We start from the raw sequence: 280707 nt of genomic DNA on the forward strand, positions 1-280707 counted from the left end.
GTGTGTGTGTGTGTGTGTGTGTGCATGCCTACATACAAGCAAATCTAACTTATGAGAGTGGGTGATAGCAGGGTTTATCTGAGCAGAGGCAGCAGGGCAGGAAGAAGCAGTCTGGTAGTATTGGATCAGTCTCTGTGGCTACAGATTGTGCTGATTATTGCTTTATTGGTTAATCGAAGGAGCGCTCCTGTTCTTGTTGTGTACAGTCAGATTAATTTATATATCCCGCACAAACGTGCCTGCATGGTTGAGCGTGAAGAGGATGAGTATCACAAATTGAAATGCACCCACTTCTTACTCATCAGGATGTGATAATCCTGACAAGTGGCCATCCTCATCTATCTCGTCAGATAAAAATCATCTTAAGTTACTATTGCCGGTTCCAGTCTGGATGCTGGCTTATCACGGCCATCTTGCTGAGGCCTCTCTCTTTCCCTCGTGGCACATTATTGTAGTGTGTTATCTCTGATGCAGCGGTGTAATGCAATGAAGCTCTCCAGTTTCACTCACCAGACCTCTGCCTTCTTCTGTGACTCAGGTGTCTGAGTGGCCCTCAGCCAATGAGACTCTCCTTTACGAACCATGCATCATCTGCTCCTCAAGGCGAAGTCAGGCCACAGGATGGACAATGTCAAAGCGGACCAGACAGCAACGTGCGGTGAACGAGGAAAATGTTAGGGATGGCCGCTGATCTTGCAAAGAAGAGGCAAGCTTTATCTCTTATTGGTTTTATTGATTTTCAGCACCAGTTACACATGAGGAGGTGCAAAGGAGCCGAGTTAGAGGAAACACTTCTACGTTTTGAGATAGTTCAGACTCAGATTGTGCAAAGAGGGTTGCAACCCCATTACCAGTAATATTTTTCAGGTTTGTGGAGATGTTAACAATGATCAAGGACCAAAGAAATGAACATTTTTAACAGTCCACTGTGATCAACAAAACTTGTGCTGGCAGCCTTATCTATTTTCCCTGATCCTCATGTCTTTAATGTCAGGGTCTGTCCTGCTCCCCGCTTTCCTTCCCTTAAGTCCTTGTTTTTAGTGCCTGCTTTAATGTCTGTCAACGATCTACGGCCAGAGCAGCAGTCTGGTCTTAACTCTGGTCTTGGCATGGCTTTATCTAGGGATATAAACAAAGCAATCTTATCAGCGCTTCCTTTGTGGTGTCCCTTCCCGCTGTGATAACCTGAATCAGTGCAGTGGAAACAGAGCTGGGAGGAGCAGGCCCCATTTATATTGATTATTGTTGCAGCAATAATAGTGGAGTAATGGTTTTTCTAGGTTAACTTGCATCACTTAAAATGACCTCCACCTAACCTAAATGGTTCTGGACTATGACTTATTCAATCTAAATATTTCATTAAGTATATTCAAGGTCTTCTTTAGAATGTTGTCGTTTAGTAAGAACAATGTGGGTTTTTCCTTCTTTATTTTACATATTACAGTGTGCAGTCAATTCAAGTAATTTAATCAAATAGAATAATTGCATTTTACTTCTTATTTTAAAAATTTCTCGAGGTTAAATATTCTATTAAAGACCTTATTATGGTGGAAATTTTACATTCTTTCGGTGTATTCTTGGCTCACTGGACAATTATGTCCTAAATCTGTATACTTTCCATAATGAGCTAAAACACTGTAACATTCCTCAGCTGACAGCTCAGAACGGTGTGTTACAGTCAGTTTAATACATCAGGATTGCATTTGAAATGATTTCACATTGAATGCATGTGTCAGATCAGGTTTCAGAGGCAGAGGAGTCTAAAACTGTGCAGAAAGACCCTCACTTCTTAGTGTTCTCTCCACTAAGGCAGTAATGTCCTCTGTAGGTGCCTCAGAGGGATGTAGGCCTGCAATGATGCTGACAGACCCACAAGATTTGCAGGATTTTTCTTTAGAAGCCAAGGAGCAAATTCTTTGTAAACGTAACCGTGCCTGTGTTTTTTTCTCCTGAATGCAATATAAGTGAGATTTGCAGGGTCTGGAGACGGTCTCATCTCCCTCCCTGCTCCACAGCTTTAGCATTTAGTGTATCTTTATAGATCTATCTCCCCGAATTGCATTTCAAAGTTCAAAACAATAGGCAATAGAACAGACAAATGTGCTTCTGATCCCTCCCTACAGGCTGTGGCTCTAGCTGGGTTCTTACGCTACTCTCAAAAACAAAAACATAATTATAATAAAGGCAAAGAAAACTCAAATACCGGAAATTTATACGCGTCAGCGGAGATTTGATTTCACACAGTACCAATTGCCAAAAAGAAAAATGAATCAAGGCGAAACACATGGAAAGATTCCTTTTATTCTTTTTGGGTGTAATGTGAGTGAGTTTCACAAAATGTGTTATTCCGTGTTTGTCTTTGACAAAGTAGTAAAACCAGCAGGTGTTTATGTTGTATTCAGATTAGTGGGCTGTTACTCAGTATTTATGAGATCACGTTTGCATTTTTTATTTTGACTCACATTCAAACACAGGGAACAGGAATGAGGTGAAACAGATAGGCAGAAAGTCGATCATTTGGTGGACAGTGTGTGTATTTGACATTTAATGTAATATTCTGTCTTCAAGATGAGTTTTTAGGACATTTTTTATCAGTTTTACTGGTAGCAGTGAGATAATATGTGGGAGCAAGATGGAAATCCACAAAAAAACTGCACTGTGACTTTTTAGAGGTAACTGACTAAACCCACCTGCACAGACTGGCATTTTCATTATTTATTTGTTCAACAGATTTATGCATTTTTTAAAAATTGTTTCTCAATGTTTGGCCACTCTCTGAAATTCTTCTATTCTTTTAGAGCATTTTGTGTGCACCAGTGAAGCACCTTGCAACTCTGATTGTAAAAAGCACCATAGAAATAAAGTCTTCATACCTGTTTTTAATCATATCAGAAGTGCTAACTGGTGAGGTCATGATGGAGCTGTTGCTCATGCAAACTAGGCTGTTAGCGTCTTTTTAATCTACCGCTGCCCACTGGCATGAAACGCACCGCTTCCTGTGTGTCTTGATTTTATTTCCTTGATTAAGAGCTGCTTGACCACACATTTTTAGCAAACTCTTACATGGCTTTCATGAACTGGGATTAGCTCGAATGAGTCAATATTTTAACCAAAATCTCATACCTAAAACTCTCATTTGAGAGTAACATTCCAAGTGAGTCCATATGCAGCTTTATTTTTGGTCTGTTTATGAAGTTAAATTTTGGCCTGAGTTTACCCCTGAGTTTGCTTAATCGGATCCTTGTGGCAGCAGGTGGATCCAGCACTGAGTACCATGCAATCTGTTGTTCTGTCTGCTCACCAAACTATATCACATTAGTAAGTCGAACTGTGGAAATTCACCTTATCCATGTCATGTGTCTCTGATTTTGCTTGGCCTCATTGTGAGCGTATTGGCCCCTCCCTTTTGGTACACTATCATTAAGCAGATGTTTTACGAAGAAAAGCACCTCACTCCGAGTTACTTAAGCTCGAATCCATATGTGGTCTATGAGGGAGTCAAACGCACGACTCACAAACAACCAAACTGACCTATGGGAACCATGTGTGTGTCTGTCTGCGTTCCCTGGGGCCCGCTCTGTGTGTGCTGGGTCAGAGGAGGCCGAGGCTTTAATAAAGGAACAGGCCTGGTACAGGGATGCCAGTCTGATTGCCTGGGGACATGCAACCTGATGGGGTCCAGATGAGAGCCACCAGACTGGACTTCTTCCTCCAAACCAGCAGCCAGTTGGTGCACGGATTACGCTCCACTGCCTTCTTCCTCCAGTCTCTCTTGGTTTACTCTGGGATTTGAGGGGTAAGCCGCTAGATTAAAGTAACATTTTCCTTTAATAGTACTTTAAAGCTTTTCGTAGATCACAGGAAGATGTGTTACCTCACGCTCCAAAGACATGACTTGCAAACATATGCTTGGCTCGTACTGGAGGCCTCTTTTTTTTCTGTTAGTCATCAAATGTAAATATTTAATATGTTCCTGGCCGTCGTGTTTGGGGGTGTCTGGTAACCTACAAGATGAGGTTGCTGTTTCCTGCTTTACGATGATCAATAGATGTTTGTCATGTTATCTTCCATGTCCTGACCAGGCGCTTACATCATCCTCCGCTCATGAGTGTCAGTTTCAGCAGGGCAGAGGAATTTATTTACAGGTCAGACACTGGATCAGCTGATCCGCACTGAGCTGTCCTCTGCCTTAGTCAGGCAAACTGAGGTGACAATGCAGTAAATTTAACAACCAGATTTTTTATTCGAATGAGTATAACAAAAAGCAATATGACGATAACTGAACCGTGACCCTTGTTTTATACTGTACTATGAGAAAATATGCATTTTTCCTCCATTTTTGTACAGTGCAGCTGTGCCTTCAATATCTCTGGTTGTGTTTGCCATTGCAGCCAAAGTTGCTAATCAATCTGCGTGACTTCTATTATTTTTGCGTTCATGTGATCAGGTGGGTACATTGTATTACCACTTTTAGCCAAAGGTATAAATTCCTGTCTGGTGATTTTTTTTAAAACAATTTCTCAATCTGTTTTGCAGAAAATGTATTACATCACTATATATACAGATGCCGTGATATGAAATAACAGTGTGTTGTGTGTGTTACCCTTATTATATGAATCAAATACCTTGATGCACAGGACTCCTGACCACAGAACAATGTGCTACAGAGCTCTGCAACAACAGAATACACACCAGAAAGCTTAATAGTTAGACAAATTTTGTATTCACCACCTACTTGCCCATCGGGCATGCTTGAACTATTATTGTAATGTGTCCTAAAGCTTTGGAGCCAACATCTGTTTGCTACTGTTGGCCCTGTGCATAGAAAGTCTGGAAAATCTACAAATAATGAAGTAAACATTCGAGTATTGAATCCAAAACCACAATTGTTTGGCTTTAGAACACTTCAGTTGTGTTGCACTCACTGCTGAGAGTAATTTTATGGCCATTTTTGCCCTTTTTAGAGAACCGCCAGTCAGCAGCCACTTATGTTGTTTTGAAAACAGCTGAAGTTGAGTTGTGACAGGTACGTTATTGTTTGTTACACTGACTTCAACACTTTTTAAATAATGATAATGATTTTTTTATTGAATGAACTGTTCCTATACGAAAATACATTCATTTTTTTATGTCTATATCTACTATTACTAGGATTGTGATGTATGACTGTAACACTGGAGGGGAAATTTTGAATAACAAATAAGCTATAAAATAATTTGTTTTTAATAACATCTCACTGCGAACAAGTCTGTAGCCACTGTGAAATCAGTTTGAGATGTTCTTTGATATTATCGGACATTTCCTGATTTCGATCTCAATCGCCTCTTTCCATTGCGCAACTCCACAAATTAAGCAACACAATGACATAACAGAATGAGAGACGGGGTTAGGTAATGCAACTGGATGGTGTTTGCTTCGTCATGATAACACACAAACACACACAGAGACACACTGCTGGCTTTTAGGACATGGTGCTCCACATTGACCCAGTGTTGTGTTACTCCTTCCATTACTGCTGACTAACTCTTGGTCTCTGGCTTGAATGATAGCAGCAGGGCGCATGGAGCGGGCCAGCTTCCGTCCGTGTCAAGTTATCTGGCACAGAGGAGCCTGGGAAATCTGGGCCAGCTGAACCCGATCCCTGAAACAGAGCCTGGTGCCGCTGATTCTGGTGTTACACATCCAGCAGCATCTGGCACTCACAGGCGAGAATGACCTTGTGGACATGAGAGGTCATAAAGCAGAAGATCATGACGCAGGGAAGGGTATGCTATGCTAGCTAACATAAAGTCTTAATAGTCTTAGCTACAGTGTTATGACTGTGGTATTCAAGTAATGCTATAGCTGTGCTTTTTACAAAATCAGTTTCATTTTACACCAGGAGCCTGAACAGGACACTGAATTATAAAATCACCCAGACAAGCCTTCATGCATCATGCCAACACATTAAAATATTCAAAGAAAGTTTTATTTCATGTTTCAGTTAAAAAGCAGGTTTGTTATAAACATCTTTCATCATCACATTTGTCGATGGAGACGTGATGTACAAATCAGTCAAGGTGATGTACCATATGCACGACAACGGTAACACCTGTACAACATCATACAAGCACAGCCGCCATCTTTAGAGGGACCTGAGAGGGATGACCTGCAACGCCTCTTTCTCATTGGTCAATCTCACACCAGAGGAGGAGCACCACAGGTTCGACTGCAGAACTGTGCAGGTTCCGCAGCTGATTCAATTATCATCGACAGTCGTGACAAAAATGACTAAAGCAGGAGCTCGTACCCAGGATAATGTAAACACACAGTGCCAACTCTGAGAACAAAACCACAATTCAAGCAGAAAAAAGCAAAATATACTGTAAGAGTAACAAACACAGAGATTATCATTACTATTAACAATTTAATAAAGAGGTCACAAAATCTGTATTTACATTCTGTTTGCACCAGTTTTCACTTTGAAATAAAAACATCAGCGGTAACTTGACTGTTGTGAATCAGCACCTCCATTATTAAAGCACCTTTGGCCCAGAAAGATTTGTACTGTGTGTCATAAGTAGTAGTAAAAAAAAAGTGTTTTGACTGAATTATGGTACTTTGCATCAGTTACATCACATTCCTGTTATGGGAGAAATAAACTCACCAAAGTTTTTTAAGAAAAGTAAAATTTTAATCCTGATTTCTGCTCACCTCAACATGTCTAGATAAACATTCAGCTCTAACATTGTAACAGTCCAAATGTTTGCTCATCATCAGGGTTTTGGCTTGTTCTCTACTCAATTTTTCCTATAAAATAATTAACAAAAATAATGACATAATCTTAGTGGACCCAGGTTTATTTGTGCTGATTAAGATGACCTTGCTGTCGCGTTGCAGCACTTCTGTTTGGACGTGTCTGTGGATGGCACAGCTTTATGCCAGCATTGTATGAGGATACAGCAAGCATTACTGTAGTTGGGATGTGTCCATTGTAATATATGCAGGTGTGTGACCCTGGCTATGATCCACAGGTGACACAGCACTGTCTTTGGACTGACCTGAGAGAGCAGCGACCCAACAGCTTCAGCTTGTCGCAGAAGCGTGAGGACATGGTGTTCTTCTTGCAAACTGGACCTGCACAAGGAGGAACACAACTCAGAGATCAAATGCCATGAAACACTGCAATAATGTTTCTTCAGAGTGATTTTACCCAGAAAACCAAAGACATATTGTAATATTGAAATTGTGTGTTGATAGTGAACCTGCTCGGCCAGAGAAACAGACAGATTGAACGTTGCTGGCAAACCTGTGTTGGTCTTGCATTCCTGCATATTGCACTTCCTGAGTGTTTCTGGTTTGGAAATCTTCTCACAGAGGCTGTTTGGCATTACAGCCAAATCCTTCTCACTCACGCAGTTGACTTCCCGCTGCTGCTGACCCCCACCACAGGTCACAGAGCACTGCAATGTCACACACAATCACACACATACAGAGTGAAAATTTAGTCCGCCGCTATGAATATTACAACTGCGTCAAGGAACACTCGATCGTGCGTGACTGACCTCCTCCCAGTCGTCAGCCATCCAGTGAGTGCAGGGCTTTAGACTACAGGGCTCTGTGCTGTTTGGCCTGAGTGTGGTGCTACAGCGGTGAGGTGCAGGGCAGTACACCAACCGCTCCCTGATGCCTTCACCACAGCTGCCAGAGCACTGAGGAAAACAAGCGGAGAAGATTCGGCTTTTTGCTGCGATTGAAACAAAATGCAATCTCTCTACATTTGCATCTGTATAATATGGGACATGAATGGATCATATTCATAAATTTGTGGAGTTGGGGGTGGATGCACTGGTGAAATATCCTCAACTGTTGATGTTGAGCATAGCAGAGGCAAAATCGCGTGACAGAACAGCAGGAACTGGGCCCTTTGGCCAAAATGGTTGGAAGGAAATGAGTCAAAATCCATGTAAATATCTTATGCAACCCAAACAGAAGGTAATAGGTAATAATGTTAAATACTAAAGGGTCAGTTCCCCCAAATAACAAGAAATAGCGTGGGCAGAAATCTTAGGGATGGAAATCTTAAAACCTACGCAAATAAAACTGAAACTAGAGGTAAGACAGAAAATAAACATGTATATCTATATATAAACATGCATAACTCTTTAAAGCTACACAAAATATGCCATGAATGTAATATATAAAGATTGGATGTGCATAATGCTCCTACCGGTCCCCATGGTGATATACTCCAGCTCATACAGGGCTTGTGGGGGCAAGTCAAGGTGCTGACTGGTCTACTGGACACGGCTTGACAGTGGAAAGGTCTGAGGGCACGTTTACTCTGAGAATCGACACACTGGACATCACGGTACCTCCTTCCCACCACTGCACAGCTGTCTGGACACTGTGGAGAATGTCACAGTGCAATAAATGGCTCACAAAGACATGACAAGTGAGAACGGCAACAGAAACAAACCCATTGGGAAAAGTAATTAGGATTACATATTAAGCGTAATTAACATGTAATAAATGAATGTTACTCACCTTGCTCCAGCTGCCACTCTGCCAGGTGGCGCAGGGCTGCAGGTGACAGGTACGCGCAGGCTCAGGTCTCTTCGCGTTGGCACAGTCCTCATCTTTCTGGGAGCTGCACACCACTGTTCTCCATATTGCTCCAATCCCGCATGTTGTTGAACACTGAGGAGGGAGAGGTATTCTCTCATTAAAACTCAGCTTGGACCGTATGTGTGTCTTTGCATGTTTGCTTCAACCAAGAAATAATGGGCATTGGAAATAAGTTTTCACTAGACCATAAACATTCATGTACAACTAACTAAGTCACCTCTGAATGGTTGGATGCTTTTAAACCACGTTATGCTCTTAAAAAAACGAAGGCAATGGAAAATGGCCAGTATTGATGTCAATTAAAGAGTCAAACTTTTTATATTTTAATTTACTGGTATGCTTTAAAGACTTGGGTTACATGGTCATTAAATGTCTGTACCCACCTCGCTCCAGTTTCCTACAACCCAGAATATATCCATGCTGACGGGCTCTCTGGCCATCAGGTTTCTTTGGTCACTGGTGGAGCTGCTCATGGGACTTTCTGGTTGCTGGTTTTGGCTCTTAGAGCGACCGCTTTTGGACAAGGAAGAGGGCTTTTTAGCACGAGAGGCAGAACTGTTTTTCCTAGGTGTCACAGCAGTCTTCTTCATTTTAATGATCTTCACTGTGGGCTGGGGTGATGCTGCAGTGGTGATTGGTTTTCTTCTTGCAGTTGTGGAAGGAGCTTTCGTTGTGTGGACGCCAGCTTTCATTGGCACTGAATGGTCCTCGTACATGGGAGTGGTGAGGGGAACCCTGTGTGTCCAGTGGCTGTATGGATTGATACGAGGGGTGGTGTGGCGGTTGCTGAAGGGATAGTGGTGAGTAGTCTTTGGCAATGTTATAGTACTGGTGAGTGGGGTGGAGTAGGTGGTGGGTGCTTTGGTTGTCTGCATGGTAGGTGGACTTGTTTGTAAAGTGGGTGTGATGAGTGTATGTGGCATTGGTGTGGTTGATTTAAGAGGACTTTTGAGTGATGTAGATGTGGTAACATCCAGGTCAATAATCCCCTCCACCTCCATCGTCCTATCCTCAACAACATAATCATATCCTGGAGTATACATCACCACATTTGGTGTACTTCCCTCCTCTCCATCCTCCCTCTCTTCTACCTTTTCCTTTTCCACGCTAGTTGCTTTTCTGTCCTTGACTTTAGAGGGGAAACCTTTGCCTCTATTTTCCTCATTTTCCCTCACTTTAATATTGAACTCATAATCATCGGTGTCTATGATTTCAGGGACTGTGGTTTCAGGGATTGAAAGGGATTTGGTGGTAGGGATGAAAGCAGTTGTAGTCTCTTTAGTGGTTGTTTTCTTCCTCACAGTGACAGCAGCTGTGGGCGCAGCTGTGGTCGTGGTGCTTGTGGGAGCCCAGGTAGGTGTAGCAGGATGCTTGGTGGGGTGGCTCTTATTTGGGTAGATGCGACGGTATTTAGGAGGAGGCCCGGGCCGTCTACGAAGGCTTGAGTTAGGGCAGCTCTGCAGGGCGCAAAGTGATCTGGACCGAGGTTTGGTCGAGAGGTCGCAGGTCTTCTTGGGTGCTAATGCACACATGACTGTACGTGAGCGAACACCTCCTCCACATGTGACTGGACACTGCAAAAGAGGAAGGACATAAATGACATATCAATGCAGAAAAAGTCAGAGAGATAACAGCTATGGAGAAAAAAAAAACATACCTCTTCCCAGTTGCCAACAGCCCAGTCCTGTCCACAGGGTACATCTCTGTTGCACGGCACTATAGGTTTGGGTTTAAGGAGATGCTTGCACTCGACAGGGTGGAGCACCCGTTCCTCCCCTGACACCGTGCGAACACAGAGTACCGTTCGCTTCCGTACCCCTTCTGATCCACAGGTGGCTGTACACTGCTGCCAGCCACCCACCCACCACCTGCGGAAGAGGTTATGGACAGGAAAAGAGGGTGAGGAGAGGGGCTGCTGATGGAAGAGGCAGTCAAAAAAGATATGAGGCAACATGGTGAGCAGGCGATGTTGTCATCTCTGTCTAACAATGAACATGGCTGGGTATTGTTTGAACATGTTTGATAGTATTGTCATTGCGTTACCTGAGTTTCTGTAGTGAAACCAAAACAATATGTTTTGAAAGCACATTTGTCATTTAGCAAAAGAAGCTCAACTTGTTACATACAATTCTATTATATTTCTAAAAAATATAAATGTTAAGCATGTTATATATCCTCAGAACACAAGCAACTGTGCAAGAACTTTGCCTGATTAAAATACCCAAACTAGCAAAAATGTGGATTTAAGTCAGGAACTATGTGATCAAAGAGTAAGTAAACAAAACTATAAATTTGACCAGGCCATCGGCGCCAACTTTTGGTATTTATTTTTAATATGTTGTATAAACACATTTTGGTTGTTACCCAAAACATACTGAGGTTCCATACCCAGCCATAAAGATAAAAATATAATTGAGATAATTAGCTTTATTGGTTGAATTTTTGATGTCTCTCATTACAATAAAACCCAGGGGCAAGGGGAGAGCACGCAGTATCACTCTTATGACGAACTGCAAAAAATAGATTAGGCAGTGAAATGAGAGCCTAACTAAAACCACAGTTCAGTATGTTTTGAGGTAATAACAGTGACAGAAACACAGTTAAAGAGCATTTGAGAGCTAGGACCTTGCAGGACAATCCATAGTCTTGCATTTTCGGTGTCTGTCTTCAGGACGGCTCTCTGGGTCACACAGAGACTCGTCCACCACACCTACATCCACCTCAAAACACCGCACCGGCTGGTGCTGCTCACCTAAAACAGCCCGGAAGTAAGAAAGCAGATGGCCAGGTCATAAATAAAATGCCTCTGAGATCCTCCAAGTAGCATGAATTTTTAGAAATAAGAATTTTTCCTGTCAAACACTAACCTAAGCCACAGGTGGTGCTGCAGTCTGTCCATGCCCCGTGTCTCCATCTGTACATGGGCTCAGTGACCTCATTTCCTGTCTCCCTGGTCTTCTTGATGATGTACTCGTACTTTATACCTGGGTTCTTCTCCTGAAACAGCAACTGGAAAACCACAAGTTATTACGCATCTTATAATTTCCAGACTGTCAACATAAAATATTTGATATACAAGAATAGATTTTTCATATTTTCAACGATTTGAGTCCACTATCCTTATCCATCCCCAAATTACTCTGCATAGATACTGGGGAAAGATATAAATTGCTGATTGCTTCTATACATCTCAGACTACCGAAAGATGTAAAAACAGTGGAAATGAATGCTCTCCACTCCCTTCAAACACCTCTGTAATATGATGGCTACCTGGAGCATGACTGGCTGTTTGGTGGGTCCAGGAGCGGTGAGGTTCTCCATGTTCCCGTCACGTTCGTAGAAAAATGTCGTCCCTCCGGCCTCGTACTCCCCATTCCACTGGATGATGAAGTTGCCGTTGAGGTAGTACTCCTCCGTTGTCTCGCTCCTCAGAGCCAGGAAGTTACCTGCCTCCTCCACTTCCTTCACCAGGATGTCCCGCGCCCCCTCAGGTATCACCCCCACGTCCATGTACCCTGGGAGAGCCGGGAGGGGAGTCAGAGTCACAGCGAGGTAATGGATGGCCCACCATGGCTGCTGCCACACTCACATCCAGACTACCAGACAGTTTCTCTCTGATCTTTAATAGAGGGTGGGCTCAGTCTGTGGGGGTGGTTGGCATGTGTGTGTGTGTGTGAGTGTACGTGTGCGTATTCGGCGTGGGGGGCACTGCCCTGTCTCTGTTTTTTATTGTGTTTGGATGGGCGGGGGGGGGGTTTGGGGGGAGAAAGCAGCTATGAGTAGGTCTCTGCAGTTTAATGATGTTTGTGGGAAGGTGTGTGTGTGTGTGTGTGTGTATGTGTGTGTTTCTGTGTTTGTGCAAAGGAGGGGGAGGTTTGCCCTTACTCTAAGCCTTTTGAAGTCTTACACATCTGGGCTGGTTATCTGGAAAGGATGCTGTGCAGGGCAAACACACACAGGCAGAGAGAAAGAGCGAGGGGAAGAAGGAGGGATGTTTTTATTAAGAGCTTCTCTCTCTATTAATCTGTCTTTGCTGTGTGTTGATTCCGGGTGTGAGTTATAGTTTTCCAAGCGCAGTAATATCAGCCAAAGACATGTCTCTCTTTAGACGAATGCAAACATGGGCCTGCAGACACACACACACACACACACACATCACACCAGCCAAGTACAGCAGGACAAACAGCTGCACAGTGTGGACAAGAAGGCTGCCATGACAACAAGGAAACAACACAATGGCGTAATGCTAAAGAAGTGTCCTGAAATGACTTTTCGCCTGTAGACATAAATTTTAATTCTGCACTTTTTCGCACTCTTCTGGTAGGTACATCAAAGCTGTTCCTCATTAATAGGTTGTCTGTTGTGCATTACTAAAATGTTATAATTGTATGAATGCTTATGTCTAAACAATTCAATTTGTTTCCAGCTGCTCAAATACTCTTTGTGTTGAACTCACCAAAGCCCTCTCCTTCATCAAACGACTTATAGACCGTCTCACAGCTTTTGCCATCACCCAAACAGACTCCACAACGATCCTCCACTGCGTTTGAGTCAATGCCATAGTCACAGCCCACCTCCTACAGACAAAACACACACACACAAACACACACAAAGAAAAATACAACCAGAAACATTACATAAGTTTGCACAGACAAACCCTTCCCTCCATTACACTGTAGTTACACTGCAGCTCCTGTCATGGTATATCCACTATAACCCGCCCCACCCCCCAGTCTCTGTTAGTCTCTTACCCAGCCACACTACCTTGCACACTCCGTTGACGCAGATGCTCCTGGAATTATTGTTCATGAAGCACGGTGTCCCATCTGTCACAGTGTCAAGCATCTTCTCCGAAAAGTACTCACTGACTGGGCGACAGTGCAGCTCACAGGGATGTACTAAAGACGGTTGAGGGTTGGGGACAAGAGCAGTTTAATTTAGTCTGATGCCAGTGAAATGCTGAGTGTGAGTCAAGTCAACCAACGTCAAACCCAACTATCAGGAACAGATGTTGACACACACTTCTCATTAAGTAATGAAGTAATGTATAAACAGTGATTTGATTATGGGAAATGAGACAAAAGGAATGCACTGAATTGTACTGAAACATTGTATGGTCCGGCTGTGATAGAGCAGATGCATCAGTGAGGGCTTTCCAGTGTAAATGCTGCCCCCTGTTGGCTGATACATACAATCACAGTTACAGATCTTCTGTTTTATGAAAAGGGGAAGTGCAAAAAAAAAAAAGCTGCTAGCTGGGCTTCATAGTGCCGATCCTGCCAGAAAAGGACGCGGGACCTCTTGGTTTTTGACTGCTTCTGTTCTGGTACCTATGTGCAAATATAGTGAAATAATAATTTACAGACCGGTTTTCAAGCAATTTCTTGTTCTGTATTAGTTTAGATTTATTCTTAAAAAGTAGGGAGCTCCAACTGTTTGTGCAAGAGAGTGCAGAGTGAAAAGCTTAAATTAGGCCTATGTCAGGCACTCAGACAAAACAAAACTATAAAAACTGCTGCAGTCAGAACACTGAAGCACAGAGGATCAGCAGTGTGCAACTGCAAAGTAAAAATGTCAAAAAAAAGTTACATTTGCTGTAATTTTGTTAAGGAATGCCCCCCCCGCCCCAGCTGAATTCAGTCCAGTCCCTTACATTGGGCAGTGGATGGCCAGAGGACATAGACTGCCACACAGGTATGCAGTAAAACCTGACAGGGGGGGAGGAGGAGAATCGTGACATATATGGTGTAACATATAAGGCGTGTTCTGTACACCTTTCAGGACCTGCGCCTGCCTCGTCACCCCTTTGCTCTCACATGCGCTTTTCGTTCCGTCACTTTCTGGTTTACAAATTAAACGCTTGTTGCAGGCATATGTGTGATTCTGGCTGTATGTAATCTGTAGTAGCTAATTGTATGTTTGAGGCTTTGACCACTTACATGGGTTAGCCACTGGAATCCACTGGTAGAGCTCATTGTGGTAGGGCACAGTGTCAAACTCACTGCACAGCATCTCTCGAAAGGTTGGTTTATTCTGCTGACAGGGTTTTGTGTTGCAGGTTCGATAACGCTTCCTTTCCCCAGTGCAGTACTTGCCCCCGAACTCTGGTCTGTGGAAAACAGTAGCATCAACCATGTGATCAGTATCGTTTCACGATGTCATCTCTTGTGGAAGACATGTCAATGAACTGCAAGAAGGTTTAATAGCAAAAAACAGAGCGAGAAACAGGTCAAGAGGCAGATGCAGATCTGGAGTCAGATCTTACTTAGGGTTGTTACATTCCCTCTCTGCTGACTGAACTCCGGTTCCACAGGTCCTGGAGCAGTGAGACCAGGTGCTCCACTGTCCCCAGCCCCCATTCACCGTCTCTGGGAGTTTACCCACAATCACACACTCTCCTGAGATACACCACTGAAGGAGAAAATGCTGGTTAGATCACTCAAATAACACCAGTAATAAGACTCTTTGCCAGCTAACGTTCTCCTACCCCAGGCTGATGAAACCCAACCCTAAGAAGACAAAGCAACTGGCACCACCCACCTTCTCTGGTCCACAGCGAGTGCCGTCTATGGGTGAGTCCAGTTTGGAGCGACAGGAGCCGTTTACTGAACACCACAGAATCTGGCAAACGTTCTAAAAGAAAGATGTAATCCAAAACCAGTGAGAAGAGGGTCTATTTCCTGACAGTCTACCATTCAGGTGCACAATACTCACATCAACCTCATGGCAAAAGGTAGCGTTTGGGCCATACTGGAGCTGGCACTGGTGGTGTGTGGTGTAGCGGACACCGAGGCGAGCCAGTGGTGTGGTTAGGTCCCTCTTGGAAGGACGGTCATCCAGACAGAAACCCCAGCCGCGACTGAGACAGACACACAAGAGGTGATAGTGAATGTGTGACCTTCACAAAGAGATGAAAAAGAGGAAGGTGCAGAAGGCGTGGTGGTTGAGAAAGATACCTGACAGAGAGATGAAAAGAGAAAACCTGACATCAAAGCAGGGAGGAGGTTTGTTTGAGAGAAGTTCTGACTTGTGGCTACTAGCATGCTTTGAAGATTTAGCAGCATTTTAAAAAATGTGAAAAAGAACTTGTGCCATGTCGATATGCCAGGAAACCATTTGCTTTCACTACACATGCTGTCATACTCCACAACTTACAGACCAATTTTCACGTAATTTCTTGTCCTTTAGCAGTTTTGATTTGTTCTTCAAAAGCTCACTTGATGGGAAAACATCAGGATTTGAGAAAATTACAAGCTAAAGGCATCTAACATCTATTCTGACTTTGAAGGAGCTTCTGGTGAAGTTGTTGTTGTCAGAAAGAAATTGATTCCACAGTTTTCAATAGAAAATAATGAGAGTTGAGGCAAACAGGGTGTGACCGCCCTCTAATGTTCCTTTAGGCTCCTCTTCCTTTGAATTGTGCTTGTTCAACATATTTGGACTGAAGTTCTTTGTTGCTCTTTTAAAACTTGGTTTACCATGGTTTGCTACACATCAGTGTTTGTATAATTTAGCTACGTTCCAACACACACCACACCCATTGCGTTTTTTGGCTCATTTTCACCGCCCCCATTCAAATCTGCACCAGTATCCAGGAGGAGTCAGTGTAGTTTGGAATTACTCCCCTTGTCACCATAATTTCACAACCTTGGCAATTCACACAATGTGCAGACAACTCAAGTGTTCCTCACAAAGAAAAACAGTGTTAAAGCTGAATGAACCATGTTATTATTTTATGATTAATGGCTTCAGGAATAAGCATGAATTCAGCCTTACTCGAGGAAGCGTGTGATGTATTCTTTGGAGCAGGGAGACCAAGTGAGAGGCGAGCTGTCATACATCAGCTGTCTGGACATGATGAACGGGTGCCTCCCCTCCAGCTCACAGTCATTACCCTGGCCGTCATGATGAATCCCAAAACTGCGTTCAAACACAATGATATTATCATTTCACATAGACACGTTTCACAATAGATGGTCTTCATGCTATAATGGAGGCCTTGAGCTCTTGGATGTTCAAAAAGCTGAAACTGCCTCTGAACAAACAACTTGTTAATTTCGATAGAATTCAACTGCAACGTGTCACAATCCTTTGATACATGCAAGTAATACATTTGCTTCCAAGTTTGAAATACGTCCAAAGCCTTTGATGTTTTGTGTTTGTGCATGTCTTAACATTGTTTCCTGCTAGTACAAAGCAGTAAAGTACACTGATGTCTTGCCCAAACAGGATATACTAAAGATTTCTACATTGAACCTTGCTTCCAAAAAGGTTGGAACGCTGTGTAAAACACTCATAAACAAGAGCGTTTTTTGACACAAACTTAATTGAAAACTGCAATACAATATATTTAATGTTTCACCTCCTCAGCTTCAATGATTTTTGTAAATATCTGCTTATTCTGAATTTGATGCAGCAAGATGTTTCAAACAAGTTGGGACAGGAGCAACTAAAGACTGGGAAAGATGTTAAATGCTCTAAAAACACCTGTTTGGAACATTCCACAGGTAAACAGGTTGATTGGTAACAGGTGATAGCATCATGATTGGGTATGAAAGGGGCATCCTGGAAAGGTTCACAAGCAAGGATGGAGCGAGGTTCACCACTTTGTGAACACATGATTGTATTAAAGATATTGTTACAAGGGCTTGAGAAATGCATTCGAGACTGCATTCTGTGTGTATTTGCATTTTACACAGCATCCAACATTGGAATCAAGGTTGTAATTTATGCATCATATTAATAACATATAGTGTGGGATTAACTCTCATCTTAGGCATTCAGCTTCAAAAGAGCTTACTTCACCAGGAAAATATCTGTGTCACAGTAATCCACCACTAAAAACTAGCCTAACTTTTGTGTCACTTTCAGTGTGACTAAATGATCTCCGCACACCACATCAGTCTTCTCAAGTATCCGTCCTTTTTAATGTCCGGTTACTAGATACTAACCATTATTTGCATACAACCAATTCATTGCCCATTGTTATGATATTCAGGGTTTCACAACAATTACAAATACACACATATTCACACGCACAGACCTGTGGCCCATCTCATGAGCAACGGTGAAGGCGACAGGTAGTCCCGAATCCTCATTGATGTTGCAGCTGCGGTGGGGCTGACACATCCCAGACAGATGAGACAGACCCAGGGTCTCACAGGGCTGGTTCATTCCAGCACAGATGTCTTTCCTGGGGGGGAAACACATGTAAATTAAATGAGTGCACGCCATATTTCCAGCATAGCATCACCCAGCATCAGGGTGTAACATTTATCCAGTTCATTTAAGAGGTCTATTGACCTGTAAATGCATATGTGTGTGTGCCACTTACCTGGTGACCAGCACAGCCACGTCATGGTGAGCTGGGTGTGTGTCACTCTGGGGGTTGAGGTTTTTCTGCCAAGCACAGAAACTGGCCAGAGTGGTGTCTGCATGGTGAACAATCTTCAACCCTTTCTGCAACAAACAGCAGAATTAGAGATACTAGAGATACTCTGCACGTTTTTGGCATCATTTGCATTTTTTACTTTCTGTCATTTCAGAACAGCTTGAGATCAGTTTTGACCCTGAAGAAAAATGCTGGTTTTCATTCTTTCAAGGGGAATTTAGAGAGCTGTGTCAGTTCCTGTAGATGTAGGTATTCATCTACTTCAGTGTGAGCACAGTTCCAGCAGGGCCACATGGACATGACTTCAGTGTGTTTATTACACACAAGTGATGACAGTTTTTTTTTTTCTTTTCAGTGGCAGCTAAATAAGGTTTTCTGTGTATGTGATCAGACATTTCATTGGAACAAACAAGATTTTCGATGTTGTTCATGGTTTGTCCTCCAGATTCTTGAATTTTGTTTGAATGCCATGTGTAGAAGTCTGATAAACCTAATGAAGGTCAACACATAACACTCAGTGGGGTTTGAATCTTCAGCTGGATCTTTGCTGTGCAAGACGCTTCAACCACAGCCAAATGAAGGTGAGTCTCCCAGTTTACTTCACCTCCTAACAACCCCTGTGAGGAATGTTCCATAGACATGCATGTGCTTTTGTTGTTCACACTTCAATGAATGAGTTGTCAAAGCAGAAATCACATTAAAGTTTCCTGAGAAAACTCTTTCAGGAAAGTGTTACCTCTTCTCCCTGCAGCAGAATGAGGCGAACCAGAATGACGTGGATGGCATTCCCAATACTGGCATCATGAAAGATTCCAGCCACCTGTCAACACAGAAATCATTCACTTAAAAAACAGCTGTGCACAAGCTTTGAGGCCAAATACAAAAAGTGAAAAAGGTCATTCTAACCCCTCACCATGTTCATGATGGTAAAGATGTAGGACTCCACATTATCGCTGCCATGGTATTCTATGAGTTTGGAGTCGGCCACCACCATGGTCTCCACCCACCGCTCTCTGCTGACTGAGCGCTGCGAGCGGGACTGAGCCTGATCCTCCCCCCTCTCTTGCTCCCTCTCCCATTCCTCCCTCTCCCTATCCACCTGGACAGAGTTGCTTGGAGCATCTACAGCATGGATAATGGAAGACGTCACTTGCAGTGCACTCGTGCCTTATCCTTGCTTGACATAGAAAAAATACTCACTTGCGTAAAATTGCACAAACATCTGCAGTATCATTCATGCACGCAGAGACATTCAGATACACACCTTGAACTCCACACGGGCTGGGTGTTCCTTTGGACTCGAGACTGCGTGTTTTCCTGTGACTTTCTGTCGTAACTCTTGGATAGACAACATGGGGCTCTGGAGTCCCTGCAGGATCATCAGGAGACTTCTGGACAGGTTCAATAAAATAGTGTCCCTCTGGCAGAGAGAAGAAGCCTCTCTGAAGAAGACAAAAATGACACAAATGAGTATGAATTGAGTAGAAATGATCAAGCATGGGCAGAACAAGCAAAATACACAGATACCCAAATCTGAAAATTAAGGAAAATCTCCACTGATTTAATAATTAGGGGCACGGTGGTCCACTCAATCTCAGATTAAAAAGATTATTCTTTCATCCAAAAATCTTGCCTAATGCAGCTTTAAATCTCTTTTGTAATGTCATGCATTCTTGGACTGTGACTAAAACAGAAAATTTGGAGCCTCGTAACAGGCATGCTTTTGTGTTACAACGTTTATGGGCTCAACAACAAAAATTGTAGCATTTCAATAACTCCCACACTTCAAAGAGGTTGCACTTTCCCTCAGAAAGCCACCTGAAAAGGTCATTCCTCAGTAATTTCCATCATTAGTCAACAGATCTTAATATGAACCTTCCTTCCTCCCTGGGGCACATTCTCTGTCTGCTGCAGCAGCAACACAGAGACTTTTTCCTAAGTATGCCATGCATGTTCTTACTGGTGCAGACTATTTACTTGCTGATCGGTGAGGTCTGCCGCTGAACACACACATCGACACAGAAACACACCCCCACACACTAACACAGCTACATACAAACATACATGCATGCAAACACACAAAGGAGGCTCTCTGACCTTTCCTTGTAAACACATGCTTTATGCATGTTACACCTCCAGCTCACTGTTTGCAAGTTCTATTCAGTAAGGTGATTCAATGTTCGAGTGTGTGTGTATGTGTGTGTGTGTGTGAGAGAGAGAGAGTTGGTTTTGTGTCAAGCTGAGTCCCAACAAGCCCAGACTGTTCCGGGATGAGCCCCTCCCTCTCCCTCTCTAAAACGACTTGCAGAAGACAGAATGAGAGCGAGATGCTTCATTGGTCAAAGAGCCAAACAGATGGAATGAGTACAAGTGATTATTCAGCTGTAATTTTTACATGTTAAAAGATTCATGCATGAATAACCACAATGCAGGATATCACACCCAAGTGACCAAAAACAAAACCCACTTCAGATGCACATGTATTGAGTCAAACAAGATTCTTGGCTCTCCTCTCAGTGTTTGAGGAGCAGACGGCAGATGTAAAAAATTAGGCCATGCAGTGCTTACAGTTTGGCCAGTTGTGGTTCCAAGGGTCTACCCCGCTGTTTGCTGCAGTTATGCACTGTTCAGCTTTCTGGGTCATCCTGACAAGTTTTACATGTGTTTCTAACACGTTCATTCAGCAGTCTGCAGAGCGCTGACTGGGTATCCCATTTCTGCACTCAGGGAGTTCAGCAAGTACAAATCCAGAGGAGCACTCCCTTTGGAAAGGCTGTATTACTCCACCTGTTGCACTCAGCATTGTTAAATAAGATGGAGTGTCCACAAACTTGGTAAGATACAGCTAAGCTGCTCAGGCTTGTTTTTCCATGTGAAACCACAAGAAGAACTACAAGTATGTTGTAAATGATAAACAAACAAAAAAAAAAATCAAAAATCCTCTGTGTATGTCTGAGGTTTGTTATTTTTTTCAAACTGAGATTAAAAAAAGTCTTGAGAAAGGGTTTTCCACTGACTCACAGTGTGGCCTGCAGCCAGGGGTCTTGAGCTGTGGTGGACTCATACACAAAGTATGCAGGCTGATACTGTATGTCTACAGTCAGCTGGGAAAGCTTTGCAGAGGATGATTAACATTTCCCCAGATTAACATTTGCTCTTGCATTTGCATCATCTCACCGCAGGACAAAACTCATTCAAAACCCTATCATACACGTATGAGAGAAGTTTAAGGCGGATTCTGTGGTATTCAGTTATTGTGCCTCCCTGTCGTCTCCTATATGTTTTCCTGAGCGTTAAACTTCCAAGTGAGTCCCAGCAGAAAGAAAGCAGGTGGTGGAGATCAACCAGGAAGGAATGCTACAGAGAGGCCCATCCAAACATTCAGACCATTGCTCTGCATGATCTGTATTATCTGCATACCAAATGCAGTCCAACTGTGCAACACCGCCTGCAAGGCCTAGCTTGTACGGTGTGGTTATGGTGTTACTTGTGATCCTTAAATTACCGTGTGCGGACCCTGTGTCATGTCTGCGCACAACAAACAAAGACAACTTGAAAGGGTACCAGCTAGGACTTTGTTTCCGTTTGAACAAAAATAAGGGATTATTCTGGAGCAGTTTTTGCTCTAAATGCTGAATTCTGTGCCAGCTGAAACAGCTTTGCACTGGAGTTCACTTTGCACTTTCGCCACCTCCTCTCCCTCTGCCACCTCCTGCCCTTCGCCTCCTCCCCCTCGTCCTCTCCATTAATCCCCCTCCTCTGACCTAGAGGAAGCGTGTTTGGGTGTGAGGTGCCAAAGCCAGGGGAGGTTACCATAACACAGGTCTGTGTTCTAAATACATCGCCCATGTGGAACTGCTTTACTTCTGTTTCCTGCTTCTGTGGGTTTTGTAGCGCTGGCCAACTGGGTCTGGAATAAAGTCTCTGCTGTTACACAGCCTGTGGCCTCAGCAGTGATTAGTGGGACACAAGGAGAGGTGGGGGCAGATGGTGCTCATTGCTGCAATATGATTAATCACAACCATTTTCTAGCAAACAAGCATGCATTTATTCTTAGACAACTGTTTCTTGATAATTACAGGTTTCACTGCACTTACTTGCCCTCGGTAGTTTTTTTTTTTTTTTTTTACTTTACAAGCCTGTGAGCTAATTTCTTCCTCAGAGGTCAAACACATTATCATTTTTCATCTGCTTAGTGCGAAGAAACATGCATTTACCCAAGGAAAATACTGATATAATAGGTCTGAACTTGCATGTTCATGCTTTGTGTCGTGCCTCAGGCAGTGGTGGGAAGCTTCTGCTTAGAAATCTTTGGCTCGGCTTGAACTGAAGGTTGTCCCACAGAAGCAAAGAAGGACAGTGACAGCAATCTATAGTCCAATCACTCTGGACCTCAAGATTCCACATGTACGGTAAACTGTAAAGGTGAACGGGGACCTGAACTATGTAAAGGAATAATCGCCTGTAAAATTAATATGGCTCACTGAAGCAAGGCTCTGTTTGTTTGATCTGAGCAGGAGTTTAAATGACATGTTAAGGTGTTAATGTAGCATTTAAACGTCTCACTGTGTCACCTGTTCTGTGCCAGCTCTCCTTTACTTTGCCCACCAAACACAGCCAGATGGGAGATCAGGTTGCAGAAACCATCTCACCTGCCTACAACTATAGTTCAAGGCAATTATGCTGACATTCTGCCAGAACTTCAGCACAGCCTTGACTCAACATAAAAATGAAATTTAAACATAAAGAAGCACAGTTTGAATTTAAAGACGTCTTATAAATTGAGTACGTTTGAGTTTGGGGCTGTTGAAGACATCACTTTGAGCTCTGGGAAATGGTGTTTGGCCCTTTTCATTATTTTCTGATACGTCATAGACTAAATGAATAATCAGTTAATTAAGACAATCATTGGTAGGCCAACTCATAATGAAAACAATCATTAGCTGCAGCCCTAATTTGACTCCTCCACTGGATTACGTCACATTACTGACAAGAGTAAGATAATCAGGACTCAAGAATCTCCTGACTTTTGTAAACTAGTGGTAAATGTTTGATATGTCTTTGTCATTTCATGTTTCTTTGCTGTATTCTTGTGTTTCCTGTCAGTTTCTAGCCTTTAATAACTCCACTGTGCTCCATTAAAAAATAACTATCATGAATTTATATGTTGAAGCTGTCCATCAGCTGGCAGGGTTCCCCTCCCACATCTGTCTGGCTGAGTCTCGCTGTTTAGCGGTCTCTCTGTGGTTTTAGCAGCTTCAAACCTTCTTCCACAAAACAGAAAATCAGTGTAATACACCGCAGCGGTTTCCCTGCTAGGTTGGAAAGAAGGGACAAACTGGAGCATTCCGGATCGTGTAAAAAAAAAAAAAAAAGTTCACTTAATGTGGTTTGTTGTAGATAATTATAATTTAAAGTGACATAACACACTTCTCAAATGAACTGCATTTACAAGATTTGCTAGGAAGAGGCAGGGCAACCCACACAAACATAACAGAGGGGCAGGGAGGCAAGACCCTGCAGGAGAGGCATTCCTGCTGTGACACAATCACACATGAACACCGAAACATTCTTCAGGACTAAAACTGACACATCCCATCATTTCAGGGTCAGGAGGGTCCACATCTTTTTCCCATTTGGTTGTTTCAAAATATGCTAAATACATATTCTTTCAAAAATGCTTAAGAGTGCTATTTGGGTGAATTAAGGCCTTAAAACTCAACTCCTACGCAATGCCTGCACCATAGATTTCTCCAGAAAGGCTCATATGTTGCATATCTATTCTCATAATTCAAGTTCTTCATATGTTGAGCTGCTCACGTTTCTTTCTGCAGCCCAGCTGTCTTCTCTCCTTTGTAGTTGAACTTGTTTGATTAGAAACACCACAGCTGAAGTAAAGAAAAAGAAAAAAAGCACAAGTTCTCTGAACAAAAGACGCATGGCCCTATATCCTGTCTCTCCATCTGTCAAACCTGATTGTTCCAATCTATAAATATATATCAAAATCTATAGCTGAAGCTCTCTGTCAGCATAGAACAAAGTAACACTGCACGTCTTCAGGGTGGGGGCTGCAAAGAGTGTCTGCAGGAACAGACAGCGATTTGAATGAATGAATGAGTGAGGCTGAGGAAAACATCTGAGAGACAAAGAGGACAGAAAGGGTCTCATGGCTGGCCGAGAGGCAGCAGCCGTCAGCGGGTCTGCAGCACAGTCGTTCTGCAAATAGTGTCAGGAAGTCTTTGAAGGGCAAACTAACACACAGGGCACTGTCAGATAGAGGGGTTTGCTTAACAACCTATGACTGCCTAAACCACATACCAGCTTCTCCAGAGTGATGCCCCCCTTTCTCCTGTGCATTAAAAACCCTTCCCCCAAAGAGCAACTCCATTTCTCAAAGAGATATGACGTTCAGTGCAGATTTAGGGAGGAAGATAAAAGCCTTGCATAAAGGCTTTGTTTGGATTACGAGGTTCAGTTTGATGAATGAGAGAGAGGTTTGAATTGACATTTTTTGGCTCTTTGCATGTAAAACAACATGATTCCTCACCAGTCCTTTACAGGTGCTGATAGCAGCAGTTCCTCGCACATCGGAGGCTTCCACGGTGCCGAGGAGGTGGCAGGAATTCCCCTCAGACAGACGATGCTCAGTCCTGTTGGCACTGCCGTTCCTCCTCTCCAGGATGTAGTCCCTTGAGACCAGGTGGTTGTTTGCAGTCAAATTGAACACTAAAGGGCGACCCTTGTAGTTGACCTTGTAGTAAACCTGTCCGTCCAAACCAAGGGTTTGCAGGTCACGCCTGACTCGCGCACCCTTGAAGTGGTGAGACACAGAGTGGGAGATGAACTCTCCATCAGCCGTGGTTTTCACTGGGTGGACGATGGATGACTGGGACAACTCACCTGCAGAGCAGAGTTGAATAAAATGCAACACACTATATGGGGCTCCATATACTGTTCTAATGTACTGATAAACTTATTATTAGTGCATATTAATATGGTATGCAAAAACTTTCCCACTCATGCACTCAGTTCAGACGTGCACAGAGAAGCAGCTTCAAGTGTAACTGCACCACACTGACCTTGCTCTGGAAAGAAGGAGAGGAGTCTGCCTGAGAGCTCTTCGTGGCCGGCTGCCAGAGAGAAAACAAAGTGTAGCAGAAAAAGAACCGGACACTCCTGCGAACATCGCATATTTCATGTAACCAAACTCAAAGCACTGCAAAAGAGTCCTGGGCACCGGGGTTCCAGTGGCGTTACAGGCGACCACTTCGATCCTGCGCTGCACTGTGTCATGTCATGGACAAGCTCAGAAATCTGCCCTCACGAAGGGAAGCATGCATCGAGCAAGACTGGGAGCCAGATCATGGTTTAAAGAGGGGGAAAGCTCCGGCTCTGCGGAGGAAGGAGGGGAGGAGTGTTCTTTGGACCAGTGTCTACTTTTCCTTGCGAGGCGCGCGAGGATCGCTGGTGCGGAGGACGCAGCGTCGCAGATTTGAATAAACCAGCCGTCCTGTGTCGAGACTTGTCACTAAATCCTGCACCATCACGAGATAATGCACTGCCTCTCCCAAAAAGCCTTGAGCAAATGACGTGGATCAGCTTAATGGATGCAAAGAGGAAATATGTCATTACAGCATTGTTGCAGTGCCTACATGTAACTGTAAAAGTCAACCAATCAGAAGTGGTCTTTGGAGTGAATTCATCACCTTTAGATATGTTAGAAGAGTTATAACAGTATTCAACATAAGCAGTAAGGACTCTGAGCTGAACTCCTAAACAGATTTATGGAGAGCTTTCACATTGGTCTCCTTACTTGCTTACTTCTGAGTTTGTGGAGAATGAGTCATAGTGCTGTTTCCTCAGCACAGGTACAGTTATGTAAGTGTATATAAACTGATACCTGACCTATAGCCATACCTTGTAATGCTCCATGGTTTGACATGGATGCATACAGGAAGGCAAAGACTTGGAGAAATGAACGAAACCCTACTCTAAAATATGTGAATTAGTGTTTAGTTTATTATTGTTTGCATACTGTTCTCTTTGTGACGTGAAGAAAGGGTCTAAAAGTCAAATAAAAGGCACATCCTGTCCATGCACATTCATTCTTTAGTTCTATTTGATGTAAGGGGACAAATATTTGTTCATTCCATATTACTGCTGCAGCTGTTGAACAATGATTTCTGTAAAGGCATGTTCTCATTCTGCCTTTTTGCCAACAGTTAATATCAGTTTTTATTGACTAGGAATTCGATTCCAGTGTGCAGGACTGATGTCGATTCAAGGAACCTGGAAGTCAAGAACTCTTAAACATGTACACTAAAATATATTGGCTATACTTCTAGAATGTAAAAGTAGAGAAGTTAAAATCCCCAAAGAGATGTTTTCAGATGTTTATGGTGCTCTGTGGAAAAGCCCTCTGGAGGACATTATTTATTATTTCCTCATAACCTTTGAAGACCTCGTGAACTATAGCATACTGTAGGCTTTTCTGCGGTGTATCCTCTGAGGGGCCATCTCGGTAAATACTGCTGTTGCTCACTTGTCTAATATTTATCCCTGCAGAAGATTTATGTGTGACAAAATACCTACTGAGACTTAACACATTCCCTCCTGCTTTGTCTCAGTCCATGGGAGACACGGGGGCAGACAACGCTGTGAACACACTGAACTGTGGAGTCTATCTATCTATCTGTCTATCTATCTATCTAGGCCCAAATGTGGGTCAAATAAGGTTTGAATTAGTCATTTTTGAACCAAAGCATTTTGAAGTCCTGCAGTTTGGCTGAGCATTAGACTGCTGGATAATGGGGCAGTGGCTTTAAGCAGGGAAACGTTGAGTGGATTTTCTCTCAGAAATCTGTTTTGGGGTAGAGAGAGGAGGATAATTTTAGAAAGTTTGGTGCCCTGCTAAAAATAACTTAGCAAACCACTGATAGCACACATTTCCACACAAATATACAACTAATGGGCCATACTGGGGTGTTCCCTCAACAGGACCAAAAAAAACCCCAGCATGCAACACGAGCAGTGGCTTTTTATGTTGAGGTCTTGAGGTAAAAGAGCAGCTATTTTAGAACAAACAAACCTTGTCTTACTGGAACCAACACACCCTCGCATTAAAGGACAAATAGTGTGTTGTTGGACAGTGCTTTGCTGAAACACTGGTCTAAAATTGCAGGACTGGGCAGCTTGCTTGATTTATTAACAATTCTTTTGCTCACAATTGTCTCACTAAATCAAAGACATCACATATTTTGGATGAGAAGATATAAGACATGAATTGCTTTATCGTACTGCATGTATTACTGTATGTCAATGTGGCAGGCAGCCATTTGTCCTTCTTTGCCAAGTAACCAGATTGTGGTCCAGAAAGCTCTCTGTTCAATCCCAGAATGAATCGCCCTCTTATCATTCCCAGAGACATTACCCAAACTCACCCCCTGAAGTCCCCTGTTACAGTAATGTGCAACAGACTGTGAAATGTCTGAACCTGGAAAATAATCAGGACCTTTTGTTAGTCTTAGGTGGGAGAGAGGCTTTTAGACAGACGGACTGTGGCCGCATTCCTCATAAAGGCTTCCCTGTGTTGTGGTGAGTAACATGTCTGGCAGGTTTGGGGCATTTTATGACAGCAGTATTACTGTTTCGCAGAATGTATCACATTTCAGGGCAGCATTTCAACAGCTGGGTTAGTGGTCGATGTTCTCACAGGAGAAATAGAAAATCATTATATGAATCCAAGATAAATTAAATCAGTTTATTCCCTTCCAACTTTGATGTTCCAGTGTTCCCAGCAATGTGAAGTTGACCTGGGATCAGTTGTTTCGTGTTTTCAGCACAGACTTTTTTTTTTTTTAACCAAAAACATCTTACCACAAGGTCAAATTACTTTCTGGAGCTTATTCAGAAGCTTTCGGCCATATCATGTGGTCTTCATCACAGAGTTAGATAGAGCTTATTTGGAACAAATTGCTCTCATGGAAAAAAAACTCCCAGTTTCCCAAAAAACCCAGCAAGTAGAGCTTGTAATAGGAATTTTGCCAGTCTGCATTTCCCAAGATCAAGAATGAATCAACAAGCTCAGTTTTTGTAAGCTTTATTTAACCAGGTAAGCTCACTGAGATCAAGATCTCTTATGCTGCGCTCGGGTCAGCAGAAGAAGAACTGAATAGCCACACACATACAAACAGCACCAGAAACTATCACAGGCATCTCACAGGTCCAAAATTCAAAGTTTAGATTCATCCAGTTGGATGAGACTTACAAGTGCCGTTGTCCTCTGTCATTTATTCCATTTACAGGTTAAAAAAAATCCACAGTACTGGAAGGAAGTCCTCCCAAGCTCAGTGTCTATTTGTGGGGTCTCAAGCCTTCTCTATTAATCTTAACCTGAATACACTTCTCTCTGTGCAGCAAATGTTGTCCTCTGCGCTTCCCTTTGTGTCCACAGGGGGCGCCGATGAGCGGTGATCCATGAACTTTGTTCCAGTAGTAAGTGGGCGTGTTTGTACTCTGCTCAGTCCTCTGAGCGGCTCTTCAGGAAGAAAGGACATGGACTTAAGTTTGACAGGTAAGATGAGCTTGTGGAACCTGGAAACAATGCCGCTGCTAGCTGTTGAGAGCAGGAATAATGCGGTCTCGTATACCGTCTCGTAGTGTAAAGTGTAGAGGAGCCCTGTCATAGTTTGGTTATTCATGGACTTGTTTATATTGGCAGGAATAGATGAGATACTTCGTCAGTGTGTCTGCGCGCCCTGTCGGTGCGCGTTTCTGGGAAGGGTACTGTGACCCGCTGAGGCTTTGCTCCTGATTAAATTACCTGCAGTGTTTACTTTGCTGCTCTTGTATTTATGGTTGTTGTTGACCTTCATGTGCTGACAAGTGATTGCGTCTTACACAGGACTGATCTGTCTGGTCTGGGTGACTTTGGTGACTGTAGTGATCCATGACAAAACAAACACTTGTCCCCCACAAACAGGACTGCACTGCATCTGAGCCACAGGGCTGCTCGTGTACACCTCAGGGAATAAGGCGGAGATGGAGGAATTCTGGGCAGGGGCCCTCTGGGCGCTGAAGATCTGGCTGTACCTCATTATCAGCTTCATCATGATCCCGGCAATGTTTGGCTTCTCACTGGGCATCTCCGAGACCTACATGAACATCCTGGTGAAAACCTTAGAGGTACTGTTGTCTTCATTGTTATGTTCCTCACAGATGTACATGCTTTGAGCTATGCAGATGTTCTCATCCACTGGTGCACAGACATGAATGTCTCCTGTCTGTCCTCCTGTGCAGTGGGCCACTCTGAAGATACAGAAGGCAAAAGCAGATGAGCAAACACTCAAAGCTTCTGCATCTAATGGTGAGTAAAAAACTGTATGTCGGAAGGATGTTTTAGATGGATAGATAGATCAACATGAATGCTTGTGGTAAGAGCATTCTTCTACAGAAAAGTTGTTGTCACATCCTTTATTGTGAAACATGGGGGTTGAGTGGCAGATGCACCATGTTGTGCTGCAATACTGGATTTCATAAGATGCAAGTCTAAGCAAGCCTATTGCAAAGATATTACCCAGTTTTGAGAGAGTAATTAATTTTCAGAATAATTTTGTGTGTTCATACAGGCGTCATACGGGGTGATGCGTAGCTCTGTGACCTTTGACAGCACGTTTTAAGGGTTCATTTTGGAATGTAGGAATCTGTCTGGCTCTGTGACTTAGCTAATTTGAGAACTTTTATGACAGGCAACAAGGTGAAGTCACAGCGGGAACTCTGCCTATCTCACAAGATGTAATTATTCAACTCTGTCAGTCACAGAGCCGCGCAGGGTGGGATCCTCCACTGTGACACATAACGATGCAAAATGTCACCTCTGCACAGTTCAAAGTGTGTCAGTGTTCCATTTTGAAACGTAGACAAAGAATAAAGGAAGTGCATGTGCTTCATAAATAGAGATAAAGCAGACTCTGGAAGTTTTGACTGCATATTGAATCCAGGGTTTGGACTTCGTCCGCTTATCAGGTAATGTGGAGGTCAACTCTTAATTGTTCTGAGACCTGTTAGATGGATCATGTCGGAGCCCAGGCTGTGCAGCCTTCATTGCTTAAGAGTGCTCTCTGACCAGCTCAGATCTCCTGTTATTTATTATGTATTTTAGGGCAAAAGGTGAAAGGCCATGTCTTACGTGGGTTGTTGACACATTTTGTTGGCTAAGGTGAATGTTCTTGGAAAGTCCCTGCTGCGATGTGGAACTTAATGTCTCAATATCTTCAATATTTCATCTTACTATATCGGATTGCAGTACCTTATGTTGAAATCTGCCCGTCCTGCCAAATGGCACAATCAGACAGACGACACACTGTGTCATCTATCTTTCAGCTATCACACTGAATGTACTGTGTGACCGCTGTGTGTCCTTACGTGATACAGAGTCGCTGTGGATGGTTTTATTCTTTGATTTATCGTCATTATTTATTTTATTTTTACATAATTCTTGCCAAGTACAGAACTTAATGTCCTTCCAACAAACACATTCCTCAATGGACTTTGATTTTTCTTTCTTCTGTTGACTCAAACCATTTTGTCCTCTGACGCTATCAACACAGTCTTAAAAGATATGGCAAGGCTCACTTATCTTCCAGATTATTACTGAGATAATGATTTCTATCCGATGATTGAGTTTAACTCTGTGTGTGTGTGTGTGCGTGTGTGTGTGTGTGTGTGTGTGTGTATGTTAGGTCTCATTCAGAGGGAGGATGGCTCTATGGAGAAAGAGCTGGAAGAACTGAGACGCAGTCGCCCTAAACCACCGGTCGGCGGTGATTTTACACTCAGTGACTGTTTCTATTTCACCCGACGAGGAATTGAGAACATTGTAGAGGATGAGGTACATTTTCACTTTGTTAGCAAGAACACAGTGTTGTATGAAATTGGTAATAAGTCACTTATAATCCCTGGTTGTCCATTTCAGACGTTAAGTGCTGGCCTGACTTGTAGCTTCCTTCGTTTGTAACTTCAGGTGACGCAGCGGTTCACTTCAGAGGAGCTGGTGTCGTGGAACTTGCTGACCCGCACCAACAATGATTTCCACTACATCAGTCTGAAGCTGACGCTGGTCTACAGCCTTGGCATATTTGTGAGATACTGCATCCTTGCCCCTCTCAGGTACACGAATACCGCATAGAGTCTGCTTACTGCTAAATTAAGACGTAGTGATACACATGCAGCGTTGCCCTGCGAACAGAAAAAAGGTCAAACCTCAGGAGGAGTATGTTTAGAGTTGTCAACGTCATGTACAAGCTGACATTGAAACCCAGTGAAAAATGCAGAAAGGCAGAAGAGAGGGAGAAGTCATGAAAATGCAAAATCATAAAAATGCAAGCATTCAATCTCTGTTTGTGTAAAGCTTGGTTAGTTTCTTTCTCCTGTCACACCAACATTTGTGGATGTTCGGTTCTGCCTGCTGAGTTCAACTCCATGAATCACATTGTTGGACATGCAAACCAGCCATTTTTCACCACCTGCTACCAGACCATGCTTGTTACATTTTGTGAAGGCTATAATTTTAATTTGAGTAAGTTTTAATAATATGATAATAACGCTAAACTTTATTTGTATAGCACCTTTTGTTCAAGAAATGCGGTTCAAAGTGCTTTAGAAGAAAGAAATCACATGCACCAAGTGCTTCACATAAAGCAAAAATGAACTTAAAAACAACTTAAACTTTCATGGACTTCTGACCTATTTAATTTTTGCCTATTCAGTATTTTATTATGTTTTGGGGTTTTTATTTTCTCAGCTTGAAATTTGAGGAACACATGTGTTCACTCTCTCCAGGTTAACACTGGCCTGCATTGGCCTCTCCTGGTTGGTCATAGGAACATCTGCAGTTGGATTCCTTCCAAACTGGAGGTGAGCACAGACTATCACCACCCTCATAACAGCTGTATGCCATATCTAATTATTTCCTCGTGGAAACTCTTCCCTCCCCATTTTTTCTTGTTTGCTCATGCCTTTTTTTTGGGTTTTTTTTTTTTTTTTTTTTTTTTTTAGGATTAAGTTCTGGCTCAGTGAGTGGGTCCATGTAATGTGCTACAGGATCTGTGCTCGAGGGCTCTCCGCCACCATCCACTATCACAACAGGTAAGTGAGGCTCCTCGCCGTTTGACTTCATGACAAAGCTCAGGAATACTGTCTGATACTGAACTTATGTCTTCATCTCACAACAACAGGGAAAATAAACCTAAAAAAGGAGGAATCTGCGTCGCCAATCACACTTCTCCTATCGACATCGTGATCCTGTGCAACGATGGGTGTTATGCTATGGTACAGAGGCACCTTTTATTTTCACTTTTCCGCATTATGCTGGTGGTAGTTTTTCATAATTGCCAGAATTTTTCTTTTTTGCCAGGTGGGTCAGGTCCATGGAGGTTTGATGGGAGTCCTCCAGAGAGCCATGGTGAGGTCCTGTCCTCATGTCTGGTTTGAGAGAGCAGAGATGAAAGATCGCCACCTAGTGACCAAAAGGTTGGTTTTCCACTCCCCAGCTCCAGCGTGGCTTTCCAGGCTTGTCTCTGCATGTCTTTCTCACCTGTATTTTCTCTCTGCGGCTGCTCTGCTATTAAGAGAGGTTGGCATTTTCCTGGCAGTAAAGTCTTCTAGAGTTTCTGTATCTCTTCTTATCCAAACAAGAACAGATATGTTTTGGAAAGTTGCTACTGAGCAGTGACTCATACAGTTTGGATTCCAGTGTCTCATAATATCACATCTTCACTCCAGACACTCGTTCCAGATGTTTGATGTATTGTCCCAAGTGTGAAAAAACTCTTCAAAGGTGCAATGTGTAGATATTTATACAGACAGGAAGTGGCTTCCATTACCTCTTTGTGTTGCTTCCAGGTTGAAGGATCATGTGAATGACAAGACAAAGCTTCCCATATTGATATTTCCAGAGGGTAAGTGTGACCGTGCAGAGAGACAGAGTTACTTTATCCACAGCAGTTTCACGTTTGTCCTCGTATCATCAAACACGAGACTCAGTGAGGGTTGTTGTTTTTAGCTCAGTGCCTGGTGGCAGTCTGACCCCTGGGCTGTGACAAATGATCAGCTATTTTATGTCTTTGGACAGAGCTCACACAGCTCTGTCCCCTTTAATCTCCTCATGTCTGGTTTCCACAGGAACCTGTATCAACAACACCTCTGTCATGATGTTTAAAAAGGGAAGTTTTGAAATTGGAGCAACAATATACCCAGTAGCCATGAAGGTACTTCAGTCTTGTCTGTTAATCCAACTCCATCGCTCGCTCAGATGTTTTTCTGGCTCACATATTTCACAGTACTCTTCCTCACTGCACTCCTGTGTGTCTTTGAACTTGTTTTAGTATGACCCAAAGTTTGGAGACGCTTTCTGGAACAGTTCCAAGTACAGCATGGTCAGTTACCTGCTGAGGATGATGACCAGCTGGGCCCTCGTCTGTAATGTCTGGTACCTGCCAGCCATGCACCAACAGGTGTGTATGACATGTGTTGAAACACGTGAGCACACGCATGCATAAAGCCACGTGTACAGCCCACAGGTGCCAACCCCCACCACCCCGGCATGTATGTACACACACAGACAAGCATCACGGTAGACTGAGTTTGTTTTTTATTCAAAAACTGCAGGAGGGGGAAGATGCCGTCCAGTTTGCAAACAGAGTTAAGTCAGCCATCGCTCACCAGGGAGGGCTTTTAGATCTACAGTGGTAAGATTCAACCTCTTCACTTCCTTCTATTGTTTGTTATTGAATTGTTCTGGAGTGTTTTTCTTCTCTTTTTTTGACTTTTACGTGAAAAAAGTCAATTTAGTCCAGGCTTAATGTGTGACTAAGAAACAACCCAGAGTGCACACACGTGTAATAGTATCAGTATATCACAACTGGAGGGTGAAAATCTTTTATCATGTTACGTTTTGAATTCACCTTATAGTCTGTGCTAAAGGTTTCCAAAGGAATAATCCCCAGACGAACATGCAGTCCTTTAACTGAATCTCAAACATGAAGACACCAAGAAAAATAGCTCCCACAGTGACAATCATTGCCATCTAACAGATGTGTTAAATGATTAGCTCCGCTCTCAGTTTGTCCCGTCCCCACCTGTCTGTCTCTGCAGGGATGGAGGCCTGAAGAGGGCAAAGGTGAAGGACTCGTTAAAAGAGCAGCAGCAGAAGCAGTACAGCAGCATGGTGGTGGGAGACGACAGCAGCAGCAACAGCGACTGAGATCCCCAACCAGGGCGTTGTACGAATCCCTGTTTTTGGAGAATATGCACTGGATACAGGCCTCTTTCCTCGACTCTGTCCTCATCAGCCAAACCTGACAGGGAATACTGCCAAGTGGACTTATACACACTGAAATCTTAGGTACAGCTAAAAGGAGGAAAGTCTCAGTGATTCACAAAAAACACAAGTGCAATATTGAACTTTATGAGAAGCTGAGCTCCCTGTTTTTACTGGCGCTGAAGATAAAGTCGCTGCTGCTGTGATCGACTGTTAATGCTGGGAAAATGCTCGAAATGAAATGTGTGATTGCAGACAAGTCACTGGATCCATGAATGTCTCTGCTCTCCCTCAGTTGACTCATTCATGTGCTGTTCATTGCATTTTGTTTTTTAAATAAATTTTGTTTACAATTTCAGTACCTATGGTGTGATTATGCAATAACAAAAGAACCTGAAGGTCCTTGTACTGTTTAATAGAATAACAACACATACTACTGAAAACATATGACAGATTCAAACAGAATAATTAAATACTGGTTTTATGTGTTTAGTTCTTGCAGTGTTACACTGCAACATAACACTGTTGAGCAAAAAACATAGTTCAGAGTTCAGAGTTTGAACAGTCTTCCATTATTGCATTTAACACTGACAGACATTCAGCTTTAGCTATTCAAAAAGGAAACAGTGTTTTTGGTAACCTTTGACCTCTCAACCTTTTTTTTTTCACAGCAAAGTTTAAGCATGGACACAGGAGACAGAAGGGTTTGGCACTTAAATAAAACATTGAGTATGGAAGTCCAGTTCATTTTTTGTCCACACGAGCTGTGGCTGCCTTAAAGGAGAACACACAGCAGAGACTTTTTTGATCTCTCTCCATTCGTTGGTTTTCTGGTCGTGAGATCCTCACTGCTGCCATTTCCCTGTGGGTTCCCCTCTTTGGCCCCTTAAAGCAAATTAAAGACAGATTTCTCTCACTGTAACTGTGTGAATGTTGATGCAATCCTGACACTTCTTTGGTTTCAAACTGGCAGCATTCATACCTTCTATCTCCCGATCACTCGGCTCTGTGTTGTCCTGCATGCCCTGTGTAAAAAACAAGCATCACATCAATCACATCAGCTACAGTCACATCACAGCCACATGACAACCTCTCAACCAATGAGTTACGATGACGGCACTTACCTGCAACAAGTTGTTCTTCTTCTTCTGTTCGTGATATCTGCAAAAATCATCAACAGTGAAGAGAAGTTTGTATGCGGGAGCCAAGAAGCTCAGCTGAGTCTAATCTATGCACCATGACGTGGAGATGTGGACAGCAGCCAGTGTGTCACAGCTTTCTTTAGATTGGGACTTCCTGCCTCGTCCTTTTAGAGAGGCGGCAAGGACAAAGTAATGGTACAGTGAAATATTTATGAGCCTGATTAGTGCCTCACATCTGCGTCTCCTTCTGCACAGTTCAAATGACAAACAGGTTGCTGTTGATTCAGACAGGGAGAGATTAAATTAAGATGCTTTTATCTCTTCGCAGTAAAAGCCAATAAAGCTGCTCTGTGGCAAATCTTTTGTTTCTGTTCTCTCTGGTCCCTCCATTCAGAGCAGCCCTGGCTCTGACAATCCATCAGCACACTATATATCTCTACATGTGTTCCACACAAAATGCAGATTTGTCCATTTAGCTGTAAACTAACAGCTGCAAGTGTCAGTAAAAGAAACATGATAGAACCAAATTTCTGTTAACTCTCATAAAATGTTTTTCCTATATTGATATCTCTAATGTTCTTTGAATGCAAAGAATATGGGAAATGCTCTGTTCTGTGTAAAGTTACTGAAACTTCACAGCAATAATATTACTTATCCATCCACTGATGCAAGCTTTTAGTTACATTTCAGTACCCGTGCGCTAATCGAACCCACCGTTGCAGATAGGAGTCACAGTTCCTGTTGGCAGGTTTGGTCTTCTTCTTCAGTCCATCTGGTGTCCATGTTGTGCTTGTATCTACTCCTACATCCACCCTTCCTGCAGCTCCAGATGCAATAGGCATCTCTGCCAGTAGGACGACAGATTTCAGAAATCAAACATGAACTCAGAGTCATTTGGATGCAGCTCTGCTGTTGCAAACGTGCTGAAAGTGGAGCTTGCCTTGCAGAGTTTCACCCGCTCCTCGCCCTCTTGCTGACTGGCTGTTTGCCGCGTGAGCAGGAAAAAGTGGCCGTGGAGCTTATGGAGGTGTTTGTTGTTGTATCCACGGCAACAGTGTCTTAAAAGAATGGAGCAGAAGTGAGGCCTCCGTGACTGTGAAGCACTCGCAGCTTCTTTCCTCATCGTAAAATATTTAGAAATAGTCCTGCAGTTTGCAGTCTGAGGAAAACCTTATAGCACAAAACTTTTTACCAATAAGGGAAAAAAAAGCCACTCGGTCCTGAAAGAGTTTCATCAAGGCCTCTCAGCATACAGAGGAAAAAAAATCACTACTATAACAATTATTTGTGAGCTTAAACAAAAATACAAAAATCACCAGGTAGGTATTGAACCCTGCAATTCTTTTCTGTGTTTATTTAATTTTCCTTTATCATATATAAATATATACTCAATTTATATATGCTTAATTTTAACTTCATTTTTATTTGAAATAACCAAGAATAGGACTTCTTCTGTGTGTGATGTTCAGACTTTTTATTTTAGGATCACAGCAATGATCAGATGATTTTTTGTCTTATTCTATATTATCAGTGATGCTTAACAAAATGAACATTTGAAATCAACAAAGAAGTTTTTAAGGAGCAATACGCTGTTTTCTCAATAGTGTGCAAACAAATGAGGCACTTTTTAATATCAACAGAAATGCAGCATTTATAACCGCCGAACAGTTGAGGTTGAATGAATCAGATATTACAACATTATTCCATCAATCATTCATACCTTTGATAACCAGCCAGAGTAAAAACAGTTATCAACACATTTAGGTTATCTGTCTAAACAGTCCTTATTAGGATTCTTCCTTCTCATCACCATGTGTGATGATGTAGCAGAGTGATTTGTAGTCGATGTTGCCAGTCGGGTCAATGGGAGCGAGAGCGAAGGCTTGGTCCGCCTAAAGGTTTATGAAGTGACAATTTAAAAATCATTATTTTAGAGAATAATCTGAGAGTTGGTCACCATAAAAACAGAAACAACAAACCTCCTCTGCTGTGAATTTATCAGCCTGGTTCATGAGTAATCGTCTAAACCTGGATAAGATGATGAGACAAAAAGAAGTGTAAAGGGAGGAGATACGTACGATGCTGTAATGTTATGGCCAATAACATGAAAGCTAATTGATAACGTTTATCTTACTCATCCTTATTAACAAAGCCCGTCCCATTGGGGTCAAAAAGTTTGAAGGCAGCAAGTATGGTGTCTTCAGGATCAGTACCTGGAGGAAAACAAATCATCGTCCTGCATCTGTAAAAAGATGTAAAATCTGTAAAATGTTCAAGCATTTGTTCGAACATCTCACCATTGAGTTTCTCTCCAAAAAGCGTCAGGAACACGGTGAAGTTGATAGGACCCTTCCCCTCATTCAGCATCTCTTCCAGCTCCTCATCTTTGACATTAAGCTTCCCTGGTGCACAAAAACACACACACACACACACACACACACACACACACACACACACACACACACACACACACACATGTGCACACACACATCATCCATACAGCCTAAGCTTTTTTATTTTTAGGAATAAGTTAATTAATTAAAAAGATAAAGAGTTAAAGGTAAAGGAAGTACCCAGCTGTCCATAGGTCTCCTTCAGGTCCTGTTTTTTGATAACGCCGTCTCTGTCTTGGTCAATGCAGCCAAAAGCCTTCAGCATGAAGCACAAGAAATAATATGGAAGAGTTCGAAAAGAGTATAAAATAGACACATTTTCAATCTTTTGAAATTTCTTGAATAATAATCACACTTCAAAGTAATAATTTCTTTCTTAAGCAAATATAAGTTTTGCTCATTGAATCTCATTTAAGGCTTTTATTTCTTCTCAATGACAAGAGTCAAAAGAGGTGAACTAATGTAAGATTTGCTCCTCACAGAATTGTATTTAGTGCATCTCCAGGGGAAGTTCAAGATTATTCTTTATTGTTGAAATTGAAAGAATTGATACACTGATCTTTAATCGGACCTGATGTACAAGGAGTTTTCTAACCAAGGGTAATTATAGCAGGAGAAATCCTGACATTAACTCAAAATTCTTTAACATTTTTAATCTCTTTTGTATGAATCCAACTGGTTAGCAAAGGGAATATACTTCTCATCCATGCGGTTCAGTAAAGAAAGTAAATTGCTTGAATATTTCCATTGGTGTGAAAATTTCTTCCTAGAAATGTTTTAAAGGGAGAAGACACAGTGTGCTGTACCTCCTTGAACTCCTGTATCTGGGACTGCTCAAACATGGAGAAGACATTGGAGCAAGACTTCTGTCCTCCTCTCTGTCTCTTATTGGAGGCCTTCTTACTCGCCTGAGAAGATGAACACAAAGTCCTTCAGTTTACACGCTGATATTTTCGCACTGCAGACCCTGAATTTATGTACGACAGTCTGTCTGCACACAAATCAGAAGAATATCCAACATTCAAAAATACGAATTAACCCAAACACAATACAGTGATAGGGTCCCAAAAACATCTGTTTTCTTTTTAAATGATCACTGACTGAAAGTATCAAAAGACTGAAAACTACGTCTTACCATGTCCGAGTGATCGTACGTGGAATCCCAGCTGAGGTGTGATGCTAGGGTGGGTTTTATGTACGGCCCGTCTTATCTTCTACCCTCCTATAATAGCCTGTGGTGGGCAGCACAGTCCCTTACATGGCCATGGCTGCTCTGTGTGAGTCGCTGAAGGGACCTGATAAGAGGTGAAGCGGTCAGGATTCCTCTGGGCTGGAAAACAGAGATATGAGGAGCAGGGAGTGAGAGAGGAGACAGGGCAAAGTGACCTCTGACATTTCACAGTCATTCGACCAAATAAAGTTACTCTTCAGAGGTCAAATCGAGCTCTTTAATCTGCTTCATGTGCGCTACTATGAAGATTTACTTTGGACAGCTAAAATCTTCCCTGCGCAAACTACATCCAGACTGCCCACCCACTGTGAGTTACTGGAGAGAGTAGGATGATAATTTCAAATAAAGATGAGTCTGACAACTGATGATGAAGTGAATATTGAAGTTGCATTGCTTTCTTTTCATTGACTAAATAACGGTACCACAGACCAAAATCGTATCCTGTACAGAGAATACAGAACTCCTAGCAGCACCACTGCTTTAATTACATGAACAGGAAGTTGTACAGTTGATTTTATTTTCAGATAATTTACAAATATAACCGGCATGTATATGGATTCTATTTTGTATGAACAGATTGATTGACAATTAGTTGTTCTTGATCCATGTTTGGTAACTTTTACTTCACTATGGTAGCATTAATAGGACTATTAGACCAATAGCCAAAAGTCTGTCATTGTGTTAAAAGTGTATCACGTTACTTGAAAATCATTCATTATTTTGATGTGTTTTAATGGCACTCGGAGTTCTGTCATGAGATGTCCCATTTTCTGACATAGAATTAACACAAAGTTAGAACCTCAAGGTTTGTTTACAGGTGATGCTGATATAGTGATACTGGGCAATCGAAAAGAAACAAAAACATTAATTTTAAGTACAATACTTTAGTTTATTTGAGCAGTTTTATTTACAGTTAAGCTGATTCTCATCCATCATTTCATCAAGCACACATGAAAAACTACAATCAACTGGTTAGCATACATAAGGTCGTAAACATGAAATTTAAATATACAGTACCAAAGAAATTACTACACAGCAAAGCAATGCATTTGATTTATAGTCAAAGTGTACAGCAGCATTTACAAAAAATCGTTGTGTTGTACATCAACCAGTTTGTACTGGTATTATAATGCACTACCATCAATAACACTTTGGCCATTTTTGAAATGGACCAGTCTGTCACAGTAAACCAATTCTTACATTGCAATTGCTACAAAATGGTCTAATACTACCAAATATAGTCTATAATACAAGTTGTTTGCTGCTTTCTTTTCTGTACATCTTCCAGCTGTGAGTATCCATTTTGCTGACACACATCCCAGCCTGAAAAAAGGCTCAAGCTGCCGACTGTGGATGACATGTCATCAGTGTTCAGATTCAGAGTTCAGGCTTGCTTCACCACCGTCCTGCAGGGAGACAGCTCAGTGCACAGCTCGCTTTACTGTGTCAGCATGCATGCAGCCATCTTGCAGGCCACTGCTGAGATAAGAGCAGCTCCACGACCGCTGCCTTCCTCCGACTGGATGAAGGTGATCTCACAGTGAGGCGTGAGTTCCCTGACGATTTTGTGGAACCTCTCACGGAAACTGAGATGGAGAAAGAAAAAACACTGTGTATTAGGGCTGGCTTTTGCCTTAGAAAAGGTCAATCTGATCACATAATCCCCATATTTCCTCTGCTTAGTGCTTTAATATATTCATCGACAACAGATGTCTTTCCTCACCACGGGTGCAGCTTGTAGACAGATCCATCAACGCCCACTGTGATCTCCAGGGCTTCCTGGCTGCGTCGCTCCCGCATCAGGTTGATCACAGCAGCGAGGCCTGCGCCGCACATATGAGCAGAGCGAGTGGAAACACTCTCACAGACCAGACGCACAACGTCACAGTCCAGCTCTGATGGCAGGACACCCAGCGAGGACAGGATATTGTAGATTTGTTTTCTGTCCCCCGTATCACTGAAAAGAAAATGGCAAAATGAAAAAGTTTCTAGAAGCACAATGCACAGGTTTTCAAAACGGCTCCACTATATTCATAATATATATTACTACTATGTTTTAGTCTTATAGAAGTAGTCAAACTTCTACAAATATTGCAGTAGGTAACGGCTGCAAGTGAAGCAAACCAAATTGCTTCCGCACATTCCCCATCAACACTTATATAAGCCTATGTCATCAGCATACGGTTATGTAACCCAACAGGCTTTACATTGCCACTTGTCTTTGCCATTTGGGCTATTTTTACTCTGTGCTTAAACAAATGCAATGATGCTTTGTCTACATGCATAAATAATGTCTTCTCATCTCTTTTGTCTGATTTTTTTATAGATAACATCTTTTTTTAATGTAGTTGTTTTAAGATGGTGGATGACTGCAGCCAGGTTATGACTCGTCGATGCTCACCTCTCCACCTGTGAGACGTAGCGTGTCTCAAAGCTGCCACGCGTCTTCAGCAGCTCTGAGGCTTCGCCATTAAACAGCAGGTCTTCATTCACCAGCTTCATCAGAACAAGCCTGACCAGCTCACCCATGTACTTCCCACTGATCAGCTTCTCATAACTGCAGGAGGCAAGAACAGGAGAGGAGATGGGTAACTTGAAGAACAGACGGGAACTCTATGGAGGATGTTGAAATAGTGGCAGAAACAGGAGTGAGCAAACAACTCTGTTTTTCTGAAAGGGGTGGGAAAGGAGAGGAGAGTGCATGAGGATGCCAGCGTCAGTGCTAAAGAGGCTGAATGAGGCTGGCCTCAGCAGTTGTCTGTATGGAGGGGCTGCCAGTGCAAAAAGGTAAACAGCCATTAGGCCAACAGGCACTGTGGTAAGCAGCAGAGAGGGATCATTAATCTGACACCCCCGTCCGCTGACTGACCACTGACGTATGAGGGCTCATTTACAAACATCCTCAGGAAAAACAGCAGGTAGCTGGGCAACTACACAGAGACCTCAGGTGAGAGTCAGGTGAGCATTGCCACAGAAGGGTGATTAATTCAGAAAAACAGGAAGAGAAGGAGGAAAGGAGCAAGTGCGTGGCATGTTTCAAATTAGGAATATCTCACTCCCATCACCTTTAATGATCTATTTCTCTGAGCTTGAACGTGCACTTGAGTACATGTGCATACAGTAGATGAAGTGGGAAGACATATAGAGTGACCAAACAAGTGACCAGCGTCAGTATGTGTGAATGTAGCTGCATGTTTGACTCACAGCTGATGTCCGGGGTTAATCGAGGTCTCGTCGACCACTCTGTCGTACTCCAACCTGAACTCCTCCAGCTCCCCGTTGTCTCCGAATGCCCCCCACTCTGTGTTCACACACATCCGGCCCTCCTCCCCTTCTACCAGCTCCACAGTCCTCATCTCCTCCATGTAACACGCATTACAACCAGTGCCTGGTTAAAAAAAAAGCCAAAACACAAACCTCAGATGTGCTTGAGTGTGCATGTCTCAGCATATTGGTGTGTTCATATCAGCTGTGTTTACATGCTTGAGTGTGTTTGCAACTGCTTACCAACAATCATCCCGACTTCACAGCTGCGATCCTCATAATAGCAGGAAATCATGGTGGCTACTGTGTCATTCACCATGGCAACCACATCCATCTCAAAGTCCTTGAGATAGCAAATCACGATGCATTTAGAGTCATTCAGCTGTATGCAGGTGTTAAAAATCATCATTTTGCTGTGTGTTTAGGAAGAGAGAACATAATTCTAATACACAGCAGCTCACCCCTCGTCTCTTGATAGCATCTCTGAGTAAACCCACAACATTGTTGCCTTCTGCCCCAGACGCCTTGAAGCCTTTGGTCCAGTTAAGCAGAATACCCTGTGGGGGAAAAAAAAGACCTGAAATGTCAGATACGTACAGAAGACAGGAAAATCAAAGAGACTCTTTTTTTCTTGGTGGGAAATGTGATGAAGGTTACTGTTGCCCTTCTCACTGTAGTTTAAAAGTATGTACAAATGTAACATCCTACTTTGTCAATGTCCTCATGTCGCACAGGAAAGGAGAAGGTGAAACCCAGAGGAAGCTTCTTGTGCTTGATATGATGTTTGTCCAAAAAGTCTGACATACACTCTGCTATGTAGTCAAATAGCTGCAGGAAGAGAGAAACAGAGGATGTGAGATGTGGGGAAACTTCACAGTAACTAGTGTTAATTTCATTCTCAGGATTAAAGTCAACATTACACCAGTGTGTACAGACACAAGAAGAAGTCACTAACCATTTCAGCAGTGCCTGTCATGGCATCTTCAGGAATGGAGTACATCTGGTTCTTGGTCTCCACCTTCCAGCTCCTCTCCTCATCTTCACCCACCTTCACCAGCATAACACGGAAGTTCGTCCCCCCCAGGTCCAGAGCCAGGAAGTCGCCCACCTCTGTCAAAACACACAGTACATCTGAATGTACATCGTGTCTTTATCTTCTTGGTGACGTCTGCGTGATATATATATATTTTTTTTTTTACCAAAAAAAGAAAAGAAAAAGGCGATGGTGTTATGACTGAAGAATCTACCTGATCCCTCAGGGGTGGAGCAGACATACGTTGGAAGCATTTTGACACTGGCCTCTTCATGCGTTTCTAAACGCAGTCCTCTCTCCATCTCACGCTGCATCCTCTTCATGACTTCTTTTAGCTCCTCCTTATTCAGCCTGAACTCTGACAGGATTTGCTCTACCTGCAACGAGAGGAGAGAAGAGCAGGTCAGGAGCTGCAGGTCAGGAGCTGCAGGTCAGGAGCTGCACACAGGCGACGAAACAATGAAACGCAGTGTAGAGGACTCTATGTTCTGCTAAAATACAGGACAAAGTAGTAACTGAACATCCCAAAGGAGCTCTTCATCCAGAGTTTCTTCTGGAAAAACCTGGAGCAGTCTGTGTGTAAAGACTATGGTTAATGCAGATAACAGTCGCACGAGATAAAAACACAAATCCAAAGCAATACTGAAGGTACACATATCTTAAACCTCTACAAACACACAACAGACAGAAGCGAATCTTACCATGAGGATTTCATCAACCACAGAGCTGTAGCTACAAGGCATCTTCACCATCTGGTCGAGATGAGAGCTGACACACGGCATCTTCGTGGATTTAACTAAATGAGCCTCTGTGTGTGTTTCTAGGTGTGTGGTGAGTGTGTGTCCAGCCTGTGTGTGTGCAGAGTCAGTGAAGTGTGAGTACCACTGAATGAGAACCTCAGCTGTTTTTATGCTCAGGTGAAGTGGGCTGAGCCACACTGGACGCAAATGCCCATCCCCTTCCCGAATCTCACCCCATCTGGTGATCGGGGTTCAAACACACACACACACACACACACACACACACACACACACACACACACACACACACACACTGAAGTAAAGCTCCTGTACAAAAACAAAAAAATCTACCTGACCTACTTTCAATAAAGTAAGAATTAAGCTTAATGGACAATATTCATATATTTAATCTATGACTTGTTTCTACATCTGTCCGGACTGAATATATACAATTCTTTCATTCTTTAGTTAAAAAAGCAAATTCTCAATTGAACCACCAACAGAAACATTGATAACTAAGGGAGACGCTGACTTGTTTAATGTCTTACTTGTTCGCAGTTAATTACATCCTGAGGTATGGCTTTTATGAATCCTATGTTATCACAGTGATTTTTTTTTACAGGTTTTACAACTGTTGATAATAATAATTACATGTACAACAAAATATTCTGATCTCATTTTGATCTTGTGCTATATGTTTTGAGTACAGTGCTGTATGTTGTTTGTCTGTAATTCAGTTTTTTTTTGCTGTTATCTTTGCCAGGACATCACTTGAAAAAGAGACTTTTCAGCGCAGTGAGGTTTTCCTTGTTTGAAGGTTGTATGAACAAAAAAAAATTATGATTTGTTAGTAACTGTAGGAGTAAAGTGTCTCAGATGTCCTGTTAAAATAGAAAAAAAGAATTAAGATGAATTTGGTAAATTATTCTTTGCTTTAATGTGGCGAGGTGTGACCTGTGACCTAGAGTTCACCCACACAAATGAGATTTTACGACCCACCAACACAACAAATCAAACAAATCTGAACATGAAGCTTGCGGTTTGAACAAGTGCAATCTGCAAGGCCACAGGGTTGCTCAATGAGGGAGCTTCAGAGGCCTGACAGAGTTACACATATGTTTGTAAAATTACACATATGCCTAAAATTAGTAACAGTGAGGGATGAATGACCTCTAAAACTAACAACAGTGTGCTGCAGGTGAAGGCCTCCTGTGCTTATCTGCACCTCTGCTGCTTTTCTTAGCTCTGACCTCTGGTTGTAAGGTAACAGTGACCCTCTCCCCCAGTGCCCTGACTGGGATTTCTAAATGCTACAGTCACACTGACACTCACACTAAAGACACACACACTCATGTGAATAAAAGCATGTAATATACCTGTTAAAATTTGATTTTCTCCCTAAATGTCCCCTTTAGTAGCTTTAAGTTTGACAAGGTTTGAAAATTCCTCCATAATTATTTGACATCATCAAGTATCTGCTATTTATTTCGTTGAAGCTGTACAACACTTTATATGGAGTAAAACATTTAAACAGAAGATACTCGTTTGTACTGATGCAACATTACAGCAACTATTCTAGATGTCCTGTCCGTCACTTTATGAGCATACTGCAGCCATGGGCCCTGACTGTACTGAGAATAGCATGTATGCTTGTTTACTTACCTTTCATCAGTTTTTACTTAACCTTTACCCACAAATATTTAATCACCTCTTTTGCACGTATTTAATGGGTACTTATTAACTGAAGTTCTTGGTGACTATTTACCCAGAGTTGACTCATTTATTTAACAACCCGCTTTTAAATAGACAGACATGCATATAGATAGATAGATAGATAGATAGATAGATAGATAGATAGATAGATAGATAGATAGATGCAATAATATCACGAACATTTTTGATGAGTAGGATAAATGTAAGAGAGGCAGAAGGTCCATACTCAGCAGAGACATACAGTATGTCTTTTGGTGAAATACAACCGTGATTTGCATGACCTTAATCTCATCTTTTCCCCTTTACCTTTTCCATCGTATCACGATGTCCTGCGTGTCCTGCCGACCATCAGCGCTCTGCTGTGGAAGTTCCCTCGTTCTTCCCTGGAGGTTTGGAGATTCCCAAGTGTCTGCTGTTAAGGAGTTTTGGCTTGGCGTCCGTGCATGAGGTGTAAAGAAAGTGTTATTCCTTCATGAGAGGCTGCTCAGCTGTTTTTATATTCCCAACAAGTCAGATCTACATAATGTTCAGCAGCCAGTCTTAAACACTTTTACATATCTGCAGTATTTTCGAGGCCTCGCTGGTAAACGGTGAAATTAAATCTGCAGGAAAGCGTGCAGAAGTGTCACAAATAGCCTATGGATTTTTCTGCATTCTTGCAGATATTTTAAGGGGGGGGAAACTAAGGATTCATCTTCGTTCCTGTAGATATATTAGGCAAAAACCTATGGGTTTGTCGTCATTCTTGCAGTTAACAGGTCCAGTTAATATCCGCATCGAGGCACTGCAAGCGTCAGCTCCAACAGTCAATTAACAGCAAAACACATTAAAAGAGTGAATTTTCAATCCAAACCTTCATTCGAGTGATGAATCATTCAATTTTACAGGGAAAAAAACGAAAGAAAAGGAAAAGGGAAAATAAAGGGAAACAAAAAGCGAAAAAATATGAAGCGAACCTCCAGTTTGTAGCTGGCCTTCTCACTTACTTCAATATCTTAACGCAACCAAAACTAGTTCCAGGAAAGAAAAATCATTTCTTCCCCCGGCGCAGCTGAGCTGTCAACAGATGCACCGAAGGCTTAGCGGTTTCCATGCCAAAACGATTTCATTGTGTTGCCTTGGAAATGAATTACGGGCACACTTCTGCCATGGAAAACACTTAACCACTGAGTTAAGTGGCCAGGACGAAATTGTTAAATGGAGCAAAATTACCAGAGAAAACATCAATTGAGGGTACCATGTTTTTGGTCTACAATCACAAGGTATCCAAGCTGTTGAAAACTTTTAGACCCGTTATTATTATTATATTATTATTACTATTACAAATATCTAAAATGATAAACATACTGTAGATATCAGAAGAAAGTCAAACGTTTTACATTTAATTTCTGAGCATTTTTAATTAGGGTGAATATTTACAAATGGTCATTATAATATCCGTAGCAATTGTTTCTAAGATCCTAATTTTATTGAAATGCTTTTATTGTTTGGCTTTACGCCAGCAGGTGCTGAGTTGAAAAATGATATCATCTCTGAGGAACAGTTCAAGCTGAAAAACATGAAAAGTCTCCGTCAATAATGTCATATATCACACCCACGCGTTTTCACGAGTTCTCGCTGCAGCCAACAGTTAAACCATTATTTTTATTTTATTGGACGTTTGAGGAAAAGTTAGCATTAACTTTTATCTTCAGTCGGAACTATGACAATAGCGCCGTGTTTGTTTCCACCCGAGCCGTTATCTCGTTGGACCGTCTGATGATCGTGACGTGGTGATTGGTCACTAAACTGCATATTGAAAACTGTACTTAGCGTTAACTACTTTGTGATTAGTTCGCCGGACCATTGCTATACATGTTAGTGAGTTTTAGTCTATGTGCAATAAAAAGTTTATTCGGTTGTTTTGACGGGAATCGAACAGTTTGCTGCTGATTTGTCTGGTAAGTTAGCTGAGGCCTCACGAAGAGCAGATAGCATCTGTAGCTAGCTGTATGCTTGACTTAATTTCAGAAATGTATATGTCTAAAACCGGATTTGGCTGTTTGGTCACCAGTCTTTACTGAGTTTACACTACTCATTGTCAGTTAACCAAACTGTCGTCCCCTGAAGAAAAAGAGTTAACGTTAAAGACGAGAATAGCTAACAATAGTCGATACGCTTGTTAGCTCATAATAAGGCGGCTACTTTTCACTTGTAAGCTAACACTGTTAAGCTGAACTTCACTCAAGTTTCTTTGGTGGCGTTCTTGTTAGCAGGGAAGCTAGCTGACTGAGATGGATATGGGATAATGCTCTCATGTGATTGCGCTTGTGTCATCTTCCAAATTAGATCATCCGGGCTGTGTGATCGTATTTGCTCTGACTAAGTGACTAGAACCGAACCGGCGGCAGCATGAGGCTCTACAGCATCAGCATCATCCACAAAGGAACGACCAAAGCCAACCTCCTCAAAGCGGCGTATGACCTCTCCCCCTTCGGCTTCTTTCAGCGCTCCAGGTGGGTCTGAGTGAGTCACATCTCACCGATTAAACATTTTTAATGTATGTTTGACTTTTTTTGCCCTCGTTTTCTGTGTGTGGATTGTCGAGAGTGTGCAATTAGGCACATTGGGCTTGTGTGTCAGTTGGTTTAGCAATTTTGTGATTTGATAAAGGATTACAAGTTCATTACAGTGCGTAGTATAGATAATGTTGTCTGACCATGCTGGAATACTTTTACACTAGTGACATTATCGTTTTGGTTTATTTAGTATTCAAGAGTTCATGACCTTCACCAGTGCCTTGATTGTTGAACGGACATCACATGGAAGCCGTGCCTCTATCAAAGAACAAGGTAAGACCAAGCAGGTTCAGTACAGTCAGAAGATCACATCAAACATATCATTTTTGCCGTCTTAATTTCAATCTAACATAATTTTTAACCAAATTTGACTCAACTTATAAACTGGTGGCGGTTTGGTTAGGTTTGAGATACAGTCATTTTAATTCTGCCAGGAAACTTTAACATGGGCCTTTTTGGTATGTGGTATAACTTGTTGCACCTGTGTCAGTTTCACTCTAGGCTCAAATATTTCTCACTAGGTTTGGTGCCACCTGGTTTACACAACAGTATCAACTTTGTTTTGTTATGTGTGAAACACAAGCACGTAGTTAAGATTTATAATACCCAGGGCGTCCTGATAGCACAGTAGTTAAGATGTGAACCATTTAATAAGTTACACTGTTAGCTGTAACACACCTGATCCCTTTCTTTGCAGCGCATCAACTTTTTCACTCACAGCATGAAACAAGCTGAATTATCAAAACGATAGATGCGTGGAACAACATGTTTCATGAAGTTAATGTTAAAAAATGTCAAGAAAAGCACAGCCACGGTGTGCGATGGGACATCAAATGGAGAACATTGTGCTAACATTTATCTGAAAATCCACCATTTTCATTTCTGTTTTTCTTTACGGAGTGCTGCAGCTGGCTCTGGGTTCACCCTTACCATAACATGCTTATGCTCTGATAATACCATGCATGGTTTCTCTTAACTTTCAGAGTACCTTTGCCATGTGTACGTAAGAAACGACAACCTGAGTGCTGTGGTCATCGCAGATGCTGAATACCCACAGAGAGTCTGTTTCACATTACTAGAAAAGGTTTGTACTAAAACACGTAACTAAAGACACATAATAATTGCTCTTTGCTGTCAACTTCAATACTGAGCTTGCTGTCTGTTTTTTTTTGAGGTATTAGAGGAGTTCTCCAGACAAGTGGACAGTATAGACTGGCCGTCTGGTAATCCTGAAACCATAAACTACAAAGCCCTGGATATTTACCTCTCTAAATACCAGGTCAGTTTTTAATCTGTTCATCATGAAGTGTTTTAAAAGAAACCCTGATTGTTTACTCAGTAAGACTGAGATGTGCTGTTAAGTTAACATAAAGGTGGAGGCATGAAGATGAAACTCATGAATCTGTTTGTGGTCAAGCTTGTTTCTGAAATGATCAGTGTGCAGTAACGGTACACCTGACCCTTTTTTTTGTTTTTGTCTTTTTCTCAGAACCCCAGGGAAGCAGATGCAATGACCAAAGTGCAGGCAGAGCTGGATGAGACAAAGATTGTTTTGGTAAAGTACCTCCCTAAGCTGCCTACATTAATCAATTCAGTTCAGATGGGTAACAGCTTGGGGAAGAAGCTGTTTCTGAACCTGTAGCGCCTCCCAGAGGCGGGGGTGACCAGGCTGTGGTTGGCGTGCATGGTCAGTGTTTACGGTAGGTGTCTTTTATGGACTGGAGTTGGGTGCTGGTGATAACCTACAGACCAGAGGCTATTATCAGTGCATTGGTTTTATTGACCAACTTGTGGCACCACATGCCCAAAACAGTATGTAGCATTTCCAGAGTCCGTGCCCACTCCAAATCTTTATTCTGCATGCTATTTTTTATTTTGTCTCTGTAGCACAACACCATGGAAAGTCTGTTGGAGAGGGGAGAGAAACTGGATGACCTTGTGGCAAAGTCAGAGCACCTGGGACTCCAGTCCAAAGCCTTCTACAAGACTGTAAGTAGTGACGTGTGGCCTTATCAGTACTGGACTGCAAGTCTAATGGCCATTCACTGTTTCAGATGCCTCACTGTGTGCATGTGTGTTCGTGTTAACCCCGCAGGCACGCAAACAGAACTCATGCTGTGAAATCATGTGATGTCGCTGCCTCGTCCTCGTGGACACGCCTCTCTCTGCCTTTCTGCTTTTCCTACAACTCCCATCATGCACCTGCCACCAGCTCTCGACACAACGGACAGAACGGACGCTGTCTTATCCGGGGTGGGGCACCGGGATAAAAGCAAGAAAGGGTGCAGGGTGGTGGTCAGTCGGAAGCGTGACCTCTCTGGACTGTGGCTGATGGGGGCTGAAGGAGTGATGGGGCTCGGTTGGGGGAAGAAGTAACGTTTGAATTATTTTTAACCTTTCAAAGGGTAAACATCTGTGTGGTGTTTCAATACCAGCTGCGGACTTAATAGTGTGGCATTGTGTAATGGTGATGTATTGTTGAAGCGTCCTCAAACCATTTAATGTCATTCGGATTCAGTCAGATCTTAATAGTTTGATTTCAAAAAGTATTAACCATGGTTGTGCTTCTGCTTCAAGGCAACTCTGACAATCTCACAGTCTTGTGAATTCATAAAATGTGTCAGTTTCAGTTCAGTTCTTCTCTTTTGTCTTGCAGGAGTATGCTTTGTTGCCCACTAGGTGGCCCTGTTTATGTACTTTATTGTTCCACTGAGCCTCAATGTTGAGGTCAATCCAAAACTGTAATGTGAGCCAAGACAACAAGTCGCTGCTTTGACATGCGATATCAAGATCTCACCGAATTGTACAGTGATTTTGAAACATTTGCTAGACCGGATTAAGTTGCCTGACTTCTTTGCTTTTCTCTGTCTGGTAGTGTTAAATGAAAATCTTAAACATTCCCGCTTTGGGTGAGTGTGTTATTTAGTGATGAAGCATTTTAAAGCTGATGAGGAGTGGGAGAGTAGATGTCAAATGAAAAAAGATGTTTCTTCTTAGACACAGCCTTATTGCTGTGTGGCAAACATTTAACCCCCTCCTGTCTTGTTAACACGTTGTCTCATGAGACAGACTCTCTTTGCACACTATAGTCATGCATTTCACTCTGTTAGCCAACACACATGGCACTTAAGCAGGTTTTAAGCAGGAGTTCAAAAGCCCACTGAGGACCTCTGCAGTCCAGGGCTCGTCTGTACCTCTCAAACCTGGGATCACTGACATTTTAGCATCATTTACTGTGACCGGGGTGACTCTGGGAAGCCTCAGGTGCTGCAGTATGCTGGCCTCACATTTGTCCTAAATGTTTGTAAGAAGACTAGACATATGTTGAGTGATATTAGAAATTGAGTGATTTTACACCCCAGTCTTATTTTAAGACACTCCACTCCAAGAGACACTTTTTTTTTTTTTTTTTTTTTTAACTGTCAGCACTGTTTGTATTTAGGTCTGACTGGGTAGAAATGTCTTTCTTCTGCAACTGCTGATCAGTTTAAGATCAAGAGATGCCTTTGGTTGTGTATTTTAGATGTTTCTCTGCTCACTTTCTGCTGTGTGCGTGTATGATTTGCTGATACTCAACATCTGCAGACTGCATTGATGTTGAGTGCCTGTGTGTGAGGAGTGTTGTGTGTGATCTGAATCGCTCTTTCTGCTTTTACAGTGTAAACTTTTGTGCAATATCTCTGCAGACTGTTGGTGTATGTCTCTCTCTTTAGAGAAGAGAGAATAAATGGAACTATTTCTCACAAAGGACAGTAAATTGACCTTTATACATGCTATTCTCATGACTAATTCCCACGTGAAGCGTGTCCAGGGTGGTTTTTGACATGTTTGTTTAATTTCTTCTTTTCAAAATTTCCAATTAACGTGCTGAACTTGAAACTCTCCTGGTGGGGTTTTGCTGTAGCTATTCGCAGGTCGTGTCTTACTGACCAGTGTGTTAAACAGTCTGCATTAAACGTTTAGATCCAGATGTGGTTTGCAAATTTAAAACTTCAGATAATAAACTGTTCTTTTCTGTCTGTCTGTATGTTTGTTATTCATTTGTTCACACACTGATTATTTGCAGAACGTGTAAGTGTAAACTTAGATAAACACCAAAAATGACTTGTGGTATTTTCAGGCACCTGAGTGGAAACTGTTTTTCCCAAAGAGGCATTGAGGTGTCGCAGGAAATTCTGTAAAACGCCGTAATTGTAAGCTTTGCTTGTGCAGTGTCTGAAAGTCATCCGCCTTATTAATATCTTTAATCGAAACTGCTCAGTGGCCTCTCCTCTCAGCTTAGAAGCCGATGCAGCCTTCAGGTGGTGTAGGAAATGTCTCTTTCACTTCGAGAGGAATTCATAATAGAATAGAGTTTACTTGTGTAAAACAGTTAATTATCAAACGAGGTGATAAGCGAGGAGTTCCTATCAACAAGTCTTAGCCCACGTGTAAGCATAAAGCACGCATTTTTAGAAGTTTGTTTTGGCCTTTTAACACTTGAACGTTGCATGACATTCATTCTGTATCCCAAACAATGGTGATTGGCCGGAAGCCGGATATAAAAAAAAAAACACAATACAAATTTGTAATCTACGTCAACATTTATTACCTTCCCTCCAGTCAAAATACTTAATAATACGACATGGCCCGACATGATGCATGTAAAGTACGAGCTCCCAAGAAGCGCGTGAATGCAGCACGAGAGGCGCGTCTCGGCGCACAGCTGAGGTGCGAAGGGAGCAGCAAGAGCTGATGAGGGCTGACCGCACAGCCTCAGAAATGTGGACGGAGGTGAAAAACAAGAGCATGGCTGCCTTCAGTGGGAACAGCTCGAAGGTAAGAAGCTGGGGGAAACCACGCTGGGGGGATTTTGCTGTTTTCCCGATAGCAGCAGTGTACCAAAAACAAGTGTGTTGATCCAAGACTCTGTCGGGATATAGTCCCACTTTAAGTGACGCACTGTGTAACTGATGTACTTGTTTACAAGACTTCAATGAGTAGCATTTCTCTAAGGTTTTACCGGAAGCTGTTTTGTCATCCTGCTACATAAACAAGTGTTTCTCAAAGCAAATGTTTTGGAAATATTTGGGTCATTTGTATTCCCTTATCTGGCATGTTTTCCTTATCTTTGCGCCTGAAGTTGCCCGAAGCACTCTGATTTTCCACAGTTAGACTTCCTGCACAAAGTTTCCCACTACTTCGGTAAGCGGCGCGACTTGTCGATCTGGCCCGCACCTTGTTTTCCTTCTTTCTTTCTCTTTCTCTCCTTTTCTCTACAGTTGTATTTGGATGAAGTGGCCGTCTGCTAGTGTATCCTGTCCTGTCAGTGCCCTATGCTCTACATTTTCTTTCAAACACCAGTGTTTTGCTGCTTTTCAGATGGTTGAGCCAGATGTGCTTACACGGCAGCTTTCACACACAGTTCAGCAGAGAAATGGTGAGCTTTATCTCCTCTGTCTTCTTCTGTTGCCATCATGAGCTCATGAGGCAGGTCGAAACAGTTTATCTTGTGCCTTTTATTTCTTGTAAAAAGCTGAACTACATGAATGGCCACCACAGTGGATAAAATCATATCATTACCACACAAAAAGGACATCAGTAGCAGATAAGCCAGGGAATCTACTTCTAGTAAATTCACTTTAGTTGTATGTCAGCTTTAGAAGACCGGCAGTCAAAACTACTTTTAGCTCGCAGGAACACACGAAGAGTAAAATAACATTAATAACTCAGTTCCATAAAAGCTGAGTTGTTGCCACCCAAAATGAAGATGCAGTGGCCACAAAGATGCAATTTATTCAGTGTGGCAAGAGGAAAATTGTGCAAACGCCCTGTAAACACTGCAATTCACCCTCCAGCAGATTGATAACGAGCCATTCAACTGCTAGACCATTACCTTGAAGAGTCACATGCACTTCTTAATTTATTTTGAAATCCCACATCATCTCATTATTGAATCAACTATGCAGGTAAATGCACCTCACACACTCTGTTGTGTTGGCATTGTTGTCTAGTGTTTCTGTTTTTTCACTCACGAAGGTTCGACTGCAGCTGCTACTCGTCCCTCTCACACAGAGGAGTCTCTAAGCAGGAGCAGTGGAATCATCCCTGGTAAGTCCCACTTGGACCAGAGTCTGGTGTCTTTGCAGACCCTGTAAGGCCTGTTTCAGAGGAAAAACAACTGACTTGTCAGATGTACCGCCCTGAGCTAACAAAGACCTCCTGTGTCACTACGTCAGAACCACAATTAAAGGGGAATCGAATTGCACCACCAGACTTTGAAAAAATGCAGAAACATTTTATTTGGCCATTATTTTTGGAGTACGACTGCAAAGCAATGGGCGTCGTGTCATTTTGATCAAATTGCTTGTGGTTATTTTCATTGGCTGCGTCAGAAACTGAGATTTTCCAGAAATACTCCTTTCTGAGTCTGGTAGTTTTGGTCATGCACATTCAGGAATATCACACTTTTGTCTCTGTGTGCATTTGTATAGGCAGTGTTTTGGTGACTTCCCAGTTCAGCTTCCTGCATATCAATTGACCTCGTAGAGCAGTTGCTCCCAACCTTTTTCCTTAAGGGAAGGATTATCCTTAGAGGATAATCTAAAAACTTAAAAAATAATAATCATTTTCTTCACAGAAATGAGTGAAATGCTGAGGCACAGGCTTACTGTATATGCTGTCTATCTAAGAGAAGTTTTCTCTCTGCCATTGAGACCCTCTCCACCCCCTGTGAAGCTTTGGCGACCCCTAGTGTACTAGAGAACTTTTGCAGTTTGGTGACCCCTTCGTGTTTGCTTGTCTGTGTTCAACGCAACCCAACGATACCCCTCGAAAATTTTAAAGTTTGAACGACTTTAATATGTAAAACGATCACATGACACATTCTCAGTAACATGTTCATTTCTTTCAGGTTTTTCTCGTTTGAACCACAGGAAGTAGGCTGTGAATGCTCTGAAAGTTGGCATTTACAAATGCAGCCTCTGACAGGAAGGGAGAAATGCCCAAAGCACTGAAAAGATACTCAAATAGTTTGTCTCTTGCAGAGTGGGGCATGTTTGTGACATATACTAGTGCGGTCAACATGGATAGGAAGACGAGGAGCATGAATGAGCATGCATATTAATAACATTAACTGGTTTTGTTTGTTTTTTGTCTCAGGTAACCTAACAGTTTCAGCAAAATACACAGTGAATCATGCTACACTCGGTGCATGCTTCTGTTGTCATGTGTAAGCATTTGTGTAGTTGTGTTTTAAAGTGCAAATAAACATTTGTATGTACGCTTTTAGGTGCAATCGCTGCCACAGTGTTCATTGCCTTTTTTCTTGCTCTCTACGCTGTCCTCTGGAAGTGCATGGTGTCGCCACCTCAACGGTAAAGAACCGACACAAGCCCTAACTTGATTTTGCTGCAGCTTCAGTTTGATTGTGTTGAAACAGTGATCTTTCAAACTGTGTTTCCCTTTCAGAAAGCACAGCAAGGTGAGGGTGAGAGTACATCAGAGGACGTCTGCGTGAAGACTGGCCTCTGTTCAGCAGGTCACTTTGGATCTTATTGGTGCAGACTTTGCTCCCAGCCTTAGAAAAGCACCAGAGTTACAATATGCCACCGAAGAAGATCCTCCTGATAGATCCAAAGATCAAACTACAGAACACCTGACTCAGCTGAGTGGATGCGTCCCTCAGCTTTACTGACGGCTGCTGGCTCCTGTTGACTCAAAGCTCCATGTGGGATGTGAAACACTTTTTTTGGCAGGTCGGACTGTGCTGCTTTTTTTTTTTTTTTTTTGTTTGTATTTTTCCATTGACCTCTGCACTACTGATGGACTTGGCAGCTCTGGCCACAGCTCGCTCCAGTGACCAATTAGCTGTGTGTACGTGTGTCTGAGAGACATTGTGGTATATTTAGTATATGTAGATTTTGCATAATTTTTTGCATGTTTTGTGCCAGCACCAAATATACAGTGACCTTTTTAAGTGTCCTCTATTCAGACATAGTATTTCTTGATAATAATTTTGAGGTTATGGCGTCAGTACCTTCCATTTACATCTCTTTTAATCTGTCCTTGTTTCTTAAAGACTTTTAGGGAAAACTCCTAAGCTGCCAGGATGTTCAGGAAAATGAGCCAATCACTTGTAAACAAGTCTTTAGGTATAATTTACTGTTGAAATATAGAAATGTATTTTTAATTTGTTTTTATTTGTCCTGTCTTGTTTTTTTTTTTTTTGGAAATTCACGTGGATTATTCCCTTTACTCAGGATGCTGTGACTACTGTATGACCTTTGGTTCTGTAATAAACTGTGACTTGTGTTTTTTACATTGAGTGAAATGACATCCAATCCCTTGTTTTTCCTTTGTTTCATGGTGCAAAGAAAAGAAAAGAAAAAGAAGTAACGCAGATGGATTAATGCAGAAACTTTAATGAAACTGAATCCCAGAATCTAAATGGTCAAAAACATCCTTTTCTCTGCCGTATATGAATGTGGTCCAGCAGCCACTGAGCCCCCTGTTTAATATGCTATTAACATGCTGCTTGATCACAGCAGAAAAATGTGTTATTTTCAGAACCAGTACTGCAGCTTATATTCTGTTCGAGACAGAGCAGACTGTTCTCCCAGTAGTGTCCTCCATTTTGAGTATGAGTTTCCAATATGAGTTCCTCCTGATCTGAGTCAAGTGTCAAAGGACAGAGGATGTCGTTTGCTGTACATGTTGTGAAGCCCCTTGAATTTTTGACATCTATAGAATTGAGTTGACTTTGTTAAGCATTATTTTTCTTCTTCTGTCCACATATCTATTTATTGAGAGAATCAAAAAACAGTCAGAATCGTTGTATGTATTCACATGCTTGGCTGATAAAGCTGAGTCTGATAGAATACAAAGTTGTAGCCATGACAGCAGACATTGCTTTGAATATGGATGTCGCTGCAAAGAAGCTACACTCTGCAAAATGTGGATGCTTCACACACATCTTCAACCCGTCAGACACTTACCACAGTGAAAAGAAACCCTGATGTAGGAACATCAGTGGCTACTACCTTCTACGACCTGATAATTCAAAACTGCTTTTCATTTTCAGACATACATTTTGACAACACCATACAAGCAATAAAAAAAAATACAAAAGTTCAAAAGAGATGCGCAGGCTCAGGCTATGATATAGACATTTGTTGGTCTTTATACTTAGAAAGTATCATAGGAGATATAACCATAATATTCAATGCTACACGTTTCCTGCAGACTCTCAGAACTTTCATTTATTTCACTGAACACGGCTTGTTGTGCCGCAGTCAAATCCGCCTCCATGGTGTGAAAATAAGTCTTGTTAGTGACGCATACCATTTGTCGAGGGGCTGTTCTGTCCCACAGCGCTGTGGCTGACTGTGGACAGTAGTCTTCTTGAAGCGACACACAGGAGAGTGAAAAGATTGAACGAGGGGGCTGGGAACCAGGAGAGGGCGGTGTGTTCAAGGGTTCAAGATCGCTCGGTGTAATCGTTCCATTCACAACAGGTCTGGTATTCAGGATCTCTAGGTCGCAGCTGCTGCACTCCTCCATCTGCTGAGACTGCAGCCTCTCACTGGCCTGTACAAACATGCAGAGGGTGTTATAATAATGTAAACTAGATTCATGTAAATTAGATAGTGGAAGCCGATCCATATCTGTGGGCTTAAAGCAGTTTTTATTTATTTTTATTTTTTGCATCATTTGGCAAAAATTCCATAATAATGTAAGAGCATATTGTGATTCAAGTGGTCTGAGAGAAAACTAGACTTCTGCGCCTCCTCCTGGTTCTGTTTTCAGGCTTTAGGAAATCTAGGCCGTGACAGGAGACTTTGGCCAATCACAGGTCAGTTCAGAGAGGGCGTTCCTACTGGCTCTTGCTCCTCTACAACTGCAGATACACTGGCACGTCCCTTCAGATGGAGAAACCCTGATTCTATGACAGAAAATCCTACAACTCGTGATAAATGTCCAATACCTCCTTTGCCTACAATCTGTTTACACAGTCACATTGTGGGGACTCGCCTTCCATATCTGGACAAAATGTAATGTAAATCATTAAATTTTAGTGTGAAGACCCTGGTTAAGGTTAGGGTAAGAGTTAGGGTTCGGCAAGTAAGTCACCAGGAAATGAATGTAAGTCTATGTAATGTCTTCAAAAGTGATGAGGGACTGGGGTCTTGGTGAGGCTCAAGTAATGGAGACTGGGCTGTGCAATGCATTGGGTTTCACAAGCAAACCGACTCTTTCTGTAGCCATTTGGACTCGTGGGTTTGGTGATATGAGGCAGCGGTAAGAGAGGCAGAAAGTTTTGCATAGTTGCACATACCTCATGCAGAAAGCTGTCGAACTCAGGAGGTTTGATGTTCATACCAGCAGGATAAGCAAATATCCCCTTCAGCCCACTCTTTAGCCTGGAGGAGAAACACAACAGAAGAGAAGATGGAAGAGAGAAGCTCTAGCTTGTCCCTCACAGGAATGAGTCAAGATTTAAAGGTGAAGTTATGTACGTTTTCCTTTGAGACCACAGGAGAATGGTGCAGCACAGCAGCAGCAAGATGGGAGTCAGTATCCTGGCCAAGTGAGCAGAGTCTACCAGAGAAAACCGAAGATGAAAGTTTACAAAATTAACGAGTAAAATTCAAGCCTTTATGCTGGAATTTTGCTTCTTTCATTCAAGATTCTAAAAGGAAAACAAAAGTAAAATCCATCAGTATGTTTAATTGTTGCATCTGCATGATTGAACTGGATCTGATGGGGCTCACAGTCGGTTCTGGTCCTGATGGTGATACTGGCAGGTTGTCCAGGCCCGTCCTTGGTGAGAGCGCTCACAGAGAAAGCGTAGTCTTGGTTCTGCTGCAGACCCTCTATGGTGACAGACTTCCTCCGAGGATCTGCCACTGACACGTTGAACAGATCTAGATGTACACACCAGTGTTTATCTTAGGCCGCTTCTAATGACCAAATAAAGTGTCATCATATTTTGCATGTTTTGTTTGTAACACAGAGCAAGCTCAGGAACAGTGTGAGCTTCCCTCTGCACTCACTTGCAGCATTATGACCCGGCAGCGTATCAGATCCTACTTCCTGCACTGTGACCAGGTAACCAGTGATGAAGGCCAAATGAGCTGGATCATCCTCAATGTAACGCCACTCCAGTGTCACAGATGAGGAAGTACTCTGAACAGGTTCAACCAGAGTTGGGGACTGTACAGCTTCTGAATACAAGACAGATAGTATCAGTGAGAAATAAAGCAACAGGCTTCAAGGAACAATGCAACTTCCCCAAATGACGTCAACCCACAGAAACTTTCTATCTTCTGCCTTCTTTTGTCTGCTTCCTTCTCCTTAATCCTCTCTGTATATCCTGTCTCAAAACAGAGGCACCAGTTCTGAGGCATCTTTTAAACCCCTGTACTATGTGCATATGAGACCAGCAGACAAATCACACAGACAAAGACATTTCCTGTACGACTCACTGAGCTCTTGTGAGTATCCAGTCTGTATCTCCAGCAGTCTGTGTCCATGTTCTGTGCATCCATAGATATTAAATGTATACCTCCAGCCTGCTTTGAAATGTCCTGGAAATGAAAGGTTTCTGACAATGAAAACAGGAAACAGGAATAACTTAAAGGATGCACATACAATGACCACTCAAAGAAAACAACTAAACAAAATCTGACCAGCAGGTAGGGACAATGTGTTGTTTCCATCTGGCACCTTCATCCATCGCAGAGTACAAGGCATTACTACGTCTCCCAGAATGCACCACTCCACAGTATAGCCACAAGTGGCAGTGTCCTTTTGGGCCCAGGACAGATTGAAACCAGCATCTGTGCTGCTGTTCAACCGCTTCTCTAGTGGTAGGGTTTCTAGACAGAGACACAGATTTCAGACTGTGACAGATATATACGTGTGAAAACCTCCACCAACAGTGAACCATTATTTATTTGACTCTTGAAAAGATATTCTTGTCACTGTGATGATCTAAAATGTTAGAGGTCCAAGCTCTAGATCACCACCAAATTCTGTAATCCACTATATTTTGCAAAAGTCTGCTCAGAAATTTTTGAGACATCCAGCTGATAGAGAGAAAATCTGTTGTTGGAAGAAGTTAGATTTTTCTGAAAGTGAGCTTCAGAGTTCAGAGGTGTTCTCTCAGCTGATTCCATTCATGCCGCTCACCTCCATCATCCCTCTGTGGGACTGTGATGTGAGCAGGGATGGTGGAGCCGGTGGGGAGAACAGCCTGGACAGTAAAGTCATACTGTCCTGGACCAATGGAGACCTCTGTCTGGGTTTGTCCACTGTCCTTCCACTCGGTCCAGTTTTTGCCTTCGTGTGACCACTGAACTATGTAGCCTTGGATGTTCACCGTGGCTGCTGAACCAGGAACAAGCTGAGAACAACAGTGGTCATGAAAATTGGGAAAAGCTCACGCTGTGGTGGCAAATATTCCCTTATGAAACCAGACAAAGAGTGTGTGTGCTTTTTTTCAAAGTAAAACATTTGAAGTAAAACAGAGAGTCTTACTGGCGTCCACAATAGCGTAACTTGACGGCAGTTCGTAGCGGACAGCTGCTTTATTCTCCTCCACACATCCAAGGTCACCAACGGATCTGAGGAAAGGGTCATTCAGTAGCAGCACCAGTACGCTGGATGTAAGACTGTTCAAGGCCAAACTACTGCAGCACTACCCTTGGGATGTACGTGACTTGTTTTGTTGGCTCAACTCTTTACTGAAAATAAAATATATATCAAAAAATGAAGGATTTATGGGAGGAAAATGAATTTTTCTGGTGGCTGTGTTGGCAAAGTTAGACATCATACAACCACGGCATCCTGGGTTCATGAATGTTGAAGGGTAATTTACTGCCTGACTTACTCTTGACCTAAAGCAGGATCAATTTTTTTGTTCCAAACTTGTCCATGACTCAGACTTCATTGGGAATGGACTTGACCACGCTCTGTATACAGCAGACTAACCTGCTAATACTCACAGGTTGTGAAGGATATGGGCTGTGTCCATTCTCCCCACAGCCTGCCGTTGACAGAGCAGCGCACCCTGGAAGAGTAGCGAGTGTTGGGAAGCAGATGTTCCAGTTTGTTTTTGCAGAGCCCACTCACACCTTTGCAGCTCAGCTATTGCAAGATTGCAAAAACCACAAACAAGCACAAAAATGGTCAACTTTCGGTTCTGCAGTATGAATGTTTTAGTTCAGTTGGATTCAGGTCACCTCAGTAGTGCTGCCTGGGTCTGTAGTGACCTGACAGAGGAGGTTCAGTTGAGACCAGTTCCCCTGTATGATCCAGGACACAGTGGTGTTTGTCACCCTGGGGATCACTCTGTCCCACTTCACAACTGGAAACACTAATGGCAACACACACATGAAATCACATGTGAAATACAGATCATTATCAGAGATCTGAGCGCATATTAAAGTCATGTGCACATGTTCCTCGAGTCTTTAGATGTTCAAAAACACAATCAAACATATGCAGCAACAACATATACTGTGTATTCCATGTTCTGTTCGGATGTTTGCGTGACCTCTGACCTCTGTCAGAGATGTTGAAGCTGTAGCTCTGTGTTTCCACTCCCAGCTGGTTCTCCACCACCACATTGATGCTGTATTCCTCCAAGAGTGGGATGGCTGGGAAAGTACAAGACAACGGCTCGCAGTTGATGGGAGCCTGGTCTGAGTTCCTGTATTTTCAACAAAGAAGAGGGAGCATCCAGTAACATTTAAAACAAGCAGGCAACCTTTTCTGCCCTGTAATCCTGTTTTGCTGAGTATTGTATATAGTTTAGTTTGAAGAATATGGAGGCAGCTTCGGATGAATTTCATTTTATATTTGAAACCTTGTTGTTTAACGTTATTAAAAGAATATGAATATGCTGTATTAAAGAAATCTCTGCACAATAGCTCTGCTCATGAGGCTGAAAAGCTAATTATTATTTATTTACAACCAAACTTCATAGCAGAGTAACATAGACGTGTGATCAGTTAGGGATGCCTTAGTGAGACCCAACATTTGACAAGAGAAAAGTTGTTCACTTAGCAGTGTCATTTCTCAAAGCATACATGCTGTCCATATTTAGGAAAACACTGCCATCCATAGTATGCCTGACATAGTGAATGTCTGGTTAATGTGTGCACTTACTCTATGTAGAGAGTGTGCGTTTGCTTGTTGCGATCGTGTGGGTATCGTTTTCTGCCTGAATCCCAGGTGCAAGTGACAGCTGTCATGTCTGATGTCACACAGCTAAGGTTTCTGGGCTTCTGGGGAGGAACTATAGCATGCACACACACACACACACACACACACACACACACACACACGTAAAAGTTCTTTGGAAAAGTAGCATTAAAATAATGTAAATTAAATTAACAGTATTTCAAACTTACAGCTGACATAGTTCCAGGCATAACTCGTCTTGCCTGTTGCATCTGTGCACCTGAGTGAAAGAGCTTTAATTACTCTTGCTGGGATGGTCAGGTTGTCCACAGCGATAGCCTTGACTCTGTCTCCAATGCTGATAAGAGGGTATTTGTTGTCATTGAAGGCAATGCTGGCAATATTGACTCCGTTTGGGGGAACACAGCAGAACATGGCACTGTTGCCCTCTCTCAGCACCCTCTGGTAGGGGAAAATCTTGGTCTTGTCCTTTGCCTGGGCTCCTGCAGGTCACAGAGTAGAGCTCAGTCATGAGGATCTGCCCAGCAGAGTGAACAAACTCTTAGAAATATCTAGAATCTCTGGTAGGTTTTATAGTCCATTGAACTCTATTTAACATCAGCCCTTAGTACAAGATTCTAGAAGTGGAAAAACCTCATTTACCATTAAAGAAAAAGAGAAAATATTATATTGCTTTGACAAATAATAAGCAATAAAAATGCCACCCATCCAAGCTTATTATGGCCAGGCTTTGACTATGATGTGCATTGCAACAGACATTTGCAATGATTGCAACAGACCCTGCAACTGTTGAGCAACACTGAAGTCAAGATTGGTGCAGATGGGGGCCTCCCTCTTCCTGAGAACAGACACTCGGGCTTATTTGATGTTATGATCAGTGGAGCAGTGCACACAAGAAACGTACCCGTTTTCTATGTATTTGGTTTACTTTTACTCAGTGACCTAAGCGACAAAGAATCAGAGTACAGTAGCATCATCTCACCATAGTTGGTTATCCAGTTGCTCCAGGGACTTGGGACACACTGATTAAAGAAGTGTCGTACCCTGACTGAGTGATCGACACACTCCAGAGGCAGATCAGAGGTCCATGTCCATGTGTAATTATCTGAATCCACCGAAAAGAGACTCATATTTCTCTAGATGAACAAAAACAAGGGAAAATAGCACATGGATCTCACAGGAATTTGAGATTATCCACACCATCACCAGAGTAAATGCTGCTAAAAGTGGGATAATCAATACCATGAAATTACTGGGATACAACTGCAGAGCCTTTAAACAGCAAGAAATCCAGACAGCAGTACTCACATTGTAAATAACGGTGTGGTTTTCAGTGCGGCCAATCTGGATCTCATAAATGTCGCCCACTAAGCCCCTATGGTTTACCAGCCAGCTCACCAAGAGGGTTTGCTTGTCACTGATAGCCTGCAGATGACTGATGCTCGGCCTTGGTGGCTGCCAAACTACCACACAGTGCAACTCATTGTATGTGAGGTTACAGGACATATTTGAGAAATTAAAAAAATGCGAGATGAGAGAATTTTTTAAAGACATTTTTTGGAATATCTGCCTCATTTAGATAGCGACAGCTGGAGAGACACAGGGGGTCTTGGCTGGATTCGAACCCTAGCTCCTGTGGTAAGGACTCCAGGGCATCCTGAGATTAGAGAATGCAAGAGAAACAAACTCACCAGTGTCCAAGGAGAATCCACTGTGATCCTCAGAAAACAGCAGACAAAGCCTGAGCACATTTATCAAGGATATTCTCAAACTTGTCATCCTCTTGATAGATGCAAAACCGGAGCGAAATGCTGGTCATTCACTGCACACACTGACTGAGCGTCTCATGAGTCAGTGGTTAATGGCAGCCTGCCCACAATTGCTTTAAGAGCATTGCGTAATCATGTATGATCGGAATCTACTAGAGGTGTGTGAATATCAAGTTGATGTTGGCAAAATACACCAAAAACACAGACGTCTGCCACAATAATTTTATATACAGCACAATATCAACATGGCACATCACAGTTCTGATTACAGAGATTACAAGAGAACACATATCAAACAAAACATCATTAATGTGGACAGTGCACGAAGCAATTTACATACAATAAATTATCAGAAAAGGAGGTGGACAGAAAACATACAGCCATTCTTTACAGAAATCACTTTTTTTTCAAGAATTTTTGGCACTTAAGTGAGAAAAATAACAATAATAGGAATATGTTCCTCTTCCAACATAGTGTGCATAGGTAGCCTTTCCATAAAACTATACATATATTTAATATTTAGTATATTTCTATGTTATTTAGATACTCACAATCCCTTATAAATATTATTAAAGATCACATGGAGAAATAATAGCACTCTATACATAGTTTGGGGAAAGATATTGGCTTCCTAAATATTTCCATTTTCTTGTAAGTGCTCATAGGAAAATAACAGCAATACTTCCCCTCCTGACTGACCTTAGGTCCCAGTGTTTGGGACACAAAGGTACCACTGCCATCAAACAAGTGCAACAGAGGACAAAAAGAATTACAGTAGAAGTAAAAACATGGGGAGTACAAGTATAAAAGCTGATTTACAAAGAACTTGTTCGCTAAAAGGCACAATGGTTTCATCACGCAGGAAGTGAACGATTAATGGCCACCACATACACTGATAAAGGCACATAAACTGTATCTGTGTATACTTCCTCCCTGCAACTATTCCCTCATTTCAATACTTGGGTTTTTCTAAAAAGTCCACTTATATCCATCGCATTTAGATGGGTGCAAACGCACATATACACAAAACACGTATTAGCAACAGATATATTCTTGTCGGTCCAGTTACATGTCGGGCAGCTTGCATTGCTCGCTTCTCTCTAAAGGTTCTCAGAGATAAACAATGTTCTCCTCGCCTGCTTCCTCCCCGTTCTGTCCTTCAAGGGAGAGATAAGCCTGTGGGGGAAGGAGGGGGGTAAGAGAGGGAGACGAGGAGTAGTCATCCTCATAGAGTCCTGTGACCTCTGACCTCCAGGTACCCAGGGATCGTCTGTCCAACGGTGGGCTGAAGTGTGCTGGAAGGAGCATAACAGATCATATTTTTTCCTGTATGTACAAAATAGACTCAAATATTTCATTGTGTTCCTATATGATGGGCATATTCACTAAATGGAGGCTTGACAAAAGGCTTGCTGTCCAGAACTTCATACATGGGAGGGAATACGAGTACACTTACTGTTGTTGGTCCTTTGCGGCTGTGCAGTCACTCTGCTGCTGAAGGGGTGGATGGAGTCATTCACAGGCCGGGGGCAGCTGTGGTTGTTACTGCAGTTTGTGTATGTGAGACCATCCGGAGGGTGTTTGCTGTGTGCCTGGCTCAGCAGGGTGTTCAGGCTGTTGTAGAGGCTGGCACTGAGGCCGAGGTTGGCGGTGTAGCCGGAGCTGTGCAGAGGGCCGTCGTGGTTCTTCCTCGGCGCAGAGAGCAGGTGCTGGTGCTGGTTGTTGTTGGCGGGCTGGTGGAGGTGGTTCTGCTGGAGGGAAGCAAGTAAGGCTGCTTCGTTCTCATACACTGAGCAGTTACCATCCAGGCTGCCTGAGCGGCTGTGGCTGGACACCTGGGACATTGAAACAACACACAGGTGACATTTTCATCTCCACACCACTCATTCTCTCCTTTCTCTGCATTACTGTACCTCCACCTTCCTGTCTCTGCCTCCTTACCTTGTATCCATCCAGTGGTATCGTAACAGGCAGGCTGCTCTGGCGGTTGTGCCTCCAGCTCTGCAGCAGCCTCTGCTGCACTTCAATCTTCTCCTTCTCCCTCTCCACACTCCTCTGGCCCTCCCTCAGTCGATCCAGATTTTGCTGATACTCCAGCAGTTGAGCCTCCAGCTCTTCGCGTTCGCAGCGCAGACGCTCAGCCTCCAGGAGGCATTGCTGCTCCCGCTGCTCCAGCACACTCTCCTGCTCACTCTGAAAGCACATATGGTACTTTAACCTCTCATTACATCTTCCTGTAGCTATGATAGTGTTTCAACACAACAGTGTGTTTAACAGAGTGTTAGATTTGACACGGTTGAAGGATCCATCCACTCTAAAACAATTTAACAGCTTTTGGTGATCTGCAAAAGTAATAAAAACACCACTTTCTTATAATTGCTGTGGTAATGTCAATAAGTTAAATGCATGGTGGAAAACAAAACACCAATAATAATAATAATAATAATAATAACAATGTACTTCAGAGAATGTATTCACGGATGGGATTCGGAGAATCAGTGAATGGGGAAGTGCATTGCATGTGTTGATGCTGTATATGGCATTGTGACATTGTCACTACACCTTCATAGTGAACGTGTTTCAGTTTGACACAAAGAAAGTAAAAAGCTGACACCATTTCACACGGACATTAGATGAGAGGAGACTCCAATTCGCTCACCAACAATGGCCTTCATGAATTCCTTTGCTCCCATATGCTGCATTTTATGTCAGGAATTATATAGAGAGTATTTACAGTATGTTGCAATGGTTAGACATCAGTTAGCTTTATATACAGGCAGAAACTCTGACCTGTGGTCAGAGGAAAAAGGAAGTTACAACATTTCACTAGAAAATGACATCTGAACTGAACTGCACCTTGAGAACTGCTTATATGAACTGCTACTACCTCATTCATAGGCCATAGGTTTTGTTCATATGTGACAGCCTTCACTTTTTATTTTTCTGAAATCGAATTTACAGTCTGTATCAGTGTCTAAATTCATTTCATGATTCGTTCAACAGTACAGTAAATCAGCTGATGGTGTTTCTGACTTTTTACCTTTTATTTGTCTTCATCAGCACGAGGCTTACCTGTTGTTTCTCTCTGGCCAGACACTCTTTGTCCCAGCGCTGCTGCTCCTGTTTCAGCTTCACATGGAGTTTCTGCACCTCATCCACCTGTTCTTTCTTCTTCTCTAAGCCCTTCTTTTCTACTTCCTCTTTCTTCTTATCAATGCTCCTCTGCTTCTCCTGCTCCTGGATAACAACAGAAACGCTTTAAATATTTTCTGTTGTTGTTTCAAAAAGAGGCAACTGAATTCTAGTCTAGTCTTCCTCAAAACAGCGGTACTGTATGCCGCAGGCCTGCATGTGGGAAAGATATTTATTCTAACATGAATATCATGTGACTGATACCAGACTGTTTTGGAGGGAAGTGAGGGTCCGGAGCTGAGGTTTTTCTCCCTCCTGGAGAAGGAGTTTCTGGACTTCATGGCAGCTGTGCTGGAGGGTTATAGCAGCCTGCCAACACAAGGAGGAGACACCTGATCACACTCCGGTTACCAATTATAAAATCTATTAAAATTGATCAAGAAATATTTAATATTATGGTTATCATGCATATCAAAAGCATATTGACTCTTTATTAATCATTATAAAACCTTAACATAGAGTTTTCCCCCAATAACCTCCTAATTACTGCTTATTGATACTAAGTAAGGAAGTTGTTGCACATTAATTACAATCTTAGTAATGCAACCCTGACCCTTAATAACCCTCACCCCATTTATTATCATTTTGTATTTATGTACAGAATACCAAGTTCTTAATGTTTAACAAAGCCAAAGATTCACACGTGCATTCAGTGACAGATACTGAAACTCGTGTCTTCTCTCACCTGCAGACTGTAGAGAAGCTGAGTCAGACTCTGGACGCTCTCTGCCACCTACAGAAAACTGTGTTACTACAGGGGAACATTAATGCACATTTATTTTACGATCAAACATTTCTCAGGAACTGCAGTGGTTGAACCTTTAACAGCATCCCTTTGGTGTCTCCTCCTCTTCTCAGCTCGACAGCAGAGCTCCACAGTATGCCGTCCAGCCCCGTCAGCTCGCTGTCCGATCCCAGAGAGGTGGAGCTCATACTGAGCGTGCTCAGATAATCCGCTGTAGCAACAAAAAAACATAAGATAAGTCCAAGAAAATGGTGGTTCACCCATGTTGGTCGGCAGTATGTGGGCATTTATGTCAGCTTCAAGGCAAGCGTCACAAAATGAATTCCAGGGTATATCTGTGACTCACGTTCAGTGGGAGACTCCTGGATGCTGCTGCCGTGGCTGTTGTAGCTGCAGCCCTCTGGTCCTCGGACTGGAGAACTCTGGCCTTGAACAGAAAGGCCATCACGAGCCTGCAGAATGGTCATCAGGTTCTCTGCTGCAGGGGAAGAAAATATGTGTCAAAACTCCAGATTATTCCCCGACCATGACAAGTGAACAGAAATCCAGAATACAACTCACTGTGAATAGTGATCGTATTTTTTAATTCTACTGGTTTGCATGTTCAGCACACTGTTCTAATTAAAACAAATCTTCAGTATCTATTTGTTAGTACTGATGCACTTTGCAGAGCTGTATCTTATTTGACTTATTTCGGCTGATTAGAGCTCAAGCTGAGTTTGGGCTGAGCTGGAAGGAAGCCACCAAACTAAATATACAGATAAGAATGATAAAGGTGCAAGTTATCCAGTGCCAAAAGACCTTCTTCAGAGCAGATATGTTGACTTTGTTACAGCAGGTAAAGCCAAACAAAAATTGTAATTGATGATTGTGATGAAAAGGGCCTTTAGGTGAAACAAAACTAGCAGGGGGATGAGGGAGATGTCAGTGAAGCATGTTCTGCTCATGGCAACACAGTCCTGAAAAGTAATATAGGTAAAAACACCAGTGTTGGTGTACTGTTGCTATGTACCGGGGACTTTAAGCAATGGATACAATTTGCTTAAGATAAATAAAAATAGAGGTGTAAAAACAGGGTTTCCTTGTATAGACTCTTGTGTAAATCCCCTATTTTGGGGAGGGCCCTGCATATAGAAGTGTTTGATACAGTGTTTCCCACATGTAGATCTTATTTAGGCTGACTGCCAAAACAGATTTCCCCCACCCAACACACTTTCTGTTTTTTTAAAGCTGAAAGTGATTATCAATAAATCTACCAGAATGGTGCACTCATGTTCACTTTTTATGTAGGTCACAGTCATTGTGATTATGACGAGTCGGTGTCTGTGCTTGTGAAACGCATTCTTGTACTGATGCGTGCCTGCAGCATCGTGCAGCCCATACAGGCGTTTTTTACCTTCTCTGAGCGCAGCTGTGAGCAGTGAGGAGGCCTGTCGTGGCATCTCACTGTCAATGTCCGGTTGTACCAGCAGGTGGCGATGTGGCACAGGCTCTGGCGAGCGGAGGGTTAACTCCGTGAGCTCGGCATAAAGCTGTAACTTCTCCTCCAGGCTGGTGCAGATTCGCTGGTCCTGACCCAACAGCGCCTCTACACAAAACAAACACAAAGATTAGGACTTAATGGTTCTATTAGAGAATGATGATGATGACGATGATGACGATGATGATGATGATGATGATGAACAGATAAAATGTGCAGGTGGGCACGCAAATGTTTTCTCACCTTGGAACTTAGTGATCTTCTGAACTCTCACTTCAGCCACCCGCCTGGCCTCCTCTGTCTCAGCACTTCGCTCCTCCTCCTCCTCTTCCTCAGGACAGCTGCCAGGTAGATCAGTAGGTTAGACAATAAGTAACACACACACATGCGCACATTAACCAGACACACACACATGCACACAGATTCTGAAGAGAAGCTCTGACATATGAGCACCCACACAGACAAACACTGTAAGCTTGACCTGACACACACACACACACACACACACACACACACACACACACACACACACACACACACACCTCTCTACAGCTTGTCGTATGTGCCTCATCCACGCATTCCTCTCGTCTCTGGTGGTGGTGTGAACTTCATACATCTCTGGTCCCACTGAGGAGGCGGAGATAAGGAACATCCCTCTCTCCTCATTGGCTACTTCTCGAACAATGAGCTTCTGCAGAGGGATGACGGGAGGCTTTTGGTCCTGAAAAAGCAAATAAAATGCACAAACATGGGTTAACGGATGGAGAGAAATGGACAGACAGCGGGACTGATTTCAAAGTGCTTTTCAGGTCGAGGCTTACCACCGCAGCAAATATAAAGCGCTGGTCTTTCTCTTGTAGGAAAACCAGAACGTCTGTGAGCAGGAGAGCCAAAGTATCTGAAAACAGAACAACAGAAACACGTGTGAACTGGTTGTCTGTTAAATTCAAAAGATCTTTGGGCACAAATGATCTCATACACACCTTTGAGACGTCCCGTGGCAGTCTTCCAGAAGACCAGCCCTTTATGCTGCAGATCCCTGTGTTTGCTATGCAGGTCCTGCTTGCGAAACACCTTGCCATTCTTCAGCTTGGCGAAGCCCTTGTTCTCCAGCCGAGCCAGCACTTCCTGAAGTTCCTGACACTTCTCATACTTACTTACAGTCAGGTCCACTGTGGTGATGATGTCACGGATCTGAGCCAGGGCACTTGACAGGTCAGAGTGTTCCTGGCTTCCCTCTGTGGGGGCAGAAAGGTCACATTAAAGTATATTTTACCCTATGCAAGACACTGTTTTCCAATTAGACAGCACTCAGCTCAGATAATTAGGCTCTTTATATATTCCATACAAAGCAGAAGTGATTAGCACAAGTCAGCTCTCTGCAAACACAGCAACTTTATACAGATTGGCTTTCTTTACCCATTAAATACTGAGTCATGAAAAGCAAATGTTCTGAGGGAGGCTATTTAAAAACAACATTATCTAACACTAAAAAGAAAAGAATGCAAAATTTATAATATTGTCTCACTTAACCAAAAAAAATCAGTTACACTTTGATGATGATCATAGTATCTAGTGTAGAAGCAAATCCCCATCTACACTCAAATGCTTTCATCCAGGGGGTAGTTCTCTACGACTGTCAGAGTACGATGAGAAAGGTCCCATTTCAAGCAGAACATTTTCACAGACTCCCTCATTGTAAATTTAATCTTTTCTTGTTTTAGGAAAACAATTGGGTCCTCTAGTCAAGCAGCAGCAGATGGAAGAGTGGTGGGTTGCCAGACCACCAAAACTGGCCTATGGGCCAAAAGCCATGTGAATGCAATGATGTCAGACTGGTTCGTTTCATCGTCACCCCAAGAACCGCCCTGATGCATGCCATGGGACAGATTCTTGACAAACATTTTGTTATGTAAGAACATAAAAATGTCCCTTGCCGTGCTCTTTGTGTTGTTGCTTCCACTGGGTATGCCACAGAAGAGTTGCTTATATTTTTGGTTTAGGAAACAGTAGAGCTGACGTACCTTGAGTGTACTGTAATATCCTCTCCAGCAGCACTGGGTACTTGGTGATGCGTTGAGTGACCAGCAGGATGAATTCAGGCACTTCCCTCCGCCTGACCAGAGAGTTATTGCTCTGTTGCTGTGAGCAGACAGGAAAGCATAAAAATGAAGACCGCATCAAGCAAGATATTTTCTATACAGCCCTCATTTACAAAAGCACCAGAGGTGTGGTTAAGGGGGCTTACTTTGACGAAGTTTTGGAGTTTTTTGTTTTGTTGCTGCAGCTCTTTGAAGACATTGACGGCCTCGGTGTGATGGCTGCAGAACTCTCCATACAGCTGCTTCATCTTCTCAGCATTTTCATCTGAGAACTGAGAAAAAAAAAGTCATAAGAGACTGACTATAGACCGTGTATCTTTGTGTGTTTATGTGCCTGAATGCGTCTTTGGCAACCTGCTGAAGCAGTACATCTCCGATCTGACGGATGAGGTAATTTCGGGGGTTCTCAGGTTGAGTTGCGGCTTGTCGGCGTTCCTGCAGCGCTCCAAACAGGTTTCTGTGAAAGAGCAGCAGAGGGTCCAAGCAGGGGAAGATCCGGGCCACACAGTCCCAGTCCAGCTGCAGCTCCTCCACCATGCCTCTCCTGAACACCTCCGACATGACTGTCAGGGTTTGGATGTGGTGCAGCTCCGTCTGCATCAGCTCTATATGGAGGCAGTGACAGTGGATTATGGCCTTTTACTAATTTGCCTATAGCAAAGGTGATTCTTTAGCTCCACCTACTCAGGTTTGACTCAACCAGTAAGATTTGCTTTACAATTACAGGTACAGCATGCATATTGCATACTGCTCATACAAAACACTGTATTAAGAGGAGGTGCCCCACCATAAATAACATCCTGCCGTTTAACGGTGCGCCTGTCGTGCTGCCTGCAAAACTCCGGAGTGACCGCCAGGCTCCATGACTCCACCTCAAGTCCCAGCAGGTCAGCTGACAGGTCGTTCAGTAGAGAAGCATCAACCGGATCTGCAGGAAGAAAAGCAACCTGGACAGTAATTCTCTATCTTATGGTTGTGTGGGTGTGACAGATTATGATGTGAGCTTGTCTTTCTCACCCTGTGCTGTGATTGGCGGCTCGGTTGAGGGGGGCGTCGCTGTGACCGGTGTTCCCTCATCAGACAATGAGCTGTTAGTGCAGGCTGTCACACTGCACTCACCATCCACCCCTGCTGCATCACTCAGCCGTCTGCACAGAAACAAAATCAGTTAGATCTGAACATGAGAGGTTTTTCTGTGTTTGCAAGGTTTTATTTATTCAGGCAGTTTAAATCAGATTTCAGTTTTTGGAGGCTGAAGTCACATTTGGCTGATATTTTGTGTCAGTATTCAAGCATTTCTCAGACACAAACTTAAGGCAGGCTGACCTACCCCTCCCATTCACTGATTAAATTATATGTATGTCTTAAAAATGGAAACAGTTTAATCTGGTTATATTCATAATTGAACAAATTCAAACATCATTCTGATATTGCCATCGTACCTGCTGTCTATAGAGATGGAGAGGCTTTTGGAGAGCGGGGCGACAGTTTCTTTCTTCTCTCTGGTCGTTGTGGGAAGTGAGGAGGAGGAGGAGAACATGGAGGCTGGAGAGTTGTCTTTCACAGAGTCTGGAGGAGAGGCCGAGACAATGAGCAGGAAAAGGAATCAGTCACACCTCGGAGGCCCCCCATTCTACAAATAAATACTTCACATGTCTGTTTTGCGTTCAGATGCTTTGTTTGTATTTACGTAGTCACTGACTGTAACAGTAACTACATTTCTCATCCTTCACTGTTTAACTGGGCATGCAGCCTGCAGTGGTGACGACATGTTCTAGTAACTGAAGCTGACTGTATTTGACCTTGACACCTTGGTCAGACATCAAACACTCCGTGAAGACACACAGCATCATGTCAACAAATAAAATGATCCTGTCAGTGCAGGAGAAACACTCAACCTTTGTACTCATGCACAAACACACACATAAACACGATCCAGGCCAGATCCCCCACTGAGATAGATTAAAATTTAACTTGTTTTACCAGGGAAAGAACAACAGGCGAGAGTGGGGGATGAGGAGCAATGGCTTTCTTAATCTGCTACAGAAGGAACGAGGGAGGACAGGTAAGAACTTAATCAAAGACCATGGGAGGACAATACTGGGGGGGGGGCACTCACTCTGTGGGAGAGACAAGGTCTTGCTTTTCATCAGCACTGCATTCCTCTCCTGCAGCTTCTGGAGAAAGACAGAATCACATTAACATCAGCAGCTGTAAACATCAAATTCAGTCGATACTGGAAACAATTTATGCCAAGATAAAAACATTATCTGCCCAGACACTCTTGTTATGTATAATCAGTTTGTGATGTTCGACACATTCCAGGAGGTCCTTTGTCATTGAGTGCTGGAATCTACTCTTCCTGTTGTACCCACTTCCTCTCTGCCTGCCTCTGCTTCAGTAACTGATTTATATCTTTCTTTGGCATTTTGCCTTTATTGGACAGCAGAGCAGAGTGGACAGGAAACACGAGGAGAGACAGAGGGAATGTCCGGCAACAAAAGCTTTGATTTAAAGGGGGGATGTTGCTGCCACACAGCACAGCTTGTCTGGACATTGTCGGCTGACTGTTACAGATTTCTAATATTTCCCAAAAAGGATGTGAACGCACTGGATTCAGAACAGCAGAGAGTTTAATGAAAGTAATAGCTGTAGCATAGGAACAACATGAGAGTGACAGATTTTCAGTTCAGAAAGTGTTAATTAAAGGCAACCCGTGGCATTTTTGACCACTATTGGCAGTATAGAGCAAAGCTGTTCGAGTGGGCCCTCACTGTGTTTGCACCATGCATACGCACAAGGACACGTGCAAATGGGTAAGCACACTGTGCTGATTTGAGACTCCTCTGCTGATTGATGGTGGTAACATGCCAAAAAAAATCTAAATGTAGCAACAAAGGCAGTGAAGAAGAAGACTGCAAGATAGTACTCCAAATTTGGAGTCTCCAAGCCCAAGCAGAATTAATTAATTTTCTCAAACTGACAAATCTCCTCCAGAGTTATAAAAGACATTGTTCACTGAGTAGCTCCAACTAAGACAAGTAAACAATGCAACAATACAGTATATGTGCCTTCAATGTGGAGACCTTCTCCCTGAGAGATTGTCAGACTCATGACATTCTTACATATAATTAAAATGACACCCAGTGTTTGTACCTGCGTTATTATCCAAGACAGCTTTTTCCCTTTAAACTAATATTTTAAATCATTCATTCAATCATTCTTTTTTTCTTTTTTTTTTGAGAAAAAATGAAGTGTGTGATGTTGGTGGTTACCTTTCCACAGGCTGCGACAGACTCTCGACAGTTTTTATGGACGTTCAGGAAACAGTCTACAGACAAAGGCAGATGAAATCCCAGTTAATTTCATCAGTTAACTGATAAGAACAAAACCACCACATCTCTGAACTCAGTGTCCAGATGGCTGTCGAAGCGCCCTGCTCCTCGTGATGGATGTTGACTTTGAGAGAGGAAGAACACTGACATCACGTCAAAACATCAAGGAAGCACGTGAGAGGAGATTTACAGAAATCCTAAACAGTTCAGCCACCACAGACACAAAAACAACAACAGTACTGAGAGTACAGCACTTACTGGAGCACTGCAGCAGCTCCTTCCCAGAAACAGACTTATCACAGGCCACACAGAGAGCGGGACCAGATGGAGACACAGGAACAAACTGGTGTCCATTAGTGGCTCCTGACTTCTCCTTTCCCTCCTTCACCTCTTTCCCCTTCACCTGAAACACAAGTAAATATTTTAAACTCACTCATTCGGCTAACGTTTACTGCAGCTAATGCCACAATATCACATAAACCTCCAAAGTAGAAATAACAGTGAGCAGCAGGCAGAATGTGGTGGTCGTCTTCTTGCTGAAACACACCTGTTAAAGTGGAGCTAGTCGAGATAAAGGGGCCTCTGAGTGAGATTGTCTGTTTACTTTGTTAAGGCCCATGGAGACTGGCTGCTGCTGAGGTGCTTCATCCTTGGGGGGTGGGAGGGCATCAGGGGGATTCCTCCGTATAAGTGTGTGATATTGCAGTGTTTATTTTCTTATCAAACTTTACAAGGAAGGCTAAGAGTGCATGTTTGTTTTTTGACTGTTCATGTGCATCGTGTGTCTGCACATACACGGAAACATGTTCTTGAACACACACAGCGCACGTGTTTATGAGATTAAGAGTATACTATGGAATGTGTTTTGGTTGCTCATGCTGTGTGGAGGGGGGTCTATGCATTATGTAAGAGGATATTTTCACTGTGTCCCGTTGCTAAGGCCTAAGGAGAGGGAATTTCTCCCTCACCAAATAAAGGCACCGTGCACAGACAATGGCTCCCCAGCACAGGAATCCTGACCTGGCCTGTCTGAGAGGTGCTAAAACTTTTACTGCACTACTCTGGGATGCCTTTAAGCTCTGGCTTTGCGTTTAATAAAGTTCATCTGTAAGGATTCAATCGTGTAGGTGAAATCTGAGCCAGCAGGAGTCATATTTTCCACTGCGCTGCCTCACCTTGGTCTTGTTGCGAGTGCTGGACATCCTGCTCTTGAGGAAGCTGAAGGTCCGGCTGACTTTGTACTTCTCTGACTCGACCTTAGACGGGATTATGTACTTGTCCCACTCCTCGTCCTCGATCCTGTTTCAATGTCAACAGTTAAGTCAGCAGCCATCACAGCTTCTCCCGTTATTTTGGCCCATAGAAGACTGCAGCATTCAAGGCCAACATGCACACTCCTAATAAACTAACCATAATTTCAGTACACTAGAGTTGGATAATCCAGTGCATTGGCATCATGCTGGAATGAAAGAATGTCCAGACAGTCTTCCAGGACCCCTGGTCTACAGACTATTACTCTTAACAACATGCTTGGCATGCTTGGAAGTCACTATGGACTCTAGTGGATACTATTTATAGTGTGACCTTGCCAAGATACAATTAATAATGTGTAAACTATTGACAGCAACTTATGCTGGTTATATGACACATTCAAAGTGAAAGGCAACATGACAGAACGTAAAGAAGAGAAACATGCGATGTCACATCAAACCTAACACTGTGACCCGACATAAAAAGTGTTAATATAATCTACTTCCGAGGGTTCATACATGACCAAATACAGCTGCAAAGAATCCATGTGGTTAATGGGTGAGTTGGGGAATGGTTTTACAACGGGGGTTAGAATGAGTTACGACACTCATGCATGGCTGCGAGGCCGTTCTGGTGAAAACATACTCTTTGAGGAACTCTGTGAGGGTGAGATGTTGGAGCGATGCGCTGCTCTCCTCCTCTGCTGACTGGGCCCGCTTACGGAAACCCAAAACCCTGCATGGATATAACACACCTCAGACTGGGTTGCTGCTTTTGGCTCATCGGGGGACTCAAAATGTTAATTATGTGATCAACTGTTAGAGTCTACAAACCATCTCTGGGCCTAATACAGTGTGTATGGAAAAGAAGGATGACTACGGGTTATATATGTGGATAGTCACAGGGATTTTTGTGCTAAAGACAGTTTTAGTAAACCATAAAATGTATTAGCCAATGTTTAAGACAGAGGCAACATCCACATTTTGTTACCATTAGGTGAAAACTGATGTGAGTCTGATCAGGTTGGTGTTGTGAATACTGTAGTATTAATATGATCTACTCTAATACAATAATGTGATGGTCGGATATGATGATCTAATTGGCTAATATGATCTTCTAAAATGTTTCCTCTGTTAGCAATGCATGGTTATTAGCAAACAAAATGTATTAGCACATGAGAAATGTATGAGGCAATGAGATCAATGAATGAGATGAAATCAGCTGTGAAATGAATATGGACTGTGGCACTTATAAGATGAAAACAAAAGGAGCACAGTTTGTCACATAGCAGGATTGTAAAGCAAGTGTTAATTCAGTCCACTTCTTAAAATCTATCCAGAATACATACTACAATATGCACATACTACAAATGAAGTATCACTGATGTGGTCTAGACATCAGTTTGATGTTTCTGAGGTCTGGAGTCCAGACCTGTTTACTCAGGGTTATTTTGAGGTTGCAATCAGAGCGTATTCTGACCCCGGCCTTGCAACAGGAAGTATGTCACATCCTGCACACTCAGACCCCAACCACAGGTTTTATACAGGAGATACACGTGCAAACACACACATACACACAGGCAGGCCCATCTAAGCCAATCTCTACCCACTGTTCCACAATGATGACTAAAAAAGGGAGGAACATGTGGGTGCTGAGTACAGCTGAGCGTATTGCTTCTGATCTCACGACACAGCACACTGGTTTTACCTCTTTTCTCTGGGAGTCTCAGTCAGGCTGAATGCTCTCTGCTCTGTAAGGTAGAGGAACAAGGACAGGCAAATGAGTAAACCAGAAATACATGTCAATAAGAGTGAAGACATCATAAGCGATTAGAAGCGAATCAGCCAAGTTAAAAACCATCATCCCCGATCAGAATTGAGTTAGAGGCAAGTACAAGAATCTCTGAAACAATCTGGACCCAGCAGACCCCTACAGAGAGAGAACAAACAAAGCACAAGAGTTTCGTCTTGAAAAGCCAGATGACACCGAAGACGGAAAATCAAACCAAGAGGGAAAGTATGTACCCAAATCGAAGCAAAACAGATCCCTCAGAGGATCTATGAGAGTTACGAAGACAGTATTTTTCCAAAGCCTCAGGATATTAAAAAATGCGCTGTCTTAAAGATTCAAACCTGAACTTGTCAGTCACTACAGAAAAGTGTGTTTGGATGACGATTGTTTTATTAGTGAGAGAAAAAGTCTTAATGTCAAGCTTCGGAGAAAGTCTGCTCTTGATCTCCCAGCAATTCAGTCATTTTTTTTCTCAGAGACAGTGGTTTGTGCATTGCACATTACGAGAGCTGCACTCACCGCCAAACACAAAATCTCACCACAGATATAGAGCTGCACAACTCGGGCCACAATGAGAAACATTGTTTTACAAAGTTGTGTGATGTAAATATCTGGGGAAATCATTTTCAATCACTCCAGTTCTTCCATTCTGTGTAAATATACTTTTAAATTACACCGGGTCATGAAAAGTATAAAGACACCAGATAGACCTTATAGTCATGATAACCTCCAGTTTATCCCACGGTTCACCAGAAAGAGCGAAGAGACGCACTGAAGTTTAATCACAGGCCAACCAGCAGTGAATAAGTTGCTGTTTCTCACGTTGTGCTTGTACTTACTAACTTGGTTGAGACGAGAGAGGGATTTAGAGAGAGATAAAGCTTGAAGTAGAGAACGACTGCTGCTGCTGAATGCACCATCTACACAGGACAAAGCATGGCCTTAATGCAGCGCACTCCCTTGTATTCATAAACACACACGAGTAGCCGAGACTCAACACACATATGGGTATTTAGAGGTACAGCTGATTTATGACACCTGTCTGGTCTTGCCCACGTTAGACATGTGGCACATGTGTTCATTCAGCTGGCTCCTGTGAACAGAAAGGTCATGGGGCAAAGGGTCAAAGTTCACCCACCTTCTGCCAGGTCGCCGATGGTTGCGTCTCGGTTTAGCAGCGGCCGTGACGGCTTTGCCTTGGGGGAGGAGTAGGAGTAGGAGCGCAGACGAACCTCGGCCTCCTCTGGGTTCTGGGTGAGGGAGCAGATCAGAAGGAATGGATCAGGCAGAGCCATGAGCAGGACAGATTCTCTCCGAGCTGTTGACAGTGTGGGCTTATCAACTGATGACTGCCCATTGTAGTGCTTTACTTTGCTTTTACTGTGTCACATGAGTTTTTAATGTTTTATTGTGCTTGCAGTGCACTTTTACTATAAAATCTGCTGCCAGAAATGTTTTAATTGCAACAATAAATGAAAGAATGACACATCAGGTCTGTTCATCACATCACATCACAGTGGAAACAGACTCTAACAGGGCGTCAACGGGAATCAGACACTTACATTGAGTTCTTTTTGAAACCTTTTCAAGTTAAATTTTAACAAAGTTTAAGGCAGATTTTTGAGCAAATTCTATTTTTCCTATTCAAGGATTGCAGGTAAGTATATAGTTAAGTAGCATTCACGTGGCCCTGTGCAGAGGTCGGTTTGATACAGGAACATAGTGATGAAAGTGAGTTAGTGTACATTTTGCCAACAGGTAAGTATAAAGTAAAAAGACAGTATTAGGTTCAGTTGTTGGTTTCTAACATCAGAAATATGGACTTCCACACAGAAATGCTTGAGGGGACACATTCAAATTTAAGGCAACTTAATGACTTTTATGGCCAAATATTTAGTAAATTGGAAATAAGGCATTTTAAGGCTTTTTAAGGATGTGAAGGCATCCTGGCTAAGACACAGGTGACCTGCTCATCTGTCAACTGAAGATTAAACTGTGTGCGATTAGTAAGAATGACCAAAAACATTTACATGTTCAGTCTAAAGGGCAACATATAGGTTGTAAAGACAGTGTTTCAGTTGATTGTTTGGAATAAAGAAGGGAGAGTTCCAGGCTGTCGCAGGCCACGTGAGAAGTTCCACGAAGAAAAGTTTAATGAAGGCGTACCTTGGTGGACTGCTGAGTGCTGTCAGAGTGTGTGCAGTTAGAGTCTGGTGAGGTGTCGAACGAGTCCCTCTCCTCTCCTGAGCTGGACTGCAGGATGGACTGCTGCTTTGAAGACGAGCAGGGGTACAAATGTCCCAGTAGGTCCTCTTCTCCACTGTCACACTCAAGGCTAGGACTAGTTACACACGCACATACACGCACACAGATGATAAAACACAAAAAATTCATTGGCCAGTTGCTACTTCAGTCTACATGATTACAATCCTGCTGATTGCCAACGGTGGTATGTAAGTTTGATCATGATGCCTCCAACTGTCCCATTGGGGAGGCGTCAGATTTAAGTCCTAAACTCAGCACGCTACAACATAACGTGCTGAGTCTGTGTCCATGACGACCTCCACCATTTTGCACAGCTAAGTGCACATGATCTCGATCTTGAAAACCGCCATGGATGGTCATCATGGCCAAATCCAGGCTATAATCAGGGTTTAAACTGTGCAGCATTTTGCCAGCTTCAGTGCGCACAGAGGAGACCCTGCAGCACTGAGGAAACTGGAAGGAATGTTCAGCAACTTCAACACACAAACAGCTCAATTGTGTCCAGGCTTCCTGTCACTTTCCGCACCTTCGCTGACTACAATCGCTGCACAAAATGTCAAGAAATGCTGTTGCTGAAATTCCAAACAGATGATGCTTGGTTGTCTTAGTGGGTTAGCCACAGGCATGTTTTCGATGCGTGTCAACAAGATCACACAACAAAATTTATAATTTGTGCACTGATTTATAGTGTTTATTCACCCACTTTATCGGAAGAAAACTCAACCAGATGTGAGGCAGTGACATTAGAATTTCTGCAATTAAGCATCATAGTTCACAGTTTGAGTACCTTTGATTTTTTTCATCCAATAATTCACAGTAATAGCGTCCTACCTCAGGCCCCGGCTTGCGTCTGTTAAGCTGCATCCTCTGCGATTCAAAGCAGGAGAAACTGGCAGGCACGGCTGTGCCTGACGCTTCTGTGCTCCCTCGAACAAGCGGAAGGGGGAAGCCAGTGGGGAGGAAGGAAAAGACGGGGAGGAAGCAAAGGGAGAGGGGGGAGAGACGCAAGGGGACGGCTCCCTGTGATTCTGCAGGCCACGGCGTGTAAGCGGTGAGGACGGGTGCCAGTTCTGGGAACGGCTCCTTGAATCAGGGGGAGTCATGGAGAAGGAGTCCCAGCGTGGGCTGCCGACATGGGGTGCAGGGCTCACCTCCTCCTCCTCCCCTGGAGAGCGGTATTTAATGTCAGCGTCATCCACCTGGAACAGAGAAGTGAGAGAGTGAAGGAGCCATTCCATGGGCCAATTTGTAGCTGTTGTAATGGAACATTTTACATCATATGAGGCAAGTCTGTTTTAGCTTAATGTTCTAAACTATATGACTGATGTACAGAATATGTTTTAACTTACACTGCTTAGAGAGAAACACTAATTTCATCCAGACTCACCTGGTCCACCAGCATAGTGTTGGCATACACTCGGTCCTTGCCATGTATCATCGCTGACAGTCTGGCAGCTGCGGCCAGAGTCGGGGACGAGGCCTGGCTTTCCCTTATGGACTGGCTTTTCTCTACAGAGATGGAGGTGGAGAGAGCCACAGAAAGAGAGAGAGAGAGAGAAGGGGGGGATTTTTCAATATTACATTTGGTTTCCACAGCAACGCCTAATAACTTCTCACAAACACGGGAAGTGACATAGACATCCTGGCAGTCGCATGTCATTGTTCAGGACCAAGAGCCTCCATATGAGTGTGTGTGTCTGTGTGGCTCAGTGCACACACACGTGAATGGGTGTGCATGGAGTGGTGAGCGGGCATCTGTAGGCATGTTTCTTCCCCACCCTGCCTTCAATGCGGCGGCTGAGTGGAAATAGCTCCCGGTGAGCACACAGTAGCATTGAGAGGAACCCTTTGGACACAGTGGAGTCACTGTGAGCAGCAGCCTGGCTTCGCTGTTAAACAGGGGAAAACACTCCTGCTCTCAAAACACACGCCGCTCCCTCTGGGATGTTGCACAAAACACAGGCTCTCCACAACACAATTTCTTGGAAAGTATTTCAGGTTAGCAAACAGCCTACAGCCATGAGGCTGAACGTTACTCGCCACAACGCTCAACTGTGACAAACCTTTGATGACACAGATGTTATATTGTTGAAGCCTATTTGCTGAATTTAATGAAATATAACAAAATAAACAGTGAACAATTTGTGGTGGTGAGATTAGAAAAAATAAACTGATATACTAGTGCAACTCAGCACCATGTAAATGTCAAAGGAGATTTAAAATGAACACAGTATTTACAGTTTGTGATGTGATGCACACACTATATTAAACTGCATGTCCGTGTACGACGTAGAGTGCATGAATAGATGCATATGATATACATCCATGATGCACTGTCCTGACTATAACTCGACATGGAACTGAATATGCGTTTTAAATTGGTGGGAATACTGACTGACAATGAAGGTTTGGGATCATGTGATATGACCAAAAGCTCCAGAACACAGCAGCTACTAAATGGACCCTGAGGTGTTTCCTCAGTCAAGAATGAACTATGAAACTCAAAGGTTCAGACTCATGTCACTCACTGTGATGCCTGAGTGTTTTTGTTTCTCCTACTGTTCCTGCTACTAGTCTACAATCAGTGGCGAAACGTGTCTCTGTCTCTTCCACGATGAGTTTGTCGCTGTAGGTTTGCTGAACAGTAGCGCAAAACAATCTTCAGAAGTAAGATATGATCCAGTCTAGAAAAACCCCTTTTATCTGGCACCAATGTTAAAAGCTTATCATTGATCTTTTAAGTGTCTGAAATTTTTAGGCCTCAAACTCCAGCCATAACCAATCGACATCACCAAATTACAAGGAACTCACCCTGCAGCTACTCATGAACGCTTAAAAATAAATGTCCCCTCGGTGCTCCAGCGGAGCAAACAGAAATAGACTGTGGTTAAATTCAGCAGTCACAGGTATGACAGCATTAAGCATATGAGGTGCAGCAATGATCTCGCAATCTGCAAAGCTTTCACTGGAAAAAAAAAGAACCTCTAACCACATTAGCAACCGGTAGTAACAACGCAGTACTCATCACAGTAACCAGAACAAGCAACCTCATTAGCTCCACTATAATACTATTATTCCTAATGAGAGTCTCACCTTATGCTGGTCAAGCCATGCCTGCAACAATGCCAGCAATGCAATATCATGTGTTTGGCACCGCTGATTCCACCTCACCTCCTCATGCAGATATTAACCTGAGACATAACAGTCCTCTTTAAAAAGCGGCTGACCCATAGCTTATACTTAGCTGCCAAGCTGCAAGCACTGCAGAGGAGAAGAGAAGTCCAGCATTTGTAGCAGAGAATAAATCAGACCAACAATTGGCTGTGCTTCCTGTAGGCGGTGAGCCCAATAAATCTGAGCGGCAACAGGGAGACATTGATGAGGACACCAGATGATCCCTGCTCCATCCAAATGTAAAGACATGGACACGCTGAACCGGTGCAGGATGCGAAGTTCTTGAACTGCATCATATCTCTCAGAACCTGAAGGCACTTTTACTTACTGCAGCCTGAAATCAACAGAAAACAGCACAATATAAACATGACAACCTGTTCTCCTGTTGCTAATAACTTCTGAATCCTCTTAGTTTCATTATACTGTATACGAACCTGAATCCAGATCCATGACACAGTCATGCTAGACCTTCTACTATGCATCATAGGATTAGTTTTAGCCCAACATCAAGTCCAGAGAGGGGGTCAGATCTTGGATGAGGGTCAAACCACTGTTTGAAAGCAGATACTGTTTCATAAAACTCCACTTAAGGAGCTTGACAGACAGGACTAATAGTTAAGGTTCTGGGCCAGGTCCAAAGCCACAGCTGGCCACCACGGGCTCGATCATTCACACACCTCTGACCCATAAACACCGCCTCAGTGAACATTACTGTCAGGCGCTGCGATCTGTGTTTAACATCAGTTACGGGGGGAATAACAGAGAAGAAGCGGGGAGTTCATATTACTAACAAGTTAGAGCTGCACAAAATCAATCTTTGTGCCGGAGAAGCTGTCTTTATCGCTGAGGCAGAGAGGGCTGTCCACAGGTTGCCATTTCAAAGAGGGTTTTAAGGAATGCAGAGCAGTGCATGGGGCTATTTGTGTAGGATTTTGCTCACAGAAGGTATATTTGGATGTGATGTGATATTCAGAGCATGTCCCTGAGCGAGAGCCAGCCCTATACAGTAGCAGCGCCTAGAGCAGCAGCAGTGAGAAAAAGAGAGTTCGAGCTTTACAGAGACCCAGACAAAGACCACAGTCACTGCCAGGTTTCCAGACCAGGGCAGTTAAACACAGAGAGTGACCCTTCAACCCATGCACACCCCTGGGAGAGGGAGATCGCGGAAGGCAGGATGGAGGGGGGAGAGTGGGGGTTGTCACAAGGGCTCTTTCTCAAGGTTTTCTCTCTTTGGAAGCTGAGCTGAAAATGGCAAAACAAAAAGTTCAAGACAAACAGAGCATCATAAGTGCCTCACTAAACAACTGTCACTTTGGAGAGAGCTGGGAGAAATTAGGAGCACAGTGAAACAACAAGCCGAGTCTGAAAGAATCACAGTGGAGCGTGTTATTACCTCATGAGAGGGGAGAGGTAATTATTCGACTTCAGTGCTCATGGAGGGCCGTTTAAATCATTAAAACAATTGTCCACCAAAATCCACAAACCCACTCTGAGTTATGACACCTGCGGTCAAACATCCCGGTCCAAGCATCACATTGTGCGTTCTCGCTGTGTTTACATTTCAGTGCGTCACCCGGGCCGAGAGATCCAGGAAGAGGTAAACTCAGAGTGAGCGGCGATCAGTCCTCAGAGTGGAGAAATAAACTTGTGGCTCCAGCACACCTGAAATCACATTTCACTTTACAGGTGCATTGCTAAACCAGAGCTGCTTTACTTCAGATTCTGACTTCTGAAAATGTCTTGCATCCATTTGGAGAATATTTAGTCACTTTATGGAGTTCATATAGCGCCGCTGTTTCTGTTTCTCTGACTTGCACAAACGGGCTGTGTGTATAAAAAATTTGCTGATGTCAATCACAATTAAGACGCAATAACATGGATAATCTTGCAGAGGTTTATGGTGAAAGATGAGGAAAAGAGGACTGGAGTTGAGCCATGACACAGACATGGCAGTAACTCGATCTTCCTCTGTGTCTCCCTCTCTCTCGCTCTCTCTCTTCCCAAAAAACACACACAGTCACTTGCACACAGGCAGCGAACTGTTTAACCATTCTGGTTGAATTTGCACTATTTTAAGCATTCTGCTCAGCTCTCCCATGACTAATGATGAAGCTACAAAGTTGTACGCCAAGTTTAAGCACCAGGATTAATTTGACTTTGGTTCAGTTTCTCATAAGAACACAATAAACCGCGGCAAACATTGAGCTTGAGCTCCAAGGACACTTCAGTGACACATAAACAAAAACTGATTATGACAGGTGCCTGAACGTACATACATGAGGGCACATTAATCACATGGACCCCATCCGTCACATGAGGCCACGACTCCTCCGCGGGGTTCATTCACGCTCAAAAGAGCCAGAGGATGTCCAAAGCCCCAAACCACTCAATCAGCCTCGAGCAGACGTCTGACATTCCCCAACATACTGTCAGATATCAGGTTACATCACTGGCAAATATGCAGTTATCTCACTCTGATTGACTCGCTGCTGCTGCAGAGGAGGTCTGTGAATAAGCATGTGTAATGGGAACAGTCTAATTTTAACTGTATTGTTCCACAGCGAGCAGTGAGACGTGTCTGCCAGGAGGGCAGTTTACCATCTGTAACATGAGAAAAGAGATGCGACTGAGAAACAGTCTGTGTGGATGCCAGTTAGCCGCTTTCTGTCTGACCTTCATCCACATGTATCTAATGTCTGTCAAACTCTGCAGCAGTAAACGCTTTGTCTACGACTGTCTGCGAGGAGTATTTATGAAATTAAAAGCAGCCTTGTTGACTTTAACGGCTACTCATACAACAAAGAAATAACTGTCAGTGTGACAGTATGGAAAGATAATTCCTCTCTCAATGAATAAATCAAGATTCCCGTTTCTACTAATTACAGTACCCCTCAGTGTTACCTTTTTTACCCGTCTTCCTGCGCATCCTCATCTTCGGAAACGAGGGCCACGAGTAGTTGAACGGAGAGTCCGAGTCAGAATCCATGATTTGCAATCTTCAAGAAACTCTTCATCCAAACAGCTCAGGGTGTTTGATAAAGAAATGAACAGCGCCTCAATTTACATCCATTTCCCAATGACTGAACAGACTAGCTGCAGTGTTCACTCTCCTTTTTCCAGAGCCCCACTGTAGACAGTTTGACACTTCAGGAGTGAGCCAGCATGTTCGCCTCTGTCTCCCCCAGCCACCCCTCCCCCTAAAATCCACCCCTTCTGGCTCCACAGCTCTGCCCCCAACTGTCCGACAGAGCCGGGACCGAACCCTGTCACCCTCTGCTCCTTTTCTTGAGTTTCCTCCCTATCTATCACTTTCCTGTCTTTCTGACTGCTCTTCTAAAATCTGTGCCAACCTTTGGGTCTCCAAGTCTTTCTCTCTCCCCCCTTGGTCACTCATCTACCACACACAGTATGGAGGGAGGGAGAGCAACACATGCTGGCAGGAGCAGGGGGAGGAGTGTATTGACGGCCGGAAAGAGTGACTGAAGGAGGGAGAGAAACAGAAAGAGACAAAATCAAACATAGGAGTGACTTCAGAACCTACAGCGAAAACAAACACGAGGGCAGACAGCTTCGCGGAGGTGAGTCTCAGACACGGGAGAAATCATTAACCCTGTGAGTTCATGATTGCTTCAGAGATACGCCAGGCTGCAGAGCTGCACACTCCACACACTCCAAGGTACAAGCCATTCACCCCAAATATGCCTGATGCCACGTCTGAAGAGAGTCCTTCTCCATCACTCCATTCTCTCTGTCTCTTTCTCTATATTTTAGCATGTCAAAGCCAAGCTGAGGGGAAAGGGCTTTGGAGTGTGGGGGGTGGAGAGGGTGGTGGTGGTGGTGGTAGACTGCCAGGTCAGCAGCCTCACCATGGAGACAGCAGTGAGAGCCGCTGCTGTTTTCTTCTTCCATGCCGTTTTTTTTTTCTCCCCCTTGTCCTCCTCTTGCCAACTTGCAGGAGTGCAGCGCTCCATTTGCAGCAGCAAGGGTACAAGTACATTTGGCTAGAGGTGGTAAAAGTGAGAGAATGGGATCGTGAAGGGGTTTTAAGAGACAAATCGGACAATGGCACCCTGGAAAGATGCCAAGCGTGGGTTTGTAAATGCACGTAAATTAAGGAATGCGATAAAAAAAAAGAGAGAAAACGGGATGAGAAGGGTTTTGTAGGCAGAATATATGCAGAGGAGGTACACTCAGACTATAGAAAGTAGTTTCTGTGTGTGTGTGTGTGTGTATGTGAGTGTGTGTGTGGGGAGGGGTGATAGAGGGTGTTGGCACTGTACTCGTGAACATTAATGCTGCCTTTGTGGGGTCTGTGTGAGGTTTAATCCTTTTTTCCGTTCTCCAATTAGATCCCTCAGCCGGGGTCGGAGACTCTTGTTAGCGTTCCTGGCATTGCACTCATCGTCTGTTGTCACCCTGCCAAACTATCCATATCATAAATCCCTTTCTCTTACCCCCCCATAACACACACACACACACACACACACACTGACCCACCATTCTCACACTGCTCCACTCTCCTCTCCCCGGGGATATTAACAAGCTGCTGGAAAACTACATTCAGCAAAGCCCTGGCAACCCCCATTCAGCCACACCACCCCCCTTTTTTTCACTTCCCCATACCCCCTTGCCCCCTTCAGAGCGCTCTTCCCCACTGCACTCTCCCTCCCAAACACACAAATGCACAGAAACACTGACAACACACACACACACACACACACACACACACACACACACACACACACACACACACACACACACACTGACCTCCTTCCCTTCTTCAGCTATGGACAGCAGAGCTCCTCAGGATGAAGTGGCCTTTGCTGTTTGTTCACTAAACTCACATTAAAATGCTGACCTGGGAGGGTGGGACCCGGGGGCACGAGTGCATAAGTCTGTCTGTTTGTGTGTGTGTGTGTGTGTGCGTGTGTGTAGGTATTTGGGGGAAGTGTGTGTTTTAGGTGGGGTATTTGAATTTTGGGGGCATCAGAAGTGCAGGGGTGGGGGGAAAGAGGAAGGAGGCGGAAAGAAGGAAGGCGTGAGAGAGAAAGTGTCCTTTTTTCTTAAAAAGTCTGAACTATAACTCTTACATTGTAAACGTTGCACAACCTGCTGTGGCTATGTTGTATTTCATTACATCCATGCTAATAAAGTCACAGTAATGTGATTTGGAAAGAGGAAAGAGCTGACACGATGAAGACGGGGGGAACATGACAGCTAAACTCAAAATTCCTCATCCCTTGCTGAAGCTACGGGTACAGAAGTTCTGTCTGTCTATTTGATGACGCATTAGCTGAAGTCAAGCGTCCGTATCGCATGTGACAAAAACAGGACTGGAATCCCACTATCTGCTTCACTTTTACTTAAAAAAATAAAAACCTGCCGGTCACCCGTAATGCCCGACGGCTCAGGAATGTCTAATGAGGAACTGAAATTCCTCAAGGGTCAAATAAGCATTGTAATCCTGGAAGAACTACATGTATAAAACCTGAGTCATTTTCAGTCTGAGCTGCTTGTTTTTATTCAAACATGGCATTGAGGGGAAACTTGGAGAAAACAGGATTCGAGTGACCAGCGTTATTCGTCTGAACCACAAAAAGAGCTTGATGGGAGTGATTGAGGTCACGGGCAGGGAGCCTTCAAAGACAACACAGAAAATATGAAAGCCCTCAACCAGCTAACAAACACACTCACAAACACACATATGCACACTATACAAAATGGCTAAACCATATAGCATGGAAAACAACACCAGCCACAGGAAGCTCAGATTGTAGATGTCCACTGCCAAGTGTTATAAAGCCGAAGCCTCAGCTTGTAACCGCAGCATTCTTACACTGAGGCATCGGTCTGCTCTGCAGCAACACGAGCCAATTATTAACCCGCAGGATGTTCCCACTCTCAAATCCTTCCCTTCCCGTCCAGAAGCAGATCAGAGTGAAGCCACCTCCAGCTACCTAGTTAGGATTAATTTCTGATCCTGTCACTGCTGGCAGGAATAGGATGACTCATTTTCTGCGAGAGAGCTCTGTGCATGCCATATTAAAAAGATTCCTCCTGAGTGCGACAATCACTGCAAACACAGAGTGACAAGACTCCAGAGACTCCAGAGAGGGGGGGGGGCAAGACAGACCAGGGGGCTGAAATGTGATCCTATAGTCTGTGGGGATGGTAGACAGCCATAGCCGGGGATTAGAGCTGAGTTCCAAGTTCTGTTCAGGAAAGGAAATGTTTCCTGCAGTTGGACTCACTTAATGATGAGAAGCTACTTGGCTAACTCCCCATGAATATAGCACCACCTAAAACAACAGTGATCAGTTTCAGTCTGCACAAAACATGAGCTACAGCTGAGGAACCGCAAGCTCTAAAATCTTGCAGTGCCTCGGGGGTGTTTAAAAATAAAATCAATAAAAGTCTTTACCAGAGTCAGGCTGCAGTGGATCGTCTTCTTCGTCCTCCTCATTCAGGCAAAACATCAGCGGCTCCTCATACTCCTGAGTGAAGAAACAGGGAACCTTTGACCAAACAGCAGCGAGACTTTCTCTTCAGGCTACAAGCACACCACAGAAACTCAAAAAAGGAGCAGAAGTAAGTACAAAAACACAAGTGTCTGGTGAGCGGCTAGGTGTGTGACGGAGAAAAATCAATTAGGTAACCATCTGTGGCACATAAAACAAGTCCTATCCGATGACCAGAATCAATCATGAGCCACACCTCTCCAAACATGAAATACACGCTTGACGGCTCACAAAGTCGGCTATTCAGTGGCGCGTGCAAGGTGCCAACTCCGACACCTCAACAATGAGAGCGAAACAATGTGGGGCATTGAAAGGACAGTCAGTGCCTCGCTCGAGCCGTGACCGCTGTTTGCCACTGGCTGATGCAGATGTTCATGGAGATTGAATGGAGCTTTGAGAGTTTTAAAATTTGAAATTAGATATCCAGGACTCTTTTTTTAAGTAACACCTGTTATGCTCTGGACCATTTTGGAAAGAAAGGAAACTTATGTTCATACTCGACTCAACACATCAGATAAAGCTGCTTAAACACAAGTTCCAGGGAGGTTTACAGTTCGAATGGTCACATTTTAGCCCATAGCTCTCGGTGCATTATTAAGAGAAAACGACTGTCCTTGCAGCAAATACTCACATTTTCTTCTAAAGCAGAGGTTCCTCCGTTAATATCAGAATACAGCACTGAAAGAGGAGAAAACATTCTCAGACGCAGCCATTAAACTTCAAAAGAGGCTCAAGTAAGCACAGATGTTTTTCAGTTTTTAACGATGTACAGTATGGTCCATGTAAGGTCTTATTTTTCTTTTCATAACCTGCGTAGATTCTTTACCATGTGGCCTTGATCTCTTTTCTTTTCACTTAACTACCATGTGCATCCCAGATCAAAGGACACGGTGCATGAGTGATAACCAGAAACAAAGCAGCAACACGCAGAAATTAGTGTTTGGGTGGTTTTGATACAAAGCCTGGGGGTCAGGGACAAAATTTAAAGACAGGAAATGTAGGAGAGGGAAGTGGCAGCGAGCCATAAAGCACATATAGGTGGAGAGAGAAAGTTAGAGACAGAAAAATACACATGAGGAGGTGAAACAAAGGGCGAAGGCCAAGAAAGGAGAAGAAAACGTTGGAGAAGCTAAAACCAAGCTTTTTTGTCTTGAAAAATTGTTGTTGATTCTTTGTCCATCAGCTAATCAATGAATCAGCTATTTTAACTAACATTTCATAAAAACATATTGCTTGGCTGCTCTGCTGTCTTGCACACTATTTTAATACAGTGACCCATGTGATCAGTGTACGCTCTATGACTAGTTGTTTGGTTGCTTTGGATCATATGACCTTCTTTCACTGCACTGTTCATCAAATTCACACAACACACTAGAATCCTCTTTGATGAATCGTTGCAAAAGCCTGATTCCTCCACAGGAATCTTTCGCAGTGTCATCACCTGCTTTCCCTCTCTTCATTTTTTTTCCACACACTTACAATACTACAAATCGCCACCGGAGGGCAGTCAATGTCTGTCAAGACTGTAGGCTGACTCTAGCTTCATAAACTGCCCAAATAAAAAATGGTAGACCACTGCAACATGAAAGAGAAGAGTTAAGACAGGATGGTTTAGTTTAACCAGGCCTCTCAAATCCCACAAAGCAAACAGAGCAGGAAGGGTTTGATACCGTTCTCCATGGGATCATCCACCACTTCTTCCTTCTCTAAGATGGTCTGCACACGTTCCCTCCTCAGTGCTTTGATCTGTGTGTGAAAATGGCTAAGTAAGTAAATTGATTTTGCCTCCATGCTTACTTTATAAGTGAAATTACACATTTTCCAACCACCTTTATTTTGATGGTACTTCCAGGTACATTAGTACAGGCACAATCATTAATTAAATCTCAGGTTGATTTGCATATCTCATCATGACATTTCTGTTCTCTTACGCTCCTGGACTCACCTAACTGACCTTTAACCAACACCAGACAACCCTGACAACCCTGACTCACCTCTCTGAGGAAGTCCTCATCTCTGAGCCGGTCTCTGAGAAGCAGGATGTCAGCGTGCCGGCTTTCCTCCGAGCTCCACCGCAGGTTTTGTCGGACGCTCAGAGTCAGGTTCCCCGTATCGTGGCAGAACCTCAGCAAGCGGGACCGGTCTGCCCACACCTGTGACAGGCCAGCTGGAGGGGTGGCCAGAGGGTTGGGTGGGCTGCAGCACAGTAGGTGGGTTAGTTTAATCACACACACACACACACACACACACACAACACACAAAAAAGTGGACTTTTTAAGCTATTAGAATATATAAACAGATTTCTAAAAGCACCGAGTGTCACTCAGTGCAGATGATAGTCTTCTCTTTTGTCGGGCTGCAGAAACAGGTCTGCAAAGCTGTGCTCAAGATTTATGAATCCAGATTGAGCACAAAACATTCCTGAGTTTGACAGGTCATACTTACAGGTGTTTAGCATTTTATCTGTTCATAAAATCTACATCAGCAAGCGTACTTCCAGTATTTTAGACACAGAAAGAATGCAAAGCACCTGGGGTCTTTCTCTGTGCAGTTTGCCTGTTCCTCCTGTGCCTGTGTGAACTTTCTCATGCAGGTTAGGTTAACTGGCGGCTCTAAATTGTTAATGTGAGTGTGAATGCTTAGTTTGTCTACATGTCTCAGTCCTACGATTGACTGGTCAGCCATTGTCAGCTGGGATCAGCTCCAGCCCCCCGTGACCCTCTAAAAAAGGATAACTGGGTACAGCTAATGGACGGATTAATGGAGTAACGCTGGGTTGTGTCTACATCTGATGGAGCTTTCCCTTACTGTGTGTGGGAAAGATTTGCACTGAACGCATAATGTTACAGTAAAACAGTGATTCATTTGTCAGTGTCTCTCCCTGAAGTGCCCTAGCGGAGCTGATAATCTTACTGTGTGAGCAGCTCCAGGAGCTCGGTGTTGCCTGCTGTCTTTGCCAGCTGCAGCGGTGTGACTCCCTCTTCATTTGGCAGACTGGCGGCCATCAGACCCCCTGGTTGACAAAGCAGCAGCTCCGCCAGCCGATACAGACCCCATCGCACAGCCAGGTGGAGGGGAGACTCCCTGAGACCGTGATCTGGGGATAAGGGCAGAAGTATAAAAACATAAAAAGTATAACTCTGCAAAGATGAAAGTATGCGGCAGAATTGAAGACAGCTGCTGAATGGAAGAGGGAGGTGAGATTAAGAGTGAGATGAGAAAAAAAAAAAAAAGCCAGCAGCAAACTGTGAGAAAAATAGGAGAGAACTGACATGTCAAGAATCTCGTCTGGATATCCACCTCCCCATGATAATTAACCTAAATGTCAATGATTGATTCCTTCTTTTGCACAGCACTGGATCCCTCTGCTCCACTGACCCACTTTAAGGCAATGAAAGCTTTTCAACAAAGGGGTGGCGTTTTTTTCTGTACCTGCCACTCAATGCAGTCCAGCAAGGTCTGTATCCAGGTAACTGATGTGCATCAAATCAGCTACAGTCGGGCGATCGGTAAGCTTCGAAATGCTATGTTGTACTTTTAAAAGGACGGCGTACATTCACCATAATCTTAAATATGTCAATCTCCGAACATTCCAAGAGGCAGCCTGGTCAAAGGAAAATTATTGGATCTTCTTAATTTAACTGCCACCAAAATAATAGAAGCACCTTACAACGATATACAACACAAGCTACGTGTCTACTGTAGCCACTGCTCCTGCCTGCTAATGAGGTTTTGTGTTTTTGGGATTTGTCCTCAAGATTTTTGTGACTTTCACGCATAATACTGCAGCATTTGTGACTAATTACCAGCAATTCAGACAGACTTTAACTTGAATAACAATACGCAGAGTATGACAGCTGTCATAAAGGTCTGACAGCCACCATTTTCATTGTTGAGTGTTCAAGGCAACGCGAAGCAACTTACAGAGACACAAAGAGGCCAGACAGATGCCGTCTGAACTGACTGTGCGTCAGACACTAGCCCTGCAAACATGTGGCAAGAGGTGAAGAGTCACAAATCATGGTGAATCACAGATATGATACACTAGTACTGGTCAATGCACTGACAACACTGACTGAGGGACATTGAATAGGACATGACTTCACCACATACTGTACCCTCAACTGTGACCATCAAACACAATCAACACCTTAAACATCAAAAACCAAACATTCATCACAACTGATATTCACTGCAAGGGCCTAGTTTAGTTCATGGCTGTTGTAGGATCTCTCAAATAAAAACCAAGCTGAAAGGTGCTTTATTTAATTAAAGATTATATATCTGTCCAGTTTGCCTTTGTATTATAGTGAACAGGAGAGAGTTAGCAAGCACAAGGATGAGGGGTGATAAAAGCCCTTTTCACACACATACTGTAGCTAATCCATGCTTCAAATCCAATAAAAGAATTTAATGTACTTTACTTTTACAAGAGATTCATTGTGTTTCCTTTTGAGGTTACTTTATTGAAAACCACCAGACAGGAACTGGTAAAATTAAACCCAGGTTTTTACTTTACAGACCTAGAAGGCTGCACTTCAGTTCTTAAAAAGGCAGTTTTCTATTTGTCCAAGAATATTCTGCATCCAAAACGCACCAGGACGCAGGCCTTGTTGGGCTATAAAAAACAGACTTCACAAGATAACACTTTTGCCAGCTGTATGTCAAAATTATGATGCGCAATCTTTCAGAGCTGCACTCAGTCCAGAGGGAACATAATAATTCCAAGATCCAACCAAGTCTCTTGATTTTGTGCCAGAACGGCAATTTGTTAAGTATTTCCAGTGCCTTTAAAACTGCAGGATGCACTTTAAACAAATGGTAACCACCAGAGGAGAGTTAGGGATTGATAATTTAGTAGCATGCAGCATCGGCAATAGAGTGATGTCATGAGCAGTGTTATCAAATTAACTGCAGACATTTAGAGGGAGACGTTGCAATGAAACAGACTGCTATAACTCTATTAACGCTAAATCTAGTTTGTAATTTATGTAGGTGGCCCCACACAAACACTCAGATCGTACAAACAGATGGTGGCATCTAGTAAATATGGTGGTCATCACACACACACACACATAAACACACTTGCCCTCATATTTATTGAGCTCTGCCTCAGGCTACTTCCAGATGGAAAGGCTCTATTAACCACATTACATGCTGCTTAATTGGCTTTGATGAATTCAACAGGAGCAAACATGTGACCACGTTCACTTCCGATTTCATCCCAGCGAGCATGGAAAATGGGAATGATGGCCGAGGAGAAGGGGAGTGGAACAGACAGAGTTGAACAGTTCACCTACTTTGCATAGCACCGGCTCCAAGTTTCCAGCCTGATGCTGAGAGATGAGGCTAACATTCCTTAACCTTCCTCATCTGTCGACTTTCACTCTAAAGTTTCATTTATTTTTATATTATCTATCTACTGTTTTAAACATTTTAGATTTTCCAAATGTTCCCAGGCATCATTATGTAATAAAAACCGAATAAAACATGCTTTCGTTCAACATATCTGCACAGGAAAGCCCGTTGAGCAAAATAACATAAGCCTGCTCTCACCGTCTCCACAATGGCTCCCCAGTACATTCCAGTTTTGGGGGATATTCAGGTTGGCCATGGCCAGGGCCACACGACGATCCATAGCCCAGCGAGAGCTCTCCTGGCCCAGGTTGAAGAGGCTGCTCAGCTCTTTGTGATCCGTGGAAGTCAGACAATGTCCATGGATTACCAAGTGCTCTGCCAGGTCCTGAGAATAAAGCAGTCATGAGTAAGATACAATCTGTGATAACTGGTGCACACTGCAAAAGAAAAACAGTAATGTCCACTACAGCTATGCAACTGCAGCGAGATGATTTCTGATCAATACATGTTTGGAGAATTTTATGAATTGAGATGAGTGATTGAAACTGATACATAAACTATAAACTGTGAAATAATGTCATCCTTTTTTGCACAGCATGAAGAATCTGTCTACAAACACGCATGGGACTGTATTTGAACGTCTTCTCTACCTGAGCATCATCCTGGACATACTCCAATGAAGCTCCGCCCACCCAGGTGAGAGGTGTGGTTTCAGAGCACAGGTAGGCCTGGACAGAGACCATCTCAGCCAGGTTATGGCCTAAAGAGGGACGCAATGCAGCAAAAGCCAGACCTTACCACAGACAGACTCAAAAACAATAAAATATAGCATCTCAAAGAAATTTCAAGCATCTGTCACAACAATAAACTGAAATTGATGCCCGCCTGAGTGTAAAAAAAATATATATATATAATCATAGTCTGTGATGAATGAATGAAAATAATTATACACAGTTTGTAGGTAACAAGCTAAAAATTCATAATCACTGGTTTTCATAGCCCAACTATTGTAGAGAGTGCACAAGCCTGCTGGACTGCCTGTTGCCTGTGTCAACCTACACAGAGGCTCAGTAATGCTGACATATTGTTTATGGAGCCGTTTCCCTCCTGAGAGGAAGCTGATAAGATTCTATGTCTTTCCAGACCACTAGTCACAGACTGTGAGTGTGTGTGTGTGTGTGTGTGTGTGTGTGTGTGTGTGCGTGTGTGTGTGTGTGTGAAGATTCAAATAGTGATATACTATTCCTGAGTATATCAGACAGAAGTGGAAAACCTGGGATTGTCAGGATACGCAGTGTTATGTCTTTCTTCCAAATAACGTCTCTTGGATTTTCATGCAAAACATAGCAAAAGGCATGAAAACATAAATACAATAACACAGCAATACAACACACATCACATGGACATATCCATGCACATACCAGGCACTATAAAGCAGAGCATGACATCACTCTGGGCCCTGGTGACATGGACCAGTGTGGATCCTTCCAAAACAACATAGACCTCTGCATCCTCTGGCACCGAGTCTAAACCCTCCAGCAATGCGAATACCTTCGCCTGGCCCTGAGATAAAGAAAGGTGAGAGAGAAAATAAAGAAGAAAGATACTAGAGGGGAAACAAATGTTTCTTTTCCTAAAGGTCAGGCTCATTTTAGAGGAGGACTCTATTCTGATGCATTGTTCTACATTTCTGTAAAGTACACCAAATCCCTTGACAGCATTCCTCCAGAGGGTACAATAAAACATTCCACCTCAATAAAAACAGGAATGTCTTAGCGTCGACTGCAAAGACCTGACCTGATCCCAAAAGGCCAGAACACTTTAGACTTCTGATCTGAGGTAGAAGAAGGTGAAATGGGGCAGAACACTCACACTGAAAAGTACAGTGATTGGCAGCCTTTACAGAAAAACTCTGTGCGGCTCAGATGTGGGTGTGACAGCATGTTAAATATCAGTCCCACTAGAATGTAAATCCTCACTTAAGAGGCCAAGGTTGAGCTGTTCTAGGTCACTGATTAATCTAGGTCTGAGTATCGTTTGAAATTGTTTGATACCAGACCAGATACAGAGCCTGCATTCCGATACCAGCACCAAAATTCTTCTTTTTTTTCTTTGATACTTTCTTATTTTTTAGAAAAAGAGGAAAATATACTCAAATGTAGCTGTCTAAGAACACCGCCTCAATCAAATGGTGTAAAACTGAGACAGTTTTGATTTTGAAACAAAGAACAGGTTTACTGAATCTAAGCCTGCTCATGACATTTTAAATAGTCTGGGTAGCACGCATATTTCAGTGTTTATTAAAAGTGTACTGAGGTCAACCAGTGATCAACATATGAAAAAAGATTTGCATAGAGATCCACTGAGCTATCAGAATCATTAAACTCAGGATAAAACGCCTCATAGAGCTACAGTTTGTCAAAATCATTGAACCATTGTTAATATAAACATATTGTTATGGCTTTAAACATTTCCTGGCCCATGCGCTTTATTTAATTGTGCTGTTTGTGCTGCAACCGTATCTAAGTTTGATGGCAGATCTTTTGCAGTTTGAATATCATGACAAAACATCCACTTCCATGTTCAGTCTCCCAGAATACATAAAAACTTCCAGTGCCACCAGCCTGCTTTTTCGAGCTGCCGCTTTCCACCAACATCCGAGAAGAAATCTATTGTAGAAGACATCAATTTGTCCACCTACAGTGGCCTCAATAGACCAAACAGCAATGCAGCCACAAGACATACCGTGTGGGTTATTCTGGGAAACATATCAAACGGCTGACTGAGGCAGGAGTAAAGGAGACAGGTTGAAAGAAAGTAAATGTAATTTAGAACGCTTAACTTCAAATGCAAAGAACATCACAGATTAGTGTTGGATGGTGTAAGAGTGACTGTTTATTTTAAGCAGTTTCTCGCTCTCGTTCGCTCAGGAGAGTCTATCTATTAGCCTTGCATCACCAGAACAGCTGACCTGATTTCTCACGCTATATAACTGAGAGGCTTTTCTCTTTACTCCTCTCACCACCTCAGATACACTGTCAGTGATCCTGCCTCCGTGTCTCTCCGTCTCATCTAATCCCACCTTCAGGTTCACTTAACCATTTCTTTGTCTCTACTCGTTGACAGACAGAACATCAGGTTACCTTAAGTTTTATAATGTCTGCACAGCGTCTCCCGTGGCCTCATTAAGACTCCTCACCTCTGTGTGACTGGCCAGATGTTGATGACTAATGACACAGTGGCCACCAGATGAAATACTGGATTAACAGTGGGGACTATCAGGCACATCTACGCAGAGGATGAAGCCTCACTTTCCCTGTAGTGAGGTTTAGTGAAATGTCTCATCAATTATTAGTTGGACTACCATGAATGCTGGCATAGATACACATGGTGCACAAAGAGGAATCCTAAAGATCCTCTGTCTTTTCTAGTTTCCAATTGTCTAGTAAAGTATCAAGAGAGATTAGCACAAAATTTAATACAGACATTCATAGTCCTCAGATAATGTATCCCAATGACTTTGGTGATGCATGAATTCTCCTTCTAGCACCTGCAGCAGATAATGCAACATAATGTGGTTTTATTGCCATGAAAGTTGTGGCAGACATTTACAGTATGTCCTCTGGATCGTAATAACTGCGATCCCTTAACTTTTCTTCTTGCACCACTTGCAGGTCAAAATGTATTTTAATGTGTCCAATACTTTGTTTCTGACCTGCGAAAGCTTGTGACATTCCCACCAACCTCGGCTGTGCTTTATGTTTACTGTCAGTTAGCGAATATTAGCGTGCTAACAGACTAAGATGAGTCACACGGCTAGCATTACTTGCTAAACATCAGCATGTTAGCATCGTCATTGTGAACATCTTAGCATGTGACGTTAGCATTTCGCTCTGAGGTTCAGAGTAACACTGTGTTCTTCCATGAATGTATTCATTCACATGTGAGCCTTTATAGAAAGCAAGCACAGTATCTGAGGAGATGTTTCATTACATGAAGGTGCATCCACATTAAAGGTTCTGTGACCTTTAAATAACCTCAAATTAAGGGAAAACAGCATAAAAAACCTGTCAAATTGACTGAATACAGTGTGAGCAATGCACCCCTGCTTTGATCAGCAGAGAAGCATTAGCTCTCATTAATGTTTGCGTAAATTGCTAAGATCCCAAATTGAAACCAACGAGACAATATTTGACCATGGTCCTGCCCTGTTTGACTACAGCTTGACCTCACAGACAACAGATCGATTCAAATGTTTAACACAACCAGAGACATCACAAATCAAAGTGATAGCAAACACGGGTTCCTTTCCAACTCCAAGTATGTGAATTACAAAAAACACCACAATGAATGAATCAAACAGTTACTGATTTACTAGTTATATGCACAAATGACAGGCTGCTTTTGTCACCTTTGTCCTGATGGATACGATTATTTTCGTCCTAAGAAACTATGATTCAGTGCTCAAATAATCCAACTGCAAAACCCAGAAATGTTTTATTCAAAGATCAATAAAGTCCCTGTTTGATCAAAGTCCAGAACATCAGTCTCTGTCATCATGGCGCCCTCGTCGACCCTACCGCCAAATCAAGTCCCGTTTAAAAAAAAATGTACATACAGTAACTTTAGTGAACTTTAAAGTACTGATTTGATGCATGAACAGAAAACAGTTGTGTCCTTTCAGATTCAGCATTTGATGCGTTTTTCGTTAAATAATGGTTTGGCCATGAGCACAAAACCTCTGCCACAGACTTTGGGCTTTTATAAATGAGGCTGCTGATCTCTCACTGCATTCCAAACTCAATTTGCAGAGATTTTCCACACGGATAACGAACTCTTGACATTAATTGGAGGAGCTGGTCTTAAACTTGTCTGCGAACTGGAGCACATACTCACATACAGAGGCACTTTCCTCCTGCTCAGCTCCATCTGCACAGCAGCTGCAGGCAAACAGGGACATTAAACAGACATTTGAGAGGCAAAAATGAAAACTCTCAGTGTAGCCATGCGGCTCCTCATTACTCCTTTGGTTATTTTGGTTATTCAGCCTGCTCCTCTGATCCTGAAGAGATTATCAGACCTTATCCGAGCCAAGTGGAGTCTCTCTGATGAGACAGGATCGTCTTTTGATCTCAAGTACGTGAATAATGATTTTAATGATGATACCTTCTACCTTGGTGTGTAGAGACAGCACCAAATATGCCCAAATCTGCAGTGTGTAATCTACTCCTGCATGTGTGTCTCTCTCTGTGTGTGTGTGTGTGTGTGTGCCTGCTAAAGTATTGATTGAGTTTCAGAGCTGCAGGATTCAGATCTGTTCTTTATCAGTTGCCACTTCCTAAACTGGACACAACAGCAAGGTCTTAACTTAACCATTTTTTTCAAGGAATTGCTTCCTGTGAAATCACATTATCTTTCGCATGCACATTTATAGTTATGCATTTAATAGCAATAATAGACCGAATGCTATTGTGGGAGAAGGCAAAGCATGAACGAGCCAACAGGAGTGTGCAGTTTTTCCTATGTGTGCTAGTTTTATGACAAAAACTGCTCATCACAGCTGACACGATATTGGATATTTATCATTAAACACAACAATCTTAGAAACATTCATGTGCTTTTTTCTTCATGATCCCAATGAATTTAACTCGTACTTTAACGTTGACCTACTTAGCTGCAGAACAAATTTGAGGCTTTTTACAGGGCTGTATCTCCCCAGTCGTGCAGGGCTGACATTTTTGCAAACTGTCAATAACATCACAGGAAGCGCACACGTTGAAAAACAGCCAACAGCCAATAGAACAGGCTTTATTGATGTGCCTACCTTACAGGAGACCAAACTCCGGCAGAAGAAGCCTGACAGAACGCTTCAATTTAGCAATAGGAAAGCAGAGCGCCTAACTCATCCTCCTTCGGCCGACTGCTCCTTCAGGTGACGGTGTCAAAGCTACAGGTTGAGAGATGGCGTTCAGTCGGTGCAGCTGCTGTCTCCAGCCTGGCTCCACTGACAGCATCCTCCTCTGTCAGCGCTGATGCTTTCTGCCTTCCGTCCGACTCAAATGCAAATTCCTCCTCATGGGTGAAAGTTGGCCGTTTCTTTGAGGTTACAGCGACCTCTAACGGAAGGCGATAAGACGAGGCCTACATGTTGAGACCTGCGTTACTGTCGGTGGAAATTCAACACAGGGTGAGTTGAGAGGGTTTTTCAAAACTGTCTGAACACAGTTATGATGAGGCTGTTTCAATATTACAAAAGATTTATTTTCATCTGCTCATAAAACATTTGTCAAGACCAAATATTATGAAAATACAAAGCAGACGTTCATGGTGAATCATTCAAACACACACACACACACACACACACACACACACACACACACACCACATTTACAATTGAAAGTATAATTACAAAACTCCCAGTAAAAGTAACGCTTTACACTCTCTCTCTCTCACACACACACACACACACACACACACACAGATTCTTCATACAGTAAATGCATGTTCTTTGATTTCAGTCACATCAGGTTAAAACACCAGAGTGAGACCATGGGTTTGGGTTTGTCAGTCTCTTAAAACCTGTACCAAAATGTTTCTGTTTGGTGAAGTCTGTGACGTAAAGTCGTGTCAGGAAATTTCTGTCTCATGTTTCAAAAAGAGGTTTTAGAGTTGTAAAGGCACTCTAACCCGGTCTAAACAGTTTTTGTGCCCCTCTGCGAGCCTCAGGTGGCCTGAAGCTGTGGTCTTGAGGTGCTTGCTTCTCCCTGGGCCAAGCCATTAGGCCTGCTGCTGCCAGAGCACGGCACCTCCTTCCTGGGAAGGGAGGAGGCGAACATTGTATCCAACATGCCCAGCACCTCTAGGAGGTCCTGCTGGTAGTCGATCTCTCTCCCCAGCAGCTCCTGCAGACGCAATAGCTGACGGTCCACAACTGGTGACTGGCCGATCACCGACTGATAAATGTCCAGGATCATGTCAGCCGCTGTTACGAGGACAGGAGCAAACCTGGGGTCAACCACGTTCCTGGAGGAGAAAGACAAAAAGGTTTAAGTACTCATGCAGCTAAATATTTCTGCATGATTTGATGTACAGGCTAACACGGTGTGTCTACACTTGGTAAAGTCTACTTGCACGCTGCATCTTACCCTATGAGGAAGTTGAGTAACCGAGAGAGCCCCTGCTCATCTCTTCCTGCCAGAGCGTTCTTCAACGTTCCTCTTCGATCCAGCTCCTTTATAACAGCAACTGTGATCTCTGGCTTCCTCAGTCTTATCCATGTCTACAAATAAAATGTAACATACTTGCATATTTTGAAATGTTCATTTGTGCATGAGGCAACAGAAATATAGCATGTGTCACTGTTTTACACTGAACTTTAAAACTGGAGAGAACCTCTTGAAAATGATGTCTGATTAAACTTCTTGCTAAGGTTATAAATACATGCAATATATACCTCCAGAGCTGTATCCAGAGCCTTTGAAACATTAAATTTCTTGAGCTGCTTGTCATATTTGGCCAAATGCTGTTTCACTGGCTTACTGACGAGATAATCATCCTGGAAAAAAGAAGAACCAAGAAAGTCAGAATCAATAGTGAGAAAGAAAAAAAGGCCTTGTATAATAACTCAGAAATAAAGCTATTAGTCAGACAGTTTGACCTTGTATTTTGCAGTGTCTCTTAGGGATGGATCACTCAACAGACCACATCATGTCTCAGACTGTTGACCTCAGCTACTTCTTGTCACTAAATGTAGACTTACCTGTTTAGGGACGTAGTTCTTCCCCTTCACAAAAACACGATATGATGGTCGTCGCCTCTGTTGGCCAGAGATTTCCTTCGGCTCTTCAAGGCTTTTCCTGTGTTTGAGACTCAGGATTCCGTTTGTCATACCCACAACAATGGACTCATCATCCGGCTGAGGAGAAAAACATATTTATAGTTTTAGTGTCAAGAATTCAGACTCTCCTTTGTCTCGTGTTTCTTTGAAGAGCAGTGAGCAGGCCCATTTAGTGCTGCGCCATGACTGATACAACAAAGACTGTGGTGGTGACTGAAAGGCAAAATCCAAAAGTGCTGAAAGCCCAAAGTAAAAAGGTCTTATAAGTTCACTCTCTCAGGCAGCATATTGTGTTCTGAAAACCAGACTCCCTCATGCCAACACTAAGAAGAGAGGAAGCATCATTTCATCTTGTTTCCATTGAAATCTCTGCCAATGCCAGACATTTCTCTTGGCTCCTGCAGAAACAATCTGTCACTTTGCAGTGTCAGAGCCTGTGACAGGAGCTAATTTTCAGCTGTTTTTTTTTTTTTTTTTTCCATGTTTATAGGCCACAGTCAGACAAATACAGTGTTTCCATCTTGGTTGACTGCAATTAACTTGCATCTAATTATCATACATTTAGTTTCACAGATTTGAATGAACCTTTCTACACTTAATGCTCCTTTACACATGCGAAAATAAAAATAACACATGATGAAAGGTTGGACTTAATTTCTTACAGCCAAAGCCAGACTGAGGATGGAGGCAGCGTAGTCAAAGTTGTGGACCACTTTATAGTTGGTTGTGCTGTACACCTTCACATGTCTGAAAGACAAACAGAGGCTCTGCGTTAGACAACATTCATACAAAAGTTACTTCTGAGTATGCAACAGCCATGGCAGATGAAGTGGCCTCTGACTTCCACAGTTTAGAACATTTTGTCTTTGTCTGCGATGTCAGACATACTATCCATACATCTGTTCCCACACCTGTCCAGAGACCCTGACAGCAGTCTCTGCCCATTGCTGCTGAGACACAAACAGGTGACCGTTTTGTGATGGTTCCTCAGTGACACCAGAGGCTGCCCTCCTTTCAGCAGATCCCACACTTTCACATAGCGTCCACCTAAACAAAGTGACAGACAGAATATTTTTAATGCCCTGCATAAATCTCACTACATATAATGTATCTGAGTGCAGTTCATTCCATTTAATTTTTCATTTCACATTTCCTATTTGTGTTCTGTCCTGCACAGCAGCCTGTTTCAACCTGAACAAGGCTGAGGGAGACTCACTTCTGAATGCACTGACTGAACATGATGATTATACTGCTGCCTACCTGCAGAGACGAGGAGTCCCTCAGAGGGATAGAGGAGCAGACTCTCCACTGGCTGGCCGTGGTCCATGGTCATCACGCTCTTATCCGCTCTGGCATCGAACAGCTTCAGTGTGTGGTCATAAGAGCCTAGGGGGGAAAAAAGAAAATGAAACAGCAACATTAATTATTAGTCACATGAAAGCAGACCAAACTCCTTCATCGTGGTCCTCACCCTTCCATCTGCTATGGCACTCTGTCCAACAACTCAAGAGTAGAATCTGGAGTGTGATTACTCTCACTTTCTCTCTTTTTTTGCTTCTGTTACTACGGACTTTGCATGTTGATTCTTCAATTATTCTAGGTATGCATTATGTTTTAAAACGAGACTGTTGTTACTCTTCCTGCAGCATGGAGTGCATGAAACATGATACTCATACATACCATAATACCATAAACCTGGTGGGAAATAAAAGACTGATCAAAAGCCAAATGTTGGTAGATTTTTGCTTTTCCTTTCCATTTACTCTAAAAGCCACTGTGACAGATGATGTATATCACACAGTGGTTATATTAAAAAAGTCTACTGGCTACAAAGTGTCAAAATATCTAGATAATTCTCGATGGATGCACCAAACACTGATGCTGATAGGTCACAACCTTAATTTCCTGTTTACTTTAACTTTTCTTTATACCATTTTTTAAATTTTTTTTTCTGCTTCCGTCTCACCAGTAATGAATAGATCTCTGTTGAGTTTGCTCGTGACACCGCAGCGAATATAATCGGTGTGTTCTTGATAGGTGGTGAGCTCAGTGGCATTTGGAATGTCCCAAAGTCGACAGGTGTAGTCATCTGACCCTGTGAGGATCTGATAACGGTCCGAGGTGAAGTCTGTTAAGTGGACAGCCCTGAGCAGAGACAAAATGAGAGACTAAATTTATATCAGTTCCCTCTCACGACCAGACATCTAGAAGCCAGTAAGACAGTTAACATGTTGTCAGAATCCTTGAGATCATCATGAAATTCAGTCGATGGATCACTCAAGAAATCATCATTCAACAATTTTTTTACTCCACAAGAGCTCCAGAAGACACAATCAGCTCGTCAAAAGCCTCCAGCATCCCTGAACAGCTATTCAGCGTGTAGAGCTGCAGAGTGTGTCAGGGACTGGTTCTACTCTTTGACTGAAGATGGAGAAATTCAAATTGTTTGCAGTAGGAACTGGGCTGTTGAAAAGTACAGCAAATATGCTCGATATAATAGTTGTTTTTGATTACTATATGAGAATATATTACGATACATGCTATAGCAAGACATAGCATGCTCTTGAAATCAAGCCTGTTCTTTAAAACTCAGTCTGTGGGCTATGACAGAACATCCAAAACATTAGGAAACACATGACACATGGGATACCTACTTCGTGTGACCTTTGAACATCCTGAGTGCCACCTTGCCGCTGACATCAAACAGCCGGACCACAGAGTCCTCACATCCCGCCACGAGCAGCTGACCGTCTGACCTGAACCTCCCACTGTATGCAGTGTCCTTAAACCGTGTAAATGTCTTCACAGGCTCATGGGAGTACGGGCCGTAAATGTGGATCTGCAGAAAAACCAGTGTCAGAATGACAACAAATCTCATATGCTGCATGCTAAATACTTGATTATTCAGGGGCCTGAGTGGAAACATAATTGCTTTATGAGGCGTTAATCTGAATAAACATACTCTTGTGAATGCTGTCACAGCAAAGTTGTGTGGAGCCACTGGGGAGAAGTCAATGTTTGTGATCGCTCCGAATTCTTTTATCTGGACCGGAGCCTGTGAGGACGGGACACAGAGATGCATTGTTAAGGATGAGAAACACATAAGGTTACACTACAATTGATCACAATGTTATTAAGACAATATACAATAGAAGAGACTCACCTTATAGTTTTTCCAGTACAGTGTGTCTTGTGTGACTTTCTCTCCAAGTTTAGGATAGACTTGGATTTTTGTAGGTTTAAATGAAGCCATTTCTCTGCTGACCACAAAATAGTCTGCCTGGCATGGTACACAAAATAAGAACATGGATATTAACATATAGTAAGAGATATGACACCTGGGTAAATTAAACCATTAAGCCCCACTGACCTGTTCATAGGTGCAATGTCAAACCCACAGAAATGTATTTTAAGTTTCAATTTAGATCTAAAAGTTATATGTCAAGGGGAATCTGTTTAAAAAGATGCATAAAACATCTAGAAACTTTTCATTTGATGGATTGGTGGAGCCACAAAAGCAGAGTGTGATGACAATTTCACGCAGTGTAAACATGATGTAGCTTCACCAATGAGCTGGAACAAGCCGATACAGACTACGACAGTCAGACTGGATAGAGTAAGGTAATTTCTGCAATTTTAAAACTATTCAAAGGTCAACGTGGTAAACTGACGGTAAGATGTTAATTAGCCTTTATTGTCCTGATCCACAAGAGCACAACCGGCAAAAAGCAGACATGAAATTCAACAACATGGAATGAAGAGAAACGGAGTTCACGTTTTCGATTTATCAAACAGCATCACAACCCACCAAACTCGTGAAGGCTAAGCTAACCACTTCACTATTTCGGGACAGTTGAGTTCTGCAGTAAGATTTACGACTGTGCGACTAAGAGCTAAACACGTTTTGAAATATCTAGCTTCACAGTGAATCCTTTCCTGATAGCTAAAATCACACGTAATGAAAATGGCTTGGAAACAAAACTAGCTTAACAGACATACCTGAACCAACGTGTTCAGTACTTGGAGCACAAGTTAGTTACCGTTAGCGTATTGCGCTTTAGCCGGCTAGCATTTTCTGCTAAACTGCATTTCTGATGATTCTCACCTATGAACGAAAGGTCCAGGAGTGAAGGAGAGTTATTTTTTAAGTATGACGTATTGAAATTAGACGATACCGATATTGGTTATCCACGTAAACCAAAAGGTTCTCATTTTAAATAGTTATCACGTTGCCTCTCGGTGCACTGGAGGACGCCATGATGATAAACGTGACGACTTCCGTTGGGGATGTTATATCTTTATTGTTCACTGAAAGGATGCACAATTTACATTTTAACCTCAAACACTTTCTATTTTCATTTATCGAATATTTTAAATACTACTGACGGTGGGCTGACACTTGTACTTTTTATAGGCCTACAAATTACTTAATTAATCCTCCAAATCTTCCTATTCAGTGAAATCTGAGAGGAGTCTGGTACTGATTTGACCAATTTACGTTTATTAATGTTTTAACTTGTATTTTATTACAGATGTTTTAAGCTGCTGTTAGAAATATATATGAAGGTTCAACCAGAAAAATAAATGAGAATCTTCGCAGACATAAAAAATAAAAGTGACCTTGTATTCAAAAAATTAGTTAATTACTTTCCTGTGACAGATCAGATTTACCAACATAACACTAGAAATCAATGTGTGAATGACACTAAATTACGAGCGTGAGTTTAGAAAAACACATCCGGCATGTTATCGATCAGAAGACGTCACTTCCGATCTTCGCTCCTTTCTCTGAGCCTCTGTCGACTGTGTGGCCCGCGTGTTTACACACTCCCAGGTCAGTTCACGTCTCTGCAGCATTTTAAGCTATCGCAGGCTCATATCATTTTCACTTCGTAAAGAAGGAATAGTTCCCCGTGTCACACGACACGTAAAAGTGTAAGGGAAAAGGTCAATTGTACTTGAACGTTGGAGAGGCTAAAGAGGCCTAAGCTAGCTGTTTAGCTTGGCTCGCTAACTGTCATAGCACCCCGTAAAAAGTAAGATTCGCAGACTTGGAGGCTGAAACATCAAGCATGACCCCACAGAACAAACTCTGGTTAAGGCACAATAGGAAGTATGCGCTTGTTTAGTTAACAGCTACCTGATTTCTCTTTGGGTAACGTTGCTAGCCTAACTTAGGCACTAACTTTAGCTGACAACCTCTGTTTGGTTCATGCAGAGCTTGAGTCGAGACTAAGAAGTGTTCAGCTATTTTGGGCCTTCTGGCAGCTGTGCATTCTTGTTAGTTTGCTGTGCCAAAAGGCAAAACGACGGGGGGAATTTTGAGGAGTTCAAGGTTTGGCATTTCATTGAAATTACAACCCCTGTGTTTCCAGTGAACTGCTGAAATCACACATAAGGAGCTTACAGCTTCATCAGTTGTCCAGTTGTTAGTCATGAAAGGGAAATTTATAAGCTATTTTGAATATTTGTCTATCACTTATTTCTCATAGCAAGTTCAAACTATTAGTGTGCAGTGATGTGTGTGGAATGACTGCTGGTGCTTTCATATGCCTTCTAGGTCTGTGTGAAGTGAGTTTTTCCCCCCCAAATGACTGAGATTTGTGAGCAAATATTAAATTTGATGATGTCCACATGCTGTGTCTTGGTCAGATGAAGGAGTCGATAATGAACCAGGAGAAGCTCGCCAAACTGCAGGCGCAAGTCCGCATAGGCGGCAAGGTGAGTTGTAGTACCAACTGCCATGTAACTTAAAGAAAATGTTTTTTCCTGTCCTGTCATTGGGTTAGGATTTCATATATTCTCATTCATTGTGGTGCTCTTAGGGGTCAGCCCGCAGAAAGAAGAAGGTGGTGCACAGAACAGCTACAGCAGATGACAAGAAGCTGCAGTTCTCCCTCAAGAAACTGGGAGTCAACAACATCTCTGGCATTGAGGAGGTACAGCAAAACATACAAGCATAAGTGGGCAGGCAGGTCTTCATGACGTTGATGCTCTTAATTCAGGGTTCCCCAGTTAATACGAGAGTAACATGTAACGTAACATAAACATAACATGATAGAAAAGGCCAAATTTGACAGAAATTGGACTGGAAAAATAATCCGATTCTCATCAAGTGAAGTCTCTTACAGGCCAGGAATTATACCACACCCAGACCAGTGCCATGCATGCCCTGGGGTGTGACTGTAATGCCCCTTCTACCACCCAGCTGATATGGCATGCCCTGTTTTGAATTGGCCACGGTGCCCTTAAAAGAAAGTTGCACATCTCCTCATTCAAAACTGCATGTGACGCAGCAAATAAACAAACTTATGTTTTCTATTGTCTCTGTCGTCACGCTGGACATCAACATTAACATTTGGTGAGCATTAACAGCTAACATGTTAGCTGACAATTGACGATTAGCTGACAATTGACGTGTGATAAGCACAAGTGACAATAAACACTGTATGACCTAAGTATTGATACATAGTGCCAGCTAACCACAAGTGTACATAGTTTATAAGTTGCTGTGGGATCTGACTGCCACTTATCTGTATACGGCGTTCAGTAATCAGTTTTATAGTAGTGATGGCGAGATGAAGCTTCTTGAAGCCTTGAAGCCTTCCAGCCAAAAGGTTCACAAAAAGGTTCATTTCTCCAGGCTTCAGTACAATGGAATCTAATATTACTTGTCAAATGTTTATCAATAAATAATTTTGTCAATGTTTGAATAACTCATAATGTAAAGGGAACAATTGTTTTCAAACTGTTGTAGTGTTTTAACAAGGTAAGGGGCAGTGGATGTGCTTGTGAACATGAAGAGGGCAGTGAATTTGATTGTGCAACTTCAGGACCCTCATTTATATTCAGAAACAAAATATGGACTGGGTCCAGCCACATTCCTCTCATTATTTTCATGCAAAGCACGAAAATGCCTCAGCATTGATGAGGTGTTGTTGTTGTACTGCAGTTCTTTAGCACACAACAAACACTTCACCTTCGATTAAAAGAAAAGACAGTGAAAAGTATAGTACATTGCATAACAAACATAAAACGCATAAACAATGTTACTGAAAGTGTACTTATTTTATTGGCGGGGAGATCAGATCAAGATGTTCCCACACAGCTGTAAGAAACGTTCTGTTTCTCACAGGCTCCAGCAAAATGCACCTCTATGTCACACACAAACCAACAAATAGCCAACACTAACCCCCGAAGTGTGAGCGGATCCATTGCGGTATATATACGTTCATAAATCGCGCAGATAGTCGAACCAATTCCTGAACCAGCGAGACTTCAAACGTCACCAGTGACATCACTCGCCCTAAATGACACAAGCGTCGATACGTGCTTCACTAAACACTTCCGGGATTTCTCGACACACGCTCCGAAGTGTCAGCACGGTACAACCCATCACTATTTTATAGTAATATTGCTGCGTTATTATCCGAAAGATGCATAATACTCACTATTGATGCATTCACAGGAGGCACCCTGTCTTTTCTCTGATGCTACATGGGGAATTAACAGGCTTAAGAGTTGGCATTTACTTCAGCATGTATCTGATACACCATCCAGCAGATATTGTATTGAGAAATCTTAATTTTTGAAAGGGTTTGCCTCTCATTCCCACAGTCGTCTTCCACTAAAAGAGTCCAGTTAACCAACAGAGGCTGATAGGGAGTTGAGGCGACATAATTGGAAATCTGTTAATCTGTTTGCAGTTTATCTTTATGGATGATATTGATAGGAAGACAGTCAGTCAGTTATTGGTGTTTACAGTGTAATAATGTATTGTATTAATTACTGATGGTGGCTGATCAGGCTATTTAGCAGCTAGTTGTGCTCAGTTTCAAACAACAAAATGCAGTAAGTAGTTGCCCTTTATGTGCGTATTTGTAAATTACTTTCGGAAACGTGATGTGCTTGATGGTGATGTTAACAACTCCTGATGAAACTTGACAGCTCAGCATTCTCGTTGCCCTTTTAAGCTTCCCTTTTATCAAGTAACATTAACAATTACTCAACCAAAAGCAGCAAATATTTCTCCATATAATACAACCTCCTCTTTCAGCCCACTGCTGTGTGTCTGCGGTGTATCTAGTGACAAGAAGAGAAGTTTCTCATCAGTGTGACTTAAAATAGCTGCATGGGTGTTGAAACTTGTTCAGATGAATTTTGATTACCCTCAGCCCATTTATAGACTTCATTTTATCTTTGAAAGATAACAATAAGAATTAATGAGATGTTCCCCAATAAATTTGTGTTTAAAGTGGCCTTGCCCTAAAAATGACTTAATTTCAGGCCTAGCTGTACGGCTAACTGAGCTACGTAGCTAACAGCAACAACAGTCAGCAACAATTTGTGGTTAGTTTAGCAACAAGTAAAGCTATCTGTCCATCAGGAAACCTAATAAATCAACAAGAGTTGAGGCAGAGCAGCCAGAGGGCATGAGAGGGAAACCCAGAAAACATTTTCACCATGAAATATGATAGTTGGTGATGTGTGACATAAAGCGCTACGCATTTTTGTGGGGGACCGTACAAGCAATGTGTTGTTGAAAAGGGTGTTTGTGGCAAATGAAGAAGTCTTCCCAGCTGTTCAGTTGTCTGGTTCAACACTGACCTCAAACTCCCTCCCATTTGTCTTCCTCTGTAGGTGAACATGTTCACAAACCAGGGGACAGTGATCCACTTCAATAATCCTAAGGTTCAGGCCTCCTTGGCTGCCAACACCTTTACAATCACAGGGCATGCTGAGAACAAGCAGCTCACAGAGATGCTCCCAGGAATCCTAAACCAGCTGGGAGCCGACAGTCTTACCAGCCTCAGGAGATTAGCAGAGACTTTGCCCAAACCAGGTACCCACTACACTTTTTACTCATCTGTTGGCACGTATACGTGGGTTTGTTTTTTTTTTGCTGGCAATCAACAATATGCTGTTTGTTCTTCTTCCCTTCCCTGTAGCTGGAGACAACAAGGCCCCCATGGTTGCTGCTGAAGAGGAGGATGATGAAGTTCCAGGTGAGTAAATTTACACATCCCCTTTTTAAAACAAGGTTGCATTAATTCTGTATAGTACTGTAGCGTTGACAGAACAGCATTATGAACAGTCCAGAACAGTCCGATAGTATGGATCATACATGATCTTGTTCAGTATAATCCGTTTGGTCTCACTATATCTGGATGTGTATGTAGAAAGGAGCCTCTGTCACCGACTGAATGGGTTCATTCAGAGGGCTGTTAGTTTTGCTTATATTCAGATTTAGTAATGAAGTTTTTTTTGTATGTTAAATAAATCTTATGCTTATTGAGACATTTTCTTACCTTTGTTACTGTTTTCTGTCCTCCCTTCTCTACCTCCCTGTCCCTGTTTTCAGATCTTGTTGAAAACTTTGACGAGGCTTCAAAGGACGAGGCAAACTAACGAACCAAGGCTCCGTTTGAAGGGCTGCACTTTGACACAGCAGCATTTTGTAATTACACATCTGTTATTGCTCTGTGGCTACACACAAAAATTGCTTTTTAATCGTAACCTTGACAATTGGACAGACAAGTAAAATTGACTTTTTATGGTAAGTGCTACCCATCCTTTTGCCTGATTTGCCTCGTTCTGCAGTACAAGTGAAGTTATTTAATTCAGCGGAATGTGCAAACCTTCATCTTTCTCACGCCGTCTCTCCTGCATTGTGATTCCCACTCATCAAAAATGTATTGGTGGAATTAATCATGTAATAAAGATTACATTGAAATTTCTCTGTTTAGTTTTGTTGGTTTTATTAATATTCAAACTCGTGACATAGACAGCAGTGTTGGTTAAATTTGAAATGTGTCTTTTCCATTAAACCAAAGGCTGAGAAACATGACAGAAAACTTCCAGTCTGTTTTCATATAGTAGAGCTGTCTGTCAGAGACACAGGCCGGTGCTGCTCCTTGTAGCTTTTCTGTAAATCTGTAAATCACTGAAGCTCTGGTGGGAACATCAGCAACATATTAAGTTATCAAAAGGTTATAATTTGTCCATAAAGCATTGTAACATCAGCGCTAAGGTGACCCCACGTCTGGCATTACACATGAGGGAGGTTCGCCCATTGGTGCTCCTAAATATCAGCTGGCAGTATATCTGTGATGCTCATTGTGGTGCCAATCCAGCCAGGTTAGGGTAATAATACATTCAGCTGTACCACGTGAGTTCGATGTTTGAAAGGGTCCAAAATGGTTTTTGGAATTAGGAGCACACAGTAAGTCACACACAGTGATATTCATATCTCTGTGCACAGTCTAAGCCTTTAATTGAATGACTTTGTAGGGTGGATGTTGAAACTGTCCTTGGCAGTCTTGATGGGTTTGTTTCAGTTTTTGTATGACCTCAGACCAGGCACAGTGCTGAACATTGGTGAAAATGACTACACTGAGCTCACCAAAATAGCTGGGATTTTGTGGCTTTGGCCACATTCAGTCATCTGACTAATAAGAGGTTGAGTGGCACAATCTTTGAATTTCTTCACCGTTGAAAATGTTTGATGTGAATGAGAGTACATGTTGAACAAATGTTCCTCACAGCTACATTAAAACCTGCATAGATACTGAAACAAAATAAAAAGATGGAATATTACATTACCGGTATGTAAACATACATTCATAGTTTAAATTCATAAGACTAATTGGGACACTATCATGTACATTCAGTGATAGAATGATATATTTAATATGCTTACAATACACAGTTGTGTCCCCGCCTGACCGGCTCTCATCATGGTCAGACCCCTGTAGAGACCAGCACTGAAGAGCCACTCGAAGTTACACATCCTGTCCTCATTAAATAAATCAGCTTGTATATTTACCTGCTCTGCATTCATCTGTAGGACTGTGAGATAATTGAATCCTGGACATGAACGTTTCAAATAGCTGGACCTTTTTTTTTTTTTTGTAGCTTTATATTATTATCAATGATGTGAACATGCACCACTGTTACTATAGTGAAATAAAAACAATAAAAAGAGACGTGGGCGCAGGGGGTTATTCGAGTACATGAAATGCTCCTCTGATAATGTCATTTAGGCTTTTAAGGAACTGAAACCTGAAACCAAATATTTCATATGACCATGGAGGTTTCGCAGAATTGTCAGGTCAGAAATGTGGTTCAAATGTGCACGTCATACCATAGATGGTAGATAGTTAAAACCCCACACACTAATGCAGACCTCCAGCAAACATGAATTGCAAGGGTTTGTTTGCTATGGAAGTGTTTCACTCACAGTTTAAAGCATGACAGGATCAGACGAGTCACGTATGTGTGAGAGTAAACACATGAGCAAAGTGTTTTTCGATTGTGACCTCAATGTCTATTTTTTTCATAGTTGACATTTGGCAGAAAAAGATTGAATTGCACCTTACATACTAAAATCAAGGGCACGGAAAGTCCTGCTGTCTTCCCCTCTCGCTCTTGTCCTGTGTGAGAGAGTGTGTGTGTGTGGGAGAATCAGATGTCCTCACAATGATGGCAGGATCGGAGAAAACCTTTGAAAGGAGTACATTTTGTCGGTCATCTCATTTTGTTGGCCAAGAAAATGCTGGGTTATATCTGGGGTTTGGGTCCACGATTAAGGGTCAGGAAGTAGATTTAGGATCAGGGAAATATTATTAAAGTGAAGACGCGCAGGTGCAGATATTTCACTGTAAGTATATCTTAGACACAACTTCTCTTCAATGGCTGCAACTGACGGTGTTTTTCAGATTCAGTGAATCTGATGATTTTTTCAATCAAAAGACTGATTGGTCTATAAAGTCATAAATGCACGAAGTACACTTTGTGCTATTCTTGATACCTTCAAGTATATTTAGGTGTACTCAAGTACTCCTGCTTGAGTGTACTTGAAGTGTAAATAGTTGCTAAATTGGCGCAACTTTTTACAACTTTTAAGTGTACTACACCAGTGGAGATCAAGCTTCATGAGCATTCAAAACACACTTGCAGTCCACTTTATTAATATTAAAAGTATTTGTAATTTAGTTCAGTTTTTTAAAAATATATGTCAAACATTCTTTAAATAAAGCAAGTAAAAATGTACCTGTTTTTGGTGTGTGTGTGTGTGTGTGTGTGTGGGTGGGTGGCTATGTGTGTGTGTGTGTGTGTGTGTGGTTGTGTGTGGGTGGGTATGTGTGTGTGTGTGTGTGTGTCCTGTTCATGTGATTCCAGGTTTGTTTATCACATACCGTACATCTCAGATGGTGTAATATTTCAGTTTAAAGGCTAAGGGCAACCCCCCACCCCACTGCACACCCACTCTTAACACTTCTTATCTCCATCTCTCAGTCCCTTATTCGAAACTCACAGTTTATCTGTTTACAAAATTTGACATGCAAAACAGTATAGAGGAAATACACTGCTGTCCATACTGTCAGTAGGCTCTTATCAGTTTACTACATCACTGAGTTTCTGTCTCACCTCCAGAGGTGCCAGTGCATTGGTGGTGGTGATGATGTTGATGATGATGATGATGATGATGATGATGCAAGCACTCAACAATATATAAAAATGGTGCGGGGAGTTGGACTTACAGTCATCAGGATTTCTACGACTGAACTTCTGCTCTTGATTTTTCACAGCGTCACTTCAGTGTAACTTCATCCAAATGGTAAGACATGACTGCTGGGAGTCTGCAGGGAATTATATATTTGAATAGACAGAATAAGGAGTAAATCACCAGCTTTTCTTTTCATTTGACATTATCATAACACATTTTCTCAACTTGCAGTTTTGAGCCAATTGTCCCATGAGCAGATTTTTACTTTGTTTCTCAGTTGAAGATGAGACGGACAAATATTAAAGAAATTCAGGGAGAATTCGTAAGTTGCGCAAGTTTTGCTGCAAGTGATGATTAATATTGACAAATCTCTCGCACAATCCCTCAGAGGACTTTGTCACTGTGGACATTTGGGCTTCTGTTTATCAGCCTCACAGGAGCACATGGATTCAACCAATTTCCAGAAAACTGTACGTCTTATTCCTGGTCCACATATTTTTTTTCTAATACAAATCTTTTGACCGTTTGAGTGGTTCTAAATCTGTTCATCTTGTGTTTTCGTGCATGTGCTGTTTGTCCCTGGCTGCTTATATCTACGCTTGTGCAGTTGTGGTGGCAAAAAGGAATGACAAAAATCCAGTCACACTGACCTGCGATACGAAGACTGACGGAGCGGTCACATGGAAGTTTCATGGTGAAGAGATAGAGGATGTCCTTTTACAGGCCAACGTCCAGCAGGACGGTCAAAATCTGGCCATGTCAGACGTAGATACACCTATGCTGGGAAAATACAGCTGCTGGAGAGGAGGAGAGATGCTGTCATCAACCTATCTGCTGCTGGAGGCCGAGGAGGAAGAAGACTTGGGTGAGATACTCTTTCATTTTCCATTTATTCTACTGTTTACATACTTTAAATGACAGGAATCTCTTAAAAAGATAAGTCTTGAAACTCTCTCTGCCTGCCTGGGTGGAATATTTCTCTCTCTAGAGGATGAGACTGAGGGTTAATACAGACTGAACCATCCAATCAGGCACTTCCAACATAAATGTCTCACATTTAGTGATATTTTCTTCTCCATTTGTTGGTGTGGCAATGCCCAAACACTTTCACTTCAGCTTGTATTCACCCACATTGTGTTTTTTTATAGATTCTCTCATCCTTTGCCGGGCAAAGTCTTATGACTGTACCTTCATCTGTAAGTGGACCGACAGTGGATACGATGCAGTGCGCTTTGGGCTGGGCCATAACTGGTAAAGAAAAAAAAAAAGACAAATTACTGTAGTAATGTGTAGGCTAGAAGAGTTGAATAAGGTGTATAAAGATGAACCAACAAGCAGACAGAATTGTACTTTTCTCAGTTACATATCAGGGTTTTGCTGCTTGTCTCTGTAGCACTGAAGGTGGGAGGTTGTGTGACTGGGTCAACAGCGGTGATCAGCTCCCAGATGGGGGATTCCAGTTTGAGCTGTCCCATTCCCTCTCCCCCTACGCTGAGGAAAGCACCATGCTCGAAGTCACTGCAGAGGCAGTCAACAGCCTCTCCATCCTCAGGACAACAAAGAGATTTTATCTCAGAGACATCGGTAAGCTGAGTGAAACCCGGCTACATCAAAGGCATTCAACAGAAGATTATCAAGATTCAACAGTAAACAGTATCTTCTGCAAAATCAAAAAAGTCAGGATATCATTCAGTTATGAGGAAACTGGTCTGGACAGATGAAATCAAACATTTGGTTCCAATGATAAATAGTTCAGTAAAGTTACTTTCTGAAGTAAAACGACTTATTGTACACATTAGCAAGTTATTTAAAGTCAGTGTAAAATGAAATGATTTTCAGACAATTACTAACAGTGCAAAAACAGCTATAGCAGCTATATATGCCATGCTATTGCTCATCAGTAAATCCTCTCTGTAAATAAATGTGACTATTTCAGAGAAATATGTGTTAAATTACATATATACTGTCATGATTCCTTACTGCCTTTTTGTTTTTACTGTCCTTTTGCTTCTGTCCAGTTCAACCCGATAGTCCCCAGATTGTCAGGTGTCAGAAGGTGCAGCAGGCCCTGAACGTGTCCATTGATCCACCATCCAGCTGGTCGACTCCTCACAGCTTCTTCAGCCTGGAACACGAGATTGAGTACATGTTGAAAGATAACGGCAAGGTACGTACAAGCTTGCGCTGAATCGAAGTCTGATGAGTCCTCCATGTCTGTCATTCTGTCCATTTGGTTGTCTTACCATGCGATCTGTTTGCCTTTAGACTGAACGCTCTTCGTCCGCTCTGATCACGAAGAGGATAAGCATGCTGAGGGTTCGCTCCAGAGACTCGTTTGTGCTCTCCACCTGGAGCCAGTGGACTCCCTGGAAAAATGTAACCTACTGACATTACTTGAGCCCAGCCCTGTCTGCTCCTGCTCTTTCTGTGTTCTTACACATCTACAATGTCCTCTCATGTCCCCTCACCTGCTGTTTTTCACTGTGTTTGGCTGTCACACACTGATGGCAAAGAGATAACACAGCATTCACCTGAAGCTCAGTAATAAGTCCAGAGTTTTGTTTGATGATAGGACATCAGTACAGCACACTTTTATTATACATTTTTATTTATGACTCATAACTCAAACTATTTATTTATGTATTTATTTATGAAATGTGAAAAAAAAAAGTATTCTTTCTTGCTGACAAAAGCTCAGCTGTAGGGGCCGAGTAACCACCAGAGGTCCTTCTCAGGATTAATGGAGGTCCCTAGGAAATGTAGACACTAAACACAGTCACTGTTACCTGTTAACTTACAACACAGACAGTTCTGTGATTCAATATAAACTTGTATCTATCAGCAAAAAATGTAGGGATTTCATTCGGACCAAATCTTGCAACATGAGTATCCATAGTTTTGTCCATTTAAGGATGTTAAAATCTAAGGACACATACATAATGCCATATCTAATGTGAATCAGAAGTTAAAATTGCATTTCAACTGAAGGAGTCCAGGGCCATTCTGACTGTTTCTAGTCCCTGCTATTTCTGTATAAGTGTGTTGGTGTTTCTGTGTATTTTGGTGGTTTGGTGCTGTGCAAAACAAAGGGCTATTAAATCAGCTTTGTGCTTCCTTCCTTATATATGTTCCTTCTTCATTTGTGTGTCACTTATGTCATTTGTACAATTACTGACAGAGCGGAAACCCCCTACAGCACAGTATGTTTGGCAACAGATGATTACTAATTTCTGAGGTCACCTATAATAAATAGAGCTTCTGTAAAATATACACTAAAACGGAAATTAACAGAAACAAAATTAGATGCTAGTGCTTTTAATTACTAATCACTATTACATGGGTCACAATTATAATGGCTGGCTTTTTTTTTTTTTTTTTAGCTGGTAATAAATGAGCAATAGTGCTGTAGTTTTTCAGCAACGAATGCTCTATTTGATTCTATCATCTAGTTTTGGTAGTAAAACCTAGCATTACATGTCTAGCACCTATTGAACAGAAAAATCCAGACAGTAAAGACTGTCAGGCTAACAACAAGACACTCTGTCTCAGTGACTGTCAGCTACACAGTAGTAAGACCCTCTAAGGCACCAGCTATAGCTCACAAACAGCAAAATATTGCACCTCCTTCAGCAGCCAGATTTGTTATAAATGACAAATGCATTGAAGGAGAGCTCAGATTACAGCATCAGTTACACAGTGATTCTGTATTTTCTTTTTTTTTTTTTTTTTTTCCATTTAATGTATAAAATTGTGACATTAGCAGGTATATTTTGATGCAACTAAAAATCGGTGGATATGCTAAAAGAAAAAACAAAAAGAATATTTGTTTTAGATTGTCCCACACCTTAAAAAGTATCAAATCAATTTGCTGACAGTGGATTAATAGACAAAAGATTATTTCCCTGAGAGCCTGACCTCACATAGCTGGAGACGCGTGGAGCAGAGTTTATGTGGCTTAGAGCTTGAGCAGTAAATGACACTGTTATGCAGGGAACAACATGATTCAGTGTGAAGGTCATGTAATATTTCATGGCACTGAAAATGGCCAAACAGTGTTGTAACAGGAGTCATTCTTAATATTCATAGCCAGAACTTACAGAAACAGATTGAATTTCAGACGTTAAGGTTTGTATGATTGAAAGCTGTGCTTATTCAATTCTCTTGCCATTATTTCAGACCCTAATCTGTCATTACCTCATTGCAGGTGAGGACAGGGACAAAGAACCTTTGTAGATGCAAAAACACAGCAAAGTCTTGCTGTCCAGAGTTGCCACCTGGGTACTTGGACCGCTGCAAGAAGAGAGGGAAGAAAAAAAGGAACAAAGATGCTGGAAGGAACCAGGCATCTTAAATCATCTATTTGGGATGAATATATACAAAGAAATGCAACTGTACCTCAGATTTAATTTGTCAAATTCTTGAAGAAAGATTCAAGAACGCAGTCTAATGCAGCAGCCGTGCAACATTCATGAGGGTTATAATGTTCAGTTCTTGTCTGTATTTTATTTCATTGCTGTTATTGTGCATCTCAAGCTTCATGTGATTATTGTTTATTACTACTACTACTATTGTTGTTGTTGTTATCATTGCCATAGTAGTAATACTAGTATTATTCCTGAAATGTGGGAATTTTGCAGCTAGAGAGAAAAGATTGCAATTGAACTGTCTCATTTCATTTGTATGACAATCTCACAAGACATTAGAATTGCAAGCCGCCACCCCCCACTCCACTAACATCTTCACTTCATGCAATTTTCTGTGCAAATGTCTTTTAATATAACTAAAATTTAACTGATATCTGGCTGAATATTACACATAAGCATTGCACCCACACATTACATTTCAAGGCATTTCGATAACTAATTACTGTGAGTCAACTGGTTAATAATAATTTAATAGCAAATTGCATTGGAACAAAATCTGCAACAACAAAACACAACATTAACTGAGGATCAGCTCTTGCAATGCTTATGAACCAGTTTTGAGACCCCGCCTTGAAGAGGGCCTCATGTTGCATATTCACCAAAGTGACGTCTGGCTTGTCAGTAGGAAAATTACAGGGGTAAATAATAAAATGAATGTTGGCTGATTTCCAGTTACCTGGTTGTGTGTCGGAGTCTTAGCATTGTGCGTGGTGTGGTGGCTCACTGTCAATGGGGCCCAGCAGCCCCGTGACCCTCCAGCCTTTCAGTCCGGCTTTGCCGTCTACGCATGTGCACGTGAGTGGGCGCGGAAGTGGTTGCTAACCTGCCGCTCTGTTGTTCACTGACATAACGACAGCTAGCTTCATATGGACAAAGGAGCGCTTTCATATGCAGTCTCGTCTTCGTAGCGTTGGGGAGCGCTATAAATGTCTTGAACATGGCAAAGGTTGTTCGGACAACAGCTTTAGTTTTATACCTCTGGAGTGTTTTCGTGCAGTTCCGTCGCATGTCAGGTGAGAGTGGGGGGCGGAGGCAAGTCTCACATGCTAGTAAGCAGCTAATTCAGCTAAAGGGTCGCTGTTAGCTGAAGGCTCTCAGGAGCTCGCGGAGGTTTTTGTCGTAGCCTTCGCGTTTTGTCTGTTGTGAGTGAAGTGTACAGGTGCGGTGTCTCATATTCCCTGCGAATTTCCATCCCACATCACTGTGGTTTGCCAGCACTGACATCACTCTGGACGAGGCAGTTCCTCACATCTCTGAAATAACCTAGTCGTGTTTCTTTTTGGGTCTGCTCCAGGTCTTGGGATCAATGAACTGCTTTATTTCCGGATCATCAGTCCAGAGGAGATAGGTTACATCTTCAGTGCAGCACCTGCTAAAGACTTCGGAGGGGATTTTGTTAGTACTCTGCCTTCTTCTGAATTTCATCTGTTGGCCAAATTGTCCAGACACCTGTGCGTTCCCCATCTAATCATACACCTCTTCTCTCCTTTGGTCTCCAGACATCATCTTATGATGAGATCTTCCTGGTGCCGGCAGACCCAGCAGACGGCTGCTCAGAACTGGAGGACAGAGAAATCATCCAGGGACAAGTAATCCTGGTCCAAAGGGGGTATGTTCACAAACCTCAGCGCCTACAGCTTCACCTGTGTAAGACATAGAAGCACAAACAAGAAGTGGGAAACTGGGACTGTAAGCATGGATGGTGCCATTTGGCAGAGGATGGGTGGGGAGGGAGGTACACTGAAGACCTGACTAACAGAGTGGCTAAGAGAGCATCACATTACCTGCACTTTTGACTGGGGTCATTGTAGCAGCATGTATCAGGGTACAGCCCAGCCCTGTCCCTGGCTTCCTGTCTGAACAGCAATAAAACAATGTTTAACAATTAAGGGTCAACACACTTTAACAGACCTGACTGCACAACTCCATCCCCAAAATGAGTTACACATGGGTTTGATCCTGCTTTGCAAACACGAGATATTGGCTCTGACTTGTAGCCCTCAGTTGTAAAGACATTTCGACATAGTTACAGGCTTACTTGCATTAAGCTGTTAGTCTGGCTTTCCATGAAATACCAAGAGACTTATGCTGTGTTGAATACCCAGTGTTAACACAAAGTGAAGGGCCCTAATAATGATAGAAAAATGTGACAAACCTAGTCTTGTTTAAGTAGATTAAGCGTCATCTGTAGAGAATTACACTTGCAGACCTGAGTCTTTTGTGAACATTTGTACTGTGTCCTTTATGGGACGATAGAGTGTGAACGGATGCATGACTTCAGATCACTGGGAGTGTTACGGGTTGTGTTTGCAGGCACGTTTTAAAATGGTTTCTCACATTTCTTTCACTGTTTTTATGTGCACTCCAGAGGCTGCTCCTTTGTACAGAAGACCCGCCATGTAGAGGAAGCAGGAGGCAAAGCTGTTTTGATTGCTGATAATGCAGAGGACAATGACAGTCAGTACCTTGATATGATCGCTGATGGAAGCACTGCCATACCAAGCATACCTGCTCTATTCCTGCTGGGACGTGATGGGTAAGACCTGTGCAGACACGCAAACTATCATTCAGACCTGTTTCATTGTTATTTATTTTAAATAAGATAATAATAATAATATTCTGTTTGAATAGTGTAGCACTCCCCAAAATGTTAGAGGGCCCCACAGCCTTTACAGTAATGAAACATCTCCTGAAGTGACAGCTTTCTTATAAACTTTACATATTTGCATGTTGTTTTTGGACCAAATTTTAAAAAGTGGTTATGATTTTCTCCCATTTTCCATGTGTTCCAGGATGATGATCAGACGATCTCTTCAGAGACTTGCACTGCCGTGGGCTGTCATTTCCATTCCTGTCAATGTTTCCTCTTTGGCCTCATTCCCACTGAAGCAGCCCCCCTGGACACTGTGGTAGAAATAACGCACACATTTCCTCACTCAGTAAACACTCTTTCATCAGTGAACATCCTGCCAGCAGTGGAGAAACTCACAGCCTCACATGGAAATGATTTGACGGTGGTTAAACAAATTTACGGGCACTGGTGGTGAACTAGTGAAATTAACATATGTACACACGATCATGTGACACCTAAATGCACGTTCAGAGGCATGTGGAGCAAACCTTTTAGCAGCGTCCAAATGGACTCTTTGCCAGAGCTGTGAACCCGGTGAGGACAGACAAACTCAGGAAGAAACGTGTGCTTCTCCGTAGCTGAATTTGATTGAATTATCCGTTGGTTTTGAGGATAATGAGTCTGTCTAGGTTTGAGTTGTCTCCAGCAACTTCTGTGCAGATGATCTGTTGGTGACTGGTTAGTGGTAAAGCTGTGGAACATTTGATGTGCACTAATACAACACATACAAAAAGAAGACCATTATACACGATTTCGTTGTGCCGTCGTCAGATACTACAAGCTGAGGCCTCTGGAGAAAAATGAGGCCATGTCAGCATTGACTGTACTCCACTGCAATGCAGCAGTCCAGGAACGTCCTCTCACTGTAAAAATGTTATGAAATTCCTGCTTAATTGCATGAACTGAAACAGGGTGACCAAAAATAAGCTTTGTTATCTCCTATGTTAATAAGTATAAAATGTTTTTTTTGTCATCATTTATTGCCTTTCTGAGGTAAACGGCTGTACAACTTTCAAGACCTTACACACATTTTTTGTCTTGTCTTTTTGTGCTTCGGGTTGCAGCGATGCCGGTTATGGCACCATGTGCATTTGCTTCTCTCCAGTGCTGAATTCTACTGTATTAGTATTATTCAAAAAATATTTATATCAAGTTTAACGTCTGCCCGAACATGGTATTTTGTGAAATTATAATAAAGTGTTTATTCAACCAAAAAAACCCTTCTGTTTTCATTCCCTTAAGGGTCATTTATGTTTACATTTCAAGAGTCCAGATTCAAAATATGTTTAGAGCAGTTTGAATAAAGAGGATTGACATAATGTGGTGTTTGGTTAGTAAGTAGTACTTTTGATGTCCAGAGTAGTTACTGTGCGTTTAGTCCGTCCTCTTGATTGGCAGTTTTCCACCATTTTTGTAATACAACATATCCCTAGTTTGTTCATCTGATGACTCCTGATCTGATCGTAGTTTACACGTATTAATTTTTGCGTGAAACTTTTCTTACACCAAAATTGCACTTTGTATTTTAATGGACTGTTTCTGCAGCGATTCAGGACAGTACAGAAAGTGCATAGAAACACTCAGGACATGAGGTGAAGTTGAAAGAAGCAAAGTCTTTACTGGTACACCAGGAAGTCATACACTGGAGAGCAGTCGGACATGAGCACACAAATAAAGGAGGTAAAAATCCAAAACACCAAATGACAAAGCTAAGTCAACATCCATGAGACAAGGACTAGGAAAAATGCTGGAAGCCAACAGGGAAATCTGCAAATACATGTGTGTATGTAGAACCAGGCCAAGTGAGTATTGACAGCAGGTGTGGATAATCAAGGAGCAAGCAATGCATGTTTCCTATCCCTTTGATTTGCCCTCCCCCACATGCTGTAATATGATAATTTTGATTTATAAACTGTAAATATTAATGTCCCAGAAAGCTCCACATATTGATGAAAAACCAGTAAGATGGAGGCAGCTTGCAAAATGTGGTCTTTGCTTCTGTAGCTGCAAGTCACTCCAAAATTCTTATTTATTTTTGGAAAATGAATTCCATTCATTTATTTATGTGTCTTTAACTTCATTTGTGCAAAAGTTTGAATCTGGAACATTTAATCTGAGGTCATGTGTGTGTTGGCCTTTGCACTTCATGCTCGACCTCAACACAAAAATCAATTCTGTAATCCTTTCTGTTAACAAACATTTCTTTCATGTGTATCCACAAAGAATAAAATATGTGAGAAGTGCTTTCATTTACTGTATTTCCACTGGGAGAAAAATAGGCCTGCATTTATTTATTGTTTATTCATGTGTGCATTTAAAGTGGAAACTGGTATCTGAAAAGTTTATCGGTGTCTGTGTATTTGTTTTCATACTCAACATATCAATAATGAATTTGCATAACTACATACTTCGCTTTTTTCTCTACGACCTTCGTTCAATCCCGTTTATCAACAAGTGCCATGACGGTCACTGCGATGACTAATGCTCAGTAACTGAATAACTCTCCGGGAAAATGTCACTTTGTATGATCCTCTTCACTACGTTTGTGCCCTACCTCCGCATCTCTCTCCTGCGTAAAGCACCAGTACAGAATACACCACAGAAGCCAGAACTGCTTGACTTGTGCGCTCTGAACACCACAAGTTTTAAAATAGACCTTGTCGCGATTCAGCACCACACACTTTCTGGACAGCGATGCTGCTTTCAGCAATCTACGAAATAAAGGTGCACATAGAGTTGGGACGCTGTGCAAAAAGTAGATAAAAACAGAATGCAGTCATTTGCAAACAAACTGTTTGCTGACAACAGTTTTCCGAAGTGTTCCTGAGCCCATGTCGTAACCTCTCTCCATCCGTGCTTGTGAACGACTGATTCTTTCCAGGATGCCCCTTTCATACCCAATCACTATCACCTGTTACCAATCAACCTGATTACCTGTGGAATGTTCCAAACAGGTGTTTTTGGAGTTGCTTCTGTTCCAGCTTGAAACATGTTGCTGTCATCAAGTTCATAACAAGCATATATTTACAAAAATCAATAAAGTTAAAGTGGAAACTCGCCTGTTGAGCATTCGGCTTTAACTTTTTTTTTTTTTTTTTTTTTTTTTTTTTAACAATTTATGGCCCTTTCCCTGAATAGAAACTCCAGTACACATCTACGTCTCACCACCGTGTTAAGTTTCAAACACTGCAGAAAATAATGTTTGAATATAAACTCTTTGACTGTATATTGAGTAGGTTATATGGTTTCACTCCAAATTACTGAGAGGCAGAGAAAGGCAGGGGGGAGAGAGAGGGAGAGACAGCAAAAGAAGCCCACTTTTCTTTAGAATAACCTCCTGAATGGAGTCCTCAGGTTTTTGTTATTTCCATGACTTTATGGCGTCTCCCTTCCCATGACAGGAGGCGACTCTGCAGAGAGAGGTTACAGACAATTTAAATAAGCAACGACTGCATCAATGCATCAAAATCACAGTACATGTAAATGAGTTTCAACATGGTAGTGAGCTCTGTATACAGTTTCTCCACTGTGTTTTTCTCCCCGTTACCTCCTCTTGCATCTTGGACACACTCTGCTCCACACTGCCCTCATCGAGGCCTCCCTCAGAGCCGGACTCCCCCACATATACACCGACGGCGTGCACACGGCGTTCAAACGAGCCATGATGGCGAAAAGATTGGTGGCCTCGTTCCTAAACGTCAGCCCTCGTCCCGCCACAAATCTGATGATGATGTTAACAAACGAGGGGCACCACAACACCAAGAAGCTGATGACAACGAAAATGATGATTCTCAAGGATTCCTTCTTGCTGTCTCTCTCGGCGCTGGGAGGGTCTCTCTCCACGTGGAACCTGGCAATAACGTACAGTTTGATGGTCATGACCACTTTGGTGAGCACGATTAGTTGAAAGAAGACAATGCTGAACACGTACAGTTGGATCGCTTTGGAAATTGGCAGCAAATTCCTGGCGAGCAAGTGAGCGAAATTATAAACCCAGCAGTAGATGTTGATGCCTATCACGAACTGTCGCGTTACGAAGCGGCTGTAGATGAAAGGATGGCACACAGCAAAGTACCGGTCAAACTGTGCAAATAAAAACGTCAGTATATTGACCCCTAAAAGCGACGGTAGAACATTATAAGTTCCGTTTCTAGGAGGATATCCCTCCTGGACATCAAACAGACCCAGATAATACACAGAGAACCCGACCAGCGTATCACAGATGCTGGTGTTCAACATGAAAATGAACCTGTTCTGGAGGCGCAGCGCTCTGGTGGCCGAGATGCCAACGACCACTGTTCCGGCTACGAGAACTGTGGTTGTAGCGAATAAAATCTGGAAAATAAAGATGAAATAATCCTCAGGACTGTCGAAGTTCACCGAAAGGGGGACCCCTCCTGTCACAGACTCTGTGATGTTGGAGAGGAGCATTTTTCATGTGCAAGCGCTTCTCAAGTGCAAGCACTATTTTATATCCAGGACCTCTTGTGCCGTGAAGTCACCAGACTTGATCTCTTGGGATGCCATGATCTAATGTTTCTTGCGGTCTGTAACACCTCACGCAGTAGTCCTGTAGTGAATTTAGGCTAACATTTGATGACAGTAGTAGTAGTAATAAGTAAGTTTTCCCCCTCACATGCAACGCATCTGGTTTTTATCCACTTGTGTCCTCATCCTGATGCAGCAACAATATAGAAATAATTAATTTTAATGGTATGAACATGTTTCCTTCCTTCCTTATTTCCTGCTGGAAACAACACTTAATATTAATAATTGCCTTGTAAACACATTTGAGCAGAATGCCGCACATTGCTCATTAACGGTCCATGCTTATTTCCAAGAGTTTGATGTGGTTGGTTTGAGGTAGATTATCCAGAAGCACCACCAGAGGGTGCTGTGGTCTTTAAAATCAGGAGGAAGCCGGCTCTGAAGCGCTCCTGGTTTGCAGTTTTTGGTAAGATATTATTGCCTGTGGACTTCAAACTCTGTTTTAAAGCGGATACGTTTCCTTTCAATGTACTGATACTTTTATTTATCACTTATTCGTCGGTTTGGTTTGTAACTTGAACAGCAACTGTCTACATTGACCTGTCAATCATGTGGCACAGCACGAGGCTCAATAATTCATTGGGATTCAGTGTCACTGCGGTCTCTGCAATAAAACTCTGAACACGGATTAAAAGTTTTGTTGTATCTTAGTCGAGAAAACTGGCAGTATTCACTAAGAGTTTGACACTTAGAGCACTCAGCTGTACTGTTCTACAGTATTTTATTGTCTTTGCAATATGAATTAGGAAATAAAGTAAAATGATTTTAAGATGTTAAACACTGTATATTTAAGTCCAGCAGCAATGTCAAATATATCGACTTTAATAATAATAATAATAATAATAATAATAATAATAATAATAATAATAATAATAAGTTGAAACTAACCTTAACGAAAAATCCAGGTCATTTTATAGGATGCTGTAGCGTTAATGTGTCATATTCCATTGTATTTAACCACATTGTTAAAAAGCGTTCATAGGACAACTGCATGAAATACAAAGACAGATGAGAGAGTGACTCTAATGCAGCTTCTTTACTTATAAATAACAAAGAGTAAATAATGTACAATCAAATAGTCGCATATTTGAACTCAGAGCAAAATTCACATGGCCTGGCTCGCGGCTTCATATACGCTGCAGGAGCTGTACAGACACAACGCACGACAGGTAAAAAGGAAAAAACTTCCCCTGTAATACTTCAAAATACTATACAAGGGCTGAGTTTAGAAAAATAGATGAAGTCCAATCATTAGTTTTCTGGGAGGGGATCCATATCTTTTACTCTTATACTGCGACAGTAAACAGCAAACTGCAGTGCAAGGTGCAGGGACATGCAGAAAACACACTATGTGACAAATTAAATTATTTCATTTATTTGTAACGACATTTACAGTTTGAATATTTGTTGCAGTCATTTTCCACCGAAGCCTCGCAGTCGCTGCTGATGAGTCCCGGGTTAACAAACCGTTCAGCGGGTCTTCAGGGGCCTTCCTTTGCCGTTTCCCTTCACAGAACAGGAGCCAACTCTGAGAAAGGAGCGGACAAAGAGCCGCTCAGTGCATGTTTACTCCAGACAGAAATGAACTCCATCTTTGTTATACGGTGCATTTATCCAACCTCTTACCTCCTCTGGCAACCCGGACACACTCTGCCCCACACTGTCCTCGCCATGGCCTCCCTCAGAGCCGGACTCCCCCACAGGTACACCGCCGGCGTGCACACAGCGTTCAAACGAGCCATGATGGCGAAAATATTGGTGGCCTCGTTCCTAAATGTCAGCCCTCCTCCCATCAGCAGTCTGAGGACGATATTAACAAACGAGGGGCACCACAACAACAAGAAACTTATGACAACAAAAATGATGATTCTTAAGGATTCCTTGTTGTTTTCTCTCTCGGCGCTGGGAGGGTTTTTTTCAAGCTGGTACTTGGCGACAACATACAGTTTAATGGTCATGACCACTTTGGTGAGCACAATCACTTGTAAGCTGACAATACTGAAAACATACATTTGTATTGATTTGGAAAGTGGTAAGTTTTGTAAAATTATCAACTGAGTGGACACATGAAGCCAACAGTAGACGTTTGCAGTGATGACCACCCGCCGGGTGATGAAGCGCATGTAGATGAATGGATGACAAACGGCGAAATACCGGTCAAACTGTGCGAACAAAAACGTCAGTAAATTGACCCCTAAAAGTGACGGTAGAACATTATAAGTTCCGTTTCTAGACGGATATCCCTCCTGGACATCAAACAGACCCAGATAATACACAGAGAACCCGACCAGCGTATCACAGATGCTGGTGTTCAACATGAAAATGAACCTGTTCTGGAGGCGCAGCGCTCTGGTGGCCAGGATGGTAATGACCACAGGTCCGGCCAAGAGAACAGCGCTGGAGGCGAATAAAATCTGGAAAATAAAGATGAAATAATCCTCAGGACTGTCGAAGTTCACCGAGAGAGGGACCCCTCCTGTCACAGACTCTGTGATGTTGGAGAGGAGCATTGTTTCAATAATGCACTTAATGTAATGACTTTATAAAGCTGATTGAAGCACCGCCCCTCCCATGAGCCATGACCTAATCTCCCTTTTCATAGCACTTTTCTGCCTTTTTTTTCCTTCTACAAATAAATTCGTATTCAGATAATATCAAACATGAGAACAAGACAGAAAACAATGCGCATGGCTAGATTAAAATACTAGAGGACCTTGAGTCGCTGTTAGGCTGCTTTTGCAGTTAACACAGTCTGGGACTTGTATGAAAAGATTTGTGTGTGTGTGTGTGTGTGTGTGTGTGTGTGTGTGTGTGTGTGTGTATTTTTATTTTGGTTTTTTGGATGTTTTTTCACATTGTATACACCAGTGCAAGTTAAAGTACTTCATGTAAAATAGAAAGACCATTCAGTGTGATGCAAATGTAACATATTTAAAAGAGAATAGAAAAACATGAAAGCACAGAACATTACAAAATAAATAATGACTAATAAATGTGATTTTTTTTTAATGATAATTTTTATTTTGGATCCAGCACATTTGGTTGGTGTTACACATCATGTAATCACTTTTAGAAATAACGTCAGCTGTCATTAAGACTGCATTTGTCCATCTTTAAGATTTTCCTTGTGTGCTTCTTGATGCAAGGAAATAAATTCATGTGAATTTGTTCAAATCCAGATACTTTAGCGAAGTGTGCAGAGTAGATTTGCTATTTTCACTATTGTCAGGTGGGAATGAGGCCTTACACACTCATGTTACTCCCTGGCTTTCTAAATACACAGGCTGCTGAAGATTTTACTCATTGCTCGAACTGAAATAAAGCTGTACAGGAGGCCTACAGTACAACAAACAAACAAAATAATATCGTCAGAATTACATAACACTTCCACAAACCTGCAGTCTAACTATGTGAACACTCAGGAGGACAGGAAGAGGAGCTCTTTGTCACTGTGAAAACCTCCAGATCATCACGTCAACCTGATCAATCCTGTAGGAAGAGAACGTGCTCATCAATTTTTTATACTAATATTATTACTATTATTATGTACAGGAATTTTTTGACATGCCATTATCGAGCGTATTTGCCACCAAATGTACGGGTGACAACATTTCATATTCTTCTTTATTCCTACAGCATGTGAAGCTAAAACAACTCCATGTGGATGTTCTTGCCTCGTCTTTTGCCTGGGTGACATTATTTGTTTGATAGCTTATTTGAAAAAAACAATTTAAATTCAAGCTGACTTGGATATTCAACAATAGTCAATTTAAAGAGCTGCCATTAAATCAAGAACGTTAAATCAAATTGCACTGCAACAGAATAAAAACTGTTTTAGGTTTGGGGATTTTTGTCGTCATAATCTCAGACTTAAAGGAAAAATCATGTCTAAAATGATGGATCTTTCACAGGGTTGATAACAGGCCTCATATTTCCACGGCGTATATAGTTTTAACCACGTGTCCGTTTTACAAGGCTGTGGCAACCCTGTGTCATAGAAATTATGTTTTTTTGTTTGTTTTTGTTTATGTTTTTTTGTTTTGTTTTGTTTTTCACCAGTTTGTTTCCCAGTTAGGTGCGCTTTGTGATGACAAACCTAATTGTTGTTTGCATTTCTGTCTGGTCACAGGCAACGTTTTCACCCAAATTACAGGCCTACGTTTAGTTGTGCTTTATTTGCGCCAGCAGACACTGCGTGAGTGGATATTTTGGCGGAATACACATGAAATACGTCGCCTTATACGTCATTACATCATTATCAACATTTTGCGACTTTCCTTCATACTGACAAAAAAAAAAAAAAACCTAATCTGGGCAATATATCTGTTCATCCAAAGCTGTTCCGCATCAGTAGCATATAGAGGCGTTATCTTATCGATATACCGACCTTTTGGGTCGTTTGCAGCAGCAGGTTTTGCTGAACACATTTTTCCGCACGGCAGTCCTGAGTGAGGGGCTCGCGCACAGGTAGAGGGACGGCGTGCACAGGGCGTTGCTCCTGGATAGAATTTTCATCGGGTTAACGGCGTCGTTTTTCATGACTACATATTTGCCAGTCAACGAAGACAGTATGGTATAGAGCACGGAGGGGCCCCACAGCAGCAGAAAAAACACGACGACCACCACTACGATCAGCAAGGACTCTCTCTTACTGTCTCTCTCCGGGCCCTGCGGCTCTCGCAGCAGCTGGTACCTCGTCACGATGAGCAGCTTGACTGTCATGGTTATTTTTGTGAAAATAATCACCATCAAACTGATTCTGCTGTACGTTGCGATCTCTATGGCTTTGGAAAGTGGCACCACGTGCTGAATGAGCAGCTGACCGTAGACGTGCACCCAGCTGTACACGTTGACACATATAACCACTCTCGTGCTGATGAAACGACCGTAAAAGAATGGATGACACACGGCAAAATATCTGTCAAACTGAGCGAAGAGAAACGTCATGATGTTGACTCCGAGCAGAGATGGTAAAATGTAATAAGTACCATTTTTAGACGGGAAGCCCGTTCGCACATCGAAGAGGAACTGATAGAAAATGCCGCAGCCGGTCATTGTGTCACTAATGCTCGTATTCAGCATAAATATAAACCGATTTTGTCTTAAAAGTGCACGGGTATTAATAATGGCATATGCCACGGAACTGGCCACGAGCACGGTGCTAACCCCGACCAAGATGTGAAAAATGAAAAGAAAATAATCACCCGGACTGTCAAAGTCAACGGACAGAGGCACGAGCGTTGCGTTGCGCGACATGGTATTGATGAGCGTGCACAGTAGAAGCGGTCAAACCTGAACTGCGACGAGAACGCGAGAGTGGCACCTGTGTTTTACACTCACATATATATTGGTTTTTCTTTTTTTAAATCAAGACATCAGACATGTCGTTTGGGGATGGAATAGGAGGAGACAATGACCATGAGGGTGAGGACGTCCCATCGCCCTGTGAGATCACTTTTATTTCCATTATTTTCTCTCTTTATTTCCCCATTTTCCTTTTTTTTTTTTTTTTTTTAAATTCAACGAACAATAGAAACATAACTACATAGTTATTATAATTAAAGTTGAGCCTTCTGCCACTACAACCACGAACTGTTGTCGATAACAATAATCTGGCGCTGACCGTGGTGCTGAACCTGCGGCAGGCGGTAACCGAGCTGTCCGCGGTGCGCTGCCGCAACCCGGAACACGTTATCCGCGCCCCGCCGCTGACCATGGTCCTGAATCTGCGGCTGGCAGAAATAAACTTAAACATGTTTATGCAGTTTTATATTAACTACTTCTTTTGATTAACGGTTCTTCGCTTGTTGTTCATGTCTGCGCTCTTATTAATTGAGTGCTGCTGGTGTGGCACTTCAGAGTGGTCTGCTGTGTCTTTCTAGTAAATGCATGTTCTTTTTCTGCCTTCAGAAACTCTCACTTACAGTCTGAGAGTACTGCGTCTGCACCCATTTCCTAGTGGTTATAATCTTTCTTTTTTCGTTACACCTTGTGCGTCAATTCATGTTGCAAGTGGGAAAGAGCTTCGCAGCTTAATATCTCACGATCAGGACAAATACGTCAGAATAAACCAACAAAACGTTACAGTTCGCCGCTGCACTTAATACTTAATCCTGCACAGACAACTGCGGGAGTGGCAGCGAGTATTGTTATTCAAAAAATTTTATTCTGTAAAGAGTTTTGACAAGTATTAACAGGTGTGTTTGTTTCAAAATGAAATGTCAGCCCCAAACCGTCATGAATTGCCCTCGAAATATGCAGCAGTGGCGAATTTTCCACCAACTGTCTTCATCTCAAACACGGTCCATATTTCACTTTTGATATCAAACCTGAATTCCAACAAAAAAGGTCAACTGGTCAATCTGTCAAGTGCGTTTTTCTTTCAGTCATATTCTTTCTGTTCAAAACACGTCGATTGAGTACTCACATTTATTCAAAAGTGACTGAAACACGTGTCATTTTCTCGTGATCTCGTGATGTTTTCCATTAATGACACTTTATGAGGACGTCGATGCTCGCGGCATTGTCAGAATTTGTTCTTCATTCCATCCAAGTTAATGCCGATTCTGAAAGAGAGGGAGGGGGGTTGAGGTCAGAGAGAGAGTTACAGTAAGTATCTTATATATTTCTTATTCACACACAACACTGGACAATTAAAAAAAAAAAAAAAAAAAAAAAAAAAAAAGCTGCCTAAAACAGATATAAAGTTAATCGCACCGGGTGTTGAGACCGACTCTTACCTCGTCCTCCGCCAGGGGCAGAGCCACCGCCACACTGTTCTCCACACGGCCCCCCGCAGCGCCGGGCTGCCCCACACGTACAGAGCCGGAGTGACCAGCGCGTTCAGGCGTGCCATGATGGCAAACAGGTTAGTGGCTTCATTCCTAAACCTCAGACCTTTCCTCGTCAACTGTCTGACAATGATATTGACAAAGGATGGACACCACAGAGCCAAGAAGCAAATAACCACAAACACAATGATGCGCAGTGACTCCTTTTTGTTGTCCCTCTCAGCACTGGGTGCCTCTCTCACCAGATGATTCCTGGCTATGATGTATAATTTAACTGTCATCAACACTTTAATGACCACTATAATCTGCAGGATCATCACACCAAACGCGTTTATCTGCGCCGCCTTTGAAATGGGCACCATGTTCTGCACCGTGAGGATAGTGTATGTGTAAATCCAGCAGAACGCGCAAATCCCAACAACCAAAGATCTCGTTATGAAGCGATTGTAAAAGAAAGGATGGCACACGGCGAAGTAGCGGTCAAACTGAGCGAAGAGGAAAGTCAACACATTGACTCCTAGAAATGAGGGCAGAATGTAATACGTCCCATTCCTCGAGGGGTAACCCTCTTGGACGTCGAAGAGGCCGAGGTAGTAGACCGAGAAGCCGGTCAGGGTGTCGCTGATGCTTGTGTTCAGCATGAATATGAAACGGTTCTGGCCTCGCAGGGACCGGGTGAAGGATATCCCGATGACCACCGAGCCGGCGACGAGCACGGCGCTTGTGGCGAACAGGATGTGGAAAATGAAGATGAGGAAGTCTCCCGGAGTGTCGAAATCCACCGACAGAGGGACGGTGGCGTTGAGGAGCATCCTGGCACTCCGGCCACAACACGAGCGTTCGTTATATTTATGGGGGAATGCTGCTGCTTGTCAGGATTGAGGCAGACCTCTTGATCTCCAGAGGGCAGAGACTTTAGCATAAACAAGTGTCAAGTTGACAAGCAGAATTTATGCATGCCAAGCGCGTGGAAAGAACAAATGAGGCCTGATCACAAGAGGCCCAGGGGGTGTTCGGTAATGGTGATCATGAGCCAGTTTGTGCGTCCTGAGCTTTCCGTAACACTTTGTTAGTGGTTTGGTGTGGCACGTGTCCGGAAATGTTTTCGGTCTAAAGTCTGAGGCCTGCATGAATCAGGCTGACCTCCACACTGAATTAGCCTCTAAATCAACAATGGTTATCTTCAAGAAAAACTTAACGTGTTTCACTTCAACCGGCTGCAAGCAAGACGTCTGTGTCCTGATTCCTTTTAGGCCACCTTTTGTGAGACTCATTTGTAATGGAGGATGATTCTGTTCAATCTATTTTTTTCAGTTATTAAATAATAGTAGCCATGCCTTCATAGGCATGACGTGCTCGTTTCAATCATAAATACGAACAAACATGTAGCTTGTATTATAATAACATAAACACGTGGCATAACCTCTATATTTTCCTTTAATCCAATTACATTTTGCAAAAAGATTTGCGAAAGTTTCCAAAAATATATTCATATATATACACACTGATCACTTGAAAACCTCCTCGTGAAATTATCATTGAACTGTACAATGTTTGCCAGTTTATTACGTTAAGATATACTCAGTATGTCTTTCCAATACCTGACTAAAGTCAATGTGTTTTTCAGCCACTAGAGGGAGCAGTAAGCCATTCTTTTTCACTATGTGACCGATGGACTTCCCTGCTGTCAGTAATCACAAATCCTCCTACAAGTAGGTTAAATTCTTGCCCCTTACATGCGATCATGGCTTTTAACACGTTTTTAATTTGGAATCCCAGCTCAGTTTGTATTTAATACATGCAGCACAGAAAATCCTAATGAATGAAAGTTTGATCCTTATTTTAATTGGCCCTCACAGTGCATCATGATAGAGGAAGGCTTTGTGTTCAAGCACTATCATTTATAAACATACACTTGGAATAAGAAGCAGTACAGTTCAAATGGCTGATAATAAAGCAGCGATCAAGATGTGTTTATCTTGAACACACACACATTTGACGAGAGAGAGAGAGAGAGAGAGAGAGAGAGAGAGAGAGAGAGAGAGAGAGAGAGAGAGAGTCAGTTTAGTGACTCTTGTGTTCTTCAACTCACAATTATATATAAAAAGTGCTGAAATCAGGACTTCAAGCTGTGATGTTGTGATGTTGGTAAACCTATCCATGCACTGAGATAATGATAAATATGAATTCAGTCAGACTGTACAATAATATTAAGGCTCATTAATGCAGTTATCTGAATAAGTCGTTGGCTGTTTTGTCATTAGCTTGTTGACTTGTCGTCCAGGGGAATTAAAGTCATAGGGGTCGACGTCTTCCTGTAAGCTTGACTGTGCTTCTTCCATAAATCAGAGCAGAGGTACAGCCCTCAGCCGCTCTGCTGCCAGTCCTCGCTGTGCAATGAACTGAACCCTGTTGCACACGCGTTTTCTCCGCATCGATGAGTAACAGCAGCCAGCGTTTGTCTCTTGTGCTGCCCCCCACCAGCTTTGGCAATGTGTTGATGACTCTTTTCAGCATTTTCCTGGCTGCAGCCATCATTTTTCTAAACGCGTCCGTGTTCCTCTCCATACTGCTGAACAAGGCGCTGCGCAGCGAGAACCGCTTCATGTACATGCTGAGCACCTGCTTCAGTGACATCTGTACCGGCGTCTCATATTATTATGTCGGCGTGCTCGATGTGAGGGAGAGCTTCGACTCCCCCACGAGAACTTTTTACATCGCACCCACATTTCTCGGGCTGTCTTACATGGCCATCCTGGCCGCGCAGGCGGACAGGTACCATGCGGTGGTGTCCCCTTTCAAATACTCGACCCGAATGACCCGAAACAGGACCGTGTTGGTCATCTTTGCCTACTGGCTGTACGCTTTCTTGATCGTGGCTGTGAACAACCTGGTCACAGTCGGGGTAGCCAAAAAGGTCACGAGCATTGGGACGTTTGTGGGGAACATATTCACAGTGATTATAATGATAGGGCTGAATATTAGACTGTTCATCATAGCCAAGTACCAGCTGGACAGGGAGCCACCCTCTGAGGCGAGAGAGAACAAGCGCTCCTCAGTTAATCTCATACTGGTGGTGGCTGTGTTTTTCTTAGGGACGTGGCTCCCCATATTCTGTCACGTTATAGCCTGCAATTTCTTTGGTTCGACCTGTTATACCTTTAAGAATGAGGGCACCGACCCCCTCCGCATTTTGCCCCGAGTTAATGCCTCCCTGACACCCATCCTGTACATCAGAGGATGCGCTGCGCTCAGAGCCACGCTGTTCACCAAAGTGTGGAGAGGCTGCTGGACGAGGTGAGAGGGTGACGGTGCACGTTGTTAACTCATCAGTGTTATCCAAAGATGCCTTTCATGATTGTTAAATCCTGATTCCAGAGGTTTCGATTATCTGAGCATAGAATGTCTTTATACAGAAAGCTGATTTATATTTTGATTTATTTGTTTGTTTGAAGCCAGGACAGTACTTATAGGCCCCAAACATCACGTATTTATGACAATATTCTGAATGCCCCTCCTTAATTAAACGAATATTTTATGGCTTTGCATGTTTTATACTTTCATTTTTCAATAATTTTATGTTTTAGTTGTTCTGTTTTGTTGCATCGTGCTTGAAACCATTTCTCTAATGTGCTTAGTTGATCTGGCAATAAGTACATGAATCTTGAAATTGATTCCAGTGTTTTTGGCTTCTCTTCATAAGGCGGCAGCCTCGACGACTTGGCCCAATGGACACCCTGTCCCCGCGTCGTAATTTAAAAGCTGGATGGATTTCCAAGTGATCATTGTTTCAAGCCCACGCCATTATAACCAAACTAATCCAAGACTGACGAGGACTTTGTAATATGCATGCACGTCAGCTGTCAAACGCTGAGGACGAGTTCAGGCTTGGGTTTCTTGGAATACGTTGAATATGTTTCATCATGTACTCAGTTCATCTAACGACTCTTTTTTACACCTTATTACTTCCACTGTTGATCTCATCGCTATGAGAGAATGTGTTTGTCAGGTCTTTGTTAAATGTGTGGTCTAAATGTCTTGCCATAGGAAATGTTTTCCCACAAAGAACAAATGGAAATTACAAATGAATACTGGAATAAGTTATTTGTGTGTGTGTGTGTGTGTGTGTGTGTGTGTGTGTGTGTTTGATGTTATTTCCTTGCGGTTTATCACATGCCTTCCTGGTATCCATTGTTGTTTTTCGTGCATTATCCTCTGCTCGGCCGAGCTAATAATACAGAAACACGTGCAGTGCGTCTGAGCACCTTGATTATGCAACGCGGCGTGGCCAGCTTCCCCGCAGAGGATGCAGTTTCCGCGGCAACCACAGAGTGTCAGAAGAGCACTTCAACACAACACCGTCACTTCGACATCTATGAAATGTGAACCATAAGTATAAAGCATGGCAGATTAAACTGATACAGTGTCCGGATCCATGTGTCTCTGCAGCAGCTTTCAGGCGATGGGCATGTATATTCATCATCATCATCATCATCAAAGTAATTACGTTGATAGAGATCCTATAAATGGAATGTAGGTGAGACCCATCAGTAGGTTGTATCCTGTTTCTATTGGCTGAGGGCTGGTCAGGGTCCTCTGTGCGAGAAGGAGGAGCCAACAGACCGCCACACTTCCGTGCATCTGGTGCCCAATTTCTGAACGACAACCATCTCTCTCTTTTCCATTCTGCTGGTATCTCTAAATAATATGGCCACCAATTATCTGTATCTCCGTTGTGGCTTTGAATGTAAATTTGAAGTCTCACATTGCAGTTATCTTTTAAAGTCCAGCTAACAGCTGATTTCAGATTAAACTGGGCGGATGCAGTTTTCTGTGGTGACTGCAATAAGCACTTTAAATACATTGCATTTTGAGTCTGCATGGTCTACAACTGAAGACCCCTGAGCTTGCAGTGTAACATAACGTACACTGCAAAAAGTGTCAAGTTACTTACTCTGCACCAGTGCAACAATCTTTTTAAAATGTAAACCTGGTGATGTCGTACAATCATAACTTTATTTCCTTGCGATACTAATATTAATAAAACAGCTTCCATCATGAAACTTAAAATCCCTTGTCATTAACTTTCCAGCTTTATTTCAAAACATGCCCTTCTGGCACTTGTTTTTAATTGCATTAAGCTGAAACTGCACCCGAAACCTACGAGTTTCTTTCGCCCACACCCTCAGACAAACGATTTGAATTTGTTTGAGTCAGGCCTGAACATTACCCAAAACAACTTGTCAAGTCAGTCATTTTTTGCAGCGTAGACCTGCATTCAGCAGTATAGGACCATGGCTGAGTCGTGCTGCTGAGAGAACAAGGCCTAAACCACAGAGTGAACGCGGCATATCCCTCCCTCTGTCTTTCTCTCTCTCCCTGCCATCTCGCAGGTAAAGTTGCCAGGGGTCCGGGGCTGAGAAAGTGGCCAAACCCTCCCACAGTGGGATGTTTTCTCTGCTGCACTCTGGGCTGGTTCCTATTCAAATGTGGGTCAGGGGTGAGGAAGCCTAACGTCATAAGCTTGCAACATGGCGTCCCGAAGGCTGTGAGATGAGCAAGAGGATGGTAAAGAACGCTTGAGAACGATCCTACCGATGTAAGAAGGTATTTAAAAGAAATTCTTTCTCTCCGAGGTGGATTGTAAATGCGTAACGGGGCCGCTTTCGTGCCTGCTTAGATCGGATCGTTTTTCTCGCAGCTGCTGCAAGGATCGCAAGGGTTTTCGGCGTTACGGTGGTGTTTTTTTCCACGGCGTGCCAACAAAAAGGGGCTCCGCTGGTGCCTATTCTGGCTCTACCAGCCTGCCTGGCAAGCCGAGAGATCCCACTTTATTTGTACGAGCTTATCGCGGCTTCTGCTCGAAACCGCAAGAGAAATTGTTTGCAAATGATGTGGCGTTTATTTTTGGCTTCGTGGGCTTATACGAGATGCCCCACAGGACGTGTGTGTACCAAAGAATTACCAGGCTGGCAAAGCACGTTAGGCGACAGAAAGGATCCACAAACGGCTCGTCGCAGCGCTTCATCCAAATGCTGAAACGTTTCCACACTTTGCATGCATTTCTCTCTTTTATCGCCCAATATGTTGAATGAATTGTTTACCAGAATGGAGTCATGAGCTGAAGCTTTCATTTACATCTATCGCGCTGTAGTAATCACAACAGTGACTTTTTTCTCTTCCAAATGGCAGTAAATTGCACTTAATGTGATAAATGCAACAGGGCTGATTCAGTGGCTTTTACGCACGGTGTTTTGCGCAATCATCCTGATAATCAGAGATGATACAGTCATACCTACAGTGGAGTGTAACCTGCATTGTTTATATGTAGGTTAAGCCACATTGGTCTTAGGTAGGGCTAATTAAAAATGATTTAACAGGATTGACTCACAAATACACCCGGTGTGATGTAGGCGCGGCTATTTTTTGCTTGAAAACAGTGTCTTGCAAACGTGAATTGTATCGATGCAGGGGTTGTATATGTCTTTATAGCCTGTAGGTGGGCTAATGGACTACATCGACCATCTTTGTGATCGGCTACAGTGTGGATGTAACATTACACTGTGACCCAAAACTACGGTGCTTTAGAGACAGTGTTGCATGATATGGATTTCCGGGTGTAAGTCATCGTTGTGATAAACCCAATAAATAAACAAATAAATAAAAGTGCTGATGAAAATGTAGTTATTAAACTCTTCATTCATGCCAACCACAGATGTCTTAGTAACTAATAAAACAATGTATGTGTTGAGGTGTGAAGGCAGCTTGGCTTCTCAGGTGATTAAGTGTTGTTAAAGTACCAAGGGGCATGGAGATAATAGGGCACAGGAATGTCAGAAATGTGAGTTCTCTTGACTGGCTGCTGCTTTTCTTGTATAACCTAATGTTTAGCTCTGAAAAATATTTCCACTGCAGGTCTGTTTTACATTGTGTAGTTTCAGCTTTAAAAAAAAAATGACAGTACACAAAGTGTACTTCTGTTGTGTTTTAGGGTTAACTGCTGTACCTGTTACGCATGCTGACAGTGAATGTGACAGTATGATAATGGTAAAAGTAGCCAGTTTTTGTATTAAAGGTGCCACTCCACTAACAGTATGCTCTGTCCATAACATGTAGCTTTGCAGTTTTTGGTACTGTTCTCGTCTTGCGTGGCATATGGTTTTGCATATTCTTGTGTGTGTCTTTATTCTTTAGATTAAATACATTCGGAGCAGTTATTGGCGTAAACTCATTTGAGGTAGGCAAAGATGCAAAGTGTCACTGTTTTCTAAACGTGAGACATTTCCAGACTCTTGTTTTGGGACAGTTTTAGTCTCAACATTTGAGCAATATGAAGGTAAATCTGTCTGTTTTCCCTACCTCTTATCCAGTAGCCTATAATATGAGGATAGGACTGTATTTTGGCTGGTTACACCCTCACAGAAGTGCAGTACAGTGTGCAGCTGATCTGCCTGCCAGCTTAAAAGTTGCCTGAACAATTAGCTGAATTGTGCTTTTCAGCAATACAGTCAAAACACTTTCTACACATAATCGAACAGGACGAGGCTTGTAAAGCTGGAATAAGACTCCTGGCTAGACTGACAGCAATAATTTGAAGACTGGCGGTGTTTAGTTCTGTAACCTCATTATTTTCTAGATGGTCTCTCATATACAAGTTTGCAGAGATTCTGAACTGCTGAGTGAGGATATCATGTTTTATTGTAATTGACCTCTCCTCTTTTAAACAGTACATTAAATGTTACTCTGAAAGTGTTTCATTTAGGCTCTGTGGCAGATGTGTAACAAACTGGTATCTCTAGCAAAACACCTAACAGTTGTACTCTTTTACTTTTAGTCTATTGCCAAACCTAACCATCTGTATATTGTAGCTGTTGTCAAAAATACATTACATGTAGGTGCATGTAGTAAGTGTGAAACAAGTTAATTCAGTCCATTAGAATAGTCAACTGATCAGTGTGACTAGTTTCATTGATTATTATGGACTGCAAAGTGGGGCCTGGAGGGTAATTTGAGGCCCATGTGTGCGCCTCATGATCCTCATGATCGGCCGGTTGGTCTTGCCTCACCCTCCTTGTCCCTTCCCCTTCTCAACACACGCACAGTATCCTGTGTACACGGTGATCATGGCTTACAGCTGCGTGTGTGGGCAGCACAACGCAGTAAGGCTACTTAGGCTATATGTTCTGCTGACATGTTAGACGAGGACTTATAGATTGTGCTTGGCTGTCGTATCTATATGGATCTGTCTCTTGTGTTCTGTGCTGACTGTTTGAGGGCAGTTTGGTTCGCTGAGTGGCTAGCACCTCAGGGCAGGGTTGTTGTTGTTCTCTAAGAAGAAGAAACAGTCTGTGGAATGTAGTGCTGATAGCCAGAAGGTTATGCAGTGTTTAAAGGCTGGAGGAGGAGGAGGAGGAGAAAGGAGGGGGGGGGGGGGGGTAAAACCTTGGACCATACAGAATCTCTCCTTACCCAACATGCCCTCTGTCCTTAGCCAAAGCATTAGGCTCCAGGTCATGTGGATCTGCCAGTAGGGAAGAGGTTGGGGGTTTATCTCATCAACAAAGTTCATTCTCTCAAGACAGAGGTCACTTTATCATACCAATCATTATATGTTCACTTGTTAGCGATGTGGGTGATTGCTTCACTTTTTGTAAGGGTGCATATCCAGATGTAGCATGTGCCAGTGGTTAGCCATCATTGCCGGTAGCCTCGATTGAAGTGTCCGTGTTCATTTTGTTCTTAAATTTCTCCAGGGGGCACTTTGGATGCAGCAACTGAGGCACAACACACCACACACGATGGAGGACATTGATGCACTCATATATAAACCCATGGCACAGAGACAGTAGTTGTAACTCTTTGCTGTCTTTTGAAAGAGCCTGAACATTTTTATTTTAGATTTGCTTAAATATTTGCATTTGTTAATCTCAGTCTGGCATTTTTTTTTTAATTTCTTTTTTATTAACAAATAACACACATTCGGTCATTAAACTAAATAGCAAAAATGTCATCTGTATGTATTTCAAAGCATGCTTTTTTTGCCAAAAATGCAGGAAGGCAAAGTAAGATATATTTTTTAAGACATATGAAAGGATTTGGCTCTAATGAACTGATTCAACACTAAATTTGAGATGCAATAAAATTCTGTCAAACCCAAAGCTGTCAGATAAGTCACATATAGTGTGCAGTGAATTCAGTCTGCACCCATTACTTAAGTGCTTCCAAGTTCTTGAAAGTGAAAGTTACACACTATATTTGGTTAAAGGTTTAAAGTTAATTCATTTAAGTTACTTTTTCTCATCAGTCTCCACACATGAAACCCTAATGACTCGCTTCTAGACATTTCTGCAAATTTAGACAACAATCAAAAAGGTGAACTCTCCATAAGACACTCTAAATCCAACAAAATCAAACCAGAGAAGCAGAGAATGAATATTTTATGAGAGCGTTGTGCCTTTAGGGTACTGAACTTTTGTCTTTGTACACATGACTGCTGACCTCTGCAGATACACTCATACCTGTAGCCATCCTTAAAACTACCACTCTGCCCTGCTCTGCCACCGTGTTTTATTGTAGAATTTTAGTTATGATGTTGAATTGTCCCATGTTGATGAAGTTGAGTTGATTTTTTTAAATGGGAGATTTCAACAGCCTTTAATCTAAAAAGGAAGGCATTGAGTGTCCTGCACTGTCGTGACAATAACGGTGAAGGAGGGATGTTGACAAAGTTTGAAGCGTGTGCGCTGTTTTTGCACACATGAGAGAGTGCACTTGTATACCTGTTACTCCCTTACAGACTTGACTGTGGCTTCAGTGTCTAGTTTTACCTGTGGATGACAAGCACACCACAGAACAAATTCATTGGTGACCTGCTAAGTTCAAAACACTCCCGTTGCAGCTTTATCATATGATGGGAAAAATCTTTCTTCTTGTTTTCACTGGTCTTAACGCCCTGCTGTCACCTGGACAGCTGTTATTTGTTTAGAAAATTCTATGAATCCTCCCACAAATAGATGGGTTTGATTACAGGTTGAGTTGTGCACATGCAGGGGGATTTGTGCGTGTGTGTGAGACAGAGAATCTTGCCTTTTCTTTCCTTGCCGCACAGCACTGGCACAGGGGTACACAGCAACCATTGCCTCCTCCTGTGATGAAACGGACAGGGCTCTTTTCATTCCGCTGCACCCTGGGCAGGACTTGTTTGTCTGCAACATGGCTGAACTGCCCGAGAGAAAATCAGTCTTAATTGGAAAGGTTTCTGCCAAGACTGCGGTAGGGACACTGTAATTCATGTACTTCCCCCTTCAGCCATGTAGCTCAAGGGTCATGCACCTGTTCTCTAGCATTTGTATCCAACAATTCTGCAGAAATTCATGTCTCTTAGACTTGACAAATCAGCCTTTACCTCCTGTCTTAATGTTTTTGAGCTTTTGTACCGCAGGGCGTCCCCCCCTGCAGCTTTTCTGAAGAGATTATAACTAGAATTGGATCAGTGTCCAGAATTCCTGCATATGCTCTGCATCAGAGCTATTCAACCATTTGCCATGGAGACACGAGTTCAGGCACGTTTTTTATTTCCAAGCAAAGATTTCACTTATTATTTCAGCCTCTGAAGGGACAACCACTGCACATTCTGCTCTCCGTGGCACCACAGTTCTGCAATAAATACAGCACTGCACCTAGTTTAAAATGTTCAATATGTCTTGTTTAGAATATCAGTGTAAAATATTTGATTGCACTTAGTTTTGGATTAAACTTATTTTTCTATTATTGCTCTTAAGGGCACATCAGGTCATGCTCAGTGCATTTGCATACATACATATAATTTAGTACTGTTGACTTTCCTCAATCCCTTATCCCATTTAATGAAAACCAGTTTCTTGTTTTACATAATGTTTTATGAATCAGGTGACTGCAGAAAGTCAACAGTACCTTGGTATGTCGTGAATGAATGCACTAAGTTTTAGATTAAGTTTTTTTATTATCTTTTTTTTTTGTTCGATCTTCTCTCTTAAGGAGACGCTGCTCGCTCACTACATTTACATACACTTAGCTGAGCTAGGTTGTGTTCTGCAGCAAAATGATTTATTAAACATTATGCAAATAAGAGACCAGGTTTCATGAAATGAGGTAGGGGATCAAGAAAAACTTGGTTAACACTGCTAGATTTCAACTGGAGAAACCTGATTTCTTTGCCTTGTGTACAGTTAACTGGATTTCTAAAGGGGTTTCGGCTTGTGTGCATGGTCATGACAAAGACTTCAGACAGGCAAAGCAGGGACAGCAGTGTGGCAGAATGAAAGAAAGCATCACTGCTTTCAGATTAAAACTGAAATAATTGAGCTGCTTTGAACTGTTGAACTGTTGACTATTTGAAAAACATGCACTGCACAAACTAAAGGAAAAGATCCTCCATCACTAATGTACAAGAAATGTAATAGAGTGGAAATTATACCTTGACCACCTGCATTTAGGTGCAGGTTTTACAGTCACCCCATTTCTGCTGTGCGTAACACACTGACCAATTTCCTGTCATAACCTGAGTTGCGCCAGTAACGTATTTTTTTGTGTGAGCATATAAAGCGCACTACCTGTGGACTTAAGTTTCTAAACTGAACTCGATAGGTTTATGGCGTTTCCTCTGATGCGGCAGGTAGTACCCAGGTGAAAAGGAACATGTAGAATGGGTAGCCGAAAAGCACAGCTGTTCCGTTTAATCTCCTCTTTGCTTTGTGAGCCGTCCTTTCACTCACGAGAGACCTGAAACTCAGATAATTGCAGTACCCATGAGTCCTGCATGGATCATCCTTACCCACGCAGCAGCGTCAGCCATGTTGAAATGGCTCAGAGGTGGTTGCTCGGTGTTTGTATTTCAAACTGGCTTTGTACCATCCCCCTAACCCCTCCCCCACTCCCTCTGCCCACCAGCAATACTCTGGGTGTGTGTGTGTGTGTATTTAAGTGTGTGCTGTGTGCATGTGTTTAAGTGCACTGTCTCTGTGAGTGCACGCACGCAGGGAGGCCTTTTGCCCGTGTGTATGATTGGCTCTCTGTCTGCTTCAGTCTTTCCTCTCACATTTGTCTCTTCTGCCCACCTTCCCCGGCACAATGTGACCATCTCCACAGTTGAACAAAGTCACGACTGTGTATTGTTTAAAAGAATTGCTGTGAAAGATAACCCTGCAATAAAGCCTCGGTTAAATATGTTTTTAAAATCCAGCTCGGTCTTGTTTTCTATTGGTTGTTAGCAGATGACCTTTCACAGTAGTAGGGTGTGTTTTGCTATTGCGCCACAGGACTTTGCCTCACCTCTGCCCTCGCTCCTGGCTCTCTACCCTCAGTTCAGGAGATTAGTGCCACAGCCCACTGCTCGCTCAGTCACCTTCGCTGCATGAACACTGACTCTAAAAGGTTTACCAGCTCACTGTTTAATCCATAGACTCCTTGGAAAAGGGATGCAATGACAGGCAGCAGTAAATTAAGTCAAACCAGATCATCCAGATCTCTGGTGTAACCAGTTTAATTGAGAGCAGACTGACATTAATTCACTGCTGGGGGCACTTTGATGCTCACTAGTTTTCAGTCTCAAATCAACACACGGATATGTTCTCCTGATCATGTCTGTCGAGTCTGTAAACATCCCTGTCTGCTCATGGCCTCATCAGCAGGCTCCTGAAACAAGTCAAGGTTGAGGCTAAGCTGTAGGGTGCTGTGTTTTTAAAATGAGGTTTGCCCCTCTATCATTAAGCCGCAGCCAGTTTTTGAAAAGGTTAACACTGCAGGCAAGGTAAGCTGATCTGTGCCTGTGCTTGAAGGGCAACATCTACCCTGGTCTGCAGTCCAAGCCCAGAGCTGTCTTTGGTTGGTATGTGGTGCCATATTTGGTCAGAGCAAGTATTGTTTCTCATGACCTTCCTGACCAGCTATCTTGCCATCTTTCAACCTCCCTGCCAGCATCTGCAGATAGCTTAGAGACACAGGGATCCAACCCTGCAGAAAATGCTGCTTGCCAATTATGTAACATTATGCATATGAACCAGTCATGCTGCATACTGGAAACATCGTTCAAGTTGTTTTGGTAGGGTCAGCTTTCGAATCGTTCATCCATCCCTGACTTTACACCATAACTGAGAGGCCGTGATGCTGTAACAGAACACGGCCTAGATATGGTTTTGAAAATGTTTCTACAAACTGCAAAGAGCACCATGCACTCACAGAAGGTGCCATGATGGTGCAGGCCTATCTGTCCCCCGTGGTATTAAGCCAGCTTTCCTGGGCAGCACCATTGGAAGGGAGCTGGGCCTACACGTGTCCCACCCTAGCTGCATATAGATCAGCCGTAATCCATTAGCAGCTCCCTGGAATCCAGCCGGCACAGCACAGCACTGGAGGGGCCAGGGGGAGAGGGTAGCTGTGTGGGTGATGGGGGGAGGAGAGAGAGAGAGAGAGAGAGAGAGAGAGAGAGAGAGAGAGAACGAGGGATGAGAGGAGGGGGTGGGGGAGGGCTCTTTCTTTTTTTTTTTTCTCCTGAGCTGTCTTCTCTACTCTGAGCCCAGCCCCCTTTTTATGTCGGTCTGCTGGAAAAGCCTCTTGAATCTCCCCCCTCCATAAAGCCTGCAGAGGTGTGTGTGTGTATGTTAAGAGAGACTTGACTGATATATGGCTTCCTGGCTGGCATCATAGCAGAGGCCCTTCTTTCTCCAGCAGCCCTCTTCTCCATTACTGCCTGCAGGGTTGAGTGCTGTACACCTCTGTAACGCATTCTGCGATTAACTGCAGATCTGGGTTATGTATTCCAGAATAGCTCATTATAATTCACATGGGGGGCAGTGAACTGTTCCTGGGATGTGTCTACATGCCCAGTGAGAGGCTGGTGAGGGTGGGAGGAGAAGAGCAGGGGAAAGACGGGGGAGGGGAAGAAGACCATGAGAAGAAGTGTCAAAGCAGAGGAGGCAAGCCCAGGCCTGGACCTGGGAGTAATGATCACTCCAGCTGATTGTATCAGCTAGCCTGACTGTTCCAACAGAGCTGCTGGCTTTGATGCATGAGCCAGCCATCTCCAGTTTACAGTTTTCACGTTGTTGTTCATGCACGATGCTCTGTGTCGCCCGTTATAGAAATAACTGTGTTGTCAAATTCCCCCCACGTGTTGTCACCTTCTTCAGCAGCAGTTTGTGCATTTTTATGTGTGTTATTTTGTCATCAATGTCTGTGGCATGATTGTAGAGCTTAACTGTAGGTATGTTCAAGGCTGATGCAGCATGTCATTATTGTGCTGCAAATTTCAGATTCCTTTATGATGAATACAGATCCAACACAAGCTGGCTAAAACTTGACTTCTTGAAACTAAATTGATTGGTTAAAGGAAGAGATGAAACTAAATCTGTGGTGATGCTGAAATGCATTATCTGTCTTAAAGCAGTTGATACTTGGTTAGTGAATATATTTTTGTGAATTTCAGCCTTCAGATGAACCCTTATTCCACTGGGGATTTTGATTGAATTCAGTCATGTGTCTTTTGCACTCAGGCTTGGCACTTCTGGTACTGGAGCTCAGTTTAAGAACCACTCCCTTTTCCCCTCCCGCATATTATGAAACATGATGTTGAGTAAATCTCTATGTTGGCACTGTGTTGAAATGGCACATTTTCACATGTATTTACGGCTTGAGTTAAGCATTTCTCTGCATTACTGTGTAATCTCCTCTAATACGGTATACCCTGCCCTGATCAGGGGCATTAAAGATGTGTGTCTATTTTCCCAGCATGTGCAGGGCTTTCATGCTAAACATGAGCAAAGGACAGACCCTTCTGCTTCAACTAAAACACGCTACTATTGTTACCATCACACCTTAGCTATGGAGGCTCTTTGCATCTATTGCAATAAATTTCTTAAACAAAATTAGTGTTTTCAGTGTTAGACTCGAAGTAGGGCACTGTGGTGTGTAAAAGGTCATCAGTATGTAGTTTAGCAGTGAATGAGATTCATCTGTCCTAATTCCATAAATGAGGGCCTCTCTGGAGGATCAGGTGTTGCCGTCCTTGTCTCTGAGCCACACCTTCCCCCACCCCTGCCCCCCTTCTGCCCTAGCTCCTGTGTAGTTTTACCTGCTCAGGTGACACCTAATCCCTCCCCCCGGCCCTGCTGTGCCACCGACCCCCACCCCCAGACAATAGGGCAGGGCTGACATTACCATGACCTAATGGAGACTAGAGTGAGCCGAGTTTCCAAAGAGGGCACCCCACCGAAACTAGAGTTACTCCGCATAGATAGGGAAGAGAAGCTGAGGGGAGGCACCTTAGAAAAGTCGTTACTTTACCCTTTTTTCTCCTCCACCCCTTTGGCTTTTGTGCCAGAACAGTGTCAATGTATACAATCAGAACTTGATCCATATAGAATAGCAATTTGTTTAAAAAGGAAGATGAGAGGGAAGGAAGGGTTCCAGTTTCTAAGCTGCCATGTGATTATGTGGCACGGTGTGCTAACATTTGCTAATGTCCCCGTGAGAGCTAAAAGCTTAGTGTGTGCTCACAGTGGGAGTCATGACACACAGTTCAATTGTTAGATGTCTCAGACATGTGACTGTCAGTTTTTTAAACCTGTATTAAAATTTTAATCCTACTTAAGACTGCAGTAGTCTGGAAATTAAGTCAAATTTGCACAAAAACAGAACTGCTTTTGCGTAGCACAAGCTCAGTTTTGCCAACAGGCCTGTGGATGCTGCAATTATCCATCAGATACTGCTCAGTTCACCATTTTTTTTAGTTTTTCTTGTACACTGCAAATGTTTATCACAAGTTTGTCCTTTCTGTTGAAGGCCACTACACTTCTTTCATGTAGTACAGACAATATTGAACAACCTGTCCTATGTGTTAGTCTTGTGCTTCTTCATGCCTACATTGTAAAACTAACCACCTTTTCTTTTTTCTTTCAGCTTCAGGTGGTGCTCGTGTAGGAAGAGAGAGAGAGAGAGAGAGAGCAAGAGAGAGACAGAGAGAGAGCGAGCGAGCGAGCGAGAGCGAGACAAGGAAAGAAAGAAGGTGGAAATGGAACTGCCAAATCATGCCAAACAACTGCTGCTGCAACTCAACCAGCAGAGAGCCAAGGGCTTCCTCTGTGATGTTATCATTGTGGTGGAGAATGCGCTCTTCCGTGCCCACAAGAACATCCTGGCAGCAAGCAGCATCTACTTCAAATCTTTGGTCCTCCATGATAACCTCATTAACCTCGACACAGAGATGGTTAACCCCTCTGTGTTCAGACAAGTTCTGGACTTCATCTACACTGGGAAGCTCCTGTCCTCGTCAGACCAGAGCAGTGAGCAGAATTTCAGTGCCCTCTTAACCGCAGCCAGCTACCTCCAGCTCCATGACCTCGCTGCTCTGTGCAGAAAGAAGCTCAAGCGCAGTGGTGGGAAACCCCTGCCAGGTAAACCCTCCACTCCAGGACCCCATAGCCGCTTACGCCTCAACAACCAGCGCCTTTCCTCTTCAACCCCTGCTGGCCCCAACAACCACTATCCTCCGACCCCTTCCGACGCCGACCAGCCACAGCCAGATGAAGGCCTTCGGGACAAGCTCTCAGACGACGAAATGTTTGTCGGCAGCTCTGGGAGGAATGTGAATGGGGGGAATGGCAGCAGTAATGGTAACCTTAGCAGTGGAGGAAGTGCTGGGGAGCCAGACCTTGGACTAGACCTGTCCAAGAAGAGCCCTCCTTCTGCAGGCACAGCCACTGATGCCCTCAGCCCACACAGCAACTCCCAAGAATCCCCTCAATCTGCCTCAGTATCCACAACCAACAGTGCCTCACTGGATGACTCCTCTACCACCCTACCAGGTGTAGACACCTGTGGCTCAGAGACCATGGAGCTCAACTCCTCCTCTAAAGCCTCAGAGGAAACCCAAAACCAGCCTGATGGCCCCCCACCTCAAAAGAAATCCCGACAGGGTTCTCGCAAGAATGAATGGCCTAAGAGAGAGGCGTCAGGGTTGAAGTCTGAAGATCATGACAGGCCCCTGGTTAATGGGGTGATTGTGGGTCCTAAAGATGGCCGCTCCTCTGGCGTTGGAGGGGGCAGTGGTAGCAGCTTCACCTCTGACCAATCCTTCCAGTGTAAAGATGAGGAAGAAGGAGGAGAGAATGGCCAGGACCACAGTGATGAGAGCGGGCAAAGTGACGGAGAGAGCGCAGGAGGTGGAGGAGGAACTGGAGGGGGACCCAGCGCCAACTACGTGTACCGGCAGGAGGGTTTTGAGCCAGCATTCGGAGACAACCTCTATGTGTGCATTCCCTGTGGTAAGGGCTTCCCCAGTTCTGAGCAGCTCAATGCTCACGTGGAGACACACACTGAGGATGAGCTCTACATCAAAGAGGAGGGAGGGACCTTTGTGAAAGAGGAAGACGAGGAGGAGGCAGAGGACCTCTCTGCCCCTGTGGGTCCCTCCACCTTTGGCTCTGAAACGCGTCCGTTCAAGTGTACAGTCTGCAGTAAGAGCTACAAAGACCCAGCGACACTGAGACAACATGAAAAGAGCCATTGGCTGACAAGGCCTTTCCCCTGCAACATCTGTGGCAAAATGTTCACCCAGAGGGGCACCATGACTCGCCACATGCGTAGCCACCTTGGTCTCAAGCCATTTGCATGTGAAGAGTGTGGCATGCGCTTCACACGCCAGTACCGTCTGACAGAGCACATGCGTGTCCACTCTGGGGAGAAGCCGTATGAATGCCAGCTATGCGGGGGGAAGTTTACCCAGCAGCGCAACCTCATCAGTCACCTGAGAATGCACACCTCACCCTCTTAGAAATGCATCAAGCCAAAGAACTCTGGGAATAGAAAAAAAAAAAACATTTCCCTACCTTTTTTCCATCTCAACAGCAAAGAAACGCACATGTACACATTCACCTGCAGACACACACAGTTGAACATATTAATTCCGGTTTACGACGCCCTGGCTAAGTGAGTGATGTAGCTGTTAGCCACAGTGGGCTCTTGGTGATGGTGGGATCTTGTTGATGCAAGGATCATGTCATCATTTATATCAAGCGACGTCTGTTCACCTCTCAGGAGTTCAAGAGGGACAATTGCTCCTGTCTCTCTCCAAAGTCACAAAGCCATGGTGGAGTGGCATGACTTCTGGTCTGCGTTGCAAGTCTGTCAAATGTGAATGTGGGCGCTGATATAATGTCAAGCCCCCTCACCTCATACCCCTCAGCAGCCTTTCTATCTTCTACCTTTGAGCATTGAGTCTGAGTTCTTCAGAGTGTTCCTCAAACTGATTAACTCCAGAGTCCCCTCTGTACTCCAATGCTATTTTGACCAAAAACCCGTGCAAACAATACTGGCAATAATTCAGCAGAAAGATTATTTCTACCCTGACAGCTTTATATCCTTTGTTATGTTGGTGATGGGGATCTGTATGTAAGAAGAGGGGGTAACTGGGTTTGGGACCATCGCCATGCTTTAACTGAAAGTCCTGAAAGAAGGTTTGTGGTGGGATGACATTGGATTAAGTTTTGGTTTTACAGACAAAAAAGTACTCTCTCTCTACAGCTGTTCACAGTAATATAGAGAGGATTTTCATTGTTTTGCCTGCTAGTGCTCCCAGGAATGAGTCCTGGTTGGAAAGATGAACCTCTCGAGGTACTTGTTTTACTTAAAGAACTTGTAATGTTTCAGTGAATGTTTAAACTGGAAGGTCTTGGGATTTTTCTTGTGGAGGGGAGGGATTTGGGGTGGGCTGGGATTAGTTTGATGGGGTGTTTCAGACTGAACATTATGTTCAGTGGGTACTTTTTTTTTTTTTTTTTTGTCTGTATAGCTTTCCTCCCCTCAGAAAAAAGAAAAGTCTATTTATATAGGCTTGTGACCTCGCTACCTCTGATTACTCTTACGAACTCTATGTTGATTAGTTGAAAGTTCCAATGTAATTAATTGTAAAAAGTGTGTAGATTATGGTAACTTTTCACCTAATGCTTTAACCTGCCCATCTCTCAACACAGGTTTTTAATGCTCATAGATTTTACACATTAATATTGTTTTTAGCTGTTGTTTTTAACTTGTCGAATATAGCTTTTTGGGGGCCCTGCTCAGTGTGGCCCCACCTCAAAGTGTACTGTAGCCTCCTTTCTGGAGCAAATAGTTGTTAGTTAGTGTAGATGTATAGTGTTCCAAAGATCTTATGAATGTTGAGGAGAACAGAGCTAACTAACAAACATTGCTAGACAAGTTCATAACCAAAGTTTTTAAAAAGATGTACTTAAGATATATAGCATACTAAATTATTTCACTTTTGATTTCTTTTTGCTGTATAAAACAAATTATGAATTATATTCTAAGTCCAGACAAAGAAATCCACTCTTTTGATGGAGTTTTGGCCAATGACTCTGACACTGAGGAAGGTTCTTGTGGTTTGCAAGGAAAGCTTGTGCTGATTGGTGGGCCGGTATAATGTAAGCTTTACCACCTAACAAAAATGGTAAAGTTTAAAAACGTGTTCCCTGAGCACGTTTCTTTTTTTGTTGTTGTTGTTGTTTTTTTTTGTTTTTTTTTTCATTTTGTTTGTATCCAGAGTCCTTATCACTTTATATTCCCTGACTTTAAAAACAGGACTTGATGACATTGTATGTGTTCTGTTCAGACCAAAAAAAGAAAAAGAAAAAAAAGATAGGAATTATAATCAGAATTTTAATGTGAAGTTCAAGTTGCTTGTTAGTTTTTTGAGCCAGGCTTGTGAAAACTTGTAATAAGAAGGGAGAAGCAGAGATGCACTGGACAGTTGGACAACTCATTGGTCTCCTGCAGCGTCCTTTTCTTTCTGATTGTATTCCATTTTACCACAAAATGATTTTAAATTATTTTAAACCTCTAAAGCTTTACCTCATCATAAGCAACCATAAGTTAGGACTGCTCCCTACGTTGTCTGTGGGTTTCACTGAAACCTGTCCAGTGTATCTACTCTTAACAGTTTCACTGTGGAGCATGAACCTTCACTACAAGTTTTTGGTATAGGCATTCCTCTATTATGTTGGTTTAACTGTCTTCTTGATTTTTTTTTTTTTTTTTTTTTTTTTTAAATTCCTCTTTCGTCCTCATGTTACGGTCTGTGAAATGTTTGTTATAATAGGGATGCAGCTACAGTTACACAGACATCACTACCGTTTTAAGGTACCTGCGTCCTGGACTCCCTGAGTTGTTACTTGGATATGTTGGATGTTGGTGTCTTGCTGTTAAGCAGTTGCTGTTTAGTGATTGCATGGTACATCTATGAATTTTTCACACTCCCCCCCCCATCCACAAACATGCTATTTATCACCTGCTCCATTGTTGCTTGTGACCTCTTCTAGCTTAAGAGGGAGTCCACAATGCATTGCCTTCAAACGTTATTGTACTTGTCAGCACTTACTGCAGTACAGCATAATGTCTGTCATGCAAAAGGTGTTTTTGTACAACAAGATCTCTAGCCATCTCTGCAAAAGACTTTGCAGCTGCATTTGAATGCTTGCTTGTCTGACATAACGAAGAAAAGAAAAAAAATACGAACTCCAAACTGTGACCATACTACTACTATTACTACTAGTACTACTACTATTCAAATACTTCAGGGATTGTTCTGCATCTGTGAATGCAGACTCTCAGCTACATTTGTAAGACATAGTATTGTATCGATTTCTCTGTATTTTAATCATGGGGAAAGAAAAACACTAATTTCATATTTAAGACAAACAGGGGGGTACTTTTTCAACTAACACAAAGAGCCTTGACAAAGGCGAGGCAGCTCAAAACAAGTCGACATTTTAGTTAGTAACACAGTATGTTCAGAAATAGTTGCAAAGTTGTACAAAGAACTAAGAAGAAAAAAAGCTCATACCCAAAATCCACAAACTATTTTTTAAACCAAAGCACATTTGAATGATTATGGAACCATGTGTGGCTCTAAAAAAGAAACATATGTATTTATCTCATTGTTTACATGAACTTTTACAGTTTTACAGACCTCAGTCGAGGCTCGGCCAGCCAGAGATGTGGTTTTGTGTGTATTCCTTTTTTTTTTTTCTTCTTTTTTTTTTTTTTTAAAGGTGCTTTTCCACAGAGGTTGCTGCCAAAACAAAAGCATAGCGTCAAACCTGGGGTGAACTGCTGCATATTCAATTAAGGGGAGGGCTGTGTGGTTCAGGGGCACCCCACCCCCCTCTGCCAGCTGGCTTTGGGGTGACCCTGCGCCCCAATCCCCCTGCCCTCTGGCCTGTCTTCAGATGGGACTTCAGCAATGGGGGTGGGCAGTGCGTCCTTGGCGTATTAATCAAAAGGCATTGTTAGCCAGGGTCTTTAGCTCAATTTTGTGTCTCTGTGTTTACCCAAATGCACTTGAGGACTACCTCTGCTGATTGGGTCTCTGAATATGTAGGAGTGGGTGGGTGATGCTTGAATGGTTTGGGTGGTTGTAGTAACATGGTACATCTCTTATGCTGGCGTTTCTTGAAACCTATTTGGAGAATGTAGCTTTGATTTGTTCACTGCATGTAAACAGGCTTTTCTGGTAGTCTTAACTGTGAATGTTCTTGTCGTATTTCTGATTTTATGATGTTATGAAACGATTTTTTTTTTTTCCTTTTAGCCGCCTGTGTTCTGTGGGTAAAAGCAGCACAAACCTCTGGGTGGCCGGGCCTCATATAAAGTTGGTGCAAACACTTATTGACAGTGTTCTTTTTTTATCAAATGTCTATTGTCAGTGATGAATGTATTTATTTCTGGTCCTGCCCTCACCTCTGCAAAGAATATGCTCAGTGTGTGAGACTGAGGTGGAGGCAGGACCCCCTTTTTTTTTTTCTTTTTTTTTTTTTCTTTTTTTGTTTGTTTTTGTTTTTGTTTTGAGGATTTCAAGCTGAGAATCAAAAATGAGACACAAAACATAGCCATTAACCACAATCTGTGAAGTTGACTTTTTTGGGGGGAGAACTGATTTTATTTTTTCCAACTCAAAGAAAATGGTCTATGGCATTTAATATCTTCTTTCTCAGTTATACCTGACAGTCTGTAGGGTTTTTAATTTCATGTGATTCACTATGGGTGTGTTTTTTGCCCATGTGCTCTTGAGTTCTCACTGAGTGACTGCACACCAGGGGTGTTGAACTTTAACCCCTTGTGTGTGTCTGTGGACACAGGCAGGACGCTGTGACCTGCCTGTGCAGAAAGGAGGCTACTGTATCTTCAAGCTTGCTCTCCCTGGGTGTTGCCATGCTGCTGCCATTAGAGAAGAAAAAAAAGAAACATTCACACAGCAGAAAACATGCACATTATCAACACTTCTCCCCGCCGAACAGTAGTGTTCTTGTGACTATTGTCGCATTTTTTGTCTTAAACCACTTGCCATTTCTTCCATCTCTTTTTCATGATGTTCATGTTTTAGTGTCTGTTAGTTCAGCATCGGAGGATTTTAGAATAGAAATGTTGGGTGAGATAGCTTTACTAAGTGCACTTTGTATGTTTTTCAAGGCCTCTGGGAAGACCCAGGCGCTCTCATATCAGTTCCCATTTAACTGATGGTTTACTCTTTATCTTTCTCTTCTTACCTCATCATTGATCCTGTATGTTTGTTAAACTATCATATCATTATGCAGTGTTACAAAAGCTTTAAAAATGAATATACAAAGCAGGAAATGCAGCCGGGAGACTGTACTCGGCTGTACGCATTCAAGTTTCCATCTCATTTCTTAGTATTATTGTTGTTACACCTTGTGCGGTTGTTACCATCCTCTCCAGGCATTTTGTGTAGTAGAGGGGCTGGTCTGTCCAGTTATTATGGAGATGCTCCTTCTTACCTCGGCAGACTAAACCAAAGCCAGTTTCAAAATGGCCTCCAGTGCCATTAAAGCATGTCTAAGCTTTATTGTCCCTTGCTTTATCTCAGATACACCTGACCCCCTGCTTTAGCCCTTTGACCCTCTATAATGTTACTGCACAGGTGACTGTATCCTCCGCTGTGCTGCATTTTACATTTCACATCAGTATTTACTGTACCTCCAGTGACATTGTGCAGTAAAGCAGAAAACACCAAATTACCTCAAAACTTTCAGTGTTTACAGAAATGTGCTATCTTGCCATTACATCTCAGCATTTATACTTTTTTTTTTTTTTGCCGTCCATCTGTAACCAAAATATGCTTTTGGAAATGGATTTTGTAGCAGCTTATTTTCATATGTAACCTTTAATTTCATTCACATCTGCTTATGAATGCAATGGCACAGTGTCACCTTGACGTGCACGACAGTAATGGAAAGACTAGCTGCTAAAAAAAAAAAAATAGTACTTGAAGAGTTGATTAGTAGAGCTGCCCATGAAGCGGGTGTATCAAGCTTCCTCTCTGGTCTGTTTTCTTCAGGAAGAGCCTCTCAATAATGTATCAGGATCCGTGGGCTGAGAGGCTCTGGTATGGACATGTAGGGTCTTTGCTGATGAATAATTAAAGGCCGAGAACCCCTCCCCCTTGGCAAACACACTACACATGCAAAGGTGCACACACCCAGGTGCACTTTTGCTGGCATGTATGCATATAGTACACCTCCGCTCATGCAAAAACAGATACCATACCGTCTAGACTTAACACAAACTAACATGCACACACCAGTATTTGAGGCATGATTCTGTGACCCTTTATGTGGCTTTTGGCAGCACCCAGGCTGGGCTCCCTGTTTTATCTCCACTCCTCTGAGAGCTCGTATTCAGGTCAGAGCCACCGCCGTGCATAGCGATGGGGCTCGCAAACTCAAAGTGTCATAAAAGTGTAATACAGCTGACCTCAGCACTCACAACCTTGCAGTCTTAATGTACAGCAGTGAGGAAAAATAAACTGTTATTTTATGATCTTTTCATTAAAAGCTTGATTGAAAACCAAAACGTGTGTTTGACCTTTCTTAGTTTTGTCTTCCCGATTGTGTCACTGTGCTGCTGTAAGTGATCCTGTTCGTAGATTATATCTAATGGGTAATGTCTTCCAACTCACAGGTCACATACGAGACTCGTTTCAGGTGTTGCTACCCTGTGTAGTTTGCCTAAGGGTTCATTTGTGTACATTCTGTGAACATGCCAAAGTGACACGTATTGCGAGATGGCTTGCATGTGTATCTTGTTCATGTGAAATGAAAACCTGTTGGCACTTTTCTTCATAGACAACACCTAATGCATAGAAACCTATGTTGTGAGAAACAGGGTGTGTGAACCCTGTGTTATCAGTTTGGCATTTGACAGTTGTACTGAGTTGCTCAGTTAGTTTTGAATTACAAGCAAGTCAACTTGTGGTATGACTTGCTAATCCATGTTTCCTGTATTTTACGTATGTTGTCATGATTCTTGAGTCATTTCCTGTTGCCACACAGCTCAGTTTTACTGTTTGCCACTGATGCACCAGCAGTTCAGTGACAATTTTCTGGCCTCATTATAAGTTGTTTTATAATGCCTTGAAGACTCTCAAAAAAGTCAATAGTCATGTTCATACAAACGAAAGTCTGTAATGTGGCAAAGAGAAGTCTCAAAAATCATGAAATGTGCCGATCACAGGGATGCTGCACTTACTCACAAGAAAACCCTCTGTGAGTTGCACATTAAGCAATATGCTGCAGTACAAACTACAAAAAGATGCATTAAAGGAATGGAGCCTAGTCTTAGTTATGTCAGCACTGCAGCACTGCTTGCATCACATAATCTACATCTGCTATCATTGGATTATTGATGCATCATGCGCTTGCTAACAAGTGATCAGTATTATCCAGTCAATTCATGAGCCTTCATAAAATGTCTCCTACTCTGCTGATTCTCTAATGTCAGCGCTGATGGCTACGCAAATCTCTCCACCGCCCCAAGTTCCTCTTCATGTCATTGAAGCTTGAGAGTTATCTTGCCAAACTCATGTTAATGTTCTGTATCTGATGCTATATCCTATATGTTTAAGGATTAGCTCTCAGCAGACTCCTCGTCGCTGCTGGGATTTACCACCAACTGTTTAAACATTTGCAATAAATGTTGAATCCTTTGGCGTGAGAGTCTCTCACAGAAATACAGCTCATTCAGTTGGTAAATATGGACCTATGGGGTGAGGCACAGGAGTAGGCAAAATACCACTTGATTAAACAATACTAGAGTCACTCAGTGACTTCCGGGAAGTTTTAGCACATGCTCACCTCCACCCAGCTATCTCCTCGCATTTAACACACGGATGTGAGCATGGTATTGATCTTCTCATCTAACACTCAGCATAAAGCAAACAAAAATGTGTATTTCCCTAAATGAAATCCTTTAAGGTTAAATTAAATTAGAATATCAACAAAACGGAACATGATGGGCGTCTCCTAACTGTATTGTCAGGGGTTTCTACTATCTCATAGTTAGGACAGACCCAGCTGTGGGAAACATTGGGCCTTTTCCAGCCTGTCTACGGCCCCCTCCCCCCTCCCTCCAGTGTGTCTTTCTCATATTCCTTTTGATGCCCAGGCATGAATGCCCGTGGCCATGGGCTGTTGGCCTGCCCATCACTTAAAGTAAACATACACTTGCATAGATCACACATACTCGAGCTCACACCCTCCTCAGGTATGTAGATGAGCTCCTTCATCCTTTCTCATCTGCTTTAGGTTCGTGTTTTCACTGCTATCCTTCCATTATGTGTTTCTTCTGGTGTTTTCTTGTCCCCAATTGCGAGTCAATAATTTCACTCTCCCTCTGCCACCTTCCTTATCTCTCCTGCCCTATTTCTCATCATCATGGCTCAGGTCAGAGTGTAGGGAGCTGGCACATTTATTGCTCTTCTGTGCCATTAGTAATGCACTGTGCCCCTAGAGGTGTCACATGCTAAATGACCCTGAATGGGGGTCGCTGAGAAACAATGGCCCTGGTGACGATAGCCCTACCCTGCCCTCCCCCAACCCAGGCCCTCTCTCCACTAACATCAGCGCCAACTAAACACAATAGTCAGAGCGTAGGGGGGTGGGTCGGCACAGCGTGGACATTACCCACAGCAAAGACCTGGAGTGGCTGTTTGCCTGCTAGGGGTGATTCATGTCGAGCAAGCACGAAGCTCAGCAGATTCAAATGCTGTTTTTTCGATTTTATCTGGCGAGGAGTTAAGAAAGAAACTCCTAAAAATGCCCCTGCTTCTCCTCTGCCTTTCTTATCCCAGTGGGTCTGTGAGCATGAGTGGAATTTACCAGGGTCTGCCCAGGTGGGTCCAGGCTTGCCTCTGCTCGTCTGGGATAGCTCTCTATAATCTGAGGAATGTGGATGAGAGATGCCTGGCCTGCCCATGGTGGGCGAGGGAGATGGACAGCATCTGTTAGTAGTGGTATACACACACATGACCCACACCCACCTTTATCTCCAATGCCAGATGACCCCCTTGTCTCCATGCTGATATTAAGCAGAGGGGCTCTCATCTTGTCTTAGTCACTGGCTCTGTTTTAACCTCTGTGTGACGAATAGCTTGACATCTTAGGAAATACATTTAATTTATTTTATTTTTTTGCTCAGAATTATATTAGAGGATCGATACTACCTTCATATCTGTGCAGTAAATACGAGAATACAGCCAGCAGCAGGTTATCTTAGAGTTGTCATAAAAATGATCCTCTAAAACCACAATCTGTTTACAATTCAGGTTTTCTACAGATTAAACAAAAGATATATAACATGTTAATTAATGAGCATTATTGGTGCTGGTAGATTTTGTTACCTTCAGCCAGGCTAGCTGCCCCCCCTGTTTCCAGCCTTTGTGCTAAGCTAAGCTAACCAGCTGCTGCCTCCAGCTTCATTTTCACTGCAGATGTGAGAGTGGTGTCAATGTTCTCGCCTAATTTTCTGCAAAAATGTGAGGCAGTGTAGGTCCCAAAATGGGAAACTCTTTGTTTTCGTCCCTGAAATTTCTCCTTAAATGTCTTTAAATTAATTAGAAATACATTTTTCTCTACTTTTTCTGATGTCACATCACATACTCAACTTGCTCCAGTACTTCACTGATACTGTATAATACTTGCACGGAGTGAAATATTCATATCCTGTGGGTTTGAGTGGTGCTTGGCAAAACAACATGATTTTTTTACAGACGGAGACACTAGAGGTTTGAGAGATGTGTAGTTGCACCACTCAGTGCATTTCTGTATTTGTTATGTAAAAGTTCCACCTGTTCTGTGATCAGGTTGAGTATGACTCGAAGCAGAAGTAAAGAAGATTACAGACAGTGGGGACCACGCATGCAGAAACTGAATGCAGAGAGTCTTCTATTGGTCCAAAGTTACCAGCTGTCTACAAACCAGATTGATAAACCCCCCTAGAGAGAGCGCGAATCATCCACAAGTAGAATTTATGCATTCTGATCATGTGTGCATATATCTTCAATGTTTTGATGCGCATCAATTATTAACAATGTGTTGAATTAATGCCTCAGAGCCCCAGGTTGTCTGTGCAGCCGTTAAAAGATGCTGCTCCTGGTAGAGCAGGAGAAATGTTGCTTCACTCCTGCTTTACCCTCTTATAGAAAGCCTTGTCCTGTTCATCCACAGTTCCAACACTTCCTCTCTTCATTGTAGCATCTTTTCATCTCCCTGCCTCTGCCTGTGGGGCCGTTGCCTCTGTCCATGTAGTTAACCATGCCCTCCTCCTTCTCCTTGTTCCTCAGGGAAGAGTGCAGTGGATCCCATCCCAGCGGGAGGACACGTGTCTTGGCACAAAGGTGCAACGCTGCAGGCGATGTATATATCTCCATTTGTGCTGGATTTCATTGATTTTTGCGATGTGAGTGCGCAGACGTAAGTATGACAACACCTTGCTTTAGCCCTATCTCATTATTTCAACTCTCTCACACACACACACACACACACACACACACACACACACACACACACACACACATGTCTCCCTGACAGTGCTGGTCTCATGATGGTGTGGTACAAGGATTCACTCACTCCATCAATAACCCATCAGTATTGATGGGGGCTGAGTACACTCTGACTGTCAATACCTGATCTTAAATTCAGTGGGTCTGTTTATGGAGCATCAAGGGGATGCCCAAGGCCTGTGTTGTAGATATGGTGAGAAGGCAAGGCCAAGATAGGCACAGATGGAGTGAATTATATGAGATATACACCCTAGATGTTGTAAGTTGCAATCCTCACACTGCTGAAATTGTGTGGCTTTCTGGAAGAGAGCTAGGTAAACCTTGTCCTTCTCCAACACCCGTGAAAATCAGTTCAAAATCCAGAGCCAGGTGCAGCTCTGGCTTCTCTTTCAATGCAAAACAAAATACAGTACCTATGTATCTGCCTGCTTCTTTCACCCCCTTTTTTTTACTCTCCCACTCAAGAAATTAATCGTTTTTCCCTCTTTATGTACCCTTCGTTTTTTTCTTTATTTCATGAGGCCTCAGCCTGAATTGAACCTGCACTGCTGAGTCACCAAGCGCTTGACGGTGAAAGGCAGAGAAAGAGAGCAGAGAGAGAAGGGAGAGATGAAGGAGAAAGAACTCGGCAGGTGGTGGGCACCGCTGCAGCTTCAGCCCGCGGAGTCTTTTCAGCTGGCACACAACCACTAGGCTGCCACAGAGGCCCTGCTTTCCATCAGAATATTCCCCCTCTCTTCCCCCTCTTTAAACGATAAACGAGGAGAACAGGCTTGGGCCGGAATAATAGGATCCTTTCTTTCTGCCTCTGCCATGTGTGAGGACAGGAACAATGGCAGGGACCGGGAGGGGAAATGATTCAAAGTGAGATTTTCACCTGCTCCCTTCAACCCTGGCTCTACTCCTTTCAGAGCATGCTAATGCCAGTTCATTTACAAAGTAGTACTGTAAGCTGTAACACACAGGCACACACACACACACACACACGCACACAAAAATATCTTTTTTCTCTTTGTGATGGACAGTTTAGATTATTGTGCTCCAAGACGTCCATTTCAGTAATCATACTCATTATCATTATCCCATTTTCAAAGCTAAATAAGAATTAGAGACTGGCTGACCTGCTTCGTGGTACAGTCTCTGTTTTTGGCTTTTGTTCGGTCAGAATGGCAGTTGTGGGTTTTTTTTTTTTTCTTCGAGAGAAATCAGAGTGGCTTTCAGTAAACTTCTCCTGTCATCTGTAAAAAGTTTTTGCATTCCTTATGTAAGAAGGATAGATAGCCCTAACACCTAGTCTGAAACGTGTCTATGATCTGTTATTGAATGCTAACTTGTGTCTCCGAAGTCTCAGTGCCATTTTGGCATAAAGTCCCAAACAAGAACTCCAGTCTAGAGCTTAAAATGTTGCAGTTTAACTGACTAAATAATCTTAAACCAAGGTTCGGTCTGTTCAGTAGGTGTATCACATAAGCTGTGTTCAAAATCACTCCCTCCTGACTCATTGACTGGCACATATACAGTAAATAGGGACTGATTTTGGACACAGCCACACTCAATTTCTGCAGGTGAATTTGCCTAGTTGTTGTGAAAAATTCAAATTTTATTGTTCTTAAGCATTTCTCAACCACGTCTGCTTCAAACCTGAGTTTCAGCAGCATCCATTGGCAAAACAATTTTAAAGTTCTCACAAATTAAATAAAAATGAAACTCTTGGCAGGCTCATTATTATCAGTTGATGACCATAAGCTCCAGCAGAGCTTAATCACATGCTGAAGTGAGGATGTTTTGTCAACGCCCGTTCCTGAGGTCCACAATGAACTTTGAAACACAAACGATTAAATCAGCAGGAAAGTAACAATTCTGACAATCAAATAATCATTTATGTGGTCTATCAAGCAAAAATGCCAAATGTTCTTTTGTGAAATGGGAGATTTTGCTGCTCTTAATGTCAATTGAGTATCTTTGGGTTTTGGACTGTCAGACAAAACAAAAAAACTGTAGATGTCACTTTAGGCTCTGGGGCATTTTTATGGCATTTAATCAGGGAGAAAAAATCAACCAATGAATTGTTAATGGAAACAGTTGTTAATTGCAGCTATACCTCACTCAGTTAACATGAGCTTTACATTAAAGCCATATTTAGGGAAACCATCAAACCCCTCCACAGTACAAAGTGTCCTCTAAATGCACGGCCATCCACTGTTTGCTGCTGTTTCTCATTCATTTGCCCTCTACAATGAGACATACAGCACAATCAAGTCATAACCAGTGGAAGGATATTATGAGAGGAAAGGTATTTGTCTCAGAGTAATCAGCGTCATGGCGTATGGGTAAACTCATTTGCTCTGTAATCTCCTCCCCTTTGTACTAATTTGTTTATCTCCTTCCTTCTGTGTGTGTGTGTGTGTGTGTGTGTGTGTGTGTGTGTGTGTGTGTGTGTTTATATTGTGGTTGTAATTCCCTTTGGTGGTGAGTGAATTAAACCTTGCTCCTAATTTATCATTCACCGGCTGACTTTGAGTGTTAATCAGAGTGTGCACATTAACACTCTGAAACGCTCATCTCACACATGCACAGGCACAATCACACAGATAATCTTGTGTGGAAAACACTGCAATTTAATTACCGTCCGCTGCTTACATACAGTGAAACATAAATGCTCATTTAATAACATGAGCGTGACACTTTTATTACAGGCTTCTATGTTTTACGATGGCAGGAAAAAATGTTAAACAAAACAGCTGAAAAACAGATATGTGCATTCACAATGAGATTTCACATAAAAAGTGGGATGTATTACTCTCTTTTATGTCAGTCTAAATGCTTCCCTCATGCTCCAATTAGCAGTTATTTCTGACCCACACATACAAATCAAAGCAGTGCCTGTGAAGGAAGACTAAAAACATCTCATTTCGGGGTTGAATATTTTTAAAGAAGCAACAACGATGGCATGAAAGAGCCTTGGAAGACCCGCCACTGTTAGAAGATCAAGCAGCGACTCTGTGAGGAGACATGTTTGGGTTTCAGAGAAATTCTCCTTCTTTCCATTTGGCTGCTCATTAAATGCAAAGTGGACGTGGATGAAAGGGACCCTCATGGGCTTTATCTGTTAAAACAAGAAGATGAATAAGAGGCATACTTTGCACGTTCATTTGTGGTGTTACCTGTTGCACTGTGCTCTCCAGAATCAGCTCAGCTTCTTCTTCTTGTCAGTTAAGGTGTTCGGAGAACGTGTGACATAATTCATGTTGGCAGGCTGTCAAAACAGCCATATTTAGATTTAGCCAAGATTTAGCCATGTCTCATAGCAACTAGCTTGATTGGTAGGGTATGATTGTCTGTCTTGCCATTGATGCTAACAATAATTCAATTATTTCACTACTATCCATCTTGAGTTTCTCTACTTTGTACAGTTCTCAGTAACTCAGCTGTTAAAATAAAGCTTTTCTAAAGTGTTTGCATTTGTTTTTATCCTTTATGGATTTACTTGCTTCATTTGTGTTATGTTTATTTTTAGATTTGTAGGTCATCATTCATACAATGGCCACTAAGTGACATATTTGTTGGACTTTTCCTTCGCTGTTAACCAGCCGTCATGGTACTATAATGTTGACTGTGGTTTATTCTAAACATGTTGTTGCCTACTGCGTCATTTCAACAAAGTATTTCCTGAATTCTCAGTGACCCACTTTAAACTGAAGCCTGTGGGAACAGAAGGTTGTCAGAGACTGTGCACATTATAAAGCACACATTCACAATCCCATCTTTTTCTCGCCCATCTGACACGACATCCACTGGCCTCAACCCTCTGTCCTCTGCTCTGCTCTCAGTCTGGTTACATTAGGTTAGGAAGAATACCTCCTCCTCCTCCTCACCATTTCACTTTACGCCTCAGCTCCTGCTGTAATTGGACAGAATTTGATCTGCTTCTCTTTCTTTCGTCTTTTTACTTCTTTTCATTTTTGGGGGGCTACTTCTCTGTGTTGCTCTTTTTCCGTATAATGTTATAAGAATAATTTCATTTTTTTTTTTTTTTACCTTTGTTCTTTGTCTATTTCTCCATCATGCACCTTGCTCTTCCACTCTCTTTTGTGTTCCTCACTTTGTGTTCGACAGGGACAGAGACGAGGAGCAGAGCAGAATAAAGGTGAGGGCAGGAGAAATACTCCCTTGTGGGACAGAGCTACACCCTTTGCCCTGAAGCCACCAGAGTGCATTGTGGGAAGAGGGTTAGTGGCAGCCTCACCCCAGGGAGGAACAGTGATTAGGCTGTTTGCTCAGTTTCTCACAACAATATGTAATATTCATGCAATGTAGACAGCCATGCATTAAGCGCAGAGCTGTTGTGTTAGTAACTGGAGCCAAATGATACAAAAGTTTAGCAGTTTTTTAATATGCATGTCAGCTAAATGCCACTAATGGAGACCTATATCGTGGATTAAACCTATTAATATGTAAGCGCTCATATAAGTCTCATTCATTCATGGTAACTAATGTGAGATGACCTTACGAATGCGGTACAAGATGGTTTATGACTCATGGCTCATAGGATCCCATTCATAAGGTTGTAGCCTAATGTCTGTTTTAAGGGGGCACTGAGAGGGGCACCTCTCAGATTGTGAGGACTTTTATATCATGTTATCTGCAGCTCCAAGCTCTCAAAGGTTTAACCAACCCTAATGATGTCATTGTGATATCATCTTGCCTTGAGTTTGAAACATTTAACAAAGAGCTTACATTACGAACTGGAGGTTTGGGGTTTGAAAGACCCCTTAGAAGGCAAATGGGTTCAAATAAAAGATTATTAAGTTGCATTATGGAACATGTAGGATCCATGCTAGGTACTAAAAATCTGGTTGTCTTGGCTTCTGCTTCATTGATTTTGACTGTTTCTCTCCTGTGAGTTGATTTCATGGAAGTACGAACCTGTAGGAGTACAGATCATAATAGAAAATATTTATCTCTTTGGATGAAAAGGTGAAATTTTCACATGTGCTCTAGCAAAAAGCTTTTTCTTTTACTTCTGATCACTCCAGACCCTGTTCTTCTTCCTGCACAGAAAGTCAATTGGATTCACTTGACACTGACGCAGCAGTGACTCAATCAGACTTAACAAACCATGCCAACATTTTCCTACTTCCCAGTGTGTATCAATCCCTTCAGTAAGCAGTGTTTTATAGCTCTGGGTCCTTTCTATGCTTTTTTTTTTTTTTTCTTCAGCCTGGCAAGAATCCTAATCTCTTCCTGCTTGAAAACCTTTGCACTTTCACACAATTTGTGCCACAGTTAGCCTGGTTTACATACAGTCGCCTAATCCCATGAATATCAGTGAGTCCTTGGAAAAATGTTGATTTGACACATAAAATGAGCCTGCAGCCATGGTCAAATAGGGTCATTTTAAGATTTAAGGCACCTGGAGTGGGTCTAATAACCTAAGAGTTGTGTCTGACCCTGTATTCAAGACACCATTACTATGCTAATGCTTACACAGCACTTGTGGTGGTATTGTTCAGTGAAGGCTTCCGTAAGTGTGTGTGCATAAGAGAGGGGGGGGGGGGGAGTTTGAAGCTGCTGTATGTAATGAGTGCACACGTGTACACACATGTGTGTACCATCAGTTGGTGCCTTGTGGAATCAGATACTTCCGTGTCTGTTGCCTTCCAGGAGATAATGGAGCCCACAGTGAATGAGTGAGTGGCAGCTTCTTGCAGAGTCCATGGATTCATCAGCCCTTCCTTCTCTCCCAAGTTTCTCCATGCCCTCCCCCAAGCCTCCTCTCCTCATTCTTGGCTCATGGTGATTGGCTGGGGGCTCGAGAGGATGTTATGGTGTATGAATAATTGAGAAGAGGGAGAGAAAGAGAGAGGGTGAGATGTGTAAACTGACCCTTAGCTGTCCTCACCCATAGCCAGTCCTGCTCAGGAATCCACTGTAAACTGTACACAATGTGGGCATCAAAGCCTTCCAGCTGCTTATTGCAAAGGGTTAAAGATAGACGGAGTTAGATGGTGTTTGCTGGATTTGCTGCATGGAGCTTCAGTCTGTCTTTAGTTGTGTGTGCGCGTTCTCGAATACACACACCTTCATTCAGCCAAGGGTCAGTTTGAGGTTGCATTGCACTTACCCTTCCACTCTCATGAGACCACCACATTCTGCAGCTGTATATGTCCCTGTGTGTGCGTGTGTGTGTGTGTGTGTGTGTGTGTGTGTGTGTGTGTGTGTGTGTGTGTGTGAGTGGGAGAGTCAGTGAATGAGTTTTATGCCCTCCTGGTTTCTTTTAAGGATCCCAGAGAGCCACAAAGGAAGAAGAGATTGTTGCCATGCAGGCTTGACCCTATTCAGCTCCTGAAAGATGTGGAGTGGCTCCAGCGAGGGCCGGTGCAGTCAGTCAGACCGTGTGAGGCTGATGGGCAAGTAAACACACCACACACGCTCTTGCTATTTCTGAGTTGCCATGGTTTCTGGGGAATGTCGTTGGGCAAGTTGAAGCACATCTCTGGTAATTCCTCCCTGCCTGGCAGCGATACTGTTTGTGTGTTTCCCTGTGTGCGTGTGTGTGTGTGTGCGTGTGTGTGTGTGTGTGTGTGTGTGTGTGTGCATGGCAGGCAGACAGGCAGGAGGGTAAATATGCTGTAGCTTGCAACCTGTGAGTGGATTCCAGATTCCACATGAGCGAAAGATGAGGAGCTTATCTATTTAGTGTTAATATGTGCTTCCACAGCAATATCAATTTTCCCCAGATGAGCACAAACGAAGTGTGGATGATGTATATCTATAAATGCACTGGTACAATGAGACATAAGAGGGGCTCTGCACAATCAATTAGAGCAAACATTTCAGCTTCTCCTTTGTGTTACTCAGTGTGATGCTTTGAAAATGCGGTGCATGTAATTAACATTACATAGCTACAGTGTTGGGGATTATTGATTTAGTGAGGCAGTGAGGATGTTGGTCATAAGACCCTCTGCTTTGGCATTTCTTCATGTCATGTCATTGGTCATTCCTCTTTGAATGGCCCCTGATGGCTCTTATTCAGAAAAACAGCCTTTCCAACCTTATAGTGACCCTTTCCCCTGCAGCTCTTTAGTTTGCAGTGGTGCGATAATGCAGTTCTACTGAATGATTCCACTTGTTTTAAAGGAGCTCACCACGTGCACATTTTAGCATATTTAGTACATCACATATACTTTACATCTGCTGGCATCGCTGTTTCAGATTTTTGAATGTATTTGTAACATGCCAAGTTTATCCTGGTTTTCATTCATGTCTCTGTGATTTGAAAATGAATTGTCAGACTTTTGACACTTACTTGAAATGTGTAATCCATTACAATAAACATCAAGTCTGCATAGCTTTGGTCAATGTGACAAATCAAACCTGCATTCAAATAGCCAATTCACTTGAAAAGCAAAAAAACACTTTTCCCCCCTTACCATGTGTCATATTTTATCATTTGAGTTAATTCACCCTTTAAACTGCATTACCACACAACCTCAGTGTAACTTGAATTAAGTTCAACAAATTGGATTCAGAAGACAGCTCATTGATTTTAATATGGGCAAAAATGAATGTTAACCACCGGCAGACAGGAACAAGAGAAAAAATACATTATAAAACTGTGTGAAAATATTTTCAGTGCAAATATAAAGGAAATATATTGCTAAAACTAGCAAAAACACCAGTGTCATCATTTAAAGCTTTAACGTCATCTGATTGGCTGTTGTTGCATATGTTTGTAGGGGTGTCAACAGTATAGTCACGCCACAAATAGATCACACACACACACACACACTCACACACACACTTTTGGGGGATATTACATAGACTTACATTCATTTCCTGGAGACTTACCCTAACCCTAACTCTAACCTTAAGCCAAGCCTTCACCCTAAAATTTAATGATTTACATTATGGAGACCTGAATTTTGTCCCCATAAAGAAGGTGAGTCCCCACAATGTAAGGAATACATGGACACACACACGTATACACACCTATGCATAAAAGCCGTGTCCTGCTGCTGGGAAGTGGCCTCTTGACTTTGACTGTTAAACCAATAAAAGGCAACTTCATTATGGTCTCACCCCCAGCAATTGGACAGTTACACCGTGGCAATAAGTCGACGGGCAATAAAATCATGAGCTACCTCAAGGGGACAGATGAACGCACACACACATGCACATAAATGGATTTGATAATCTTCACTGTGGGTCTTTACAAACACACACACACACACACACACACACACACATTGGATTAAAGGTAAACTCAGCATTTTTTGCGTGTTTCGTCTACTAAAGCACATTTTCTTTTTTGCGTTTCTTCATGAGTCTGTTGAACCTCTTCCCCTCAAGACTAGACTCTATGACCCTAAAACATACTGACAGGATTCGCCCTGGGCTTCCTCTGCAGCGCTTTTCTTCCAGCATTTAAAAGGGGTCAAGCTCTGTATCTGTGACTGACACTTTGAACAGTGACTGTGTACACACCAAATCTGACCATGGTTGGTGCGTTTCTTTAAAAAAGTGAACAATTTGCTAATGAGTTTTGCTTTATGGGTATGCATGCAGGGAGGATGCAGAGGAGGGAGATGATTTAGCTTGAAATGGCTTTACACGGTCCACCTCAGCAGTTTTCTCTTTTGGTGTGGTCTCAGTGGCCCTCTCACCTCCTTCGCTCGCCAATCCACGACACCCACCTTCCCCTTCCCTTAATCATAGTGACCCAGCCCACCTTGAGCCTATGTGCTTTAGCATACTCAGCAGTACTGTGGTAATCAGTAATCAGCCTATGGGTCTAAGCCTCTCTCAACACCAACAGCACAGACTCCTCAGTCATCTCATCCCAGTCAGAGGAACACAAGCAGAGCATCATTGTGCCTGCCTTTTGCTCACGCAGGATAAGGCTAATGATGACACTATTAGTGGCTTTGAGGCATTGCAAAATCTACAAGATGATGAAACCACCCCATTTAAAAGATACACTTTAGATGAATAATAACGAGCCCAATTGTCAAGCATTCTCACCCTGCAGATAAACCGAGAACCCATGCAGACAGCACAGTGTTTGCAGAGTGGCACCAGGATGAGTATGCACAGACACACAGGGACACATGCACTCATTTATGCATATGTAAACACGCGTTCAGCAAGAGGAATCCGACACGGGTAAATATTGAGCATAAAACTTTCACAAACACGTCATTTTTGTCACTTTAAAACCTTTCAGGTCCACGTCTGCTGGTTTTCACCTTTTCACTTCTCCTGCATCATGACACGGCTCTCCTCGTGAACACAAAAACGCGCAGTGGTCAAACCGAAACGTCGTCTTTGTTCATGAGAAAATGACATTTTGGAGATCAAAATTTTCACCTGATAGCGAAAACATATAACTCTGGCTTTTAAATCCACATTTTGTCAGCTGATTATCCATTCGTGCTTGTAACTCCAGTAAGTCATTTCCTCAGAAGAACACTGTGGAAAATGTTTGTTTCAGCGTTTGCACCCTAATGAATTGTTTTTATAGCTGTACGCGCTCTGCGATCAGATAATGAGAACATGCTCCATCAGAATGCCTTGGGTGCTTTGTTTTCCATTTGTTGATGTTTTAAGACTTTTGCTCCAGCTTGATTAACTCAAATATATCACAGTCTTGGCACTTTCATTTTCAGTGTTTGGCAGCGACTTGTTCAAGATTGCAAATCTTAGCTGTGAGAGAAAAAAAAAAGGTGTATTTCTGTGGAATTTTCTTCTTGAGACATCACACACCAACACACATACACACCATGTTAAATCAAATGTTTTTCCATAAGGGTTTGCACTGGCAGCCGCAATTACATAGTATCTTGAGGAGAGGGCCAGCACACATAGACAGAAGAGGTGGGTATCATTAGCGTTGCCACAGCAACCTCCATCACCCCACCACCACATCCACCCCACCTCATTTTATGAATTTCCCCCACTAATCTCGCCCAGATACAGGGAAGCGGCAGTAAATGATTTATTAACAAGCTGATGGAATTATTTCTGATCATCATTCATGGGCATTAATTTTCAGAGTGCTCAAATGTGACATTGTACATGCATTCATTTGCTGTACAAATAGGCATTTATTGGTTGGGCATTCACCGAGGTCATCATTATCATCTTACCTTGGTTCTCTTTCATTTAACACAGAATGCTGGAGCGCAACATCTGCAGTGCTATCAGATTTAATAATCTTGTCATCACTGTTTCACTCAAGGCTGACGGCATTGTACAGTCTGTGTGATACAAGGCTGTCTGAAAGATGGAATGAGCCCGTTCCCATCCTACATTTGCCAGCAAATAATGACATTTCTATAGCTTTTTAATATAACTCAGAAATCACAGAAGTATGAACACTTTTATTGTGCACAAAGGAGTATATGCTACATTTGTAAGAGGAAAGGGCTCCGGGGGAGCTTGGTCATCTGCAGGTCCAAATTGTAAGTGCATGCAGGTGATGACATTATAGCTCATTGTTAATTTATTTTATCTTGTACTTAAAAACATACCATAAATCTCTAAAACATATATTTATTGGGGATAGAAACACAATAAAGCCCTATGCTTTATTTCCACTGTAGTCCTCCAACATACAACAAACAGAAACAATAACGCCAGATTAACCAACACATCAGCACAATAAAGGTAGAATGACTATGCATAGATTCTCCAAGCTCTTTTCATAAAATACAGTATAACAGGGTAACAAATTACTTACAAACCATCTGATCATGGATGCTTTGCAGCTGTGATTTGTAGAATATGAATTATTTTGTACTAAAGGAGAATAAAGAAATGTGATTTTCCCCATCAAACCTGAAACAGAATAAGAAGAAAATCTGTTGGACTCCCTTTCTACTGTCTAATCATGAATGAGGCTAAGGCCTTGACCACACATATACGGATATATGGATTTAAAAAAAAAATAAAAAAATCAGAATTTCATTTTACAAAATATTTCTGTACACATGGGAATGATTCCAAACGTTCAAAAAGCACGAGGGCCAATAGGTGCTAATAAAGTCTACATCAAATACATCAAATACCAGAGAAAAGCATTCTGATCATGTTGTGTATTCCTGCTTTTTGTTGACAGCAGTAACTTAAAAACACAAACAATAATGGCTAATTATCTATTTATTTGCAGTATTTAATGACTTTCTGGTGTACGGCCTAAACGAGATAACCAAATGTTAACTAACCAGTAGTATGCTAGGTATGCTAGTAGTATTGTTGCTCTTCCAGAGACATGCACATTGCACAAAGCAACAATGGGCATGCATGAATTGACGTGATGGTGCAACTGTTGGGAGAGTGGGTAGACTGATGGGGCTGCTCCATAGCAGCACCCCACAAGCATTTAGGGGTTTTTTTGCCTTGCTCAAGGGCATCTCAGCAGTGCACAAGAGGAGAACTGGTACTTTTCCAGTGACCAGTGCCGCTATTAAAGCCATACAGTAGTATGTTGAATTTAAATTAATGGCAATTCAGTTAGCTGACGCTACTGTTACAGTATATTTGCACCTATAACACAGACCCACAGTGTTTGTGGGTCATTATTTATTCACATTTTTTCCTTTTTAACCTCTGATATGCAGGTTAGACCCCTCTTCATACAGTGTATAGTGCATCATGTTTTCTCCACTGGAAGGGCTTCATCACTTCTTGCACACTGGGCCACTACAGAGGGCACTCTGTCAGGCTTTATCTACCCCAGAGGCATTCAACAGGGCACGTTTACAGTGTTCACCAGTGATGCTGTCATAATAAAACATGATTGCTATAATATCTGATGGCTGGGTAAAATGACAAAATCTCTGATCAATCCTTTTCGTCAGTAGCCTCCTCTGCTTTTGCTGTCCTCTCTTACTTCATTCCCTTATTAATATCCTTTCTCCTATCTTGCGATCTCCCTCTCATTTTACCTCTTTCGTAACCATCCCCTCTCTCTTTCTTCTCCCGCTCTTTTCTCTTTCCCTGCTTTCTGGCATGTTCATTAGTCTGACAGGAGAGCGCTGTTAATCGTGGCGAGCGGAGGAGGGAGGCGAGAGAACCCTGGGTCCATAATGGGAACCAGCATGGTGCACGTGGTACATAAACACATCATTGCTGCCACCTTAGACACCCTGCAGAAAGGGAGAGAAGGACTGTATGTGTGCACATTCTCAACAGTCATTATCATGACATTAACAGATAGGGTACACACATGACTGAGGGCTGGTCTACCAGATATCAGGATCAACACTTCCCTACATACACACTCACACACACATTCACTGTACTGTAAGGTACAGTCCTTACATGAAGGTACTGTGTTTTATTCTGTAGCTGTGTTTTTCAGGAATGCATTACATCCATCTTGGATAATCACCTCAAATAGATGCTGTAGCTAACTATGGTGGTCATAAGGTCCCATCACTCCATAAGCCTGAAACTACCCACATCCCACACTATGTAACAGTCGCTAACAGTCATTTTCATAATGATGTAAAAGAATCCACTAAAAGAGCTTTTCAAAGTTCATTTACTGCTCTGTCTTACCCAGTTTGAAGGTGTAGTTTCACCTTGCATTAGTCACTCAAATTGTCTGAGTGTTTTATCAGTCGATATTATTATTTACCATATACAGTGTCTTTATGAGTTAATGAATCAGCTCAGACAACCACTGAACTAAATGAAATTAACTCCCCAGACTCCAGTCAACACATCTTTAAACCAAGCAGTAGATAAGGGATTACATATGTTAACTAGTAAGCACTCAGATGATCTAGTTTTTCTACCAATATTCAATGAAATCTTTTAAGTGCTTCTTGAGATCTTGCTAACAGACAAACTAACAAACAAGACAAAAAAACAAAAAACAAAAAAAACAGTGGAAATATGAAAAATAAACTGCTATGCTGCTTTTAAACTCGTCCATTTCATCCTTGAGCTTTGGGACCATTTAATCCAGTTAAAGGCTTTTCTTAGGAATCATAGAAAAATATCAGAAAGACAAAGATCTCAGAAAATATGAGGAAAGTTCTGGTCATGCACATAAAGAAGCTTTTTAATTAAATGGCTTGCCCAGGTCCCTGACATTTCATGATATATAGCTCCCACTTGTTGTTTTATACTTGTGCCGTGTCGTGTATGGCGATAACATACAAGCTTATTTCAGCTGTAATCAGATTTTGAAAGGACCCCAAGCTGAAACAGGCCTCCTGTTATCAGCAGCCCACAAAGCACCTGCAAATATTTGATTCCGCTTTATCTTTCTTATTTCTTTATTTGTTTTTAGAAATATCACCCTTTCTGTTGGGAAAAAACTAATTGATAGAACAGTGTCATGAAGTAATCATTAAGTAACACCAAAGATGAGCACTGTAGCGCTTGTTCTCCAGCTCTGCTGTGGATATGTGACACTGAGAGCACAAGAAGAAATCATGAATAACCCCTCTTATGAAACCTTCATTAGGATCTGTCAGGGCTGCGTGATTAACATTAATGGAACCAGGCCCCATTTTTAAAACCATTTTCCTGCTTGCCCACTCTCCTGTTCTTCCCCCTTCTTCTTCTTCCTCTGCAGAACCCTTTCCTGCCCATCACTCCTCCCTCCATGTGCATCTTCTCTCCTCCTTTTTCTCTCTCTCACTTTATTCTGTCTTCTTTCAGTGTCGTCATTCTCTTGTCTTTACCCTCCTCTTACCTTAATGATCTCCTCCATCCTCACCACCAATTCAGATTTTGTGCCAATGAAAGTGTTCTTTCCCTCCTCCCTCTCCTCCTCCCTCTTGACCCATTCCAGCACCTGCACCCTACCCCCAACTAGTCCCTCCTTTCCCTCATGTTATCTATTTCTCTGCTCTCTTTTCTCCTCTCTCCTCTTTCTCCTCACCCCTGCAGTCTCCCCTCTCTCCCTCTTTTTTCTCTCCTCACCTACATGTTCTCTATTTCTTCTCTCTTTGCCTTTTTATGCAGATAGCTCCCTCCACTCTCTGCTCTCCGGACCCTTCATTGCTGAAAACCGTGTGGTCCAGCTCCATTCATCTTTGTCTGACTGCATTAGTGCTACAGGGAGGCACACACACACACACACACACACACACACACACACACACACACACACACACACACACACACACACACAGGTCCCTGGTCTGGTCTGCCATGGGGGTTGGGGAGGCCATGACAGCAGGCCTCTCCAAAGCTGGCCAATGAATATAGATCACCTTGCTATTCTGAACCACTGGGGCCCTGAGACCCTCTCTGGCCCTCTGGGACTCGCAGCCCTTAGACTGGGTCAGACCTGCTCTGTGTGGACTTGCAGATAGAGTTTTCACCAGTCCAGCACCAGCACCCGTACACTGTATGTGCATGTATGACTTGTATGACCATTTTTGCAGGCAATAAATGGGCAATTGCACAATTTATATGTGGTGTTATTCGACAGCAGACCCCAATTTGATTTTTATGGGAAACTGTAGTGTTGTAGCTCTGGGAGGAAACAGCATCTTTGGGATAATGGAGGGAAATGCAGGCAACAGCTCTGTTTACTTTTTGCTCAGCAGAGCAGATGGGGATGTGTCACATGAGAAATTTTCAGTCAGTCTTTTTTGATTCCACATATAGTTCAAATGAATACTTGCTCATGATATAAACAGGGCTGTAGGTACCACTGAGGTCGCTGAGGTCATGGCCTCTGTTTTTTTGTGGGATTTGAGGGGATTCAGAAATCTAGTTTGCATTAATACAGCCAAAACCTCACACATGGTGGGTATTTCAAAAGGTAATTTCAATATTTTCAGACTCATAAATTTAAACTTCACAACTTATATGACTTAAAAATGAATTATTCAGCGTTTCCTCACCAGAATTTAAATCCTTGTGGTGTGGAGATGGTTTTTAACAGTATTTAGATCTTTTCATGAAATAAAAAAAAGATGCTTAGAAAATGATTTCTAATACTCTAAATGCTTAGAAAATGTCACTAAACATTTAACAAACGTTAAACCTGAATAAACTCATGTCCTCAGAATTCCTAAAAACCTGGCTATGGCCACAGTGTGTGTAAACGGGGGGACAAAATATAAGGAACACCTCTCAATATAATGCAGTGCAACGCCACAGCAAACTACAGCCTCAATAATAAACATGAAGTTAAATGAATACGTCTCTGCCACTGTCAATCAAAACCGGTGAGTGTATATTCAACAGTCATAAAGGGAGAAATCATACATGCCAATTTCCCCAGTGAGTGCAGGTGCAGCAGACCAGCATGCATTGCAGTCACGGGACATTTTGATTTGAATATGTGCTGTGGTTCTCAGCTGTATATTACTCTCTGACACTACTGCTTTTACCTGCTGCATATATAACCTGCAGCTGAATGAACTACACTGAACAAAAATATAAACACAACATTTTTGTTTTTGCTCCCATTTTTCATGAGCTGAACTCAAAGATCTAAAACATTTTCTATATCCACAAAAGACCATTTCTCTCAAATGTTGTTCACAAATCTGTCTAAATCTGTGTTAGTGAGCACTTCTCCTTTGCCGAGATAATCCATCCCACCTCACAGGTGTGGCATATCAAGATGCTGATTAGACAGCATGATCATTGCACAGGTGTGCCTTAGGCTGGCCACAATAAAAGGCCAATCAGTTCAGTTCAAAATGTTCAGTTTTATCACACAGTACAATGCCACAGATGTCGCAAGTTTTGAGGGAGTGTGCAACTGGCATGCTGACCGCAGGAATGTCCACCAGAGCTGTTGGCCGTGAATTGAATGTTCATTTCTCTACCATAGGCTGTCTCCAAAGGCATTTCAGACAATTTGGCAGTACATCCAACCAGCCTCACAACCGCAGACCACATGTAGCCACACCAGCCCAGGACCTCCACATCCAGCATGTTCACCTCCAAAATCGTCTGAGACCAGCCACCCGGACAGCTGCTGCAACAACTGGTTTGCCTAACCAAAGAATTTCTGCACAAACTGTCAGAAGCCGTCTCAGGGAAGCTCATCTGCATGCTCGTCGTCCTCATCGGGGTCTCGACCTGACAGCAGTTGTTGTCATAACCGACTTGAGTGGGCAAATGCTCACATTCGATGGTGTCTGGCACAATGGAGAGGTGTGCTCTTAACAGATGAATCCCGGTTTTCACTGTTCAGGGCAGATGGCAGACAGCATGTGTGGCATCGTGTGGGTGAGCAGTGGGGTCAATCATGCTGTCCAATCAGCACCTTGATATGCCACACCTGTGAGGTGGGGTGGATTATCCCGACAAAGGAGAAGTGCTCACTAACACAGATTTAGACCGATTTGTGAACAATATTTGAGAGAAATGGTCTTGATGTGTGTACATAGAAAATGTTTTAGATCTATGAGTTCAGCTCATGAAAAATGGGAGCAAAAACAAAAGTGTTGCGTTTACATTTTTGTTCAGTGTGGATACTTTGACGGTTGCTTATAGGCATTTTGGGAAATGTAAGAAATCACAAACAGTCACAGCAGTAAGTGAAGCCGGTTTTAAAAACTGGATATGCAACATTGAAATAATTTGTTGAATGCACTGTAGAAAAACAAGATTTCTACTTTAAATGAACATTAGCCCACCAGAGCAGATTATCTCTGAGGTGAAAACAAGCCTTGCTACTTGCATGTGAACGCTCATATAATTGTTTTTGTAGATAATACTATGTATTGTTAAGAATGTAATATGACCTCTGTACAAACAGAAGAGATCAACACCAGATGATCAGGCTCAGGGTACTGGTGTGTGCAGGGTATGTGTACATGCGTGTTCATGTTGGTATGCGTGCTGGCGTGTGTGCTTCTCTATGTGTGCATTGTACAGTATGCATGTGCTACATATCTGGAAAGAGTTGCATCATGTGTGTTTGTGGATGCCTGAGTGGTTTTAAATGTAAGACTGTAAGAGGAAGAAATCAGCAGTAATACGTCTCTACCGTTGCTGCGGCCGGCCGTGTGCCACTGTGGATAGGTAATCTGTCTTGCTGTATTGTTGGACTCTGTGCTTGTGTGCCCAATCCCCTGCAAGCATGCAGTAGGCATCCTAATCTGCTTGGAGAATTAGTAAACCAGCTCTAAGCTCAATGCTGCTGTTTCTTGAAAAACAATGACAGAAAAAAAGCTACGGGTGTTTTGGATGTTATCTAAAACCTTCTGGTTAATTGCCATGCTGCCTATTTACAGTTATTTATACAAAACTAATAACTTTGCCCTTTATCGGATTGTCCTCTATGCTGGAAACAAATCTATGATTAAATGAGTACAAGAAAGAAAGAGTTAGTGTTGTACACAGGTACAGTAAACACTGTATTCAAGTGTAAAGTGCTGTTGGTGTGATCTCAAGCTCAAAGCATTGGATCAACCCTCCTTGATCTCATTAGGTGCAAATGACCCATTTGTTATAAGCAGATTGCTGATGCCTGGGCCACTCTGAGGGCCAAATGCCAGTAGTGTAAGAAGGACAAGGTAAGAGTCAGAATTATATTGTGGCAGAGGACGGATTATAAAACGATTGTGAAGGCCAGCGCTCACGCTATTGTTCCACTGTTCAGTCAACTTTCTTTTTCCATACATTCTGTGGTATCTAACTAGTCCCATATGCGCTGTGCTACAAATATCACATGAGCATCAAGCTGTGCAGCTCATTCACCAGATGCGTGCTATTACTTGTGGTTGTCTAGCATATTCCAGTGATTTCATACACATTTTTGAAAATCGTGATTTTATAATGCAAGCTCGTGAGAGGAATGATCCAGCTTGGTGGAAACCTGATGACGGATGCTGGGCTACAGACTCCTTTTGAACTTTAAACTTCCAAAGCACTCTTTGTGGTGAAAGCTTTTTTGGGATTTTTGGGGGTTTTGGGATTTCATCACTGTGTCATGTGATCAGCTAGTGTGTGGAGAAGTGTTTTCTCTAAACCAGAATAACCCTAAAATGTATCCCAAGCCTTCCCTCCCTCTCTAAATGTAAACCTCTAAGCCACAGCAGACATAGTTCTTGTGATGTAAACCTTATTTGACTGGTAGAGCACCGTTAAGCTCTCATTTGCAGTCATATAAACTGCAGGCTGATACCGTTCTGTTTCTTAAACTTAGAATTTCCTTCGATTTCACACTGTGTAAACATGACATTTATCATTGTACTCTGCTTCGCCTGCTGCCATTAATATTGTAAAAATCATAGCAGTACTTTCTGAGGATTGTAACCTTTCCACACATTCACATTCTTAACATCTTTGCATCTTACCAAATGTAACCACAGTATATCTGCATGACTGCTCATTGTTGATTCTTCTTCTGCTTCCTGACATATTATAAACATCTTCTCAGAACTTCTAATCACTAACATCTTTCAGGGCAAATAAAATTATTCTAGCAATGTGAATTATGAGTTGTTTTCTTTGAGGTGTTGGCTCTGTGCCGAGCACTGCTGTCTCATCGTCAACACCTCCAGGTTCATAGTCACCCGCTCTGGGTGTGTTGCTCGTAATTGACTCGGATGTTCCAGGTTATACTGTTCAGATTGTTGAAGTTGGACACAACTTCATGCTTTCACAACACTATCAGGCTCACAGGTGTGAGGCTTTTTGCTCTCCCTTTCACTACCGTTGTGGATATGAATGCCATTACATATGTCACCGGTTCAGCACTAAATAAGTTATTATTCACTAGTACAGAAATGCTCTCCATAAATTAACATATCAGAACAACAGAAAAAAAGCAGTTCATATTATGATAAATCTATGATTTAGGAATTGCCTCAATGATAAAAAAAAAATTGCCTTGGCTTCTCATAAATGTCTTAAAGAAACCTGTTGCGAAAGAGAAGGCATGTCGTTTGAGAACACAGCAGACTTAGTTCACTTCATGGGTCACATGTCCTCAGCCTATAAGGCACTTCTGTCGCAGTAAGAGCTGTCCCCTGGCAGTGTGTGTCACTCAGTCACACTAAATGTGATTTGTTCTTAATGATTTATGTTGAATGACATTCCAAAGAGCAAAAAACCCACAGCCTGTACATATTTTATTCATTTGATAACAATCATGTTGTAGGATGTAAAATGTAAATGTTCTCCAGGGGAGTAGACTTTAGACTTCAGACTTTAGACTGCTTCTTTATTGATCCCAATTTGGGAAATTATTTTGTTGCAGTAGCAATTAAAGATACAAACAAACACAGAATGTATACAACATAGTTGTAAAACATGCTCGTAGTAGAGATCAAATAAGCTGTGTGCATGTCTACGTATTTGTTTTTCTTCTTGTCTCTCTTTTTCAATGTCTCTGTCTGTTTGCCCATGTAAATGTCCGTCTCACTGTAGGCAGATGTTTGCTCACACCCAGACACACAAAATGCCCCAAAACATATTGTACAGACGAACTGTCAGGACGCAGTAGAATGCCACTAGACATGCAGCATAACACACACTAAAGTCAGTTACCAGGATCATGAATATTAACTCTCTAATGCTGTAAAATGGTAATTGTGTTTGTACTGCCCCAAAGGTAGTCAGTGTCACACCGGAAGGTGTTTCATCATTTCTTCCAAGAAGCAGAATTGCCATCCAGAGATGAGTAGCGTTTCCCAGGGCTATTTGAGATTCAAACAGACAGTTGAACCGCTCACACACCCACTCCTAGCATGCAAATATAAAGGGATTGGCCCGCCAGGCCCTCGGGGGGAATTGCAGAGGGTAGCTATTAGAGAGAGAGAGGAAAAAAAAAGAATAACAGATTACAGAGAGAAAACAGACAGAATGAGAGAGAGAACGAGCCACATTCCTCCATGCCAGGGGAGTCTTCACTGCAAAGACAATTACTTCCTGACAACACGTACCTGTCATATGCGAGCAGAATGAGGCTGTACATCCAAACCTGTGGTACAGGTTGCCCTGTTGAGGGCTTTTTGTGAGATGCAGCTGGAGATTATTTGCAAGTACATTTGTATATACAACTCTGTGGTAGAAAGTCGTGTGTTTATGTGCACACAGCTTTGTGGCTGTTAGCCATTAACAGGAAAGCTGACACAGAAAGTGAAAACCAGAAACAAATGAGTTCAACTTTGTAGTCATATAAACTTGAGTCATTATGTAACAGCTAGTTGTAGTTTGGGTTTTTTATTGTATATGCGGCACCGCTCGGGGCGAAGCAGACTAATTATGACTTCATGTGCCAACTCCACTTCAGATGCCAGCATGCGTCTATAAATACCAACCTGATAAATGCAGTCATGACTGACATGTAAGCAAGTGATGCTGCCCGACCTTTTAATACATCCCAAAAGAATTTACATTTAAATTTGTTCCACTGACACTTTTATCCAAAGCGACTTAGGAACCGTGAGGAAAAAGTCTCATTACTCACATGTTGTCAACAAACCACAAACTGTGAGCCATGTTTTGCTTTTTTTCTTGTCGTCTGGCACCACTGGTCAACAGGTATCACTGACTGTTATCACAGAAATGTGGAACATGAACCTGCCTGAGACTGATCTAAGGGCACAAATTAAAATTGGCCAAACAATAGTCTTAACTATCTTTGTGAAACTGGCCCCAAATCTCAACAATTACCTTGGTGAGTAATATATTATCATTACCATTTGGAGAGATGTCCAAATCCATGAAGATATGATACAATAATTCAGTAATAATGAAGCTGATGCTTCCCGTAGAGCAGCTTCAGTTCACCTTGCTGATGTAGTTATGATTGAGGTGTTCCATTTGATGATTGATTGATGAACGTTTTCCCTCGCATGGCAGTAACTATATTATTCACTGAGACAGTATCTTTGACACAATGAACAAAGCCAACTTTGGCACTAAATATGAACTTCAGTCCAGTTCTGTCACCCACCGAGACGGGAGCTTAGGAGAGTAGAGGTAATATTTCGAGTATACGCCTTGTTTCTTCCTTGACCTCTGTTTGTGCATGCATGCGTTTGTGTGTGTGTGTGTGTGTGTGTGTGTGTGTGCGCATGTGTTTGAAGTGAAAGAGAGAGAGAGAGTTGTTGCCTGCTCCCTGACCCCTCTCGTGTAAACACGGACACACTCCGGCGAGGTGCTGAATGGCAGTGATTATGAGAGAGCTCTGCAACACACACACACACACACACACACACACACACACACACACACACACACACACACACACACATGCACACACATGCACACTGGGAGCTTGGCCAAGGAGGGAAGACCTACAGAGCAAGGCTTCCCCTGGCTCGCTGCCAACAGTCCATTACCAGACGGAGGAGGAGAAGGAGAGCGGGAGGGAGGGAGGGAGGGAGGGAGGGAGGAGGGAGTGGGGAAAAGAGGAGGTGAAGAGGAAGGAAAAAGAGAGGGAAAAGTATTAGCAGAGGGGAAGGAAAGGGAATGGAAGAAGTTGATTGTATGGGGAAACGGAGGGTAGAATGAACGTCCCAGCGGCTGTGTATTCCTTTTATAATCTGAGGATTAGAGCTGAGTTGATAGGATAAGAAGGTTGATGGAGCAAGTGACTTTAACAAGATTAATAAGTTTAAAAACAATTCTCCATCACAGTTGCTAGGAAATACAATAATCAGATTATCAATACTTTGGTGATTTAGTAGACATTAATTATAATTGTTTTCAGTGACATATTCTGTAGATGGAAACTGTAGTTTAAAGGCTGTGATGAATGAAAGAAATTGTTTATTTCACAGTAAGTTAAAGGGTTTTCAGAGCCATATACTGTGAGACAAACGTGGATGAAAGGGCTGAGCTGACATGCTTCAAACAGCAGCATTAGTATTGACTGAACAGCTAGATGGAGCTAAAAAGAGATGGAAAGTTTACTGGAGACATTTATTAGTGCACTGTGTCGTGGCTCTGAGATAGCTAACTTAAACTGTTTTACTTTTGACTTATATAAAAACTGGTGGATTTTCTTTGAGTTTTTGTGTGTGGTTGGGTTTTTATCAGAGTTTTAGCAGTCTGAGCAGCAAACATTTGAGGAGTAACAATGCCAGCGTTGAAAATGGGAACGATCCAAAAATAAAAAGGGCAAAAGTTCAACATCCTTTCTCATTACTTCCGGGTCATCAGGCCCAAGAAACTCATCTCTCTCAAGGAAGCGATGCTACAGATCCCAACAACATATAAATAATTCAGAAGAAATCTGTGGAGCACTCGGCTTCAGTGTACTGAGGGAGAGCCGAGCGTAACGCACTTCAAAAGAAGAGTGACAGAGAGAGTCTGAGACAATCAAATGGACAAACAAGGTCAAACAGACAAAGACATTCGTAGAGGTCATGTGTTGTTTGCCAAATCATGCTCTTCCTGTCCTTTGCCCGTCTGGCCTGTTATCACAGAGTGGCTCAGTCACTAGTCAGCTGACTACAGATGACCACGCGTTGACCTCTGCAACCTCCAGTCAAATCATATGATGCATTTGCTCCAGAACCGCAGGCAGCTAGACATCCTCAGCACAAGAGAACTCTGTGAATCCCCTAAAAACGGCTGAGCTCAAATCAAAGCAGGGACCTCAAGACCAGGAGACGCCACAGCTCACCGTGTCATAAAGAGTTCCACCATTGATCAGCAGCATAGGTTGTTGTGAAGGCAAACACTACCATAAGATACGTACGTCAAAGTCTTTCCTTCTGCTGTGATTTGATTTTCAACACCCCCAGCATGCAGCTGACAGGAGTCACATGTGGTTGTTTTGTTTGTCAGTGCTATTTATGGAAAAGTTTGGATGCATACAGTAAGATCTACACATGTACATTCAGCTTCACCTGATGTCAGACCTGTATGCTGTATCACAGAATGGGAGGAATGGCCTTCTTCCCAGCTGAGGTAGCTCAGTGTAGGCCTGATCTCATTTCAAAGAATGAAAGGCTTGTGTTTTGTATGAAGGCTGGTGTATGAGCAGAGCTGCAGCCAGGATGTTAGAAATGCAGAGGTTTCAGTCTGTGCCCCCCGGCCCTGCACCTGCAGGAATAAAAAGTTATTTTTAAGTATGCTGATTCTAAAAAAATACTGGAATCTGAATGGAGTGGAATAAAATATCCACTGTGTGTGTACGTTTCCTAAAAACACAGAGGACATGACCTCAGTGCCCTCGATGATGGCTACGGCCCTGGATGTGAATACATCAAGTTACATTTTGAACTGTTTCTTTAACAGAAAACAAAGAAGAAACTGTGTTTAATCAGATGTAATTCTTCACCATTTGTTAGAAATGAGTGTGCAGTTTCTTTAGATGGCTGTAAATTGATTTCTGACCAAAATTGCTGGGAGTAGCTTTATTTTTGTTATGATTCATGTTGCACCAGACTGTGTAGTTTCACCAAATTCAACTAGGAATCACAAATCAGTGTGAAAATTGTTTTGCAGCCACACTGATCCACCATGTCTTCATGGAGTGGCCTGCTGGAGCAAGAAACAATTGCATGAGTGTCGTGCGAGTGTTTCCCTTTCCTCCAACAGCACATTTGATGTCATTTCTCATGAGGCTGCTGATTACAGGCCAGCTGATACAGATACAGCAATCACTGTTCATGACATTATTTAATGCACTTACACAAATCCTCCTCATTAAAGATGACCAACACAGGAAACCGGCAATAACTCCATGTAATGACCAGAACACAAGGCGCAGCAGTGTGCTACTGTGTCTGATCTCCTGACTGAATTCAACACAGCAGGCTGACGTTGCCACATTTCAACGGTTCCTGGAAATGTGTCAGAGACAGTGAATCCCTCATCTGACCTCATATGACCACAGAAGTTGAATCCTTTACAGCCCTCAGTATCCCATAATCCACCAGTGACCATTTGAGTCGCTTCTTCTGGAAGAAAAATGGACTGCAAGAGCTTCACGGCGAGGAGTCCCAGTCTGTTGAATGAGAGACATAAAAAACAAAAATCAGCGTGAACAACTAAAAGTAAGACGAGCAGGCTTCTGATGTGTATCCCCTACGGACCAGAATCAGCCACCTTTCTCTAAAGTCAATGAATGTGACTGCTTTTGCTGTGTTTTTCCCCACTTGACAGAATGAGTGATGTTATTTGAGAACATAAGAGAAATTTCCCATCTGAGATGCAACAATAAAATCACTGTTGTTCTTGTATGCCAGCATCCTGACAGAGCAGCTAAAAATGTCAGACCCCTGGCCTCTTGTTTAATGGAGCATCCAGGAGATCCTCATCAGCCCATAAAGCAGACATGACAGTGTCAGCTCAGATGCTCATTGATCACCAGTAATAATAGTATCACTTGACCTAATGGATGTAGTTGTATATATTTAACCTACACACTATTTTCCAGAACTCAGGTGCCTTCTGTGCTGTTTGAGGGAAAGAAAAGCAAGACTGGCCCTTTTCTCACTTTGTGAAATTGGAAATACATTAAAAAAAAAAAAAAACAGACAAAATGGTGCTTTCCTTGGTCCATTGAACACCACACCTGCAATATGAGCCTCCCTGTGTATGTGTGTGTGGATGGATTCGAAGCTCAATCTTCTGTAATGCTGCTAAGATACACCAGCAGACTGCAAAATGGAATTTGACCCATGTGATGTCCTTTTTAATCAGAGGTAATTGACACAGATAGACCTTCATCATAACTGCCTTTGCCCTTGCCAGTCATGCAGGAGCCCTGCAGTGCTCTGCCTCCACAGCTTCCTCCACTCACAGTAGATTGACAAAATAAAGTCCTCCAGTCCAAAGACAAGAGGCCACCTGGCCTTTACTCCTAAAACAAATCACTTTTCTGTCGTAATTTTGACAGAAAAAATGTGTCTGTTCAACTTATGTCCTTTTAAACATCACATGAATCCGACAGAGCCTCTCAGTAAACCTCTGCAGCTCATCTGCAGCTTTCCTGCATGTAAAAACGTACACTTCTTTTCTCCAAGCTCCCTTTTTTTTCGTGCCTTGCACAGTTATGTGAGAACTTTGTGCCACTGGATGGTTCAATTAATATACAGTAACCAGTTTCTCCTTTTACCCTCCATTCTCCTCCCTCCCCTGCTGAGGGGAAAAATGTGTCTCATTCCAATTTAATGCATGGCCAATTCCCACCTCGACAGAGCAGTAATTAAAATCCACACGCAAAGCCCCATTCATCAGCAGAGATGACAGAGAGAGAGAGAAGAGGTGGGGGACAAGGGGCTCTGTTGCTGTACCCTTGAATTTAGGAATCCAAACTAGCTTGTGAAGAGTGAAAAACAGAGGAAGGAGATTTCTGCGGCTGATTTCTCCAGACATGTGATTCATGTTCATACTCATTCCTTAAACATTCCCATGCCTGAAGTGCGTTTGTGTGTTCAAATGAACATGTGTGTGGACATGTTATATTCCTCTGAGTAATTGCAGCTCTGTTTATGTTTCACTCTCCAGTACCTGCAGTGTTAGCCTCTCATTAGCATAGCACCCACCCATTTAAGCCCCGCCTCTCGTATTAGTCATTTCTCCCCTCCCTTATTACAGATCCCCCACCTTTTGCACCCCACGGCAGATTTTCTGTTTTGACAGCAGTCCTGCTGTGCTCTCGCACACAGACACAGACACACATACACATACACACATGCACACACATACTGCATGACCATGACCCTCAGAGAGCCCTGTGCAAAATGTCCTTCGGGGGTGTAGGGACACCAGAGGGGCTCTGCGAGGCTGACGGGTGTGTGTGTCATTGTTTGCTGTCTGTGATTACGCATGTTGCCACCCGGCAGCTGTTTGCATGTTTTATCCTGCTGTCCATCTACACACGAATGGGGCCGTGTCTGGCGCCGTGGTGACATCACATCACTCTTGAGGTCACTTACATTTTCCAAAAAATGCACCAAAAAATGTATTAACTGGGGATGCATGCTGTGCCCGATATTCTTTTTGACATTGTACAGTAGACAAGCAGAGTTTCAAGAGGTGATTCAAAATGGAAAACGTTGGTATCTGTGCACATTGCCTTTGTAATTTGCAGCATTTTTGTATTTATTTCAAAGTTGGGAAAGAGAAAAAGACAGCATTTTTAAGATTCAGGAGCAGAGCAATGTCTCCCTGCAGCCTCTCCAGTCCCAGTGGTGGTGGCATATGTCCAAACCCCCCCCCCCCACCCCCCCCCACCCCGACTCCCAACCTTCTCTCTGTCTGCCTTTTTTCTCTCTGTCCTGCAGTGGACTGCACTTGAGCTTGAATGGCCAGAGCGGGACAGGCAGCTGCTTGGGCCCTGTGCTCCAGAGAGAGAAGGAGGGGAGGAGAGAGGAGCGGGGGTGCACAGATTTTAATGAGATGCACAGTGTCAATGGCCACTCTCTCTGAAGAGGGCAAGAAGAAAAGGGTGCTCTCTCTTTCCCTCCACTCCCCTCTCCTCTGTGCCCCTTCCTCCAGCTCCCTCTCTCTCTCTATCTCCTGCCCTCCTCCCCAGCTGGCGAGGGGCTTTGTTAGGCGCCAGATGATACCCCAGATGCCCCGGCCCAGCCGCCCCTTTCAGCTACATTCACCAGCCTCCCCTCAGGTCAGAGGTCAGCACCGGGCATCTGAATGGGTCTCCGTGGCAACAGTGGCCATGGCGGTTGAGAGAGTGGCAGAGGCTTTTTGTTGTCGCCTGGTTGCCGTGGACAGTGCTTAATTAATCTGATTCAGGCCCACAGTGAAAACTGAAGTATGATTTAGGAAGAAAATCACTCATTTTCACTTTAAAGTGGTCACAGTGCAAAAGGAAATCTTTAGTTGTTATTTTACATGGAAATTGATTCAGATTATAGCATTTAAAAGGAAGCATTCATTAAACCTAAGGCCTAAGAGTGGGACTTTTAGGGGAAAACAGTGTTTGACAGGAGGCTTGCACATTTCATACAGCGTCCTTCCAGCCTGTTCGGGCCTTTTTGTTTCTGTGCTGACACTCCTGCAGTTTGGTGCTGCTTCAGCCCTCTGCTGGGCAAACACACCGCAGCATGGTTTCACATCATCAGTCCAACGCCGGCCAGCAAACTGTGGGAAAGCTTTAGTGCACTGAATCCCTTTTAATGTTTGGAAAAAATGTTGTGTGATGCTGATTAATTCTGATTGTTTCCTTTCTTTTCTTTTTTCTCTCTTTTTTTTTTTTTTTTGGTGACAGATCAAGTGAAAATATTCCAGCAAAGTTCCAGCAAAATGGAGAAAAAGAGGGGCAGAGTATTATCATGACAACATGCATATTTAATCAAAACAAGCATTAAAGAGAATTGTTAAATTCTTATTAAAGTATAAGAAAAAGCAACCAGTTGACAATGAATGGCAGCACATTCAGTGTCAGGAACACGTAAAAAATAAATAAATAAATAAATAAATAAATAAATCAATCAATCAATCACACACAAGAAAATAAGGATAAGATCTAAGTGGTTTCCTATCTAAATGGTTCAGTCCACTGTTGTTAAAATTCTATGATATGAATGTGGATGGTCAACTGTAAAGTGCACACTGTCAATGCAGTGGCAAAAAAGTTGGGAGTATTACAGTAAGTCAGTAGAAGAGAGGCAGAACCGGGACATGAGAGGCAAAGAAGGTGAAAGTGTCGTGAGAGGACAGCAGTGAGGGAGGAACCACAGAGTTAAGAAGGCAGAGGCGGAATATATGATTCTTAACCTACACTGTGCACCCAAGAGCAGTGGCTTCCTCAATGCACAGGAGTGATTATAATTTATGAGTCATGGAGAAATTTTATGAGGAAAATACAGAGTTCAGCAGGGACACAGTGTAGCCCTGAAAGCGTATTACAAATAACTTTTATCATATTTTCACTGAATCTGCAGAAATGTGCACTTGATGCTTGTTACATGCCTGCATTTCATTCAGTGCCTTTACAACTGAGCCGCGCCAGGTTTCCTCTGCTGTGACTCCAGTGTCTCTTGGCTCTCTTCTCCTCGCAGCCTCTGTTGGTCACGCTGTCCAAACAGATCAAAGGTCACATGATAAGGAGAGGGCGAACACTGGGGCCCATTCAGCAGCCCAGACCAATAGCGTATGACATGTGGGCACCAAGAACCAAAAAAAAAAAAAAAAAAAAAAACAGAGAGAAAGGAAAAAAGAGAGAGTTTTAGCCCCAGTGTGTGTCTTGACAAGCCTTTAGAGAGTTCTGGGAAAGTCTTTTTTCACAGAGCAGCTTTATAAAACATTGATTTGTTATGCTAATACCCCAAATTTTACTGAATACAGTGAAATATATCATTATAATGTCTTAGCCTTACTGTTGGGATAAACAGGACTTGTGCATGTCCTCTGTTTGAGTGTGCATACATACGTTTCCGTGTTTAAATGTACAGTGTTTGTTTCCCAGTGGCCTTTAGCTTGCAGGCAAACAGTGAGCGTATGTTGGTTAAGCCTGTGGCTCTGACCCCTCCCTTAAGTCATCACAGCATCAGATAACACAACTGATCAACAGTGGAAACACTGCAGAGGAGAGGTTGATCCTGCCACCGCCCTCCTGCCACATGCAAGCTGCAGCACACAGCCACCAAACAAAAATGGCACTAGTGAAAGTGTTTGGTTTGGGGGGGGGGGGGTTCATCTGTTCCTCCCTCTTACTTATTAATGAGCTAAACTAATGCACATAATTTACACTTCACTAAAACTACTTAATGGAATAGATCCTGCCTTCATTAGGGTGGTGATTCAACATTTTGCAGGATGCAGTTTGTGGTCCTGAGAGGTGTTTCTAATAATTTGTACACATCGTTTATATCAATGAGGATTGCATGTGAATTCTCACAGTGACATTAGAGCTGGAGCCATTTTCCAATAACACAAAACCTATCCATCTTGCATACTGTGAAAGTATGCCATCAGAAAATGGATTGGACACTTGATATGATCTTGTTTTTTCTTAATAAGTCACTTAATATATATGCAAATTACAACGTGCATTCATTAGGGCCAGCCATCCATCTTTGGAGAAGCCTAGAAGTGGTCAAGTGCTACTTGATCCCGTAAACATCCATGATTTGTGCTAAGCTACGCTAACATTATGGTTGAGCATCAGTGAGTTGGTTACACTCTGGTTAATCAGGAATGATAGTAAATGATCTCTGTAAAACCAAGTCAACATCACTCGATTTCCTTAGACGCTACACTTTTATTGGATGCCCCATTGATGTGAAAATAAAAAACTCTGACTATGGCAGTGGTGACGAGGGGGACAGTCTGACTTTTGTGTGGCGCTGGTTTCCCTTCTTCCACTAAAAAACACATCAACGCTGCTATTCAGGGCACAGCAGCCACTATTCCTGATTAGCTCCAGCATCTCATCAATAGGCCTGACTGTCTGCTCTGGCCTTTGGACAAATAGCCCTTTCAACTCAACTTCAGTCCTTACAGATTTAATGGCTGGAACGGCTCAGAGAAGAGTTAATTATTGCATAGCACATGGCTGGCATACAGCACTGTGGCTGCACCAGTTCAAGACACATGAATGTGTCACAAGACGGGCCGCAGTTTGACGCATGTGATGAACGAGGGTTTACCGAGCCACTGTGTATGTTTGTACAAAAAGAGAGAAAAAGATATTGGGTGGTTTTACCCAATGACATGATTCACGCATGAGCTGATATAAACAAATACACCTCAGTATGCACATGGTGGATAATGACTCACATGTGCTGACAATTCAAATATCAATCCCTCCTACACAGCCACCCACACACTAGCATATGCCACACAAGGCCAAGCACACCACTCACATTAACACACACACACACTGTCAGTGTGGCTTTGTAGAGTATGTGGTGTGAAATCCACAACATTAATTACTTTTCCCATTCTTTAAAGCTCTCAGCATCCTTCTCTCTCGGTTTGATTTTAATGGACTCTGAAATTGACTCAGAGCAGGTTAAACCCAGCGAGACATTGGAATATGTAGGTATATTACTTCCAATCCTTTCTCTCTCTTTGATCATTATCCACATCCAGTTGATGTTTATTTATGTCATTGCTCATGTGCTCACCTTGTTCTGTCACTCAAGGTCTTGCAGCTTATTCTCTTTTTCTTGAATGTTTTCTCTCTCGGCTGAACAATGTGAGTTGACATTCTTGTCTATTCTCAAGGTTCTTTTTTGCCGTTTGTCTACATGAAATAATCCCATAAAGGAGAAAAGATTCCTTTATTAATGAGAGAGTATGATCAACTGATGTGTGCCATTGCCAGTGTAACAGGAAAATTCTGCACGTGGTGGACAACAAGAGCGTGAATGACAATCAGAAATTCATGATTTGTGAGCAACCTAAGCTTTAAAGTTACTTGTGTTTGTCTTCTGCTATTGTTCAGACTTTAGGTTTTCATCACTTTTGGAGACATTGCATAGACTTACAGTCATTTCCTGGAGACTTACCATGAGCACAACCACTACTTTCCTCACCCTAACCTTAACCTAAACTTGACCTTACCCTAACCTTCACCCTAAAATGTACTGTTTACATAATGGGGGATTGCATTTTGTCCCCATAAGGAAAGTCCCCGCAGTGTGACTGTGTGAACAGATTTATGTCCACGCAACATCAGCAATGCATGGCCACACACACACACGCACACACACGTTGAATCTGAATCTCTGTGTGAAGCTGCGTGGATTAGATCAGTACACCTGCAGGACCACAGGGAGTAGCCATGACAGTCAGTGATCTGATCTCATCAAAAATACATCAAGGTGTTTCCCCTCCGGACATCTGTATGCACTGAAATATTAACCAAGCAGAGTATTGAGAATTCACCGTAAACAACAATCTGCACTTATTTCTTCATTTAAATTTGTATGTTTTTCAGTAAAACCTCCCGTATATCAGCTGTGAGAGCGAAAAGCAAGAGCAGCCCAGTGTGCAGTCGTGGGACCTCCATCTCCCTGTCTTTCTGACACTCATTGTCTCCATCTCCTTCTCATTGTTTGGCCTCCATGTTGACGTGAGCTGTGTCAGCTCTTTCCTCAGGACCCCCACTCTCCTCCTCCCAAAATACACACACAGCAGTAAGTTATATGGATACTCAGGGAGTTTTGAGTTTTCCAACTTTCACTGTGAAAAGAACCGAACAGTCATTGAACAAATGTTGCATTCAATGCTGAACGTCTCCAGTAATTCACTGATCTCACCTCTCTGACACTGAGTTTTGGTGTACAGTATTTTCTCGATGTAACACACACCACTCCCATGTGCTGCTGTACATCAAAGTTTAACACACGTCTGGAACTGAAGTGACGCCTGCCAGTTTGTAAAAACTTCTGGGTTGGGTAGTTTTATTCCAGTCTTTTTCCTTCGTCAGTGTGTTTAACATAACCTGCTTTGCAAGAATATAAAGAGCATGTCACATGAGGCTTTGTCTCAAGTCCGCGCCTCACAACAGCAGAAACAGGCACACTCATGTCAGCCTCCATTTAGTCATGCTGCTGTCAGAGGACAAGGTCTACTTCAGAGCGCAGGCACTCACTGCATCTGTAAATTCCACTCTCATTATCTGAGAGAGACACACACTGACAGCTGTAATGCCTGAGCTCTGTTTCAGGCGTGTTTCCAGCTCTTACTTTCCAGGAATTTTGCAGTAGCTGATTTTGTTTGCACACTAGTTAAGAGTGATATTTGAATCAATCAGAGTTGGCACCAACTCAGAACTTGGAGACACATTAAAAATGTCTGCACATTAAATATTATCTGCTGCCCTCTAGTGGATGTAAATATAACATACAGAATGCAGGCACCAAAAAGACACAAGATTGCACAGTGTCTTCAGTTGCTGGTATGAATGATGGGAGCCTAAACCCCCTCTCACGTGTTTTACATAATAGTCTAGTAAGGAATTTTATTTATTTATTTATTTATTTCATAATTAAGACCACAAGAAAGACTAAGACAGTTTCTTTAAGTTCATAGATCTTTATTTGATTTCATATCTTATGCATTCTCATTCAAAAGGCATGAAGATAGAAAAGGAGACAGAAAATGGGTCATGGATATAAATATACAAAGAGAGGCAAAATCTTTACAATCAGTAACATTACATAAAGGCTTAAGCTAGCCATATGGACATGGGGCACAGCACTTTGGATTACGAAAATAACTTTCACCAGAAGCCACATTGGACACAGGCTACATGGTAGTTAACGCATAACTTCATGCAACTGCCCAACATTCAAGCTGTGCCTTAACTTCATTCATAAATAATAGAAAAGTCTGATTTATGTGCATCATCTTCCCTCCCCTTTGGCAACGCTAAAATATACAAAACTCAGCCCCAGTGTTTCCCAGAACTTGTGTGCATTGTTTCTCCCGAGGTAACTGCAAATACGGAAACCCATAAATATAGACAGTGCAACCCATGTCTATACAGTCAGGCATCACTGTTAAATACAAGACGAGTACCATGCTACAGATCAAAGAAATCTGACTGGTCCATTAGAAAGAGAAGCACAGTAGTACAGTCAAGTACGAGATGACAGAAGAGGCCACGTTGGTCAGAAATGAAACCGGTCTACTACAGCTACTTCAAGTATCCAATTACATTTCAAACCCCATCTAAAATCAACAGCTTTAAGAATCCACGTTCACGGACATTATAAATCATTTAAAATTGGCACAGACTCTCACTGAGTATTTACTGAACGTGCAGATTACCAAGAGGTTTTTTTCTCTAAGTGCACAGAAGTCAAGATGCTAGTGCAGTAGTACAATAATAATTAATAACTACATTGATGTCAATGTAACATAATAAATAAAGGAACAGACAATTAATATAAAGAAAGTATGCTTTCAGAGGAAACGAGAAGCTAAAGCGAACACAAAAGGATGACATCCAACAATCAGCGGAAACAATGAGCCACAATCTTCGACGGTGAGCATCAACAAAGGCACACACGCAAACTCACGCACGCACGGACCATGTACCAGCCAATATATGCACATGCTTAGGTACACATGTTTAGTATGGGATCTGATTTTGGTAATACTGGATCATGTCGTAGGTTCTACTCCTGTAAGTCAAAAAAAAGAGCAGTTGTAAATAATGACCAACATTAACGAGAATTTCAGAATCTGTAAACTGTTTGGGTTTTGTACTGACCTGTTGCTGAGGAAGCAGTTCTGAATGACTTTGATGATGAAGGAAGCTGCATCTTTCTCACTCAAACCAGGGTTGAACCGCTGCCTAGAGGTGACGAAGGAGACAGCAAATGACATTCAAACTGCTTATTCTCATTCACTTTGGCTCACACATGCAGACACACGCCCGACTCACTTGAGCAATTTGATGGTCTGTCCTCGGAAGCAGGGGAGACCCGTGTCCAGCATGAGTGTCACTAAGGAGACCACTCCGTCCATGTAGGGCCTGATTCACCAGGGGAACTTGTCTTAATGTTACATGTTAACCATCTTCACTGTGTTGTGAACATTTGCTTTAGCACTTGTGCATACTCACCTGACAGCCAGGTATCCCCTGACACACATCTCCATGAACCACTTGAAGGGCGTCGCCTCCATCTTCCCACCCATGATCATCACCATCTCATCGGTTAGCTTGATGTCTGGCTCCCAGCCAAGGTTCCCGCCAGGAGAACTTTCAAACATGAAGCCGAAGTCTGGACACACACACACACACACAGATAAACACACACACATGGTTTCTAATTGAATGCTCCAGTATCATGTTGCAGCATGAAGATAATGTCTGGCACTATCAATACAAATATAATGGATTACAAAGGGTTATAATTCAAAGATTGTCTCAAAAATGGTCTGAAAAATTTCAAAAAGTCCAAAGTTCAGATACACTTTGACAATGTTAAAGGACCACTTTGTAAGATTTTGGTGGATCTATTGGCAGAAATGGAATACAATACTTGAAGGAATGAGGAAATGCCCACAGTACACACCGATGTGGATGAGGTGGCCCTGGCTGTCCAGCATGATGTTGCCGTTGTGTCTGTCTTTTATCTGCAGCAGGAAGAGCAGCAAGCTGTAAGCTGCCATGCTGCGGATGAAGTTGTACCGCGCCTGAGAAGACAAGTGTTGGAGGGAATATCAGATTAAACTGAGCACTGAGAAATATGATGGTGTAAATGAGTGATGATGCAAAAGCCTGTACAAGGCTGTGACATTTGGCATTTACTTTCTGGAATGCTAGTGTGGATTCATCTCCATACTGGTTCCTGAAATAGTCGTACATGCCGAAGTCTGTCTGTCGGCCCAGCTGGTCACGAGACTTGCAGTCTGGGATGCACTCGATGACTCCACACTGTGGTGGCACATCAAAACAGGAAGAATGAGAAGCAGTTTGATTACTGGGGAAGGTTCGACATGCAGTTTCATCATCTTATTGAAAAGTTTGTTTTGAACATTTAGTAGTTCCTGTTGGGTAACACAGAAGAACATATGAAAAATTTCATTTGAACTTACTCCCGGGGCTGTGGCCACCACCCTGTAAGGAAACACGTAGAGATCCAGGCCGACCAGCTGGAAGATGTTCTTAAACAGGCTGATGATCTGAAGAGCCAGCATGTCCTGTGTGCAACGAGGACGAAATGACAAAGAGAAGGAAGTCAGCAAAATGAAGTCACATCAAAGGAACATATCAGGAAATGAATGGCAGATAGCAGTGTGGTAAGTGAAAGGAGAGAAGTGTGAAACTGAGACCTGTCTGCAGTCATCTCCCACTTTAAAGATGGCTGCCTGCCAGTAGATCCTGTCGGCCTCCTCTTCACTCTTCGCTTCATCTACAGAATCTGAGCGACACTGCAGGCCTGAGGGGAAGATGTCATGACACACTGTTTGTCTGTGCCAATATTTGAGAAATACGAGATCAACTTTGGGATCATTTAACATCAGCAGTACCTTCTTTTTCCAGCTCACTGACTCCACACCTCCTAACTTTGAACTTGGCCAGGTAGGGAGCTTTGGCAGCACTAAACAGAGACAGAAAGGGATACAAATGTGCTTTTGAAAAAAGTTCAGTGAAGCCGTCACATTTCTTTGTGGATTCTGGTAAATGTTATGAGCATTACAGAAGACGATTCTGAGGCCCACCTCTGCATGGGGGTCCCAGACTTGTAGTCTATATCCAAAACTATGGCCTCTGGGTTACTGGGAAGATAACAGCCGGGTTGGACTTTGATCTGTGACATGGCTTCCAGGCAAGCCCTCTTCCTCTCCTCCCCTTTGGGAAAAGGTCTAATGAAGACAAACAAAAGCAACTTAAACACAGAGAGTTCCCACACCTCTGTCTGACTGCACTGAGAATAGTATGCATGGGTATCTCACTCAATGACTCCAGAGCACAAGTGACAGTCGGGCTCGACTGTTATTCACAGAGGGGAGTCACTGGGGTGGAAAGTAATAGAGAGTGGAAACCAGGGGACGGTACAAGTTTCTCCCCTGGACAGTTGCAATTAGTGCTGTAATGAGGGCTGGGGGGAATTTTGTGTGCCTCTAGTGGGCTGACAAAACACTCTCTGTTCGAGGCAGCAATAATGGGAGCTGTCAGAACTCTACACGTCAGCTGCAAAGTGTACAGACTGGTAGACAGGTATTCAGGCGTACAGCATACAGTGTCTTCCAGACTGGTGCTTAATCAAAGAGACATTACAACAAATAATAGCCGAGTAAATGAACAACAAAGGGATTTAGAGAGTAGATCACTGGTGGGCAGGGAAAAGAACAAAACATCTCGGCTCAGGGGGAAACTTGTTTTCACTTCATAAACATCTTTTGGATTACCTGCAGCAGAGCTGAGTTTATAATATATCTAAAATGTTCTGTAACTTTGGACAAAGGTGCAGCAGTAATGGAAAGGATATGCTACTGTCAATGATGGCCGAAAGCATGCTAAAGAAAGTCGGAAACAATAAAGTGTGTTCATACTTGATAATGGCCGACACATTGGTGATCTTGTTGAAGAAGTCAAACTCTCTCTGGTAGAAGTCTTTGGCTGGGCCAGACAGAGAGCCGGTGATCTCCTCCACCATCTGCTCAAGCAGCTCACCTATGTCAGCTGCACGGAGAGAGAAGACCGCGGTGTTTTACATTTGTATGTTCACAGGTTGTGTTGCATTGTGATGTGCATGCGTCGAGTCAGAAAGAGATAGTGAGAAGAAATATCTCACGGTCTTTCTGATTTCCTTCCTCGTCCAGGAATATGTTGGTCTTCATGTTCCATATGAACTGGTGAGCCAGAAGCTGAGACTTCTGAGCGGCCCACAGGATGTACTCTCTCACGTAACCCATCTACATGAGGTTGTAACAGAAAAGAGGGAAAAAGACAGGGAAAGTTCTGAACATTTAAAGGATCAGTGTGCGATTTAGTGGCATCTAGCAGTGAGGTTGCATTTCGACCTCCGTTGGCTGAGCTGGCTAACTTCCAGTTTAAAGACCTCTGCTACTTTGAATGGGAATAAAATGACTCAATCGTGCAGTTCTTTCAGACTTTTCAAATGTTGTCAGACAGAATGGATGAAATTCTGATTGAAAAATGTATCCACCATGTCTATGGGAAAAAGTCTTTTCGGGCCCTTGTGCATCACATGACGTTGTAATTACAGGTTTGGCCACTATGTCAAATTGGCTTCAAAGCCAGGAACACTTCCAACAATTTTTATTTTCAGTTTATTATATACTAAGTATTATATACCAATAAAAACATACTTATGAATATTATCTTCCATTTATTGCGCTTTTAATAATCTGAAGATATGTGGGCCTTAAATGCACTTGCTGACTCAGGAAATCTGATATTTACCTTGTCGTAACGAAGTGCTTGAACAATCTGAGGAATGTAAAACAAGATGGCATCCTAGAAAGAATGGAAAAAATATTTTACACAGTAAGAAAAGAAAAAGAAATGCCATAACTGTATCAATGTGTTCGAATGAATCTCCAACATACAATGTACAGGGAGCAAAAACAAATGCGTGTGCTGGATGTGACCGTACCGGAGGAAAGGAACGGAGCACTTTGACCCCGTACTGGGCTGTGAGGGGGTGGGGTGGGTACAGGGAGGAGAAGTAGGACAGTCCAGTTGGGGGATCTGCCGGGGCCCAGCACAAGATGTGACTGAGCTCTGGAGAGTCTGCGTCTATGGTGTGCCATGTCACCAGAAACTGAAGACAAGAAATGAAAGAAAACTGAGAAATATGTGGAAAAGAAAACCAACTCACTCAACATCTACATGAGTACTGAGGTACTACTCTATGTGCAGCATGCATCACAAGATCCATATCTCTGCACCAAATATGACAGCAATCTGATGTAAGGTTATGACCCCAAGACTGATGGTGTGCTAACTAGCCTCGAGAGGAAGCTGTGTTCATTAGCTGCTGAAGTGCCTGGGATAAACAACTACGAGATGTCAAGGAGGATCATCTGTTAGATTACGGTGGCCTTCGGGGAAGGTTGTTCTCTGCCTCCCCTGCTTCTTCTACAGACAGATACGTGGCTCATTAAGAGCTCAGTCAGACAGAATTACATGAAGAAGAAGCTGGAGGGAAAAGAGATAACTTCAATAACACCAACATTTCTCAAGTGACACAATATGGCCACTTGAAAGCAAAACAACTTCCAAACCAAAACTTTTCAGTTTGTTTAACTTTTGCAGGTACTTCACCAAAACACAGGAGAGGGAACTCCAAAACCCAAGGAGCAAATTAATTCAAAAAAGACCATTTTAAATAGTAAAAGAGTAAAAGTCTTGCCTACTCAAAATCTGAATCCACAGCTATGGCTACAGGCAACTGTATTGGCTCTATACTATATATTCAATTGCACAATGAGGTCCAGAAAGGGTTTTAATCATTTCAGATCAAAAACATATTAGTAAAAGTATGATAGTGGAGTGGGAGGACAGATTAGCAACCTGTCATTGTATAGTGACAACAATCAAACCCCACAATGAGTTTATACCCGTTGGAAGCTGTGCTGTCTAGTTTCTTAAAGCCTACTGTATCACACATGCACAAGCAGAATTTGGTCACAAAATATGTCGGGTCCAGCTGTTCAAAGCTCCACTCAAAACACACTGATAGAAAACTTAAATCCACTTGCTGTAAGTTTGTGCTTATTCCTGTGATCAGGATACAAGCACCATGAATGAAACCAAAAGAATGGCGGACACAACAGTCACCCTGTTCATTTGTGATGGCAGGCAGAGGACCTCACCTTGACCGCTTCTGGAACGTCACACACAGCCGCCGGATCCATCCGCACTAGACGAGTCACTTCAGAGACAATAGCCTCTGTGTTTTTAAATCTGGAAAACAATTTACCAAAGTGAATAGCTGCATGTCCAATGAATGAAAACATTGCGTCCGTCATATCAGAAACTTGTAGCATCACTCAATTCCTTCTTGTTGCAACCAAAGGTAAAAGTGTGCACAAAGTGATGGATTTTGGCGTTTAAAACTTCCTTACTGGCACTATTGTTGAAGTTTTTCATATTTTTAATGTGGTTAGACAAAGTCTATTACACTGTCCACTTTCTCTGTGTACCTGGCAGGCAGCTGCAGGGCGAGGTAAGGTGCTATGCTCCAGGCCAGGTTGACATTGTCCTTCCATTGTTTCTCTGTCAGACTAATGTATTTGGACCTCCAGTTGGCGATGCTGGTCTCCACAGACTGTTCAGTAGCAATAGCAAGCTCCTGAGTGGACAACGGGTTGTACCATATCGTCAGTCGCTCAATCTCGCTGGCCTGGAGAGAGACATACAGGGAATGGGACTCATCAGATTTGCCCAATGAGGTGTCAAGTATAGATGTAGAACTGTAATAACTAGATGTAACTTTCTTTATTACCACAGAGTTGTGAAAATGTACAGTGGGTAAGAAAACCTAAATACCAGTAAAGCCAGTAAAAGAGTCCGGCGTTTCATGTAGTACTTGTGCAGCTGGGAGCCTCTGTTGCTTTTTTTAGACAGTCCTGAAACAGCAACAGTAATACAGTAAGATACAGGAAATACTGCATAACTGAAGATCTGTTGAATAGGTACTGAAGACCTCATCTACAAATACGAAGCAGATGGAGGTTATTTTTCACTATCTCTGCAGGACATGGTGGGCTCCAGCATAGCTTATTTAAGTTTATCATGTTGTACCTGATTTCTTGGATATGGTGGACATCCCGGAGGACAGAGGGTAGGTGTTGATCCATCCCTGAGTCACCTGCTGCCTCTGGCCAACAGCTGCGTCAAGACTGCTCCGGCTATCCGTCACTGCCACGACAGACAGGCTGTTCACCGACATGTCTTGGGGATCTACACAAAAAATCAATTCCATTATCTGTCTATCAAGAGCATTTAAACGAAAGGTTCAGACAACAACTTCATGATTAATTTGTAAGCTGGGCCTTCAACGCAAACCAAAAAGCCCAGGTGGTATAACTACTGCAATACCCTGGTGTGTATGGTAAAAGGTCGATGTAATGCAACATTTTCAGCTCCAGTTAACACATCACAGATTAGATACTTGGGTCTCTGGACAGGTTTGGTCTTCATACTATAGATTACATATGACCAAATCTGCCTTAAATTGCAGAAGTAATAAAATGCAATTAAGTTAAAAAAAGAAGCAGAAGGGATGGAAATTCACAATCACACAAAAGGAAAATCTAACCCCTGTATAAAGTTTGAATTGTCATGCTGTGTGATGGTGCTAATTCAGTTCTTATTATTGACAGATTAGGCCACTCTTTTCTCTGTCCTGTACCTGGAGGAACCAGCTGGCTGGCAGCCAGATACTTCTTATCAGACTGCAGACTGGCGTAGAACTTGATCATGATACTGATGTCTTCTCTCAGCCTCTTATCTGTCTGAGTGGGAAATTTTGGCATGACACTGCACAGAGACAGAGATGGCAAAGAGATTAGTGGACAGAGAGACGGCTGTAAAATCACACCAAAGACTTTTCCTTTTTGCCAGCAAAACACTTCTTGATTTTTTCTACCTGAAGTAGTCGAAAGCTGTGGAATAGATCTTTTCTCGTAGGACATTTCTGATGGTGGCATTTGTCACAACATCAGCATGCAGGAGAGTCAGACCCAGAGTCAGCAGTCTGAAACAAAGCAAAGTAACAACAGATGAGTCTTATTAAGTTTAGGATTCAGTGTTTCTCACAGCTGACTATTACAGCATGTAAGGTTAAACCAATTTGCTTTTGTGATAAGAAACACGCCACCTGAATCTTGGTCCAATGGCAGCAACATGACGGTTCAGGCTGCTTTTGGGCCCTCCGACGCTCAAAGACAGAGATCTCTGCAAAATGGCGGTGAAAATCTCCACCTGGTCAGCGCTGCTGTACTTGGCTATCTCAAACCTCTGCACCAGAAACTGGAGGGAGAGAGAGAGAAGGAAAAATGAGGCTTCCAACCCTTATACTCTTAAAGAAATGAGCTTAATTCAGTTTTATGAAAAATACATTAAAATCTAGAAATATCATCTATGTTTAGGTCTGCGTGTCACTCACCTCGATCCAGAGGAAGTGGGGGATGACGTCAGGTGCACAGGGTGCAGGTTGACTCTCCTCTGAGACAGCCAGAGGGCCGGCCTCCACCTTAGCCATCGAAAACAGACCCATCTTCAGCTCTACCGTCATCTGCCAAGCTCCTGCCATCTCACGCATAAACTAGGCAGATGGAAAAGAAAAGATAAAAATGAATCGTTTCTGCCATACGTCTCGAACCAAACAACACACCAATGTAACAAATGATTCACACGGTTTCATGGAAAGTGATGAATATACACACTGGCACTTCCACCCCGTTGTGTGCAGCCAGGAGCCATTCCCAGCAGGCGATGGCAGTTTCCATGCCGTGTTCTGTAAACATCTTCAGAGGAGACCAACACAGATGGTGCAGGAGTAGAGGATCGCAGTCTGAAAGGCAGCATATGGAAAATTAACATACAGCAATTACAACAACAAACAACAGCCACTGTTACAGAAAGACCTCACATATGAATTTAAATTAGGCAGAGCTGCTTACTTTTGGTAGTAATAAGCAGAGCAGCCATCTTGAACATGGCCTGCGTGAAGGCCTCTGGGTCTTTTCTGTCCAGAGCACTGGTCATCTGATGGATCATTAGCTTGTTGAGGTCTGACTGGCTGTGAGTCGCCTCTGAGAACTGAATCATACCAGCCACCTAGACAGCACATAAACAGACAGCTATGAATCACACAGTATGTAGAAAGTCTCAGAACGTCACCACGCCGTTATCATAGCATGACTTCACCTCTCCAGTGTAGCGGTTGCGCAGATTGAGTGATGCCATGAAGTTGGAGTAGTCCTTTTTCACACATGCTGGTCTCTCCGTCAGCTGGGTGGTCTAATGGGAAACACAGTTTAGGGGCCACTTAGAGCATCGCAGTCACGAACTGGGAAAGTAGGACACATAGCTGCACTGTAGCTCTTCTGGTTATACTGAATGTATCATGCCTGAACTCTGTCTCTTTATATTTAGTGTTCAGACCAACCTGAGGAAAAGCAGCCTATGGTTGGCCACGTGGTGGAGGACAGCACCAGCACAACCAGTTAGCCAAATGGGCAACCAGCCAACCAACCCACCCGTCCATTGCAGGTAAGTAACCAGGTAACCAGCAAATCCGTAAACCAGCCAAGCAACCAGGTACGCAGTTCGGTGCAGTTTAATAAAGACAAAATACAACAAATGAAGCAAATGAAAAGACAGATACAGCACAATGCAAGCCCAAGAACACAGAGGAAATGCAGAGCAAGCAAAGTAATGTCACACAGACAAGTAAGCATGCACACAGAGACAAACAGCACTGTAAACAAACAGAGTGTTTACAGAACTATAGAACGCAATACAGACAGATTAAAACACATAATAAAACACATATCTGCACAAAGGACATGAGACACTTCTGCTCAGTGTTAACACAACAGTAAAGGCTCTGACAAAGCAACTAAATGGCATGTGTGTTAAATCAAAAAGCCATTAATGTTGGACAAATGTTAATAAGCATCAAATCAACAAGCCCGTGAGGCCAACTGGAGGAACCACATGTTGGTTTTTAAGTTTGCAGTATGTTCCAAGGATCTTACAGAAGTGCTGCGTGTTGTTCTAGATGCCTCAGGAAGTGACACGGCATTTGTCACTTCCTGTGTCGTCCTCAGTGCTCTAAAAGTTTGTCGGTAGGGCCGGACAAAAAGACACTGTGCTTGTGTGGTTGTGTTTTTTTGATGGTCTGTCTCTAAACAGTGTTTCAGTAGCTCAGATTATGAACTCACCTATAATTTGGGATGTGTAATTTTGTCTTAATTCAAGCCACCTTTAATCTGAGGAGAACGGTTTTGTGCAAACATGCAGGGATGCCCACGTCATGTGTGACTCACGCCAAGTGTAGTACTCTGTCTGTTGTAGCCTGCTAAGTGCAGTATGCTCTCTGTGGCCATGGCCAGCCCAGTGTGCTGCGACAGTCCGGACACCCAGTTCTGGTGCTTGTTCAGGTACTCCTGCATGAGACACAGCACACAGGTGAGATACCAGAATGAACAAAAAGAGAGAAAAGGGGAAAAGAGAAGCAGTAATGGAGCAACAATGACTAACATCATTTGTGGTTAAAATACACAGTGATTTCCCTTTAAAATCCTGAACTCATTTCAGTAATTTGGGGTCTTCAGCAACAAAGACGATCCATAACTTACTTCAGAGCAAAGCTACTTTTATGATATTTTTCGTATTTAAGTGGAAGCCGTTGTTACAATTAAATTTACCCTTTTGATTGAGTGTGTGTTGACCCTCTCTTAAACTCCAGGGCTCTGTTCATCTTTCTGATCAAAGACCTCTGAGGAAATGTAAAGGTAAGGAAACTCACCTGTAGGTGGGACTTTGTGACTGAAGGGGCCCATTTCATAGCTTCTCTCAGGATCTCACCACAGCGAGCAGCAAAGTCCTTCACTATGCTCTACAAGGACACAAGGAATATTTATAAAATACAGAAGGAAGACAATTTGAATAAAATGTATCCCAACACAAAGGGTTGAGATTAAGCTGAGATGGTACACATGAATGTAAAGGGCTTACTTTATCTGATCAGGGGATCACACAATTCAAAACGAGCTAAGACTGAACACAGAAAGAAGCTCAAATGTCTTCAAAACCAACAGTCTGCTGTCCTCTAGTGGTCAGAAGTGTAATAACAGTTCAAACTCACCTCACGGGCCTCATACGTGTCAGGAACAGTGATCCTGTAAGGGGTGTCTGGGATGTCATAGTATGGCTGATCCTTGTGGATGTCCTGAATGAACAGAGACATCATCTGTTACAACTGACGCTCATAGTCACACAGATCTAAACTCTTCCCTGGAGTTTCATAACTCTTCAAGCAAAAATAATTGCACTCTGAACACTTGATGTCGACTAAAAGCTGCACCACTTACAGCACTTAGTGACAGAGAGAGCGTCTGCAGGATGTCCAACATGGTCTTCAACACGCGACCGCTCCACAGCAGATGGGGGAACCTGGTAGAAGAAGACCACATGAGAAAAAGGATTCATATTGTATATATCATGACGGTAGACAAAGTTCTCGGATTAATGACACTCACGTCTCAGCCAAACCAGAGAGGTATTTGTCCGCCACTCTGCGGATCCTCTTGTGTGTGTGGTTGAAGTTGACCAGTAAGAATTGAGCATGTCGCTCCAACTCCTCTTCGTGCTCTTTGGTCTTGGGCTAAAAAAAATGAGAAATAGGCTTTGATTGTTATTCACTGAGACTAAAAAATTAAATGTACGGTCGATAAGACGTTTAAGTCTTTCGAGATTGTTTGAGAAACCATGCTGCCTACCTTCTCTGCCATCATCTGGAGGAAGACGTCAAACACCTTATCGCCAACGCAAATAATGCACTGCATCATGCCTTTGAACATGAAAAAAGAGAACTTGAGAAAATGAATTGCATCAAACGAGTAAAAACAGTAGCAGCAGGTGTAGCAAGTTTAATGTCCTCACCTGATTTGTCTTTCTGGATGGCTTTGTCTTCAAAGTATCGAAACATGACCTGGAACCTGTCAGGATCATTGGATCGCAGCATCCTGAAAGAGAGATATTACAAATCTCTACAATCTGACCTCACAATATACAAAAAAAGTGACAGTGTAAAGTGTAATGAAGCTGACCTCATGTATTCTAGTCTGTAGACTGACAGCAGGTACGTGGACATGGCAAAGTCGAGCTTGTTAATGAGGGCAGATCCTTCAGGAGGCGGGTCGAGCAGATTGCTGATGGTCGCTCGCAGCTCACTCAACTCGGCCTGGAGACCAGAAAATGATATTTTAAAAGTTAGTCTTGGTGTTTCTGTTTTCAAAAGTATTTTAAAAACCTTACTGCAAGACAAAAGTGAAGTTTCGTGAATGCTGTACCGGCGTGACTGTATCATTTTTCAGGGCAGAGTTGTATTGCAATTCAGAGCGAAGAGGTTCTCCGCTGGGGAAGGTGAGAAGAGGAGACTTGGTGGCAATCTCACACACACCTTCATACCACTCCTCTGGCCAAAGCCCTGAAAGGACAAAACATATATCCAGAAATGGACGGGACTGCAATAAGTGACACTGATGTTGGTGTGCTAATTTAATGAACGCTTTTCTCACACGTAAAACATTTGTATTTCCCCATTCGGTGTGAAATAAATAATATCACTGTGTGATTTGGGGATGCTACTGGCCGCTAAAACAAAGTACCTTTAAATACCAACTCCCCCTCATTTTATGAAATATAGTGCGGAAATGCAGAACTTTCTACCAAACGTGACTGACATCAGTTCATACCTGATCCTTCCACAGCAAAGCCCATGACCACAGAGTACAACCAAAAGTCCCTGAACAGCTTCTGCAGCCGGGGCTTTGCCTCTTTGATTGGTGGAAGCCGCCTGGTCAACTGTGAATTAGAAAAATAGACAGAAGAAGGGTGAAAAAAGTACAGCCATCAGTCAAAAGTGATTCTAAAGGAATGCTAAAACACAAACTCCTTCAAATACAAATAGCTAAATTCTTCCTGGATACGCTGCGCACTGAATAAAATAAAGACAAACAATGTAAACAAGCAACTGCAAAATACCTCCTACCACACTATTAGCCCTCTAATAGTTAATTAGCATTATATGTTCTTAACAGATAAGCTGAATTGTGAAGAGTTAAAGCTTTCAGTCAATCACAGTGCTTTCTGCTCTGTTTGATCTGGTCTATTTGTTCAGGAGGAGCCCACATCAAAGTTCAGTTTTGTATTCAATTCTTTGCTCTTACAAACAGAGGCAACACAGCACTTCCTGCCAGCACACGGTGAAGGTAAGACCTTTTACAGACGGCTACTGAGGGAATTTTACATAAAGTCCTTTGTATTTGTAGCCTGTGATAACATGATTTTGCTCCTATCGATTAATTCAAATGTAATTTAATCAAGATTGCTAAATGTTGATCAGATTATGAATTAGGCCGTACTAAATGTCTATTCCCTCCTCCACAGCCTTCAGGATGTGGGTCATCACTGTCATTTCTGTGGCCTGTCTGATGGTCAGTTCATCCCTGGCTGGCATCAAAGACCTCAGCTCTCACTTCAGTGACCCTGAACCAGACCCCAGAGGCTTTGAAGATGGGGCAGTGGACATAGAGGCCATTCCCCTGGAGTTCCACAAAGAAAACACAGTCACTAATGACCTAATTTTTGATGGTTTTGAGGATGAAGATTATATTGATTTTGATAAAATTCTGGCTGCGGGCAGTGACGACTACATGTGAGTATGAACTGTTGTTACTTATGGTGGGTTAGAGCAAAAATGAAATGTTGAGGAAAGAAGTTGAGATGTAAAGCTGTGTGTAATAAAGTAAAGGAAGTGAATTATCATTAAGTTTTATACTGACATTTTCCCTATTATTTCTATATATAAAAGTATAAACAATGTTAAAAACAACCAGTTACCTATAAAGCAGCCACTGTATAATACAATGTTCTTTGAGAGTGATTTTTCTTTGAACGGCTGGATGATGAGTTTATGGTATTTTTCAGTGAGGGGGATGAGATAGATGAGATTGCCACACCGGCGCCTGACATCGACATCTTCGCCGAGCCCTCCGACCCAAAGATTCGCCGTGCCAGACTCCTGCGACTGTTCCACGGTCGGACTCGCCTCCAACGCATCAACATTGTTAACGCTCGTTTCGGTTTTAACCTCTATCGAAGTCTTCGTAACGACGTCAACCAGAGCGACAACATCCTGCTAGCACCTGCCGGCATCTCCATCGCTATGGGGATGATGTCTTTAGGGGCGGGATCTGGAACTCACGATCAGATCTACAAAGCTCTGGGATTCGCCGAGTTTGTCAATGCCAGCCATCACTATGACAACACGACAGTGCACAAGCTGTTCAGGAAGCTGACGCACAGACTCTTCAGGAGGAACTTTGGTTACACGCTACGCTCTGTAAATGATGTCTACGTGAAGAAGGATGTGTCAGTGAAAGATTCTTTCCGGGCAGAAACGAAGGCTTATTATTTTGCAGAGCCGCAGTCGGTGGATTTCAGGGACCCCGCCTTCCTGAGCAAGGCCAACCGTCGTATCCTAAAACTGACCAAAGGGCTGATCAGGGAACCGCTCAAGAGTGTCGACCCAAATATGGTGCTGATGCTTCTCAACTACCTGTACTTCAAAGGCGAGTGACATGGGGACACACCGTCCTGCACCTACTTTCAAATGATGTGTATTGTTTAATGTCGCAGAACTTTGGAAAGTGAAATTGCAGCACACGTCTGCTTTGTTTGGTTATTTGAATTGCAAAGTAAACATACGACTCCTCATTTGTTTGTATGAACAGGTACATGGGAACAGAAATTCCCCAAAGAAATGACTCACTATCGCAACTTCCGAGTTAACGAAAAAACAAATGTGCGTGTGCCAATGATGACCAACAAGGGGAACTACCTGGCTGCTGCCGATCATGAACTGGAGTGTGACATCCTACAGGTGAGTGGCCTTACACGGATTTGAGTGGCAGACTTCTTCAAAAACAATTTGCTGACCAACACACACACTGATCCATGAACAAATCAACTGAGCTGCATAATAATTATGCAAACTTTCTTGTTTTCAGCTCCCATACACAGGAAACATCAGCATGCTCATTGCTTTGCCCAGGAAGATCACTGGCATGAGGACTTTGGAGCAGGAGATCTCTCCCACTGTTGTCAACAAGTGGCTCAAAAACATGACTAACAGGTCAGCAGCATTCTCCCAACAAACTAATGTGCAGCTGCGAAAGCAACCTGAAAATAATATCTATTAACATTTTCCTTTAATGGCTTGACATGCTGAAAATGTTTGGAGATTTAAAAGCTATACCATGAGGAAACCTTTCTGTGCCTCCCTCCAGGACGCGAGAGGTGGTGCTGCCTCGGTTCAAACTGGAGCAGAACTATGACTTGATTGAAAATTTGAAGGAGATGGGCCTCACCAACTTGTTCCAGGAGAGTGGAGATTTCTCTGATATGACCTCTGAAAAAGTGGCCATGAACTGGGTGAGTAAGACTAAATCAGTCATGATTTCACTGGAAAAATCACCAAACTGACGCTAAAGGCAAACATCAAAACAAAAGAGAAGGTCACCCAGTCACCTGGACACCTTATCAACTGCAATCAATGATCCTTCCAAACTATGTCCAAATAATAGAAGCCTTCTGATCTTCCTCCCCAGCTGAAGCACCAGGGAACCATCACTGTGAATGAAGAGGGCACAGAGGCGGCTGCTTTGACCCAAGTGGGCTTCATGCCCCTCTCCTCTCAGATCCGCTTCACTGTGGACCATCCCTTCCTCTTCCTCATCTACGAGCACCGCACAGACTGCCTTGTGTTCATGGGCCGGGTGGTCAATCCTTCACAGACCTAAACTTGACCAAAAAGCCCTTCCAAACAGCTAAACTATTCCCTAAAGAGTCCCTATTTTAATCTGCTCTTAATAGCTGGGGTGTCTTGTTTCTATTAGTATATTATGTAGGAGTAACATCAAGAGTCTTTATGTGTATGTAGTCTGACTGAACATATTAACTTCTCCTTCACATTTCTCAAAAGGCTGCAAGTCTGTCAAGTGACTCAGTGACTCAGTGAATGCTTGTTATCTGTCTGTTAATGTTTTATCTTCTGCAATGAGGCTAGTGGAGAAATGTTCTCAAAAAGCTGCCATTATATAACTGTCATTACCTAACGGCATACTGTATTAATTGCAGAAGGCCAACAGGAACACGAATAAGACAAAAAAGGGGATAATAAAATGATGTATGACACTATAAGACAAGAATTTCTGTGAAAAAAATCTTAAAATGATTACATCGTTACTTTTATAAAGGGAGTGCCTTAATAAAAAAAAACTTACCTTATCTATTGTATTACTATTAATTATAATGACATAATTCTAATGATCATAAATTCAACTGACAACAGAAATACAATTTCAGCACTACAAATACATAACATAACATTCAGCAGTGAACCGCTGACACAGATGTTTGTACTGCAGCTAACAGGGTAAATATTTGTTGATTGAGTTAAATGCTAACTAACCGCTCAGATTCATCTGAAGCGCTCACATAGTCTTGTACATCATTTAACCAGTTTTTGGGCAGTTCTGAAACAGAAATTCTTGTCTTCAGTTAATGGAAAACATCTCCAAGGGGGCAGCAGTTTGTGCAGACATCACATACTCACCACAGCAATCACTGGTATGAGGACTCCAAGATTTCCAGCGCTACTCGATGCCTACGGGAGATAAAGAGCCATGACCAATGATTCAACATTGCTGTTTTCAATTTCCTGTTGTGTATGGATGTTTGTGCATTTAAGCATGTACCTTAAGTGCCGGCCCCTTGTCCGAGGCCCTCTCACTGGCTCTCTTTCCTTCTAGGCCCAGTTGGACAAACAGCTCTAAAAGGTTCACCATCAGTTCGTCCACGAGTTGCTCCCCCTGCAGGTTGGCTGCAATGTTGGCCAGAGCATTTATCACTGCCAGAGAGCAGTGCCTTGTGGGGGAAAAGAGCACAGATGGAGGGAACAGTTAAACACAGTCATACTCACTACTATAGTGCAACTGGCAGTGTCTGTGAATAGGAGGAGAGCAGACCTGTAGCCGTGATCTCTGTAGTCTTTGGTGGCGGAGTAGACCACTGAACTGGCCTTCACACTGATCTGCTGGAACAGGTTCCACACCTCCTGATAGATGTATTGCTACAAGACCAACAGACAGGACTAAGACTGCGCAGGCACCAATAGGTTCAACTCAAAATAAAATGATCTTTTTTGTCATGTTTGTTGGATAATAATCTTCTTACTTACTAATCATAACATTTATAATTTTCCCAATGAAAAATCCCATTATTAGGGATAAGATGAGTAAATGTGGAAGATGCGTATCAGCACAGAGGAAGGCATTTTGTAAGTGAGCCGTATCTGTTGTATACGGTCAGATCCTTTCCCAGTCCTTTGTTAATTGTAGTGTGTCACACTCTGGGTACACTGGCTGTCAAAAACACCCCATTACACTCCACATTTATGCACACTGTACTGAGCAAGTAAACAGCAGCCAGTAGGTGTCCAGTAATTACAGCATGCCAGCCCCTCTGGGTTAAGAAAAACAGGTTACAATGCTTCTATTTAAGCAGCAGAAAAAAAAAATCAGGCTTACATAACACTGTTCCTATCAAATAAACGTGCATCCCCTCTCCAGCTTTTACACTTTTGAATGACCCCCCGTGGTTATGTACTGGCTCTAATATCCCTTTCCAGCCTAAATGTGTGACAATACTCTAAAAATGTGCTATGATTGTATCTTTAAACTCACATTTCCTGTAATGACCATGCAGCCAAGCTGGTCTATGATGAGGACGTCCAGCTGTGATATAGGCTGGCAGAACTTCTGTTGAAGGATTTGTAGGATGTGCTCCATGACTTTAGGAGTGTCTCTCAGAGCCACTGCGATGTGGCCCAGCGCTCGAATGGTGTGATCTGGGATCAGATGGGCATCCCTGGCAGAAAGACAAGTTTTATTTTTAGAGTAGCTCTTCATCGGTGTCAAGGACATGAAAATATTCAGACTGAATTCAAAGCACAATGTAGCTTTTATCCCAACCAGGAAAAGTTGCTCACTTGTCATTCTCCTGTGAAATGTATAGTCGGTTGGACAGACTGGCCAGAAAGGCCTCCACTATCACTTGGTCCATGGTCAGACCAGCTTTCAGACATCTGAGCAATAAGAAATATACACAAATATGAACAACGAGAGATTAGAAAATCTCATTTTATGATCTCTCCTGTGCCAGGTGTCTCACCTGCATATGTTGTCAATGGAGATGTCTCTGAGCTGCTCGTACATGGACGGTTGGTCTTTCCTGTTTGACAGAAGGTTGAAGGTCGACTGAGAGTGCTCATTGGTCACATTTATCCTAATTTCTCCTGTGCCTTAAAAAGAAAAGAGTGGCAACAGCACAAAGACAGGAACGTCAACAGAAAAGCAGGACACTGTGGAGGACGACACAGACAAGTCAGCAAACTGAATTACATCTCCAGCTGTGTGAATATGTAGGAGTTCATCAATGAGCACTCTGTTCAGATCAATAGTGGATGAGAGCTGAATGTGACAATGACACTGTTATTGATGTACATCTGTCACTGTATCATCAGCACTGTTGTCCCATTTACTTTTGGTTCAGATCATTTGCGCTGTGCTTGGAATAAGAAGGCTCCTGGTGGACGTGTCATGTTTTGATTGGTTAAATGTTACATTTCAAAACTTCTTTTTCTCACATTTCACTCTGCTTTCAATCAGGGACTGAAGATGAAAATTAGCTTCAAGATAACTCTGATACATCAAATAGTGACATTTACGTTTAGTATCGTATGTGCTCCCTTTCACATAAAATAAATAGATAAATATCTGTACCTGTACTGTACTGGCTGTGATATTTGTAGAGTTTTATAAGAACAGGGGAAGGAACCACCAGGAAATCCCTGAGAGAGGTTGTGGCAGAGTGAGCAACTACTGGAAACCTCTCACACAGACGACCCAAGCCCTAAATCAATCAGAGGAAATTAAAAATATGATATCCACTAAATAATAGAAATTTATGACACACTATACATCTGGATCAGCTTCAAAACCCATCATCTGCTGCCCTGTACAGCAATTTGCTTGTATTTGAGCACATGTATTACTGCTCCTGTACCTGCAGGCAACAGATGAGCAGGGGCATGTGAGCAATGATGACTTTACTGGAAGTTTTCGACTGCAGCTTCTCTGACAGCTTGGTGCACAGATTCTCAGCTCCTGAAAAAAAGACACAGGGAGGGAGACATGATGCAACCAGAACAAATAAAACACATCCAGCATTCCTCTGATTACCGCATCTGAACACGCTGCTGTGCTCTGCTGCGATTGATTACCTTGCTCATCTTTGACGGCCCACACCATGAGGTCCACGCAGGCAGCGTTGGCTTGGCAACGAAGCTTGAGGGGGCTCTGTTCCCCCGGCAACCCCCCCGTGTCATGAAGTACCCGCTGCAGCTCTGATTGGCTGCTGCTGAACTGTTCCAGCACAAAGTCGTGCACTTCGCGGACAAATGCAGGCTGCAAGGCTAGGCAACATGAAGACAGTATGAAAATGTGAGAAGTCCATTCAATAGACTACAAAATACAACAATAAGTGCAGGACTGTGTGGCTTTAATGCATAATAAATAACCTTTTTCTAAGACTTTACCTTTCATGTAGTACAGTGTGTCCCGCAGCATTTTGAACACACACACATAGAGAGGGTCACTGAAGGTTTTGTAACAGAGGTTGATTCCAGGATTAGACTTAACAACAAAACAGAAGAGACAATGATAGAGAAGATTATTCAACTGAAAATTTCACTTTAAATTTACTACTTAGAATTTCTGACAGTGGTTATTATGTTTACCTCTGTAACTTCTGTCATAGTGGCATCCAGAGTTTTCAAAAAGGAGTCGGAGACAAATTTCTTTACCTGTGAATTAACAATACGCACAACCACTGGTGAAGATGCAGTATACTGTAGGTTTACAGAACAGGAGACTGAAGAGGCAGTATCTTGGAAAAACAGGCAGCGGCTAATGTACCATGCCAAGGAGCTGTCGCAGCAGATCAACAGGCACCTCCACCTCGTTTTCTCCTGCTCCCAAGAAGAGAGGAGACACTGAGAAACTGGAGCTGACTGTAGAAAAATAGTAGTCAGGATCTACTGCGCTGCTGTCTGGGAGGTAGGCACCTGAAATGAAGACACCAGAGGACATTAACAACATGCGACAACATATGACTGGCTCCTTCAGGGTGCAATGGGATGGGAAGCATCTAAATGGCACAAAATAAGGACAGGAGATTATTGACAATGGTGAACTTAATATCTGTGTCTGTAATGGATTTCTTAGTATATGACTATTGATCATTAGTGCAGAATGATGACACACCAGACTAGTCACTACCTTCATGATAAGAAAAGTGGGCCATGACTGAGCACCTATATAAAGACAAGACCAGTATGCATCCAAGCTGTAGACAGTTACGGCTTTAAGGCAATAAGTCGTATTTGCTACCAAGCAGGAATTGTTTCACCCAGATTAAATCACCTTTACTGGGTGCATTAATGGATTAATACGGCATGTGAGATATGCAAGTCCCAATAAAATCATTAATTCAGAAAACATGCAAGCACAGATAAGCAATATGCAAGTACCTAATTGTTACATAATGTTGACGGCTGACAATAATAAGCTAGGATTGGTTGACAGAATCTGTGTTTACATCAAAAGAGTTCTACCTTCAAAGTAATGCAGGCCAGGGGCTGTAGGAGAGCAGGGTGAGTGGCCTCCGGGATCTGTACAGCCCTGTGAGACAGCACATTACAGAACATTTCTTTTACCACTAATCAAACAGAACACAGTCACTGAAAATCAATTAAATCAAAATTTAAAAAAACACCTGTTTGGAACCTTCCACAGGTAAACAGGTTCATTTTGTTGGAATCAGGGTTTAAGAATATTAGAGCTCTGCAGTCACCTCTAATTGTCCCGAGTTTTCAGACGAGCTCTATCACAACATACACACACCTGTGCAGAAGGATCCAGGTTGGTCCCAGCGCTTCTGCGTAGAGTGTCACTCTGGCACACTGTAAGCAGTGAGGATGGCAGGATAGAACGAAAGTCATTGAAGGACCTGCGGCGCACTCCCTCTGTTTCCTCTGTGACGCAGCGGGCCTGGGGCGAGTCTTTGGGGAACAACTTGGACAGCAGGGCCTCGTCCGTGTTGCTGTAGCGGCCAAATGCTCGAGTCATGCCGAGCAGGGTGGGAACAATATACCTGCACAGGTAGACTAGAGAAAAGAGAGCATCTATGAAGCTTTTCGAAGGACTGGTGTTGCACAGTTTGTTGCCTTTGTGTGTGTGTGTGTGTGTGTGTGTGTGTGTGTGTGTGTGTGTGTGTATACCTTTGTCATGATTATCAGGTGTTTGGCACATATCCTGCAATGCCTGCATGACCTCCATTATAGTGTTCAAGATCTGGAGGGGACACAGTAGAAACAAAACTTAGCATTTCATTGCAATGCACTCTAACCTAAGAATGATTTATTATCACCACTTTTTAAGCTGACCTCTTGGCGGGAGTCTGGGTCTCTCTGAGCCACATCTGCCAAAAGAGTCACTAGACAGAAACTGAAGTTTTCTGCAACTGGGAGAAATTCTGAAGAAGAAAAATAATGATAGGCAGATTATATCAAAAGATGAAAACGCAATGCAACAGTGAAAACTGTTCAACTGAGTCAACAAGTGGAATAGACCAACAAGTGGAATCTGCTGTCTCGAGGCATTTTGTGGACGACTGAAAATGAATAGGAATGGTGAAAAAAATTACATACTACACTGTTAGAGCAAGTACACAGAGGCCATTGTAAAACAAAATAAGAGGATTATTCTTACCCTTTCCTTTCTTTCCCGAGCTCTCTTCGATCCATTGGACCCGTGGTAGCCCTCTCAATAGGCTCAGCAAGTAGGAAACAAGTATGTCTTTGTGCTGCCAGAGTAAAGCAAATCGTTACACACCACAGACAAATGCACTTGTGGGCACAGAGCAGCACTTCTGTTTGCCTAAGAAGCACCGGTCAATCAAAAATTCGAGCAATTGTTCAAATCTGGGATAAAGAAAATATATCACGCATTTCTGTCACACTGAAAGGTGAAGCTACTGTCTCTACTTAATCAGATGTTTGGGAGGCTTCCACACTGCATCTCAGTGTGATGAGGTTAGAGGCTTACATGGCCAGCTGCATGTCTAATCGCCAGTTTAATCAGATTATGAGAATAAGCTTATCATGGTGATATGTGTGGAGTCCTGCGAGAGGCTGGCGGCAAAAGCGGTCTAATAGTACTAATACCACAATATTGATAATTTGTAAATTTATCAGGCCACTGCATTGCTATGTAATAAACTCGTGGCCTGTTTGGATCTTAAATCCACTGGATCCTTTAACAACCAGGCCAGCATAAGACCTAATCTGAAGTGCACCCACTGTGTTAAAAAGGCTCTGCAGCTCCATTTTTGACTGATCACCACCCACCTGTAAGCCAGATTCCACCAGAAACACAGCCAGCGCAATAACTGCATCTCTGCGACGCACATCCAGGGTGAACACACCTCGGACCTCCACTGGACACATACATTGTAGCTTCTGGACCTGAAGGAGAACAAAACAGCTGTCTGCGTGTAGTTACTGCATTAGGAAACATAACACATTTAGATTTAACTGTTTAGTTTTGCAGGCTTGTGTTAAAATACCTGCTGTAGAGAGACTGCATGTTCCAGCATTGAGTTTTGATCTTAACTAGGTTCATGGCAAGAATATCAGGAAACTGCACTACTGGTTTTACACATACATTACATTTATGCACACTGATCAGGGGTAACACTTTTTATACCTTTCTAAGTTGGATTTTTTTCTTTCTATTTGTCCGTATTCTGTTCCTGTCGTTTCTGTTTCCCTACTGATGATCAATAAAGTTCACTGTAAGTTGGCATCCAGGAGGAAACCACAACAAAACGATGCTGCTACTCACTATAACAATGTCATCATTGGTATTTAGAATATTTGATATAGTGCAAGACACTAAAGCTCAAAACTGGTCACTCCCACAAAACACACTGAAACTGAACATTATATAACCGATATGCTCTATAAAATATCAATGGTGGCAATGTATTGATGATTGCCTCGATATGTCCCTGTTCATTTTATCTGATCCACCAAATTTAAGCATTACTTTGCGCAACGCAGCTCTTTATCCAACCTTCGTGTTTTGGCCGAAACAATGTATTTTAATTTAGATTTCATCATCTTTGCAACAGGTTAGGGACTGTCTATGAACACACTGTGAAGCTTTGTCCATCGTCTCTCTCGCTCTTCACCATGTAAACCTGTTTGACTGCAGTGCCGATCAAGCCGGACTCTGCTGTGTGATGCAGTAACAGGCACCACACAAGCAGCGACGCCACTTTCTTCTGCATTGCTCTGTTCTTCTATTACAGGGAAAACACTGTCGAGAAGACCCAGCTTCACTGACTCATAACTACAGACGCCGACACACCTGTCAAATGTTAGCCTGGCTGCCGAGTCAGTGATCAAAAGAAGATATGGACTGTGCGGAAGCGGAGCTACACCCTGGGCAACCCTGTTGCTTAACGTTTAACGTTACTAACGTAGCTAATTAAAACAAATGTGACTTTTGGAGCTCACTCGGTTTTCTCCTTCCTCACCTTTTCGACGGGTGCGGGACGGTGAACAGCTAAAGAGCGTGCCAGCGACAGGACTGTGTTGAAATAAAACCCTCTCGTACCACCTCCCATTACAGACATGTTTACCCCTACATCAAACGAGCTCAATTCAGCAAGCAGAGGAAACAAGCAAGCAGCGGCAGCTGGCGCTGGGAAGCCGCAGTACGGTAACCCTGCAGGGACAATCCTAACGAGGGCTTGTAGTTTCATTGGTGGTATTGTATTAAACTATAATAAAATTGTTTTAATCAGAGTGACGGGTACAACATCAGACTCTGTTGTCTAGCGTCACGTTTAAGGAGTTTTATTTAGCACATGAAGTCAGTATCACCATGTGCGTTTTTATTGCGCAGGATGACAGTTGCGACTGCACGCGCCAACGTCACCAAACGCGTGACCGGAAGTGTGCAGTTGCTAATAGTCAGCTGATAGAGCAACAACAACGTCTAACATTACAGTCCAGACGGTCAAAGGTTTGTCTCATTAACTGGTTGTACATATGATTTTTATAGTTTTATTTCAGACATAATCTATTCTACAAGAACAAAACACCAATATTGTCACACCGCCGTCTTGTATTGGCTCATGGACGTGCTATTTGCTTTGCTGGCAATCCTCATTAATTACCTAGCGGTTGGCTAGCTAGCCAACACCCCTTAGCTAGGTTTAACTTTGTGCAATAATGTAAATTACTTTGCGTTGATATAATCCAGAAGTTGTTTTAGTAGATGATTAGTATGAAACGTTTTCATCGATTCTCTCAATTGTTCAAAACTTCTGTCCTTACTGTGTGGAAGTTGTAGCTAGGATAGTTGAAGCTAACAGTATAAAGCTAGCTTTAATGGATATATCTCGAAGTCGTGATACCAGTTGTCTAATCAAATGTAAAGTGAGCATCATCAGCATTATTTTCAAAATTGTTTTAACTCAATGTACTTTTTGTGTAGTGAGCTAACTGAGGAGCTGACCAGATGGTACATTCGTTTGAAACTTGTCAAAACATTGTGTCTCTGCCCCACAGATGGCCTACCCTAAATCCCACAACCCCTTTGCAGATGATGACGACGAAGAAGATTTTAAGCCTAAAAGTAGGGGGTTTACTGACGATCCAGATGACAGCGGGCTGAGTGAAGCAGAGAGAAGGCAAAGGTACCTCCAGCAGGAAGTGATGCGTACTGCTCAGTCTGCTGTGGACAGCAGTCACCGTTCCCTCGGCCTCATCTATGAATCAGAGAAGATGGGTGTGGAAACGGCAGAGGTATGTCAAAATTATCAGCTTCACTCTGGTACACAAAGATGTTCCTTGTCTGAGAGGGTGGCAGTCAACAAAGAAAAGTCTTGTAGTTTCTCTCAGTCTCCACTCTCTCACTCTTGGTCTATAGGAGCTGGTGCGACAGGGTGAGGTTCTGAAGAGGACAGACAAGATGTTGGACAACATGGATCAGGACTTGAAGACTAGTCAGACCCACATTAACAGTATCAAGAGTGTGTGGGGCGGCCTTGTCAATTACTTCAAGGGCAAACCAGAGACAAAGCCACCACCTGAGCAGCCAAAAGCCTACCAGGCCACCGAGGGGTAAGATTCAGTACGGTACAGTTAGTTAGTTAGTTAGTTAGTTAGTTAGTGTATTGACTTAAATATTGCTATTCAAATGTGTAAAATAACTTTATATGATTGAATAAAAACATTAGATCCAAGCAATATTCCATGTACAATACAATTCAGTCAGCACATTAATAAAATACACTTTAGCAACAACATGGTCAGCTTCTAACATTTTCAAGCGATTAGGCAAACATAACTAAGACTCGTGCTCTCTAACTAACACCCTTTGCTCTCAGCTGTCCGTAAAGTATTTTGTATCAGAAACTGAAAAGCCTTGGGCTCTGATGTAGCAGTGCTTCACCCTCTTTAGTTTAAAGAAAATGACAGTATCATCCACCCCAGACCTTTTTTGAACAGTCACTTATGTAGAAGGCTCCGTGTATTATGGAATGACACAACAGTAACAGCTCATTTCCCCTGGCAGATCTTTCAAAGTCTCTGTTTCTTTAGTATATCCATGATGTTGGTATATTTCATGTGTTGCAAGGGTCGTCTTTGTCGACTTAATCTAGTTTGATTAAGTCGACAAAGTTCTTCAAGGTCTTCAAGTCACATGCAGATCACTTTTATGGATTTGAGATTTCTGGAGCCAAGTTACAATAAAGCCATTATAACAATGAATTAGTGTTTGAGTAATGCAACCATAAAATTTGTGCTTTTGCCATTTCCAGCCACTAGTCTTCAGCTATCCTTCACTAAATGGCTGAACAATGCTTATCTAACCTTCTCAGATTACAGAGCGCCTTGTCCAACAGCAGACAGTATGAAGATAAGTACCAAGCCAGCCACCCCAACCTAAGAAAGTTGGATACAGGAGGTAAGAGTTTGTACAAGACCCTCAGGATTGCATAACCATACCAAAAACTGGCTGCCACCATTTCTCATTTCTGTGTTCCAGGATTTGGAGGTGCTGCATCACTGGATGACAGCTCATCTAGACAGAATGGATACCGTCAGAACAGACACCTCAAGGAGGCTCACCAGACCCTCGACAAAAATTTAGGTAGAAAAAACAAAATCTGTTTTAATTTTCTGTTATTTCTACTTGATTCTGAAACACGAAACAGTTTTATACAATGCAGTCACAAGAACAGGTACGTAAGTGGATTAAATGGATGACCTCAATGCTTTTGGGAATGGTTAAATGATAATATTATGATTGGGTAACTGTGCTCGGTATTGTAATGACAATATTTGTAATTCTGAATAACAAAATACATTTTATTTACTAGAATTTCCCTTCATCAAAACAACATTATCATGAAATACACTCCTCTAGACGTGCTCTGACCATACAATATCCATTGGGGAATCTGAAACAGCAGTGTACTGTATTGTCTGTGTTAGATGTAGGATGTTATGTGTCGTAGTGTAAAAAGACAAAAGCTTAAGCAAACCCCTACTTTTGCTTTCTTTCCTTTGTGAATTTCCCAGATGAGATGTGCGATGGCTTGAGCAGACTGAAGAACCTTGGTCTTGGTCTCCAGTCTGAGATTGACAACCAGGACGACTCCATTGATTCTCTTCTGAATAAAGTGGACAAGATGGATGTCAAGATCAACAACACAAACCAACAGATTAAAAACCTCAAATAAAACAAACACTTGGACTCACAGAGACAAAAGACGACCACAGGTCATCCTCTCACGTCTCTCTCCATCCTGACTTCTGATGATTAAACTCTGTGTTCTTTAAGTTTTTTTATGAATGAAAACTTGTAACTAGCAGATATGCAAGTGAGCCAATTTTTATCCAAGTTATTTTCATCTTTAATGTTGAGAGGTCATTCCCCGTTTCAGATTTGCCCAGGAATTCAAGTTTCTGTAGAAATTCCTCCTGCCTCTTCACTGATTTTTTAACTTTTGTGCTTTGAAGGGAAGTCTTGGTTCCATGTGTGTATTGGTGTAAGAGACTGTCTTTGTCCAGGTTAAAGCTGTTTGTTGTCCCCATCAAGCTCCACTGCATTTCTGTGTGAATGGAGTTTGCTGAATTTGCATTGGTTTGGGTGATTAGAGCATCAGATCGAACAGCTTTTCTTGATTGCCAAAGGCGTACCAGTGGCTCCTAGTTTGCTCTTCATTCAGGCAAAACAGATGACTCGTTTGACAAATGAAGTCTTAATAATTCATTAAATAGACAGGAATCACAGCCTACGTCTAAAACTGCAATGTTTTGTGTTTATGATCATATGTCAGTGCTAACTAATACCTGGACCTGCCTTCACATATGTACAGAAACACTATGGATGTCTGCTCAAGTCACTTTTGCCTTACAGATAGCGTGTATGTACGGTAGACTAGCTTTTGATGTCCACTGGTATTTCTCACCACAGGTTGCTTCACTTTATTCAAGTATGTTCGTGTTCCTCGGTGCTTTCCTGGCTTCACATTGATTGTTCATATAAATATTTTATTGAATGCTGCAGAATTTGATTGAGTGAATGATTGTACATCATGTGAACAAGCTAGCTGTGAATATAAAAGTTCAAAACTGAAAGGATATCCCCATTGTCATCATCATACGTCTTCCCTGGGATGCATTTATAAGTAGATTAACCACTTCAGCTTTTTATGAATTAAAACACATGGTTATTCTTAGGAAACAGTCAAAAATAAGATGATAAATTAGGATTTATGGTCACAAGGTTTCATTTTTGCCATGTGTATCATGTATTCTTTCAAAACCACATACTTAATAAAAACATATGTAAGGGGAGTCACAGTTGTCCTACAAATTGTGTTTCTGCTAAAGTGGCGCAGGAAATCAAAAGCGCCACAAGGTGACACTGCATGTCTAGGCTGGAGTTTGCATGAGGCTCTGCAGAGAGATCACTGTCAATCAATCATTAGACAGTGTGTCAGCACAGTGTCTGTTAATTTTTGATGCATTGTGATATAATAACAGGGTGATATTCTGAGATGAGAGCAGAATAGGTGATATTTTACAAACCAAGTGCACCAAACTAAGTACTCTCAAAGTAAACCGCAGTTTACAGCAACACACCTAAAAGCCTTGAAATATTCTGACTTGCAATGATGTGTGATTCTTAAGAACACAACACTGATGACAGTGGAGTTTATTTTCTAATATGATCATCATAGGATGTTTACTATACTGGCTCTGTTGTGTACCAGCTGTGGTGCTGCCTGTTGCTCAGCTCCTCATGTTGAGGCGTCTATTCATTATCATTCCTCTGTGCTGGACCAGCTGCTCCTGCACAGGCCCTCATTAGGATGACTTGCTAATTACAGTACACACTTCTCAAAAACACATATATACGCAACACAGGGGCGACACAGAGGGGAAAATGGGGTACCAACTACCCAGGGCCCCAAGCTGATGGAGGCCGCTACATGTCAGAACTGGAAGGGCCTTTTTTTTTGTTTGTTTTGTTTTGTTTTGTTTTTGTGAATTCTCAGGCATGTATTTGTAGATATTCATTTTATTTTTATTTTTATTTGAAGCCAGGCTTGGTTGAATGCTGCAGGACCAACTGCTCTCAAAAATAACCAAGGAGGAAGCTTAGAGGAACAGGTATAGCTCTCAAGGTGTCCAAAAACATACTTCATGCCATCAATTGATCAGTAAATGAATGCACTGGGTTGTGTTTGAGTTGTGGATGGGCGGACACAGATGGTGAAGGGGACTCTAACCCTACACTGGAGCACAGAAAATGGGACTCCTCCTATTGCATGTGTGGTGTACACACACACACACAAAACAAAAAAAACAAGTAGACAAGGTAGATGGAAGCATACAGTGCAGTAGCAGCATCACTTTAATGTTAGGAAAGGAAGGAAAAAGTCAAGGTTGTTCCAGAAGGCAAAGCAGTTCAGATTAATCAACTTCACCTTGGTTGAGCAGATGGCGGGAATATTTTTATAGCTGCAGGACAGAAATGTTTCACTTGCTTTTGTGGCTTAAGGGTAATCAATATAAAACACTGTGGTTCAGTGAGATGCACAAACCGGGGCTACACTGGGGATGAATATACTGCTGAAGTGACCTCAGGTGGAGGTGGCAGCGACACCACCATTAAACGGAAGTCACCCCTGGGTTCTTTCCCTTCACGCCATCCGTGGGGGCCGGGAGGGCTTTGAACAGCTGTCTTGTCAAAAGCAAACAGTGGCCGTGCTGTGACAAAGGCCGCCGGTGCTGGAATGCCCCCCTTTTCACCGGGCGTAATCCCAGAACACACTGCTGTCGGAGCCCATCAGGCACTGGGCCAGAGATGGGCCTTCCTGCCCTTTGGAAAGCGGGTTAGCAGCAGAGGCAGGCAGCCAGGGGGGTAAAGCCTGCTTCAGAGTGGATGGACTGTCAGGCTGACAGCACTCTATTGCCACTGTTGTAGTAAGAGAAAATAAAGAGTTGTGCTGACGGAGGGGAGTTTGCTAGGGAGCCGGTGAGAGGGAGGGAGGGAGAGAGGGAGGGAGGACTGCAGAAAAAAGAGGTAGGGTGGCTGGAGAGATTAATGGAGGAGGTGAAGTTCAAGTGCCTCTGAGATGAAACACGTGAAAGAGCCAGGAGTATGAATCTTCCTCAAAGTGTGGATTTGTTAGATCTTTGGTGTTCACGTTTTCCACATAGGTCATGTTTTTCAGTGTTCATTAAGATATTGAGTGGGATTTAATATTGTTTCACCTCAACACTTAATGTGATGTTTACATCCTCAAATCCATCCGAAACTGTTCTTTACCTCCCCTCTCCTCTGCTGAGTCTCATTACCTTCCTGCTTGTGATGGAGGGCTAGACTGTGTAACACGGGTGCATCAGTGGGTTTTGTTTGAGGAAAGATAATATGGAAAACTTTAGGAGGTCATGACATTTTGGTTTAAAACTGTCATCAAGGACGACGAGCAACGACTTCATAAACAACTTTCAGGGTCAGAGTCAAGGTTTAGACACCCCCTCCTCTATGTTCACCGAGCTAATCCATATATCACATGGAGGAGGAGGCAAACTGGCTTTCAAATGTGGCGTCTTGGTATTCTCTGCTCAGAGCTGCTGTAAAAACAAACCCCCCCAAAAAAGCGGCAGATGTATTTTCAGATGATGTAAGATGTCTCATGCCTCATGTTTAGTCTGTCCACACATCATCTCTGGCAGTTACATCACAAAACTTCAGATTGTAGGAGAATGTCTCACCCAAAAACATGATTATACACATTAGTTGTGAATTTGCTTGTCGTCATCGCGTTTACAGCACAGGGGGAAAAATGCCAAGAATGCAACACAAATATGTTAATGGGTACATGTTTGCATTAACTTACGTATGTTCAGCAGCGTTCTTCTTTAACTGTGAGGTGCTGCATGTAAACACCGGTAATGAGAGGTATACTTAGCAGTGCTGTGGTCATAGTAGTAATTGCACAGGGGAGAAGTCAGAAATGCTAACGGTGGTCTCTGTAACTGTTCCAAGTGTTGCTTAATCTGACTGCCATGATGCAATAAAATACCCACACCAGAAAATATGACAAAATGGAGGAGAAATGACAGTATAGTTGTTTATTTTCACTAATGGACAGTGTACAGAGTATGCCGTGCTGCACTAATAAAATCGTCACTTGTTTTATAATAAATAAACACACAAACACAGACAGAGACAGGGGAGAGAAAGAGAAAGTCACAGCTTTCCAGAGAGAAAAGCCTTTTGCTGGGACTGCACTCGTCCTCCTCTTAAACCAGCAGTACAGGAGGTGCGGGAAGGCGTACCGAGCCAGTTGACTGACTCCTCTTTTTCATTCAAGAAGGTAAAGCTGTGGTTAATCTGCAATTCTTTTCAGTCTTGGACACGGAGGACAGAGAGAACCACAGTGAAATTCTCTTAAATGGCTCTTTTTCCTCTCCAACAATATTCGGTCTGAACAGATGGGACTGAGAGGCGGACATGAAAGAGGAAGCTTGATGGGAGACAAAGACACAAATCTCAGCACCTGAGAATCAATACCTGATATTCAACGTGACTTGCTGGTATAAATGTTTTTGTTGAAAAGAAATAATGATAGGGACAAAACTGCAAAACACAGATATATTGACTGGAGGATTCTAGCAATGGGTACAGTTTGGATGAACCAGTTTTCAGCATCTCCAACCTGCAGCTGATTTAGGACCCTTTGGACTGGGGCTCGAACTGGGTGCAGCAACTGCTGTTTGGTGTTTAAACTGTGGGATACAAATAAGTGTAGCTATATGGACACATATACATAACACATAAACAATCAAAAGTAGAAAATGTATAAAGCAAAATAATATATTTATATATTTATACATTATGCATTAACAAATGCACTTGCATTGATGGAGGTAGATAGCAAAGATTGAGAGGTAAAAAGGCATATAGATGTTGCTGTGCTTTGGAGGAGAATAAGTACATAACGTGGCTGTAAAATCTGAAATTAAATGCAAGAATTTCTGAGTGCTTAGCAATAGTGTATACAGTACAGAGTATGAGGTGAAAGGAAAAAGTGGCAGGATGCTGCTGATCTCCTTGAGTTACCCATCCAGTAATCTGGATCAGAGGGGTCTGGCTTGGCTGGCAGGGCTGTAGCTCCACAGTTAACAGGAGGTGTTGAGGGAAATCTCGTCCCTGTATACAGATGTCTGGAGTTTGCGTCGGCTCACACGAAGAGCACGGAGTATGGAGGACACCGGCAAGCCTCTGAAGACGACTCCCGCACCCAGGAACCATGACAGCCCGGGACTGAAGCTGCTGCCCAGAACGTTCTTGGAAGAAAAGGACCAAACAGGCATGAAACAGGCAGTGGCAATATGGTTAAAGGTTACGGTTAAAGTGCCTCGCTCAGGGCTTTCCACCTTGTTGTTACTAGCAGGGGAAAATAAATTGTTGCAGCCAGTCTGCAGATGGCCAAGCTACATTAAAAGCTGCACAGCGTAATGGATGAACACGTGTCGAGTTTTGACTGTTTGGTTTACCTGGTGCTCTGTAGGCCGTCACCTCCGCAGCGGTCTGACTTTGACATGGCGTCACTCTGACACTCTGCACACACCAGCCTCTCTCTCACCAGATGAGCACTCCACAGTTTGAGTTTACACGCTACACTGGCCTGTTTCACACGCAGGTACACACAGTAACTGCAAGCACAGAGCGCAGAGAGGGAGAGAAAGGAAAAATAATAGAATTTCACTTGGATTTCATTCTGAAATATGGGAAAAAATACAAGGGTCAATAAGTGAAATCACACAATTTTGGGCTACAGATGTTTTCGTATGAGAACTCACACTGCTCTGTTGGCAAGATCTCAACATCTAATATTTTCTTCTTTGAACTGAGCTTTGGATAGTTATCTTTCACTCAAATATGCCACTACATCATCAGCAACAAAACACACAAAAGAAACATATCAAGATGAAGACACAAAGAGACAAGAAAGGTTTAAACGCCCCCCAAAAAAATGCATCTCTCCTCTTTCCTCCCCTTGAAGCAGTAAAAAACCAATCCATCATGGCTTGATTAACGAAAGCCAAGTGGTCATCCAACCCAGCCAGCTGGGCTTGATCACGTCTATAACCGGACAAAGGACAAATCAAACAGCCAGATAAGAGATTTGTTCCATTTGAAGGTGATCCAGCAGTGTCATGGTCACCTGCAGGATCCTAATATCAACACAGCTCTGTGCACTGGAAACAATAATAAGGTCGTGTTTTTCTGCTCACTGTGTTCTCTGGCAGGCACTTTGAACTCGTGCACTATTTACTTTGTCTCTGATTCAGACAGCTGTGACAAAACACCATCCCCAGTGGGACGGTTTGTCAAAGAAAACATGAAGCCGCAGTTTTTTCTCAGAGTGATGCTTCAAGACTTTGTCCACAAGAGACATTGGAAAATAACTTTTTTTTAAAGACCATATGATTATTGATATTTAGGATATTATTATTCAGGTCTGATTTGGAGTGTTCATGCTGAAGGTTTTGCTCCAGGGAAAACCAGCAAACGTTAGCGAGAGCATAAGAAAAGTGAAGAAAACATGAATCACTTACACTTGATGGATTCTTTAAGCAACGTTTATACCTTTATGTCTTCATTCCTGACAGATACTCGCACAGGTGTTCATCCTCCACACGTTAAGTCCAAAATAAATCAACGTCTTTGTGAAATATTACTCATTCAGATTAGATCACAGATATAACTCGAGATCTAAGGACAACTACCGATCATCATTTCATGTCATCTCAACCCCTCGTCTCCTCGGTCAGTTTCGATGACAACAGCGGGGCACCAGATGTGCGTGTGAAATCACCCTAACTCTGACTCATTCATGTTGAATTGCTCTCATTTATGAGTAACGTGCCTCCAATCCCCTGATGCTTTGTACTTCAGTCAAAACAGAGGTATCCGATGTCAGTGTTAATCAGTGTTAAAGGCTGTGGGCTGTCAGGAAACCAGCCGTGATTTTATTCCCTGGTCTCTGATTTTTCCAGCTCTGAGAACATCTGCAATCAGCTCCAATCCAAGATGACATCTATGCAGTTTACCTTTTACGTGGATTATGGTTGCCTTATCAGTAAAGGTCAGCGCACGATGCAAATATTCAATAACAGCGTTCACGTTTCACAGTCAAAGCAACTTCAAGTCTCTGTGTGTTATGGCAACCTTGGCCGTGGTCTGTACTCTCTAATCTTTTGGAGCACAAAGTTGATCTTTAAGTGACCTTTGAAACTATGTTAAAAATGAGGAGTAAAATCCAGCTATATCAGAGAGGCTGAAATGCAGCTTTGGAGCTGGAACAAAAGAGGTTTATGCAGGACTGAGGAAGCAAACATCTGCAATTTTTCTTATGCAAAATGATTGCTGGCTAAAATAAAAGGCGTAGCATGTTGTTGGTTATAATTACACTCAGAATCAGAATTGGCTTTATTGGCCAAGTATGTGTGCACACACGTACTTGCATGAGGAAAAAAGACTCTGAAAGACATGATAACATGAGTAGGAGTTGTTAGCATTTTGGAAATGAAACTCTTCAGCTGCTCTAAAATCTCAATCTCTGTCCAGGACATGTGATCGTTCTACACTCCAGACGTTTAAGCTGTAATTACCCCCTCTCTGCATCGATTGCACATGAAAGCCAGCGCCACAGACGGAAACACAGAGGGCTGGCTGGGTCAGTCCTGTGTGTTTGTTTGCAGTGCGATAATAGAGGCCTTACCTGGCCTTCTCCTCCTTCATCAGCATGTGTGGTCGCCTCCAAGGGTCCTTGAAGTTCCTCTTGAAAGAATCAGGCAGGATCTTTGCCACCTCTGCAGGTCAGGTGCAGGGATGAAAAAGCGGAAATGAAAAAGGCAACAATCATGTCAGATAAGCTCTTGTTTCCACCGAAGAGCAGCAGGGGTGGGCAGTGACACAGTATATTTACTTGAGTACTATACTTTGGTACATTTTTCAAGTATGTATACTTCAGTTGAGTGTTGTTTTTTTTTTTTTTTTAAACTCATGACTTCTACTTCACATCATTTTTTAATACAAATATTGTACTTTTGACTCCACTTAATCTCTGTGAAGAGACCATGCTGTCTGTGCTTGTAGTAGTTGCAGTTTCAATGCTGTGGTTGGATTTTCAGTGTTACTGAATAAAGTCCTTTCAGAAATATGCATACACATTTTGGTGTAACTTGATCACACTGCAGCCTCTCTCCTGCATGCACACACGCACACACATGCGCCGCAAACAGCAGATTCTATAAGCTGTTTAGTTTACAGGTTCTACAAGCAGTCAGTGCATTTCGGTGGGTGGTTTGAGTCATTAGGTTCTCTAAATGTATTGTGGCAACAATTAAACAATTGAGTGACATTAACGAGAAAATGTGTCTTTGAATACTTAAGTATTTTTAAAAGCAGGCACTCCAATAGCTTAACTCAAGTAAAAATTTGACTGAGCAACTTTTTTTGTATTGCAGTAATATTTGATGAGGAGTATCTACACTTTGACTCGACTAATGGAGTTTGCACTTTGTCCAGAAAGAAAAGCAGAGAGGTGGGTGGAGGTATAAACACATCCCACATTTCAACTACAGCAGTTGATCTCTTCACTCAAAATGACTCAGCGTATGAAATGTATCAAAGCGGTGTGAAGTGCAGTGTTACTCAGTTTTCCTTGGAAATCTTCCACATGGAAAAATGTTTATCTGTGTTCTGGTGTTTTTACTGGGAATGTGATTCACTGAAACTGAGGCATTGAAACAGTGCAGCTGGAGACAAGGCTTCAGAACAGATGTATTACTTACAGTAAAAGTGTTAACAAGCGGTACCCCAGAGACCACTGAAACCCCAAATGAATATGTAACAGAGGTCAGAGCAGGAGTGCGTGCATGCATAAAAGTGTGCTTGTAGGGACACGTAGAAAAGGTTCTCACCTTTCGCGGTGCTGCATATGGCGTTGTTTCCAAAGCATCCTCGACGCTGTTTGAGGTCAGGACAAGGCGTGCCTCCGTTTCGAGGGGGTACAGATACTTGGCGACTCCTTTCTGTGCTGCCAACTCCACATGGTGATGTGCATGATGACCAGGGGCCCCAAGATCCCACCACACAGTCAATGGCTGCTAGGGGAGCAGGGAGACAGAGAGATCAGCTGAGGGTTTCACATTAACATCAGGAGGAAAACATTCAAAGATGTGGGGAAGTCTTAAAATATCCACGGCCTCTAGCGGTTTTAGATTGCCTTAGAACCAGAATTGGCTTTATTGGCCAAGTATGTGTACACACACAAGGAATCTGGCTCCAGTTGAAAGATTGCACTGAATGTACTTGCAGAGGAAAAAAGGAAAGCTCAACTTGGACAAAACAAAAGACAAAAAAAAGACTGACTTCAGGTTTGCTCATAGTGTTACAGATAGAGAAGCACATTTATGGAAAGTGAGATGAGTTTGAGTTCAGGAGGATTTAACGGCCTGAGGTCAGAAGAGGAAGAACAAGGGGGTGCTACCAAAACAAATGCACTAATTAAGACGAATGAATTGATCTTTACCCCAGAGGTAGTTGTAAACGTTCCCCTAATCTTTGCTGCCATGCCTAACCGCATGGCTGAAAGTGTGAGCAGCAACACACACCCTGATACAGAGTTGCATAATATTGCAGCGAGCATTTACTGAGGTTGGTGGGCGGCAAACGAGTGACTGGGTCATTACCATCCACTACTGCCAGATCAGCCAAACCCCAGACTCAGGAAGTCTGCGACCCAGGGCAAACGTGGGGGCCATTTAAACAGGGGGCTAATTTTGCATCCTGTTCTCTCTGGTTTTGCTCGACCCCACACACAAATACAGCAACAACACATAAACACCGCAGCAGTAGCAATCAGGCTTCCCGTTCTGTAGGCTGATTTAGCCAATTACATCAGGCTAAGAGGAAGCTGTATTTCTTAGATGGCTGCTTTGATCAAAGCCAAGAGTCTCCAGCAGCAATCAAGCCTTGTCCAACACAGACTTTTAATAGCAGCAGACATTTAACAGCTTTGTTTTAGGGAGGAACTGCCCTCTCCATTAACAAATAAGGAGAGGCACCCAAAGACTCACACACAGATTAATGAATGCAAACATGCACCACAATACTTTCCTCAAAAAGCCTGATATCGGTGTGGAGCTGCTTTGTAGACAACAGAAGTTTAATACAATGAGAGCAGGTGCACACAGCGTGAAGCTCTTAGATGTTCCTGTTGAAATTATAGGGAGGGAGAGGATAAATATACCATAACTGAATCTAATCCTCCCTCGCCATCTAATCTACCTAACTCTGTCTTTATAATACACGCTCACCCCACAGTACAATGCTGCAAGTGGATAAGTATGTGTGTGTGTGAACAGGAGAAAGAGAGAGAGAGAGCTTTCAAGGTGCCGCCTGTTCGGTTCATTCCCATGGTCCTGTTGGGGTTTTGGAGGGGGGGCGGCTGTCTCAGTGACACAGCCGATCCACAAAGCCACTGTGGAATCTCTGCATTCCTGCACATTAGTGCTGCCCACCTGACACTCGCCTTTCCCAGATCATCACACACACACACACACACACACACACACACACACACACACATCGAAAACAATTTCTGTCAGATTACACCCACCCACTTGGGCTTGTTCCACCTTCAGTCATCACCCTAAAACACACAGACGTACACATTACCCTGTGTAGGCTTGCAGAGTGACATGAACTTTCTTGAAAGAATATCGCGGGGGTGTGACCGAATCAAACACCACAACCATATCGGCTTCCCTTCTCCTGCCTCCTCCACCTCCTCTTATCCTCACTCCTGCCTCCTCGCCTTTCCTTCCCTCTTCTACATCCTGTGACGTTCATGGGGGCAGTTTTTGTGTTGCTGTTTTTCTTTCTCTCTCAGTGGGAAAAACGCGAGTAAGCAGGGCAGATGAGGTCTTCACTGCAGAGGGTGTGCAATGGAACCAATAGGGTCAGCGAGTTCCCGCACCCCAGGGGAAACAGAGGTATTACTCCTCCAATCGACGCAACATACGCACCAACAAGACAGGATTGAGGCCCTGTCTGGAGCCTTCAGCCTGCTTGCTGGCCCCAAGCCACCAGAGGTCAGAAGGCAATTACCCAAACTGCGGTGGTCCCCCTGCTCTGTTTCTGGTACTACCAGTGCGAGAGCCCTACCACCCACATGATAACCCTGCTGACTGTCTGACACAGCCTGACCCTCAGAGCTTACAGCCACTGTTGTCGCCCTGTCCCCATTGTTGACGAGAAAGTCCCCAGTTGGAAAGCATGCCACCACCTCTGACCTCTGACCCCAATACAGGAAACAAATGGCACTCGTTGTCAGCATGTTCAGCTTTTGTCTTTATGATCAGCTGATATTTTTACAACCTGTTTTCAAGTACTTAAAGTTTCCCTGCAAAGAAGACAACTAATTAAACTGCCACTGACTTTAGACCTGTTTTCTCTGCTCTTTGGGAGCACAACATTCATGTTATACTGACTATACTGAACACTGAAAAAACTGATACAGAGAACTTAAAGGCCCCTCAAAGGACATTTTCTCAACCAGCTTCTTTCTTCTTTTCACACACACACACACACACACACACACACACACACGCTTTTCTGCCAAAATCAAGCTTATGTTCACTAAGGTTCACATGAGAGATTTCTGGTTTTCTTATTTCATCAGTTTGAAGAAGGCGGGACCAAGTTGGGAAAAAGGTGAAGTCACAAATTTCTATGCCCCATTCAGGAATTACTAACATTAGAATCTAACAGCTGGTTATTACCCTGTGGTCACTGTCAATTAAGTCTGATCAAACCACACAAATACATGCCAAGGCTTTAAAGCATAGATAGGATGCATTGCCTTGTTTGAAATATTAGAAAATGCAGCTATAGTTGGGAGTAATAGGAGTTTGCTTGAGCTGTGTCTATGGCAGCGAACTGTCAGTTGGCAGAACTTCAGACAAACACCATTGGCTGAACCAAACCACTGAATGTGTATCCAGCATCAGCACTTTTATCTCCCGACTTGTCAGCCCATCTCCAGTCACACTTGTTACAGTGAGATAACAGCGTACTATCTAGCTTTTCAGATTCATTCGCCTTTTTTCTGACTCTCCCTGAATTCTGCTTCCATTTTAGGGTTTCATAACAAAAGACCTGCCCACCCAATTTCCTTTATCTTCTCCTCCCTTTATTATCCCACACTGTCTCTTGTTCTTTCTCCCCCATCTGTCTCCTTTTTTTGGTCCTCTCTTTCACTCTCCCACCCCCTCCATCCACCCCCCCATCTCCTCTCTGATGGGACCCAGATGTCCAGCTGCTCTGGAGGACCACTGCACCCCAAAACCTCCCCTGCTCACTTCCCTCCCATGTACAAAGTTGGGCTTTGGTCCCATCAGACAAGCCTCCTAATGTTGGGCAACACAGGGGAGAACCATAAGCCTGTTAATAGAGGTGAAGGACACGGGACTGAGCCCTAATGACAGGTTAGCACATAAATGTTTCCTGCAGACACCTTGAAAACAGGAGCCAGGAAAACCAACTAATTAAAAGGATTCATTATAAACACAGCTGAGAGAGATTTTCTAGGACCTAAGAAGGATTTGCTTTGCAACACACACTAGAAAGATCATCTCTGAATACTGACTTCCCTTCCTAAAAATAATAAAACAACAAAAACAAGGAAACAAACCAAAAAAAAGAAAGAGAAAATGTGCTGTTGTCAGTGGAAGGTTCACCTGCTGACCTTCATCATTCAAAGACAAAGTGAACTTTACTTCGTAGCAATTCACAGACTTGTGGCAACATCTTAAGAATGAAAGCAACAGTGACAATGGGAACTCGGCTTGATGAAGGACAACAAAAATTGTAACTAAGAGCATCTATCACAATGCGAGTGGTATCTGAGTACCTGGAAAAACTGCAGGCAAGCTGCTTGTCCCCAAAACTACAGCAGCTTGCTCATTTCAACTAAGCTGGGTAAAAACATTCACTTCTCATAAAGGTTACAGAAAGATCATGTGGGAAGCAAGGAAGAAAAAGAGGGAGTGAACGTAGGTGGAAAGAAGCAAACATCATGCCATGACAGTGCACCGCGCCCTAAAGAGAGAGAGCAAGAGAAGCAGAAGTGCCTGCAGGAGAGACAGAAGACTGATGAGCAAACCTGTGGTCTATCTGAGGCAGAGGCTACAGGATGTCTTCCAGCTGAAGTGAGAACTACCAGATGCCACGGTAGGAGAGGAGAGGAGCTGCCCTTTCCATCCTCCTGTGGGCCAGTTTCATCTCTAGGGTCTACGAATGAGCAATGTAAGGCTGACAAGGGAATTATGTGATGTACCAATCGTACTCCTACAACAGGATTTCTAACACTGTACACATTGGTGTAGCCAGTTTTCTTTAAGCTGTCTCCTCCTCTTCTGCTTTATACAGTGATATCCTGCATTTTCTGTTAACAACCATTAGTTCCTTGCAGTAATAGCACAGCAAGGTGAAGAAAGCTTAAGTTTTTCCAGGCTTATCATCCGCTTTATTGAGGAAGCAACGGCTGAGGCTGCAGTTATGTTATTTGTTATGCACTGAATCCTCTGTCAGGACTTCTCCCATGATGCATTTCTTCCAACATGTTTCAAAACAAATTGTGTCAGCTTGTTGTATATATCACCTCCTCAACCTCAAAAAACAACTTCAGGCTCTAAAACTAAGCATGACTGTACAATTCCATAACTTATAGCCTCAATTTCAACCAGGAACTGATTTTGATGGGTTGCTCTGCTTAATTGTTGTTTCCAGAAATGCCGCCATATTTTTCCAGTTAGGAAACATTATGAATCTCTCAAGAACATCCCAGTAATTGGCCTGTTCTGCCAGTCGGGTGCAGAAAGACTCATCCTTGCCAAATCATAATGAGTGCATCAAAATGAGCCCAGAAATGCTGAGCACATCACTTCAAGATGGTTAATTTTGTAAGTCGAAGGGAGGATTTTGAAACATTCCACCACTGATTCCACTTGCTTCAAGAAATACTGCTCAGCTCTTAACAGAGTAATAATAAGTGCACAAGAACATCCTCCACACTGTTTACAACCAACACCAAATCCTGCCAAATTCTTCATTTGGACGACATCTCTGGGGAGAATTGTGTCTCACTTGAAAGAGCTTCAACTGTGGTGCAAACAGTCTGCAGTTTTTTTTCTATCTCTCCCCTGATGTCACCCACTCAAAGCTCTTTGCTCGGCTACAGCTGACACGCCTAAATTACAGACTGTGACAGACAGTACACAGACAGGCTCCTTGATGCGTTACAGAGCTACAGGATCAGGATCAGGATCAGATAAAGTCTGGGTGTAATGTGACTGAGAAAACATCAGGGCGCTTTGATGGAACTGAGCCAAGCCACAAGCTGCATCTTGTGTTTATACTGTACAGATGCGTAGGGTGCCGAGGGAGGAAGACAAGGTGCTTTTCTCAGCATCACTCCAACGCTCACTGATCCAGAAAGCATTTAGAGGTCCTGGCCAAGCTGACAGATAAAACAGTGTAAAACTATTAAAAACACACAATCCCAAAAGCATGTTTTACAGTTTACAACAGTGAGAATAAATCACTCCAACTTGTAGGTGATTAGTAAGCTTTGCCTCGTCAATGTTGAGCCAGCATGTCTTGATTTACAGATGTTTTGCAGAGTGAGACATTATCCAACCTGTAACACCTGCATCTCACCATTGTGCGACTGTGTGTGTGTGCCATCAGGACTGACCTGTCAGAGCGACACATGAGGTCCACGGTGCTAAAAATCCCTGTCTGACACGTGCGTGAACCGATGCACATGGCAGCCGTTAGCTGACCTCTGAGGGACCAGCTGCTGTTGAACAGTTCAGTGATGACTCACCACTGACCTGATGCACCTTCCCGTGCTTATTCTGTTCAGTTTCAGCTTGGCAGGCACATGGGATGGATCAAGTGATGCCTGAACTGGACTCAGCCGGCTGCTGGATGATAAATGCTGTCTCTATATGACTCTTTGACTGATTGGAGAATAAAAGCAAATTTTAATTTGAACCTACATTATTCAGTCAAGTCAAGTTAATTTTATTTACACAGGCCAAAATCACAAATCCTAAATTTGCATGAACATACAGATCGAGTTTTACTGAAGTTCTACTGAATTGTACCTGAAATTCAGGGATCCTCAAGTTGTAAAAATGCATTCAAACACTGATTAACTAAAGCTATATGCTTTACAAAAGGCCATTTGTTATGTAAAATAAAATAGATTTTTGAGAATGACTGCAGCAGTATGGCATGCTGCAGTTAACCAGTGATTAACAGGTGGTTCAGCTATCTTTGCAGTAAACACTGAGGTCTAATAGGTATTCCATCATAGTAATTTTGTACACACTTTTAACTCAAGTCTGGAGGAGGCAGCCTGTTCACGTCACAGCACAGATACAACACTCAAAGGTTCACTGTGTATACACTAAAAGTGCCTAAATAGAGGGACTGCAGCATTTTAAGTGCTCTTTGACTCATAGGTCTGACCCTGCAGGTGCTTGTTAGGGTTAGGGCACTTAAGGCGAGGGTCGCACTCTGGGTGTATCTATACACAGATAATCACTCCCTGTGAACTTGAGATATTTCAGCATACTGTAAGAGCTGCCTCTGTCACATCTCAGACACAGCTCTACTGTCAGTAACCCTGACCATCTTTGGCAGTCTGTTCCCATGGTGTCCATTCCCTCATTTGTCCATATATAGCAGCAGGCAGAATGATGAGGGAAGAGGTTACACACACTCAGATTTTAAGGATTCTGTGAACAATTGACCTCGATCTCCTGATTCCAGCAATGCAGTTTATTCTCTGATTAGGTGGAAACTGCCATGCTGATGTGTGACTTTGTTGTGATCACTCACTCCACTTCGCAGCCACTTCATGGCCAGGTCAAGGGTCAGTCCTACAAACATAAAACGCATACGCACAACCTGAACCATGAAGTCAGGAGATACCCCTCCAAGTACACCCTTATTAATGGTCACCTCTGGCTTTAAACAAACAGCCTTAATGGGCGCACTGGAGACAGCTATGTGTAGTATGTCTCACTGTCTCCGTGTCACCTCACTGCCAGCCATCTCTGGCTCAAACTGAACAACAACGAACAACAGGCGTCACTGAGCTGGACACAGTTGAAATCCACGTGAAATCTGCGCAGTACAGTTGATAATTATCTCCAGGCTTTGAGCTGTCAAGCTTTAAGAGCATCGACAATTTTCTGAAGTTAGTTTGAGGTCAAAATTTCAGTGATCAGGAAAGAACAAGAAACTCACCAGATACTTGGCACACACGCTGATAGTCCTCGCAGCAGTCTCCGGTTTTCTGGCAATATGTGTCGCAGTAGCACACCGTTTTTCTCTTGGTGTACTCGAAACATTCGTTGTTCCGGCCGGTGCAGCAGTTTGGGCTCTCCCTCTCCCTGCAACCTGCCTCAGCCTTAGGAACTATTTCCCCGCAGAAAAATGCCAAATATCCACAAACGACAAACCCAAGACGCGCCGAGCTCCATCCATGCGCTCCCATGACAGAAACTTTCTTGCTCCACACTTTCCTGCTGGTGTATGCTTCACTTTGGATGGTGCTTAAAACTGAATTATGTTACACAGACGCTGGTGGTATTTTCTGTATAAGATCCAAATCCGAGATAACTTCGGCATTGACACCTCCACGAACAAGTGATGCGTAAAAGCGGAATTTGTGTGGGCACCAGCTCTCTTCTATCCGTCTGTCGGACACCGCCCCTCAGCGCTACTGTTGGTTAATAGGAAAGGCGTACAGTGCCAGCCCCCCCCAACCACCACATCTCTCTCTCTCTCTCTCTCTCTCTCTCTCTCTCTCTCTCTCTCTCTCTCTCTCTCTCTCTCTCAATCGGTTGCGCAATTTGTAACTAAACAAATGAGTGCTGTCACAGATGGTCTTGATTTTCTCTCACAGGGTGTAGGACCATCTCAGCTGAGATGCAAATCAGCAAGACGTTCATTTTGGGGGAGCACAGTGCCTCCGCCAGGGCTGTGTCTCAGGTCTAATGGAGACATTTGACCAAAGCTGGAGCCAAAAAACAACCAATCCAAAACATTACACACAACTGAAAATGCATTCGTGAAAGAAGTGTCTGAAACTGTCTGGATCAGCTGAGCTTCCAATCAGAAAATCAAATTCAGCACCACGGACAGCGGCGCAGCCTCTTTTTTTTTTTTTTTATCAAATCGGTAAATAATAAAGAAGTTTACATGAAAATAAGATTCAGTCAACAGCTGCAGCGGGAAGACACGAGGCCCTCTCTGAGCTGCAGCATCAAAATGTTCTCCACTCATTCCGTAGAACTAAGAGCATCCACCCTTTTGAGAGAAAGACTGGAGAACAATAACATTACTCACCCTTCACTGGCTCTGAGTGAATGGAGGCTCTCGGGGAGAAAGTGAGCAGTGGGGGGATACTGTAAGAGCGCATCAGGACGACAGGCTCAAGACAATCGCCATTATAAGAGTTCAAATCCCTCGCTCCAGTGAAAGTAGCAATGTCACAGCCCAGAGGAAAGATAATTTTGTCTTGTAAATGCACTGCTCCACATAGTATTGTATAAGCAAGTATTAGTACACATTTACATGTAGTCTGTGAGATAAGAGTTAGCTGGTCTGTTTAGAGGCTTTTCACAGCGGAGCCACCACTGGATTCTTCTCTGAAAAACAGAAAACTCAACTTTCCACCTCTTGAGTTCAAAGATGAGCTCAAGACCTGAGCTGTGTGGCTAACATCTGTGAAGACGATGACAGATCTTTGGGCAATTTTGGACCAATCCACTCTCCAGCAGCAGTGAGGAGAGGAGTGGAGGAGGAGGAGGAGGAGGAGGAGGAGGGAGTGATGATGTTAGGATGAAGGGAAGTTGGTAGGTTCTTTGACCCTTCTCATAAAGCCCTTTTGTACAGATATGAGGATAGAGGAGGTCTCTCTCATCACACCGTGTGTGTGTGTGTGTGTGTGTGTGTGTGTGTGTGTGTGTGTGTGTGTTTGTGTGTGTGTGCCAGAGCAGCAGAGGGAGGGATTCACAGATGTGTTTGAGGCTCTGACAACAGCTCCACCTCCTGTTTAAGATGAACTTTTTGGCATGTGCTGCATTTGTGTCTTCGTATTCCTGCTGTCATTCCAGGTTATCTCTGTTGCACTGATGCTAATTAACTTATTACACGCCTCATTACAGACTGTCCACTGTCCCACACCTTTACACACACACATACTTCCTCCACTACATGTTGGAGGCAAAGCTTCCACTTTTTTACTCCACGACATTTACTTAAAGCCTTAGGTGGCTACGTTACAGATTCAGATTATTAATAAAAAATATCATCAACAACTAAATTATCATGTATTATTATAGACGTAACTACCCAGCAGTATATAAAGTAGTTAAGATTAATCCCTTCTTTAGCTGCAAAATATGTGATACTTACAATACTGCATCAGCATCAATTATGATGGTTGATAGTATATAAATTATTCTGAAATGGGCCATTCTCCATATTGAGTACTGTTACTTTTTGTATTTAAGTAGATTTGATGGTAATTCTTTTGTATGCTTTGAATGCCTCTGTTACTATTTCTATACTGTGGTATTACTACTTTTACTTGAGTAAAAGATCAGCGTGTTTCTTCCACCACGGACACATAGTGTTTCAGTGTACTTCCTCATCCAGGCCAAAATGTCCACCACATGCTGTCCTCACTCCCATCTTCTGCATAGAGCTCTGCATTCCTTCTCACGACAAACACTGGGGCACCGGGGATTTGAAGTGTGTGTGTGTGTGTGTGTGTGTGTGTGTGTGTGTGTGTGTGTGTGTGTGAGAGAGAGAGAGAGAGAGAGAGAGAGAGAGAGATGGATAGTTGAATCACTCTACATGAGCATCAGCCAAAAGTGGAACAATGAGTTCCCTGTTCGATTCCTCCCCTACCTGCCCCCCATGGTTTGTCCCAACGTGATCTGCTGTAACCAAAAGGGCAGGACAACAGATGAACGAGAGAGGGAGGATAAAAAAAACAACCAGTCTGCATGCTTTCAAGTTTTCAGATGCTTGATTTAATGAGTTTTGAAACCCCCCCGACAACAACGGAGGTAACATTAAGCACAGACAAAAGGAGGGCACAGTGTTTATTGCACAAGCTTCATCATAAAGATCCTACACACAAAGCTTTGGAATACATTGATTTACTTTGACAATAACATTTTCTCTTGGCTATTTGGCAGTAGGGACTTTTTCTTTTTTTTAGACAAACAGAAAAAAAAAAATCTGAACTTTATTTCATAAATACGACCTATGATCCTGTATCTGCTTTATCAGAATTACATACCCGTTGTAGGACAAGAAGTTCTTGTCATGTCATCTTATTATAAAAACAATATGACTGGACCACAGGATTCTCAAATTGCCGGTAAGGTGATTAAAGAGTTTAATAGGCTGATAACAGATGAGGATGTTTCTCAAGTACCAACAAACTCAGCAGTAAAAGGCACATGAGTGAGGAGTAACAACAAAGCCTGAATGACACATGGTGCTGGAAAAGGATTTGAACAGACTGTGATTCTCGTTGACTTTCGTTGGATAATCCCTTCACAGTAAATGAAGCCGTGTTAACATGTGACCCCCCTTCACATGTTAATATGTCAGCCCAAGAGTGATTTCCTGAAAAACTGAACAGAAACATTTAAAGCAGAAGAATATATTTCTTCTTTCCTCTCCATTTAATGACCGCACAAACCCTAACATTTATCTTGTGACCTCTGGAGGGGTCCTGACCCTCAGGTTGGAAACCCCTTGTGTGGGGAGACTGTAAACTGCTTATAAAGTAAACAGAAGACAAATGACCATCCAGTGGTAGGAGCCCGGTGTTAGGATATGACCTGATGAACAGGAGTGCTTCCAGTGAAGGGGTAAAAGAGGTCTGAGGTTACTTTGTCTGCATGACTCAGTGTCGCTGGGTCAGTTAGACTCACAGTGAAATACAGCAATAAAATATTTTCCTAACATATGAAAAACATCTTTACACCCAGACCAGATTACAGATAAAAAAAAAAAAAAAAAACTTGACACAAGTGGCACAAGTTAATGGCAAACAGCCTCTAAACCAACTACATATTCAACATTCAACTTTCAATAAATACATTTATAGAGTCACAATATAAGTCATGATATTTGCTCTTCTCTTGTTAAGATCATTAAGCTACTTCTGCATGTTCTTACTCTGAACACACCTTCATAGTATAACAGGTCTGGCATTTGGCACAAGAATAAAATACATCTTACTTGACAGAAAAAAATATAATGCTGGTAATGAACTAAATTACACCGTATAAAAATAATTGTCACACTATAAATGTAAAACCATTCTTTCAAAGGCCTAGTTATGGATGTTGCTGCAGTTTATGTGACTGTAAACTGCAACCAGCTGCAGTCTGGCTCCTCTGGATTTAAAACCATATTAGGCACAAGAGGAGACAGAGAGCAACACTCACTGAAGAAAATCCAGTATGACACCTGCATACTCACAGTAAACATTAGTAAAACAGCTGTGAATGACTAGAAATTATGTTCTTCACTGAAGGAGGGTCTTTTACAAAGCAGGTTTACACAGAAAGTGAACCAGATAACATGAAAAAAGATGAAGTCTCTGCAATATCTGTTTATAAGCAGTTGTTGTTGACCCTAATATTCAGGTTTTGGGTCACATTTAGAAAACGATGATGCATCTCTGGCGCAACGCACCCTCTTTTTTTGTTTTTACAATTATTTGGTTCACTTTATAATCCCACTCTGTGAAACTGAGCCTTGGTCTTGTCGGTGTCTTGCTCTGAAGCTCTGAATACACTCCAGCTGCCCAGATGTGGATGACACTGGGCCTCTATTCAAGTTTTACTTATGCTCTGCAGTCCCCATCTATGAGCTCTTTAACTTCCTGGTTAGCAAATGACACTGATCTGAGTTCAGCTCTCTGTCTCACCCCCTCAGCGGCTGGTTTTAGGATACAGAGGAGGTCTACCAAACTCGGATCTGTGTCTGATGCCTGGGACGCAGGAAGCTGCTGCCCGCCCTGTACATCCGGCAGCTCAGTCCGTCTTCCAGACCACGTTCAGCACCTTCACCACCTCCTCATAGATGATGAAAACAATGGCCACATCCAGACACACACGGCCCAGCCGAGGAACTGTCCCTTTATAGAAACTACAGACGGAGACAAGGGGGGAGGGGGGATATAAAATATCAATGATTAGTAAAAGGTTCATAAATGTAGTTTTTTTTAATCCTATTGAATGTATTCCGAAAAAACATAAAACATTAAATAAACACAAAATTATAAAACATTTTGGCCAAATCTTCAATATTTGTAGACGTAATGTATTATGCTATATGTTCAACAGTAGGGTTGAACTAGAGCCCACAGGTGTTTCCAGTGTTAGCTGGCAAAGCCGTTGATGCTTGCTGTGATAAAAGGGGACAAAAGCCTGCCGTGAAACTGACACGTTAAACCAAAGCTACACTGAAACAAAGAGGAAGTGTACTCACGCTGCCAAGCCCTCATATCTCATGATCTTTAAAGCGCAGTCCAATGTGTTTTTATATTTATGTGCTTCCAAACCCTTTGGAAAGAAAGCAGAAAACGTTGTTATTTCTAGTCAGCGTCAGTAGGTGGCGACAACTTGACGAGTTTGGATTAAAACATCACTTCGAAAAAAAACTGCACTTTGTAATGGCCATCATTTTACTGTGGGTACCTGCATCCTTGTCTTGATGACATCTAGGGGGGTGTTTCCAAAGACACTGGCTGCTCCAGCTATGGCTCCAAAGACTCCAGTCACCAAGGGATTGATAGCTTTATTGGGGTTATCACCTGGTGACGTGGCCACGACAGAGGAGTCAGTAACAGCAAATGTATGAATGCACATTTAGTCCTGGCTCTGAACAACTGAACTATATATGAACACTATACAAACAAACATACATCCTTACGCACACTGACCTTTGTACCAGTTCTTGAGAGAGGTCATCACAAAGAATCGAATAGCTTGGTTGGAGCCTTGTTTCAGGACCGTGGCGGTGAGGCCCTGGTATGTCCCTCTCAATCCTGGAATGGAAAGAAAAGTGGGTAAAATTTATTTTGCTCCTCTTACATTTAGTTTAAAACACCATGTCTGGATGTCAGGCTTTTTAATTAACGCAATGTTTTCAGCTGCACTACCCTGCCTGACCAGTAGATGTCAGGTGAATCACATGCACTGAAGCTGGTCTTTACCTTCTGCCTTGATGATCTCTCGGACTCCGTGGAAGAAGCCTTTGTACTTGGGATTGGCTGAAGTCTGATCATGAATGAATTTAACCTTGGGAGATTAAAAAAAGGAACATTAAAAAGCTGAAAGTGTTGCTTTGTTATTACAGAGAAGAGCGACATACAAGGTGGTGAAATCTGCACAAATGTTTAGTCTGGCCTTCTTTGAATGACATTTCCAAATGACACAGAGCTCAATGAATGTCTAGAGACACAATATCGAAGTATTTTACTGAAGATGTAATTAGATGAGAAGAGCGCTTCATTTTTCCTTTGTTTTGGTGGTTATGAATGTCCTTATATTCAAGCTTCCTGCACATCTAGTGTGCATGACACTAAAAAGTAACAAACTAGTCAAATCATAAATGTGACCACAGATCAGTTTAATAACATACCTTAACAGTTTCCATGGGACAGACCACCAAAACAGCCTCCATCACTCCGGCTCCGAGCCCGCACAGCAGGCCTCTGGTGCTGTCCAGTCGACCGGACTCATCCTTCGCACGGTTGCTGAGGAACTCAAACACCCCAAACCTGTGGAGCAGAACAGAGCCAGCAGGGAATTACAACACAGCGCTCCACTATTACATTTATTAATTTACATTAACTATAGAAAAAACTATAAAAACACACCTTACACATAGTTTAGTAAGAGAATATCTTTTTTTATCACTGGAGGCTGTAAGGTATAAGGTTCTTTTGTGGTTGTGCCTTTGCTCCTGTTCGACCAATATTTCCCTCCCTTGAGGTCAAAATTAAAGTAATGAATTGAAGTTATAATCTCAAAGTCAAGTCACTATCTGTTAAGTCGCTATCTGTTAAGTCAATATCTGTCGCCGAAGGATGAAACACAATGGTGACTGAGCTTATGGCCCACTGATGAAAGTACTGCTTGATTTTTACATTTGCCCTCAACATTTTAAAATGTTTCCTGCTACTGCAGCGTCACATTAAAAGCATTTAACTGCTTTTATGCTATTATGAAAATAGTCACTGTGAGCTTTGCACTGACGACTATTGTTCATCAAAAATGCATCTACTCAGCCAGACAAGGGTCATTGTCGACATATTTTGACAGCGGACGAGTTTGAAATATTTGCAGGGACTAATGGAACGAGCAGGAGCAGCTGACAGACGAAGAGCTGCAGGCAACAGGCTGCACACCTCCAACACCTCAGCACAGTAACAAAGTCTTTCCAGTGTCACAGTGCCCTGCTGTTTGCTGAATCATACCCTGTACAACATAATAAAGATGATGGAGAATTACTGCCTGACCTTTTTTGTTAAAATTACAATTATTTGTTTTTATGCTCCCAGAATTCTGTGGCCTGTAGTATTAAACTGGATTTGCTGTTACCACCAGTATCTACAATTTAATTAACGCAGCTTTAATTACAGAGGATCATTTTCAATTTCATGTTTAGTTTAATAAAAATGCTTTAGTAAAAGGCCAAAAGCAAATGAGTAAAATGACAAATAGATGACAGTAGTGTAGTCACAGATAATGAGATTCCTCATATCACAAAGATAATTATGCTGCCTCTCATCAGCAGAAGTCTGGTCGTAGACGAGGACCTTTTCACTCCGCGGCTCCCTGAGCACAAATAAAAGCAGAACCACGGATGCACCTCAAGGCAAGAAACTTCTGTCCAACTCAGATTTTTAGTGGAGACAAACTGCTGAAAGTGCAGAATGTGCTCAGGGCTTTTACTTTATTGTGATGCACCAATAAACTCCAGTAACCATCAAGTGACCAGCAACAGCTGCCACAGAAGCCAGCCCAGAGTGTGTGTGTGTGTGTGTGTGTGTGTGTGTGTGTGTGTGTGTGTGTGTGTTTGGTTTATGTGTCCCCGCAATGAGAAAATGTTGTGCCAGCGAGTCCTTTACAAGAAAGGTTATTTATAGATGGAATTGAATTGTGGTGAAGGCAGGACGCTGCCCGGTACATTTAGCAAAGGGGCGGGGGAGGACAGACACGTGGTCTTGATGAATGCCTTGTTTTCCTCTCTGTCTCTTCTCAGTCTGCTTGAACCGTTTACCTGCCGTCTGACAGAATCCCCATTTCATACCCGGCTCATGCGATTTTAGCTCTCTCCTCCATCTGCCTTTCCATGGCAAAGATTTTCCTCTGCTCATTAACCTTCCACATCTGCTCCTCTGTCTCACTCGCAGACTTGTCTCACAAATTCAGTTTGTTTCGAAAGACGGGCTCCACACAATTAACTGACTCCCACAGTCAAGCAGGAACAAACCACATGTAAAAATAAATCCATTCGTCTCTCTTTATGCACACCACTTGCTGACTACAAACAGCTTTTTAGCTTTGGAGAGAGTGAAAAATGAAAACGTGCACCTCCCTGCAGCTCGCTCAGACTGCACAGAGATGGTAGTGCACTTAATAACTAACCTTGTGAAACAAACGCTATTCATTAAAAGCTGCTGGAGAGAAATATGGCACCGTCAGGCCTGTTCCGACGCCAATTTACTCTCCAAATCCTCCCCTACCCATTTAACAAGTGGACTAAACTTCACAGTTAGAATATGACACATCGTGTTTTGGCTGACATCCACAGTCAGAGAGTCATTCTGGACAGCAGAGTGCTGCCCAATCGTCATTAGAGGGTCTTTCTACAAGGTCAGTTGTGCTGGCAAGAAGAGGATGTGAAGGAGAGAGAATAGACGGAAGAGGAAAGAAAGAAAGGAGGCTGGGCAGACAAGAGAGAGGGATGTAAATATGGATGAAGGGTTAAGGGGAGGAGAAGGTCAAAGGCTCTCTTGTCTGTCCCTCTCATGCCTCCCTGACATCCCTCCAGCAGAGTGCGTGGTGCATGATGGTGCCCAGGCAATCAGTTAATGGGATGGGGAGAAAGAGGGCCGAGGAGGTAAAGGAGTAATAGGAAGGGGGAGGGGAGGGAAGATAAAGGAAGTTAAAAAAAGAACCGATCGAATAAACGACTCAGGAGAAGCGGTGGTCAGTGGAAAAGTGCCAAGACATCGTCCATAAATCAAACCTAACTGTTCCCATCTCAACGACTTTCAATTTCTCCATCATGTTTAATTTTTTCATTCACCTTTTCATTTTTTGCTGCATTGCCTAAACCAGAAAAGGCAAAAAAAAAAAGAAAAGCTAAGGATCGATACCCCCCCAATCACCACAAGATAAATCTGAGGATTCATGAGACGATGAACAAGACAGAAAAACAGAAAAATTATGTATACTATCTTCAAACTTGCCTCTGACCTTTGCTTTTCATCATTAATTACTGAATAATCTCACCTCTTCAGCCCTTTTGAAAGTATTCAAGCAGCTCATAACCCAAAGATGTTAAATAATTCAATCAAAGTGTATTAACTTGCACACAGCAGGTTATATTTCTATATATAATGTATAATGCACTTATGTGAAATTTTATATACAATACAGTCAGATGACAAGAGCAGACAGAGGACCTAAACCTCTGTTGCCAGATTTCCTGTGAGAATAATGACTCCCTCTGGAAGGGGTGCTGAAGGCTGACTGACACATTCATAAACACACACACACACACACACACACACACACACACACACACACACACACACACACACAAACACTGTACATAAACATCCACACACCCATTGACAGAGTACCAACACAAGTCTCCCTCTCTGTACCCCTATTGAGACCCTGCCTGAGTTTGAGTGGCATCTTTGCTTCGCCTGGCTGGGCCTGTCTCTCCATCGCACAGACAGGCTCTACCCTCCAGCACATGCACACACACACACACGCACACACACACATAAATAAAGAAAGAGAGAGAGGGAAGGAAGGAAGGAAATAATGAAACACAGAAGAGAGAAAACTGTGAAGAATAAAAGCATCTGAGTGTGTGTGTGTGTGTGTGTGTGTGTGTGTGTGTGTGTGTGCGCGCGCGCATGCTACAGTCTTGTCGGTTGATAAATGTCATTGCTGTGAAAGAATAACATAATTATAGTGAAGGCGAGTGTGGCATTTATGCCGTGCATTGTGGGTAATGGACTAGAATAATTGGAGTGTGTGAGTTAGTAGTTCCAGGTAGAAGATCACGACGGCTTAGCTAGAAGAGTGTGTTTTATTCCAGCCTTTACTGCACATGTAAAAAATAAAGTGCACACTCTCCTTTTTATATTTATTACGATATAAAGATAAGATATAAAAAAATCAGTCTTGTACGTCTATTTATCATTATATTATACTATTATTTTACTCACCTGGCAGCAGATTTGGGTATGGATCCGTACAGCAGTGAGCTCAGTCCTCTGTACAGTCCTTTTACACCGTGACCCTGAACCGTCTGTTTCACACAGTCACCTGGAGGCAGATTAGAGGTTGTGTTTTACCGCACGAGAGAGCAGTAGAAATATGTGTTTTGACATTTGAATGCACAGATCCTTTTGAGAGCATCAAAACCCACCAGAGTAGCAACTGGTCAGTCTTTCCAATAGCATAATCAATGTAGTGCAAATGTGTTTTTTATATATTTATTTATTTGCCCTGTGTCATTTCGTAGTGGCCCTGACAAACAACACACCAAAAACATCTGTCCTTCACTTTTGATTCATCAGTTTCACAAAGGGAAATGGAACAAATTGGCTGATTTCTGACAAACTTTAAAACATTTTCCTTTGAACTTGCTTCTTGCTCTTGGAGGCATCAATCCAGTAATCCATGTTCTGCTACCTCGCCAAATGCACAACTGAGCTGAAAAAGCAACAGCTGTCTGGAGCGCTCATTAGCACGGTCTCCGATCCTCAGAGCTCCAGCCAACATTGACACATCCTCGGCATGTGTGTGTATGCTGGAATGCATGGATGGTGAGTGTGCATGTGTGCAGTGGTCTGTTCTAAGTCATATAAACAAGCAAAGTGACAGCTTGCCAGAATCCCTAATGTACCTGGGGATGATGGGTAATTAGATAATGAGCTCCTGAGAGAGGCAGCAAGACGGGATGAAGAACAGAATACATGAATGGCAGGTTGGCTGGCTGGCTAGTTGGTAGGTAGGTTGGTAGGTTGTTAGGTCGGTAAAAAAATGATTAGGTACAACACCATAACATGTTGTTTGTACAATTTTGTTTTTTGCACAGATTAAACAAATGAGATATGATGTGTTAATTAGTGAGCTTTAGAGTCATCTTTAAACACAGCCAGCTAGCTGTTTCCCTCTGTTGCCAGTCTTTGTGCTAAGCTAATTAGCTTTAACTAAGTCATTGGCTGGTATTAATATTTGAATATGTGTATTCACTCTGAACGTGTTGGTCTAAAGCTGAAGGTCCGCTGCTGAATGTTAAAATCTCATACCTATCCCTCTGTATTTGGGTGGGTTGGCCTTCTCATCCAGTTGTAACTGGGTCTTGACATACTCCGTGGGGAAGGTGATGCAGATCTCTATGCCACCTGCAATTCCACCTAAAAAACAAAGAAAACCAGCGCAGACATTTATTAATATAAAGCATCTAAACAAGAGGCAGAAATGTACCTTGAAACAATCAAAAAAGTGAGCGCAGAGGAAGAAAAATTAAAAGTTTTGCCTAAACTGAGCATATCATATCTGACTAGCTGCAGCTTAACCAAGCCTGATTCAGTGCCCTGTCGATGGTATGAATTGCAAGGAGGTCTCATTACGTCATGGATCGTTACAGTGACTCCGCAAATGGCTTTCCCTCCATAAACATTAAAAGCACTGCTGCCGAGGGAGGAAGAGTAACGAGCCGGACGAAGATAAATCAGCTGCTCTGCTACAGCTAAACTACACAGAGACTGTGCTGTTTGAGGAACAGAAAGTCAACACAAGGGGAGGCAGTGTGAGACGGGCGTGCTGCCACTCACATATTCTGCACCATATGTTTAGTGTGTGATTGCAGAGAAGACAATATACGTACATTATGAGAGAAAGACAGTAATGAAGTGAATAAATGAATGTGTGAGTGACCGCTCGAGGCTTCAGCCTGAAACCCGCCACAGTCGGTGAGCGGAGTAGATGGGGACAAGTGTCCAAAAGGGAGGCTAATGCACAACGCAGATGAGTCACGAGGAGAGGAGGGAGGATGGAGAGAGGGCTGACATTAATTAAATTATCCGCTAAGCCTGCAGGGAGGGGCTCCATTACTCAGGCCAAGACCCTCCATTAACTCAATGACACAGATGAACACAAGCACACTGTGCAAGCGAGGCACACATGATGCAGTTACACATGCACACATGCCCCCGACTAACAGAGGAAATTACAATGATTTCTGTGGTTAATCACGAGGAACAGATTACTGTACATGATGTGTATTTGTGCCAAGTCAGGAAAGCATTTCACCACAAGACCACAACAAATCAAAGATTGGGAAGTGAGAAGCTGAAAAGGCAGTCCAAATCTGGATCAGAGACAAGTGGTTTCAACAGGAAATTACCAGCTGTGATCAGATGTTGGTACTTCCCAACCTAGAATGTAAAAAATGTCCATTTTAAAACCCCTGTTTCTTGTTTTAAGATAGTGACTCAAATCTAGAAAATTCTTGACATAAAGGAAAATGTACTGAGGCAGAATTTCACTTCATGCTTTACTGAGAAAAAAGGTTGAATATGCAACTATCTGTTAGTACTGGTGTGTTTTTTGGATTTTGACTCTCACATCTCAGTGAAGCAGTGTTTCACCAGTAAACATGCTTACGTGTCATTTGGCTCAGCTCACATGTCGCTGCTCCCAAAACCTTTATCACTGTGGCACCTGGACGCAGAGCCTCCATTAAAGATAAAAACCTACATTTAACCCAGGACACACATTTAAGGACTACAAGTAGATGACATTGCAACTTCAACTAAATACCCTCAAAAGCGTCTGACTCATCTGCTTCTCTTTATCTCCATCTCCTCCTCTGCAAGTGCGGCTGATTTAATAAGGGAAATCAATACAGGAAAATAGCTTTTACTTAAAGCTGTGCACTTACCCAACACATTCATTCAGTCTCTCCTGAATGGATTCTCATCTTTGACATATAAAATTAAGGATAAGTTAAAATCTACCCCAAAATTTGTCACAAAAATGAGATTTTAAATACCTGAAAATGTGTTTCTTCTGAAAATTACTGCATTTTATTTTGGCCTACCTGAACATTATGCAGCCATTTATCTTACTCAGTGTGATGTGCATGATGTTGAATTTGTACCTTGTGGTTTTCAGTATTTATGCTGTGATGACATGACACAATAATAATCAAATGCATATTATCCGTCAATGACATACCTGGATTCACCTAATCAGCGCAATTCATAAAAACTGTGTGCGGTGCTGAGCTGAGTCATGACCTCCATGTGATCACGGGTACACACACACACCCACACACACACATTTTAACCACCACCGTGTGTGTGTGCGTGTGTATGCGTACGTAAAATAAGTTGTAATTCTTCTAATCCTGGTTTAGTGTTAAGTAATTGTTCGCCAGCTGAGACAGAAATCACATGAGTTTTACAACGCTCCATTCCAGCCGTCCTGATCTGGGATCAGTGGGTCAGTGTGTCTTGGGCAGGAAGAAACAATAAACTTCATTCATCCGTTTTCAGCCAAGACAGCACGTGAAAACCAAGCAACACACGCACAGCACACATGATCAGTCTCCATCAAACACACAGCGCCTGTGGAGGAGAAGCAGTTTGTTTGTCTTCTCCTCCATTTCGCAGCCGGCATCCAAAACACACACACATATTTTACTCACACACATTTAAAGATGACACCTTAAATGACTCCAGTGTACTGCTGCTGTCAAACGTGGGTTACATGAGCAAAATGGCCATTAATCTTTATCTTCACAGGCTCGCTCTCCTCTCCTGTTGTTAATTTTTCTCTCTCAGCGGTGCCTTCCTTCCTCTCTCCTCACTCTTGGACTGCTCCTCTCCACAATGTCATAAAATCAATGCATCCACACAGATCTTTGACACTTACTATTACACAAAAACAGAGGCGGTAAAAAACAGGTAGTGCCTGATACAAATCTGCTTCTTTAGACTCTTAGAGACTTGAAATTTCCACAATCTACCAGCAGTTTAAAAAATCTGATGCAGACTGCAAACTGTTTAAAGGTAGCATGGTGCACAGAAAAGGTAAATTCATATAATCAACAGCATTCAGACTTCACAGCTTGGGGGCCAGCATGAGCCAAAAGTAATCGGACACACGTAAATGACGCCTATATGTGATGTTGAACATCTGATTCCAGAACCAGAGGCATTAATATGTCGCTATAACAGCCTCCATCTTTTAGAAAGGCTTTCCACAAGAATGGATTTGTTCCCATTTAACCACCTGAGCGTTAGCGAGGTCAGCCACTGATGTTGGGAGATAAGGCCCAGCTCACAGTCAGCGTTCAGATTTATCCCAAAGCTAATCAAGTCTTTCCAAACCAAACTTGGAAAACTATTGCTTTATGGACCAGCTTTGTGAATGGGAGTGCTGTCATGTTCAAACAGAACCTGCTGGTTGTGCTAGATGAAAAATCAGAGGATGACCAAAGTCATTAGGATTCATCCTCTGGGCACCATGGATATTTTTACCAACTTTCATGGCAATTCATCAAACATTTCACTTAAAAACAAAGGGATCAGAGTGAGCAAAACTATCCTCTGTGCACCATGAATGTCCATGAAGTCGTTGAGACATTTCAGTCTGTCCCGGCGCTGAACAACAGACCAACACTGTCATCTTGGCTTCAGTCCCAAACTTACAAATATTCAGTTTACTATCAGATAAAACAAAGAAAAGCACCAAATCCTCACAAGCTGGAGATAGATTGTGCACATTCACACACATACTCACGAATGAATGTAACCTGCAAAGAAACAAAGTCACAGTCACTTTTTTGCAGTACAGAGCGGCACAGAGGAAGCCAGGTGAGCAGGCAGACAGCCAGCTGACAGGGAGGAACAGCGAACCTGCTTCCTAGCTGCTTCGGTGACTCTAATGAGCATCCAGCACATCTGGTCCACTAAGAAACTTCCTTTTTTCTGATTAAGAACTGACAATCTAGCAAGGTGTCTGAACATGGCAGGTTCTAAACATATCTGAAGCTCCATTTCCTTCAAAATATACTTTTTTTCTTTACATTTTTGAGCCTGCTGCTTCATTTTTTAAAGACGCAGTAAAACCTAAAATTAGGATTCTTTTTTGTTGATTCAATTTTTGAGAAATTTCAGTTCAGACAATAAAACTCATCCAAAACAGTCAACAATGTGTGTTTGTCCTTGTGTGTGTACATCCATGGGATAGCAAATTAATATGCAGTTTTGCAGCAAAATCTATCTATTATTCATCCAGATGTTCCTTATTTTGATGATTATCTCTCAATTTAAATTCTCTGGAGTCTGAGGGAGATTATGTCCACATCTCCAGTCCAAACGGAGAACGTAGCCAGAGGACTGATGCACTTCAAACATGTGGTGTCCTATTAATAGAGCTGTAATATTTCTGTTTGCCTCACGCAAAACATGAAAAGAATTATTCATCTGACGTCTGGCCTTTTAGGCTTCCTCTGTCCTGAGCAACACTCCCTAACGCTACACTGATGCTTAATTACAGGAAGGGATGTTAATTAATTTTAAATGGGAACTGTGAGAACTGCTTAGAACCCCGCAGCACGCAGACTGTACACTGATTTACATGAATAGGACAACTACGCACAGGTTGTTTTGACAGTGTGTACAGTTACAGACGAGGATGTCAGGCTCTTTACGCATGAAGGATGACACCACTGGGTTAACATGCTTTAAATTCACATTACTTACATTATTTGTTGATTGATTATAGCCACTGCTTTGAGTTTATTTTACTACAGTGTCAAAATCAACTTGCAGAGGTTTGAAATGAGCTTGTAACCCAACAGAGTGCATATTCAGTTCGCTTTGTTACATTATACCATGTTCATGCAGTTATGAGCGTTTGAATTTGCATTTCAGGTTTGGTGCATTCAAGGAAGCTCTGACATTTAAGATTCACAAAAAGTTGGGATGCTGTGTAAAACATTAAAAACAGAATGCAAACAAACTGTGTTTGCCGACAGTTCCTGAGCTTATGCAGTAATATCTTTTATACAATCATGTGTTCACCCTCACTCCATCACCGCTTGCGAACGACTGAGCCTTTCCAGGATGCCCCTTTCTTACCCAATCATGATACTATCACCTGTTACCAATAAACCTGTGATACCTGTGTATCCACAAACTATGTTGTCAAAATTTCAAACCCCTCCAAACAAATAATAAAAAACTCAGATTTGGCTTCAATCAATATTTCTGTATTTACAATGCATCACAAAATTATGTGTATGTGAAACATCCACTTGGCCTCGCTGAGTGTTTTAGCTTCTTTCCACTCATTGTTTTGGTTTTATGTTCTGCAACTTCGCTGTTTTGGTTAGTCTCACTGCTGTTTTCAGTGAAAAAGCTATAAAAACCCACTGTGCACCTTTGCAGGATGAACCCAGTGTAACATTAAGCAGCTATACAGCCAGAAAACAGGCTTTAAAGGCATTTAACAGATTGCTGTTGGGCAAACATCTTTCAAGTCTAAGACATCAGAGTGTTTCTGAAGCCAACAAGCTAATTACTTGAACATTAATTACCCTGTTACGATCGCTTAACTGACAAAATTAATATCAACTACGTGATCACTCTGACTGATTTTCTCTCTGCATGCTCATTTCTACACGGTAGCGAAATGAATTAAAACCAGTGCACATTTTCTGTTTCCGTGGCTGCACAACATCTAACTGACACGTTGTTACAGTGGAGGTGGCTGGGAGGCGGACAGAGGAGTGCACTGTGATTCATGATCTGGCCTCCCGATACTCGGGGTCTGCGAGCAGCAGAGCGGTGGAGGGGAGGCGACTGTGTGCGTCACCTGTGACGCGTGGAAACAGGGAGTAAGCGCACAGTTTGACGAGCCCTCTGAGCCTGAGAGGAGACAACCACTCAGAAAAGCTAACTGGCTGCCCTGAGGCTGAAGAGAGAGATGGAGGAGAGGAAAAGAGAGCAGGAAAAGTGACATAAAAATGAGCCTGCCTCAGTGGAAAATCCAATCTATCATGAAATCAGGATGAAAAAAGGGAACTTTGTCTCTCTGTCAATCCCTCTGCTTCACAGTCTCGGCTCAGAGGGGCTATAAATGAATGCCACAGCAGTGTATGAATGGACAGCAGCCTGCAGATCAGGTCCAGAGACCCATTTAGACCACTCTTTCTGCCTCAGGCCTCACACAGATAAAACTCTCCACTTCAGTCATCACCAGTGGCTGTTGAGAGAAGACTTGATCTGACCAATAGGAGCAGAAAGAGCTCGCAGACCTCTTAAAGCTTTGGTCCTCTTTGCCAACCACTGTGAGCTCTCTAATGCATTAAGCTTTGACCTTCTAGTTCTTGCTTTGTCTACTTCGAGCCTTCGGGGCAGCAATGTGTCTCTCTCTCTCTCTCCACACTGACATATTGCTAACCATATCACAAATCTGAGGTAGCATGTCACACTTTGGGAGAGGTGTCAGCTGGATTTGTGAACTGCCATAGCTGAGAGAGGGTAATTTGTATCCTGACAATGTAAACTATCAGCTGTGGTTTCTGATGGGCGATACAGCAGATCAGACTCAAAGTGACAGTTTATCCATCACTGAGTCATCCCAGCGACGCTCTGAACATGTACTTTCATCAAAGTACACACGCTGACAGAACACTTTCATTTCCAGTCCCTTTGATAGACAGCGATAAATCAATGGTTTCTTGACAGTGAAGCCAGGAGGAGTCAGAGGCTGCACAGGGTTGCGACAGAGAAGAAGCAATCGTGCTGCTGCTGCAAAACTGGACAGACAGGCTTGAGACGAGCTAAACGACACAGCGAGGGGAAGAGGGAGCCACACAGGGCCATATCCAGTCAATCAGGCTGCACGGGACTGATGGGGGAAGGGGAAGGGGAAGGTCTCAGCGCGGCTGCATTTCCATTTCTCAATGGCTGACAGGACGATATGAGTCAGGAGCAGGTTTTTTCTCCTCTTCCCACAAAATCGCTAACTCTACTGTTGTAATCTTGTCTGATCAATTCATACAGAAGGAAGTGCGTAACGAGCCATGAGTGCGTCAGATTGTGATGTGTTTGTTGAATTTAAACAGGGAGAGAGGATATTTAATGAAAACATGATTAAAACAAAACACTAAATGCAGGCTAATGGTGACTTCAGGCTTAAAAACACCAAAATCTCCAAACACAGGTAGATAAAAAGAGTGGGACAGGAATGTAGAGGGGCTGTAAAACTCTCTAATGTGAACCATCCAGGAAACGAGTACCACATTTTGTTAGAATTTAGGAATGCAAGCGTACTGAATAATAAGGAAAGTACTGTTTAAGCGACCTGCTGATGCTAAAATTAATGTTGTTATTACAGCCAGATACTGTAAGCCAAAAGTCATATGTAAATATGCTAATATTTACCTCTGTTTAAGTCATTTATGTTGCATTTATTTTGTTATTATGGTTTACAGCTTGTACCACACATCATGTGACCATGGACTAAAGTCAATAACCTGAATCTAAATGTGGATTGAGATGCGTGACGTAATGTATATAAACCTATAAACCATCATTTATAGCAGCTGACATCAGCTTCAATACACATAAATGTTGTAAACACTAATAAGATTCCCTCTGCAATATGATAAGACAATAAATATTTGGGATTTTTTTAAACTGTTGGACAAAAAAATTGAAGATGTCACTTTGAGCTCTGGGAACTTAAAGCAGGCATTTCTAGTATTTTCTAACTAAAATGAGTCATTGATTAATGAAAAAAACAAGCTGCAAAATAATTAAACTAATCATTAGTTTGTTTTTAATCCTCAATCAAAAGGAATTCATTCACAATGATAAAATATTCACTGTTGCCAGACAACACAGCTGAAATCAACAGAGTGCTGCCAAACACCAGCATGGAGCCTTAATGCAGGAGCATCTCTGAGAGGCTCTTCATCAGCTGGAGCTGCTGCACCCTGATCATCATCACACGAGGGGGTCGGGGGGGTCGGGGGGGGGGGTTAGGTGATGCAGAGCAGCAGGAGGTTTCTGAACCTCAGCGGGGATAAACTGATGAATCACAGAAATGGCTAAAACAATAAGACTGAAGAAGTTCTGAGCTGTCAGCTGACTGATTGGTTAGAATGTTGATAATTGATGAACCATTTTACTCACATTGGCTGGTTACAGCAGTGCAAAGATTGATCCAGATCAATATATAATAATTAATTTTGTGGTTTTTTTGGCAGATTAATCTAAGAAAATATTTTGTTTCTGTTTACTTACAGAGGCATATATCAACATAACCTCACCAGTTATTCCAAATCAACAGACTGATCAGCGGTTAAAACAGCTGTCAGTTATGGATACATATTTTCTGGTGCTGTCAAAGTATAAAAGAGCAGCACTGACAGAATAACATTTAAGTCTGAGAGAATAATCTCAGCACAAGTGCCATTTAGTAGCTGTTCACAAGCTTTCTGATAATGTCACATTATCTTCATCAGCAGATGGATTTTGCCCAGAAGAAGTCTGTGTGGCGCTCAGGAGTTCAAACATCTACTGATCCATGACAGCTGAGCAAAACCACAACACCCTCACATCTGAGACGCTGTCCCAGGAGACGTGCCGCATGCATCAATCCGCTCTAATGTCATTATGCGAAGTGCACTAGAGGTGATCTTCGGATTGGAGAGATAAAATCACATCAGTGCAGCAGGTAAGATCTGACAGGACAGGACTGTTAGTCAGGACAGAAGGACAGAGACTTCTTCTGGAGCTCATCAACATTTCTCTTTTACAGCTGCTTCAGGGGTCACACAGGTCAGCATGGTTTGAGGTTGGTGGAAAATGTAGTAATTCTGTTAAAACACCTCTTTTTACCAGCTCATTATCTATATTTAGAAGCAGATATTGCAGCAATCATATTCTTTCTCTGAGCAGCTCCACTAACTTGAAGCTTTCAACCCCCAAATCATGAAGTGAAAGGTGTCATTAGAGAGAGCAACGCCCTGTTTGTGCAACAAAACAAAAACAACACAACAAATGCTACCAAAGAAAAGGAAATTATGAGGTTGGAGTGTGGTAATTCTGTTTGCAGTCTCCTGACGGGTACAGTTTATTTTCTGAGTAACTTCATTGACTTTCTTTCCTCTTCAGCAACACGCAAATCCCCTGAACTCCTCGCTCTATTCTTAAGGTCTGCGGTTGTCTTTCCAGTATTTACACACCCTCGGCACACAACAAACAAGATTACACAATATGAAATGCATGTGCAACACTCTTTCATCCAACTGGCACTTCAGCGTAACTCGCATAACCAGTGCCATTTTCTTGAAGTGTTGCCTTTTCCGCGTGAGAAACCTTGACGAACTTACCTGCCAGGATCGCTTTTCCCGGGTGAGTTAATTTCGCTTTCCCCGCCGGCGCCGCTGCCGCCAGACACCTCGGTCTGAGAAAAGGGCTGATAAATGTGCCTCTATCCTGCATAATTACTGGAAAATGCACAGTAAAATCTACAAAAAAAGCTTCAAGTCTAATGAGGTTTATCTTCCAGTAGGTAGCTTGCAATTTCTTTTTTTCTTTCTTTCTTTTTTTTTTAAGTAGACTGGCGCGCGCAACACATGAACGGCTCCTGTCTGCTGCGCTTTCCTGCAGGTGATCTCAGATGCGTCCGGAGACTCCGGCGAGTCTCTGTTGACAGTGGGCGGACACCGGGACTGTCAAGGAAGTTGGGATGTTCTAAATCTAATATCTGTTATTTGTAACCATGGCAACGTTGTATCGCGCGAGTAGTGCGTAAGAGAAAGCAAAGCAAACCGGAAGCGAGGAGGGGCGGATAAATAGTTGCGTCCGTGTCCTGCTGCCGCGCGGCTGTTTCTCCGCGATGAGAGTGAACCACGGAGCCTGTTGCGTGACAGGGTGCGGTGGGTGAAACTGTGGGTGCTGATGAGAGGGGCAGGGTGAGACGAGACCGGCCACTCTGGTTCCACAGCAGCAGGGCGGGGCGCAGCCTCCGTGCGCGTCCATTACCATATGAATACAGCTCCGCGAGGGACAATAAAAAATACACAACCCTCCAGCAGCAGGCAGTAATAGGTCCAAATATACCGACCACACCCTCTCCAAACAAAGAGGCTGCAGCGCACAGAGACAGAAAACATCAATCAGGTGTTGGCAGCTTGGTTAGCAAAATGTCAGTCTGGGTCCAGCAGGGGAAATAAGGGTGCAGGAGAGCTCTGGCTTTAACCACGTTCACGGCTGTGAAAACTCCCCACCATCAACAGCAGAGTCAGGTGCCTCCAGAGAAGCTTTCTCCTGATGTGAAGGAGTAAAAGAAATGCACAAACAACAGTGTGTGTAAACTTTATTTCTCTTTCTGTATGCATGAAGTGTGCAGATAAAGGGAGTGCTCTGTGGTGCAGCCCCGGTTTTTGCTTTCCGCATCCAAAGCTGGCACCACGGTGGGACAGAGCTCGGACAGGGACCGTCACACAGCACAGGAAGTAAACAGTCGACTAAACTGCCACCACGTTGCAGCTTTGCCTCAACACTTTGCCATTTATTAACCTGCTGTTTTTGCATTTTGTCCTTTTCTTACAAAAATCATTATGCTTTTTAAGACTACAACAACACACTATAGACAATACATACGGTATTCCATAATATTTGACTTCTTTGATTAGTTAGGTATTTCAATATATCTTAAATTATACACTGTTTTCAGTACAATAATGATTTTTTTTTTTTTAACCAACTGGCACCAGGATGTGAGTTAATGTTCCCCTGTGTTTTCATCTCCTCGAGTCTGCTGGAGCTTCAACATCGTTTTCTGTTAGTTGGGTGAGAAAGTTTCATCGAACATCACTTCATTTTTGACACAACATTAGTAATACTTGATATAGTTGAGTGTAACATGAAAATTGTGCTCCTGGTTGCAGCTTTATAGTTTGGCAGCACATGCACAGACTACAGCATATAGCATTTTTTTAATTATTTCACCTCATTTCTTTCTTTTTTTTTTCTTTCTCACTGTCGTGTTTTTGTCACAATCATCCTGAAACTCCTGATGTCCGGTATCAGAGTCCGAAAAAGTCGACTGACGAGATCAAACCGCTCTGACCCAGCGACAGGTTTGCGGCTGCAAGGGAGTGGAAATTTCATTGAGTGTCTCTTGGTTTGGTGACGTATCCCTCGAAGGCTTTAGAGGCCACACACACATGCACACAGTCACACTCACACACACTCACACACATACACAGACAGTACCGTAACCTCATAAAACAAGTGTTCTTAGTCCGTATACAGCAAACACTTTGTACCTGTTGTGAGAGGACAAACAAAACTATTGCACAGTAACTGTCGTTCTAATCAGAGCATGAGACAGTTGTGAAATTAAACATGAACACATGAGCCCGTTTTTTTTTGCCATCTCCTCAAAGTATATAAGGCCGTAGCAGTGCTTTAGGAGGGAGGGGGAGACACGCACATGCCCCTCTGCTCCTCAGTAACAAAGTCTCTTCCTCATCAGTGCTGAATCTCTAGGAAAAAGGAAAAAAAAGAGAAAAGCTGCTCTATGGTTAATAAAGTCTACATGGAACAGCAACAGGACAGAGTGGTTTGGTGTCACTAATGTTATCTTCGGTATGTTAATTCCTCTAGGAGCTGAGAGGTGACTTCATGCTGTGTAGATCAGTGATGCAGTTATACCGTCCAAGTGGAAAAGAGAGGAGGGGAGGGAGGGTCCTACAGCCTTGATGCCGTCCTGAAGTGTGTGTGTGTGTGTGTGGGTGTGTGTGTATGTGTGTGGAGAAAGTAGAGATGAAGGGTGTCTATTGCAGAGTCTTGTAGGGAATGAAGGCCCTGGTGAGTTTCAGGGGTCTCCACGCCATTGGTTGGACAGTTGAGACCCAGAGCAGCACGGTTCAGTGTGGTTTGGGTGTGAGTGTGTGAAGGGGGGAGAGGGGAGAGGGGTGGAAGAGGCGGGGGTCAAGCCTCTACATGTTGAAGCCATACGCGGCGGGCTGAACAGGGTAGCCCCCGGCGGCGGTGGGCTGAGTGGGGTAGCCCCCGGTGGCGGTGGGCTGAGCGGGGTAGCCCCCGGCGGCGGCGGGCTGAGCGGGGTAACCCGCGGTGGGGTAGCCATAGCCTGGGTACGCTGGCTGGGGAGCCACCGGAGCAGGAGAGGAAGTCAGCATCAGCTGCTGGCCTGATAACACACACACACACACACACACACGCAAATGTAAATGACAAATCTTCTCTGTGTGTCTGGTTTTCATTGACAACATGGAGGCAGGTTTCTATGTGTGCTTAAAGGTTCAGTGTACAGTACATTTAGTTAATATTGAATTTCATCAACAGCTGTTTTTCGCCAGGTTTAACAGACACAGACAGATGAAAACTGCAGCTCACAGGCAATTTTCTCCTACTGAGGAGCCACATGTGTCTGTCCCTCAGGGTGACACGCTGCCTGTGAACCTACCAAACACCATCGGCTGAGGCTCCGTCACCTCCTCTTCAGTTTTCCTTTGGCTTTCTGCCTCCTCCAGCTTGTCCACCTGAGGGCAACAAGCGAAGAGGATAGATCAGATGTGGATCACTCACACACTGCGCAGAATAAAAAAAAAAAAGAGTCTGATTTCATACATTGCAGGTATCCTGCAGAAACCTTGTAACTCCACTTAAAACCAAGCATAGATTTTTAATACAAATTTCAAAGTGTGTCTCAGTCACATTGATATTAATCTAATTCAGCTGTTAATAAAACAGAAAATATTGTAAATAAAAGGTTTTGCTAGACACCTACAATGCAGTGATCACAGAGACTATTTAAATGACAATCTGTTGGTCCATAACCTCTAATGCTTCAGTTGTAAGACTACACTAAAGTTTTTATGTCATATCAAACAAATAAACACTGATTAATATGACGAGTTAACACAGGAGATTTATCATTCCCACTTCTGAAAGACAAAACTACACACAGTACTTCACAGTGCAGCTACGGTTACCTAAGAGAAGATGCCATGCAGGTTTGGTGAGAACGTCTAATACAGCTTCCAGTACAAATGTTAAGTCAACAGTTAAACAGGTCCCTTCACCCAAATCACAAACAACAAAATGAACATTTAACCCTCAGCGGTAGCTAAACATGCAGAGAGTGACTGCTGAGACTTTTACTCCTACTAAAGGATTCAGTTTCATTTATGCTGCTCAAAGCACTGAATGAAAATGATTTATTCAATTAAAAAAAGAGAATAAAGTCCTCGTTCATCTTTAAATCATTCACAGACCTCAATTGTTGATGCTGTCAGCTGAAAATGCTTTCCAGAGACAACTGCTCACACCAAGGTCTGCAGACTATCATGGATAGCAAGATAACGAGGACATTATATCTGGAAAGGCACTGCTTTTAAGTTTCTAAAGCGTCATTTCTAAATGTTTTGAGCACCAGAAATGAAAGTACGTTAACATCGATGGGACGCGGCAGATACTTCAAAAACCCAGCAAACATCACAGCTCCATCATGGCTAAACACCACTGGGGGGGGGATGTTTTGTTTTTTGTGATTTGTGCGAACTGACCCTTTTAAAGAAAAATTATAGTGGGATTCAAGGTTAAAAAATATTACATTGTGTATTGTTAAGTAAAGGAGAAGCTATAATTAACATGCCCTATATGCTGATGTTACATTTCCAGGCATTCACAGTAAAATGACAATCACAGCTTCCACATGCATCCCATTCATGGCTGTAAGCAGGCCCTCCTGACAGATTTTCACTGAGTGTACTTCTGGACTAAAACCAAGCTACGCATTAGAAGCTCACAGGTTAAGCTCATCCTTGCCAGGCACGCAGGTTTTGCGCAGTGACTTGGCTGCCGTGCCATTTGTCCTCGACGGTAAGTGCAAAGAAATAATCAGGCATTGTGCGTCAACTGTGAAAAACAGCCGAATACCAAAAAGGTTTCTGATGTAAGTGGAGAGAAGTTTAAACAATGATTCAGCTTAATTTATTAGAATATAGAACTGTAGAACTTCTGCTCAGTCACATTGTCATGAAACAAAGAAGAAAAGTTTGGCTGTGAATGAAAAAAAACATCCGGAATCCATAGCTGAAATACTGTATGCGTCTAAATAAAATGACTTGGCTATGCTGCCTGTTGACTGCCAACAGTAACATCTAAAAATGTCAGTGCTTCCTCTTGTTATGTGTTCAACTATTGTAAAGCACAAATAAGTTGGTATTTCACTTCCTGCATAACTGCAGCTTCAAGTCCTGCCAGTCTAACAAGCGACTGATAGAACAAAGAGTTTGGTCTTAAGAGGAAAAGCTGTCTGATTATCTGAAATGAACTGAGTGAATTCCCTCAGAGGCAGAGGAAAGGGGACTCCATAACCTTTGAAGTTAGTGTTTGTAGCCCTGCTCTGATGTGGCAGCTGAAATATTTGAAACTAAAACTTGTTAACCAGGAATTAGAAACATGGGGATGCATCTAACAAGTCTGGAGTGGCTTGCTCTCCTCACCCGCCTTCATTACGGGTCTTTGGAGAGCATTAGCCAGGTGGAAAGATCACCTTGGTTCTCATGTTGTAACCTTGTGATTTTGCAGCAGCACAGCTTGTCAGGATTTTGAGTTAAAAATGCCACTTAACACTAGATGCAGCCCCAAGACAGAGGAGTTAGAAGGTGAGAGGTATCTGTTAGGCCAGACAGGCTAATCCTGGTCCTGAAGAACAGGACGGTGCACAGGCTTTGGCTCCAGCATCATCATCAGCACATGAAGTTACTGTCTGAGACTTCCTCTTTAATCCACATTAAACCTCCTGGATACAGTGAAGTTTGTTCAATCATCGATCATCTATAGAAAATATTTTAAAACCTACCAAGCTAGAGCACATCTTGAATGATGTTAATCTCACATCAGCAGCTTCCATCTGCCTTAACTATTGCATATTTACACAAATTCAGCAGCTCATTTCCATTTTTAACAGGTAGCAGGTAAATTCCTATAGAGAACGGATCTAAAGCCTTTACAGTCGTGAACTTTTGCAAAGATTTTAATCATCTAATCACAAGACAAAGGGTTTTGTTTAAAGTTCCAGATTGTCTGTTGCGTTTCATGATTGCACTGAAAATCACAGCAGTGCTAATCCGGCTATTTCCTTATTTTCATATTTTCATGAATTTGTCTCTGCTTCACAGCTGAAAGACAATATTTGAGAATGAAAATCCATTATCCGATGCCAATGAGACAATGAGGTTCCCTCGGACGATAATTTAGAAAATGGTTCCAGTAGATGAACTCAAAATGTATTAAAACACATGTTTTAATACATGGTGCTGAAGTGGAGCGAAAGCCTGCACGTACGACTGCACGTACGACTGCAGCTCTCCAGGACAAGAACTAGTGAGGCCGTACTCAGTCTACAGTCCATGCTAGGTTCCTACATCAGAAACCTAAGAGATAAGTTACAACAAAAACAGACAGAACACGTAAGAGAAATAAAAAGAGGGCCAGAGACCGTCACCTTCGCTGCAAACTCATCAACCTGGAAAAGAACCCAAAGAGATGACCCCACGTGACCTCACATGTCTACAGGTCAACATTTTAGGACAGCATGAAGACCAGAGGGAGTTCACTGACAAATATACGTCATTACCATGACTTCAAGTTCCCAGGAAACATCAGCTAGTGCAATTTATTTCCACATATTACACGTTTCCTGTAAAAACATGCAGCTAGGGAGAGACTTAGACATTGACTGGCATTGAATGTGTGTTAAACCCCACTGCCATGCAGCTAGCGATGCTATTAGCTAACTCTGTCTGCAAGCTCCCAGAGAAGACAGCCAACCCAGGACCCAACACAGCTTCAGAGACCAACAGAGGCCGGTTGGATTGCAGAGGATACAGTACAGAGGGGGTTTTCTTGCCAGGGTTGCCTTCGGGCACACCAGAGCTGAGTCATCAAATAGGACCGATAGCTGCATGGCTAACTGAGCTAACTAGCTAGAGGCGGCGGCATAAGAATTCAAGAAAGCATTTAATTGGATGCAAAATGAGTATACACCCTCGAGTCCAGAATGACTCACTAACATTTTCTATTGTTTTCCAGGAAATAAGAAACTCTGAAATACCAGTAGTGATACTTGGAAAACAACTTCTTTGTTATTGTTGGGCCAGATACTGGTGTACTCAAAATATAAGTGATAAAAACAATGATTTTCAATTCATGGGAACTTTAAGAGAGCCCTTCTCTACCTTCTCATTTTAACGTGTGTGTGTGTGTGTGTGTGTGTGTGTGTGTAAACTGATAATTGTCTGCATGAGCTGTTTTTCAATGCCTCCACAGACATTACAGACTATTGCCCACCTCTCACCTCTCAGAACAAGTTTCTACAGGAAATGAAACAATCTAAGAAAAATAAACCAATTTTAGTTCACAGTAAAAAAGCAGAAATTCAAATTTGCTTCCTCTAAAAAATATAGTTTTACATGAAATCAGAAACCAAAAATGAACATTAACTCCTTGTAGTGTTCAGCAGTGGAGTACTAACCTTTGTGAGGTACTCTCTCATGACCTGGATGAAGTACGGCATGGCAAAGTCCATGATGTTGTGCCTCCAGGCCAGCTCCAGCACCACGTCGGGGTGCAGTAGATCATAGGAGGCGAACAGGCAGGCAGCGAAGCACTCCTTCCTGCCCTCCTCCAGGAACCACTGAAGAAGAGTCTCTGCCAGCTCAGCATCCTTCGACTCTGCAGCGTACAACATGGCATCCTGGGAAAGACAGAACCACGGCGGGTTTAATTGACTCATTATGAGATACATGAAAGCCTCCGTGCAAGTTTGAGAAGCTGTCTGAACTATCATTTCTGTGATGAAAGGACTACTGGTGAGACAAACACTGACATGATTGGATTGTCCTGTCTTTACTTGATGTTAGTTGGTCCATGTATCTACAGCATCTGCATACATAAAGAACAGCGCCATCTATAGGAGCATGGAGGTACACGGAAGAGCTTTTTATCCTTTTCTTATATATTGCTTTTTTTTTCTTACCTTGTAGAGTTTGTCCTTCTTGCAGAGCTCTACACTCTGTCTCCAGCGGTTGTTGCCCTTGTACAGGTAAGCAGCAATACGCCTAAACTCGATCAGTTCGTGTTTCTCTAACCTCTGTGCCAGGCCGATGGTATCAAAGTTGTCATAGGCATCGATGGATGCTCTCAGGCCCTGTGGATAACACACAACATGAAAAAATACTACATCACAGACCAAAAACTGAGATGAGACACCTGGACTGGCTTGTTTCCTGTAACTGGACCTCAGCAGTGCCACCTAGTGACCACAGAGGCTGGGTATGAAAATGTCCTGTTTCAAATGCTCCCCTTGGACTCAATCATGCGGGAGACATACAAAATAATGTCAACAGTTATCGAGAGGGGATTAAAATCTGAAACGAATTCCAAACACAAGCACAGCTTGTCACAGAAGAAATGGGGATGTTTGATCAAACGTCATCCAACTAACACCGCTCTGTCGAGGACAAACCAACAGCCTGCAGAAGCATTTGTCAGATGTCTAAAAATGTCTTTCATATGTCAACAGAACAGCCTCAAAAACCTTTCTAACATGCTGAATGCAGAATAAAACTCCAACAGAGCTGGTCCTGGGAAAGTTATAGTCTGCTTTCTTTGTCTTCTCTCTATGATCAACATCAGTAACTCACCTGGTAGTCCTCCTCCTCTGTCAGCAGGTTGTTGAGGGCTTCGTTGACGGACTTGTTGTTGTGACTCTGGACAGACCTCAGGTAAGGCTTGACCAACTTCAGCTGGTTCACCTGGTCAAGCAAAAACAATCCAAATCATGTCACTTCTACCGTGTTTGGCACCGTGTGTTAAACAAAGACAAAGGTTTTGATTCACAGAGGTTGACCTCGCTGCTGGTTACCTTGCTGAAAAAGGTGACAGCTCGGCTGTGGTCCAGCCGTGGAGACAGAATGGTCAGCAGGTCATTCAGTAAGAGGGGTTTGTACTCCAGGTAGAAGTACAGAGACTTGTAGTACAGCTCCACATTGGCAACCTGAGGAGGAAATATGACACAAAGATGACAAACAGTAAAGATGCCTGGAGAGGAAATCAACAGTTCAGTCACAAACACTTCTGTTTACCTTCGCAATAATGTCTTTGAACAGCCCTTCTTTCCACGCATCTGTCGGATGAGAGATCATCGTGAGGACGGCGTTGTCATACTCCTCATATTTATCGTAAAGGAAAACCAGCTCTGCCCATAAGTGAGACTGCTCTGCTGCACGAAGGACCTGGAAAACACAGAAAACACACAACAAGTCATTCAGGCTTCTGAATGAACTGAAGCGCTCAGTCATGTCAAAGTATGTATGTTTGTTTGAGGTAAAACATGACATAAACATAATTTATTTATTGCGTATAGCCCCTTTCTGAAAATCTTGAAGCGCTTTCAAGAGGCAGAAAACTCATAACTGATGTAACCAATCAACAGCCAGTGATACAACAGATGAACCAGCATGATGAAAACACAGAGCAGACTACTACTGCTGATGAGACGCAGAAATCTTTGCAGAGTAATAAATCAAAGAGGTTCATGGCACACAAGCAGCCTCCTCATGCGTGATGAACTCTTTATTACAAAAGACAAAATTGTCTTGAAACACACACACACACACACACACAGATATGCTCTACCTTTGGGATGTTGACTCTGGACCAGAAGAGCTCCAGGTGCTCCCTCATCTTCTGAGGTTTGAACTTCGAGTAGAGGATGGCGAGCTCGGTGAACATGCCCATGTGAGCCCGCTCCAGACCCAACGCAGCCTCCAGCAGAGCAATGAGTTCCTCAAAGTACCCGCGGTCCTGATAGTAGCTGATCAGGTCCTCCAGCTCGTCAGCGTGGATCACTATGTGAAGGCCACAGATTTGTGCCAGCCGAAACTCCTCGCCATCCACACACGCGAAACACACCTGATGACCGGAGGGAACAGAGGAGAGTTGACAGGAATTATCACTTCTTACGCTTAACAAACTTATATTGGTTCAATAAACAACGAAACAACATGAGGGAGCTGATTTTACGTTGGTGAGGAGATTCACAGGGATATTCCTGAAATCCTCTGTCCATATTCTAGTAAATTCTGATCTAAAACTTCACACAAAAGTACAATTTGAATATATCTTCATAGCACCAAAGATTAAATAGTAAATCTCTTCGCTAGTAGTCTCCCATGAGGCTGTAACAGTGCTTCAGCAGCTAATACAAAGGAAACCACTTGCAGTGATCATGTGCGCTCAGGTCAAATTGATCACTATGTGCAGATTAATATTTTTTGTTATTCTGCGCATTTTTCATTAAAACGGTGACGTGTTCAAGTTACCAAATGCAATATTAGATACTAGTCTATCTTAGAATATTCAGTATTGTGTTTCAGTTACCTCCTTCCATGTCCGCGTGCTGTTGGCTTTTCTGGCGCTGTCTACAGCTGCTTGGTACTCTCCGAGGTGAACCAGTGTCGATGCAAGGCGAGCAAAGTTGGACACATTGTTGTACAAGAGTTTGGCTGCTTCGTACATTCCCTCCTCATAACATCTATCGCCGACCTGGAGAAGGAGGGGGAGAGAAATTAGCAGGCAGATATGGAGTTCCTTGCAAACGTTCAATATTGTGGCATCAAAATCCTCTCAATATTACAGCTGTGATGTTTTTCTTACCTGCTGGATGTGAGCATTGTTGGGCCCACTGACAAACTCTTCCAGCTCAGCCAGACGGTTGGTTTTAGCCAAAGCAAAGATCAGCTCTGTCTCCACGTAAGACTCTCTGGCTTTCTTTCGAGCCATCTGGAGGAATTTCACCAGGTCTTCCCAGTTATCTGCAGAATACAAACAATGCCTTAAAGATCAAGTCAGATCAATCACACAGGAAAGACAATCAATGTGAGCTGCTGCTGTGAAGCAGGGTCGTGCTGCAAAGCGAAGGCTTACTGTTCTTGCTGGCTGCATTGACCACCTCCATGTATGCCGAGGGGTCAACGGCTTTAATATACGAGTCAATGGCCTCCTTGACCAGGTCTCTCTGCAGCTGGGCTCTGGCTAACTGGCTCCACACGGCAGGCTCATTACAGCGCTCAGCAAACTCGTAGGCACGATCCAAGTTCCCTATGTGCTCTATCAATACCTACAGGAAAGGACGAGAGAGGTGAGTTACATGACACACAGCTGCTACCAAGAATAAAAAGTAAGCTTTAACAGTTCTAATTTCCAGCAATAAGTAACAGAAATCATTTCACTAAACAGTAATTAAGAGATTGGAAGCATCAACTGTCAATACAGATTCTAAATACTCATTCTCAACATTAGGAACATTTTATATTCATGTTATACTGTTGAATGTCAAATAACAGGAGTATTCTGAGCAGTTTTTAACTTTAGCCAATACACTATCGGTGTAATCGGTGCAGCTCAAGCAGTCATACATTTGCGTTACCTGTATGGCGGAGGTGTTGACATCAAACTTCTTGAAAATGGCAAACGCTTCTTCAAAGAGCTCGTTGCTGATGGCAATATTAGCGATGTCTGGAGCATCGTAGTTGTCTAGCCTGTTAATGTACTCCATCACACGAGTGCGGTCTGCCTTGATGGCCGTCAAAATCAGCAAGTTCTGAAGGTTTCTGGGAAAACACCCGAACAGACGGATTATTTCAAATGATGGCCAAGAGTATTGTAGTAAACTTCTTATGATGTCCAACAGGCTGTGACCCTGCTGTACCTGTGTTCACTGAAGACAGAGTTATCGAGCACGATCTTCTCTAGCAGCTCAATCAGCTCGTTGGGCAGGTCTGCAGTCATGAAGGCCTTGACTGTGACTGACACCTCCTCTGGGTCCTGGGTCTCTGACAGGGCTGTCTGCACCACCTGAGATGAGATAAAAGAAGGAGACAGCAAACGTAAGCACTGAAAAAACAGCCCTCAATCAAAGTCTGCATCAGTTCAGGATCTGAACCGGAGGAACGCCGAACCTGGTCGATGAGCTGTCTTCTGAAGGGGTTGTTCTCTTCTAACACGTTCGCCCAAAGCTCCGGATCTTTTCGTCGCACCAGGTATCGAGCCTCACTCTTGAATAATGAGTTCTCATTGCACACCTGAGAAGAAAACATATGATATGATTTATCCATTTTGGAATGATGTCAGTCATCATCTAAACGCTGTGTCTCGTGAGCTACACACTTTGATGAGCTCCAGGTCGCACTGTCCTCTCTCATAAGCCACACAGGCCAGGTGGGGGTCCCTCTTCTCGCAGTATTTTCCGACCACGGCGCTGTCGTAGAACGGGTTCTCCTTCAGGAAGCGCTCGGGCGTGTTGTTGCTGTCAATGTAGATCTTGGCCAGTGCATTGTGGGTAGCTGGCTCCTCGCATCCTTCGTGGATACGGGACTCCAGCCATGGCAACAGAAGTTTTAGCCTGAGAAGATAATGGGAAAAAAAACACTGCTTTGAAGTATCAGCTGCATTAACTGACATTTAACCTGCATGCTTGACTGTAGTTTTGCAGTAGTGTAGTGCACAACCACAACACTAGATGGTAGTGTTGTGCATTCAGCAACATCGTTTGCTCAAAGTGTGAAATGTTTACATTTTCTCACGCTCACATTTTCTGACACAGACTGGAAATAGCTTCAGTGGAGCAATTCATATCTCTCGCAATATCGCTAAAAAAAATAGGGTGGGAGAACAGCTCTTCTGAAAAGGCCAGACAGAATCAACATTAGAAGCATCTTTGACGCGAAAATAAAATGATTTATTTCAGCTTCTGTAGTGCAGAAACTGGCAGCATACACAGGGCAGATAATAACAGGAGTCTGCATATCTCTTCATATTTATTCATGCACATATTTCAGCCACTGCTGCTAACTTTACTTCTGTTGATCCCCTCAAGCATTATCGGGAAGCTGAGGATTATTTTTTGACTTCTGTGACTTGAAGATCACAGGTCTTTCTTTTAACTGGCCCATTCTGTCATTAGCAGATAAAATGTACAGTATGAAGGAGTTCAAGCAGACCACAGGCATGTCCTGCAGTGTAAGTGAAGCCAATATAACCACTACATCTAGTTACATTCCTAATGAGGTTTAACCAAAAACCTATTAGGTACCTCCAGAGACATAAATAATAAATTTGCAATAAGTACCGTGACACAAATGTACGCAACTAATCGAGATGAGAAGAAATAGTGGAACTATTTATAATTCAATCTTACCTATTCCTCTTCTCTACCTCCTCCACCAGCTCATCAGTGGAAAACTGCCCTCTGACCACCATGATAAGGTTCTTAATGACATCCTCAGCACAGTCCACATCCAACAGACCGCCTATCACTACTGGTAAACGACTGGGGTTCACCTGAAAACGAGTGCAACACATTCTAAGTGAAGCTGTCAACAGGAGTAAGGAATAACCAGTTATGTATAAAGCCTCATTAGAAGTCTTGAACTTACTTTCTGCACATAGATTTCAATGTATTTCTGTAGACTGTTGCGGTAGAGGTAGAGAACCAGGTCATGGACGAAGTCAAAGCGATCGCACACAATGATAAGAGGAAGCTGGTCAGTTAGCTTGGCCTCCTACAAAAGGAAAAACCACAAGGGTTCAATGTGATTAAATTGCATGGAATGACGAATAAAGTATATCTCAAAACTGCTGCCGAATGATAAAATCAATCATTAACAGTCAGACATGCAGGATCTTTTATTTTTTTACCTTGAGGAAGTTTTTAACCCTCTCTGGGTCGTAGCAGTTGCTCTCTCTACAGATTCTCTCCACTTCTTTGATTTGGCCAGTTTTACAAGCAGCCTGGATGTACTTGAAGTGAACGTCAGGCTCCTGGCTGAAATTCACAATCGACCCAAGGAAGTAAAACAAGCCTTGGATGGAGATGGCAGGGGAGAAACAGCACAAAGGTCAGCTCGATCTATGATGAAAGCTGGCACCAAAACTGAAAAATTGCTTATTTAAAACATCCCCAAGTCTGCACCCAAGCCCCCACTCATGTGTGACACCTACCCTCATAACTCTTGAAGGATTCAAAGAGCTCCACTAATGATTGAGTCCCCAGCTGCTCATGATATTTAGAGGCTACCTGGACACACAGCTGAAGGTTTTGCCTGATGTTGGCCGACAACATGGCCCTTAGACACTCCAAAGAGTCCTCCACTGATAAAGAGCCAAAGAAGTTCACCAGCCACTAAAAAGGAGAACAAGAGTAAGGACAAGAAGAAGACAGAGAAGTGAGACAGCAGGGCAAGAAGACTCCTAAGGGAGCAATATTCACGGACGTGACCGAACATCCACAGGCATACCTCAGGGTTGAGCAGATGTGTGTGCACCACGGCTCGTTTGATATCATACAGGTCAGTGTAGTGTTCAAGAGCTCTCTGCAGCAGGCCTGCCTTCTCACACAGCTGAGCAACGTGGGCACGGTCATAGTGGGTGAACATCTGGTTCCCCAGGATTGCATCTGCTACCTGAAAGAATTCACACGCACATGAACACACAAATCATGTTTAATGTTGTCGCAGGTGAAGTTGCATTTCGTCATTTTAGTTACAGTCGTTTTAGTCTGAATGTTCACCTGGGGGGCGTGTATGAGGTTCATCTCCAGCAGACGTGTCTGTAAGTGTCCTTCGGCTGGGCGGTTGTTCTTTAGGGCATCCAACAGGAAGGAGGTGCACTGCTGGATCAGATTGCCCTCCATGAACACATCTACGATCTACCAAACGGCAAGAGGAAGAAAAGGAGACATAAAAAGAGAAAATGAAGTTGGTGAATAATGTTAAGATTTTTGACTTCCTACCATCTGCGAACCATGATTTCAGCTAGCACGCTAGGTAAGATTAGAGTGGCACTCGCACACTTTTAAGAAACACAAGCCCGGTAGCCAGATGTTGGTGCTTTTCATATTTAACAACATCTGTAGAGGCTACAACTGAGGGGGGGGGGCTGAGCAGAGTGATGATGTGGCTTTAAAAAGAGGAGGGGGTCACTGACTCAGTGCATTCCTGACATTGCTGGCACATCTGGAATAACACAGATGGAGGCTCCCACACTGGGCACTTTGTGTGTTTGCGTGCATGTGTGAGAGTAAAGACGCAGATTTTAAAAAGGAGGGCGTGTGCAGGAGCTACATGCTGCGTTTGTGGTGAGTGATGCGGTCATGTTGCTGTGTATGTTACCTGGTTGATGTTGGCCAGCGGCTCCTCATCCTGGACCAGCATCTGGGCAAACTGCAGTCCCTGGTCTGGATTGACACGCATTACATTTCGCAGTAAAAACACCCAGTCGGGGGTGTAGCCCACCTACAAATACACAGTTGGATAAAAATGTAATTCCCAATTCAGTAATAATGAATTCATGCAAATACATTTGTAGTCACCTTGTATTATATTCTGTACTCATCACACAAACTCTCAAGTTTCCAATAAACACAACAACAATATGTTTCCATCCAAATATCGCATAAATTTGCAAAAATCCTGCAAAAAACGTGAATCACTTCCAGTGACTAATAGTGTTGTGTGGTGTTTTCATAAGCTGAGGTATGCCTGCAGAGAATAAATACATGTAAGGGAAGCGTTTACCTTTTTAGCATACAGCACTATCTTCTGGAACTGGCCGGTCTCAGCGAAGCACTGGATGACCTTGTTGGGGACGTTAGCTCTGAGGTACACGCTAAGAGCGAGGGTGGGGTCAGAGGCCTTCACCAGATCGCCCAGTTCCTCTGAGCATTCCAGCTACAACACATATTCAATGACAGTTAGCAGCTGTGAGTTAACGATCATTGTGTGGATGATATTACAGGGTAAACATTCGGTTTGCTAACACCACTTTCATCATTGTTATCTCTTTTTTGAGATTTTATTGTATATCTGCAGATCAGCCCGGGTTTACAGAAGCTGCCTCATTCTAATCCTCCAGTCCTACCTTGTCCTCCTTCAGCCATTTCTCCAGTAGTTGCTTGCGGCCCTGCTGCAGGACGGGCCTGCATAGCTCCAGAGACTCAAACTTGTTGAGCTGGCCCTGGTCCAGCAGAATACCAAAGTACTGCAACAGTGGAGAGGCCTGACCTGGCTGGGCCGGGACACTCTGAAACTTCCGGATGGTCTCTGCTGTACGCAGGATGCCCTGAGGGTAGGAAAGATGGTGACGAATGGAGAAATTATGAGAGCAGAAAAAGTAAAAGAGTAAATCTTTTAAACTAAAATTTCATAGGATTTTCAACATGATGATAAACAATGTCTATGAAAAACATTAACTACATCCCTGGGACTTTTTAACAAGACTGAATCACTGTGGGTGTAACTGGTATAGTTCTTAAATCACCAGCAGTAAAATGTTTATTTTCCTAGAATTGTTCTGAATCATCTGCCAATGCACCTGGGGCGTATTAGGATGTGCAAACACTACAACGTAGCAGTAAATACAGGCATACCTTGGGTGCTGAAGCAGCAACCTTTGCAGCCTCTGAATAACTTCCCTGGGCAAACAGAGTGTTGAACTTCCTGGCAAAAATCTCCTCAGCCCCAGCAAGGTTTGACCTCACAGCCATCCTCAAGGCTAGATCAGGGTTCTGCAGGACGTTGGTGGCATAGTTGACAATATTTTCCTCCTCAACGCACACCGACAAGACCTTGAAGGAAAAGATTAGATAAGCATATAAATACTGCTCAGTAGACAAGTGAGGTTAAGCAGCCATGAAAGGAAACAATGAACAAGCTTTTTTTTTAATTACTTATTGACAATAATTACTTTCTCACCTGTCCCTTCTTGTTGACTCCAATAATTCCCGAGGTGGCTTCATGAGGGGCAGTTACAAAGATGGTCTCTGCGCTGATTCGGTTCATGTAGATACACACTCCAGACTCCAGGTCGTACAGGTGGATGTAACCGTACTTTGTGATCAAATATATGACACCATGCTTATTGCCAATCTGTGGAGAGTGATCAGAGAGAGAGAGAGAGAGAGAGAGAGAGAGAGGATGTAAGAGTTCAGCAATCACCTTTAGTTTACCCCAATGAATGAGTATCAGGGGTCTTTCCTTACCTGCATTGCTACAGGAAAATCTGTCTGGGCCTCTGGGGGGAAAAACACATCCACTGCTTTCTTAGGAAATGGCTGGTTTCCTGCAGCCGGCTGGCCAACTTCAATGATGTGCAACTGGAAGAAGAAAACCCACAGAAAGAAATGACCACGGTGGGCAGCCATCCACAGTAAGACATATGAAGATGAAGGATGACAGAGGGGAGTCCATGCACTTTAATAAAGTCTGACTTTCTTGATGACATTTCATCACGTCTTGAGAAGCGGGTTGGTATCAAGGGTACAGCACTAACTGGTTTAAACTAGTTTAAATCCTAAACATAGGACATTCCCAGTGGCTATAGGTCATTCTTCCTCGTCCTGCTCCTGTCACCATTGGGGTCCCTCAGAGATCCATCCTGGAGCCTCTTTGATTTTTACTCTTATCTTGATAAACAAATCAGTTCTGTTGTCAAAAGCAGTTCAAAAAGTAATTCACATGTTCTTTACATATGACTGACTTGTATTTAGGCCTTCCCCAGTCTTCATTAACTTGCCTGCAGATGGTTCAAAATGCAGCAGCAAGGATGTTGGCTGGTTCTTAAAAGTGCAAGCACATCACGCCTGTCCTAACCTCTCTTTATTGGCTTCCTGTTCATTTTAGAATTCAACTTAAGACCTTGCTGATTGCTTTCAAGGATCTTCATGGTCAGGCAGGCCCCATCTTTATATCACAGATCTTCTTCACTGACACTCAGCTCCTTGGTCTCACAAATGTGACAATAAATCTCTCTTGCATGTCGCAAGATCATGACGAAAACTAAAAGGTGACAGTCTTTGCAGTTGCTGCTCCATTTTGACTTTAATTTGTTGTCATGTCTATAACTCTGTATTTATATTTTGATGTTCCTTTGTACAGCACCCTGCTGCTATCCTCTTGTAGAGCACGTTGATCAGCTTTAGCTGGGTCTAAATGTGCTGTGGATCTAAACTGAACTTACTTATTTGACTAACATTTAGGAGCTATTTTGGTGACCAAAAAGCGTGAAGCATAAAGGTTGCCGTTTCATGTCATTCTCTGTTCAAAGACTAAACACACTGTGATAGCATCATGAGTGAAATGCCTGTGTACAATTCAGGGACTCTCACCTTTCCCCCAGCCTGTGAGCGCACAGCAAAGCAGAAGAGGGTGGAGGGTTTGGCATTTCCCTCCACTTTGAACTCCCCGAAGGCAGCAGCGTGGCCCTCGATGGGCTGGGACACTTTCCTGTCAACAGAATATAGCTGCATCGCGCCAACCACACGGTTTTGCTGCAGGGCAAAGCGTATGCACAACAGAGAGAGAAAGTTATCTCAGAGTGAGCTTTTTGTCCCATGAGGCTGCAGTAATCATGCCACCTCCTCTCAAAGACATTTTTCCATCGTGCTCACTTCTCCTGTGTGAAGCACAAGTAATCATGTTTGTGTGTGTTTTCATACCTGTGCAGAAATGCCTATCAGCAGCAGCCACTTCTGTTGTTCGTCAGTTCTGTAGTTGATGATCTGACATCCCGCCAGACTGGCGTGTCGATCGAATACTTTGGTAGGTTGGGAATCCCCTTCCATGCTCCAGTGATAGACGGCCGAATCCGTCACCAGGGCAACAGTGTTTACCGATATCCACTTCCAGAACATGACCTCCTCTGTCATCGTGTGGGCCTTCACCTTGCTCTTCATCTCAATGTTGAAGATCTGCAGTGTCTTGGCAGCTGTGGGGAGGTCAAGAAACAGAGGGAAGATGTGAGGCAGGTGGAGAGCGATCAGTAGATTCAACGCAGAGCTGGAGAATCTAACCTTGAATCAAAATCATGATCATTTACCTCAGTGACACTAAATTAATGATCTCTTATTTAACAATGGTAACAGAATACCACTGCATTTACTACATCTCTGCTATTCTTGAACAACTATGACTAATAGACTAAACTGCGCTGAACCTATTTTTATTCACGCACTAAAAGCAATTAGGAAAGAAATGACTGGAAACACGAAGAAAAACATTTCAACTGCCCAATAAATTAACATGTGAATGTTTGAGATAAGACTATTCTTTTAGTGTTTTCAAAAAACATACATAAGCCTCGCGGGTGCCCCTTCTCCCAGACTAATGTTGATGTAGGGCACCAGCTCACAACTGCACACAGAGAGGAAATATCTCCCCAGACAAGAAGAGATTTTATGAAATTTTAGTCTGGCATCTGTGGATTTTCACACCTCAATTCAGCCCATTCAATTCATCCAAGTTCTAAAAATAAATACACATAAAAAAGCATATTTACTCACATATATCTTGTGATATCTAGACTCACATATAGCTTTAATTTCTCTCTATGTGTACCTCAATGCAATACAGTTGACAGGAATTTTCTTTGAGGGACTTGCAGCACTGAAAAAGTACATTAAAGAAATAGTGTAACTGCTAGGAGTAGTAGTTACACTATTACACCTAATCCACAGACCTTCATATGAAAAGGTTTGAATGGACGCACTTTGAAACTACGCTGAAACCGAGAAGACTACTTTTATTAGGACTATTTGTTCTATTGGAGGCATCTTATAGGCATTATTTAGACTAACCAAGACTGTAAAGAGGTGATGAGGTGAATTTTAAATGTAACTACTGTTCATTGCTACGAGCACCCCAACAAAAATCCATTTACCTCCACTGTAAGAGAGAAGCAGGGGAAATCTCAGACACATGTATCTCGAAATCTGAGCAAATAAAAAGCTACCTGCATAGCTGGATACCACTAGAGGACAGTGAAAGCCTGCCTGATTAAAGGGGGTTTGTAGACCAAGGAAGCACAACACTGACACTTCCTGGGTACAACTTAGCTCTGGCTACAAAAAGCAGACGGCAGCTTTAAAAAGGTCATTATACCAAACTGCCTAAACTTGGAAATACTACAGGTTTGGCTGAGCCATAATAACATTTCTGTGCTCTGGAATATTACTGCTAGTCCTACGCATGACCACTAACAACAACAACAACGACAAGAGAAACAAACAGGTGAGGCAATGCATGATTCAGGTGAGCGCTGCAGCTGTTACAGATATAAGTACAATGATCCCTTATATGCAGGAAAGATGTGAGCGCTGATATGGCTGCTGGCACACACAGGCGTGCAAAGACACACACACAGTGCCCCAACTCTTTCCAGTGTGTGATATCTGATGATGCATACCACACACACACTCTACCAGCATACAACAAGTCATGCCATCACATGTATAGTTCTCATAAAAGTACGATGTGTGCCAGCAGGTTCGGCGGGAGCAGGGGTGCGATACTGAGGAGCTACACTGGGAGGACGTCATTTCTAAACAGTTGTCCATCTTTTGATTGATCAGTGGTCAAAATAGCCCTGCGTACTTGAGCGGAGTATGTGGGAAGCTTTTATGAGAGAGACATGGCTACTGTGTCATCACAACAGAGTGCCAGACGGGAAGACAGACAGAAAGCAACTCACCGTCTGAGAAATGACAGAAAGCAAGGGAGAAAAAGCAAAGTGTCAATCAGGTAAGAATGAGAGGACAAAGATAGACCAGAGGGAAAGGGCAAACAGGGTCATATTATCCTCAGAGGGAGGGAGGAGGGGGAAGGGGGGGGGGGAGAGAAGCATTATAGGCAAATCATCCTGATCAGTGCTTGTGTTTGTGCTCCAAGGGCTAGATTCAGTGGCATAAAATCAATCTGCACAACCAATTTAGTACATTCAGGCAATAGAACTGAGTGCACTCTACATATTTACAGCATTGACAGAGCATTAGTCATGGCATGACCAGTGGCATTCCCACAGCAATACCACTAGATGGCTAAATCTGTTAGAACTGCAGATAAATAAACAGTGTGAATGCCATGCAGGCTTCACTCTGGGAATTTAAACAACAAAAATAACCTCAGCGCTTGGTATGAAGCCATTAATAATACCAGCAAAATGTTTTTTTTTCCCACAACACCTCGGTTTTTCTCATCTAACAGCCAGTGGTGTGGCTGCCTGAATGCCTTGCTCTACCTCTCATTATACATACACTTACCTTTCAGGGCGATGACCTTGCTGGCGGGGTTCATGATGGCACTGTCGGCAGAGATCGGCCTCCTGATCGGGTTGGTGGGGTCGGACATGTCTACGATCACCACCTGGTTCTGCTCGCCAACCTTCTCTCGGATGCAGATGAACTTGTCCGACTCCATGGTCAGATAGCTGAACCCTATGTTGGCCGGGTTCACACCCATGTTCTGCAACTGGAAAGATTAAAACAACAATGTGAATCTTGACCCAAATCAACTAATTTTGCTTTAACCCTATTTAAAAGCAGTGTAATGCTTAGAAGACAGTCTAATGTAGCAGTACACAGATAAATGGACATGTTTGAGCGTTTGGTAATGTATCAATAATTATCATTTAGTAATTGGTGAACAGTTTATGACTCACTGATAGCACAGTGTAACACAGCTGTAATCACACTGAAAGCAATAGTTCGACATTTTGGTAAATAGGAGGTTTCTGACAGAGAGTAAGATGAAAAGATTAACACCACTCTCATGTCTGTTAGCTTAGCTTAGCATAAAGACTGGAAGCAGGAGGACAAAGATGGCCTGGCTCAGAATCCACCACGCAGCATCTCTAAAGCTCACTAATAATCAGGTTATAACTCCTTTAAGCTTAAGCAATAAATCTAATAAATAGATATTCTGAATAAATACTTCATATTTACATAAATGACATTATATGTGACTGACTACAGTTGTAACATTAGGGAGAGTGTTACCTAATAATCATTGGAAAACATGAGCTTGTGTAGTTTTAATGGTGGTCAAACCAAAACATGGAAGACAGTTTCCAACATTCGGACTGAAAGTAAAACTAGAGGGGAAATATTCCAACTGAACCGAGTTTTAAGACCTCTGAAGGCGTCACGCCTCCTTCTCACCAACAAAAAAAGGGTAGTGGGAAAATATAGTGTACATGGCACCAGCTGACATCTGTCCTGCAGGGGAAAAAAGCAGCAAGTCGGGGACCAAATAGGGGTTTTTCGATTAAAATAGCAGCAGGTCTGCTCCAATTTTCCAGGGATATTCTTAAAGATTGTTTTCCAGACAGGAGGTCTGGTGGTACATGGAGCCAGGGAACAAGCGTGGGCACACAGCGGACAACAGGATGTTAACTCAACAGAGCTTTATTTTACACTCTCATTAGAGCCGCTAGCAGTCTCCTGAATTTACCGAAGCATTTTGAGCCTTGATGACAAGTGCTTTTTTTTATTATTTGCACTGCCATTATTGTAACCACAATCACATCTAAATTACACTGAAAAAGTAGAGTTATTTCATTTCACCAAAGCCTGTAATTAAAGCCTGACACTGCATTTAATCGTCTAGGTAAGCAGTTAGCTGTGAAGAGGTTTAACGATCACTAAATCGTTCAGCATAAACCAGCCTGAGACGACACGAGAGAGACAGAGATCCACTAAAACCAGGAATAAATTCCATTTTTAAGTAAAGCCACCATCACCGCATCCAATGCACCATTCAGCATGAGTGCCAGCACGCAACAACACCCAAAGCTGATCGGTCCGTTTCTGCCGTGTCAAACCGTAGCACAACTAAAAAACATGGAAACACTCCACCAAGGTTAACGGCTGCTGAACAGAGGAATTATTGTGCACATTGTCAAACTAACTGTGAACTGAGAGGAGAGACCAAAACACGCACTCTCCCTCTGATGACTGAACCGGCTGCATTATGCATTCTGAGGCAAGCGGAAAGGAATCCTTACGCTAATCACAAGGACTGCACTATCTCAGAGTTGGCTGGTAGAGCGGGACAACAAATCATGACTGCTGAGCCATTTAAATCATGTCTTCTGCAAAACAGGAAGGATCATCAGTCGGGGGTGGACAGAGAGTTTCCAATGAGAGAGGCTGTTTTCTAGCGAGGCCTTTCATTAATTATATCCAAGAAATGGCCATTTTTAGATTTTCCATTACACTAGGTGGGGCCGGAAGATAATTTAAAGTTGCAATGATCAATATTTTTCATATTAACAGTGGAATAAATCACTGTGTTTAATGT

The 280707-nt window shown here is 42.8% G+C and overlaps 20 protein-coding genes across 34 annotated transcripts in view; 9 read left to right on the forward strand and 11 right to left on the reverse strand.

Moving 5' to 3' along the window:
• Positions 1 to 5918: 5918 nt before the first annotated feature.
• LOC143320267 (A disintegrin and metalloproteinase with thrombospondin motifs 12-like) lies at positions 5919 to 25370 on the reverse strand. The gene is made up of 24 exons (XM_076729763.1): positions 25078 to 25370; positions 24546 to 24898; positions 19263 to 19440; positions 18912 to 19120; positions 18735 to 18818; positions 17942 to 18066; positions 17651 to 17800; positions 16384 to 16527; positions 15322 to 15466; positions 15148 to 15240; positions 14873 to 15018; positions 14547 to 14716; positions 13372 to 13505; positions 13064 to 13184; positions 11878 to 12122; positions 11475 to 11616; positions 11233 to 11359; positions 10265 to 10475; positions 8991 to 10181; positions 8527 to 8679; positions 8210 to 8386; positions 7545 to 7691; positions 7289 to 7442; positions 5919 to 7116 (listed from the first exon to the last, which is right to left on the reverse strand). The coding sequence occupies exons 1-24, from the start codon at positions 25187 to 25189 to the stop codon at positions 7001 to 7003; spliced, it is 4827 nt and encodes a 1608-aa protein (XP_076585878.1). The 5' UTR covers positions 25190 to 25370; the 3' UTR covers positions 5919 to 7000.
• Positions 25371 to 28519: 3149 nt separating this feature from the next.
• On the forward strand, positions 28520 to 34676 carry agpat9l (1-acylglycerol-3-phosphate O-acyltransferase 9, like). Of its 2 annotated transcripts, none has more exons than XM_076730964.1 (14): positions 28520 to 28571; positions 28980 to 29182; positions 29297 to 29363; positions 30739 to 30887; positions 31020 to 31165; positions 31838 to 31912; positions 32054 to 32143; positions 32233 to 32326; positions 32412 to 32527; positions 32900 to 32955; positions 33179 to 33264; positions 33382 to 33510; positions 33665 to 33744; positions 34151 to 34676. In XM_076730964.1, exons 2-14 carry the CDS (start codon positions 29039 to 29041, stop codon positions 34257 to 34259), a joined length of 1341 nt encoding a protein of 446 aa, XP_076587079.1. In that variant the 5' UTR covers positions 28520 to 28571; positions 28980 to 29038; the 3' UTR covers positions 34260 to 34676. The 2 variants fall into 2 exon arrangements, with proteins under 2 accessions (XP_076587079.1, XP_076587080.1); XM_076730965.1 differs by lacking the exon at positions 28520 to 28571 and adding an exon at positions 28657 to 28780 and having other exon boundaries at positions 34151 to 34668.
• Positions 34677 to 34781: 105 nt separating this feature from the next.
• Positions 34782 to 36497, reverse strand: LOC143320922 (uncharacterized). Its single transcript, XM_076730966.1, has 4 exons — positions 36173 to 36497; positions 35441 to 35477; positions 35299 to 35341; positions 34782 to 35201 (listed from the first exon to the last, which is right to left on the reverse strand). Exons 1-4 carry the CDS (start codon positions 36298 to 36300, stop codon positions 35092 to 35094), a joined length of 318 nt encoding a protein of 105 aa, XP_076587081.1. The 5' UTR covers positions 36301 to 36497; the 3' UTR covers positions 34782 to 35091.
• Positions 36498 to 37245: 748 nt separating this feature from the next.
• Positions 37246 to 40597, reverse strand: myl7 (myosin, light chain 7, regulatory). 2 transcript variants are annotated; one of them, XM_076730968.1, is made up of 7 exons: positions 40586 to 40597; positions 38658 to 38717; positions 38032 to 38107; positions 37756 to 37860; positions 37593 to 37671; positions 37438 to 37486; positions 37246 to 37350 (listed from the first exon to the last, which is right to left on the reverse strand). In XM_076730968.1, the coding sequence occupies exons 2-7, from the start codon at positions 38691 to 38693 to the stop codon at positions 37246 to 37248; spliced, it is 450 nt and encodes a 149-aa protein (XP_076587083.1). In that variant the 5' UTR covers positions 38694 to 38717; positions 40586 to 40597. The 2 variants fall into 2 exon arrangements, with proteins under 2 accessions (XP_076587083.1, XP_076587082.1); XM_076730967.1 differs by lacking the exon at positions 40586 to 40597 and having other exon boundaries at positions 38658 to 38753.
• gck (glucokinase (hexokinase 4)) lies at positions 40331 to 46359 on the reverse strand. The gene is made up of 10 exons (XM_076730963.1): positions 46139 to 46359; positions 43594 to 43756; positions 43302 to 43456; positions 43055 to 43174; positions 42808 to 42903; positions 42590 to 42689; positions 42287 to 42470; positions 41484 to 41639; positions 40806 to 41039; positions 40331 to 40668 (listed from the first exon to the last, which is right to left on the reverse strand). The coding sequence occupies exons 1-10, from the start codon at positions 46145 to 46147 to the stop codon at positions 40521 to 40523; spliced, it is 1365 nt and encodes a 454-aa protein (XP_076587078.1). The 5' UTR covers positions 46148 to 46359; the 3' UTR covers positions 40331 to 40520.
• A 1207-nt stretch (positions 46360 to 47566) lies between these two features.
• ykt6 (YKT6 v-SNARE homolog (S. cerevisiae)) lies at positions 47567 to 52417 on the forward strand. Its single transcript, XM_076731588.1, has 8 exons — positions 47567 to 47772; positions 48161 to 48327; positions 48581 to 48663; positions 49374 to 49474; positions 49565 to 49669; positions 49880 to 49945; positions 50278 to 50379; positions 50486 to 52417. Exons 2-8 carry the CDS (start codon positions 48224 to 48226, stop codon positions 50519 to 50521), a joined length of 597 nt encoding a protein of 198 aa, XP_076587703.1. The 5' UTR covers positions 47567 to 47772; positions 48161 to 48223; the 3' UTR covers positions 50522 to 52417.
• A 675-nt stretch (positions 52418 to 53092) lies between these two features.
• LOC143321142 (uncharacterized) lies at positions 53093 to 56709 on the forward strand. Its single transcript, XM_076731291.1, has 5 exons — positions 53093 to 53208; positions 53752 to 53809; positions 54409 to 54480; positions 55661 to 55745; positions 55840 to 56709. Exons 1-5 carry the CDS (start codon positions 53125 to 53127, stop codon positions 55886 to 55888), a joined length of 348 nt encoding a protein of 115 aa, XP_076587406.1. The 5' UTR covers positions 53093 to 53124; the 3' UTR covers positions 55889 to 56709.
• Positions 56710 to 56846: 137 nt separating this feature from the next.
• osmr (oncostatin M receptor) lies at positions 56847 to 64380 on the reverse strand. 3 transcript variants are annotated; one of them, XM_076731222.1, is made up of 17 exons: positions 64269 to 64380; positions 63886 to 64040; positions 63560 to 63713; positions 62787 to 63059; positions 62542 to 62671; positions 61935 to 62083; positions 61614 to 61747; positions 61377 to 61518; positions 60910 to 60995; positions 60562 to 60775; positions 60060 to 60248; positions 59856 to 59957; positions 59424 to 59594; positions 59142 to 59294; positions 58887 to 58968; positions 58706 to 58790; positions 56847 to 57957 (listed from the first exon to the last, which is right to left on the reverse strand). In XM_076731222.1, exons 1-17 carry the CDS (start codon positions 64354 to 64356, stop codon positions 57556 to 57558), a joined length of 2709 nt encoding a protein of 902 aa, XP_076587337.1. In that variant the 5' UTR covers positions 64357 to 64380; the 3' UTR covers positions 56847 to 57555. The 3 variants fall into 3 exon arrangements, with proteins under 3 accessions (XP_076587337.1, XP_076587335.1, XP_076587334.1); XM_076731220.1 differs by having other exon boundaries at positions 59424 to 59591; positions 63886 to 64313; XM_076731219.1 differs by having other exon boundaries at positions 63886 to 64313.
• A 175-nt stretch (positions 64381 to 64555) lies between these two features.
• LOC143321273 (rho guanine nucleotide exchange factor 28-like) lies at positions 64556 to 101609 on the reverse strand. Of its 4 annotated transcripts, XM_076731530.1 has the most exons (39): positions 101382 to 101481; positions 100454 to 100497; positions 96979 to 97120; positions 96208 to 96317; positions 95756 to 95942; positions 93113 to 93296; positions 92194 to 92395; positions 91870 to 91945; positions 90831 to 90877; positions 90103 to 90175; positions 81895 to 82016; positions 81339 to 81706; positions 80409 to 80583; positions 79381 to 79492; positions 78159 to 78201; positions 77097 to 77186; positions 76376 to 76499; positions 75459 to 75603; positions 75141 to 75196; positions 73985 to 74042; positions 73308 to 73434; positions 72883 to 73013; positions 72653 to 72793; positions 72220 to 72470; positions 72012 to 72137; positions 71788 to 71905; positions 70747 to 71001; positions 70585 to 70661; positions 70306 to 70484; positions 70007 to 70104; positions 69680 to 69871; positions 68630 to 68761; positions 68358 to 68494; positions 68224 to 68271; positions 67743 to 67847; positions 67419 to 67583; positions 66288 to 66539; positions 65803 to 66181; positions 64556 to 65641 (listed from the first exon to the last, which is right to left on the reverse strand). In XM_076731530.1, exons 2-39 carry the CDS (start codon positions 100484 to 100486, stop codon positions 65457 to 65459), a joined length of 5445 nt encoding a protein of 1814 aa, XP_076587645.1. In that variant the 5' UTR covers positions 100487 to 100497; positions 101382 to 101481; the 3' UTR covers positions 64556 to 65456. The 4 variants fall into 4 exon arrangements, with proteins under 4 accessions (XP_076587645.1, XP_076587646.1, XP_076587647.1 ...); XM_076731531.1 differs by lacking the exon at positions 77097 to 77186 and having other exon boundaries at positions 101382 to 101609; XM_076731532.1 differs by lacking the exons at positions 90103 to 90175; positions 90831 to 90877; positions 91870 to 91945; ... (5 more) ...; positions 100454 to 100497; positions 101382 to 101481 and adding an exon at positions 86583 to 86714.
• A 190-nt stretch (positions 101610 to 101799) lies between these two features.
• On the reverse strand, positions 101800 to 107667 carry utp15 (UTP15 small subunit processome component). Of its 3 annotated transcripts, none has more exons than XM_076731379.1 (12): positions 107500 to 107667; positions 106558 to 106674; positions 106357 to 106449; positions 106049 to 106233; positions 105361 to 105539; positions 104655 to 104780; positions 104306 to 104441; positions 104057 to 104141; positions 103317 to 103472; positions 103011 to 103112; positions 102703 to 102836; positions 101800 to 102580 (listed from the first exon to the last, which is right to left on the reverse strand). In XM_076731379.1, the coding sequence occupies exons 2-12, from the start codon at positions 106645 to 106647 to the stop codon at positions 102280 to 102282; spliced, it is 1587 nt and encodes a 528-aa protein (XP_076587494.1). In that variant the 5' UTR covers positions 106648 to 106674; positions 107500 to 107667; the 3' UTR covers positions 101800 to 102279. The 3 variants fall into 3 exon arrangements, with proteins under 3 accessions (XP_076587494.1, XP_076587495.1, XP_076587496.1); XM_076731380.1 differs by having other exon boundaries at positions 101806 to 102580; positions 107570 to 107653; XM_076731381.1 differs by having other exon boundaries at positions 101806 to 102580; positions 107394 to 107507.
• Positions 107668 to 108155: 488 nt separating this feature from the next.
• LOC143321194 (transcription factor BTF3-like) lies at positions 108156 to 113131 on the forward strand. Its single transcript, XM_076731383.1, has 6 exons — positions 108156 to 108228; positions 109047 to 109115; positions 109220 to 109333; positions 112035 to 112236; positions 112343 to 112399; positions 112756 to 113131. Exons 2-6 carry the CDS (start codon positions 109047 to 109049, stop codon positions 112800 to 112802), a joined length of 489 nt encoding a protein of 162 aa, XP_076587498.1. The 5' UTR covers positions 108156 to 108228; the 3' UTR covers positions 112803 to 113131.
• A 2826-nt stretch (positions 113132 to 115957) lies between these two features.
• il12b2 (interleukin 12B 2) lies at positions 115958 to 118290 on the forward strand. The gene is made up of 7 exons (XM_076731382.1): positions 115958 to 116013; positions 116291 to 116372; positions 116510 to 116767; positions 117051 to 117153; positions 117296 to 117486; positions 117921 to 118069; positions 118168 to 118290. Exons 1-7 carry the CDS (start codon positions 116011 to 116013, stop codon positions 118288 to 118290), a joined length of 909 nt encoding a protein of 302 aa, XP_076587497.1. The 5' UTR covers positions 115958 to 116010.
• A 2823-nt stretch (positions 118291 to 121113) lies between these two features.
• LOC143320981 (protease-associated domain-containing protein 1-like) lies at positions 121114 to 124176 on the forward strand. Its single transcript, XM_076731061.1, has 5 exons — positions 121114 to 121339; positions 121621 to 121721; positions 121826 to 121935; positions 122695 to 122862; positions 123119 to 124176. The coding sequence occupies exons 1-5, from the start codon at positions 121264 to 121266 to the stop codon at positions 123237 to 123239; spliced, it is 576 nt and encodes a 191-aa protein (XP_076587176.1). The 5' UTR covers positions 121114 to 121263; the 3' UTR covers positions 123240 to 124176.
• A 15431-nt stretch (positions 124177 to 139607) lies between these two features.
• On the forward strand, positions 139608 to 153942 carry hic2 (hypermethylated in cancer 2). Its single transcript, XM_076731502.1, has 2 exons — positions 139608 to 139904; positions 150231 to 153942. The coding sequence occupies exon 2, from the start codon at positions 150343 to 150345 to the stop codon at positions 152101 to 152103; it is 1761 nt and encodes a 586-aa protein (XP_076587617.1). The 5' UTR covers positions 139608 to 139904; positions 150231 to 150342; the 3' UTR covers positions 152104 to 153942.
• A 40132-nt stretch (positions 153943 to 194074) lies between these two features.
• On the reverse strand, positions 194075 to 218132 carry pi4kab (phosphatidylinositol 4-kinase, catalytic, alpha b). The gene is made up of 54 exons (XM_076730177.1): positions 218000 to 218132; positions 216807 to 216923; positions 216169 to 216262; positions 215844 to 215932; positions 215679 to 215751; positions 215302 to 215564; positions 215013 to 215079; positions 214315 to 214463; positions 214137 to 214202; positions 213936 to 214032; positions 213621 to 213812; positions 213404 to 213504; positions 213121 to 213250; positions 212510 to 212639; positions 212328 to 212423; positions 212023 to 212206; positions 211306 to 211409; positions 211036 to 211204; positions 210894 to 210944; positions 206971 to 207079; positions 206566 to 206702; positions 206323 to 206456; positions 206156 to 206238; positions 205993 to 206063; positions 205753 to 205877; positions 205585 to 205666; positions 205359 to 205442; positions 205020 to 205109; positions 204538 to 204657; positions 203414 to 203506; positions 203167 to 203323; positions 202930 to 203057; positions 202650 to 202808; positions 202362 to 202513; positions 202131 to 202238; positions 201894 to 202021; positions 201284 to 201442; positions 201029 to 201108; positions 200683 to 200882; positions 200353 to 200443; positions 199131 to 199298; positions 198938 to 198991; positions 198306 to 198426; positions 198064 to 198193; positions 197230 to 197373; positions 197038 to 197108; positions 196840 to 196946; positions 196603 to 196707; positions 196316 to 196441; positions 196080 to 196200; positions 195626 to 195785; positions 195446 to 195535; positions 195272 to 195355; positions 194075 to 195182 (listed from the first exon to the last, which is right to left on the reverse strand). The coding sequence occupies exons 1-54, from the start codon at positions 218096 to 218098 to the stop codon at positions 195131 to 195133; spliced, it is 6294 nt and encodes a 2097-aa protein (XP_076586292.1). The 5' UTR covers positions 218099 to 218132; the 3' UTR covers positions 194075 to 195130.
• serpind1 (serpin peptidase inhibitor, clade D (heparin cofactor), member 1) lies at positions 207673 to 210438 on the forward strand. The gene is made up of 6 exons (XM_076731463.1): positions 207673 to 207932; positions 208205 to 208848; positions 209011 to 209159; positions 209287 to 209411; positions 209566 to 209710; positions 209887 to 210438. Exons 1-6 carry the CDS (start codon positions 207673 to 207675, stop codon positions 210076 to 210078), a joined length of 1515 nt encoding a protein of 504 aa, XP_076587578.1. The 3' UTR covers positions 210079 to 210438.
• Positions 218133 to 218161: 29 nt separating the features above from the next.
• snap29 (synaptosome associated protein 29) lies at positions 218162 to 222338 on the forward strand. 2 transcript variants are annotated; one of them, XM_076730180.1, is made up of 6 exons: positions 218162 to 218184; positions 219039 to 219275; positions 219400 to 219593; positions 220355 to 220440; positions 220522 to 220626; positions 221058 to 222338. In XM_076730180.1, the coding sequence occupies exons 2-6, from the start codon at positions 219039 to 219041 to the stop codon at positions 221216 to 221218; spliced, it is 783 nt and encodes a 260-aa protein (XP_076586295.1). In that variant the 5' UTR covers positions 218162 to 218184; the 3' UTR covers positions 221219 to 222338. The 2 variants fall into 2 exon arrangements, with proteins under 2 accessions (XP_076586295.1, XP_076586293.1); XM_076730178.1 differs by lacking the exon at positions 218162 to 218184 and adding an exon at positions 218414 to 218490.
• A 2775-nt stretch (positions 222339 to 225113) lies between these two features.
• LOC143321158 (somatomedin-B and thrombospondin type-1 domain-containing protein) lies at positions 225114 to 237883 on the reverse strand. Its single transcript, XM_076731319.1, has 5 exons — positions 237397 to 237883; positions 229992 to 230177; positions 228788 to 228878; positions 226557 to 226715; positions 225114 to 226346 (listed from the first exon to the last, which is right to left on the reverse strand). Exons 1-5 carry the CDS (start codon positions 237644 to 237646, stop codon positions 226241 to 226243), a joined length of 792 nt encoding a protein of 263 aa, XP_076587434.1. The 5' UTR covers positions 237647 to 237883; the 3' UTR covers positions 225114 to 226240.
• Positions 237884 to 240169: 2286 nt separating this feature from the next.
• Positions 240170 to 258212, reverse strand: LOC143320972 (tricarboxylate transport protein B, mitochondrial). The gene is made up of 9 exons (XM_076731045.1): positions 257866 to 258212; positions 248756 to 248863; positions 247667 to 247766; positions 243832 to 243970; positions 243404 to 243488; positions 243131 to 243235; positions 242886 to 243001; positions 242677 to 242750; positions 240170 to 242334 (listed from the first exon to the last, which is right to left on the reverse strand). The coding sequence occupies exons 1-9, from the start codon at positions 257975 to 257977 to the stop codon at positions 242220 to 242222; spliced, it is 954 nt and encodes a 317-aa protein (XP_076587160.1). The 5' UTR covers positions 257978 to 258212; the 3' UTR covers positions 240170 to 242219.
• Positions 258213 to 258837: 625 nt separating this feature from the next.
• cltcl1 (clathrin, heavy chain-like 1) overlaps positions 258838 to 280707 on the reverse strand; it is a 26433-nt gene continuing 4563 nt past the window's right edge. Inside the window, exons 2-33 of one of the 5 annotated variants that reach the window (XM_076730022.1) lie at positions 278677 to 278877; positions 276072 to 276350; positions 275742 to 275903; positions 274617 to 274730; positions 274330 to 274503; positions 274005 to 274202; positions 273497 to 273697; positions 273154 to 273306; positions 272749 to 272871; positions 272148 to 272285; positions 271876 to 272040; positions 271580 to 271760; positions 271277 to 271440; positions 271015 to 271140; positions 270777 to 270919; positions 269747 to 269981; positions 269539 to 269661; positions 269289 to 269434; positions 269007 to 269190; positions 268505 to 268697; positions 268235 to 268392; positions 267959 to 268123; positions 267215 to 267490; positions 266662 to 266811; positions 266442 to 266573; positions 266221 to 266331; positions 265554 to 265724; positions 265050 to 265271; positions 264015 to 264041; positions 260973 to 261048; positions 260599 to 260696; positions 258838 to 260568 (exon numbers count right to left, since the gene is read on the reverse strand). In XM_076730022.1, the coding sequence (XP_076586137.1) occupies positions 260485 to 260568; positions 260599 to 260696; positions 260973 to 261048; positions 264015 to 264041; positions 265050 to 265271; positions 265554 to 265724; positions 266221 to 266331; positions 266442 to 266573; positions 266662 to 266811; positions 267215 to 267490; positions 267959 to 268123; positions 268235 to 268392; positions 268505 to 268697; positions 269007 to 269190; positions 269289 to 269434; positions 269539 to 269661; positions 269747 to 269981; positions 270777 to 270919; positions 271015 to 271140; positions 271277 to 271440; positions 271580 to 271760; positions 271876 to 272040; positions 272148 to 272285; positions 272749 to 272871; positions 273154 to 273306; positions 273497 to 273697; positions 274005 to 274202; positions 274330 to 274503; positions 274617 to 274730; positions 275742 to 275903; positions 276072 to 276350; positions 278677 to 278877 (5073 nt within the window). In that variant the 3' untranslated portion in view covers positions 258838 to 260484. Of the gene's footprint in view, positions 260697 to 260972; positions 261049 to 264014; positions 264042 to 265049; positions 265272 to 265553; positions 265725 to 266220; positions 266332 to 266441; positions 266574 to 266661; positions 266812 to 267214; positions 267491 to 267958; positions 268124 to 268234; positions 268393 to 268504; positions 268698 to 269006; positions 269191 to 269288; positions 269435 to 269538; positions 269662 to 269746; positions 269982 to 270776; positions 270920 to 271014; positions 271141 to 271276; positions 271441 to 271579; positions 271761 to 271875; positions 272041 to 272147; positions 272286 to 272748; positions 272872 to 273153; positions 273307 to 273496; positions 273698 to 274004; positions 274203 to 274329; positions 274504 to 274616; positions 274731 to 275741; positions 275904 to 276071; positions 276351 to 278669; positions 278878 to 280707 lie in introns of all 5 variants that reach the window. The other 4 variants (XM_076730018.1, XM_076730019.1, XM_076730020.1 and 1 more) reach the window with 4 other exon arrangements.

The sequence above is a fragment of the Chaetodon auriga genome, chromosome 5 (assembly GCF_051107435.1).
Source record: "Chaetodon auriga isolate fChaAug3 chromosome 5, fChaAug3.hap1, whole genome shotgun sequence".
NCBI lineage: Eukaryota > Metazoa > Chordata > Actinopteri > Chaetodontiformes > Chaetodontidae > Chaetodon > Chaetodon auriga.

Coding starts and splice junctions, on each gene's coding strand:
- LOC143320267 (XM_076729763.1), bottom strand. CDS start 25,189: ATGCGATGTTCGCAGGAGTGTCCGGTTCTTTTTCTGCTACACTTTGTT. Junction 10,476..11,232: donor ACTATGGATTGTCCTGCAAG/GTCCTAGCTCTC, acceptor CCTCTTCCGCAG/GTGGTGGGTGGGTGGCTGGC. Junction 10,182..10,264: donor CTGTTGGCAACTGGGAAGAG/GTATGTTTTTTT, acceptor CCTCTTTTGCAG/TGTCCAGTCACATGTGGAGG.
- agpat9l (XM_076730964.1), top strand. CDS start 29,039: ATGGAGGAATTCTGGGCAGGGGCCCTCTGGGCGCTGAAGATCTGGCTG. Junction 30,888..31,019: donor AGAACATTGTAGAGGATGAG/GTACATTTTCAC, acceptor TTGTAACTTCAG/GTGACGCAGCGGTTCACTTC. Junction 33,265..33,381: donor TATACCCAGTAGCCATGAAG/GTACTTCAGTCT, acceptor AACTTGTTTTAG/TATGACCCAAAGTTTGGAGA.
- LOC143320922 (XM_076730966.1), bottom strand. CDS start 36,300: ATGCCTATTGCATCTGGAGCTGCAGGAAGGGTGGATGTAGGAGTAGAT. Junction 35,342..35,440: donor AGAAGAACAACTTGTTGCAG/GTAAGTGCCGTC, acceptor TTTTTTACACAG/GGCATGCAGGACAACACAGA. Junction 35,202..35,298: donor GAGTGATCGGGAGATAGAAG/GTATGAATGCTG, acceptor ATTTGCTTTAAG/GGGCCAAAGAGGGGAACCCA.
- myl7 (XM_076730968.1), bottom strand. CDS start 38,693: ATGTTTGAGCAGTCCCAGATACAGGAGTTCAAGGAG. Junction 38,108..38,657: donor AGATACAGGAGTTCAAGGAG/GTACAGCACACT, acceptor TTCATGCTGAAG/GCTTTTGGCTGCATTGACCA. Junction 37,672..37,755: donor TTTTGGAGAGAAACTCAATG/GTGAGATGTTCG, acceptor GTTTTCCTCCAG/GTACTGATCCTGAAGACACC.
- gck (XM_076730963.1), bottom strand. Junction 42,904..43,054: donor GACATGAGGACATTGACAAA/GTAGGATGTTAC, acceptor TTTCCCCCACAG/GGTATTCTGCTTAACTGGAC. Junction 41,040..41,483: donor TACGTCTCACAGGTGGAGAG/GTGAGCATCGAC, acceptor TTTTCTTTTCAG/TGATACGGGGGACAGAAAAC.
- ykt6 (XM_076731588.1), top strand. CDS start 48,224: ATGAGGCTCTACAGCATCAGCATCATCCACAAAGGAACGACCAAAGCC. Junction 48,664..49,373: donor TGCCTCTATCAAAGAACAAG/GTAAGACCAAGC, acceptor CTTAACTTTCAG/AGTACCTTTGCCATGTGTAC. Junction 49,946..50,277: donor ATGAGACAAAGATTGTTTTG/GTAAAGTACCTC, acceptor TTGTCTCTGTAG/CACAACACCATGGAAAGTCT.
- LOC143321142 (XM_076731291.1), top strand. CDS start 53,125: ATGAGGGCTGACCGCACAGCCTCAGAAATGTGGACGGAGGTGAAAAAC. Junction 53,209..53,751: donor TCAGTGGGAACAGCTCGAAG/GTAAGAAGCTGG, acceptor GCTGCTTTTCAG/ATGGTTGAGCCAGATGTGCT. Junction 55,746..55,839: donor ATGGTGTCGCCACCTCAACG/GTAAAGAACCGA, acceptor TTTCCCTTTCAG/AAAGCACAGCAAGGTGAGGG.
- osmr (XM_076731219.1), bottom strand. CDS start 64,152: ATGAGGCAGATATTCCAAAAAATGTCTTTAAAAAATTCTCTCATCTCG. Junction 59,595..59,855: donor TGGATACTCACAAGAGCTCA/GTGAGTCGTACA, acceptor TCTTGTATTCAG/AAGCTGTACAGTCCCCAACT. Junction 57,958..58,705: donor TCGACAGCTTTCTGCATGAG/GTATGTGCAACT, acceptor ATGTTTGTACAG/GCCAGTGAGAGGCTGCAGTC.
- LOC143321273 (XM_076731530.1), bottom strand. CDS start 100,486: ATGGAGCTGAGCAGGAGGAAAGTGCCTCTGTAT. Junction 91,946..92,193: donor ATGAGGACTTCCTCAGAGAG/GTGAGTCAGGGT, acceptor TTTCACACACAG/ATCAAAGCACTGAGGAGGGA. Junction 77,187..78,158: donor GAGACTCCCAGAGAAAAGAG/GTAAAACCAGTG, acceptor ATATCCATGCAG/GGTTTTGGGTTTCCGTAAGC.
- utp15 (XM_076731379.1), bottom strand. CDS start 106,647: ATGGCTTCATTTAAACCTACAAAAATCCAAGTCTATCCTAAACTTGGA. Junction 105,540..106,048: donor ATGTTCAAAGGTCACACGAA/GTAGGTATCCCA, acceptor GTCTCTGCTCAG/GGCTGTCCACTTAACAGACT. Junction 104,781..105,360: donor CAGAGATCTATTCATTACTG/GTGAGACGGAAG, acceptor TTTCCCCCCTAG/GCTCTTATGACCACACACTG.
- LOC143321194 (XM_076731383.1), top strand. CDS start 109,047: ATGAAGGAGTCGATAATGAACCAGGAGAAGCTCGCCAAACTGCAGGCG. Junction 109,116..109,219: donor AAGTCCGCATAGGCGGCAAG/GTGAGTTGTAGT, acceptor TGGTGCTCTTAG/GGGTCAGCCCGCAGAAAGAA. Junction 112,237..112,342: donor AGAGACTTTGCCCAAACCAG/GTACCCACTACA, acceptor CCTTCCCTGTAG/CTGGAGACAACAAGGCCCCC.
- il12b2 (XM_076731382.1), top strand. Junction 116,768..117,050: donor CGAGGAGGAAGAAGACTTGG/GTGAGATACTCT, acceptor GTTTTTTTATAG/ATTCTCTCATCCTTTGCCGG. Junction 117,154..117,295: donor TTTGGGCTGGGCCATAACTG/GTAAAGAAAAAA, acceptor TTGTCTCTGTAG/CACTGAAGGTGGGAGGTTGT.
- LOC143320981 (XM_076731061.1), top strand. CDS start 121,264: ATGGCAAAGGTTGTTCGGACAACAGCTTTAGTTTTATACCTCTGGAGT. Junction 121,722..121,825: donor AAGACTTCGGAGGGGATTTT/GTTAGTACTCTG, acceptor TTTGGTCTCCAG/ACATCATCTTATGATGAGAT. Junction 122,863..123,118: donor TTCCTGCTGGGACGTGATGG/GTAAGACCTGTG, acceptor CATGTGTTCCAG/GATGATGATCAGACGATCTC.
- hic2 (XM_076731502.1), top strand. CDS start 150,343: ATGGAACTGCCAAATCATGCCAAACAACTGCTGCTGCAACTCAACCAG.
- serpind1 (XM_076731463.1), top strand. CDS start 207,673: ATGTGGGTCATCACTGTCATTTCTGTGGCCTGTCTGATGGTCAGTTCA. Junction 208,849..209,010: donor CAACTACCTGTACTTCAAAG/GCGAGTGACATG, acceptor TTGTATGAACAG/GTACATGGGAACAGAAATTC. Junction 209,412..209,565: donor CTCAAAAACATGACTAACAG/GTCAGCAGCATT, acceptor GCCTCCCTCCAG/GACGCGAGAGGTGGTGCTGC.
- pi4kab (XM_076730177.1), bottom strand. CDS start 218,098: ATGTCTGTAATGGGAGGTGGTACGAGAGGGTTTTATTTCAACACAGTC. Junction 211,410..212,022: donor GCATGGTCATTACAGGAAAT/GTGAGTTTAAAG, acceptor TTGGTCTTGTAG/CAATACATCTATCAGGAGGT. Junction 200,444..200,682: donor GCCCTGCAGCTGCCTGCCAG/GTACACAGAGAA, acceptor ATTGTTTTCCAG/ATTTAAAAACACAGAGGCTA.
- snap29 (XM_076730180.1), top strand. CDS start 219,039: ATGGCCTACCCTAAATCCCACAACCCCTTTGCAGATGATGACGACGAA. Junction 220,441..220,521: donor AAGAAAGTTGGATACAGGAG/GTAAGAGTTTGT, acceptor TCTGTGTTCCAG/GATTTGGAGGTGCTGCATCA. Junction 220,627..221,057: donor GACCCTCGACAAAAATTTAG/GTAGAAAAAACA, acceptor TGAATTTCCCAG/ATGAGATGTGCGATGGCTTG.
- LOC143321158 (XM_076731319.1), bottom strand. CDS start 237,646: ATGGGAGCGCATGGATGGAGCTCGGCGCGTCTTGGGTTTGTCGTTTGT. Junction 230,178..237,396: donor GCGTGTGTGCCAAGTATCTG/GTGAGTTTCTTG, acceptor CTGCTCCCCTAG/CAGCCATTGACTGTGTGGTG. Junction 226,347..226,556: donor GACGGCCTACAGAGCACCAG/GTAAACCAAACA, acceptor TTTTCTTCCAAG/AACGTTCTGGGCAGCAGCTT.
- LOC143320972 (XM_076731045.1), bottom strand. CDS start 257,977: ATGCAGGATAGAGGCACATTTATCAGCCCTTTTCTCAGACCGAGGTGT. Junction 247,767..248,755: donor ACCCAAATACAGAGGGATAG/GTATGAGATTTT, acceptor ATCTGCCTCCAG/GTGACTGTGTGAAACAGACG. Junction 243,489..243,831: donor GTCCCATGGAAACTGTTAAG/GTATGTTATTAA, acceptor TAATCTCCCAAG/GTTAAATTCATTCATGATCA.